The sequence below is a fragment of the Myiozetetes cayanensis genome, unplaced genomic scaffold (genome assembly GCF_022539395.1).
Source record: "Myiozetetes cayanensis isolate MyiCay16 unplaced genomic scaffold, myiCay2020 scf1, whole genome shotgun sequence".
In the NCBI taxonomy this organism is placed as follows: Eukaryota; Metazoa; Chordata; class Aves; order Passeriformes; family Tyrannidae; genus Myiozetetes; species Myiozetetes cayanensis.
In genome coordinates, this window is record NW_026086604.1 from 30,955,791 (window position 1) to 31,244,148 (window position 288,358).

General features: G+C 38.7%; 1 protein-coding gene across 2 annotated transcripts; it reads right to left on the minus strand.

Moving 5' to 3' along the window:
• Window positions 1-9,366: 9,366 nt before the first annotated feature.
• Window positions 9,367-205,691, minus strand: KCNB2 (potassium voltage-gated channel subfamily B member 2). Of its 2 annotated transcripts, none has more exons than XM_050317935.1 (3): window positions 205,359-205,691; window positions 187,757-188,441; window positions 9,367-18,977 (listed from the first exon to the last, which is right to left on the minus strand). In XM_050317935.1, the coding sequence occupies exons 2-3, from the start codon at window positions 188,333-188,335 to the stop codon at window positions 16,815-16,817; spliced, it is 2,742 nt and encodes a 913-aa protein (XP_050173892.1). In that variant the 5' UTR covers window positions 188,336-188,441; window positions 205,359-205,691; the 3' UTR covers window positions 9,367-16,814. The 2 variants fall into 2 exon arrangements, with proteins under 2 accessions (XP_050173892.1, XP_050173896.1); XM_050317939.1 differs by lacking the exon at window positions 205,359-205,691 and adding an exon at window positions 203,346-203,443.
• Window positions 205,692-288,358: the final 82,667 nt, after the last annotated feature.

Consider the following 288,358-nt stretch of genomic DNA (forward strand, 5'->3'; position numbering starts at 1 on the left):
TTTGGTCACTGTAAGACAGTTCACAGGAACTGATTATTTTTTCCTCCAACTTCATTTCTAGTGAAGAGAAGTGAACTGAGAGGTTCTGGGTTTTGCACCTTGGACATGGTATGTACACCTGGATGTACATACAGATAGGAACAAGATGCTAGAAAGCAATGCTGCAAAAAAGGAGCAGGGGATCCTGGTCGATGACAAGTTGAATATGAGTCAGCAGTGCCCTGGCAGCCAGGAGGGCCAGCCATGTCCTGGGGGGTATCAGGCAAACATTGCCAGCTGGTCGAGGGAGGGGATTGTCCCACTCTGCTCTGCACAGAGGTGGCCTCACCTCTAGTACTGTGTACAGTTTTGGGAACCATGGTATAAGAAAGAAATTAAACTATTAGAAAGTGACCAAAGGAGGGGTATGAAGATGGTGAAGGGCCTTGAGGGGAAGCCATAGGAGGAGCAGCTGAGGTCACTTGGTCTGTTCAGCCTGGAGAAGAGACTGAGGGGAGACCTCATCACAGTCTACAATTTCCTTGGGAGGTGAAATGGAGGGGGAGGCACTGATGCCTTCTTTGCTGTCCACTGACAGGACCTGGGGCAATGGTATGAAGTTGTGTTGAGGGAGGTTTAGGTTGGATATTAGAAAAAGGTTTTTCACCCAGAGGGTGATTGGGCACTGGAACAGGCTCCCCAGCGAAGTGGTCACAGCACCAAGAGAGAGTTCCAGAAGCGTTTGGACAACACTTTCAGGCACATGGTGTGATTTTTGGGGCTGCCCTGTGCAGAGCCAGGAGTTGGACTTTGATGATCATTGTGGGTCCCTTCCAACTCAGAATATTCTGTGAGAGGCCAGGACTAAGGTCAGCCTCTCAGCTGTGGCATGGGCTGGCACAGCAACCGTTCTGGTTTGTAACTCTGTTTGCCCTGTGGCCTCACAACTGTGGGGGGGTACCTACCTGCCCCATCCCCATCTCCCAGTGGCCCTTACCAGCAGCAGCTGGTGGAGGCATGGGCAGGATGGGACTCCACCGCTGCTTCACAACTGGAACAGGAATGTTGCAAAGAGGTAACCTTCAAGGTCCCTTCCAGCCCAAAGCATTCCATGGTATGTGTGGCCAGCTGTTTATAGATATTTATGTATAGATGTGATGTATATGTGTGCTCTGTGTGCATGTACCTACTGAGAATACAGATTTTTGCATGCTTATAAAGTGAGCATTAACTATTGACACTGCATAAATGCATTTTTTTTTACATTTTCTGGATTTTAGAAGGAAACAGATATGGGGAAAGGAAGGATATGAATATAGAACATGGGTAGCCTGAAGGTGACTTTTAATGGGCCTGACAGAATTCCCTGCTTAAATGAAGAGGTTCTTTAGTTATCATGACAGACTAGTTAAAGTTTATAGTCTGAAACAGTGTTAGATTAAGTAATTTTTAAAATATATCTTGGAAAATATGCAGAGATCCAGTGGCATTTCTACTTACCTCACTAATCACTGGTTTGTGAGTGATTAGGTACTGCAGATGTAATGTTTTGGAATACATTCTAGTACTCCAGGAGTTTCAGAGTCCTCTCAAAACATTATCCATTGTTTTGGTTTGTTTGTTTGTTTGTTTTGTGGGAGCTTTTTTGTTTTTGTTTTCTTTCCCCCACAAACAGTACAAATTGCAATGATTTCCTTGTTCTGAAGGCTTCCTTTTCTTTTACATCTCTGTGGGAATTGGTCTCCTACTATTTTCATCCTCCCTCAACTTGAATAAAAAATCCTATTAAAAAGTATCTATCAGAGAAGTTGGGAAGGTGGAAAAAAGAAGTCATGCACTGAAAACTTCAAGGTGCTTGATCTAGGTTTTTTTGCCATGTTAGTCCAGTTTAGCTCTTTAGCTGTCTTTTCTGCTTAAAAGGCATACTTTCAAAGCTGCTGAGCTTTGTCAGGTGTGTTGTATTACAGTCCTTTGTTGCATAATAAAGCTGCTTCTTTCCTCACAAACTGTAATTCCTCCTTTAAGGTGTTACAGCATAGTTTTTTGGTTTTGTTGGGTTTTTTTAAAGATCTTACTAGCAGTGCTGAGCCAGGAGACAAACTGAACCAGTAGACTTTAGAATGAGATATATTAACATTCTCACACCGTGAAACATACATCTAGTTATAATAGTGGTTATATAGTTTTACATGCAGTGACTTTGGAACAAAGGTGAAGGAGATTGTTTAATACTCTTGATACATGTTTAATCAGCTAAAATGCTCCTCTGCTATAATATACTTTATTAAATTAGTTCAATGGTAATTATTATGTGATATGGAATGATGGAAAAATCAAAGTACCAGAGCCTTGAAAGTTTTTTTAAAATAATATTACTGAAATTATTCATTATATATAGAAATACAGGACAGGCTAGACTTCTGGTAGAATACTGTTTAAAAGAACAGATCTTGGAAAATCAAATTACCGACAGTAATTTTCCCTTTGGTGAAGGGTTTTACTTCTGAACATGCCAAGATTAGGCAAGGATAATACCATGTAGACGTTTCACAGATTTATAGGTGTTGTTCCTGAGCTAATCATACAGAAGTAATTAGATGCAGTAAATTTCTGAGAGAAGAAAAATACAGTGGGTAAGGCTAGTATGAAATAATAAATAGTTATAGCTCTGCAACCAAGTTCTCTCTTTCCTTGATTGTCTGGGCATGTGTCTGCTCTGTTTCTGCTGTTGTTTTGACTTTGCAGACAAAAGTGGCAAGGCTGAACCAGTGACTTCCTTGTCACAGTCACAGGCCATGCTGGTGCTGGGGAATTCCCATGATGAGGTCTAAACCCAACACTTCTGTATGTCAACAGCCTGTTTGGGAGATCTGGAGGTTGCTGCCAAAGCACGTGACCCCTTTGTGGATGGATATTTTTGCTTCCAAGGGGACAGATTTCCTTATGGAACGCTGCTCAGTGGAAAAGGAAGAATTTTCTGATTAATTAACTACAGAAATTGAAAGAGAAAATGAGTGTAATTTTCCGGGACCTGCTCAGAAGCAGGGTATTATCCAACATATATGTACCCATTTTTCTTTTCTTAACTTAGATTACTTGATTAAGTATTAAAGATTTAGACTGCTTTCCTTTAAATAAATGCATTTTATAGAATAAAATGGAAGGGGAATTTAAAAATAAATGAAAGGCTAAATTTCTCCTGTTGAGCGTACTGTTAGCACTTGTAAGATATCTGGATGACTTCTGAAACTTAAACTATAGATCTCATTGTATGCTTTAAATACTAGACATTTTAATGGCTCATTAAGCTAATATATGTATGAAAGAATAAAAGCTGCATTATTCTCAGTTAATGTAATGCAGTTTTAGAGACAAATGTATTACAGTATTCAGTATAATGAACTCAGCAGGGCCTCCTCCCCTTTGCTGAGATTAATTCACACACAGAAAAGGAATTGATAGGTATTTTATTCTGTCCCAGCTGAAGAACTACATATGAGACTCTAGTTAAAGACAATGCAGCTGCTACATTATCACCAAACGTGTCCATTGGCACGTTCATATCACTGAATGTTAAACCAGTGTTTTGCCACAGTGCGTGAGACTCCCCTTAGCAAGAAGAATGGGGAGTTGGCATGCTGTGTAGCACTGACTTGTAGTCCATCTTACTACCAGAAGCACATACTTCTCACATTTTGACTTTACTACATGTCTCTTATTTTAACCAGGGACATGCTTTTATAGCCCTTATGCAAAATTCCTGGTGACGTTATATGCAATTCTACTTGGCTAAGAGCATAGAGCAGCTTGGGTTGGAAGGGACCTTAATGATCATGTAGTTCCAACTCTCCTGCCATTGGCAGCAACACCTTCAATTAGACCAGGTTGCTCAAAGCCCATCCACTATGGTCTTGAACACTTCCAGGGATGGGGCATCCAAAACTTCTCTGGGCAACCTGTGCCAGTGCCTCACCATACCATAAAGAATTCCTTCCTCATAGCTTATTTAAAACTACACTCCAGCTTAAGGCCATTGCCCCTTGTCTTATCACTACATGCTCTCTCCAGTTCTCTTGCAGGCCCCTTTAGGTATTTGAAGGCTACTATAAGGTGTCCTTAGAGCCTTCTCTTCTCCAGGCTGAACAACCCCAACTCTCTCAGGCTGTCTTCATAGGAGAGGTGCTGCAGGCTTTGATCAATCAAAGCATTTAAGTCAATTAAACAAATCCATAGTATTTACATGCCTTAATGAATTTAAATTATATTTACGGATTGCCTTTTATGTGAATGAAGATTACCTGATAAAGATATGCAGAAATTGTCCCTGAGTTACTGGCCAGGTACTGATATCTTTGGTATACGGAGTATGCCTGAGATTTGGCACCATTTTCTGTGGAATTATACCTGAGATACACAGTTCCATCTTAGGTAACTTTATCTCCACGAAATGGTCGTTAGAGACCTCTCAGAAACTTTGCTTGTTTAGAAGTAATAATTTATTTATGTGTTTGTTTAAGTTTGCCAGGCACTAGGAACTAACAGCTTTGCAACTGTTCCCAGTGTGAAAATAAGATCTTAAAAATATGATTGTCTGGCTCTGCTGGCTAGCTGCACACTGTATGTGTTTAGCAAACTGGAAGAAAAAGGATTGACTTGCAACAACTTTAAATACTGCGATGATGTTAAGAGAGACATACCTAATTATATATCTGTAGAAGTGTCAGAGGAGATGAGTTGTGGTGAATACTGTAAAATCTGAGATTCAGTTGAACGGGTCAGACTAAATCTGATGCTGTTACCAACCCAACTGTTTAAAAATGGGAGGTTGGTAGACTTCATTAGATTTCTAACACTGTTTTAAATAGCTCTTGTGACAGACAATACCTCTGAACACGTGCATAATAAGAAAGTAGTTTGCCTTGATAAGACATCACAATGAATGTCAAATTAATTTGCAGTATTAGTACACTCCTGAAATTACAGTTTTATTCATTCAGAGCCCTGGATATATTGCTGACAGTCCCTGTGTTTTAATTCTGCAGAAGTCATGACTAGAATTTGCAAGGAGAACAAAACTTGCTGATTATCCAAAAATCAATTTCATTGTTAGCTGCAGGGAAATACTGAAATGAAACTTTACTCACAGAAAGCAGAGGTAGTGGCATATTTATGCAGTGGTACCTGTTAAAATTTGTTTCTTCTTTATTAATTTTTGTGCCTGAGAATGAGGGCTCAGATATGAAAAACAGAAGCTACTCTTTTCTGTTATTATTTAACACTATGAAATTGATTTTCTTTCTGTATGTACTAAGATCTTTATTTATTTTGATTACTGGGAATCTTATTTTGTCCTCCCCAAGAAACATACTTGTGAAACTTGCTCCAAATTACAAACCAGGGTTTGCTTACATGCTCCTGATGAGCAGGGTGATCAGGCAAGCAAGAGTGGGTAATAATTAAAGCAGGAGTTGTATTGTTGCTGCTATAAGAAAATTGTTTTGGAGATGTAACTGTTTATACCAGAATGAAATTATTCAAGTCTAGATATCTTTTAATTTAGTGCCAAATATATAAGCCTCGTGGAAATCACAGTGAAGTGAGGGTGTTAACACTTCCATTTTTCTCTGTGCATGGAAAATGATGTCCTGGTAAATGACTTATTTTGGTTCAGCCGTGAATGAGAGCTGTGGGAACCGTGAGATCTTTCTACTGTGCCTTGGTGAACTGAGAAGTCTCTCTAGATTGTAGCTGTATCATCGCACATATTGCAAAGTATTGCAGAGTTTTGGGTTGCAGGCTTCGGTGCTAAGACAGTGCCAGATTCCATATGTGCTCTGTGTGTGTGTGGGTGTTCGTATGCATATGTATGAGGAGTCACTTGCTCAGGTGGTCAGCAGACTTGCCACTGGAAGATGAGTCACAGGTATAAGATGTTTCTCCCTGGTAAGGGACTGGAGAACTGAAAACTCAGTTCCTTTCCAAGTATGGTACAACTATGCTGGTTTCTTTATATATTTTAATGAAATCATTAAACCACAACTGGTAAGGAATTATAGTGGAAAAGGTGGTAAATATAGGTTGTTCCTTGAGTGGCTGAGCAAATGAATTCTACTTCTTTATGGACCTATGTTGTGTCATTGAATGCACTCGTGTTTAATAAGGTCAAAACATTTCCTGCTGTTGGGGGATTCACAATGGCTCTTTTAACTGTGGATTATGCAGAGTCTAATTGGAGTGAAATTCACTTTAAAATGTTTTCCATAATGAATGCACTAAATTGCAAAAATATCTTAAGAAGCTTTTTTAACTTCAAGATCATGGATATGCATAATGTACTGATACTTCACAGTTGACAGCTCATCTCTTGCCATCTAGTAGAACCAAACTGACCTGGGAAGAGATTTTGAAAAATGGAAAATTGCTATTTGAAAACTGCAACATAAGAGAGAAAATCATAAAAATAGATTTCTCCTGCAAAATACAATAATAGTTTCATTAGTAGTTTAATAACAGTGAATGATAAAATAACTCAACCTGAATGTTTTATAGTAGGAATACCTAAATGGTAATTTAGTAGAGATTAGCAATAAATTGTTCCTGTGCTGGTTTCCAGTGTGGGAAAGATGATAATCTATAGAGAACATGAGTATGAAGGGTGAGAAATAACAAAACAAATCATGCTTATTTATAATAACTTAAAAATGTATTCCTTCTGGTGCTGTATACTTTCTGCAAATAAAATGTACTTTATAGTTATAGTAGCTTGACATTATTAAATGCTTTTTAAGATACAATTTAATGCATTTGAAGGCACATTGGCGCTTAACAAATATTTTTGTCTCCCTGGTCTTGTGGCTGTGTTTTCATTAGAGAGGAAAATACACATCCAACATCCAACTTCGTCTTAGCTCACCTGTAGCTACTAGACTCAGATAAAATCCTCATTAAGCCAAAGTGTTTGTAGTTTTCAGCCAAGTTAGCCAACAGACCGGTAAACCCTTGAAGGAAGGTCAATAATCGAGATACTGATGTGTGCCCTATGGGTTTTCAGTGACAGTGTCTAAGTTTCCATTTTTTGTTCTAGTGCAGAACAAAAAATGTAAGTCAAAACTTTTGTGTTTCTTGCAAGATGCAGTTATGATTTTGATTAGTGTTTTCATTGTATACTGATGAAATGAAAATGACTTTACATGTTGCAGTTCTGGTATCATTTCAGTGTATGACTAAGGAGAAAATAGTGCTGAAATATTGAAAAGTGCCTGCTTACTTACATAATCTTCTTTGAGACATAAGAGTGGTCATGGGTTTCTGGAGACAAAAAATGGTCTAAACCAATTTTAGTCAACTTTTGATATAGCTTTTTTCTATACTCAATGAAACTTTGCATTCAGAGAGTCAGCAGAAACATGATTTAAGCCTATACTGTAAAATTAAGGTTTAACATTATATCCTATTTAGGTTTCGCGCTTGTAGCAAGCGTGGGTAGAGCCCTTTCAAATCTTCGTTCGCGAAGCCTAGCCATGATGATGATGATGATGATGATTTAGGTTATTTCCTTCCCTAATTTATATCTAGAAATGTTTGATTTTTTTTTTATCTGAATTGATTAGGGAAGAATACTTTTATGCTAACCTACTGCCATCTCAGTACTTTGTCAGTATGATCTCTATTGACCTGTTCTGTTCCTGTTCTGTTCTGTTCTATTCTTGATCTGCCAAGAATATTTCTTTCTTTAGGACCTAATCCCAACCACATATCACATTTGCAGGTTACCATAAAACAGTTTGCTTGCTTTCTAGCTGCACTTGTGTTCAGCCATAGGTCAGATTGAAACAATAAAATAGTGGAGATTTTCTGTATTTTATTTCCTTGCTAGCACTGAGTCAGTTCCTTTCTTAGGCCACTTAGGAGCTGGAATGAGATGGTGGGGTGCTACACATTTGTTTCAAACGTGCTCCCCAAGAAAGAAAAGAGGGAGAGGAGGAGATGGGAAAACACGAAGATAGCTAGAACAGAAAGATCTATGCTCAGGGCATGATTGGAGAGATTTTGAGCTTGGAGCTACAGTGGTGTATCTTGGTCCCTTGACTGACCAGACTCAGTGCTTTCTAGAAAATGCTCTCACTTTTTTTCTCCTATGTGACCTTTCTGGTTAGTCAAAATCTGGAGGATCAGGGGGCGTATATAAGGCCCAGGTTTGCTGCAGGATAGAACCACATGGCAGCTGGAATATAGATGCAGAAATGCAGTTTTGCAAGTACTTTTGGGTACCATCATCAGATATGTGGGCTGCAGGCTGCTTGGTTATAGAACAATATACAAACCCCCTAATACTTTCCTTAGAATGTAATTATTTGGATCAATGCCAAGAAGAATAGACAGGGAGAAGCAGTAGGAAGGATGTGGGCTTTGTTTTTAAGGAAAGAGGAGGTTGGGAATGTGTTTGAGGTAGAATAGGAAGATAGAACAAATTTAGATTTATGTTCAGTGCTGCACATTCATAGAGAGAACCCTTAGATTAAAAGCAGAAAGGGAAGAAGCTCTGCCATGCAGTGAATGGTGTATTAAGAGATGTACAGCACAGTGAGGTTGTGAAACTAAAGTGTGTCTCTGTGCTCTTGCATAAAAATTGTTATCAGCATGGTCACCAAAGGGATGAGTTTTGACTTCCATTTTTATTTCATTGTAATGCTCTTCAGATGTAGAAACTTAAAAAACAGCTTTCTAATTTGAAGCTGAGGGAATCATATTCCTTATTTTCTGAATGGTAGAGTTGCTCTGTTATAGGTGGATTTGATGCAAAACTTAGCCTGTAAAAAAAAAAAAAATCAGTTTTTTCCCTGACTCAAAGGAGTAAAATAACTGCCACTACAACTTAAATTTTCTCTTACAGTTTTTGGCCTATTTAAAAATCGGTCCACTTTAGGCAAGAAGGTGATGGGATCCAAGCTAGGTTGTTCCTTATTTGTTTACCCACTATGTCTGAATGTTAGGCTGAGGTACCTAGGTTTAACTGGCCAAAAAAGGACTACTAAATATTTTCTTGCTTCTGCTTTCCATCCTGCAGGTAATAATGTTTAGTCATCCTTGTAAAGCCGTTTGAGGTTTTGTATCTATGACAGTGCAAGTAATAATTAGCAGTAATTCTGAACAGAGAGGAAAAAAAGGCTTAGAAGCATTACATTTCTTTTTTTTTTTTTTTAAATGGAATCTGACTTTATTTGCATAGCCAAGTGATTTATTTCTGTACATACGGTCTGCCAGAGATCCTTTCATAATATTGTTAAATAATGAAATCTGAAGACACTATGGGTTATTGTTTTGGTATATATGCAATGTTCAATGTAAAGTGGTTTCATGACGAGAACTGAAATGAGACACAGATGATTCATTTACACATTTATTTACTATCCTGCTTGTTCTATCAGACTGAAATGGAGAACAATGCATTTATTTTACAGACATTTGACATAAATTAAACAGATATTTTGATGTTGAACAATTGTACAGACTACAACATGCATATTAATATGTAGATTGGTGCAGAAATATTTAGTTGATCAGCAAAATCTATTATGACAAAAATAATAATCACACTTCCTTTCTTATGAAGTTAAAATGCAGCTGATATGGAGACATTGATACGAATATCACTAAATGTGAGAAGTTATTAGTCTAGTGAAATCAAACGGTTAGTTGAAAAAATAAAGCTATTGCCAAAGTTTTATCTACAGAAATTAACTAAATCAAAATGTTTCTAACAAATACAATAATAATGAAAAAAGCATGTTTGATGCAATTACCATTGCAAAATGCCCTATTATTCCCCTGCCCCACCCCCAAATACAAACAACGCATGAAGCAAAAGCAGCATATTCTCCCACAAAATGTCTGGGGCATTTTGTAAAGGCAGATGAATGAGATTAGACAACACTTATCACATATGCTTTTATCTCCTAGTGACAGTACTTTTAAAGAAAGATATGTTATTAACATAGCAATTTATGATGAAATGTTGCTAAATCTGTAAAACTGAACAATAGTGAAGACACTACTATCGCCCCAAGAGAACTTGAAAAAATACTGTTGTGCTTTTTTTGTTTGCAGCATTCAGAGCATTCACAGAGGAATACAAAGTAAAGTCCATTAAACTCAATAAAACTAATAATAGTCATGCTACCGTATCTATGAAACTAACACAGTAATAACGTATAAACATGAATTAATCACATTTTTAGTTGATATTTACAGTGATCTTAAAGCAATAGGCTATGTATTCAATGTTCAGATTCTTTGTACACTAATCCCTCCATGTTTCATCTTATCAGCATGGCTCCTTTGACTTTTGAAAGAGTTATAAGGTAAAACTCTTCAGAACTCTGAAAATTTAGAGGTATAAAGCCAGAACTCTGCATCCTAGCAGAAGTACCCATGATTGTCCCCAAAAGTGTTTTTTGTTGTGTTGTTTTTTTTTTTTTTTTTCATTTTGTAGCATGTTAGAAACTGTTCCTTTTGCCTAATGCTATAATATATTGCTCCATCCTTCAGTTTTATACAGGCAGAATTCCCATTGGCATTCTGCTTAAGGACTTCAAGAACAGGCATAAGTGTTTTGTATTCTGAACCTCCGCTGAGAGATGCTATCTGAGCAAAACTTAGAGCAAAAATATCACTATAAAACTTATGTCCTTCACCTTGAAATCATTAAAAACGGTAAGATAAGGAATAGGCTTTTTGTTTCGTGCATTACCTTTTACAAGGTATGTCCTAGACATCAGAGCAACTCAGCACACAATCAAAACCCTACTAGTTCCTCAATTTAAATAAACTTCAACCGTGATCCAAATGGAAAGATATCTAGACATGGTAGATAGGCACAAAATACTCAAGCTGGGCTTCTGATCCTCCATCACTGCACGGCCATTTGCTTTTATTCATACCATATAAAGAAAGAATTACTGTTAAGTGAAATAGGGCTACTTGCAGTCAGTTTAATCATTCCACTGATTCTGGAGTAAGTCAGTCTAGTGCTGTCTGTACTGTCTTCATCAGATGTTACACCAGCTTTAGACTAAACTGACTGTAGAACTATGCAGTATGTAAGAGTCTGGTCCAAACTACAAACTGCAACTATCCAAAGTTATCAAGAACTTATTGTTTAAATGATTCCACCTGGGCTAAGCTGGGGAACACACTGGGGACAATTTCATCTTTGGCTATACATTGCTCTTTTTATGCAATACTACTGATGACAATGACAAAATCTGCTTGAGTAAGGGATTTAGCCAAGACTACATGGACTGGAGATAGTAACCATGGGTGAGACAGTCTATGTCTACATTAGCAAGTAGTACAATACAAGCAGATTTGTTGAGGATAACGGTTTGTGTTGACAATTTATACTACATGTATTGGGGTACAGTTTTGGTCTAGCTCTCATCTGGTGCCAGGGCCTGAATGCTTCATCCTGGTTGCAACACAGCAGGTGCCCTCATGGAAGAAGTTTCCTGTTTCAGCTTCATCTAAAAGTAATCCAGTTTACATGGTCTAGGATTGCTCTGTGATGTGAATCAAAGCACAAAAAGCAGGGATAGCTGAGAGATTCATGCCAGGAGAGCTCTCCTGATTTCCACTAAGATACCAGTGTAAATATAACCATAGAATTCCAGGTTTAGAAATGTATATTACCCCTGCTGATTTTGAATACGTATTTAAATACTTATTTGAGTTTAAAAATTACCCTAACGAAATAAATTACACAGACTGCTCTTAAATTCAGGTTTTATATTAATCACAGGACTACAGTCCATGTCTAAGGTAATGACAGGTCACCATTCTGTTTTGCTGATAGGTTTAATTAGAATAATCTTATCTTCTTTTGGATTAAATGTTAGCTAATACCATGTTCTTTAGCTACTTTTAAGTAAAAAGAGCGCTAATATTTGTCTGCTACTTCCTTGTTCCACAATGGCATTCATCTGGATCTGTGTTAGGTTTCATAAAAGATAATTAAATAGTAATCAATAACAATGTAGGACTATAAGGTACCACTGCTGTTTTGGAAGAAATCTCCATTGTCCTAACAGGTAATACTTCCTAAATATCATAGCACAACATTTTCAAAAAATATTTCTTAAAGCTGCCACAAAATAAATACAAAGACAAGTACATTACCTTGCCTGCAGATGTCCCCTGGTGTATGATCACTGAACAAAACATCACCATGATGCAAACAATTTTGTCTCTCATTTTTGCCTGCCAGTCACCTAACCTTTCTGTGCAAAGGAAACTGATAGAGGACCTGCTAAGGGTTTGGCTCCCAGAACACCTGATCTGTTTTAGAAAGCATTTCAGCTGGAGCTTAAACTGACTACAGCTAAGAAATAAAAACAGACTGGACGAGAGACAAATATTCACGCTGAGACCAATGGCTGTCTTAATAGCATTTTCCAGTCAGTTGCTTTCACAAAAGTTCTTCCAAGAACACTGAGACATCTTGCATGGAGCTTGGGGACACTGTGGCAGACACTGGAGGATTCAGAGCACTTTAAAACTAGAAAACGTGAAGCTGTGAGATGGTATGGCTGGAAAAATAACAAGAAGAAGGGACACTCAGCTCTTCTTCCTTGGTTCAAATGCAACAGAGTCCATCTTATTTGCACCAGACTACCAAAACACTTTCCTGACAAGACATACGTATCATCTTGTTGGGTGCACTGCCTTCTGACTGCTCCCAAGAAGAAGTGTTTGGATGGCAATGGGAAGAGATCCAAAGATCAACAAAGATAGCAACACATAGTATCTTCTTTTTCAGGAAAGTCTGAAAAATTATTACAGATCAGATATTCATGTGGCAGGTGAGTGGGTAATAGCATCACTGTAGTAGAGACCTGTCGTTCTAGTAAAAAAATTAAGATGGAGTTGGACTGGAATTCAATCTTTTGCTACTGACATTCTTCCTCATTGAGTGAATAAGGACTATTGTATATATGATTTATTATATCTCTTTTTTTACACAGTTTACTAAAACATGCCTTGTTTACTTACAGTTTTCTTCCCTTCTTCCTCCCTTTGCTGTGTTTGCATTTCTTGCTCAATCTGTGCTGGCTACTTTGGAAAAAAAAGGCATATTGCATTTTTTTGCTTTTAAAATATTTTTGCATGATCAAAATATTAAGATTTATTTTCTATCCAAGTGATTCAAAAGCTGTTTCATTGAAAAAGCCAGTCAGGCAAGCCCTGGATATTTTTACCAATCTGAATGTATTTGCAATAGGGCTTCAAAAAGACAAGTGGTTTTGTACTGGACTGTGGTTTAGAGATGAGGTTGAAGGAGTTAATTAAATAATTTGAAGGTAAACCTTGAAGGAAACAGCAGCTCAGTCAACACGTAGGGGAAGAGGTCTGCTTTTAAAAGAACTAGTTTTCCAAGGAATACAAATATGTTGCCAGGTGTTACCTGTTAGGAAATGACTCCAGAATCCAACTGTCAATTTGATTTATGAATGTTATAGGTAAAAATACAACTGTCTGTACAGACTTTGGGTTATGTAATAGTGTGCTAAACAGCTCTTCAAGTCAGTTGCTCTAGTATTAGATCAGATATCACCTCTCTAAAATGAATAATGTTTGAATTTTGAGACCAATTGTGAAGTGAGGACACAGTGCATTAGATTGCTGCATTAGCACAGATGCTCCTATCTTCTATACAATGTAGCATTAAAAGGCCTTTTGTGTTTTCATTTAAAAAAGTGTATTTCATATAAATTCTGTAGTGCAAAAACTTCCTACACCATGTTACATTCTTTACATAACATTGTATGCTTTCCCTGTAAACAGCTTTCCTGTAGGAACTTCCTTTGCAGTTTGTGCGACATATTATTGCCCCCATCCCACCCAGACTTTAATTAACGTGACTGTTAGTCAAAAACTGTTCTAATTACTCTGTGAACATCTTTTCAATATGTGCATTTGGTTTCATCATTGAAAAGGAATTAAAACTTTGATTCAGGATTCTGCAGTTCATAAAAAAATATAAAAAATAGATTAATTGCAAAGCTATCTCCCTGAACATTCTTCATTTTCCAGTGATACGAGGAGTCAGACCCCTTTCAGGTGCACAGGGGAGTCACTTCTTCCTAAGACTCCTTAAGCTGTTTTGAAATCGCACAGCTGGGATTGGAGACTGACTCCATAGCTCCAACACATTCTCCCCTTACTGTGGTGAATGGGTAATAAGTCTGAAATGGCTTCAAAGTTTTAGAAAACCAGAAAAATATACTTGTGTAATTTTACAGAATTTGCTGCATATCAATTCACGATGAAAGAAATGTTCCTGGATTGCACTTCTTAACACCTGCTGTACTGGATTGAAATCTAGATCCAGTCCTGCAACTGTTCAAGTAGATGTTTTAATTAGGAATTATGCATGAGCTAGGTATCCAGAAGTGGGATCCCGTATATGCAGTCAAGACTGGAAAAAACACGTCTAAACCTGTGCTTCTCAAAATAGTATTCAGCATAGTCAAAAGTATATAATGAAATTATACCAAAAGTACTTCTAAATCTCAATAATTTTGCTTCCAAGATTTTAAAAAAAGAAAATACATCATCTGTTTATAAAGTGAATTGCATTTCTTTTGCTTTCAAAATAAATGTGCTTCTATGAAAACATTTAAAATACAGTGGCCAATAAGGGCCTGGTCTTTCATCTGATTTATATAGTTAAAGCTCCTGTTGATTTCCATCAAGAGGGAGAGAGTCTTGCCATCCTCATTTATATTTCAGTCTCTTTTTCCACCAGACTCCCATTGTTTTGAGGGGAAATTCATCTGCACAAGGACTGAGGCCTTAATTTTACCACTTTTGAATTTGTAGTGACTTTAATAGGGCAGAATAAGCTTTGCATAAAGTTTAACTGAGAAGAGCTTAAGGAATCAAATCTGTTCCTGCAATATGATCCCTATGGCTGGACTCCTCCCTTTTCATCAAGTGGCACAGGTCTGAGGGGGCTTTTCCAAAGTGTAAGGGTCACCTGGGTGAAGAAGCACACAGACCTCAATCTGGTCAGAACACCATCATTGTCTTGAAAGAGAATTTTCTGTGGATCCAGGGCATGGAACCAGGTCCCATTTGGTCTTAATTTAGACTTCGATAGTTCACTAGGATGAAAAGGCAGATCGAACAGGCCCACGTGATTTCATAAAACTGCACATAGAAAATACAAACCAACACTTCAGGCATATAAAAATTGACTGGCATTTGGTTTCAGTCACCGAAATATCCAGGAACTGAAAAATAAATATAGAATAATGACTATAAAATATCAAGAACTAAATTTGGGGACAGTGAGACACAACATCATTGAAAAACGTTACACAGAATGCCATATAAATACACACAACTGAATGCAGCAACAAGTTGCAATGAACTGCAACTAAAGAAAAAAAATTATTTTGAGAATTAATGACCAGACACTATTTGAAAAAAACCCCATTATGTTCCCAGTTATTCAAATGACTGAAGAGATGCTTCAATATTATCTTTTTACAGACCTTAGAAAACTTATGGAAATATAGAAGACTTTTTTTTTTTTTTTTAACCAAATGATAGTGCTCTGCTCATTGTTAGGCCCAGTCACCAGGATCCTGATTTTGGGGCTCTTCAAACTTACCTCTTTTCCATGGGGTCTGTGGCATCAGCCCAGCCATTTCAAGCAAAGGGCAATGTTGCAAGAAAAAGGATTGCTCCTTTACATTAAATGCATTAGATGCCTGGTTGTTACTTATTTGACAGAAAATGATAGATGAGTAAAAATTAACCTAGATCCACTATGGTAAGTGGAAGCAAAAAGTGTTAATTCAAAGGAAAAAAAGGGAATGTGGAAAATATTTTTTAATACCCAATTATATTCCAAGAGATTGAAAACTTTTGTATGTATCTGTATAGCCATTTGGCACTATTTATTGCCACAGAAATAACTATGGTGTTTAAATTTTAAAATGGAACTTTTTCTTCAGTTATGAAATGTTGGCAGTTTTCTATAAAAATATCAAATGCTTCACGTTCTGGTCATTAAATCTTTGCTTTTCCTCACAGGATCATTAATTAAACTGACAAATGCAATAACAGAAGTTATTCAAATAAAAAAAACTATCATGATTTACAGCACAGAAAAACTAAAAACACTGTAGTCATTAATTAACAGATATACTCATGAGCTTTTTAACAGAAAGCAAGATATGTGAGATGCTTTAAGTAGAAGTTGCAATTTTGCAACATAAGTCTGTACAAAACCTCCAGGCAGCATGCTGTGAAGGAAGTACCTGTGTCCCAGGAAACGCTTTTTCCATAAATCCTTGTTAACCGTAGCTGTCCCCCCAACCCCCAACTATTTACAAATATATGCATTTTGCAAGCTCAAAGCACCTTGTTTCACATCTTTATGAATGCATGCATTGACATTTCATCCTTTCGTGTGCAAATTCTAAAATTCATGTAACCAAGAAAAAAAAAGTTAAAAGAGTTCAAAACCTGTCTACAATCATAAGTGAAAGGATCAAAAATGTCAGATGTAGCAGAACACTGGCTCCTAACAGAGCTCTCTTTATTTTATTCACTGTTCTTGAGTCATTTTTTCCCTGTTTTTTTTTTTCAGTTTGTTACAAAAAGCAGTCTTTTTTTTTTTTTAATTAAACAGTATTTAAACTAAACAACTCTTCATGCCATGCAAAAATAACATTTTATGCACTTTTGTTGAGGCTTTCCATGTTTTAGTTCATAGGCATTACTAACAGTGTTTTAAGAAAAGGTATTTTTATTGCTTCTGTAACTAGTCACATGCTAGTTTCGCGTGTGGGACAATAACCAGTTTCTCCTGGACTTGAATGAATTTCTGGGGCAAATAAATGGTTTTCCATTTTGTGACCTTCTTGGTTACTGTCTGGCTTTACCTCACCCACAGCATGGTAAATGTCTTGAGTACAGTTGTGGCTCATGCTTTTGGGTGAAGAGCTGACTTGTGGCTCCTCTGTTAAATTGTTGCCATCACTCCGTTTATCCCCACAGCAATTTGTCTTGATATCCTTTTGTTTTTCATGTTTCATACCACGTAACTCCATAAACTCTTCTTCTTCTGCAGTGTCTATTTCAGTGAAGCTCCTTCTCTCTTTTGAAGGGAAAGTGAAAATCTTATGCTTGGGAAAGAGAGGGGATGATCTTTTAACAGGTCCCTGACAAAGTGCAGGTGCGTCAGCACCAAGTACAGGCCGTTCACCTTGTGGGGAATTTTCTTCTAGAAGAATGGTGCTGATGTGCTGGGGGGTGGTCTGTGTGAAGTCTGCTCCTGCTGTCACTGGCAGTGGCCTTGCGGTGCTCGGTGGAGTTTGTGGAGCACCACCTCTATTGTCTTTAAAATTAACTTTAAGGGACCTAGATTTTAATGGGTTGCTACCTTTCAGGGAACTTTTGGGACTTTCCATGGAAGAGTCAAAATGCAAATGACCATGTAAAACAGTTTGGGACCCACTGCCATCACTGATAACAGCTCTGTTGATTGGATTATAGTCAAAGGTGATGTCGGTTGGAGAAAATCCTCTGTCTTTTGCAAATGGTATAAACTGAGAACTTCTTGCTCTTTGGTTTTCTTCCAGGTTAACAGCATCAGCTGGAAATCTCATTTGCAGGTGAGAGCCAGGAAACAGAGAGAGGGGAGACCTCTCTGTTTCTGTGAAGTCAGTTGCACAACTGGCAAAACTGTCGATACTGGATGTGCTTCTCATGTCCGTTACGATGTCCGTAGGTCCAGCTGGTAACGGATCTCTCTGACCTGAAACTTCTTCCATTTCTATTTCTTCTTCATACATGGGTGGCTTTGCTGACTGGTCTTGGTAACCAGCATTAAGATTAGGCTGAGACTGAGTTTTAGTAATTTCATTATACAGCATCTCCAGTTTTTGGGCACTGAGGTGCTGAGGGCTGGAGGATGCTGCAGCATTGTTTAATTGCTCGTGGGAGTCTTGTTGACTAACTTCTTGGTACTTGTTCTCATAAGACTTGTTTGAGCTTGTTTCAGACATTGTCCTTCTGGCCCATTTCCACCGGCTTGGGGATAGGTGGTTGTCATCAGATGTCTCCTTTGGATTGACTGCTTCTCCAAGCTTACCTGAATCTACTGCTACATCTATCATTTCCATACTGCGAGCAAAGGCATCTTTAAGATTCATGGAGACAATACTGCCATTTCTTTTAGCTCGCTCAAGTGCTTCTCTCCTCTTAATTGCCTTCTCCTGTCTTTTCTGCTCCTTATAAAACTCTGAGAAATTGTTCACAATAATTGGTATGGGCAGAGCTATGACCAGCACTCCAGCGATGCAGCAAAGTCCACCAACTATTTTACCTAATAAGGTCTTAGGATAAATGTCACCATATCCTACAGTAGTCATAGTGATTGTTGCCCACCAGAATGATGCAGGAATACTTGTAAATTTTGTAGCATCCTCATCCTTTTCAGCAAAGAATACAAGACTTGAAAATATCATTATTCCCATGGCTAAAAATAATATCAACAAGCCCAATTCATTGTAACTCCGCCTGAGTGTAAAACCTAAAGACTGAAGGCCTGTTGAATGTCTGGCAAGCTTAAGAATCCTTAGGATCCTCATAATACGAAATATCTGAACCACACGTCTGACGTTTTGGAACTGCAGGACACTTTTATTGGACTCCGTGAGGAAAATGGTGACATAGTATGGCAAGATAGCCAGTAAGTCAATGACATTTAATGGGCCTTTGAAGAACTTCCACTTATTTGGTGAGGACAGAAAACGCAAAAGGTACTCCATGGTAAACCAAGCGATACACACAGCTTCAACGTGTGCTAGCTGAGGGTTGTCATTTGGCTGCCCAAATTCATCTATTTCTTGCAGCTCTGGCAGTGTGTTAAGAGACAAAGCAATGGTGGACAGTACGATGAACAGAATGGATACAATGGCCAAAATCTGTAAAACAAAATAAACAATATTTTGGTTAGATTGATAGAAACGCACTTGTCAGGGCTTGTTTAAATCCTTTCAGATGTGCATGTGTCAAATAAACACAGAATGGTGGAAACCGCTTTGGCTGCTACATTTATTTTTTTTTTTTTTTATTGTTTTGAATTTTGCACAGAGAGAAAACATTGGAATCATCTTAAACATGGTCAAAACCTGATTGGCTTTACTGCCTGCAGTAAATCAATTCATTTCAGAAAACAAGCTGTGACTGGTCTTACCAATTTAGAATTACAGTAGGAGATGTTCTTTATTATTACAAGTTACCAAGTGAGTATATAGTTCCTGCTAATGTGCTGAACATTATTAATTTCCTGCATTAATTGTAATTACGTAAAACTTTACACAGTGCAGAGGTTGATTGAGAATGACTGTGTATAAGCTGTTAATTTAGTACTACATAGTGCACACTTTTCTAGACAAGCATAAATTTATGGACTCAAAGTCAAGAAGAATAAATGAGATCAGTGTTCAGGAGACTAGTCCTGTCTAATTGTCATGTCTTAAAAAATGTCAGACGCTACAAGAATTGAAGGCATTGGCCCTGAATTAGGTTGAGAGCAAGATGTTAAGATGAAAGTAATATGAAGGAGAACTTAGTTTCTCATCATTATTAAAATGTGTAAGTATGCAAATGCTTCCTAGAAATGAAGTTTTGATTTGTCTAAGGATATAGGTTTTCTGATATAGTTTGTTACTTATTTTCATAGAATCACAGAAACATTAAGGTCAGAAAGTATTGCCAAGATCATCAAGTCCAACCTTTGACCAAACACCACCACGCCAACTTAACCATAGAGCTAACTGCCATGCCAGTCATTTCTTGAACGCATCAAAGGACGGTGATTCCCTAGGCAGCCTGTTCCAATGCCTGACAATTTCTTCTTTCATTGAAGAAATTCTTCCCAAACCTCCCCTGGCACAGCTTGAGGCCATTTTCTCTTGTCCTGTCACTGGTTTGCCTGGGAAAAGAGGCCACCCTCCACCTTGCTGCAACCTCCTTTTAGGTAATTGTAGAGAGTGATGAGGTCTCCCCTGAGTCTCCTTTATTCCAGGTTGAACAACTCCAGCTCCCTCTGCCACTCCTCATAGAACTTGTGCTTCAGACCTTTATCAGTTCTGTTGCCCTTCTCTGGACATGCTCCAGCACCTCAACATCCTTCTTGTAGTGAGAAGCCCAGAATAGGACAAGGCACTTGAGATGTGGCCTCACCAGTGCTGAGTACAGGGGGACAATCACTGCCCTCATCCTTCTGGACACACTATTTCTGATCTAAGCCAGGATACCACTGGCCTTTTGACCACCTGGGCACACTGCTGGCTTGTGCTCAGCTGGCTGATGAGCAGCACTCCCACATTCTTTTCCACTTGGCCACTTTCCAGCCACTCTTCCTCAAGCCTGTAGCACTACATGGGATTCTGCCAAAGTGCAGGACCTGGCACTTGGCCTTGTTGAACCTCATACAGTTGGCTTCAACCCATCAATCCAGCCTGTCCAGATCCCTCTGCAGAGCCTTCCTACCCTTCGGCAGATCAACACTCCCATCCAACATAGTGTAGACTGAAAACTTACTCAGGGAGCACTCAATCCTACGCCCAGATCATTGATGAAGATATTAAACAGGACTGGCCCCAGTACTGAGCCTTGGGAAATCCCACTAGTGACTGGATACCAGCTGGATGTAGCATTGTTTACCACCACTCCCCAGTCCTGGATATCCAGCCAGTTCTTAACCCAACAAAGAGTACATCTGTCCAAGCCATGGGCTACCATCTTCTCCAAGAGAATGCTGTGCGAGACAGTATCGAAGGCTTTATTGAAGTCCAGCTAGTCAACATCCACAGCTTTTCCTTCATTCACTAGGTGGGTCACCTGGTCATAAAAGGAGATCAGGTTGGTCAAGCAGGACTTGCCTTCCCTAAACCTCTACTGTCTGGGCCTGATCCCCTGGTTATCCTGTATGTGCCGTGCGATCACACTCAAGATAATCTGTTCCATAACCTTCCTGGCACTGAGGTCAGGCTCACAGGCCTGTAGTTCCCTGGATCATCTTTCTGACCCTCTTTTAAATGGGTGTCACACTGGATAACCTCCAGCCATCTGTGACCTCTCCTGTTAACCAGGACTGATCATAAAAGCTGGAGAGTGGCTTGGCAGGTTCTTCTGACAGTTCTCTCAGTATCCTCAGGTGCATTCCATCCGACCCCATAGACCTGTGAGTGTCTTAGCAGGTCACTAACAGATTCGTACTGGATTGCAGAGGGTCTATTCTGCTCCCTGTCGCTGTCTACCAGCTCAGGGGGCCAGATGCCCTGAGGATAAATGGTCTTTCTATTGAAGACTGAGGCAAAGAAGGTATTAAGTACATCAACCTTTTCCTCATCCATGGGTGACAATGTTCCCTCCAGCATCCAATAAAGGACAGAGATTTTCCATATCCCTCTTTTTGTTGTTGATGTATTTATAAAAACACTTTTCATTATCTTTCACAGCAGTGGCCAGATTGAGTTCTAGCTGAGCCTTCTCCTTTCTAATTTTCTTTCTACATGGCCTAATGACATCCTTGTACTCTTTCTGACTTGCTTGCTTCTTTCTTCCAAAGGTGATATACTCTCTTTTTTTCCTGAACTCCTATGAAAGCTCCCTGTTCAGCCAGGGTGGTCTTCTTCCCTGTCAGCTTGTCTTTTGGTACATAGGAAGGGCTTGCTCCTATGCCTTTAAGATTTCCTTCTAAAAGTATGTCCAGCCTTCCTGGACCCTACTGTTATTAAGAATGTTTCTGAACTCTCTGAACCAGTGTTCTGAAGAGGCCAAATTCTGCCCTCTGGAAGTTCAAGGCAGAGGTTTTGTTGACCCCTTTCCTTACTTTAAAGCTCAGTTTAAGCTCGTTCATAAAAATATTTACTCTCATTTCTCAGAAATGGTACTGTTAAATCCACTTGGTGATATTCCAAGAACACACTAAGTCTGACAAAATTGCTGGAACACTCAAGAAGACTGAAATGCAGCTAAGCAGAACGCAAGTGTGAAGGGTGTATGCAGAGGTACTGGTCACAGTGGTGATAGTGGCTACAGAAATGGAAAGGCTGCCCTACTGTAGCTTTTAGAAAAATATCAGTAAACTTGTTTTATCTATGGGTTACTAAGGAAAATTCAGCTCTTTAAGCACAAACTGAAATTGGTCATGGTGTTTGGGTCTGTACTTGGCATCATCTTGTACATCACATATAGCCCGTTTAAAAAGCATCCTTAGGCTAATCTATCCTATTTAGGAGGGCTATACTTCCTTCTAAAATTTCTGCTACTCACACCAGCAAAAGAAGCCAATCTTAGTAAAGAATGAGGGCAATAACACTGCATACCTGGGCAGGGCTAATTACTGAAATTTGTGGTGTCCTGCAGCTATGACAGACAAAAGGAAACACTATAAAAGAGCAATAACTACCTTTCATACTGTGAAAGGTGCCTGTATCAGATTTCACTGGAATAAAACTACAAGCTTAAATAAGCTATACTAGCTTATCCACTTCACTGAAATCACTGTGAAATAGCTAATGCAGGCTTGAATTCTCTAAAATACTCAATAACATAATTATATTTTCAGAATTCAAAGTACAAATGAACAAGACAGAGGTCTGAATTGTTGAGCTTGCAGTTTCTGTCAAGCTGATGGAGCCTCATTGGGGCCAGCATCAGAATGTAAATAACAGCATTGGCAAAAGCTGTATAATACCAGGACCCAATTACTTGACATGCATTGTTCATTACAAAAAGAAAGCTGTAAGAATGTATCTGCCCAATTGTCATCAAACTGATTTTAATTAGGAAACACTGGCATTTCGGTCTGTCGTGAGGAATTTACTTTATGCCTAAATGTTCACCAGCATAAAAAACATTCTAGAAAAGAGGTGAGTCAGTGAATGTGACATCGCTAAAACTACATGCATTTTATAGATCTTGAACACAAAACTTTCCTGTTCAGAGTTGCCACCCAGGGTGTTTTATTGAAAACAACCATCTATCTGTTTGTTCCAGCCATTCATTCATATCCTCATAACACAAAAGCATGAAGTCTGCCAGCTACTTTAATTAAAAAAATAGCACTATATTTCAGTCTAGTAAGCCTGGAATTTTTAGTGTTTTATCCGTTTCATCTATAAGCATGAGTCTGTTCTTGGTGAAAAAAAATTACAGCAAAATAGAGTAGTTTGGGTTCTTCTAATGTAAGAATCTAAACCTTTTATTTGTCTGAGACACTGTTGTGTAATTAAAGTTATGCATCATTCCACATAGAATATGTTTTAATTATTGCAATTGATTAGATTTCACAACACATTAGGCATAAAAATGCCAAGGGAACACTAGGAAGAGCCAGAAAAACTATGAGGAAAAGAAGAAGAAAAAAAGGAACTCCCTATTCCGAGTCTACATAAAGAAGACTTTGCAGATAGTACTGTGTGGGTCAATTACCACAGAAGAGATGTATCTTACATTAACAGAAGCACAGAGTTTATAAGACAGACCTGTACAAATCTGCTAGGCTGGCTATGATGATATAGAAGAGTAAAACACCACTGCTGACTGAATCTTTCCCAGGAAAATTTCCTGTTTTCTAGGCATGCTTCTGGAACTGTATTCTGGACTGAAATAACTGGAAACTTTGCATCCTCCAGGTAATTAAACTATGATCACAGTTCTTGACATACTATTTTTAACCTGTATTTCAGAATATAAACAATACTCTGTTAAATGACAGATTTTGGCAGCTTATGTCATTTAGCCATGGTACTACAAAAGCACATAAAATTCCAGCTCTTAATAAACTTTAAAGATATTTCCTTATAAATAGCAAAATGTTTCTAAAAACATGGATTAAGCATTAAGATTTAAATTCCTTTCTTATGGGCTGGATATGAGGTATTTGAATCTGCTGATGATGCAATGAATAGTCAAATATTCCTTAAATTAATGACGCAGTCTTAACAGGGTCCTCCAGATGCTGTTTTTTCTGATTTCTAGGGGGCAAGGACTGGTATCAATCTCCCAAAAATGTAGTAGTTTCCCAGTATTAAACTGCCACTAAAAAGTGGCTTTTGTCCTGTGCACCCATCTCATTGCTCATTATTGCCAGCAGTATGAGGAATTCTGCATAAAATGGGCATACAATACAATGAGGCAGAAAATAAATGTGCAATGGAATAGCCTTCAAATTGCTCCTTGCTGTTCTGCAACAACTGCTATATATGAAATGATATGATATGTGAAAAGGCTTCTGACACAACTGATATGACAGTGTTATTGTTATATACAGCAGAGAAAGAGTATGTATTAGGTTCACATTGAAATATAGCTGCTCAGGGAAAGTTTAGTTGAGTCCTACCTAAGAGCCAGTACAGTAAAACTGATTAATATAGGTTTCAATCCAGAATCAGGTAAGACTGTATTAGGAATGGTGTTTCTTTAGTCTTTTTGTTCCAAGGTCAGATCTAGGGTAGGATCTAGACCATTTAAATAACAGACAGCAATACAGTCTCATTACTTTTCAAAGTTTTAGCCCCCATAGGCACTGAAATTCATCTGGCTGTTACAAATTCTCCTCTTTCTGCATTTAAATGTATGATATTGTCTTCAAATAAAGTTATCTGGCAGTATCTTTAGCTTTCCCTTTATAAAATCTCAGACAAAATTGTAATTGTTCAGCTTTTCAAAGATTTCTGGAGCGCTGTATCAGCTTTCTTGGGCACTTAGCTATACATTTTCAGAAGCATCTGCTCTTGGGAAAGAGTTGTCTTGATCTAGATTTGGGCAGATAGATAGCTGGAGCTGGTCTAGGTTCTTCAGATCAATCTGAGAGCTACCAAGTGCTGTAGCCTGAAGGCTGTGCTGTATCTTGCATGAAGGTGTCCTTAGCTTGTAGCACAGAGCTCCCAGCATCAGCCAGACAATCCACTGACTCACAGCCACACTGGCAAGAGCAGAAGGTCAGACCATGGAGGTTTTCATTTCTCCGAGGGAGTAAGCCCATGAAAGTGGAAGACATATTGGTAGGCTGGATGAGAAGTTCATAGAAATCCGTTTACATCAGCAGCATCCTTTCCTGTCAGGTGCCTTCAGATTGTGATACTGAGTTTGCAACTGAATGGAACAAAAAGTTTTGCTCAGTAGAAACTCTGTTTTGTAGGAAACATCTGCCTAAATTTGTGCGCGTTCTGTTCTTGACATCTGAGACTATTCAAATGAGATGCTCATTGGAGCAGCAAAGACAATGCTACAAATTGAGCTGCCTTCCAACTATAAGTATTAGCAAACAAGGAATTTCATGATTAGTCAGGACATCAGTCTGTAGATATTTAGGAGAAGAGGCCATTTTAATTTCCTTCAGTGATGCAAAGGAGAAGCACATATTTACATTTGTATAAACTGGATAAGTACAAAGATATTTTACCAGCTAATAATAGCACTTATCAGTACAGCACCATGGCTCTGCCTTCAGCAGCTGACACTGATGTTCCTTACTAGACATCTACAGAACAAGGTCATGACACAGCATCTCTGTGCCTTGTCTCTTCATGGTCTCCCATCATTCTGTCCCTGGGACTTCCCAATTACAAGCATTACCTCTTGCTTCTGACCCACAATTCTACAGAGCTTTGCAGAGAGGACTGTACCCAGCTCACACCTGCAATTCTGCACTCAAAACATCTGCTTATGTGTCAGAGATCACATCATGAACAGTCTGACAGACTTAGAAATCTTACTTTGAATCTAAGGTTTCAACAGACTACACTGGAAAAGTTCAATAAAAAGACATTTTGCTACTGATAACAGGGTATTGCCCTTGCTGGCTCATACTAATTTTTAACACAAGGTACTTGGCCAGGAGACATGAAAAAGAAGACAAATAGGGACAAACCCTACTTGGATTTGCTCCAAACTGGAACACAATGGAGTTATGGCAAGCCTTAAGTATGACAATTCTAGTAAACCTTAATAGTCCTGCTCCACCAAAATTTATCTAAGAATAGATGTATATGATTGCAAATGCTCCTTGTCTTAAGCCATGGAAAAGTTAATTTCCAGTTACTAAACTTAGACCTAGGTAACAATTTAAAATTATGCTGAAACTATTACTCAGAAATAAATAAGACATTAGTCTCCAGTTGAGTCAGATACTCTGACCTCTGCCTCTGCTTTGTCATTATTAGAGCTGAGTCAGCACTTGCAAGAGTGAAGACAGAATTTCATGACACAGTAAGAAAGAAGTTTATATCATTCTGTCACAAAGTCTCAAAACAGACATCCTTTGTAGTTATCTTACAGAGCCTGCAAGTACTCATTACAAGTGGAGAACTCTCACTGTCTGTGCACACCTGCCCTTTCAGAGTGCAACTTTCATCTCCTTATCTTTCTTGGAATAACCTCTGATTGCAGACTCCTGGCACAGGTCTAATAGCTCCACATACAGTAGAGTGTTTAATTTTTGAAAAATAAGAGAGGGGAAAACCAGAAAAACATAAATTTAGTTCATCTTACGGCTCTATCAGAGTTGCCCTTTCAGGAACATATCTGATAATGGCTCTGACAGAATGTCTAATCACTGAACCTCTCTGCTACTCTTGATTTCCTTCCTTGATGACGTTATTTAGAATTCTGACCTTTCATTTTCCATGTTTTCCTAGATCATTATTATTAATATCTTTAAGGACTCAATTTGAACATTCTTCACTGCTCTTTCAGGGGTATTCATTAAGCCTGACATTAACCTCCATATATGAAAGTTAAGCTCTTCGTGTTGTATTTATCTGGTGCCTAAGCAATACAGTCTTTTCTTTTTGTCTCTTTGCATTGCCATGATTGTCACTTTATAAGCTTAGTTTGGAAGCTCATTTAGGAGGTTTTTACTGAAGATTTCACGACTAGTTCCATATCATATCTCAAACACTCCTGTCATATCTTTAGATACGAGAATTGTCTACAAGTTCATCAGTAGATGAGCAGCCACTGCTCTGTCTTCAGTTCAGCTTGACAGACCATTTGCCTTGAATCTAGTGAATTCAAGTACTTCTAGATGTTTCTTTACAGCTCCATGAAGTTCAGTGGTGACTTTATCTAAGGAGTGGCATATGTCCAGGGATGTATTGTCCTAACAAGATCACCTGGACTGGGAGCCAACATGTGCAGTAAAGCTGTGGGCAGGTAATCAAAGGGGAAAAGCCTTTGTTTTTGTAATGTGGTGTCCTTCAGGTTTATGCTTGAGAGGCTCAAGGCAGGTGGTAGTTTGCTGCCTACCAATTGCAGTATGCATGAGAGACAAATGATGATAACATCAGCATGATCATAATGATGGTAATTCTAGTGGGAGGGGATTAAGAGGTAGTTAAAGTTGAGATTTTGCCACTAGGTCACTCAAACTTCTCCAAGCACAGATATATTCAAGCAAGTTATTTTAAAACAGGCTGTGGTAGGTTTACCCAACCTGAGAAACTGCTGCTGTCTTGGCACAACCTTCAATTCAGAAGTTCAGTCATAAAGCCTTTCTGTGTGGATGATATTCTCCCCATTTGAGAGCTATGCATGAACTTCATTTTCTTCACAAAGCCTTTCCGTATCTGTCCCTCTTCCACTTTGTGCTGACCTTCCCATTCCACAGACTAATATTTGCCTTAGAAGACCTAGAATCTCAGGAGGGATAGATCTGCCTAGGAAAGGATCCTTTATTCTTTGAGATCAGTGAGTATACGTCTTGTTTAAGTTAACAGTAATAAAATGCATCTCTCCTGAATTTGTTACAGGTAAATTACTGGCTTTGTATTTATGCTATTAGGATAACAGTAATGGAATACAATCCCTCCTGCATTCTGTGGCAGGCAAACTGCATTTACTTAATGACTTGATTATTGCTTTAGGGAAGGATGACCTTGGGGTTTGTACCACCTAGAATTTCAGCATAAGAATTTAATAAAATTTGGGTTTGAGAATTGGATTATGGCTGAATATGGAGGTGGTTTGGTATAAGGCAGTCCTCAGTAGGTGATACGGAAAATGAGAACTCTGGGAATCGCCTGAGTCTGTGAATCTGAACACAGGAACTATTAAAGTCTCTTAGAACACCAATGGCACATTAGCTACATAGTAGAAAACTAAGTACAACACTGCAAAAATTTGCAGGATGTATTTACTAAATATTGTGACCAAAAAGTGGTCTTTGGAGACCAGAGAAATTGCCCTACCAACAAGTAATAGGTAATGGACTGGAAGTGTGACTATTAGCTTGATTTTTAACATAGCCCTAAAGAAACCTGCTGTAATTATTTATGGGCAAAAGTTGAGGATAATACTGGGGGCATCTGTTAGATTGGTGAAGGGAGACCTTAAGTAGTCACAGATGAAGACAGTCTTCACAGTTTGGGAGGAGGCATAAGTATTCAATTCAGCATCAGTGGAGACAACCCTGAATACTGAATTAGTGCAAAGCTAATGGGCATTACTTTGTTTCTTTTTTAACACATTAAACCCCCTATCAAGTCAGCGATAATATTTTTCGTTGTTGTTGCTGAACAGCAAAAGGGTATCTCAGCTGGAGACATGAAATCAATTATTTCATGATAAATAGCAAACTGTCCCCTAGGACTTAATGTAGAAGAAATGGCTGATTCAGTGATGTAATGTAAGTGAATGTGAATTGCTTTATTTTTTTCACTAGGAATTGAATAAGCCCATGAATGTCTGCCATGTAATTGACAGAAGTGGAGCTAGTACCTGCTTGAAATTATAGTGTGACTAGTTTAATCAATTAAATATTTGAATGTATCTTACAGTGAAAATAAGAAGTATATCGAACTAGTGCTTTCTTTGCTCTATAACAATGGGATAGTTTTAAATCTCCCTTACAGAGAACACAAAAAATTAACTTCAAGAGTAATGTTAAAGGCTTCATTTATATACAGCTTATTGACAACCCAAAGATTATTTTAAAATGGAACAATTTGCCCATGTATGTAAGAAAGTCAGCTATATTTATCAAAATTTAATGTCTTTCATTAAGTTCTTGCTTGTCCTCATTCAGAAGTTTTCTAAACTTTTGGCACGTTTCTTACATTTAGGTTGTGTTTTGTACTAGCTATATAATTTTTGGGTAGTGAAAGCTGAGTATGAATGTACTAGAATCTTCAAAATTTACACTGAAGCCACGACAAGGAGCTTGCAGTTTCCTTTGCATAGCAGACCACACGCAAGATCTGTTCTGCGCTACTCGCACGCACGAAAACATTGGCTTCATTACAGGAATTCCGTTTTCAAAAACAAAACAAAACAAACAAAAAACCCCAAACAAAACAAACACAAACAAACAAACAAAAACCTCAAAACAACAACAACACAACCAAAAAAACCCACCCACGACAAAACAGCCCAGCCCCTAAGCCAAAGCGGGGAGGTCGTCCCCAGCAGGGAGCGGGACTGGGAGCGGGGCGATGGGACCCGGCGCGGCGGGAGCTGTCCCCCGGGGCGGTGCTGAACACGGGCCCAAAGCAGAGCGCTATTGACATTCACTGTAAACCCCTTTTATTCTGCCCCCTTAAATATATGAAAGTATGGAAAATACACAGTCTGTAAAGATAAATCTGGAAAAATAAAGGCAGCTCTGGCACAATATTCGTTTCTTAGGAAAAAAATACCACTGAAAGAGGTTGGAATCTCAGCAGAGGTGAGGTATTTCTTTTTACTGCTTGCCACTTAGTCATTGTAAACACCCAGCAAATCACGGTGGAGCTAAACAAGCAGGAGTAATGAAAAATCAAACCCCAGTTGTTTAGCTCTGAGGAGTTTTAGCACAGGCTGATGACTGGATATAATGGGGGAAATCAACACACCTGACATACAGAATTATTCTGATGCTACTAATTTTGATATTAAAATTCAACTTAGAAAGCTGGATGCAACTGATTTCAAAATGTAGAAACTGGCAATTAAATGTATTGGTTCTCACTGTTTGTATTTGCCATTTAGTTTTCATGGAATTTGCTTATTCCTGAGACCTCAGGTTCTTAACCAGGACTGTACACTTGAGTCTAATTTGCTGACAACTATATTAAATTTTTTTAAAAAACCTATTTTCATTCCATCATCTTTCTTTTACCATTCACTAAGACTCTTTTTTAGTCATATCATACATATAGTGAGTAATAATGGCCTCCCACCTGAAGACAATTGTTATCTATCAGAGATTTACTACTCAGGCTTATTTGAAACTAAGACAGGCACAAAATTCAGACATAATCTTTAGTCACATTTTTAAAATAATTTTTCTATCTTGGCTTAATTTCAATTTCTATATAAATTTCAGAGCTGCAGTACTATCTAAAACATCTACATCAATCTAAAGTTTTATATAAAGGTTATGCCAGTATTTCCCACTTGTAGAGTCAGAGAAATTGTTAAGAAAATGAGCCCAGCCTGTTGTTTCCTCTTTTGCAATACAGTAGGGTGTAGTTAAAGGTCTGTGTATCTTAACTGTCTTCTTTTTTTACTAAGCGTAAGCTGACTTTCCTTTCTTTCCCCCTTTTAACTCAAAGCTAATTTAGACCCACTGGAAGTACGTGTAACTTGATAGTTTTTTCTCATTACTACATAAACTTGCATTTATAACATTAAAAATATTAACTACAGCTCAAGAGAAATAGACAAAACTTTCATATCATCTCATGTATTTTAGGATGCTATAAAATTCTAGCAGATTTATTAAGTATACTCATTGCATGCTTCCAAGACTGTTTCCATGATAGAGAGAAAAAAATAAAAGATATTAAACTGAAGAAAATAGATAGAGCTGTTTATCAGGTTTGTTTTTTTTTTTTTTTTTTTTTCCTGGAGGTTATTATTCCTATCCCATTGGAAGAAATTGCCACCTATGCATCTTTCTTTCCCAAATTAAAGCAGTGTTTCTTCTGGAGGCTTTCAGTTCCTTGAACTAATGCAAATTTACTATAAATATATCTAAAATCGAACAGTGACTTAACTTTAGAGTCAAGTCTTGATATATATTTTTATTGTATGCTTATCTTGTTATAAATCATTAAAAAATTATAATCCTCATAGTTCATATATTATCTTTTCATTATGTTTTATGAGGACAATATTTAATATGCTTTCATGTATTTTGCAGTGTGCTTCGTTATTTTAACTACATAGCAATCCTACCAAAACTTACTGAGAGCCCATTAATGAAATAGTATGATGATCCCTTGATAATTCATTCATAATTTCCTTATGACAGAAGGAACTGAATTGTTCAATCTTCTACTCCTTTTTTAAAGTATTTTTTTCTATCCATGGTCCACTACATATTGCTCTTGACTAACTGTTAAATTTTAGAATCTGTTTTCTTAAATAAAACCCTAAAAGTTAAATATAATGATAGAGAAGGTTAATTCTAGGGGATAAAAGAAAATCTGCAGCAATTGAGTTCACCGTAACACAATCAATGAAGAAAGAAAACTGTTTTGGTTAGATGTAGATGTGTTATAAAAATTTACCACCAGTTTCAGCAGCATGAAGATGTGTTACGGAGAAGAAAAGCTGACAACTTGAGAAACCAGAGGAAGAGCAACTAAATAGCTAGTAAAACCAAAGCATTTTGTAAATGTAAAGTGAAAGGCAGCATTCACAGGCTATGTCTACACTGTAGACTGAGGTGGAGTGCAGCCCAATTTAGACTACTTTGAAATAAACCATCAAGGACAGCAAAACCAATGAAGTTGTTGCAGCATGGGAATTGTGAATCTTACATAAAATATTTAAGCAGCTTAAGTATGAACATCATCAGAAATCAGATGGAGAACTCAAACAAACAGTACTAAAGCAGAAAGCAGTCTGCATGGAATTCAACCTCTGATTTCCCCTACCATGATCCAAAAGCAGCTGGAAAACTGATTAAAGTAGTTGGGTGAGAGTTAGCCAAACAAAAATCATTTGAGTGATGGATCTTTTATAACATTTCTGCCTTAATTTTGTTTCTGTTACAAAGGACATTGTTCAGGAAGAACATTTTTTGACGCTGACAGCTAAAATGGCACTCATTGCATTAGAGAGCTTGGTGGGAAACAAAATACTTTAAGGAAGGTCCAAACTAGACACAGATTTGGAGAGCCTTTGGAGGTGCAATAAATATTCATCCTGCATTTTACTGGAGTGCTCCTATTTTGGATTTTTTTCTTTTTAACCCACGGGAACACACTGCTAGTAGAGCTACTATGGTAAGACTCACAAGATAGATCTAGGAACAAAGCTACACATTTCAAGTAGACATCTTTACCCTCCTCTTCAAGTTTGTCTTTCATGTGGTAAGAATGTTTTCTTCAGTGAATTTTAAAGCTGTGCTGCTAGGAGTTTTACCTCCTGCTGTGGCTACACAGCCAAAATTCGCAAAGCTAGGCATTAGACTGACAACAGTTCTTTGGCCAGGCTGGATCCTGAGTAACAGAGTCCAGACCCAGAATTCGTGTTAGCAAATTTTCCTTATGTTAGATGCCACTCCAGAATTACTTTTGAAACTTCATCTGTAGTACTCCAGTTTCAAGCCCTTATTAAGGTGTGATGTATGCTGTAACATATCCACAGAGTACCGATGCTCTTCAAACAAATACATAGATGTTCTCACATCATATTTAGGAAGGTCAAATTATAACTGAATAAAGATCTGGTGCACAAAATATATGTTATTAAAATACTATTAAAAGATACTGCTCATGCTGCTGTGAGTTCAGACTAACACAGTACTAGATGAGAAAATGCCTGTAAGTTAATATGAACCTTCCTGTTCAGGGCTGTAATTCAGACTCTGCTTTTAGCACAAATAACTGAGCAGGGTTTTCAAGGAATGTCTGTTTTATCATAAACTGTGAGTTGAACAGAAGAAGAGCTGAATATTCCCTGCCCTACAGAAAAGACTGGTTTTGTCTGATCACAAATAAACATCTATTAGTCTTCAAACACGGTCTGTCTGCATCACAGGGCCTGGTTTTGTTCTCAGGAAACCAAAGGGAAGTTTGTTGTTGCCTTTTCAGACTGCACAAGTGGAGTTTGTGGTAAGCTCTGTTGGGGAGCAAAGGAAGACAGTCTGACAAGCATTAGTCTAGAGATCCACAAAAGTTTTGACATTTTTCCTATTTTGTATTCTAACCAGCAGATGTCTCTGTTTTATCATGCAGTTGTTGGGAACGACACACTATTACTGTTGTCACAACACATATTTAGTAAAAAACCCATTTGTTTCCCATGAAATATGTGAATATAAAAATGCCAACTTAATGCTCTCAGCATAACCTGTTGATTTCTGACCAACCTAAGCCCCCAGAAGCTTTGGTGAGAGCACTGGCTGCTAAGCAATTTTGAAAATCATCTTTATGGACATGTCCCATAGGATTTTAAGAGGACAAAAGGGGAACTGATGAGGTTCTACGGACATTCATCTAGAAAATGTAATGCATTTAGTACAGCTTTCTTTATCCAATGGGAAGGGTCTCAGAAGCAGCTTATAGAACAGTACGTAGTATTCGATTTCTACATAATGCCTCAGGAAATTCCAAGTTGTGATAGATGAATTATCTTCTCTGCTTCATGAATGTCGAATGAAGTAATGTGTAAGACGATATTATCTCTGCATCTACAGGTATGAAGACTAGTAATGTGGATTATTTGAAACATTCATACCTAACTGAAAATATCAATGTGATGCAATTCTATTCAGACATCTGTATTTTCCTCTTCATTTCAGAAACATATAGGATATATAGTTATTCTAAAACCTTACAGAGAAGATCAGCAGTTTTAACACTATATTCAAATTCTGTTATTTTAAATATATATAAAATGAAGATATATAATTTCAGAACTTATACCTTCTTGAATTTTAATAATTGTCTAAGAAAGTGATAGCTTTCTATCAATTGTTTCCTGGCTTAATTCTTGTTGTTCTAAGGCAGTAATCCATATATTTAAAATCCTAGGACCTAGTTTTCTTGCTCTGTTTTCCTGAGTATCTTTATATTTGAGATCCTGGATTAGGTCATCTGAAAAATTGCTAGACTGGATTTACACTGAGCCCTGAGCTGCATCAGAACTTTTTGTCTGTGTGTTGCTCCATCCTGGTCAGATGCTCCCTTGATAGAAATCCCTATAGAAACTGTTAGGATTTGTGGTTGTGCCTCATATAAATTAAATTACATAAGCATATTATCTTAGAGAAGAAAAATGTTGCCTACTTTAGATGACAGTTGTTCCCACATGAACGAAAGGAGTATGTTGGGGCTTTTTTTTTCCCCATTGAGACCCACGTCAGTGTTGGAAACATAACTTCTCCAGATGGAGGGAGCATTCTGCCTCAAGGACAAATATGTGTTACAGACTTCCCCTGCACATTCCTACTTCCACATGCTGTGGCTGTTTCTCCTACTGTTATGCTCACCATAGGTGAGCTATTTTTTTGCCCACATGTAACTAACGAGAGGCATAGATGGTCAGTCTCTGAGTCGTCAGTCTTGTGTCACTGGTTCTGCCTCCTCAGAGGGTGGCCATTCCTGGGAGCCAAGCAGAACACTGCGTAGCAGAAACATCAGGCCTTACCCTGGAATGACTTATTATCAGACACAGCTTTTCCCCAAATGTATGAACAATGAGGAGCTGATTGCAGAAGGGGAGGTAAGCGTTGAGTAGTTGCAAAAGGACCAAACTGTCAGTCAAATCTTCCTGATTGTCAAACTGATGGCCAGGCCACAGAAACCCCAGAGGTTTCCATGACTGCAGCTATACAGCAGAGTTTCTACAGCTCAATCAGGCTTAAGACAAGAAATAAACCTGAAAATAAATTTGTCAGGTATGAATGCAGCTATCTGCAGCAAGGTTATGGACAATAAAATTCGTCTTCAAAGAACCCTTGAACATGGAACAAATACATTATACTCTGGCTATGCCCCAGGAAGTATCTTTCCTAGCTGACAATTTCATAATACATATATTTTTTCTTTTAACTTCTAGCATCTGGCAATTTACAACATAGACGTGGAGTGGAGGCTTCGGGGTATTTACAACTGCTTCTATCTATGTACTGATTACATACACTTCTACTTCTGAAAAGCCACAGAAAAAACCCCCACCATCATCAGAAAACCAAAAATTTGATTTAAGGGCAATGCGATTCTTTATTTTACAAGATATTTATTATAAGGGATAGCACTGCATGAGAAAGTAATGAAGAAAAAGATTTGTGTCATTATTCAGTCATAAGTGCTAATCAAAACAAAGTGAATAGCTTTGAAAAGTCTTTTGCTGTGGAATATTTATGACAAAACCATGTGGCTTGTAGTAGTTTACAGAGAATCATGGCAATACTGGAAGAGGACAGTAAAATTCAGGCACCAATCAGCTCCACCTGGAATAAACTGTAACCACCATGTATAAGGAATATATGTGATATTACTACATACTGTTATATATGGTTTCTCTTATATGTAAACATACAGCTATATTCTTTCAAAAGGATTATATATTATTCATCTTGTGGATTATAACTGCTTCTGCTTTATTCTGGGTCCCTTGTGCCCAATAATTTTTCTGCAAGCAGTCTAATGAGAAACACATTTTTATGGGAAAATACCTGTTTTACTATACCTAGAAGCTAACTGACAGTGATGTATTTCACTGCTATTAATAGAAACACAGCAATGGTACCATGGCTGAGGTTTGGTTTTTTTTTTTTTCCAAATGATTTATCTTAGTAGTCATGGAAGTGCATGCTCCTATAATTGTCCCATGCTCCTTTGAAGGCTAAGAATTGGGACAGGGGTGATTTGTTGCCTTCAGTGAATACGTTTGACATTATGACAGAAAAGCTAATGTTAGCCTGAAAGGAAATAAGTGGCAATACTGCTTTTGCAGTTGTGTAAGATGGAGAAACGCATGTGATGTGGAGATTAAGGAGTCAAAGCATAGGAGTATTTGAGATCCTTTGCAAAATTTGGGATCTTGACTCCTGAACTGAATTTTCAGCATCTAAGAAAACACTCCTCACCTTTGAGCTCCTGTTTATATTACAGAATCCATAATATCCTTTTGAAATATTTCCATTAAGACAGAAAATGAGAATCTAGTTTGACACGAGATTGGAATTATTTAGAAATATGGGACTATATTAACTCACAGTGACTGAGGGAAATATACCATCTTCCATCAGCCCTAACATCACCATTTGTGGATACATTTATCCTCTAACCTGCTTCATTTCCAAAACCTGGTTCACTTCCAGGTTCTTTCTGGAGGCATGTAATCACCTTTGTCTGAGATGAAATCAATATTCTTGATAATACACTGCAGAAGAGTAATATGGACAGAACACTGAAGTCTAAAAGCAGGAACAAGGATGTTTAGACCAGATTTGCTCATGATCTTCACCCCTGCACAGGTGCCCCTACTGACACTTCCAAAATGGGAGGGACTTTTGAGTGACCTGTCTACGTGCTCGGACTGAGCGAAAACAGACATTTTCATCCCTATAACTAACATGCTCTCAAATGTACATTTTGTAGCTACAATCTGACACCAAATCTGATTTGCAAGAGACAGTACTCATATAGCAACTGTGTGATGTTACTGTACATATTTAATGCATCAGTTGGGGGAAGCCTGCTATATGTAACTCAACAAGATAAACAGCAGTTTCTATGGATTTTTATCTGCAGGAGGCTTGTTTCAGAGCAGCATGATCTGGGTAAGAGATTCCCCTAAAGGCATGTGAAATCATAAAGGAGGAATACAGTATCCAAATCTCTCTCAGTGGAAATCAGACAGCCAAACAGTAAAATGGTGCCAGCAAAGAAAATGAGGAACAGATGTACTTTCATTGTCTGATCCTTCCACTTACAGTTAGTCTTTCAATATGATGAACACTGCTAACATCAAAACGTGCAAATAAAGTTGCATTGAAAGCGTTAAACATCAGCAATGTTAGTAGGGTCACTAGCTGCACACCAGATCTGGAAGCTGGGATGAAAGGGCTTATGTTTTTTATCTTTACATCAAAAGAAAACATGTTTTCTCTGAAATACCCTGTCAAAAAGAAAAAGCTGCAGTCCCCTTTCCATTGCAAAGCATTGTTCTTTTATTAAAATTCATTTGGTTTCTAACTTTGTAGATGAGAAGAAAAGTAGTATTTATTCTGGAGTGGCCAATTGCTTTTGAATTTGACAAATGACTTAAATTATTTGCTTATCAGATTTACTTTAGGAATGAATTGTATATTTTTTTCCAGAGCGTGTTACAATTCCTAAAGAGTTTCATCAATTTTCCATTAATGTGCAAGTCAGTCTAAGGAACATTTACTAAAGCAGATGCATCATACTAACCTCTTGGTACCAGAAGTTGGAATTAGCATATTAGCACCTAAGCAACCTTGGTCCATTGATAACAACGGATTAAACTCAGCATGCTCTGCCTGCTGTGAATGAATTCACTATACCTGGTCTAATGTATTTTCTGCAGTGCACAAATCCTTGTCCAGATCCACAGAACTCAGTTGGAATATCCTCACTAACTTCATGAGCAAAATGCCCATGTAAAGCAGGTGTCAGGGATTAAAATCCTACCTCAATTTGATGTATTTAAAAGCAGCTTAGAAGAGTGAGCCTTTGGCTGTTTCTTAAATGTTCTCTTTCTAGACTTGATACAGTAATCATTCAGTTTTTCAAAAAAATGTGATTGCTCTGAAGCATAGAAGTTAGAGGCAAATAAGACCTTTTAAGGCACAAGGAATAGTGGTCTAATAATACCAGATAAATTAATATGCCTTTTGCTGGCTGGCAATGCTGGAGTTGGTCAAATAGCTAAAATAAGAATATATTTGTGTTGCTGTAATATTACCAGCATAATATTTCTGATCAGTAATTTATACGTCAAGATATGCTTCAAAATCTGATCACCATAGTAATCCTTAAACTGAAATCTTAAAAAAACCCCAAGCTCAAATCTTTAAAAATCTACTTGGTAGAATTATGGTAGCAGCAGTAGAATTTCAAATTTAGTGACTGAATGATTTTTTTTTTCAGTGAGATATCTGGTTAAACATTTATCATTATTTGTTATTCAAATAGTATTCACATCACAGCAAAAGAAAAGAAGTATCAAATATAAAGGCACAGATACCTTATATAAAATGCCAACATTTTCTATTGTTTTTTAAGCTAGTCAGAAGTTTCCCTAGAATAAAGTTATGAATGGAAATTGTTGATCTGCAATAATTACTGCCTTAAGCTTTGCTGACCTTCGAGTTATCAAAACCTGCAGTTAAATCCTGAAATTGGAAGCCAGGTGGGCTTTCTAAATACAAGCTCTTTCATTTTCAAGAGATTCAAATGCAAAGGGCTCCTGGGGAAGTCTGTGGAATATCATGTCTATGGCCTCACTTTTCCTAGCTATAAATTTCCTATTGTGTAAAACTTCTACATAAAAACTACTGTATAGTAGCTGCCAACTTTACATTGGTCTTACGAGGATCAATTCATTATGTTTGGCATTTGATAAAATTTCAGAGATCAGTTCCCACTTAAATCACAGCATCTTGCTGGTTCTCTTTCTTACACCGGAATGAAAGGTGAGGTTATTGTTGTTCATGTACAGCTACACAGGCACTAGGGTTTGCTGGCCATAGCCTAAAGACCAGCACTGATATTCTTATTATTGGTTTTTAAATGGCTCTGGAAATAATCCCACACTAGACTAAATAGTCAGCATTAGCCACAAATGCGTTACCCCTCTGAAGTACCAGTTTGCATGACATGATTTTGTGGCATTGGATAGCTTGTTTTCTTTATAATTAATCATTTACCACTGTTTATATTGCATTTCTGGAAGACTGCAGTTCACTTTGAGGTGGGCTCCTTACAGACAATTGGCAGGCTCTTGACTGGATCTAGATTAAACTTGATACTGAATGAACACAATAAATAAAACGGAAAGATAATGGTAACACTATCTGTATTGGTCCAAGCTTAGTACCACACACTATTTATTTTATATGGTTTCTGTATGAGTGTCTTTAGGGGGAATGGGGACCTTTTTGAATTTGGGGCACTATGTAGCAGTAAGTACCCTTAACGTGGTTAAAAATACAATTTATTATTTTCAATGATCATTTAGTTATGCATACAATTTATATATGTAAGACTTTTTTTGCAACAATACAAAAGGCAAAAGGTGCCTTTAGATTAAAAAAAAATTGGGTTGTCACCTTAAGAAGAATTTCCATTTCCTCACAGTGAAATAAATACAGTCCTTAAAGATAAGGGCAAGGCTTGAAATGGGTAAACTGGTCTAAGAATGCAGAGCTCATACAGCTCAGTTGGATAGAGTGGCTTATACTAATTCTGTTCACTTTCTCCCATACCTAACAAATATCATATAGTATTTCCAACAAATCATTGGCTTTTCCTTTTCTTCCCTCCTGAAAGATACTTGTTTGCAGAAATTCTGCCAAAACCATGAATACATGAATAACTTACTTATTTTATACATCTTCCATGACAGAAAGAAATGGTAAGTATCCCATTTGAAGAAAAGTCTATTAAAAAATTGAAATGGGGGGAAAAAAAAAAAATCATCCTTTTCCTTTGCCCTCCAGTAGGCCTGCCAGGGTGGAAGACTGACATTATTAGTTATTCTCACTGGACTACCTTTTCATTACATTTTGTTAGTTCATTACAATTCCTGTTTACCAATTTATAAGCTTCCACTTCAGAAATTCATAATAAGACATAGCCTGTATGTGCATGTATCTGTGTGTGGTTATCTATCTTAACTACAGCATCTACAAAAGCACAAACCTTAATGACCTTAATGCAATCAGGAAAGGAACTTCTGAGTCCTTTCAATACAAATGCCCTATTAATGCCTTTTACAGCTGATCTTCAGAACGATGAATTGAAACATATGAGAACAGCTGATGTGCTGATAGACAATAGGTCAAATCTTTACAGGGTCCCATATGTTACTGCTGAAAGCTTAAGCAATTCCTTGCACGTGTGATTATTTATAGTGTTGAAGAATAAACCAAGAGTATTGGTATCTGATCCATATCTCTGATAGATAAACCAAACTAAATGCCAACTGAGTGAACAACAGATGCCCATGAAGCTCATCTGGTTGACAGATGTCACTTGAATAAAGTTTATTAAATATTAATGGCCACTTAAGCGGATTTTCTCTGCTAGTTTTTCTCTGGAGCAGCCACCAAATCCCAAATTATCTGGGCTGCATTACAGTCCATGAAATATGCCTATGCTGCTTCAAGGTCTAGGAAAGGTTGCACCTCAAGCCCTTTGAGCAAGAATTTTCATCTTTCTATACCTCCACAGGTGTGGAAGTTAGGTTTAATTATCCTACTTTAAAAATGCTTCTTGGATGCTAACATATGCTGCTTGGTTATGAATACAACAATCAAACAACAACACAATGCAACAATAAAACAACAATAAAAATAATATGTTTACTTTATGAATAGAAGTAAAATGCTTGGTCCAGAGGTTCTTAAACTGTATAAAACTTAACTGCCATGAAAGATGCATAAATAATGCCTAGGAAGACAACAGCTTCCTTCTGAGCAGAAATACAGTTGGGAACTGCTGCTGTTTGCTCCCTGCATTACCACAGAGATGGTACATGAAAAGAATAAACTTCTGGGGACTTCTGAAAGATGTTTTATTTTGCAACAGATAAAACTATGCAGTTCAGAACAATGGGCAGCATCTCTCCAGGACATGGGCAGGAGGATGTGAAGCATAGAAGTAGAAACTTTACATATAATGAGCCACTTCACGTAGCAGATTATGTGGTAGCCTCTCATAGCAGAGAAAAATAATTCCCCTAGAGTAAAATAATTGCCCCCAGTGTGAGCTTAATTTTAAAAGACATCTCCTTACAACTGTAAGGGACAATATTTTGCAGTGATAGGGAACATCTGAATAACAAGCAATAGACTGGAGTATTGGCTGTGACTACCTGCAATTACCATCCGAACATCTCTCTTACAAAGAAGTAATTCTAGATCTCCACAGCTGTTCCTGTATTCATGTCCTGTATAGATGAGGAGGACAAAGATATCTGCTCAGACTACTTACCTCTCACAGACTTTTAGATATTTTGTAATCTAAAATGTACAAAATGTACACCTAGAGCAGCAGAACATTGTCTCAAGATTAGAGACTCGGAAGAAAAGTCACCAAATATGAGATTTACTCTTACTCAAAACTGCCATTTACAAATCCCTGGATTTCATGAGAGCAGCAGATGCTGAACATTTATTTCTAACTCACTTGTGTTCCATGCAGTAGAATGAATTCTTTTTGCTCTCCTCATAAGTATCCTTCCCATACAATTCTAAAATTATTTCCAAAAGATAAAATTGCTTTGAAGTTGGGTATTTTCTCCATTTCATTTTGTATGGTTTTTGAAGTGACAAAGAAGTAAGCTTCTCTTCACTTACACTTCAAATGCAACACCTGTTAGCATTTATATATATTATACATATACACACACACGTGCACATATGCAAACATACATACATATATGTATATGTGTGTATGTATGTACATATACTTATATACAGAGAGAGATCCCTGTTAAATATCTACAAATCTGAAAGACAAAGGCTTAATTTAGGAGCATTCAGAGTTGTGGGCTACACTGCTGGCAAGGTGCTAAATTCAATTTACTAAGCCCTTTATGCAATGTTTTGTTACACAAAAAATTGCAGATGTGCCAAAAGTAACAAAGAGGATTGGCGCGGAAGATTTAATGAATTTATGCTGCTCTGAAAGCCCGAGTCAAACATCATATTCCTGGGGCTTAATTTGAATTGCTAGTGCTTTTTAAAGTAATTAAGAGCATACAGTTAGGAGACATTTGAACTGGGCTGGAAATAATCTGCAGAAAAATACAGTTTGCTGCATATCTTTTCTGCATTGTGTCACGTTGGGTTCCTTTCTTTTTTAGTGCATAGTGCTTTGTCCAAGACTTTAATTTTGATTATGTCAGTGTTCTCAGTTCCCATTGATTTGTGCAAGAATCCCACCAATAGAGAGTAGCACGAAAGACAGCTCAAAAATAACAATGAAAATTGTTATATACCATGGAAAAAACCCTGGGCTCTGAGGACTTCAGGTAGATACTTGTATGACAAATGCATACAGGGCAATTCTTTGCTAATTCTGTTTGATGAAATACCTGGAACACCCCACCCCAGGGTTCTTTTTTTTTTTTTTTTAATCAATTCACAGTATTTCCTGATTTGCTTCAGCAACCTGATCTCATTTCAACAAATCTCTTTGTGGGGAAGATGAAATGCAAAACATCTAAAACAGTCAGTTCAGCTCCAAATTCAGTTATACCGAAATGTTTTTAATGTAATATTGTACTGTGATTTATACCCATTTAGCAAGGCCAAGCATCAATAGAATCAAAAGAAAGAAGAAAAGAATAACATTTTTACTGGACCTTACACTGGATTTTCTCTTCAGGAAAAAAAAAAAACCAACAAAAAAAAGGATCTCTAGACTGACTTATATTAGAACAGTTAACCACATAATATTGATATGTCAAAATTAGGAGTATCTACAGAATCCTGAATGAATCCTGGAGGTACTTCACCAGTGTTTATTAGGTATTACAAATTCTGATCATTAGAACAGATGGGCAAGGCTTTACTGAGGAAAATTTTGAGAGAAAAGAAAATGAAATATTTACTCCATGCCTTTTCTCTGCTTTAATGATTAAAAAAAAAAAAAGTATTTTGTTTAGAAATCAAAATGTTTCAGATACCCACTACAAAGAGGGGAAAGCTTTTCTAAACAAATTTCAAACAGTACATTTCTGACTCACTCCACTGGAAACTATGAATTGAGCATTTTGTATCTGTACGAAACACTAGAATACTTCTGGGGGTACTGCATCACTATCACCTGCAGTCTGGGTCACCTGTTGGAATGGTCACATTCGACCTTCCCAATTTAACTGCCACAAGTGGGTGAATCTCAGCACAAATATTTAACAGATCCATCACAAGGTGACGTGTCCTAATGCACAGCAAATACCCATATCCTTTAAAACAAGGCTGACTCAGGATGTGCAGGAAATCACCTTCTGGGGCACTTGCACATCCTGAGGCACAAAAGGAAGAGTGCCTGTCTTCCCTCTACACTGAATTTAGTGGGATGCCGTTGCAGCAACACTTTTGAATGAGTTCATCAAAGTTAGGGGTGTGAAGTTTAGGTGGAACAAATATGAATTCTGATGTTCATGATATTTCCTGATGCTTCATAGAATCAGTAATTTGCATGTGATTCTATAAGGAAATTAATATTAAATAATATGCACAGCATATTAACCTTCTCTTATCCTGTATATAATATAATTAATTTAACACAATATAGATTAACATGTATGGATAATAGGAATGGGAAGAGTACAGTTCATTTCTTGCATTGCAAGGGAATTTCATATTATTCAGTGGGGTATCCTCAGACTGGATATGTGCAGTGGCTTCTATTATTACATACTTCCCAAAATGAATTTGAAAACTAAAGTCACCAACCTATGTCAGAATCATGATTTTAAAGAATCAGAGAATTACAAAGTTGGAAAGGACTTCTAGATATCATCTATTTTACATCACCTCCCCCCACACACACACATTCTCAAAGCAAGTCATAGTCAACTAGAGAAGGTTGATCAAGGCTGCATCCAGTCACGTTTTGATTATCTTCAAGGTTAGAGACTCCACAACCACTTCGGGCATCCTGTTCAGGAGTTTGACCACTCTCACAGTACATTTTTTTTCCTTAAATTTAAATGGAATATCCTGGGTTTTAGCCAGTGCTAATCGTCTTTTGTCCTGTCACTTGCCACCAGTGAGGAGTCTGGCTCTATCCTCTTTATCCACGCCCCCAAACAGGCATTTGTACACATTGGTAAGATTACCCCTGAACCTTCATTCTTCTAGGCTGGACAGCCCCAGCTTTCAGTCTCCTCTTGTTTTACAGATGCTTTAATTCCTCAGTCATCTTTGTGACCCTTTGAAAGGGCTCCAGTCTGTCTGTGTCTCTCTCTCACTGGGGAGTCCAGACCTCGATACGAGTCCAGGTGTGGCCTCTCCAGGGATGCAGAGCCCTGAGGCTCTCTCAATCTGCTGACAACACTCATCCTAATGCAGTCCAGATGCTGTTGGCCTTCTTTGCTGCAAAGGTACACTGCTGTCTCATGTTCAACTCGGTGTCCACCAGGACCCAAAGTTCCTTTTCCACAAAGCTGTTTCGAATGAGCTGACACCCAGCACATACTGGTGCCTGGGGTTGCTCCTTCCCACGTGCAGGTATTTGCATTTTTCTTTTGCTGAACTTCACGAGGTTTCTATTGGCTTATTTCTGCAGCCTGCCAAGGCCTCTTTGAATGGCAACACAACCCTCAGTATATAAAACAATTTGACATTTTATCATCCACAGCTGAAGTTGGGCTCCTTCCCATGATCCAGGCCATTAAGGGAGATGTCAAACAGTATTGCCCCCAGGACTGCCCCCTGGAGTACACCATTTGTGACTGGCCTCTAGCTGGACTTCCTGCTGCTTTTACAACCCTTTGAGCCTCTCAGTTCAGCCAGTTTTTAGTCCACTTCATTGCCCATTTACCTAACTTGTATTTTATCAGTTTGTCTGAGAGAATGCTATGACAGGGTCAAAAGCCTTATTAACATTCACTAATCTCCCCACATTCACCAAGAGAGTCATGTCGTTATGGAAAGATATCAAGTTAGTTAAGCATGATTTTCCCATTTGTAAATCCATGTGTCAGTCACCTTCATGTTCTTAATATAGTTGGAAACAGCTTCCAGGATGATTTGATGCATGACCTTCCCAGGGACTGAGGCGTGGCTGACCATTTTCTCCTTCTTCCCCTTCTTGAAGACATGAGTGACATTTGCTTTCTTCCAGTCCACATGAGCCTCTCCTGATCACCACTACTTTTCAAAGATAATTGAGAGTGGCTTTGTGGTGACATCACCTAGCCCCCTCAGCATTTGTGGGTTCACCCCATCAGATCCCATTGACCTGTGTATGCCCAGTTTGTTTAAGTGTTCCTTACTCTGATTCTCCTTCACCAAGGGTAAGCTCTTGCTCCAGAATTTCCCAGGCTTCTCACAGATCTTGTATTGCTGATGTTTGATCTTATCAGTAAAGACCCTCTGTGGTGGCTCAGGCTGCAGCTTCAGTGCTGCTAATGTGAATTGTATAATCTTTCACTAGTACTGATGGGTAGTGGATGGGTTAGTAATAATTTTCCTTAACATTTAAGCTCTAGGCTTTTAACAGTTGTTAGCCAGAAAAGCCTTGTTTTTCTCTACCAGAGGAGATTTGCATGTAGAACTTCAAAGCACTGTAGTGAAGACATGGGACTAGCCATCTCAGGATATACAGCAGCTTTGAAGGAATAGTTCTTCAGTAAACCTAATCACATTCTACCACATCTCCAATGCTATTAGTTCTGAACTATCTAGATTATGCCCAGCAACTTCTGTACAACAGTAACTCCTATTATTTTTCAGAATTCCCCCAATAAACAGATAAAAGGTGTAGAGTGGCTCATAAATAAATAAATAATGTAACTCATGGAAAGCAGTTACCATAATTTTTGGTTTTATTTTACTGCTGGAAAATTTCCACTCTAAAGACCAGTTTTATGTTCCATGTAGAAGAACATCTTGTTACCACAAAGTACTGAAAGTCACACATTCTGACTTGCTAGATATGGCAGAAATTGATTTTAGCCCAGAAAGTAAAAAGCCACAGCAAAATTATCATAATCATAAATTGCATCTGAAGACCACCATTTCTTTTTTTGTGTGTGTGTCAAGTGGTAATACAGATAATAAATTCAAACACACTTTGGAATGAAACAATTCAGCAGATGAGTAACTATTGAAAGGGTTTTCTGGAACTGAGAATGACCAGAATGAAAACAAGAATAAAACACAATTATAATAAAAAAGACTACTTAGGAAATATTTACTGTTTGAAATTTTCCAAGACTGTCTGGCAGTTTATTCCATGTTGTACTAGCCTGATTGCTAACAATTTTTCTTCTTTTTCTTACAGACACCTTTCTCTCATTGTTGCTACCTGACAACTGCAAAGAAAATATGTTCGGTAACAAATGCCTCTTTACCAGAAAATTTGTTTAGAACTCCCATTTGTTTAAAACTTTTCTAATTTTAAACAAGAGAACAAATACCTATCATAACAAAATAAACTTTTGCATTCTCATTTTTATATGTTTTACTGATATGGTGAAAATAAATCACTAAAAGTCAAACCTCAAAAAAATTAAGAGGCCACATCCAAAAGGATAGTTAAAAAGTCAACTGAATGCAGAATTTTCCAGTATGCAGGCCAGTGGAAGGGATCTGGGGGAACTGTGCTGACAATGCCTGCACAGTAGGGATCACTGAGTGGGCAGGCACAAATCACAGGAATTGGGTTCTAGACTTCTGCATAGTCACAGAAAGCTTTTCCCTTTCAGTCCTGCTGTCCAGCAATAGTGGTCAATGCCAGCAGATAACAACTACTAATGCGGCCTGGGATGAGAAGAGGGATTGACTGTGTTTGCTGAAGGGCAGGGACAAGTATGAGCCGGGAGCAGTTAAGGCTTAAAAGAGAAAAAAATAGGAAGGGATATGCTGGGGTAGAAAGATGGCATCTTTTAGAAAAATATGCTATTTTTCTATGACATAGAGACAGAAGATCTGTTCAGATGATTGGGGGTCTGGGTTTGAAACAGGGCTAAAAGCTACTTGCTTACCACTGTGTTCACTAAACAGCTCCTTTTAGCAACTTCTGGCTAGCAGAATATGTAACTGACATTTCTGAACTGTCACTGGTGCACTATGATATTTCCCCATAGCATATGGACTTAGAAATGCTCGCCCTTGCCATTGGCTGGAGCATGCGCTTCATTTTCTGAGCTTTTGAATATATTTACATCGTAGGACTGTCACTCTGCAGCACATACCTAAAGCCCCAAGGTCATTAATCATCTCATATGAAAGATATAAAGCTACTAGAATAGAACATTGTCACCAGACAAATTACAGTATATTTCTGACCTTGTGTCTTAAATATTTATCACGGCTGTAAGTAGATTTGCTGGGCTGCTGTTTTGGAGAATATGAAGAAAGCTGCAATGAAGGGAAGCTTGCCATTTGTTCTATGAATAAACAGGGCACTTTAAGATCCATCAATCCAGTGCCTTCCCAAAGCAACAAATTCATCTTCAAAGGAAAAAAAACCTTCCACCTTCAGTTGCAGATTTAATTTGTCATTACTGGGCATATATGTTTGGTTTGATGATTTAAAAGCAAATTCTTAGTGACAAAATTTGGCAAAAACATGAAAAAATTACCTTTAAAAAATACAATGCTGTGCTTCACTTTGAAATCTATGTCATTATGCTCACATCTATTTCCAGACTTTATTAGTGTGTGTGGTAGAGAAATTCCATCAAATCAATCAGAATCTTTGAAGACAGGTTTTTCATAGCTGCCATTCATCATGCCTGATTCTGACTCTGTTTCCAATAACAAAGAGAAAACACTCTTATCCTTCAGTGAAAACACCCTCACCCTTCTCTTTGTTGCTTCTTTCAAGAACAGGAGGTATCTCATTCTTTCATACCCTATCGTACATCTCAGATATGACATACACTACGTCATGAGACGATACACTGCAGTGGTCAGTCCCCATGGGAAGGGAGTGGTAAATTATCTAGACAGATAGCAGTTTGTTTGGTTTTTTGTGTTTGTTGGTTTGGTTTTTGTTTTTGGTTTTTTGTATGTTTTTGTTTGTTTGTTTAGGGGTTTGGTTGGTTGGTTGGTTGGTGGTTTTCCCCTCCTTTTCCTTTTTTTTTTTTTGCAAGGATTGTCTGTGAGAAAGCAGAGAAAAGGGCTGCATGAATCCTATGGGATTTAGTTTTCTCCGAGCTGAATGACAAACTTTTTAAATAATGAGAAAGCCTCCTCATAGGCTTGATAGCTGTTTGGATGGCTATTTGAAACATATAGGTAATATTTTCCACACGACATATGCTTAGATAATCTCTTTGTTAAGAAAGGAAGGCAAGGCAAGGTAAAAGGGAGAAAGTGATGTTGGGTAGCTGGTGAATGCAGTGCAATGGACAATGTGTGTGTGTGTGTGTGTGTGTGTGTGTGTGTGTGTGAGACTCGGTGGGACAACTGATGAGATCAGGAGCAAGAGCAGACCATAAACATTTGGGGTGGTTTTTTTTAGTCTTGTATGGTTACAAGCCAAAATGAGCAGTCCTGAATGGGAACTTATCCTCAGGCTTTTGCCTGGATGTTCTCACCTCTCTATGTGTAACTTCAGCACACATGCACAGATCACATTCCTACAACTACCTCTCCTGCCAGAAAACCAGTGCAGAGTGTCAGGTAGTGTTTAGTGCAACCCCATGGTACTGTAAAGGTCTGAAACTAAAACTTGACTGGCTACAAACATGATGACACAGAGAGAGAAACTGAAATGGCGTATTACTACTCACACCAAAGAGGCACTTCATTTGATTTACATGTGACAGATAGAAGTGGCTATTTTAATAGCCCATGCAAAGCAAATAGATCTCCCTATGTCACATAGTTTGCTATTCAACAGAACAAATAAATAATGTAATATTAACAGTCCTGCAATAGTGTCATTGAAAGGACAGACACACACAGTTGAAATAAAACACTCAGCTAAAATCAGACTTCATTTCCTCCAGGCTTGCACTAAGCACACCTTCATCAAGGAGTTAGCTGCCAAACTGATAACCTATGTTTTTCACTTCTTCCAGAATCAGAAGGATCATCCTCTATAATACAATGACTAATTCCTTCATATCTTTTTAGTATTCCTTTTGATGGTTCCCTCCAATGCTGAGAGGTATCCAAAAGCACATTAGCTGATGAATTTTTCTATGTGTTTGTGTAAAAAGCAGTCTGTAAGCTATATATTTCTGTGCACTGACACCACTGAAACTCTTGTCCTCTTGGACTCTGTTCTCCTATGCTTTATCATGGCTTCAGGGTGCTGCATCTCATTATAATTTTAGTCTCTTCAGATCAGCAGTTGACCTTTTCCTTTGTTAAGGAAAACTCCATGCATATTCCTGGAGCTAGACAAATAATAAATAAAATCACCTAGTCTATAGCTGATGCACAGCAGAAACTTTCCATGTTAAATTTTCTAAAATCATAATCTGTCCCTATGTTATTCATTGCTGTGAACAGCCAGTGATCAGGCCATAACCTGGATAAGTTTAGTGGAAGGATGTATTTTAAACACTTGAGAGTAAATACATAAATAACTTAATTTCCAGGTTTCTGTATCAGAAAAAAACAGTCTGTTCAGAAGTCTTGTTTTACCTCTCTATCTCTACCTCTGTTTTTTTAGGCTTTCAAACTTTTAAAATATCTATGATCTGTGTTTGTTTTAATGGGCTAGTATCTAAACTAATAATCTAATAAAGTCTAGAAATGGTTCTGTTCTAAAATACTGTTGAAGAAACATCAGACAGTTTGTCATCCTGTACCAGGAAAGAATGAGTAAGTGCTAAAAGTGGCTTCACATCCTTTCTATATATAGAAATCCTATTACAATTACCCTTAACTGTCCTTTGCCTTCCTGTAGTAGGTTCCTCTGTGTCCTCTGTACCTCCATAGGTAAATACAGTAAGATGGTAGGGTTTCTCTGTGTATATAAAAAGAAAAGGCAATCCTGATACACTTTTAGTATACAGTTAATTTCCAAGCAAATGTGTATTATCATCATCTTCATCATCATCTGTATGTGCAGTAATAGTTCTTTATGCTGTACCTATTCTTACATTTTGACAACTGAACTGTTGCTCAGAGTATTTTCCATTGACACATCTTGTGTTTGGAGTACAAAGTATTCAGAAAAGAGTAAGGCAGCATTAATACCTCCAGAAAGTGAATCTGTGCGGAATTCATAGCCTGCATAAGGAATGAAGGTGGATTTTAGTGAAGGAATGTTAGCACATGCCACAGATGGAAAATGGTTATAACAATTACCAGTGCATCTAATCACATTTTCAGCAGTTCTTTTTAAATGGCTTCTTTGTTGACAAAGTTTTTTTTTTCCCCTCACTGTAAGTGCAGAGCCTGTTCCTTTCCTTCTGAAGATTAATGGTCAGTTAACTGCTCATGGCTGAGCAAGGCTCATTAAAGCAATATACTCTAATCATCTACAACACTGCCAGTCTCTCCTTATTCTAAGCATATCATTTTGTGGAAACAGGATCAGGGATTAATTGAGTCAATTAGCAGCTAGATTTGCAGACAGTTTGGGAGACCTAAGATTTCCCACTTACTGCATTGATTTGTGTGCAAAATGGCATCTAATTTTCCACACTGGCAGGCATCCAGTCTGTTATTTTTCTATCCTAATGGCTAAGAACACGTCAGGTGATCTTTGCCAATAAACTGCATTTTTAAAATTTTCCTTCTGAATCCGGTCATTCTGTTTAGGCATTTGGGGGGAGGGGGTTGTTTAACACATTTTTCAAAAATCAAGCTATGTTGGTAAAATACATGCCCAGCCAAGCTTAAATCCAAGACAATAGCTGTAAATGAGCTACATTGGTTTTCCAACTGAAAATGGGCCAACTTTTGTGCTAACAGATAACCTGTAGATTTCTGGTGAATCATTGCTTTTCACAGAACAGGATTAACTAACATAACATTCCCATATATAAATATATATATATAGAGAGAGAGAGAGAGAGAAAGTTCAGGCTTGAAGAAGCTCTACTCTCTTTTCCCAGGTCTGGTCTTTGTTATTCTTTATCTCAAGGCAGAGCTCATGCAGTCAATGGACAGCTTTCGGTCACTGATCAGGAACTAGGAGTGTGTTTCAAGCATCCAGAGAAGCACTGCTACCTTCTTCCTGGGTGTGCTTAGAAGTATGTATGACCTATTTCATGAAGCTAAACACTGCTACTTTACAGGTGAAAACTATCGCAGAGAAAGTCCTTTCTATTTAATCTTTTGTCTTCTGTCCCAATAGTCCTGAAGTGCTTCCCAATCATTAGCAGTAAAAGAGCTCTTATGTCTTTACGAGATGCAGCAGAAATCAGCCACTTAATCTGTAGGCCTGCTTGTGAAAATAATTTATGGGGAGCTTAGACTTGTAAGAGTAAGGAGTTTTGTGGCTAGCTCTGCTGAGGAAGACCATCCCAGCCACACCATATTCTCCTCTTGCCCCAGCAGAAGATATAACTCACTGCAGACTCTTAGCATTTCTGTAAACTTCTTCAACCTAAAGTCTCAGAGAAAAATTGTTTTGGACACAACTTTTCCTGCAGGCAGCGGAATATTTTGAAGACCAGTTTTTGATGTTAATGAGCAAAGGAGTGGACATTTATGTGCTTCTATAAAGCACTGTCACACTACACCATCTATTTCTGCCTAAAATAGAGCCTAGTGAGATGGAAATGAAGGAAGGCGAACAAACTTCAGAATATGATTCAGATAGCATTTAAGTGATTGAGAAGTGGCTGACTGATTTGAATGGGCTTTCACAGGGATGAAGGAACCTCATCTACAGAACTGAAACACCTCCAAAGTCACAGAGCATGATCACCTGCTACATCTATTGATATTTATTTCTGTTATTTCCTTAAAGAAATAAAAGCTATGTAAGTCCTTAATCTCTTGCAATAGAATATCCTCTATATTGCTTTGATTATAATAGTAATGCTTCCTTGCCCTTCCTTCAATTACTCTTGCTTCAGCAAGGAATCAGATCCTCAGTGTCCAACATTTTCATCTAGAAGCTTTTTGCTGTTCACATGTATAAAATGAAATTGAGAGTTTTAATCTGGTTGTTTACTAAGGTTCCTTACCAGCCTTAATATCCACCTCCTCAGTTTTCCATCAGCAGGTACTACTATTCAGCAGAGTGGAGAACAGAGATAATTGCTTGAAAGACAAAAACCACAAGTAATGTAAGATTGCATGAGCCAGCTCATTAATGAGCTTCCTCTTCACTTTCAAAGTGCAATTCAAAGCTCTGGGACAGTTATGCACATAAGTTTTTGATTTCTGGGGATTATTTAGTGAAGGTGGTGAGAAATATGCTATTGTAGGAAAGCACAGCTTTCCTTTACTTAGCGGGTGCAACAGATTCTCGGCTACTTTGTGTAATCAGATTTGCTTCTTTAGCTAAATCACGGTATCCTGTTAGCTTTAAAAAAATACATGAAACCTTGTTTCTAACCTCAGCAGTTTTCTGCCGTTTCCTCAGCTGTTAACAACAGATTACATGTTTGCTATTTCCTTTCAAGCTTGGGATAGGAAAGCATCTTCTGTGCCAGTCTCTTTGAAAAGAAGTGTTTGCAACTGACTTTTTGTCTCCTCTTATCCTCCTGTCAGCAGCTGCTCTTTTGCTCCATGGCAAGCAGGTATTCTTCAAGATGAGAAAGCACTGTGAGAGAACCTCTAGAGAAATGGGAAACTTTCAGTGAGATGAACAAATCTGAGTCAGGTGTGGCAAAAGTTCTGGTGAAAGCTGTCCCCACAGTTGCCATAAGACAGATAGATGAGCAGCCACTTAGTAAAAAGATCATGATTAGCGCCTCTCTTTCTCAAAAGAGAATCTGCAATTGTATGAAGAAGGCATCTGAAGTCTTTACACTATACTGAAGAACAGAAAAAAGCACACCTTTACAAAATTATGTGTCTTATAACTGAAAGAAGATTCTTACCCTCTGTAACCTCCCATGTTTGTGTTACAATCTCCAGGACAATTTTTTTTTTTTTTTTTTTAAATTCAGTGAAGCTGATTACTTTACAGTAGATTAAGGGTTCTAGGGATCATGAATACTAAATTCTATTTTGTATAATACCAGAGTCACGACAGACATTCAATATTACAGGCAAAAAAGAGAAGATTCTCTAGGTAAAAGACCTCAGTGTATGAATAAAAGGTTCTAAACAAAGTCCAAATTCCCCTCTCAGTCTCTTTAAACTACTCACACCCTACAAAGTTGTAGCAAAGACCATAAGCTTCAGGTTTGTAGCTATCTCAGAAGTGTTATTTATTTCTAAACCAATCCTTGCTATTGTGCTTCACTGTAATGGAGTACCAATTCAGTAATACACTTGAGCACATCTGGTGTGAGAGAGGTGCATAAGCCTCTCTCAAATCAGAGGGATGTAAGGATTTTTCTGAAGCAAAATGAATTCAGGGGTTTTATTCAGCAGTACTGAATGAGAGTAGATATTAGTGGTGACTTAGAGCATATGGCCAAAGCCAATAAAACCTACTTGCACCTGGATTTAGGTACATATTAGTCACTGAAGTATCAATATTACTTAAAAAATACACTGCTTAAGGAAGTTCCTGGAGGTATCTAAACTCTTTCATTACTTTACCTTCCACTTCAAAGTCTCCCTGGAGACACTGTACATGAGCAGAATGATCCTGTGTGAACTGCTACACTAAACTGCCTCTGAAGAAACTAAGCAGACCAAAGCTTAAGACCAGCAAGACCAGGATGAGAGCGTCACAATGTGCCTTGCTGTCCTCTTTCTCCACCAGCTGTGACTGAGAGACTTATTGAAATTTTTCTTCTAGTAGAAACCAGGGCACAGGGAACCTCTGACACAGGGGAGGGAAGAACAAGGGCACCCTGGTCACATCCTGGTATGCAGTCAGGATGTAGCTGGGATTGCACACACAAACCTGAGGGCAGGAGAGATAGCTGAGTTGCAGTCTGAGGTCCAGACTGCCAGCCAGCTTCTCATTTTTCTAGCATCTATATACAAACCCTATAAAGCAGAAAATATGTGTCCTGTGTTGTGATCTCTCTGTTTAAAGGCCTCTTGTTTAGAATCTGATGAAATGGTTTGGTGTTGCTTATTACATCGCTGATTTTGTAAACCGAACCACCCTCTTAGCAACACAAGGAATTAAAAATTCAGCTCCACTTATTTGCCTATCTTAAAAAGTATGCTGCTAAACACACTGCAATGTAAATGAGAGACAAATTAGCATATCTGACCACAGACAGTCATTCTCCGAAGAGTGGTGTGTTTAGATACAAATGATTATTCAGTAATGAAATAGCAGCAGTAGTGATGAACCTGTTTCCTCAGTCCTAATTACAGAGGCTCCAGAAAGGTGTAAGCTGTGTTCCCCGAAAAGCTAATTATTCTACCAAGAGCACTTTCTGCATTACAAATAACTTAATCCCAACAGCAATAACAGAGCTGAAGTAAATGTGGTGATGCTTCTCCCATAGGAAAGGCATTTACTTCACAATTTTTAACCATTCAAATACTCACAAATCTCATTTTGCCCCCTTAAAAATTGATAAACAGACCAGATTTTGCAATGTTCTTGATTTCTCTCTATTTGGCTATTCAACACAAGGACCATTTTAATCCCTTTCATATTTTTCTGAAGATAAAATTTCTGATTTTCTATCAGAAAGTTCATTATTCGTTACCTTTAAAGCACCTTAATAAATGCTTTAATATCACTTATAAAAGGACTTTACAAAAAAAATTCCTAAAACTGCAGCAGGTACTGAACTGAAGAGTTCTTCATATAACCTTAATGTAGTAATAAAAATTAATAAAATAAAAGTTATCCCAACAACATGGCTATGTTACAGCCTATTGCCTAGAAATAAAGGAAATGCTTAGTGAAAGCTCAAAGACTCCCCAAAGTCAAATGGTACAAAGGCAAATTTGACACTTGTGTTCCACTGCACAAGACTCAGTGAAGTTTTAGGACTGCTGCTTTCCAAGCGCTGCTAAAGGCAGGATGCTGAAAAGGGGAGATGTGTCTGAGGTTATAGTGGAAGACACTTGACAAACCAAAATCTACAGAAACTTCAAACGGTTTTTTTTGCAACTTGCTTTGCTCTTGAATGCTAAAATAAGAGGCAATAAAACAGCTGTTCATGTTAGTTGTATATACTGTTAGTATCTGCATAATAGTTCATTGTATGAACCAATGCTGTAGGTGTTGGTCATCTTTCTGGTATGATTAATTATAGGGGGTAGAGACTGGACAAGATAGAGGTTTTGTCAAGTCTCTGAAGGGGGGAACTGATGCCTTAGAATTTTAAGGTTTTTAGCTTTTTGTAGATTTTTTTTTCTCCTGATTTTAGGCAACAATTTATAAAGATATCCTCCCTCTTTTAGCTCATCTGCTCTAGTCCAGGTACTCAAGTGACTGGACAAAAGGTCATTCATTATGTGAAGAGGCCGAGTACCCTTGTGGTGCACTCCGAGGCACTGCCCAGCAGCCTCTTCCACACAGGCAGATCAGCTGTATATAAACCATCACCACACAAAAGTCTTAGAAAAGATGTCTGCCAGCCTAATGACTGAAGTTAACAACTTCCACCGAGGGAAAGAGAAATGTTTTCTAGTGGTGGGAGCTCAGCATGAGAGATAAACCGTGCTCATCTCACAGAGTAGCTGCCACCAACCAAAGTCTCTTAGGTGTTATTCTGTTCCCTGTTGGCATAGCCTCTCTGTTTTTCAGCAAGCCACCCAAACTTGTTGTTTCCCACTCTGCAGAACACAAAAAGGTATTTTTTTATCTACATTGTAGAGATGCTGAAAGGACTAATTAATAAAACTGTTTACCAATCAAGTATTTTTAAGGTGAGGAGCACAAAGGGCCCTTATTCACCCTCTCAGGTGTACATGTTTTTAAGTTGCCTGATTTGTTTATATTAAAAATTATGCATCAAGACTATCTGAAAATATGCAAACTAGCTTGTCTGCAGCTTTTCTTCCTGGGTTACTTATTTTGTATCCTCTCTCCTCCTCACTTCTTCCTGAGACTAGCAGCAAAACCAGCCATCTAAAGTAACACTGTACTTCACTAGTTACCCACTAAGAAGTTGGCATAAAATATTTTAACTGGACAAGTTATAATATGATCAGGATGGTAACTGGATACAAACATTTAAGTTTCAACTGTCAGATTGAGGAAGAGGGCTTATATTCATTTCATGTGAAGTTTTTATAGTACCTAATTTTTGTACTCAGCATTTATAATGAGGATTGATAGAACTAATCCAAACTTTTCACATAAAATCAAACAACATGAAAGTGAGAGGATATATGATTTATAAATTATGAATAAGCTTAGGCTTTATGCCTAGGGTAACAAACACAAGAAATAACTTTGAACAAAATGGAACAAAGGACACGATGGAAAAAATAAGATAATAAAAATAGTTGGGAAAATAGTTTGGTGCCCCTTTGTTCCTCTAATGTATAGTCCTTATGGGGCTGTCTGGGATATGTGACATAACAAAAAGAAAAGAAACAGCAGGTTGTTGAGTGGTTACAGCCTTTTCATAACATTGGCATGCTGCCCTTGTTTTTTAGTATGGCAATTTAATCAACATAAAACTTGAACTGAGATGGATGAGACCGCCATTTAGTTACTGAAAAACAGTAAAAATAAAGAAAATCAGAACAACCTAACTGATTTGCAGTCCATTAGATGAAGACATATGTATGCCACTGACTATGTAATAGCTTTCTCAGAACTAATGAATACTCAAGATTCAGTCTGGTGGTGATGCAGGATATGTTAAGGAAAGAAAATACTAAATGCCATGTGGAAATCAAATATTTGAGCTGAAAGCAAAGGGAATTTTAAAAACAGTGAATATGTTAGTGGAATGGCAGATGCAGCCTGCTGTAAAAACAAACTTTGACTGGTTAGATTTAAGAGCGTATTTTTAAATCACTTTACTTAAAACAGTGAAAACCTGTGAGGAAAAACATGCCTTGATATAGTTCAGGCTTAATCCAACAAACTGTATAGTTAAATCAGTGCAACCTTTTGAGCAGATCTAAGTGCCTGGCCTATGATTAACAGGCCACCTTCAGCTTTCAAGCCTTCATTTCCCATAGGCCCTGACTGTGGAAATGTCTGATACTTCCTCAACAAAATTAGCACTGGTGGATGCCAGCTAAAGCAGGGAGCAGAGGCATGTTTTCCTCAGCATTACAGCCATTGCAAATGTGTCGAGTCTGGTTGCTGGGCTTTACATTGTTCCCTGTACAATGCAGAACCAAGTGAAGGTTACAGCCTTCATCTTCAATCTCCTCACCCAAATGAAGCACTCAGTCTACAGCAGTGTAGAACACAGTTGGCAACTCTTCTCAGGTGGAATGGAATAATATGGCTAAAGCTCATCTCTACAGAGAATAGGACTGGCTATCAGACATTTAAATACGAGCATCAGACACCTCCAACTTGAAATAGAAAGTACATTTCTTTTACATTGTCTTATATGGGTGCTAATGATATTGCTTAGTTAATATATATAAATTTTCAAACCCAAACACTCAAGTGCTCACATTTGTGTCTGGGGAAAGGGTAGGAGAATGAATGCTTCCTGTCAGGCATTAGATACAGCACTTAATGAAAGATAATATGGTATGTGTCCAGTTCTGGGCTCCTCAGTAAAAGAGAGACACAGAGCTCCAGTATCAGGTTCAGTGGAGGGCTACGAAGATGAATAAGGGCCTGGAGGACATCTCTTACAAGGAAAGGCTGTGGGAGCTGGGCCTGTTCAGCCTCAAGAAGAAATGAGTGAGAGGGGACCTTATTAATGCCTGCAAGTGTCTGAAGGGAGGGTGTCAAAGAGGATGGAGCCAGGCTGTTCTTGGTGGTGCCAAGCAATAAGACTAGTGGCAACAGGCAGAAACAGATGCACAGGAAGTTTCATCTGAATATGAGGAAGAACTTCTTTACTGTGTGAGTGACTGATCACTGGAAGATGTTGCCTAGAGAGGTTGTGGAGCCTCCTTCACTGGAGAAATTCAAGAACCATCTGGAAGCAATCCTGTGCAATGTGCCCTAGGATGACCCTGCTTGAGCAGGGAGGTTGGACCAGATGACCCACTTTGGTCCCTTCCAACCCTGTCTCTTCTGTGATTCTGTAACTGATTTCAATACAATGATAAAAACAGTCAGAAAACAGAGGTTAAGACCTAAAACTCTTGGAAAACAAGAACATGCAAAGTTGTTGGGATGGAGGAGGAGAAGGGCAGAGAGGGAAGAAAAAAGTGAAAGAAGGGATTGAGAAATGCATTTTTAAATATCTCCCTTGTATTTCTCTGATTTCTTGCTTTCTCCATTAACCTTTCTTTTAACTGACAGAAGAAGCATTTGACCTTGTACAGCATGGAATGGGAGGAATGAAGAGATGTGCCCTTGAACCATTCTCAACAGCAGAAATCACCTATGTCTGTCTTTTGTTTTTCAGTGTCAGTTACCAAGAAAAAGTAGGCAGTTTTTTGCCATCTCTGGTTAGGCTATTCTATTAAAAATGGCTTCCTTTAATAACACATAGCCCAGCTTCTAAAACAAAGGGCTGGATGGCTCTGAACAGCGAGCACTTCCATCGTAACCTTGAATTTGTTTTGTTACCAGGGCGAGGCAGATTGCTAGTCTAGCATTAAAGGCAAACACATTTTTTTTTTGACAAAAGAAGTCACCTCTTCTCCATGGTACTTAAAAGATCTGGCAATTAATGAGATAGCAACTATCCCTCCTCTGAGCTACTGCTAGATTTCCTCCCAAAATCCCAGCTTCTGTGTGGCCATCCAACAGCATGCCCAGGAGCTGGGAGCTGCTCTTCCATAGGACTGTGCTTTTAGCACGTGGCCACAACCTTGTGCTTTGGCCCTCTCTGTTATGAGGGCACATAAGGTGATCTTTGGCTTTACTAAGCACAGACTTAGAAACTGATTCTATTCGTACTGACAGAGAAATGACAGTGAATGCATGTAAGATTTATTGCAGATCATTAATTCACTTACAAATGACTGTGCAGAAAGGTACTCAACATTTTTTAGGACAAGACCAGTATCTCAATATTTGGGAAGATCTATGGCACTACACTGTCTGTCTGAAGACTGGACAGATGAAATCTAAAGTGATGAATATTTCCCAACAAGAATTAATCACCTTAGAGCAACAGTTACGGAAGAGTGAATGAGGCAAGAGAGAAAATTATGTTGAACAATGAAGCAACTTCTTTGGAGGAACCTGTGATTCTTCAGAGGTTAAATCAGTCAAATGACAGGGATCCTGTAAAATCTTTATTTCAAGTGCTTGCTTTCATCAAATTGTGATAAAAATCAGATAGGTGAAAGTTTACAGGATAGCTTTAGAGGAAGAAGGGCATCTCTTCTGTTTTTTAAATTCTCACATTTTAAATTCAACAGTACACAAGACAGAAAATAATTTTTTCTCCCAGACTTCAAGAAGCTTACATTATACTTGCAGGACGCACAAGATGAGTTTAGTTGCGGCCCACAGGACTGTGACATTCTGGCTAACTTCAACAAGTAAACTTTTCAGTCCAATGTTTTCCAAAGAGTAGCAGCAGAACTGAGGGGAGGCAAAAGCAATAGAAATACTTCAAAGCCATCACTTTTTAAGCATTAAGATGTTGGAAAAACATGGATAGCTGTTATGGAAGTAAAAGAACAAACTATGGGCTTGATAGAAAATAATTAATTCTGATGATAAAATCTCTTATATTGCCTCCCTTGTAGTTTTAGCAAGTACATGCTTTCCACTGTAGTAGCCTGTTCTTTGCTTTAATAAACTGTCAGCAAAACTAAGCTGCCAGTCAGTTTTCCTCACATAACTGAACTTATTTCAGAGTGGCATTCATCTGGGCACAGCTGCTCTTTGGCTTTTTTTCAGGGGACTGGTAGGGCCAATAAGCTGTGGGAACACCAGGGAGCAGCTGGAACCTTATTGCCCGGGCATGTTTCTTCACAGCACAGCCTGCTCTGAGGGCTGTGCTGGCTCCATTTCTGCTGGATCTTGGTTAGTCTCCTCAAGAAATCCCCCAAGCCTCTCTGCTAGCACCAGCTGCTGGGGAACCAAACATATTCAGGCAGTCTGTCCTATTACCAGAGGTTATGATTCATTTAAAAGCACAGAGGTGAAAGGCATTTAGTATTAGTGGTGATATGAATTCTTCTGGAGAGGAAAGACTAGGAGAGAGACATTTTTGCCTGATGATTTCCAGCTACAAAGAGTATTTCTTGATAAAAGTAAGTGATTCACCCTAAACATTTTTGTCACTTGTTATTTAAAAGGAATTATCATGGCTTGGCATTAGCTCTGAGGTATAATTCACAGCATTTAAAATAATAAATATGTAAGATCCTCTTGGTAAACAGATCCACAGAAAAGGCAGGCAGATGGAGATCTGCATGCTGTTTTGTTATATGTCCAGCATTACTTACATTTGGTAACTACTGAAACCCTTAAGCTTTAAATCTTCTCTTTCTCTTATAAAATACTGTGAGATTAGGAGGCCTGCACTAATCAAGTGCCAACAATATAAAAAGAAATAATATCCATTGTGGTGTGTCCAATGCAGGTCAAGTCAAAGATGAAGGAATTGCCCCAAATCCTCAAAGATAGACCTCAAGTATAATTTTTGTTGCTTAACAAGATTTTAAAAATACTAAGGTAAAGGTGTTTATCTGTACCTCAGTATATGCTGAGAATAATGCACTAGAATAATGCATATTATGGATAAAGAGAATAATGAATCAGTTAACAACAACAAAAAGACCCACCTAACTTCAACGTTTCAGAGTCTGGGATTCCCACTCAGATTATCTCTAATCCATTGTGGAAACAAATATATGTTTTCTTTTTTTTTTAAAGCTTCTTCATCTTACAGTTGGGGCAGACAGAGTGACCTGCGTGTAGATGCACAAAGAGGCAGACAATAGCAGATGAATCTCTGTTTTTAAAAGGTATTTATTACAACTGTAATTGCAAGTTGGAGACATAACTTGTTTACACATCTTTTTAAAAAGCACAAAACATTTATCTACACCCTTCTGTGCCTAAATATTTTCCCCAGATTTCTTATTTGCCAAGAAATACAGCAACAAGACTTGTGAAATATTAATTCAATTGCATGGGTTTTGTAACCATGCAACTGAAACCTTTTATTTCTGATATTTTCTAAGGAAACGCTTTAATTTGGTATTTAGAAGTTACAATTTTAAATAATAAAAAATATACAATGAGGGTACCCCTTTTTAAGCTGAACAAAACGCCTCTTTCATTCAGGATTACTTTTTTCACTTTAATAATTTCAAACATGAAATTGAAAAATCTACAGTTACTAAATAAAAAATTATGTATTCAAAGTGTCCCAGTAACTGTATTGATATTAACATTTCTAACTTGCTTGGCTTAGTGGAAAATCTATATTCTCTTCTAAGAGATAAAAGCAAGTATTGCTTAAAAAAGTGCTAATATTAGTTCATTAGAGTCCTGTGACTAAAGGCCTTAAGCTGAATATGCAGTACATTTTACCCTTAAAAAAGATTACCCCCATATTAATTGAATTTCCTAAACATCCTTTAAGGAACATCACTTCTATCATTATTATCTTACCTCTTTATCAAAGGCAAAGCCCATGAGTGTTTAAAATTAGGCCAATTTTGCTGCATTAAGAATAATGATCATCAGCTATACTAAGGATAAGACTATGCCACCTTATATTAGCTACTTGAGAAGGAAAAATAGAATTAACAAGGTTCCATCTTCTCTGAGAGTAATTATGCCAATATAATAACATTTGATTTAAAACTATCTTTTTTTTTTTTTTTTTTTAAACTTATGAGCCAGAGGCTGGATGGATGGCTGGAACTTGGAAGAACATTTTTAAGAGAGGTGTATATGCACTGAGGAGCCCCTGGTGGTCTAATGGAAAGGCGCCGCGCTGTCACCGCGGAGACCCGGGTTCGATTCCCGGTCAGGGCCACTCCCGGGTAGGTGGGGCTCGTTAGCCCTTAAAGGCAACCCACCTACGTCCTAAGGACCTCGCTGCCACCGTCCAAGCTCGCTTGGCCCCGGCAGATGAACCTTAGGATTAAAGGGTGGGCTCAGTTCCGCGCACACTGTGTCTCACCTAAAAAATCCAATGCGCAGGCTGGAAGGTGTAAAGACCTTCCCCGGATCTTCGCTCGCGAAGACTGGCCATTATATGCACTGAAAGGGATGCATTGAAGCCAATAGTTCTGTAACTGACTCAATTGTGAACGAAATTCAAGATAGTATACACACCTCTTGAATAGTAAACATGATCTGGAGTCTGTCTTGTACCAGGGCATAACATTCAGAATATTACAGAAGTGATCAAGGAGAAGAAGCACAGCACAGAATTGGTCACTGACTGAACTTTCATTTCAGTTTTGGTTAAAGCATGAGCACAATTAAGATGCAATTATCAGAACTAACAACTAGAAATGTATCCTGAGCCCCTCTCATCATTCTCCTGTCCTCCCTACAAATCAAAATGTTCTGGGACTGGAAGTCAGCTATATGCAAAAGTTGCAATGCAAGAACCGATTTTTTTTTACAAGAATGATTATCCAGAAATAACAGAGAAAACCTTCAAGTATCTCCATCCCCAGCATACTCCTGTCAGCAGAATGTCAGAGGGCTAATGAAACATGGTGGTCAATGAGTTTGTAAACCCTTTGTGGATGTTTTTATTATTTTACATTGAAACAAAATTCAATGGAAACTATAAAAGTCAAAAGTAATCTGAAAGGCTGACAGTTTGAAGGCCATGAAACCCGTTTATACCTATTCCTGATTCAGAAACACATCCATAAGACTGTCCTCACTGAAAGATAAGGATTAAGATGCAAGTATGTGGTGGAATAGTTACAGAAAGTTTCACAGAAAGGTCAGTTTTTGGATCTGTCAGTCCTGCAACTGTTGCTTTGAGCAGCAGGAATTATCAACCATCTCAAGATATTCAGTGTAAAGATGTAGTTTTTGATGCCAGTCAAACATATGCAAGTGTCAGCTTTCACTGGCTTTTAACCTTCACAACTGTAACAAACAGCTTGGAAATGTGACAGTCAGAGCACGTCTCAGTGACCTAAGCACAGGCATGTAGTGCCATTTTGGATGCCCTACAGGACCCTGACTACCCTCCAGCTACTGCTCTAGAAGGGCACAGGGTCTTCTGCTGCTGTAATGTCACATCTGCAAGACTCATGCAGATGCCCTGGATACCCTGCCTGGGCATCTCAAATTATACTGGATATCTATATTTAGGCAACTGAATGGAGTCTTCCATGTGAAAAGAATAGAAGCAAAAGGATCCAAAACTGATTTCTAAGATCCATAATTATTTTTAAATTGTTATAATTATGACAAGCTCACCAGTGATTTCAGAATCCTTCAGCTGGCAATACTGGAGTATGCAAAGAGTTTTTTCATGTCTGCAATTAATTAGGCACTGGAAGTATTCAGCAAAGTCTTCCCTCTGATGAGCACTTATAGAAAGGATAGCATTTTGGTGCAATTCTTTTACTAACAGGCTGCTTGGGAAACTGCAGTGTTTTGTGAAAATTTTGGACTGACTGCTTCAAAACCTTGACAATATGTTTAGTCTGCATAAATGAGGGAAAACATATTTTGTTTTGTTCAGCATGCTCTGAACTTTCACAGTTACATAATTATCTGCTCAGATGGTCCTACAGTCTTATTTTGACTGAAAGGGAAATTGGAAATGTTGATAAAATAAACCCAGGCTGGAAGCTTGGCAGCTTTGCCATTTGTCAGAGAGAAAAAGACCCAGGTTCCGGGCTTCCTTTAGCATGGGATATTTTTCACTGCAAACTATTCTCTGACATGGTGACAGTCAGCTGCTACAGGGACAAAAAACGGCTGGACTATGCTTTTCTGGTCTTCTCTTGAATAAAGATATTACGAAAGGGTTGAGTTGCATCCTGTGGGACATGCTGAGATGCTGGCACTTCACACCACCCAGAATCTGAATCAAAGTGCTTGATCTGATTTTGAAATGAAACACCCCATGGTTTTGTTTCAAAACTTTAAACTCTCATGAAGTCTCGTTTTTTCTTTCCAGTACCTTGTGTAAAACTAAGATGTCAATGATTTCCTTTGCAAAGCAAAAATTGGCAACACCAATCTTATGGGTTATTTAAGAGACAGGTATGATGAGTCAAAAGGGATAGGTATGATATGAGTAAAAACGGGACAGGTATGATTTGAGTCAAAACAAATTGATAAAAATAAAATTGAAGGTAAAACTTCAGAAGTTTTCTTGTAAAGTATTTTGACAAACCAAGCCCCTTCCCATAAAATGGATTTCAAACTTACCCTGTGGGACACTTCCTGCTGTGAATTTTCTGAAAGTTGTTGCCACTTATTAGTTCTGCAGAAGCCTACACATTAAGGTTTAGTTGTATATGAAACTAAAGCTTTTCCTCACCAGCTCTTTGCCTTCGTATCAGCCGAAAGAAACATGGTCTGAAAGTGTAATAGTCCTGCATCTGTAGTCATTTTATATGCTAGCAAAGAGTGAAATCTGCTTCTGAAGCTCCTGTTTTAAAAACATCTTACATCCTTTGTCCACAGGTTTGGTTGCCATCATGATGTTTATAGCAGCTGAGGCTTGCTTCATTGATTTTTTTATGTATGCATCAAATGTCATACTTTTCTGCTTACAATTTTATTGATGGCCTCTTGACAGACAATTTATTCACAGAAAAACATGAACTGTCTATTGCAGCAGCAACAGAGAGATGGGCTTTGGGCAGATCTAGAGGGGAACACAGAGACTGTGTTTTCTCTTGCCCACAACCAGTGGTGTGTCTGCTCAGTATTCAAAATACTGAGCAAAATAAAACTTGATACAGATTTCTTACGTTTTAGGATTGCTAAAGAAGTGCATTGCTTTTGGCTCCTCTCATTTTAAGTTTTACAGTAAAATTTCTCAGCTTACTTCAGATTCCTGGCAGTTTCATACTTTCTTCCTTATCAGAAAGGCTGATTAAAATTAATCCAGAGGAGGTCAGGAAATAAATTTGACTTTCTCAGAAAAAACCTTCAGTGTCCATGGTCTCAGAAGAACACAAAAACTTTGGTTAAAACTATGTAATGTTGCTGTATGAAGAAAATTAAAATTGAGGGGAATGGAGAAGAGTGGAGTTGGGGGTCGTCTGGATATGAATTCAACACAACTTTACAGAGGCTGGCAGCCAGCTGTACATATGGCCCATCTTTCAGTGCTTTTCTCTGGTGTATTCACTCTTCATCATTCTTAGATTAAGTTTAGGACAAGATTAGGTGTGTCCACCCTGCCTGTGATGGGTAGATCTACTGTATCTGCTTGTAGGAGACCATGCCCATCAGGACACAGCAAGACACAGATTGTGTCTTAGACTGCACAGACTACCCCACGGGACCAGTGGCCTTCCTCTCTTCTACAACCTTTCTCTGTAGACTTCTTGTATTTTATACACCTGCGCATTTAATATTAACTAAAAGCTTTACAGAATTCAAAGTTTGAACGTTTCCCAAGGCATAAATCTAGAACCATACCATGTCCTTTCTGATGATCAAAACCATTAACCTTGAAGACTAGAATGAAAGCACTTTTTTTCTCCTCTAAGAGGAGTTCTGTGCTGAAAGCACTGACAGCTTCATGCTGCTTAGGATGTCCATTGGTCTTCCTGTATCCCAGATAGAAAAGAGCAGTGGGGCTATACTTTCTTTCAGTTATCCAGTGCTAAAAGGATCTTAATTCTGGAGAACAGGGAAACCCCAGGAAATGTTTCTCTGTTCCAGTGCAGCCTGCAAACTGGTCTGAATGTCTTTTTTATGAGAGCTATTCTGCAGTTCCAGAGGTGGTGCTTCTGGATTAAAGATATTCTTTTTCTTACATGGTCCTGGATTTAAGGGATAAAGGCTTTAAATTTGCCATCCAGAAGTTTTTCTGTCAGTGGGATACAAACATCAGGGCTGTAGGAACACATCAGGATATACTTTCACAGGACAGTGCCCATTCCTCAGAGCAGGATAAAGTTAAAAACACAGTCTGTTTTCATACTGCATAAGGCTCATGATTAAACATGAATTTCTCATAGCTATTAGAGCCTGGGGCAGTCACCAAGTCTCAGCTGATAAATGCTGCTTAAATGAAAAGACATATTTTGTTATGCTTCTGGCACTTCAATAATGATGTGGACAAGTCTCTGGTAGGGTTACTGCCAGACCCTACAAACTTTCAAATGATTTTTTTTTTTTCAAATGGCAAGATAACAATAGGTCAAATAACTAATTTTGGGCCCAGAATCATATCCCAGAGGATAATACTTACTTCCTTATAACTCCTATATGACATTGGAAAATTTTCTGTTTGATTTTGAAAAACGTACCAGGAACACACAGAGCTGAAATAAGAAACAGATATATAATCCCTGATAAATGGCATGACTGATGAGATGTTTTGTTTTGTGATAACATGTCAGGGCCTCTGGCAGGACTGTCCTGCGGTGAGAGGTGCTTTGGGCATGTAGCAATACAATCACATCTGCTCCAAGACTCTGCAGTCAGAAAAGCACAAAGCAAAAAGCACTGTACAAGCCCTGTTCTATGTCCTGATGAGTTGGGCATTAGCAGTGCCTTAGGTAAGTGAGAGAGGGGAATAACTTATTTCACTGCTGTGGAGGCTCTATCATTATAATTATATTATGAATGCAATGTCACGACACAGGATGTTATGTAGGCAAGTTTGTTCATATATCCCATTGCTGGAGCTGGGAAAACTGTTCTTGATGAGTAAGTTAAATTCTTCAGCAGTTTTAACTTTTAGTATTAATCATAATGGTAATGACAATGAAGATCGTGCTAATAGCTGCATTCTATAATTTAAGGATCTAAATATAGCAATTTCCTGAGGCTCTGACAGCATGAGGTATTAGTCTTTCCTGACTGGTGTACTGAATGGGACTTTCTGCTGGGAGCAGTATGAATCATGGATTTAATATATGTAAATTCTTTCATGTAAAGTCTTTCCACGGTTTACAACCTGCCCGCTTAGACTCACAATCTATATTTGATATGGCTATGATAAGCAGTTTTGAAATATTTTTTTGTGTTGGCATACTGTAAGGAGAAAGGGTTGTTACAAGCTACAGCAGAAAGGCAGAAGTTATGAAATTAAGGAAATTGAAACAGAAGTGCAATCTTTACAGCTCTATTACTTTAATTTATGAATCATTAGCTTTCTAGTACAATAAGAAATAAACATAATTTAATAGGCAAAACATAACAAAAGGATCTCGAAACATGTTTACATGATTAAACAGCAGTTGATCAGCAGATTTCAAAATAAGGAATTGGTTTAAATTTTTTTTTTTTAAATTATTAAATGGATTGCTTCACTTATTATCTTACAATTTTTATTCCCCAGAAATTATGACTTACTTCCCAAAGAAGACATATTTAGAGAAGATATTCATGCTGTTTCTGCCATGATAAAAACTGGGAAAAACAAGATGCTCAAACTTCTGCCTTATGTAAAGGCTATTGCCTGGCCAAAAGAAAAAAAAAAAAAGAGCAAACTTCTATTTTGTGACCTCTATAAAGTGCTGTTCCCAAAGAAGTGACAGGAATGCATTTGCAGAACACACAGCATGTCTACAGAAAACAATAATCCCCTTTACTTCTTAATCTTAGTGAGAAAGTCTAGAGCTAAGAAGGAAGACCTAAATTTAACCAGACTCAAGAATTTAATCAATTTTGGGTGAGTTTAGCTCTCCTTCCATGTAATCTTGTGGCAGGGCGGTGAGACAGCAGTCTTATGAAAGGACATGAATTGTCCTACTGAAGTAATGAGTCAGTGACCACAACCTGACCTCAGATTGCTTCTACACAAGCAACATCCTCTCCTGGATGCAGATTTCAGTAACACAGAAATGAATCCAACGAATCGCACCTCCAACCTGCTGTTCACTATTCCTGACCAAGGGTAGCACAGGCCCTCTCACCCTGCAGTCTCAGGGAGGGACGGAGACAACACAGCTTAGAGGCTCCTCAGAGTTCCTCAGTGTGTGGTGAACACTGACCAGTTCAAGGGTCCAGCTAAAAGCGGGCGTGTGGCCTCTGTCTCCTTTCTTACACGCAGAAGACAATTTCTCCGTTCCAGTATAACCTTTCTCCTTAAGAATCTACCCATCTTAGTGGAGTATTTATGGTAGTAATAACAGCAGGCACTAGCAGCGTTGCCTGGACGCTCTCCAGATAATAAACACCATATGGGATTCCTGTTGGCACGCTTTCACTCCTTATCCAAGTGGAGTTTGCTCACAGTAGCCTAGAGAGAGCAAAGGCTTGACTCCCCAGCTATCAGCGTGAGTGCTAGAAGAGATGCCTGCAAAGCACAGACCTACAGCTTGGTGATCCAGTGGTATTTTGATACCCCCTTCACAAAGCATTAGGTCGTCGGATAGATGAGCACAGCAAGAGCAAATGTTATGCTGCTGAGCATATGGATAAAACCTAGAAAACAGTCCCTTAATTGCTGGGGAAGGATGGAAAATTAGTGCCAAGAATATGTTTATTACTCTCTGTGTATACGAGAGTGTATTCTGGTATTCTGGCTGCTCTCCAAGACTCCCAAGGTCTGTGAGTAATTATAATAGATATGTAAGTGCAATCCAAACTCCAGGTCCCATAAATTATCCTGTTGCATAGTTTGTTTAGCATTTTCATTGTGATTTTTATATATACTACATATAAAATTATAGAAAATATCCTATACCATCATTTTACCAGCAGAAAGATTGGGGGGGGGGGGGAATAAAAAAACCCCACGATCAGGAACAATTATTTTTGTTATAATTCCTTTCCCTGTATTTACCTACTGCCCTATTTAACCTTTTAACTATTAGCTTTCCTGGATAAGTCTTCTCAGATGTATCTGTTTCTTTAGGGTGATCAAAACCCAAATGTAGAGCTGGACTTACAAAAATTACCAAATCTGAAGAAATATGAACTACCTATAAACCTCATCTAGAACTGAGTTTTGAGTTATTAGACAAGTTACAGAAATTTCTATTTTTTCATCACCATAAGTAAATTACAAATTCCCCTTTCTTTTCAAAAAGTCTTGGTTTTTTGACAGAGAGAGAAAGTAGAAGTGGCATAAAAGCTGCAGAGTGGATAGCTGGTTAAAGTTTGGTGCTAATAACACCGAGGCCATGGGTTCAATTCCCTGTATTAGCCACTACTTAAGAGTTGGACTTGATGATCCTTGTGGGTCTCTTCCAACTCAAAATATTCTGTGAAAGTATTTTTCTTTCTCCTTCCCTACAAATTTCCCAGAAGTTACAGAGAATAGTTTATGTAGAACTACATTAGCATGCAAAACCTTATTTTATCACAATCATTACCCTCCCCATAAAATACAGTGCTCTGTATCCTTTTGAGTAATATTATGTGAACTTTGAAGGACATAATAGTGCTACATCAGTCATAACCTCAATTACAAATGTAGAAACTCAGTTTGGCTAAATTTTCTACTCTAATAACATAACCAGTGGCATTTTGCTCAAGCTCCACCAAGCATATGGGCCCTTCATGGTTCAAAAACAAACTGGTTTTTATCTTTTCTTTAGTCAGTCATAGGCTAAATGCTTGATAAACAGAATAGAAATCAGTCTCAGAAGTACTTCTGTGATAGGGCTTAACTGATAATAGCTCTGGAATTAAGTCAAGATCTAGTGAAGGTTCTATAAATGCAGTAGATTTCTAATTTCACATTAAAATCTGTCCATTCAGAGATGAGGGCTAGTACACCTTCTTAAACTGGGACATTTTGTCTGTAGGCAGAAAATGTGTGGGAAGCAGGTGCCTGAGAGAATATGTTCTGGACACATAAGGCAAGGTGGAGAAAGTAGGAGGTTTGTGACAATGACTACCTAATTCAGGAATGAAGTTCAAACTACAAACATTCAGCTTGAAGTCAGACTCCAACTACCGCTTTGTGAGTGGTTTGAGCTTTACCATATTCATTGCCTTGTTTTATGTGAATCCCTGTCAAAGTCTGAGCAGCTGTAGTGATCTAACATAACCAAAAGAACTTAATATTCCATTAAGAATAACCACTTCTGCACTTTGATCTAACAAGTCATTGAACATGCCATTCTTCACTTTTCTAATGCTGTTTTTCAGTTTTAATTTAATATGGTTACACTTTTAATGTAATTTACTTCCAATATTCTTAGCAGCAATAGCAGCAAAATGAGATATGGGAATGACGATACTAATGTGAATTTTGAATTGATAATAATGGAGTCCTGTTGTATCAGTCTATGCAACAGCAAGAGAACAGTAATTGATCCTTAATACAAAGTAGTTATGGATCTTGGCCATCTCCATTACATTATTTTGGGCAAATAGGTTGGTTTTACTTCTTCCACTGAAAAAAGCAAATAATGGTTCTCACGCTGCGTTTTCTTGTTGTAACTAATTTCTGATTATGTCTTTATACCACAGCCATCTGAACTGCTCTGTGATACCATCAGTCAATGCTTATAAGAAACAATAATCCATCCCCTCTATTTCAAGTCAAATAGATAATTAAAAATGGGCCTGATGGTCTGAGGCCCAGTAAAGCAAATGACAGGTAGTCTCCTTTAGTTTCTCTCATAAAACCTGTGACAGGACCAGAGACGTTCAGTCCATGATTACTACAAAAACTACATCTCCACAGAGTATACAACTGAAAATACAGCAAAACCTGTTATATCCCAGAGGCAGGGATTTGTTCTAGCGTTGGTCTCTGAAAACATTTTGTGGAAACAGCTTCAAAAGTCTTCTAAACCATGACGAGCAGTTTGGAGATCCATCCATATATTTCTTAATACTCGTGCTCAAAAAGCAGGTATTCTTCGTTTTCTAGAACTTACTAAAAGCAGGCACTTAGATACCAGTGCATCAGCCCGCTGTCCACAGAAATGAATGTGAATCCTCCTGAATGAGTTTTAGCTGAACAAACATGTCTCTGTAATGTTTGCAAAGACACCTAAATACCCACAGAGCCTCCAGCGCCCTCACTCCACCAAACAAGCTAACAAATCACTGCCCTGCAAAACAAAAGGCAAGCCTGGAAAAACGGGTTGAGATTGGGCAGAGTGGCAGTGTGCTGCATGAGTGCCCCAGCAATCTTGGCTGTTATAAGGGGGTTCAGGCTTTAATTACAAACTTAATATCTACTTCCTCCAAAGATCACTTCTAGCATCAGTAAATCCCTCAGAATTTTCTTTTAGGCAGAAAAAAATGTGTCAGACAATGTGTTTTGGAAGGAAGAAGCTCTGACTGCCGAGAAGACAAAATTCAGGAAGGAGTGGCACCTTCAGCTGTTAAGCCCAGTCAGTCTTCTGCCCAGTAAATGCTCTAGATTTGTGGCAAAAAAAAGGACACCAACACCCAGTTCCACGCCACTAAATCGTTTTTTCTCTAAGAGCAGTTTATTCTGAGGTACTAAAGGCATAAAATCACTAATGTATTACACAACAGAGCACTGGTGCTACTGTAGCTGTGACAATCTAAAGAAACACAGCACAGAGTTTGCAGTGAAGATGGTATCTTTTGCTAGATCAACCAACACTGTGAAATAAAGGACAAGGTATTGAAAAAAAGTGTTTATTTCTCATGACTTGATATAACCTTCCTTTCAGCTTCTAAGAACTGCTATAACTAAAAAATATTTGCCCAGGGATGACCACCATTTAACCACCATATTTAACTATCCTGTGGTCATACAATAGTTACTTCTACAGATCACTTAGTAATGCATCCTGTTGTAATAGCAATAATAAGAGCAATCATTTAATGAAACATTAAAAATCAAAGGGAGTGTTCACATTTATCCTGCTATTGCCAAGATTTGATCAAGTTTTCCACTGTTGTTCTTACTGGTTCCAAAGGTTTGCTCAATGTTTCATTATATTCTTATCTCAGACTGTGGTTCACAACTGAAGGATCATAAGGAAAATAAAAGAAGAAAGGAGGATAGATAATATTTTTTGAAACTGGGGTCAAATTATCCGTCTGGGTCAGTTGTTTCAATAAATGATGTCATGTAGATCTCACTTAGCAACATAATACTACTAGAAAATGTTGTTCCACAGAACACAAACCACTGTAAATTGTGTCGATAATGAGTTTTTAATTACTAAGTTTACTTGGTACACAGTCTCAGAAATGTTCCGGTAAATGTTGTTAACATCATGAAAAGTGCATGTTACGTACAGTACAATTTATCACTCTGTACTCACTCTCTGCACTTACAGGAACACCATTAGAGAAGAGATTTGAAGAGATACGAATCCTGTTATAGTGACCTCACATGAAAGAGAAGTTTTATATCAAAATCTGGGGAGAAGGAATATTTTGTTAACACTGTAAAGTGCTACAAAAGAGCCTAGAATTTCTTCAGTGTTTTGTCCTGTGTGTGAATCTAAAAGGTCACAATTTAATTCCAGGTTTAAACTGCAGTTGCAGCTATATAAAACCCAAAACGGTTCATTTTGCTTGACCTTCAATTTTCTATTATAGACCTAATTATGAAGATATAGTACATTTTTTTTTCAGAAGGAAAAAAGGACATATATACAGAAATATTCATTTGTTAATAAGAGAGAAACTTGGAGAATAAAAGTAAAATTTTGAGTCACCTCACTATGACAATAACTTTTAACTAGTTTGGTCAATTTTGCACACATTGTGACACCCTGGCTATGATGATACACTATCCATATCTGCTTCCTTTGGAAATCAGAAGCATTTATTGTGATTCCAAGGTGACTCATTACATCTTCCATGCTGAAAATTCTGTGTGCATCTTGAATACGTGGTGGTTTGTATAACTTGCATTACATGTTTCCAGAGAGTATTTGCTGATGAAGTGAATTGTAAAAATCTATCAATTTCAGCAATGGCAAGGTCAAAGTACTTAATATCCTTGTCTAATGTATAGTGACTTCATAACTGCATGCTGATAAATACAGCAGTATAAATTGAAATGATTTATTTAGACAGAACTAAACAATTTAGTTTTAATTTCTGATTCTTATTTATTGCATAAAGTTTAAAAAAATAATAAATTTCTTCTGAAATAGATTTTTTCAAAATTTTTCAAGGCTAATTTTTTTTTAATTTTCTTTAATACATATTTTTCAATTGAAAAATGTTCTGCCTCAATTTACTCAATTAACTCCAGTTAATATTTCAGTACCTAAGAATTGCATGGCAATTAGTACTCTTTTTCTATGGAAATTTTGCATGTCATGACTATTTACATTTCCTAATATATTGGAGAACAACAGAGAAAATACTTAACCCTAATTATATTTTCCCCAGTAAATTATCTGAAAGTTTACAAATGTCTTTGTCTGGGTTCATTATCACAACCCCTATCCTGTATTAAATGGTTAAAATACTTTCCAGTGTCCTGGCTTTCCTGATCTTGGCTTTCAGAAATTGCTGGTTTTCTGTTTTCACGTAGTCTTGTTATCTTGTGATCACAGGTTGCCTTTGCTGCAATTTTTCACCACTTCCATGCCAAGCATGTTTATCCTTGGACAATACTTCCCCACTGCTCAGTGCCACTTCTTTAGCAATTTGAAAATGCCTATGCAAGCACTAAAAAGAAATCCAAAGACTCTCAAATTATGAGAGGAAGCTTCTCAAGTAGCTTAAAATGAGAAGTAGGGTGTCCATGCTGGCTACATAGAAGAAACTGAGAATGAACTCTTCATTGATTGCTAATGCACTGATAAAATGTTTGCTAGCTGTGCTCTCACCTCCACACCAATCTCTTTGGCCACAGCTGATTGCTTACTCGTAAACCTTTTGATCCCAATTAGCCACCACAGTAATTATCAGCAGTCCTCATAACCCACACTTTGTAACTATACACTACAGCCATTTATGATGGATCTTGTGATGATGAGCAATACACACTCTGGTTTTACTCTACACTTGAAATGTTTCTTTTCAAATGCATACAATCTAAGCCACAAAAGCAATTTTCCACACAAAATGCCAGTATCACCTAACTTGGGCAGAAAGCCAGGGCTGCAGCAAGAATGTCTTCTATGTTCCTCTGGGTGACTTGGAAATCACCACATTTCTGTAATAAGCAAACTCAAATGTTCATCTATTTTACGCTGGATGCTGTGAAGTCCAATAGGTTGAGAAATTACAACATTGTATTGATTTTCTTCTCCTTTTAAAAGGCTTTACCAGGAGTATTAGTGTTATGTCATCTTTAAAGTAATAGCATACTAGTTCTTATAGCCTGTGTCTACCACCAACATAAAAAAATAAAGACCACAGAAAGAGCAAGTCTGTTTGTTTAGTACTTTGAAAGAAACTGTAGTCAGTATTTTGACTGAGCCTGTGAAGAATAACACAAATAAGATTATATAGAAAGAAAAGATCTCACTTGACAAGAAGGTGGTTTTGTAAAACAATACACAATAGGTCAAATCCAAAAAGGAAGTCAAGAATCGGCTGGGGTAAAAACTGAACAGCATTCATAAATGAGCTGATGCTTAAAAATGTTATTCATTATGCTCTATTTATCAGCTTGTAAAGGCTCCCATTTTAATTTATAATAACACTCCTGCTCAGTCATCACCCTTCTGACTTTTTTCATTAGATTAGAAAATTCAGTCTTGTACGCTCTGTTCTCCCACAGAGAAGCAGAAATGTATTTGCCTCCTCACCTTTTGACTACAATACACATTTTTGCCTGGATCCTCCTGACTTTCAGTAATGCAATAAAATGTACCGGACAATTCCCCAGCACCTCAAGGCTGTGCCCACAAACAATATACTGCATCTTTTCTTCATAACAGTAGAATATTGAAATCAATTGCAAAGATAAAAATGCTATCCAGTTTGATTTATCAAGTGGAATAAAGCCCTCTTGCTGAGAAAGCCATTTGAGTGTGGGTTAACTGTGACCTGTGCTCCTCCACAGTCCTTGGAACATCTGGCCATATGGGCTGTAAGCAGATTAATCCAGTGCTTTGCACTCTCCTCCTTTAAACAGCTTAAAGGTTGCTGTTTAAATAGCACGGCATGCAATTTTTTAAAAAAAGATCAGCAAATATCTAAAACAACTGGGATCAGATGAATAACCCCTCTCCACAGGAAATTTTCAGAGGACCTGAAGAAGTAAATAATTTGAATATTACTTGGTTTTGTTGCGGTCTTGTGGTTTAACTTGATATATCTAAATTTAATCTTTCCCAAAGTTGTCAAATCCTATCTAGCTTACATGATTGATCCAGACATACAACTTCCACTATTCCTGCTTCTGAGAATTGTAGTAGACAGTTTTAACGTCTGGGTAAGAGAGACCTGTAGTAACACCAGCTAGTCTGGATGAAGCCTTTATGCCTTGATGAAGCATCCCTCCCAGGGCGCTGGTAGCAACGGACTTGTAAATTCAGCTCTACAGCTGAAAGTACACCCAGGGAAAGTACACCCTGCCAGCACTGACCACCCAGCTGGGGCCTGTTAGTGCCCAGAGCTATGCAAGCATCTCTCTTGACATGTCCTCTGTGGCTGCAGCAGAGACTAGGCTCTGGCTACCTTCCTCATGCTTGCTGATGCTTTTGGCCTCAGGAGCAATTGCAACCAGACTGTACTGATGAACAGGGTCATGTGGAGGACACTGATGCAGAGGCTTTTTTACTAACTCCCCTCCCCCCCCCCCAAAAAAAAGCATAATAAATGCTGTGGATACTAAAGTAACTTGTGCTTTAATTAAATTTTCTTAAAATTTACTTTTTTTTTTTCTTTCTCCTCTTCCCCCCCTCCCCCGAAAATGACAAGCCCTCCGGAGGGGGAATTTTGATTGTTTTTGAAAACAGAAAAATACTTTTAGTTTATTCTAAAACCTAAGGTTTTACACAGAAATAATTATTTTAAAAACAAGTCAGGTTGAGGACAAGTTCCAAGAAATGTGAAGGCAATACCAGGCACCTTTTATCCCCATGCCTATTTCTAGGATTTTATTTGGCAGAAGCAGAAACTAAATCCACCAGCATCAAAACTTTGCACTTTTTTTTGCCATTGTACTTTCAGGCTTTGCAATACACCTGAACTCATATTTGTCTGTTGCTTTCCAAGTATTTAATCTCTCAGCTCTTGTACCCCACAGCTACTGCACTAGTGATTTAGCCTCTGACGACTATGCCATGTGTGTAGCATGTTATGCGTGTAGCGTGATGAATCCTGATCTGGATAGTTGTTTCTCTTATGTGAATTTGAAGAAGTTGGCTTCTTCACATGTGCTGGTGATCACTGCTGCTCTGCAGACAAGCTGAGGTCTTATTATCTCCATTTTGCATAGCTACTAATTTTAAAGTTGTCTGTCATGATTAGTTCTGGGACTAAATCCTGTCAATTATCAACCATGGTGAGTTCAAGGTTGTCTAAGTGTAAAGAGAGCAACTGAGGAAACCCTGACAATACTCTCTGAAACAGTATTAGAAAACAGTTTCTGAAGTTGGAAATCTTATTAACATGCAGAGCAGCACATTGCCTATTGGTCTGCATTCCTAGTTAATGGAGAAATTATTAGCAGACAGCACTAAGTTAAGAAAATGAATGATATTTTGATTTATTTATTGAACTGGCTCTATTAAAGAAGACTCCATCACTGAGCTGACAATCCCTGCCCTGCTCCTCATTCTGTTGTGCACCTTCTAGGAGGGTACCTGAATGAGAACTGAGTTCCAAAGTGTTCACTGGAAACAGATTGCAGGAGCATTACCACAGCTTTATTTCAAAAGCATTGTTTCAAGGCCTACATCTCACCACTTGCTTTAGTTGTTTGTTGTGTACACCAAAAGGACAGCCTGAAACAGGAAAGTCACAGCAATCCACAAACTTTCGGCATGATCCTGCCACTGACAATACTCCATCAGCTAGTTCAGGTCAGATGAGTGTGTGATGCTTGGTCCTTGTGTGTAACAGCAGAGTTTGTGAAACACTGAAGCAACAGCAGTTTTTTTTCCCAACAAAACACATGCTCCATTGATATATGCATTCTTTTTTTCCTTATAATTTGAATATGATTATTCCTAGAGCACGGTGGAATGTAATTTTCCAGTTCTCTAAAACCTTCTGATTTTACATTTTTCCTATTCCAGCTAAGTTGAAATCAAGACCTTGCAAGTGAAAGCCCAAATCTCAGGATATCATAAAAAGTTAGGATATTCCTCTGAACTGAAAGATACCCACATGAAATTCCTTTAGCTCTCAGTTTCTGCCAAAGATTTCTATTTTATCAGCTCAGTTGGGATTCCCGACTACTAGGATACAGACTTGGTATCCCTTGCTTTGCCCCAGTAAATACTCAATTATTTAAACATGGAATAGCTCCAACAGATGCTATTGCAAGAATCACACTCTATAACAGCACAGTCAAGGCATTCATCTGGGACACTGGAAACCAAGGGTCAAGTCCTTATTCCATAGAGTTTTAAAACCTTTATACAAAGATCTAAATTTATGCTAGACACACAACACACTGGGTCAGGGGAACACAAGTTCAAATGACTGTTCTGGGTTATATCCTGTTCTAGCACGGAATTAATTCCATCTCTGGTTATTGGGAAAATACTTTATCTGCTGAATTTTGGCAGAAATGAGAATGAGCTCCTCCATCTTGTACGATGGCACCCTGAAAAGCAATAGAGATTGTCCCAACTCAGTAATACAAAAGTCTAATTGACAGTGCTACAGACACTGATAAATATGTGGTATGAAATCCAGCTATTTTGTGGAAGTGCAGAAGTTTTATTGAAATGATAAGGTATTAAAGCAAAGTTCAGAGTTGTTGCTTATGGTTCACTTTCTCAGCAACTCAAAAAGAGTCTTTGTAGGACAGGCAACAGAGAAAGCTTCCCTGGAACTAGGTATTAAACCTAACATTCCTGTCAGGGAAGGGACTCCTTAAAGGATGTAACTCCAGCAAAGATCCATGCAGGTCAATGGAACTTTGTGGCTTCACACCTGTTAGAAACCCAGCACATAGTCCCTTGGCAATCAAATCCAACACCCTAGAAATTTAGCTATAGTCAGCCTGTGAAAGGCATTCGCCTTCAGCTCATGATGCAATTGCTACTATTTCCGAGGCTCCTCCTCACTGTGGGAGATTTTCATCATGTGGATGTTAGAGCTGCAGGTTACAGGTTTTGTATGGTTCTCAGGGTTGGGGGAGCAGTGGTAGCACTAGATGGGGCTGGCCCAGCATTCAGGAGCTGGAGACCATCAGCGTATCCACTACCCAGCTCGGTACAAGGGGCAGCACCCGCCTGGCCAGTCCTGAGCCCCTGAAATCTGCACAAGCTTAGGAAAGCAGAGGGATGAAAAGCACGGAATCATCCCATGAGAAAAGCACTGATTCACAGCAATTTGATGTGATTTCTTCTTTCTGAAACTCAGTGATTTTGTGGTATGAATAATTCTCTGACTACTCCTAAGAAAATGTCTTTGTTCAAACTGATATCCTACACTAATTTATATAAACACGGTAAATTACATATTTGCACTGTATATCAATTTTATGCCTGTGCCCACTGATTTTCTTCATAAAACAGAGAAATAAAACTTATCACAGTTTTCACATACATCACCAGCTGCCTGTCTGAGTTCTTAAAAGAGAACAAAAACAGTGTAGGTGACAGTCAAGACAGGCAAACCCAGACACTCCCAAATCCTATTTACCTTCCATCACTGCCTTTTCTTTTCTGATTCATCTATAATGAATATCCTTCTCTCTTCATTAGATCCAGTTACTGTTTCTTTGTCTACGGTAATATAATCCATGTGGTTTAAAAACACAGTTCATCTCCCTATCTCTATTTCTTTCCCCTTACCATTAGTATAATTGGGATGAAGCTTTGCCCACGAGACCTAGAGATAGAGTTCCCAGTAATAAGCTACTGGAAAAGGTTAAAAGTGAGAGACCTTTAAGGCAGAAAGAAACATACTGCAGCAGCTGTTCAAATGAAAACCCTGGGTTTTGTGAGGCTCTGAGCGCCTGCTGCTGCCACGTTACACATGAAGAACTAAATGTGATGCCCAAAGGCAGAGCATGTGCATTTGACAAGGTAGGATGCCTTCCCCCCACCTGAATGCTTTCAGGCAGAGCGGGAAGAGAGCCAGGTCCTGAAAGACACATTGCAGTAGCTTCTCAGCCACTGATGCTGCTCCCATCGGTCTTCAGGAGAGGACAACAGGACTCAGCAAGCTCCCTCAAGGATCTCAGAAATAGCACTGTAAAATATCCTGGTATCACAAGAAAGATGGGAAAAAATTTGTACAAGAGGCAAACTGTATGATTTCTGTACTCTTTAAAATAAATCTCTTATCCCGCATAGTGACGTATCTTTTCCGGGATTATTTTTGCAGCCACGGATTTCCCTTCCTTCTTCACTAAGTGAATATCCAAAGTAAGACTTTAGTCCTAAGACATATGGAAATCAAAAAAATCAAGATTCATATAAGCTGGTGTCCTCTGGTTGACCTGTCATGTGTGGAAAGCAACTTAATCCTCAGATTGAACTGCATCCAGTCTATAAAAACATGTGGACTGGGAGGAGCGGATTGGGAGGCAGAGATACAACAGGCAGTAGTTACTGTCACTGTTCAGCAGTGCCCTCAAAGAGCTAAAACCCCTCAAGTCTGGGGGATGCATCCCCCTCCACTGTCCAGTTTGGCCTGTAATGGAGAAAGCCTTGCAACAAAAAGCAACTCTGTGCTGTGAGATCAGTAGCTACCAAAGCTTATAGAACTGGTAAAGGGCAGCCTTGGAGTCTCATCTCTAATGCTGAGTGTTAGAGTTGGCAAAATAGCACTACAGCACATGTTCTGGTATTTGTTTCTGCCAGCTGCACTCCATTTTGTATTTCAGGGGGAGAAGATCAAGCTCCTGACTGGAGTTTTACTTCAGTTCCTTTGCCTTTCTACAACAGAATCCAATAAGAGTGGTGAGCATAATTTGAAAACTATTTAATAAGAATATATTACAGTAAATTAATGAAGTGATCTCTTCTCAGCATATTATTGCCTGCTATTTGTCAGCATTTTATAAAGCAATAGCTGCCCCTGTTCTGTTGCAATGTATGTGCCTGTATCCTATCCTGCTTATTACGAAGAGAGGGTTGACTCAATCTTTTTTGACCACTGACTCTGCCAGAATGCCAAAATGCTGCTGTGAGCACCAGAGGAACATGCCAGAGATTAGACAAAGAAATCCTTTGTAAAACGGCAGCACACAACTGCTCTGAATCCATCTTCAGCAGCACCAGGCAAGTCTGCCCTGTGAGCCAAGAGCACAGAGGAGGCCATCCTACAAGACCCATCCTACAAGAGCCTATGGTGCAACCAGGTCATTAATGAGGCCATGCTGCAATTAGCTTTCAGAAAAATACACTGGTGGATGAACCAGTAGCATACAAACACTAGGACCAGTCTTTTAAAAAAACCTCACTTGAACTCACCTGCAATTTTTGCCTCTTTATGTGTACAAAACTCTCAGAACCACTTTAAACTGTCATTCCTGGTCTCATAAGTAATAATGTCTTGCAAGACGGGCACAAGAAGGAAAAGAATGCTTCATTACAGAAAATCCTGCATAATACACTAGCTTTAGAATAGCTTGTAGGTAAGACATTATAATATAAGGCCAGTCTTCGCGAGCGAAGATCCGGGGAAGGTCTTTACACCTTCCAGCCTGCGCATTGGATTTTTTAGGTGAGACACAGTGTGCGCAGAACTGAGCCCACCCTTTAATCCTAAGGTTCATCTGCCGGGGCCAAGCGAGCTTGGACGGTGGCAGCGAGGTCCTTAGGACGTAGGTGGGTTGCCTTTAAGGGCTAACAAGCCCCACCTGCCCGGGAGTGGCCCTGACCGGGAATCGAACCCGGGTCTCCGCGGTGATAGCGCCGCGCCCTTACCACTAGACCACCAGGGGCTCCAGGAAAGACATTAATGCAGCTAAAAATGGCTGAATTTTATAAGCTCTAGTGTAAGATTTTTTCACACTTCATGGAAGCACGAGTACAATCCAGCACATTTGTTATTCATTACATGAATCGCCATAAAACTCCAGTCTTGTAAAATGTAATGTCAGGAAAAATCTGATTAAATTACGCTGTCCTCCCTCAGGGAAAACCTACTTCAATTAGAAGAAATTGTGTTAAAACCTGCATTTCCTGCTCCATTTCACCTTATTTATCATTTTGATAACTTTATGCTAGGCTAAAGAAATCCAAAAATCATTGAGTGCCAGATAAACACTAAAAAATATATGCATTTATTATACTCACCTATTTAGACAATGCTATTCAATTGTCTATTTTTGAAGCTTAAGCACTTTCTCTGGGCTTAATTTTGTCATTTTGACATTTTTAATAATCTGAATGTTTAACTAGGTCAGTCTGGCATAACTGGAGCTGCCTGTTTTAAGTTTGATCAAGAATAGCCCTTGAACTGCATAGTCAAGGCTATTTTGAAACTACATTTAAGTATTCTCAGGTATTAAGTGAGAAATTTGGGTTTTGATTAATAAAAAGTTTTGGTGACTCTTCACAATAATTGTATCAGTATTCATTTAACTTTGATTTAGGAAGACAGTTGTGAGTGATTAGATGATTACTGAGAATATATCTGAAGATTATCATCTATAATAGAAATCTTGTATTTTCCTGCCTTTGTTTTGAGTTTGTTGTACATTATGCAGCTGTAAATGCTAGTGATTATGTTCTTATTATTCAAGTGAATGTAGTTGCTACTCCGTCAATACACAACCAGCTTTAAAAACACAAGCTAAATTCATACCTTAGACCACTGACACATGGCAGAGGAGTTGAGAAATAAAGCATGATACTTGTCTCCTTAAAATATAGATGTTCACTGCATATTTTCTATTGCATATGCTAAACTGCAAGGGAATATATTACACCATATGAAGTGTGTGACATCTGCTATGGCTAACAGATATTAATGAGCTTGCATATCAGTTCTCCTTCGATTTATTGGGCTCATGGCAAAACTGTGACGGCTGATGCAGACAGTTTTCATTGACTACTTCATTTTCTACATGCTGGAGGCAGCTCAGGACAGATAAGGGAGCAGCTCAGGGAAAAACTGGTTGAGTTGTCTTCTGATAGGGTAGGAAACACCATACACAGTCAGTGTAGCCCTCTCACTCAGTCTGACCCTCCCAAAGACATGATCCCTTCTACTTTAAACTTTGTTCATGTTTTACTGGTGAAATTATTGGTTGCCTCCTAGACTGATAAATCAGCTGTAGAGAGGGACAAGGCCAAGCAATACTCCTGCCAATACAAGAAGACTTGTTTTGCAGCTTTAATGCTATCGAGATGTCAAGAGCATACACTTCTGGGCAGTGTTTTTTATTATTAGAATAATTTCTAGATTCAATGAGTTTTTGATAGATTGTGTACCTTTTCAAACAGCAGGGAGGGACCATCCAAAAAGAACATTTTTGTAACAGGCTGAGATGTTGATTCAGATAGTTTTCAACACGAAAACCCACAAAAAGAAAAACTACACATCCAATTTTTTCTTTCCGCTGATTGGTAAAAATAGGAATTCATTAGGAAAGCAAAAAAATCATATAATTCCTTGCTTCTGACTACTGAGAATTTAACTTTCATCCTGTACAGACAACATGGTGTTTAGCAGAATACGACAACGCAATGTGCAAAATATTAATCCTTGTACTTTACCTTAAATGTTGGTCAGTATGAGAGATTGTAGTAAGAACTTTGTTATTCTAGATGCTGAGTACTGGGAACAGAACTAACCTAAAGGTGTAAAAAAGGACAATTTTTGCAGAAAACACACCAAAATTCAGTGTCAAAATGAAGGTAACAGTCAAAATAAAACTTTTAGAAATAATAAACAAGGCGGAAATTAAAAAAAAAACAACAGTCAGGATTCCACAAATAGCAAGACCTTGATAGAGTAGGTTATTATAATATATGGGAAAAAAATCATAGATAATTGATTAGAAATAAAAAAGAGGAGTAGGAGAAATTTATGACTGGCATAGATCCCTTTCTACACAGACGGTGTATAATGCATAGATGGGAGTGTTTAACTAGTTTTTTTTCTGTTTTCACAAGAATGAAATTTCTAAGAGCATGATGAAGTACCTTCTAGCACTTTCAAAAAGGATATCAAGCAGCAAGTACAGGGGATAAATACTTTTCAGGCTGCAGCCCTCAAAAACTTGCATAGAAGATCCTATTTCTTCTGGAACTCAGTCAAGCTTTTGAACAGAAGCAAGCTCATCTGCCTTTGATCAGAACTTTTTATGCAGTTAGTACTTAGTGACCTAAGAGTTTGCTTAAAGTGCAGATTTATAGCTAGTCAATACCTCAACTCTGAATTAAGACAGTGTTCATATCTCATTAGCAAATAATTTGGCACGATGGGAGTACATCAAAAGGCTCGGTGCTGAGGTTCCTACATCTTTGTCAGATGTAGCTGAAGGAATTTACTTTGAAAGCAGTTTTCTGGTTCCTGAGACTGAAAGTCTCCACCTGCCACAGCTCAGTGTTGTTCATGGACAGTCATTGTTTTGGCCTCTCCTCTCAGAGCTGGCATGCATTCATAAGTACTTGGAGGGAATTTTCCCATTTATCTTCCTCCAAAAGAAACTTAAAATCCAAAATTGTGTTCCTAACTGAACCAGAATATACTAAACGCAGTTGATGCAAGGATTTGCTTCAATCCAGCCCAAATCCCACTACAACTGTAAGCATTCATCTAAAGTAACAGTTTCTTGCCTGTGCCACCATCCATGTCTCCTCTCCACTGATTCTACCTAAGCCCTCCCCTGTATTTGTGTGATTCATAGCACAACCAAAGTGTTACAGAAAAAAGAAGTCAAGTTGCACGACTTTATGTCTCCCATGAAGTTCTCCAGAGGATTGACTTGGGCAGTGTTAGTTCCCATTAGCACCCTGTTAGCTGGTAGGCTGAATCACCACTTGTGAAGGTACCATGTGGCATGTCTTCTGCCGCTGATCCACCTGAAGAGTAAAAGCTATGAATCATTTTGCAAGGCTACAGTACTATGGCCACTGCTGGAAAGCTTTACTGCCTGAAAAAAAGGTGTCAGGGTGTGAAAAAAGGAAAAGCAGTAACTTACACAACTTCTTCAGGCCTAAAATGGCATCTCATATTTAGGAGCTCTTGGCATCGAGTATCCTTAGTTACCCATGGAAACTAGGCCTGTGTGAGTCAAAACCACACAGCTGAACAAAAATAAACACAACTGAAAATCTTCATTTGAATTGATGTAGACAATAATCTTTCTGTGTGTTTTCTTTGGTAAATTGAGAAGAAGATTTGAGAATTGTAGTAATTTTGGGGTACTTACGATATGAGTAAGAAAAGTAAAGAAATTCTGGACTACTTTCATAACAAGAGTCAATTGCCTTTCAAAGAAAGATGCATCTATTCAAACCATGCACACTACCTACCATACTCTGGACCTCAAACTCTCCAACAACGAGCAGGTCACTACCCCAGCAGATGGGAGCCTCCTGTTCAAACCTTGTCTGACTGATTCAGCAAAGCAATTGGAATTTACATCTCTCTTCTCAAAGACAGGACCCTAGCCATGAGACTGTATGTGCACTATAGGCAATGAGGAGCCTCCCTTAATTTCTCTTCTCAAAGCTGCTTAATTTTGGCTAAATTACTGCAAATCAAGTTAAACTGATTGACAGTTACTACAGAGAGAGAGAATGATGTCAAGCCTGTATCTCATGTGCTAATAAGGAGGGTCCACTGCATTCCAGTTAAATCTAAAAAGTTTTAATTCATTTTCCTAACAGTTTTAAATAAAAATTATTAAGTAATGGGAAAGTAAGAATTTTTTTCCTAGAAAATGTTCATCCTTCCTTCCACATCTTCTGACTAATCCATAGAGAATATGGATGTCAACTTCTGCACTTGCATCTCCCCCTTCTGTGAAAAAGGTTATCAGACAGATACCTGCAAAATGGAAAATGTAAGTTACAAATTGAACATCTGTTAAGGTAAAGAAGACTAAGCCTCCTTAGGGAAAAACAACAGTTTTGGTTAAATTATTCTGAGCTGCAGAAATGGACTTTCAAGTGTCCTTTTATGTTACTCACATTCCATTTTCTACCTCGCCTTAAGTATATTTAATTACAATCCAGCACAGAGTATCTTTGAATTCTGGTTTGGAAGACGAACTTTCTAAACTCTGAAGTTTGTTTGCTGAGGAACAGATCTCAATTCCCCTTTACTTGAGGAGTACAGTATAAGGAACACTTCGCCAGTCTATGGGCGAAAAGCTCTTACAGAAAGAAATCTTTCACAGGTCTCTTGCTCAGCATGAAGGCAACTCTTTGGATCAGCAAAGACTTCTTTTGCATGTAACATTAATGGCTTGACTTGCTAGCAACTTCTATTTTAGAGGCTGCAAATCATGACATAGTTACTATTGGTAAGAAGTAAGTATTAGGTTATTTTTAGTCACTTCACCCTGTGTATACCATATGTAAAGAAAGCAACCTTAGGTACAACCTAGCCTACATATTTCACATTTAGTCCCATTTTTTTTTAATACAGGATGGTCTACCATATTTTTTCAGCTATATGAAATTTCATATTATGTCTTGCCAAGTTATTTTAAAGAGATTTATAAAGACAGCTCATAACGTCTTCAGAGGCTGAAAACCCGTTATATCTGTAGGAGGGATGGAAATTAATCTGAAAACCATTTTCTGGAAGGGGCTAATGGCTGAGAGCATGAGGAGAATCTGAGAACAATTTCAATGGTATTTACAAGAATGCATTTCTTCATTTAGCTCTTGGAAGAGGCTCTCACATGGATCAGATATGTCTTGGCAATTTGAGAGTAAAATACAATTTGAGTTTGAATCACTCTGAGTCAAGGCTTTTAGAATCTCACTAGTGCCCTGATAAGGAAAGTTTAATTTCAGTAACTGCAGACCTGATTCTCTACTTTATTTCTTAAATCACTATGTCACTGACTTGGTGACTACATTCCCAAAGTGATACAAAAACCAGTTCCTGAATACCAATACTAGGGCAGCTGTCACCAGGGTAGCAGGACACAGGTCAACTGGAGAAACAGTGTCCGGACTTTTGTCATGTCTACATACAGGAAAGGACAGAGACAAAAGCAGAAATGAAACCAGCACATCTTAGACACAGACTTTACTGTGTGATCCCTCTCTGTGGCCCAAGGCATTTCGCTCAGTGTCAGTTTGCTTAGTTTCCAAAGGCCGTTGAATTTTGCGGCTGAATAATCTATGCCATCAGGTCTGAAGAGTTCCTCACTGAACAGGCTGTACTAAGCAGTGACCCAAAACAACAACTAATGAACGTGGTAGGCACACCAGAAGTATTTAAATGCTGACAGAAATGAAAACCTTAGAAAAAATCCTGCTCACAAAGATGATATGTCTCTTTACAAATCGCATGATATTTAGTGGTACACCCACCACCCCTGTTTGAGACATTCTTTTGTGAAGCAGCTGCTTTAGGGTCAGAGAGAGGATGCTGTCCATAACCCACCACACATCACTTTCCAAGGAATCCATATGGAAGTTTTAATGTCTAAGCCCTGTTTCTGGTCAAATAAAACTTCTCTTGAGTTCTAATGCTCAAATCCTAAAGGAATGATACTGCTTCCTTTTCACAGCAGTTATGGGGAACTCTTCTCAGCACCACAGCCTGCTGATGTAAACTGATGATAGTACGAGTTTTCTACATAAACTCACAGTTGTATTTTGCATACATCCATGCAAAATCAAGCATCATAGCTTTTGCTCTTAGACTAGAAAAACATAAAATTTAATCTTGATTTAATGAAAGAGCATCTAATAAAGTATAGTTTCTATTCAGAGAGAACAGCATTTAAGTTACATTTCTTTTTGCTCTCATCAATGAGAAAGAAAAACAGCAAAGACTCCGTGAAAAGACATGATATGTTTTAATTCCATATAACAATCCTTATCAAACTGAAAATGATTTTGCACTAACCTTGAAAATGATAGCAGGCTACCTAAACCTCAGGCCCTTCAGGAAGAAATAACTATGCAGTGGAAAGGGCATAAAGGTAAAAATGTTATATTGGATAATACACTTACATAAGGGTAACACATTTAAAATTGTATTGTTTAAGATAAAGACAATATTTGTTTAAAAAATAAGAAAAAATACTTCTGAATGTTACTGTGCTATTATATAGATATTTGGGGAAGATTATAGAACTATTACTCCAAATCTCAGTCAAGCAGTGCTATTAAATACGTCATTACATGGAACACTGCAATTACACAGAACAGTGACTCCCACAAAACTCATTTTAGAGTGGTCAATTTTAGTAATTTATGCCTACCATCACCATAAGCAAATGAGATGAAGAACTCATTTTGTGAATGCTACTTGAAAGAAGATACAAGAGGATAGGAAGTAATTGCCTGGATCAATATTTTATTTATTTTTTCCCCATTTATAAAATGGGTCTGCTAATGCATCTGTAGAAATATAAAAATGGAATAACACAGTGCATTGACTACCCAAGGCTGGCAAATGCTATGTTATAAAAGAATTCTATAAAGGTCTAGGTATCTCCAAAAGGTTAACTCATAAAATATCAATAGAAAGTGCTAAGAATAAGTAGTGGATTTTCTGGGATTTCTAAAAACAATAAAAGTCCTGACTGCACACTAAAAATGCATTCTTCTTTGCAGTCCTGTACCTGGAGCTCTTGTCATACTCTGTATAGAATTGAATGGATTGTCCAAGCTCACCCACAGATCACACGTGGAAAAGGAAGGCCTTCAATGGGATTTGGAAAGGTCAACAGTTTAACTGGAATTTCAAAGTTTGCTGAAGTAGTGAGATGCAGGCAATTACATAAATAGTAAAGAATTAATGTGCAATTACTCAGATGGCTCATAGAATAAGGGAGGATAAAGCCAAGAAAATGATACTTGATAAGATTCCCAAATGAGTGTCAGTTTCCCTGGGACTGAAATCTTGCAAGGAGTAACGTAGACCATCATACTAATTTTGGACAATCTGACCAACACTGCAGAACTGGTTAGAGAGGAAGGAAACAATAATTTTTCATCTTTCAGGTAAAACTCCAGAGGGAATTTCATACATGGAATGCAGAAAAGCCCTTTTTGATTAATCCTACAGTACTTTTGAAAACCTCTTGCCATTATATGCCCAGCTTAGAGGCCTAGCTGAATCATTCACAAATGTACTTTTGAATATGTTGTTTAATGTGTTCTATGACATTTTCAGTAAAACCTACAATGAATACATTTTTCCATTTCTCAGATAATTATAAGTAATAAAAATATAATAGTAAGTAATTAGAAAAAAATGGGACTCACGACATGGGAACTAACAAAATTAAAAAACAGTCATGGGATTTTTTAGTGCCACAAAAACTATAATACAGCTTTCACTCTCCTTTCTGGACTCATAGGGAAAGGTTAATTAGGTGCAGGCGGAGAGAACATGGTATAGTGACTGAGCAGTATTGTCTGGGTGTAATTACTGCCAAGCTCCATTCAAGCTGCAATATAAGTATCCTAAAGCTTGAGAGGTGGAGAGATATCAGCATGACATGTGAGCAAGGAATATGAGGCAGGATAGGCAATATGAAATGTGGAAAGTAGGCACGCCTGCACACTCAGTCCTTGCTTCATTGAAAGTATTTCATGAATGTAAAGATATCAAGCAGTGAGAACTTAGGGAATACTAGAATTAGTGGTTTGTATTCAGCATTTGTCCTTATTTACTCTTTCCCCTCAAGGCATTAGAATAGTTTTTAAAGACTTGAACACATATGATTTTCTCCATATGCCTCCTATCTCACTGAGTTAATGCATTAAACAGCATTTGGTGTTATCTCCTTGCTCAACATATCATGTACACTTCTCACTAATATAATAACTCCTGAACTGTTCTGCTGTACGCACAGAACCATCAGGTGATTTTCAAATTTTATTTATATATTTTCTTGTTCTGTAAGGTGAGGGAATAGATATCAGCACCATTTTACACATACGATACTAAGTCAAATAGAGAGTAAAATTGAGACTGCCTACTAGTTTTAAACTCATTTTGAGGTGCCCCAGGACTGAATTTTCAGCACAGGTAACCTTTGTACATATATATAAATATATGCTATATTAATATTATATATTAACATTATAATATTATATTATAAAGTTAATATATTCTGAGAATAGTTCTCTTAACTTAAGCTGTGCCTGGCATTCCCCATACTTCTCCAAATTAGAACCATGCTGCTCTCAGGCAAGGCACAGATGATTTACAGAGAAACCTACAGTTAAAGGCTATGTCAAGGTTGTTTTGTGTGACTTGCTACCTGAAGTCCAGGGAGGAGCAAGAACTAAGGAAAGAATCTTATTTCCTCGACCAGAGTCAACTATATGAGTATCCTACCTCATTTAGCATTCCCCTGTCCCACACACTGCACATTTCAGCTTTCACAGGCACAGAAGCAGTAGTATACAAACAGCAGTCTTACTAATCATACTTAATTCTCCGTTTGCGTGAATGGTAACACAAACACTCCTTTATGACAGACTAAGAGATTCCCCTTCCAAAGATTGTGTGCATATCAGAAACTGTTTAACAAAAGCTAAAAAACTGGTTTTCATTAAAAATATAAAATGGAAATAATTTGAACAAAAACTTCTAAGTCTTGTAATAAATATAATTCATATAGGAACCGATTATATTACATAGTCCACAGTGCATGGAGGAGGGGAACAAAGTGGTTGTCATCTGCACTAAACAAAGATGTGTGGTTCATACCACTATTTTGACATGTATCTTTAGTTTCCAAGCATGATTTCCAATACCTGCAGAAGCAAGCCAGGTGGATTCACTATTTCAGAGCAACTGGACTACCATATTCACCCCAAAATTTATGATGTTGTGAAGTAGCTGAAGTTTACCATTCCCTTTTAGAAATTTCACTATTTAAGAAGCAAAATATTTATTCTATCTTTCTATTATAAACCCAGTAGAAGATTAAAGTTTTCTTTTTCTGTTTCAAATAACTTAGAGCAGTTGAAGTCTGCTGCCAGCCTGGTTCCCTGTGTCTCACAAAGCATTAATAGAACTATTTCCTAAGCCTCATATTTCTCTAGTTTTAACAGCTTAAAATCAAATTACAAGCTCAAGAATCATAGTCACAGCCTTGGTACTGCAGCCTAGCTCATTTTCTGCAATATCTGAAACACTATTTTTCCTAAATACAGTTGCAGCTTGTTAGACTTATCAGGTAAATGTGCTTATTTTATCCTATAAGATAAATATTTCTTGCAAAGTAAATCAATACCAAACCTTGTATAGTGAACAGCAAAGATACCAAAGCACTGCTCTTTTTCTGCTGCAGCTTTCACAGATAATGGACTGAGCTGGTGAGCATTGTTTTGTTCCTGTAAAGATCTGTGCATAAGGCACTGCAAATAGGCCTGATCAGACCAGGTGAGGTTTGTCAGAGGCATCTCTTGTTCCAGTTGACACTGTATTCTGGTGCTGACAGCTGAAGGCTAAAGTTCTGATTAATTTTTTTTCACTATAAACATTTTCTTTTTCCCTCGAAGGTACATTCAATCAAGAAAACAAATGGCCCTTGGCAGTACTGGTTATTCTAATGTGGTCACTAAATATTCAAGAAGGCTTTGACTTATAATTTGTCCCTGCATTTTCAGATCTGTCTGGACTGTGCTCAAGGAGTGAGCAAAAGCACACAGTTTCAGCAAGCCAGTAACTGACATATTTACAGCAATGGACAGTTCTGTTCTCTGATCTGTTTTTTGGTCTCTGCACAGGCAAACAAACAACTTAAGTAGGAGTTTTGCCTATGTAATGAATTTAGGAAGCCTTCCAAAACAGGAATAGGATGTGTGGATAGCATCAGTGCAATAAATAGCCAAGTTTTTCCCCTCCAATTATCTGCAGAGAAAGAACAGAGACAGGACTGAGCAACAGAATTTGGATCCAGATACAAGTTTCAAATCACCAGTAGAATGGAGATATTCTCATATAGTTTATTTCTGACCTCTGAACCCCCAAAACTAGGTACAGACACTACATATGGAGATTGAAAGAAAGCTACCACTATTTTCTCTGAGTCTTAGAAGCATTTTATAAACTATTTAATGTTAATTTTAAATATTCAAATCAGGACACATGAAGATAGAGCCTTGTTACGCAAATGCTAGATATGTATAGAATTTGTAAAGAAAAATTCCAGATGTGCAACTATACCTTTTCTGAGTTGCAATCATATTTTGTCAGTATTTACCATTTCCCAGATTACTGGATTTTTCTGGGGTTTTGTACTCTTTGTTTTGCCAGTGAAAAAATACTATGGAGTGAAACTTTTTATTAATCCTGAAAATGTGTTCTTGAAGAGAACAAATTAGGAAAAATGCTGCTTACTAGATGGACAATCAGAAGCAAAACAAATCGGACTTGAGGGAGAGTGCAGTACAGAACTGTAGTCTCCTTCATCCTAAGCAAGGATGACTAATTACAGGGTCTTGGGTAAAATCAGTACATTTTACTCTAGAACTCTTGCAACTTCAGCTTAATTTTCCATAAACTTTTCCATAAACTTTTATAGAAAGTACATGAAAGCCTATGTTCCATTTTCAGATGAAGTATGTTTCCTTCAGCTGGAAATGAATGGAACCTAGACTGGTGCTGTGGTGAGAAGATCTGAAAAGTCTGTATGTCATATTGATCTGTTGGATGTTTGGTTTTTATCTGGACACTGAAAAAAACAACAAAAAATACATTGCTATGCTGCCTTACTGAACAAGAATTAGGTCCAAATGAAGAAATTTTTAGTTTGTTTAATGCCACAGTATCCACAGTGGTGCCAGTGATCTGGTCAATGCTAACCTAGTCAAGCCAATGCTTTTGTGCTACTAAACAGTATTATGAGGAAGAAGTAAAGACCCTTCTTAGTGTAGGTACCTAATCCTGGACCCAAGTGAAGATGTCAGTGCAGTGCCACACAGAGAATCCCTCCAGACTGGATGGACACTCACTTGCACATACTCTTCAGTTAGTACTTTCCTGTCCAGGTGATAAACTTCATAAGTGTTCTACAGTGGGTGACAAGCCTGAGCACGCTGGCCCTTAACAGAGAGGAGGGATGCTTAAACAAGGATTTGATTGTTTGGAACCAAGCTTTTGGCCCAAACTGCATGACTCAGTCCACTTACATCATGAAATGCTCTATTCGACCAAAGAACACATTGTCTTACCCATAGAGCAGCTATCTGTTAAGTATACTATGAACCAATCAGTTGTTATTTGAAATAATGATGCTGTAAGTAGAGCAGACCTTGATTTTACACAGTCCTGAGTGACATCTGAAATCTCTCTGAGGTTAACACTCTAAACAAACAAATACCGATTTCAATGGAAATATGGAAATATAACCTTATATGAACTCTGTTTAACAGGCAGATTGGAATACTGGGGACCTGCACGCTTAGAGTTTATCTGCCAAAATACAGTGAGGAGTGTAGTAAATGCTATCAAGGAGTTTAGGAAGCAGGGATCCTTTATCTTTCCCACTTACATATTTTTAGGCTGGCCAGGCAAAGCACTAATATGCTGTCTAGACATTTATATAGAAGCTGATTTGGTTTGTAGGATAGTGAGCTATATAAATGACTAATTAACCCATATCTTACAACAGCCATCTTTGGCTGCCATTTTATTGAGATGAGCACATTAAGAGGCATAAACTTTGTATGTTAAAACCTGAAATGTCCCATGTAACTTAATTTTCGTAGATAAGAAATGCAAAACAATCTTTCCAGTGTACCATGATTTTCTTCAGGAAGTAAAATCCATTAGAAAAGAAAGCTTTCTAATGCAATGTCAGGGAGCACAGTCTCATATTCTGCATGTGGGACTGGGACGCACAAATTATTGTTCCGGTTGCTACAGGGCAGCTCTCTTTATCAGATCTACCCATGTTTTTATCAAGCAATGTGAGAGACACCTTAATCATGAAAGGCAGGATTCAACCTACCTAATGTCAGCTTTCTCAGGTTAGGGGGATGATACTACGTGATGATGCTTTCAGTCAGAGGAGGGGGCTCCTCTTTGAGATACCTGTTGTGGGACTGAGTCCATGACCCTTCAGAGCCTCACATCTCTTGCAGCTGATTATCTCAAGACCACAGACATTTGGCTTAGACCATGGCTTCAGCTTTCTGAAGTGGGGTGGGATGAATCCTGTATTTCTTTCTCAGAACACTAAGGGCAGAGGTGAACAAAGGTGTTTAAATTTGGATCTGGAGACTCCACTTTCCCCTAAACGATGGCTATATAATGCCTTTGTTTTTGTTGAATCTATTACACAGAGAGGATCTCACAAGTATTCAGAGTGGTACCAAGTGCAATCAGGACAAACAGAAGAAAATGTCCCTGTGAGATATAAACCAACCAATTGATATGACTGACTGATCCTGAAGGCAGCTGAAAACATTAGACACCAATACAACATTTGAGAGTTTGCTGCTCTAATGGCTGGCATGAGAACAATGCTATCAACCTGCAAACAACTGATTGTCCTTATTGTCAGCAGGAGGTATTCCAAACTGGATACTTCATGTTTAGCTGATGCTTTGCAACACAATTTTGAATACAAATAGATTGAAATAGTAATAATATGAAGGCCTTCAGATAGTTGCCTAGATCATGCTGGGTAACTCAGAGACAGAAGAGATGAGGCAGTGGTTGAGTGAGAACATGAAAATAGTTTAAACATTAGATATGGTTTTCAAAAGGGACTTGTTGAAACCACATTCATTGCGCTCTTGAAACCAAAAAGGTGGAAAGCTTCTGTACAAGGCAAAGATTCAGTAACACTCAGAGATGCTGTGATTAAGATGGAAACCGGTGCACGGTACATAATGTCACAATCATCAGCCTGAATTGTTAATGCCTCGTTAATACATATACTAAAACATGAGGTTATGTTCTGTAATACTGGTTAGGCCAAGTATACTGCAAAAAGGTTTTATTATTCCCCAACAGAAAGCTCTGTGTCTTAAAAGAAAAGTAAATGTGTGCATTTTACTAAAATATATTTGGGAGTAAACTGACCAGCTTCAGTAAAATTACAGAGATTGACTTCAATGTGACTCAAGGCATCTTCATAAAATGTTCTTTTCTTATATTTTCCATTTTCCCTTCTTGTAAATCAAGTTAATCCAAATATAAATAGTGTAAAATATAATGAATAAGTGCTGTTAGGTCATAAGTGGGTCAAAGAAGGATAAAGAATTAATCCAAGACCGAAGACCATTGTATTATAAATACAATTATAAATTGAGGAACTCTATAAATTGTAAATGAAATTTGGCAGGCTGAGGCTGGCATGATTAACATCCTTTTCTGGCCATCACAATCTAAATTCAGCTTGCTGCTACGCATGTCCACCTTTGTAAGAAACACTGCTGAAGTGAAAATATAGCATGCTATATGGAAATTGATTAATTGTCATCATCCACAAGAAACGCATTAAGTCATCCAATTTAATGAATTAGTCTGATTCAAATTCATTGATTTTCCTTATTTTTCTGGGCTAGATGGTAGTCTCACTTCATTTTAATATTCCAGAAAAGTACATCCGAATATCACCTCACTACAGAAAGATTTGTGTCAGCTAATATTCTACAGTTCCCAATAGCTGGGACACCTATCATTAATACATGGCATATAACTGCTCTGACACATACCAGTATCAGGGATTTGTAACATGACTCATCTACACAGGTTAGTTCTGAATACCTACTGATGAAATACAGTAAAATTAGAAAGTTGTTTAAACCTTGTTGGTTGTAGGAGTCCTTTTTTTTCCACACAGTGATCAGAGCCCAGTATTGGCTGCCTTGTTAAACATGACAGATCTTCTTATCAGTTTCTTGTTTGGACTTTCTTCCTGTTTAGATGTCCAGTCTGAGGACAGTAATAGCAAACACAGTGAAAGTACAATACTGCTGGAACGCTGTTTATAGGCTCTGCACAGGGTACAAGCCACAGCAAGGTATTCTAGTCTAAGCCAATTGCTGCAGATTGATCATAAGAAAGAACATAAAGGGAAAACTGGTAAAAGGCTAAAAATCCAATCTGATGCTCCAGCACGTGTCCAAATATCTATATTTTAATGACTTCAATTATGGAGGAAATAAGTGCATTAGAATTAATGCTACCCTGGCATAGCCTATTCCTCCTTGAAAAGGCATTCACTTGACTTTGAGGAGTCCCATATTTTTTTACAAGAGTAAATGTCCTGTGCTGTACCTCACATATCACCATAGTGGACAAGAACTTCTACATCCTGTAATAAGCAGCTGCTCTAAGTTTTGTGACAGACTTCACAAGAAAATTTCAGAAACTTATCTACTTTTCAACTTTCCTTTGTTGTGTAGCAGGCTCAACTGCAGTCACATTTAGGGCCTCATCCAGGGAAAGCTATTTCTTCTGCTTGATTTTAAACTCCGGATTTTAGAGGCTTAGACATCTATCCAAATGTATTAGTAATGAATGGTCACAATCAACCCTGAAAATTAAGCCCCAGATGAACGGACTTCAGCACACAAGTACCAGAACTTCATGTGACAGAAGGACTCCTTCAGAGCTAGGGCCTAAAGTTATTCCTCACCTGGGGCATTGCTGTCAGGCATCTCCACAATTACCATTCTTTTTTGCAGCTGAGATGATCCTGTCCATTTGGGAGGTCCTTCTAGCACGGAAAGAGAGTAGTCATGGATAAAGCACAGGGTGCCATTGTTTGTCCAGAAGGTGAAGACCTGGTGTTTTTGTGGAAGAATATTTCCAACAGGGGAGATACCCACTAGACTCTTTCCAAGAGACATTTATTAGCTTCTCAGTAAAGAACTATCAGGCACAACTTGGCTTTAAACTAGCTTTAGGTCTAATGCTTCCTTGGCTCCTTTTTAGCAACTGTGGGGGATGAGCAGGAACATTTTGGTTTACCTGCTCCAACGTGAGTGAGTAGCCAGCCCTATGTCTGTGAGACTGAGATTCCCCTGCCCAAGCTGTGAGAAGAAGGAACCAAGATTTTGTCAGCAACTTTATATGCTTCAGATTACTGGATTAGATACTCAGAAGGTAAGAAGTAACATTAACCAAGGTGATATATTTTGGTCAATGTACACCACTTTGTGATCCATTGTGTTTTGTAGTATTGAAATACCTGAAATACAAGGATTAAAGTATTTGTCATCTTGGTGTCTCGGCTCAATTAGCTGCACAGTCCTTGCAAAGTTATAGAGAAAATTCTGTTTTGATCATTAGGTGCTAGACATAAGAACAAGAGTCATTTCTGAAAGTGAAGATGAAAATATAAACTATACAAACAGCTCTGAGAATTTATATAGTGCCACAGAACATTTCTCCTGAATTCCTATTTAGGAATTAGGGTTTGCTATGGTGACTGAGCCCAGGTGCACTGGCTGATGTCCATTCAAGCAATTACATTCAGCTCAAATTCCTCTTTTCAGAGAAGCAATGTATTCTCTCTTCATTCTGACACACTGTTCAGTGGTGGTGCCTATTTTTCAAAGCTGCACCCAGCCTCAGAGACACCTGTACTTTACTGATAGCAGAAAAAATCCTTGTACCTATATATTCTCTTTCAGACTTTGCTCTGCTTCACAGAACAGACTTGCCATTCGTGTCTTGTGTTGAAGTGCTTACCCTCTTTTGCAAACAGCTTTGAGAGGCACAGAAGAGCAAGTGAGCCACATAGGTGATAGCTAGTCCTTCCAAACAGTAAATAATGAGAAAGCATAAGGGGAGAGAAAAAGAGCTCAAGGTCATAGCAGCCTGCTCCTGTGTCCAGAGACACTGCTACTGCTACAACATCCCTTTGTAAGCTTGCCTGGAATAGTAGAGCATAGTTCACATCTGTCCCAGCCATCAGTCAGTGAGATGTGCACAGAACACTAAAATACATCATTTTTCCCAAAGAAAAAAATTTTTCCTCAGTCCTTTTTCATGTCTAGTATCCCATCCTTATTTCTCAGCCAACCCCTGCATTAGGCAAACTATGTCACCAATAATGTGTGAGTACATGCAAGGACTGGATATGAGGAAAGTCAAAGGGAAAGACAAGAGTATGATACAAGTAGGACCTTGCCGTTCATCACTGTTTTGTTTTTCTTAGTCTTTCACTTTGATTTGTCATCCTTCTTTCCTTTTCCCTGCATCAGCTACAGCTTTCTGTCTCAGTGCTATAAATTCTTTCCTTGGTTTCATTACCAAGAGAGGTGTACTTCTAAATCCAATAAGTGTCTTAAGATGTTTAGCCACAGGTGTGGAAAAGGGCACTTTGTTTTGTCATGGAAGTACCAGAACTGTGCACTGGTGTCTAATGACATGCCCTTTAAAACAATGGGTGTGCCTCCATTCTCTTCTTTAAATCACTGTCTTCCACTTTTTAGTGTTTTCTTTATTTTTTCTTTTATCCTAATTAATGTCTGAACCTGGTTCAACATTCTTAAAGTGATATCAAGGTAGAGCCAATTTCTATTCTGGTACATGACTGGCTGCAAGCAAATCATGACATACCTTATTTTTACTTCATTAGTTTACTAGAAATGCCGCTATTACCCATGATACCATCATGGGGCAACAAAAGGTTTTTAGGAGAAAAACACACAGGAAGAGTTGTTCCTACACAAAAAAACCCAATAACAAATATCTTTATTTTATTGTCATTCAACATACAGGAGGGTAAAATAAACCCAATGGTGTATTTGCCAAATGAAAAGGAGAAACCATTTGCAAATGGTTAAAGGAGAAAAACTATTTCCAGACTTCTGACAAGATTTTACAATTAGCAAAGAAATGTGAAATTAAAGTAAATAAACCACAAAAATACACAATTTTGCTCTTTTACCATCATTGCTTATTCCTCCTAATAGTCCTGTTTACTCCTTTTCTGACTCTTTTGATCTGACTTGATGGAGTTGCCACCTCTTTCTCTGCCTTTCATTGTAGTCTCACAGTTGGCCAAAGAACAGAGGAACTGAACAAAGCTGTTGATATGTAAATAACAGCTTTGAAGACAGAAATACCAGATTGTTCCTAAAAAGAAAAATGCAATTGCTTTTTTCTTCACCAGATTAAAAAAAAAAGAATCCTGATGTATAATTCAAATGGTGCCTGAAATCAAAGATTCCATTATCTCTGAAGAATAATCATTTCAGTCAAACCAGGTATTTCCAGAAAGCTGAGGAAATTGTATTAAGAGTTCAAAATGTTACATTCTAAATGTTGTTAACAAAATTGCTTATTTCAACTCTATTTCAGTTTCCATGTATTTCATCACAAGTGCCTTTTGATAGGACATTTTAAGAGACGGGATGATTTTCTCCTACACAAAAACAACTGAAGGCCAGATTCCGATGCTGTGGCTCCTGCTAAGTGGTCTCTGAATCAGAAAGTCACAGGAAGAGATCTCTGGTCCCTGAACCTCTGTACAACCCCACTTCTCAATCAGGGCCACGTAGAGCTGGTTGCCCAGAACTGTGTCCCGACAGCTTTTGAAGATCTCCAAGGACAGAGACTCCACCACCTCCTCAGGCAAACTGTTCCAGTGCGCAGTCAGCCTGACAGTGAAAAAGCGTTTCCCTATGTTCAGAGGGAACCTCCTTTGTTTTAGTTGGTGCCCATCCATGGCTCCTGTGCTCCCAGAGAGAATCTCCCCTGATCACAGAATTTACAATAAACAAGCTCCAAGATTCCCTGAACTCAATAGCCAGTGATTTCAATATTTCTGGGCTTCTGTATAAACTGAAGGATTAAACTAGATCTGTTCTCCTGGAAGTACTATTCTAGTTTGCATTATTAAGTCCATGAAGTGAGTCCATGGAATGATTTACAGGGTTTTCACTATTCAGTGAGATACCCTAATACTTTAGTCTAAACATGCAGTTGGTGGTGTGCAGGTTATTTCCAGATTATGAGTTGTATGTGCATGAATATGATAGAATGAGCCTTAATAATTGAAAGGGGTTTGATGCAAAAGAGCCTCAGAAGGGGGTAACTGCTGGGGAGGCATTGCCCCAGAATACCTAAGAAAAGAATTACTGATTGTCCTTATGAATAAAAATTAACATGATTCAGAAATTATTTATTTGAACTACCCAAAATAAATATTTTTATGAATGTTTTTAAATGAATGTTTTTAAATCTTCATATCCAGTAGTGAATGAGTGGAAGTGAGCACATCTGTTACTGCAATCCTATCTGTTGTCTAAGAGTTATGTGAAGTGTCTTAATGCGTAAAAGTGTGTGTCAAAGACTCCTTCCCAGTAGTTAAATTTTTGCCTTTTGGAGAAAACCATGGGGCAACTCAGCAGAATCTCAGGTGAAGTTCAGGTAGTTCACAAATTATGTAGTGGCCTCTGCTAAACAGCCAGGTTTGCCTCTTCTCTTGACACTTTAACGTATCTTTGTTGTTGATTCTGTCCACATTCTGAAAACTGGTGAAGTGATGCTAACTTCTGCTTTCCAAAAGGTTACAGTTCTGCATGATGATAAATGATGGGTAAGCATTACCATTAATAAACAGTCAAGGTGCCTGATAGACAAAAGGTCAATGGAAGTAAACAGCTCATATTGCCTGATTAAGTTGGCATCAATTCAGAATTACTAGGGACATAAAATTACCTGCTCTTATCTGGCATGTAGACTGTTTAATTACATTTGTTTCAAAGATACTGATGTAGAAAAGACAAGTTCTACATTGCTTGAAGTCTGCTTTTTCTTGTTCTTAGTGACTATCAGGAATATGAGACTATAGCATTGTCATGGTAAGCAGCAATATAAGTTTGGGGTTTTTTCACGATGTTGTTTTTAATAGAAAAACAAGATATCTTCATAAGTCTTCAGTACAAGTAGATGAAGAAGACATAGAATCGGAAAGAAAAGGAGCATAGTTTTTCCCAAAAAGATGTGGTGAATTAGAAAGACTCATAAGCAAGAAACAGAAAGACTGAATGAGAGAGATTACAAGAAAGTGAACACAAATGGTAGAGCAGATGCACAGGGTAGTGTGAGAGTACCTGGCTGCCATGCCAGGTTGAGCCTGAGAAGTTAAGAAAGTAGAAGCTCATTTTTGCCCTTGGAGACACAGACATAGGAGCACAGGAACATCTGCAGTGTCAGAACAGAAGGAACCTACTGCAGGTAGGACCCATCTATGTTTGGTATCCAAGGTTCACTGTTCATCAGTGGGAAGAGGAGGAACAAGATGATTAGAGAAATAGAGCATCTCTACTATGAGGAAAGGCTGAGAGATTTGGGATTGTTGAGCCCAGAGAAGAGAAGACGTTGGTGTGACCTAATTGCTGCCTTCCAGTACCAGAAGAAAGCCTATAAGAAAGATGGAGAGAGACTTTTTACAAGGGCGAGTAGGGATAGGACAAGGTGGAATGGCTTTAAACTGAGAGTAGGCTTTAGATATTAGGAAGAAATTCTTTACTGTGAGAGTGGTGAGGTACTGGAACAGGTTGCCCAGAGAAGTTGTGGATGCCAAGGCTGTCAAGGCCAGGTTGGATGGAGCTTTGAGCAACCTCATCTAGTGGAAGGTATCCCTGCAGATGGCAGGGGGGTTGGAACTAGATGATTTTTAAAGTCCCTTCCAACCCTAACCATCCCGTGACTTCCAGAAGTCATCAAGGGTTTTTCCCTCTGGCATATCTAGCACTGGCATCCAAGACAGTTGTGCAGATGATTTGCATTTCATTGTGGACTTTCTTGGCCCTCTGTGTTCATCCCATGAAGCAGCTCAAAAGGACTATCCACTTCAATGCAGGGGACAAGCACAAGGTGGAAAATATCATATGCATAGTCTGCAAGAAACTGTTTGGACCAGAGCATTAGATTACACTTCTGTCTCAAGCTGCTGCAAAGCTACATGCTCAAGTGCCAGGCTGAATCATTCACCTGAAATGAATTCTCAATCTGAGGCAATTTACCAACTCCCTAGTGGGGTGTTGGGTTTTCTTATCTTGTCCTTGTGCTGTAAGAATGCCCTTGGCCACTGCCAAGCAGTTTAGAAAGGAGAAAAAGGAGAAAACCACTTCTTACAGTGTTCATTTGACTGAAACCAGAATAAACCCTATTCTTCTCACCTCACAACCTTCCCATTGTACCCAAATCCAGGATAACAATAAAGTGAATGAAGAGTCTATGCTCTTCAGGGTAGATCACTATGGGAAAACAAACAAACAAAAAAGGAGTGAGGTTGGGAAATTTCAACTTGCTCACTTTCTTCCAGCATGACTTAAAACCAGCCTGAGTCTCTGGACTCTAAACCCATCCACTCCCAGAAAAAAACCCTATATATTTAATGACATATACTAGCAATAATCCCTTTTACCTCTAAGTAGACTGGAAGAATAAAGTTTCTACCAATCTGCTGAGTGAACAGTCAGGCTGAAGCATCACACGTGCTCTCTGTATACTTCAAGGCAAACAGCTCACTTTTAATTAAAGAACAACTCGGGTAAATAACTTATGGAGTTAGATATTAGTAATAAGTCAGGTTGCCCCAGAAACTGCACAAAATAGTTGGTTAATTAAACAGAAACTATACAACCTTAGGCACAAAGTGTATTTTTGTCTGTTTGTGGATGCATAACACAAAAGAATCTCAGTTCTGATACGGCCTTCCATGCCACTGTGAGGTAACATTTACTAGTACTATGAATTAACATTTTGCATTTATTTATTTATTTATTTGGACTCACTTCAAAGCTTCCAATCTCTGTTATGGAAGCTGAGTGCTGGAATATCAACCAACAGGATGTTGTCATGCACAAAGTATATGGTCATTTGAATTGAAGGATCTCAAAATACTTAAAAGGTGTCCAATGGAAATCTTTATATGTTAAGTGCTTATCTGCAACAGTACATCTGTGAGATTTTTATCCTTGATTAAATGAATTTTTTAGTGCATCTATCATTGGTTAATTCAGAGAATAATGCGAGACATTCTAAACATTATACTTATGCCTTGAATTTAAATCTTTCACCAAGAAATTCTTAAAAGGACCAAAAATCTGTCTTCTTATTTATTTAATCTGATTCCTATAACAGAAAAAAAAAAGGGTGGAAGCCCACTAGTGCCACTAGTGCCATTTGAAGAGAGCCTTTTGTGAACCTTGCTATTAAAATAGCCATGATAGTAGGAAGCAACTATAACTTGGCTATGAATCACAGAGCTCTTCACAGGAAGACTCTTAGCAAAGACAAAGGCCCTGCTGTCCATTATAAACTCATCAACTGCCTTCAGATAAATGCAGCTTGTCCTTCAATGTTAAGCTACTTGTTGCAATCCACCAAGCAGTCTCCATTTTTCACCCTAATGAAAACACATTCTGGAACAGAGAAGCTGTCTAATTCATTACAGCAGAGACCAATTTTTTCAACCAACTGCTTTGTATTGAAAACTGTAAAAATCCTCAGTGCAAGCAGAAATAGATTTTTTTTCTTTCCAACCAAAATTAAACTTTTATTTGCAAATGGCATAACCTCCTTTTTCTTTAAAAACATAAATAATAATGGTGTTCCTTTTGTGTGTATTTAGCAGAAAGGTAAATCTCAAAGAGCTTTCCTCTAGATCATCTTTAAAAAGAGTCTCTGGGTTTTATGCATCTACAGAGGCTTTGAACAAGAGGAAGTAATTTATTATGCTACGTTTATCTTCCTCCTGGCTCCTTTCAGTTAATATTTGTCTAATATTTGTTAATTGCTACTAAAGATGCTGTATCAGGTAATGCATTTAATTTACCTCCTGAGCCTGGAACTGCAGGATAAAAAAATGTATCTATGTATATGACAGTGTAGAGTAGCAACAGTAGCTTTGGGCTACAGATGCTAAAAATAACTTGCTCTGTGCTGCAACTCAGGTATGAGAGTTAACCATTCATAAGAATTACAATTAAAAGCATCAGATAGAGTGGAAATACCCTCCTCCATCACTCTGGCAATTCCTTTTTGATAAGTCTGTGAAGTGCTGGAGTTTTTCTCTTGTTTTCCACGTTTGCTGTTTTATGAACGGCACGGTATTTCTTTTGTTTTCTTTGTTGGGAACCAGGTTTTTTTAGAGTTTAAAGAGAAGAGAGCATAATTTTAAGTCCAGGCAGACAGCAAGGAAGAAAATAAAGACAATTTTTCTAGGACGAACAATGTTAAGACTACTGGCATTTTTTTAATGACAATGAAAACAATAGTTTTAATAATAAATAAAATCCCTTTAGCATTAATAGGAAATGTGGCCTCCCACATACATTCAATTAGTGTATTTTCCTTTGCATAGTCTCTAGGGGCAAGGTTGACCTACTCTTACCAAGGCATACCTCCTTGACAAGTAGTCCCACTGAAGTTGAAGAGATTGATCATGTAAGGAATTTCTCATCACCTGGGCCCCAGAATAAATGCTGCACAGTGACAGTCAGAGGAAGAGTTGAAACCCTGCCTGGCGACCTGCTGGGAAACTGGCTGTTAGGAAACCAAATGAAGTCAGGGGCAGTGACTCGGATAACACCCTGGGATGGCCTGGGGATAGGGACAGGGGCTCTTTGCTTCAGCTTCCTTCTTTCTCAAAAAGCAATCCCAAAAGGCATGTGGTTGATGCACTTGGAGCAGCCACTGACTGCAGCAGCTTTGGCTACTGACTTTCCAAGGAGATGTCGACAGAGCCTGGTCCTTTTCCTGCACACTGAGCAGCACAGCCACCCATATGTGAGTGCAAGTTGCTCTGGTTACATCACTGGTAGCAGTATCCCAGGGAAGCTGCCAGCCAGGGACTGTGCTGGGGCTGGGGGACACTCAGACCCCATGTCCCCGACAGGAGCAGGCAGAGGAGCAGCTGTAGTGCCTGGCTGGCCACTTCCCCGCAGTCCATGCCACCGGCTGCTGGCCTGCACTGGAAGTAACCGGCTTAAATCAGCTCCAGCCGTGCATGAGTTATTGTCCCAGCACTCAGGCTCCTCTTTACCTGTTTTAGCTGTGCTTTGGCCTTTCCCTGCTACTCACGAAGGAGATCAAGCACCTGGATAGCCGTGGCAGCTGCTGTTCTATTGTTTCCTTCCTCAGGGTATTCACTCCATAAAGGGGAATGGTTCTTCTCTGCTCCATGTTCAGCAGCAACAGCACAGACAAAAGCTCAACTGTCCCATCAATACCTACCCATGATCTACATTGGGATTCAGAGTGGCAATAAAAAAGTATTTTTTTTTCTGTCTTCCAGCTGGAATAAACTGAACATCTTTTTTTCCCCTTTATTTTATTCTGCCGAAGTAAAACAAAACAACTTTCTTATCAAAATGTTTTTCCATCAGAACATTTCTTCAATCTGAAACAAAATGTTTTGTCCTGTGGCAGGCATACAATAAACAACAGGAAATGAAGGACTGGATACATCTCTACCACTGCTTCCTTCTTCCAGAATGGGCAGTGATAGGGACACTTCTGGGACCTGAACTCCAGGCTCCAGACCCAGCTCTGACTGCAGGGGTTCCAACCTGCACCATCTTGTAGTGGGCTAGTCACTGTGCCATTCCCTCACTCTTGACAGTGGATGTTTGAGTATTTGCAAAAATGTGTTTCAAATCTGCAAATATCAAGAAAACACATACTGGGATTTTTGTTTACTCTGATGGTTAAGGCATTCTACTGAGGCAAGAGAATTATAGTTTAAATCAATATAGGCAGCACTGAACACACCTCTCACATGTTTCGCTTGACAACATTAACCACTGGACACTGAAAAAGCAGAAGGGACAATACTGTCCCTCTGTCAAGATAAGACTCCTCCTCAACAGCCTAAACATGTTTGAAACTGAAAGTACTTGGCAACTTTGATCCAAGCCCATGTAGCTTTTGAGCTGTATAAAACCATGGTTTGGCAAATTTTCTATTTGTACTACTTGTAAATTTAAATCCTGTTTTGCTACACTGTTGTACAAGAACCATGATTTAAAAGGAGTCATTCAAAAAATAAGCAGCATATTTATTCATATTTTTGTGAAAACTGAATGCATTTTGCATGTGAAAGGTTTCCTGTGTTAAATTCAGTCTCACATACTGTTTTCCATACTAATCAGTACTCAGTATATTCAGCATATTCAGAATGATATATCCAGGATGATAGTGGCTTAGTACAACTACTAAATTATTCATGTGAAAACATATGCTGCACTAACACTGCCAAAGTGTTTATCAGGAATATGTCTGGGGGAGGGGTGGGGGGGAAAGAGAGAGAAGAATGGTCCACAAATTAAAAACAAGCAATCTTGTAACATTATCATTAATAATTGTTGCACAAGACATACTAGTATGCTAATGACAATTGCTGATTACACCAAAATAGGAGGTAATGTCCAATAGGTAAGAATTAAAATATCACATGGGAAAGAACTGAGTGTTGTTAAAAAAAAACAAAACCAACAATGATTGGACAAAAGAGAATATGGCAAAGCTGAAGATTATGTACACAGGTTGTCTATAGGGCAAAACAAAACAAGAGGCAGGTAGAAGAGCCTGTGATTTAAACAGACAAGAAACAGACAGTGACACTAGCAATAAAGTGATACATCCAAGCTTGCATCCTAAACCAGAGAAAGCACCAAAACCACAGACCCATGCAGCTAGGATCTCAACACAGTGCCTTTTCTGATGATCCCACTGCTGTTGCAGGACAGACTCTGTTGCAGATGGCATCATGCAGGCATAAGTTTCCTGCCCAGGAACAGTTCTTAAGCACATCTTACATTACAACTTCCAAAGGAAAACGCTGCCAGGGTCACCTGTTTTTCATAGCTATCATGTAGTCAGGGAAAATGGCTGAGAGTATTTTGTGTTATTTCTAAACTCTCCAATCATCTTTTACAAGAACTTTTAAGGTCAGCAGAGAGCACCACGTGCAGCAAACAGATTTAGTGGGCAGATTAGCTAAGTGACCTCGTAAAGGTAACAAAGCATGTTGCTTTTTCAATTAGCATCTTTTAAATCTCTGTTAACTAACACTGAAGTATTTGCTTTGACAAGAGAGTTTGCAGCAAGTGTTTCCATGGTAATTCCTGGCCTCTCAGCTGTGGGGACAATGCCAGCTAACTCCAGCAGATAGAAGGGGTTTAAGCTTACCTTCCCAGATAGCCTTCAGACTATTTTCTACACAGACTGCAGTACAGATGGGGTGAGGAAGAGGCTGCTCAGCACCCTCAGCAGGCTGCAAACCACAGGGTGCTCTGTGGTGCTAAGGCCAAAGGGTGCAAACGTTCCTTCCCAATGGTAAATCTACCCCCCAGACTGGATGCTGCTGAGATTAAAGACAGGAGGTGCAGGATGGTCTTTCTCCCTGATTTTCACAAACTTTGTCTGTAGCTGGAGCACAGCTCTCACTCAGTGCAGCAGCTGGCTGCCAGCTCCAGCTGTGGGCTTGCAGCCTGTTCTCTGCAGGCCTCCTGGGACCCAGAAAAACCTGTGCTCTTGGACGGCCTTCTGCTACAGACAGTAGGAAGATGTCAGGCCATGCGAGCAAAATCCTTTCTTCTAATCACTGACTGCTAGTTGCTCTTGCAACAGAAACTCTTGTCCACTTTTCTAACCAGCTGAACTGCATTTACCAGTTTTGTTCCTTCAAATACCTCTACGGTGAAGCTATATACAAATACCATCTGGTTTGTACAGCTGATAATATTTTATACACACTTTATACTGCAAATTGCATGCAGTCATGCTCTCACCTTTCCCAAGAAGGATTTACATTTTTTCAGAATTTCTTTTGAACTCAGGTCATTTTTTGCAATCACTAATTAGGACCTGTGATTTCTGCATTCTATTGTTTTTACATTCTTCTCAAGCTTATTTTGGCACTTGGTTATTGCAGAAGGAAGAGGAAAACTGTGGTTCCAGTAAGATTAGAGGCTTGTGAAGTTCCTTGTTTACTGTCTCACTGTGCACCCACCAACCTCTGCTCTAAAGCAAGGGGTCATCTTTGCTCTAAGTAGATCTTCTGGCAGAGTAGCTTGACTATAGGTAACAAATAGTACACGTAGCATTAGAAGATGCTATCCTATAATTCAGAAGAATTACAAATAATTTTCCAAATTACAAATTTGGGCCAAGTGTATCCCGGACTGCATAAAAAAAAAATGTGACCAGAAGGTCAAAGGAGGTTATTCTTCCCCTCTGCTTTGCTCTTGTGAGACCCCACTTGGAGTGCCGTGTACAGTTCTGGTGTCCCCAACATAAGAAGGACATGGAACTGCTGGAGCAAGCCCAGAGGAGGACCACAAAGCTGATAAGAGGACTGAAGCATCTCCCCTATGAAGACAGGCTGAGCAAGTTGGGGCTGTTTAGCCTGGAGAAGAGAAGGATGCATGGAGACCTCAGCAACATTCCAGTATCTGAAGGGGGCATACAGGGAAGCCTGAAAGGGACTCTTCATCAGGAACTGTAGTAACAGGACAAGGAGTAATGGGTATAAAATCAAAGAGGGGAAATATAGATTAGATATTAGAAACAAATTCTTTATTGTGAGGGTGGTGAGACACTGGAACAGGTTGCCCATGAAGGTTGTGGATGCCCCAACTCTGACAGTGTTGAAAGCCAGGCTAGATGGAGTTCTGGGTAACCTGGGTTAATGGGAAGTCTGTCTGCCCATGGCAGGGGGGTTGGGACTAGATGATCTTTAAGGTCCATTCCAACCCTTTAACATTCTATAATTCTACGATTCTATGAAACACATAAACAAAATGCCTATAAATATTATGCATGTAATAGTACCACAACAAATACTGCATCTATTTTGCAAAGCATTATATATGCTATATACAACATTATACATCAGTAAGACAGCTATATACATATATATATACATATAACCTCTCTATAAAAAGATTTCTATAGAAGAGGTTACAAGTGCAAAAATTCTTGTTTGCTTTAATAATGAAGAAAGCAGACATGCCCTTTAATAACATCTAAGATGCAGAGTGGTACAGGAATAAGGATCCTCCTTAATAAGTCTGTAAATGTTAATGATATAAATTGTCTCTGCTGCACCATTGAGTGGTTTTATAGCTGCATGTCATTGTGACATACAACACCTCCAAATTTCTATCAGCATATTTCACACCGAACTCACTTATATGTCCACTGGTTTCTGGTGTGTAGTACTTGCTCTCTCTTTTTTATTTCGTTATTTTGAACACAGTGAAAGAAACTCAGAACGAAAGGCCAGGGTCAAGTCATACAAATATTGAGTGTGCACTGCAGAGAGCATTTCTATTTTGCTGTCACAAGGCTGCTGCCAGTTAGCACAAAAGCACATTGAAGGATACTTGTAACACCTAGCCCAAACAGGCTTTACACACGTGATCTTACAGCTCTCACAGGCAGTTCTGTGTGATGGGATGTTTCCTTTTTGTGGGGTTACTCGCACCCTCCATCTTTGGGTGGCATACTGAGAAGTGCCACACAGTAGAGGAAGAGTCAGGAAATTCCACCAGATCCCCCAAAGCAAAATCAGTCCTGACATATTTACCAACCTGAGCAGAGACAGTGTGTCATCAACGAGGACGTGCTAACTGCTATGAGATTAATGAACCATCTCATGTGGCTACAACTGCAAAAGGAACAAGTAGTCCCCGCTTGGCTCCTCTGTCATTCCATAGGGATATCCAATGCTGGTCCCAGGGGCATATGCCACTCACTGTGCCAGTCCCTGGGAAAGGCACCTGGGGCCCTGGGACAACATTCAATGGAGTACTGACCTTGCAGGGGACCGCAGAGATGTTTAGGGCTCTCGGGAAAAGGTGATGCAGGGAAGGTCAAAACACTAATGAAATCAAATGGTGTGGTTTCCAAAATCTTACCTTTCTTTAAGATCCTTCATTCTGATCCCTATAATTCTACTGGGAGTAGATCAGCTGTGATTTAATTCTGACCTTCAGAGATACTCTTGAATAATGTATTTATCTGAGATATAATCAAATATGGCTGCCAACAGAACTTCCAGAACTCCCTGCTTCCCTAACAACTTTCTTTTGTTGCTGTTATTGTTGCTGTTGTTGTTTTGGTTTGGTTTTTTTTTTTGGGGGGGTTATTTTGGTTTGGTTTGTTTTCTTGTTTTGTTTCCATTCAGGTCATAAATAAACTATTTCTGTTCTTTTCTTGAAACAAAGCTATTTTTTCTGTTATTCTTCTCCAGACATGAGCTATCACTTACTAAATAAATATCGAGTCTTAAATTCTTACCTGAGACAAATCTCCTGTAGACTTCAGTATGAGATTTGTACAACTCCTATAGAATTTTTGATGTACTTGGAGAGTGAGTTTTATCTCTGTTTTTAGCCCTCCTATTTAACTACTTATATAAAACAAAAATAAAACTTCCATTGAATGTTTCAAACCTCACCATCATGCCATCATATCTAACTATAAAATAGAGATGAAGCAATAGGAGGAAATAAGAAATTAAGTCAACATGCACTTGAAGGATGAGTATACCTAGAGAAAGGAACATGAGGACAAGTAGCATCATTTTTCAGGAAGTTATGCACTAAGAAGAGTTATTACAGACAAAATGAGTTGTTTCTGAGTTTTTTATTCATAGTTGGAAAGAAACAAGAATATTTCTGATGTTGAGATGTACCATCATTTCCTACCAGGACTGTTTTTGCTAGTATGTTTTAAATACAAATAATTCTTGACTCCCATTTGAGAAATATTTTATTTTAGTTTTGCTTTGCTCTCCTTTGTGGTTCCAAGACAACAAAGAAATAGGTCAATGCATTTAGCTAACTTATCATGTATGATATTCTCCATCAAGAAAAGACAGACATCAGGAATAACCAAACCAAATTAATTAATCATTAGTCATTAATTAGTCATTAATCACATTCCTTTTAATCCTTTTATCTTGCCATTTATTTATTATCTTAGATTTTGCAGAATTTTACAACAGAAATATGTTTTTGCTTCTGCCTGTTAATTTCAGGTTGACAGATTCTCTGCAGTGACTATGTTGTGTTTAACAGCAGTTATGTTTAATTAGAACATTCTTGTCAGCTGGGGAAGACAGGATAGAAATTATTGGGTAAAATTTCCATATAATATCTCCCTGGTGGAGATAACTGCTAATAACAATGAGAACCTCAATTCCCTGCCCTAATCCCCTTTCTAGGGTTGTTTGCCACTAAGAAGAAACTTGAATGCCTGGGAAAACACCAGGAATGCATCAATCTGAGAACGTGCCAAAGGAAGCAGAGGATTAGGACTCTTTTCTGCCAGCTACTGAGGGCTGCTGATGTGACCAGCAGACTCTTGGGACGAGTGACTGTGCCATAATGTCATCAGGATGCAGAAAACAGTATTGTTGAATATGCTAAACCTGTGTGTTTTCGGGGTTACAAATCAAAATCTAGCCCATGACCCCTCTGCATTACATTCAATTGCCTTAACCTTTTGGTTGCTGCATTATATTGCATTCCAAAACTATATATTAACACTGGTTAAATTACTACTGGATCACATCTAGCACTGTATTGGAAAACCATTAAGCTTGTACTACTCACAGCCTTATGAAATTGAAATTGATTTAACATACATACACGTATAGTTGTGTGTATATACACAAGTTTATACAGAAAAGTGATCTCTAACCATCCTGTTTAAAGAGATAAAAAGGTATATGTGTGAGTGTGTGCATGCACTTGAACATATTTATGTGCTTGTATATAACACAGTATATAATGTGTTTACAAATACAAATGAAATACATAACTATTTCAAAAAGTCAGTAGTTGCACCAAATTTTGGGTTTCACTGGTGATTTGTTTTGTAACTGAGCAGTGAAGAATGGTCATAGCACTGATTGAAAAAAATCATATCTACTTTAAAGTTGTTTTAATTTGAGAAAGTATCAAACAGTGGTTTGGAGAGATGGGGCTAGTGAGGGGAGGATGAATATGAATAAAATGGCTAGAATACGAGTAACAAGGAAGACTGATTGGAGGATAATATGAACAGGAAAAAAACCCTCCCTTTCTCAGGAGATGTAGTATCTCTCTAGGGATCTGTGGCTCACTGAATCCATGGTACAGAGAGAGACAGATAACTCCCCGAAAATGGAGAGAAAAGACAGTATGATGAATAAGGCTTTGACCAAAAAAAAAAAAAACCAAAACAAAAACCCTATCCCCCAAAATATCATAATACTAAACAATTTCACGTGCCAGCATCATATGTGTCCTATTTGTCTTAGATTATTTGAGTTCTCATGAGGGATTTCATCCTTATATGTTTCTGTTCAGATTCCCTGAAAGTTCAGTCAATGTGTATTACTAGACAGAACTTGGTTTAGACTCAGACATAAACACCTTAAAACACTTCAAATAAGGGTGAAGAAAGCCCCTTACTTATGATGGAAGCAAAACCATTTAGTCGTGGACTACTTCTAATATCAGATAGCAAAAAATTTAATACACCAGCACAAGAGACTTTTTTTTCCCCCAAATCTGTAATTTCAGGGCTCTGTTTTGTCTTTGAACACAACACATGATTAATCTCAGTGTAGGATTTACAAAATCCGCTTTCAACCATAGGATATACTCAAAAAAGAGGAAGTAAGATGTGGCTTGTGCTAAACTTAGCAGCTTTGGCAATTAATCAACTTTAATTCATTGATTCAGTCAAGTTAAATATTGTTTGCTAGATAAGAATAGGAACTGGTCCTGCAATTCTGAATACTACTACGTATCCAGCTAAATGGGCTTTAGGATAAAGAAGCCAGTGTGATTTATTTGTAATCCCTTTAGTTGCTTTTTTATTTGTTCTTTCAGATTGCAAAGACTAAAGAATATGATACTTACCCAAACCCTTGGATTATTTCCATGCAGAAGATTTGACCTTAATGCTCTGTCTGCGTGTGTAATAAAATCAGATGGGTTCAAATGATCCTGGTACAGTGACGCATTCTTGATACTGTCTACTTATTTTAAGCATGCAATTCTGGCAACTTATGCCCACTCCTCCTCTGCTTGCACATGACGGGGCTCACGTTAACCTTTAAAAAGGGATGACATGATGGCAAGTCCTGGTTATCCTGGGAGCATGATCAGCAGGGGAATGAGTTTGCCAAGCTCCCTTTCGGTACTCTCAGGGTGTCCCAGCTACGCTTTTCTTTCAGCATCTGCCTCCAGATGTATTTCAATTAAAATTAAATGAGGAAGGAAACTTAGAATCCCACATATCATTCATCAAGGAAGAACCCAAATTTCAATATCCCATTGGGAACAGTTTCCTGCCCAATGCAATCCCCAAATGACCCTTTGTCTGCTCAGACCCCAACCCACTGGCCTCATCTTTCTCACACCATCATTATGACATTTAAGATCACTGAGCACTAAACTTCAGGAGGAGATTGCTGATGAGACCACACCAAGGAAATACACAGTCCCAATTGCTACAACTTTCCTCTCATCTATTTAGGGTGTATGTAAGAGATGAACTGAGTACCCAGGGCTTTAAAATTAATTCCATGCAGAATGGAGTATGAGCTTTTAAAGGAGGAGAGGGAACTGAAACAGGTTATTCCAACAGAGCTGAAAAAATACTATTTTATTCTGTATAACACTAAGGACAAGGATGTGAATGAAAATATTTTATGAATGTGTCTATGCATTGAGTGGGACACCTAATACAATATTTAACTTTAAAACCTAATTTTAACAGAAGTAAGCAAAGACCCTCAAGTCTGAAGCAATTTCAGTCTTAGGAAAGACAAGCATCCTCTCCCCATGCCTGCTGTAGTGTCATATACTGAAAAAGCTATTCTAAATTTTAGAGTACACTTCAGACTGTCTTTTAAACTATTTTGCAAAGCATTTCAGAATCATTGCTCATATTTCATTGAGAGTATGAAGGATCAGAAAATAAAATGGTTTGCTGGAAGTCACTTCAGGTGGGCAGTGGTCCAGATCTCATGCAAACTCTTTGTTGTGTCTCCCCTGCTTGTGACATTATGATAATACTGATTATTATTACCTCCTGCTGCATTCTGCTGTCCTATAACTTAATGTGCAAAGATATACTGAAAATCAAATGAAATGCTTAGGTTCACCTGGCCACAAGGCTGAGTATCATGTGCTTCTGCCTAAGAATGAAACGAATGTCTGCCTTGCAGTACACACAGATGGATCTAGTAGATTAACAGTTAGGCAAACTTCCTTCTGATTTCAAAACATTCAAAATAAGTCCTGATGCAAGAACTAGTCAATACCAGGTGCAAGATGAAGATGGTCAGCATGTTCTCAAACAATGGAATAAAAATATCTGGCAGGAAAATCAAAAATAATGGCTAAATTTGGGTCAGGTCTTCCAGTCTCAATGTGTCTGTGCAGTTCTGCCCTGATCTTTGCAGAAACATATGAGCCACAGGTCTTTTGTTCAAACTTGGATCCTCAATCCTTTTGTTTTCCCCTTCCTAATTACAAGAAGCTTTCCAGAGCAGTAATTACCTAGAACCAAGAAATATTGCATTTTGAACTCCACTGTTGAAAAATTCTAAGTCAACTCCTAATGTTTTTATTCTTATTCACTATATTCTACCGGGGCATGTGCATTTTTGAATTATGTAATTATACATACCAATCCTTCACATAGCACAGTTCTCTTCTTCCCACTTTTTGGGTTAACATCTACATATGCTATTAAAGTGTTAATAATTAGGGACCTGGATCCTAATTATTTATACTAAAACCATAAGGTTTCTTTTTAGATTTTATGCCAAACTCTTTCCAAGGTTATCTGATAAAAAGCTCCAGGCATCTTCCACATTAGTTCATTTCTCATGAAGCTTACTAGCAAATGCATTGTTTTAAACAATTCAGAAATTATCACTTCCTCTGTTGCAGGGCTTTGGTTGTTGCTTGTTTGCTTTTTTTTTTTTCCTTATGTTACCTCATTTTACTGGACAAGGACACAGGGATCAAAACTAGTCTCAGTAATTTTCCTCAGAAATTGTCTTGGTGTTTTCCAAAGGATTACAAGACAAATAAATGCAGCTCCCTTTCATACAAGTACATACCCTGAGGGATCACTGCCTTGCTCTCTTCTGACCAAGAGCAACACAGAATCACAAAATCACAGAATGCTTTGGGTTGGAAGTGACCCTGAAGATCATCTAGTTCCAAGTCCCCTGCCGTGGGCAGGGATACCTTCCACCAGACCAGATTGCTCAAAGCCCCATCCAACCCAGCCTTGAACCCTTCCAGGAATGGGGCATTCACAAGTTCTATGGGCCACCTGTTCCAGTGCCTCACTACTCTCACAGCAGAGAAACATATACTGATCTGTTTAATCACATGGAGATAGATTAGGATTTGGGCACAGTAGCGTGTTCAGGCACCTTTTGGGATAGATTTCTCAGCTGAAACTTTTCTAAAGCAAATTTTTGGGTCTGATGGAAGTACTGCTAAAATCAGGAAAAAGCTTCATTTTTCATTAAATTTGTATGAAAATATGTTACACGTTGTTGGAAGGTGATGGCCATGCCAGTGCCCTAACTGCCTTTTGTTGTACTGTGCAGGGTACCTGCAGGCTGAGCAACAAGAATCAGTGGGGATGCTGGTGGGACATACTGGCTATCAGAGCCCAACACCACCATCCTCACCTGCCCACTCTTCTCCCTCCCAGGGCTCGGTCCTGCATTGCTGCAGGGAGACCAGAGAGGAGCTTCCACTTCATAGAGCATTTAGTCCCCTCTGGGCAATGCTTGTGATATCCTGCTCTAAGAGTTGGTGTTTCACTACACAAATGTAAGCTAGATAACTGATTAAAATATTTGGGTTATATAATACAAAAAGTTACTAAATATTACCCAATGCCCAGGCCCAGAAAAAGGAGGCAGCTACTTCATAATAGAGCAGAGAAAACAGTTTGATATCTGAAGAGATCAGAGCCTCCTGTAAGAAAAAAATGTTTCCTGGATATCATGAAATATCTTACCAAAACAAATCAGAGCACTACTAAGAACTTTGGAAATCTACCCCAAAACATTGAATAACCAATGAGTTCATTTACTAAAACTTCAGATTGATGTAGCATTTAACATATGCAATCCATGAAAAGGACAGAGACCTATAAATTCTCTTTCACTCAAGGCAACCTTCATGGCCCATGGATACTGCCATCTGAGAAATGCAGTTATCTAATATATACTACTAATGTTACTAACAACATTCTTCTTCTAAATATTCAAAGAACCAAGGTCATACCAGATACTCCAATATGTTAGTATTCAAACATCCTAAATCACGCAAGTCTGTTCTATAAATTCTTTATCTTCTCAGGGTTGCATCAGAGAATAAAACGGTCTCACTGTATCTTGTGAAATCTTTTATAATTCAACAATAACCAGTCTTCTTAAAAATTCTCCTAAAAGATCTACATCAAATTCAAAAGGTGAAATTGTCCTAGAACAGAACTTCAGGCTATAAAAATAAATCTACAATATAATTATTTTGGGGAACAACTGGCAATTAGAAAATACTAAATTCAAGGACAGTCAGGCACTTTATGACTTTGCTAAAAGTCAAAGGTATGATTTACTTTTTCTGTTTGATTAGGTCATCAGATAAATAGCATAATTAGGAATAATAATGAAAATCGTGACGTTCAGTAGAGAACTTTCAGCCAACTTTCTCTCACAAAGAGGAAATGTATGTGCCTTTCAGCAACCCGTAAGATAAAATATGTTTCAGGTGCCACACGCTATCTTATCTCTTTGGATCCCATCATAGAATCTGTAATCTCTAAAAACATTTTTACACCAATTGCTTCTTTGCATCCCTCTTATTCACATTTTCTATTTGTAAATTTGCATTTTGGACACAATTTTTTTTGTCAGACATGACAGGGTCATAAAATCAATTACAGTGAGCTGTGCAAAATTAACAGATGAAATGGTGTGTTAGGTTTGTTTTCACCACCATGATCATTAAGTACAAGGCTGGCTCATTATGGGAAGACAATGTTTAATCATCCTCCAAATCCTGCAGATGGATTTACGCCTGTGCATATCTCCTTCTGTGATGCTCAGTAGCCAGGCACAGTCTGTTCCAACCGTCTGTAAACAGCACCCAGTTCATTAGGCTGCTCTGGCTTAGCAAAGCGTTTCAACGTGTGTGTGTCTTCTTAGTTTCAGAGAAGTTTAAGACCATGCTTAAAGTTAATAAACCTACACTAAGACCACATGGTAATAGAAATTGGCCATGAGTTGTGAGGGTTAATACCAAAACGCAGCAATCTGACAACTTCATCTTGATTAGCCAGTGCTGCTACTGCAAACGAAAGAGTGGGAATAACAAAAAAATGGAAAAATCCCCAGAGATCAAAAGGCAAGAACAAATGGTGAATAACCATTTTCTTTACAAGATTAGAAGACAGTCTAAGAAGAATTAAAAATATACATCAGCCTATGCTTACCATTTCCTTGTCACATTCCTGGCAACAACTTGAGGTTAAATTACGCTTAAGGGAATCTTATTTTAGTCTAATTTCTCAGCTTAATTATTTCCCTCCCTAAGGGATGGCACATGGGGGAGGCAATGCAGAGCTTTGAGGTTCTTTCCTTAAACGAGATAAATGCACAATGACACCCAGGATTTTGCCAGTGGAACTCTGTTTCAGCCTTGCCCTTCAGCTTGTTGGCTGAAGAAACTGTGAAAACCACCGCCTGGCTTCTCACAAAGAGAAGCCTAACTGATACTAAACCTAGCACTGAAGCTAGTTTTTTAAGTTTCTGCTTACAGGTAGCAGACTTTAACAGTGACTTTAGGGCAACATACAACATATATTTAGGACAAAAACGGTTGGCTAGTATAATTCTACTCTTGCTATTAGAGGTATAAAGAGCATGGGGTTAGTTTTCTTTATTTGACTAAATTATTTTTAAAAGACTTTTCTTTAAAGAATTTAGAAAGGGTATCAAGGTTAGGAAGTTTGTTCTCGCTCTACCATTGTGTGGTTGACGTTGATCAAATCTGTTGCGTGGCTATGAAGATGGACACAGCAGCTGCTTAATGTCATGGTAGAAAGAGGACATCTGGTATATGGATACCACTGCCTAGGAAGAAGTAACCAGAAAACACAGGCTGCCTTAGACAATAGAAAGCAAACCACAACAATGAGGCAAGAAACACAGGTTCAGTTCCAGTCCTCAATGGGCCCCTTCAGGACAGTGGGCTTCTCAAGTCAGGGAACTCAAGACAGTGGTCGTATGATGTTTGGTCCATGCATCAGTCAAGTGATCGCTCAAATGCTTTATAGTGGCACAGCTACTTACTGAAAGGCAATGCTTTCTTATGAAAACATTAAGATAGGCCACTCTGGACATTCAGAAAGATGATAAAAGATGAGGTAATAACTGCATGAGAACAGGAAAAAAATCAAATAGAGAAATACAGTGACTAAAGGTAGATGTCCTCCTTCCGAGAACTCAAATATACCCAATCCAGGATTCACTGTGAAGAACAATGACTCAGTTGAAATACTGCAAGGCCCTTTACTGGGTATGAACCAAGAAATGAAAACTGATCCATCTTTATACTCAGAAACAGAGGTTGTTTCTGAAACTGGGCTACAGCATTGTTGGAGCTCACTGGAAACCAGGAATATAGAACAAGTTGTCAAAGCTGTCACTGGTGGCATTAAACAAAACAAATATGGGCAGGTGTGGATAAATGATTAAAACTTTTTCCTAAATGAAAAATGTAAGCAACCCATTCAACAGAGTAGAGCAAATAAATGCTATACTACTATTTGTATCATCCAAGGATGGATATGGAACATCCAAAATGTAAACACTGAAATCCTATGCAAATGATGGTAAGATGATCCAGTTGACTCTGAAACTGGTACTGTTAACAAGACTTACTCTCTAACCTTGCATAAACGCAGTAACAGAGCTTTGGTGCAAAGCACCTTATTCCTTAAGTTAGTAGTATAAAGAAACCAGGTCATTAGTCTTCATTTTCTCAGACAATTTATAATATAACCTACCATATATTAAAAATGGAAATTTTAATCAGATTATTTTTTAACATTTTAACACAAAGTAACATGCTTTGGTGGCTTTTTCTACAAGGAAAAAATTAAAAGAAATTACTCAAATTTTCTCCAGTTGAACAATCTTCTAACATCTTTCTGTCTCATCTCTTTCCCTATATGCTTCAGAAAGGGACTTAGATACATTTAAATCAGGATATAAAACTTATCAAGGCCCACATCTCTGCTTATTCTGCATTTAAGAGACTTACAGATTCATATTCATGCTCTAAACACAAATCAGACAATACATAAATAATGATGCATTATTTTATTATTATTAAAAAATAACAGAAACAACAAGAAATATTGCCCGAGTCAGAACTCCACAGTTTGATTCCAAGACTGGAGTTTATTCTCTGATGGGAATAGAACCAGTAACGATGGGATGGTATGGGCCAGAATATGAGAGGTACCCATTCCATATTGATAAGCCCATTTTTTTCCCCAGGAGAGTGCTGCAGTACAAGAAGTGATTTTATGCAGGAAAGCCGTGGGCATATGTAAGTATACCTGTGCCAAAGGTTCATTCTTGTGGATATGCAGAAGAAGTATGACTGCAAGTTCACCATCTTCCACTTCATGTCCTTCACTTCCCAGGGAGAATATGGTCTTTTAAATAGATTTGCAAGCAGGGCTTTTTCATGCTGAGCACAAATTCACAATAATCAGAGACCAGTTAATAACGTAGGCATCTGAGAGAAAAGTCTTGTTATTCAGCTACAAATAAAAGTAGGGGATGGGTAACTTTTGTTTGTGAGTAAATAGTGAGAAAGATTACTGGCCACAGGCCAAATTAGTAGCTGGAGAGAGGATTAATGTGATGTTTTCCAGCAAGATGGTTTTTTTTCCCCAAAACTCTAGAAAAGCTACACTAAGAGTAACAATGATTTCTAACAATTTCTAACAATGCTAAGAGAAGGTTTCAGAGCCAAAAGTCCATTTCATCTGTTCTAGAGTGTGCTGAAGGAGCTCACGTTGCTTCCCGACAAAGCAATGTCTACTGTTTTGCACAACAAGCACCAGCTTATCATATAGGGACAATAACTGGAGTTATTTCTGAACAACCACCATATTTAATCATGGGATTTGGAGGCGTACCTAGTATTGTATCAAGGCAGGAGACCGCTGCCAGCTCTATGACTACTCCAGCTGGCAGCAACACTGCTCAGGGGTGGCAGAGGCAGAACTTGCTGTACTTCATGCACTGACATGCTGCAGGGTTTTACATGCAAACCCAAGTGTTAGGTGCTGCTAAGGACTTGGAGGGTGATAGTCAGAGGTCAGATGAAGCTGCACAAATGTGTGCCAAAGCCAGGTTATGTTTGAGGACATGGTTCAGCAACACTAGGTATGAAAACCAAATGAAGATCAGTCCTAAAATATTGAAAACTCACGCAGAATCTCTTAATCAGATGTTTCATAAGGTTAAATTTCAGGAAACTGTCAAGACTAAAAAGCAATTGCACAGCCTGATTGAAACAGAAATCAAGTGATCACTACTTCAGTGCTGTCTGATTTATACAAGCAAATGTCACATTCGAGTCTCGGAGGGGCTTACTTCACAGAGACAAACAACAGCTCTCTTCAGATGGCTTGTTCAATGCCTTCCTGAAGGAAATGGCAGGTCGAGTTTGAAACTGTTCTAAATATAACAATACAGAAAAAGGCAAAAAACTGAGGGGAGGAAGAACATTATGATGGTCTGCTTCCTATTACACTTCTTTTCCATTGCTGTTACCAGTGTTAAATCTCCGACAGCATCCAATGCTGCATCTCAGAAGAAACCCTCCTGCACTCGGTGGCTCTGGGACTGTCATGACAACCTGTCACCAAAATGGTGAGGCACTTCTGTAAGGAAAATCTGTAAGGCAAGGTTTCCTTTCAACCTGCCTTCATGGTTCAACCTTCCTACGCTGTTCTGTATTGCTGGGATCTGAATCCCTGCACTCACCCGATTTGAAACAGGCATTGATAATAATTTCTACCAAGGGTTCCAAACCCTTTCCTACCTATATTTAGCCTCTTCATTGTAATGTTTTGATAGACTATATGACCTTTAGGCAGCTAAAATAGTCATGATTCTTCCAACTTGGATGAATGACCCTTATTTACCCTGATGAGCAATGCAGCAGGGCAGCTTCCTCCGCGTACCTTTTTCTGCCTCATATGTGACTGATGCTGTCAGGCAGAGCAATGTTCCTCCTGTACTTCACGTAAAATTAAAGGGCTTTTACAGAGGATTTCAGCTAACCTCCCACACTAAGCTGAAAATTCTGAAATAAGCTCAACTTCTAAAAATCAAGAGGAATCCAGATAGGGAGTTCATTAAATAAGAACAGTCTGAATTTGAGATGGGTTGAGGTGGGCTTTTTTTTTTTTATTATGATAAACAATTTCTATTGCCTACTGTCACAATAACAGATTGGATTCTTCTGCAAGGAGTTAGATAACTAGATGCTTTAGAAGTCAACTGATTATTTGTGCATATTGCATTTCGCAATTCTTTATGTTTATGAGTTATTAGCCTGGTACTTAGAGAAATTTGTCATTCTCTTCTAGAAAAACAATAGATGCTACATGTAATATCACATTATGCTAACAATCCCAGACTAACTACTTTTCAAGAACAATTTTCTTCTCCAAAACATGAAATGAATTTTATAAATGTGGCCGTTTTCTCCCTAAAAGATCCCACTGAAAAAAAATACATTCTAAGTCTTCCAAAGCTTAACACCAGAATTATTCCACCAGAGCCCTGTAATGACTTAACAATATTTAATAATTTCCTGCTGCTTCTGCCTTGTCTGTAGCACAGTAAAACAAAAAAACTGCTTCCATTCAGGAAGTCTCTTTCATTTGTTTTGAAGCAAATGATTTAAAAATTAATAAAGACAGAGGATTAAAAGTGCAGGAAGAAGATAATCAGGAACAGATTTTTATCTTTTTATTTATAGGAGTGAGCCCACTGGCATTAAAGTAACTAATGCAGGCAGAGCAGATGTTAGAGCAGGTTCTGGACACCAGTGTTCATCCAGCAATCTCCATCTCCATTAGAGTTTCTTCAAATTTTGCCTTCCAACATACCTACGAGGTGATTTTGGCCTACTGAGGCTGAAAGTTGATAAATGAAAACAGGTACAGACATTAATTTGTCGCATTTGAAATGTTTATTTGCAATAAAGCTCCAACTACCAAAACTGCAGCTGATTCTGTGGATCTCTCTTTTTCCTTTTAAGCCCTAATATAGTCTAACATGGCTTCAAACTTTCCTGAAATCTCCATACCTGTCTGTGTGAATGACTTACTCTAGGACATTTGCCTCAGATGCTACCACTTCAGCTCTCATGACCTGGAGCTTGTGTTATGTCCAACAATGTCCAATCAAGTTGTCATTTGGTTGAAGTCAATACACTAATAAGGAGTCAGGAGATGGGAAGCAGGCCCTTTTAAATACAGAATATAGCTCAAGAACTGGCTTGCATCTAGTCTAACTCTTACTTCTTCCAAACTGATCTCTTCCATCCTAATATAAAGCCTTTCTGTTCAGAGCTCCCAGGGGTTTAGTTAAAGAATGAAAAGACCCTTCCAAAATCAGAAATTAAATTCTAAGTCCAACTGTCAAAGTCTTGACTGAACACCCCTCATACATAATATATACTTGTATACATATTTGGTACACTGTCTCCTTAGAGAAGCAGGAGATCATTTTGAGACTTCTTTTAAAAGAAGACTGCCAACACCTTTCCATGTTTACTGAAATGTTTGCAGGCTTTCCAGTGTGGGTGGCTGCTCAATTGTGCTAGCTAGCAAGTATTTTACAGAACTTGGCACCACTGCTACTAACATGCAGTGGTATGGAAGAAAACCCAGTTAAATGTAATTCAGAAGCACTGTAAATAATGTACCACGTTGTTTGTAAACAAACCTCAGCAGGTAGAAAGTTTGGGCTGGAGAAGTCATTCTGGGAAATTGGTCACCAGTGAGAAGACCTGGGGAGAAACAATGTGTGTTTCTGAAGGTTTCTTCTCTGTGAATGGGGCCTTTTTCAGCTTGCAACTTCTCTCCAGTTCACCAGAATGAAACGTTTTTCCTTCAGCTGTCATCTGTGCTCTCTTCACTTTCCTTAGCTGCTTTTATTCACTTTCCTCTAGTTCCAACCTTTTTGCCACCCTTTTCCCACGGCATGGCCACTTGGCCACCCTGCCACCATCTGCTCCCTCAGTGCTTTTACACTTGTTGTGACTCTTGTGAGACTCTGAGCTGGACTTCATCTCACTCAGTCTCTGCTGAAAGACAAGGGTTTGGCCTGACCTACTCATCCACACACACTCTGTAAGCAATGGGAAGACAGGCGTTCCCAGAGCATGGGAGAGCCCATCCTAAGAGAGACAGATCTATCCCAACTCTCTAATTAAACACAAATCCCATCTGCAGCCATAATGGTTCTACCACCTCCTAGCCCACTGATACAAATAAACCAAAACCAGCATTGAGGGATATTTCCCTGGGGCCACTCTATCTAGCCACTGATTTTCACAAACTTCCAGGGACTCATATTTCCTTGGCAAATTTGTTCAGAATTTCTTTGCAGTGAGAGTGAAGATAATGGGACTGATGGAGAAAAGAATGCAGAAAAGGCAAATAAGCAATGTGAATGCCTTTAGACAACCCAGATAGGAAGCATTTGGTTAAATTTTTCTAAGCTACTCCTTACTTAACTCTACATTCATTGATATTTCTTCATCCATACATATAAATCTATACTTTATATCTTCATCATCTCATATCTCAGCACTGCAAGTATTTCTTTGCCTTTTTGACCTCGCAAGTCTCTTCTTTTCTGGTAGACATCACAAGCTCTACTGCAAAGAAATGGTTTTCTTAACACTTCAAGTATGATTAATCTGCTCTTAACAGATATTCTCTCACTCCCCCTTCGTCAAAGAGGGAAACACGAAACATAATCTACTTGAAGTCTTCCCCATCTACTTCTAATCCTTTCACATATATGCTTCAAATTTTGATGCATGTAGAGCCAACGACACCTAACGCATTCAGTCTGCTTTCAAAGGGGCACCTTCATCCCACTTCTTTACATTTAATCTTCTAGTCCTTCCCATCACACTCAGTTCTGTGGAGGCTGAAATTTCCCACACCCTTAGCCAGTGGTCTTACTGCATCCAGTTTTGGGTGCCAGGAGGGAGCAATGCAAATGATCAGGTGTCTAGAAAAAATTACCTATGAGGAAATATGTATTAGCTGTTCCATCTGAGAGAAGGTGGAGGGAAAACAGGATGCAATTTAGGTCAGATTAGTGAAAAAGGACTGCTGCAAACAGCTATCTACATCTACTGCAGAAATGACAAGATGTAACACACTTAAATTTCAGCAAGGAACATGCAGGAAAATCGGAACAGATTGCCTGGGATGGCTGGGAAGATGCCATCATTGAAGGTGCCTAAGGAAAAATCAGAAGTTTGTCAGAAGCAAAGCAGGTGTATTTGATTCTGTGCCCAGAGGATTTGCTAAGCACTCACTTCATGTCAATTCTACTTTATTACTCCATGACTCAGAGATAAACATCTGTTGAGTGTCTTCACTGTGCTGTTTCAAATATCTCTATACACACCTCATTCATCATAATCCAGGAGAAAAAAGGACCAGTGCTTATCATAATTTGCGCTCTCTTCTTCTGCCTATTCAGTCATATTAACTCCTATCATTAGGATCACCTTTCTCTTATCAGCTCACTGACTGTACCAACCACATTAATAAACATTAAGTCCCCAGACCTGCACTGTACTATACAAATGGCATTCAAGAAAGATAGCCACGAGTGGGATGTTAGTTCACCTTGAAGCCAGACACATACTTTTCCCAAAGCAGGATAGATACTATGCGGAAGAAGTAAGTCAGTTCCAAACCACTCCATTCCAAACCACTCCCAAAATGCACTCAGAAGTGCTTGTTGTCCTGCAGGCAAGCCTGGCTTATGGCAGAAAGGGTGTTCTTTGTATTTTTCTTTTTCAGAGTCTGTTAACTTTTCATTAGAGAAAAGAAAATTTCATTATCTACCATGATGCCTAAGTTCAAATTTTGTTACTGGGCTATCTGTTCTATGAGACATTCAAGTGGAATTTGGTAAAAGTAATTACATTTTTTTCTCTATTTTTAGGATTTTTTTCTTTGAAAATGCAGTAGTAATAGCACTGCTGTAGCAGTGAAGGACTACTGTATCCTCAGGCATGTCCACTTTTTCCAACTACCGTCATCTGGTTCAATGCAAGACATTATGTCTCCCTAGAACTTCTGCCTGGTTTTAATTTTTTTTTTTATTGTTCAAGCAAATGACCAAAACACTGCACCAAAAATGGAGTTAAGAAGAAAAATGCTATAACTCCCTGAAAGCTTTTTACCACTCAGAAGGACACAGGGTTTTTTGAGACATCTTTCATATTGATATAGACAAAACAAACTGAGACACTCACAAGTAGTGATCTTATCTGACATTTCTTACAACACTAAAAGCACCAGAACTCCTACGCTGGGCTTTGGGAACAACTGAGGCTTTATTGCTTGGCAAAGCTCTGCTGAAGGCTGCCTGGTAAGATACAATAAACTAAATCAACCCTTGATTACCATGAATGTCAGAGGATGTCACACAACCTTTCGTGCTGCAGTGGAGTCCTGTAGACACCAATCTGTTCACTGGTAGTGGGGAGGTGGTCAGGAGTCTCAGGCACTGCTTTTCCCCAACAGAAGATCTCTAATCACAGCCCCAGTATGGGACTTATCCTGATCTTCCTCCTCATGGGACTCAGCCAAATCCATCACTTGTCTCATCTAATCTTTGCCTACTACCAATATCCAGCCTTCTGGTGTTACTAGTGTTTGCTCTATCCCATTCCTCTTTTTGTAATAATGAGATGATCTGGAAGAAGGTGGCTTGATCTGCCAATCAGCGATGCTTACTGTGATGAAATGGGGTTTATCTCCTCTCAATATTAGTCCATGTTATTGACCAGAGAGAGTTTTCCTTTTTTGTTGTCTTTTTTTTTTTCATGTCTGTCCCTCATCTCTGACACAGCACCTTGAATGAGTGAAAACTATAAATTGCTAAAGTGACATTTTTGTAGGGTAGATAAAATCATCACTTCAGAGTCACCTTTATGAAAACTAGAGAGACCAGGAAGAAAGTTGTTCTGGCACTAATGCACCTGATACATGAAACCTGGCTACACAAAACAAGGTTTGTACAGACACGGATAATGCCATCCTTAGTGGGCATTAGCAATGGAATACCTCCCATAATTCTTTGTTACGGTTTATGAACACATGCATATTTGTGCTTAAGTGAAGAAGTTTTGTCACTCATTTTGCTTCTTAAAAGCTTAAGTATGTCATTAATGTGGGCTATGTGGGCATTAAAAAAAGGGAAATGGGCACCTGAATGAAAGCTGCCAGAGAGTAATTTTGGTCCTGAGCCGCAGCATATCCAGGCAAAATCAGGCACCTACCTGGCCACATATGGGCACTGCTTCTTTGCCTGAGAACCCAGCTAGCCAGTGGAACCCAGCCAGGATTGGCTGCACAGCACCAGTCCACTCTGTGGGGCTTACTCTTCTCCACATGGACAGACCTGGACGAGTCAGTGTGGAAATGAGGACATGCTTGCAAAGCACCAACATCAGAAGACTGAGCTCCATGAAGTAGACTCTCATTTGCCTTATCTATTGACTACTTCACTAAAATGCTCAGTGTTCAGGTCTGAGACAGGGATACAAATTGGAAGATAATGTCTTTGAGCTTGCTGTGATTTTGCCCAGTGTAATAATAATGGATTTGGATTAATAAAGGAAATAAATGGATTGGATTAATGCTATCCATAGAAAAACTGTCAAAAGGTGATTCAGAGCAAATGTCAAGCAGGTAAAGATGAAAAAAACCAGAAATCTGAATAGGAATTAAAAGAGTGAAGGACACTGATAATGCTGCTTTGGATGCCTGACAGCCGGAAATGAAGAGCTGATAAGCAAATCAGAAGGTATGAGAAGAGCAGCTGCAATATTTGAAAAGCTTCATCATTTGAAATAGCCTAAAACAAAACCTCTGCATGAAGGGAAGGCTGAGGAAAATTATTGTTTATTTCTTGTCAGTTGATGAAAAATGTGAGAGACTGAGAGTTTTTATGTTTTCTATGTATTTTTTTTTACCAAACAAGTGTTTGTATAGTGATAGAATCTATTAAGTTCAACTGGAATTTGAATTTGAAAATTGTGGAATTTTCTACACTTTATTTCATACAGCTAATTCCAACAACAGCAGCATGAAATAAATAAAAAACAGACCACAATGTCATACCCAGAGAGCATACTATCATATACAAGTGTTAAGTGAGGTTTGCTGGAAATTTTGGACATATGGTCTGGTTTTCTCACAAAATTAGAGAAATTCAAATATATCCTTGTGTATACTAAACCCAGAAAGGACTGAATATGCTACGTGAATGAGATAAATTTAGTCTTCTTGACTAATCCCTACCTGAATTTTATTTAAAGCCTCCTCATTTTTTTTTACAATTGTTACATTGTTATGAGTCTAAAAAAATACTGCTATATTGCAGAATGGTTTATCTGTGAAAATTAGAGCTTTTTTTATGCTTGCCTTAGAAGCATTTCTTAAATTGGGATCAAACAGGTATTTCATTTCTTTCCACAGAATCATGGGACCCCTGAGGTTGACAGGGATCAACTTGTCCAACACCATCCTGATTCAACGCAGGGTCAACTAAAGAAAGTTTGACCATGTCCAGCTGGGGTCTGACTGTGTTCAGTATATAATATCTATTTCACTACTCTTCTTTTTAGCTTTCCTCACCTATTAGCCTCTAGCCTTCTGTCATCCCCCTGCACTTGGCACTGGTGAGGCTGCACCTCAAATCCTGTGTTCAGTTCTGGGCCCCTCACTACAAGAAGGACATTGAGGTACTGCAGTGTGTCCAGAGAAGGGCAACAGAGCTGGGGAGGGGTCTGGAGACCCAAGTCTTGCAAGGAGCAGCTGAGGGAGCTGGGGGTGTTGAGCCTGGAGAAAAGGAGATCTTATCCCTCTCTACAACTACCTGAAAGGAGGCTCAAGTGAGGTGGAGGTCACTCTCTTCTCCCAAGTAACAAGACCAAAAGAAATGGCCTCAAGCTGTGCCAGGAGAGGTTTAGATTGGATATTAGGAAAAATTTCTTCACTGAAAGGGCTGTCAAACATTGGAAAAGGCTTCCCAGGGAAGCGATTGAGTCACCATCCTTGGAAGTATTTAACAGACATGTAGATGTGGCAATTAGGGATATGATTTAGTGGTGGACTTGGCAGTGCTAGGATAACAATCGGATTCAATGATCTTGGAGGATCATTTCTATATAAAAGATTTCAAATTAACAATATAGTGAAAGAAAATTTCCCAGCACATCAATATAGCCAAGGGCCAAGTCAACATTTATTCACTTGGCTATGGAATGTCCAAAAACAGGCTCATTAAAAAAAAAAAAAAAAAAAAAAAAAAAAAGAAAAAGAAAGAAAGAAAGAAAGAAAAAGAAAAGAAAAGAAAAGAAAAGAAAAGAAAAGAAAAGAAAAGAAAAGAAAAGAAAAGAAAAGAAAAGGAATTGTATCCAGTCATTGCACTGACATGAAAACGTGTATTGATCTAACTAGAAGACCCCAGAAGTCCTCGTATATCTTTTGTTTCGATGCCATTTATTTGGGAACCAGACATCAGTGAATTAAAACAGGGTTTTGTAATTTGTTACACTGGTTTCCACCTCTGAATACGTATTTTCTGCACCCCTTTGTCATTCCAGTTCGATTAGAGAATAGATTCCAGTTAAATTAGAGAATAAATCTAACCACAACTATATGGCAAAACCCATTTCAAATTAAGGAAGGCATATAGTTTCCCCTGAAGGCCTTGACATAATTATTGTGGATTTCAATTACAAAACAATTCAGACAACTGGAGGGATCATTTTATAAGGGAAAATTTAAAATAGTGCACAGGGCCAGCTTGGACAAATACAGACTCAGTTATTTGTCTTTCAACCACTTTCACACAAGAAAAATATTTAATGAGTTTGCTCTCAGGATTAGGATGAAGATTGTGCTCATGAGCTTTCAGGTTTGGATCTCAAGATCTAATTCTGCAATGTTTTATACAACTATTCTCAAGACAATCAGTAAAAATACTTCCTGCTACATAAATCTTCAGAAATGTATTTCCTAGAGAAAAAAAATGGCAACAACAAACAAACACTGATGGCTTTGAGAATAACAGTGTGGAAGAGGATTTTTAAAAGCTCATGACAAAAGATTATGAATAATAATTGATGCACAGCATAACAAGCAAGTAAACATTTAAGTGGGGATGAAGATCCATTAAAGTGGGGGGAGCTTTTCAATGCTTTCCCTGACATGATTCTAAATTGTATGGCATTTCACTTGTACCAACAGTTGTTGAATTTTTGAATTTTCTTCTGTTCTTGGTGACTTCAGAATAAATGTAACAACCCACTGCTAACATAGTAAGTAATTCTGGAGTTTTTATGGCAGTGTAAGAATAAAAATGACAGTGTTTTTACAAATTGCATGAAGTTCAAATCAGCACAACTTCATGAAAATGAATGAGAATAATTAACAATTTATTTAAGTCTGTGCAATCTGAGATTTTAAAGTAAAGAACTGCTTAAAATGCGTATATTAAAAAAAAATAGCATCTACGTCATCTTATTGATGCTATATGAATATCTGAGTTCAGAGACTGAAATGCCAGAATCCTATCCTGGACAATCTCTTTGCAAAGAAAAAGCAAGTTTCAGGTAATAAGCTTCTCTTAATCTTCTAATAATGACAGTTTCATAATAAATGGTAACACTTTTGTCTAAACTGGAGAAACAGAAAGAACAAAAGCTAAATTCTATTCATGCCATGTCAATGTACGTGGCAGTTTTGAAGGCTACATAATGCCTTTCGTTTGACCTCCTGTTTTTGACTGCAGAAAATTAGAAGCACAATGAAGACAGAGTATACTGAATGAGCAAGCTAAACAAAAGGGTTCTGATGCACATACAGAAATAGCCTGTGCTTATGTAAATAGCACCTACATACATACATAAAGCTTTATTCAGGTTTCCCACACCAGTGCTGACTTCATTAACTCCTAAAAATAGCCTTGCAAAAGCTTTTTCCTTACAGGAATATAAACAATACTATGACTGTTCTATTACGGGCAGTGGTAGGCTGGTGTGCCTAAAAGGACTGATATGGCCTCTGAAATCCTCGACTCTAAAGAACCTAAAATCAATAATTAATTTATGAAATGGATATCTCAAGGAAAAGAAAAACTAATAAACAGTTATTTAACCCTTAGGGCACCAGAATTCTCCAAGCTGTCAATAAAATCAGTTATTTGGAAAATATATATTGACATCTATGCTACATGATTACTCTCCAAGGGGTTACCTTAAGTATTATTAAGCAAAAGTGAGAGCTTGAATGACTGCAGCATTAACAACCAGGTTCTCCTTGGCAGACAGGAAGCTTTATACTTCATTCCAAGATGACATCTGCCATTTATAATTGCTTAAAAAAGACAAAGAAACTCTACTACAGTGTTGTAAACTCAAGTGTTTTATCTTTTACCCTGATATCCTGCACTTTCAGCTTCAGAGCTATTTATTTTTAATATATACAGAAAGATCCAAGTCTAGAAATGACAAAGATAGACCTTGGCAAGGTGACAGTGACATTTGGTGCTTGCTCTTTTGCTACCATTTGCTACATTTTTAGGCACAAAAAACCTCTCAGGATGAAAACACTCAGTAGGAAAAATTATGTCTTCCAGACAACCAAATGTTATTCCAATGAGCACTGCCTCAGAATACTGGAAACATAACCATCATCTAACAAGCTCTGACAATGCATGCGATATTGTCTTGTTATACATTTGATGTCTGTTGATGAGAAATAACTCACAAAAAGAAATAATTTGGCCTCAAGCCATTCTAGCAAATTGTAAGAGAAATATACCTGGACCTCTCCATTAAAAATAAATCCTGTGTCTATGTGAAGTGGATGAAAAGGGAAACTCTCTTTTAATATGCCCTATGTATTTAAGTCCATGTCCATACCAGCTTTGGAGGCCTCTGCAGTACAAGTGTGAGCTCACACACAAATAGGAGAACCATCAGTTGCTTTCTTGCACACTCATATTGGCCATTAAGTACAAGCACAGTTAATGCCCTGTGCTTGTTGCCTTTGCATCCCCTCCCTGTTTGCAGTGTGTTGGTGCCTTGGGTGGAGAATGATCCAAAAGAATGGTTCCGACTTACTTCTTCACCATACACAGACCTTCCTCCAGCTGCCATATTGCCTAGACACAGCACATTGATCCCAAAGGATCACAGTGCAGCACTTATCCTGGTTCTCTGTAGGCTACAGAGATGATAAACTCATCTCTGATGAGTGCATGATAAAATCATGCTACTTGTCCTACAGAATGTTAGGAACAGACTAAAATAAGTAAGTATGATAGAAATCCATACATAATACATATTTCCAAGTAACTGTACTGAATAACTATTTGTTAAATTTGATGCTGGATTTCTGTGTAGTTGTTTGACTGAAGTTCCCTCCACATCTTTATCTGGTCTGTTGTGTGAGGTTTCTTTGCAATTAAAAAACCCTTCCATGGTTTGCCCAGGAGCTCAGTGTGACCACATGCCATGTGTTGATGTGGGAAGGTCTCCATCAGAAAACAAGTACAGCAGCCTGTTCGTGGCATGACGTCCTTAAGGAAAAACAGGCCTTGCCTGTTGAATTCTAAAACTTTGAGGAACTCTTATGGTCTTCACAACTATTTTGCTGTCTTCTTTGATTGGGGTTTTTCTGCTTCAAGGAAATTGGAAATACAATGAACAAGCTCGGCACTGACTGTCACTATGTGTTATTATGTACTTGCCTGTCTGAAATAGAAGGCCTGCAGCAAGGACTGGTGAGGTTAGATTAAGAGATTGTTGAGATTGCTCCCAGCAGAGGTTTAAGTCTGAGGCTGTGTCTGGCTGAGAGGTAAACGGTCCTCATCAAGCTGGCTGCAACTATTTTGTTTTTACTCAATTCAGTGGTTGCTTTTGAAAGAAAGTGTATTAGCTAACTTGCAAAAAGCAGTGGTAATTCTGCTTCCCATGACTGCAGTTTTGTTTTGAAATTACCATAAAAAGCAGGCCTGGATGGAGTTCTCCAGGATTTTTAATTTATTTATAAGATCTGAGACCTGCTGAACTTATCTGTAGCTTCCATACAGATGACAATTCTTTTCTATCCCTACTCACTTTCCTAACAGCACTGGATATATGAGTGTGAGGGGGAGATCTACAGTTGCTGGAAGCTTGTACACAGCCTGAATTCTCATAAAATAATAACAGCAAATGAAAAATGCAATAAAAGACATGACATGGCTTTTACTAGCTCAATCTAATTTATAACCCAAAATCTTCCTTTAATATAAAATGCCATCAGGTAAAGACATGGTTATAAAGCTAATAGCAAAAGCAATGAAAGGAAAAAGAATCCAGAGACATTGTCTAGGTCTTGCTACTCAGTTTACCCAAAGAACTATAGCACAGAATAAAATTAATATTTGCTTTATTTTTGCTCATGTCATTGAAAATTAAAGGAAGTTTTAAAAGATTTTTTTTGGCCTTTTTTTTTTGGTGGAAGTTCACAGTGGTGTTAGCAAGAGGAGGTTTTCAGGTTGGTATCAGTTCATATCCTACATAGCTGCCACAGCCACAGAAATTCAGTAGCCAGATCTTGAGAAGAATACAAGTGCCTTAAACAGGATGTAGAATATTTCAGTTCTCAAAATGCAAAATTTCAATGCAAAATTTTCCATTTCATAGGCTTTGTAAGTACCTACTTGCTAGATACCTTTCCTCCTTGCACATATCTGCAATTCCCTCTGTCTGAGCAGTGCCTGCAGCAGTGCAGATGCACAACGATGTACACAAGCAATACACACCACTATGCCTCAGCTCTCCTGAAGATAACACCCAGCACTGACAATGCTTTCTCATGAAATAAGTGCTCAGACCTGTGCCTCCCACCCACAGAGCTCTGGGACACCCATGCGCCTGTGGGATAGAGGTGCTGCCGAAGGGCTAACACAGATGTGGTGCCCTCTGCTCTTTCTGACTATTGCCTAGGCTGGACTAACACTTGAAGACTCATCTAACATTTGTCAACACAAAACAGACTATTATTTCTTTCCAAAGAGCATGCACAGATTCCCTCACCTTAGGGGAGAGGCTTGAACTCTAGCTCCTTCACAGACACGCAGCCCTGACACAGACACAAAAGCTTCAGAGAGGACCATGATTGATGCCAATGTCCAGGGTTTCCCACTGGTAAGCTCCAATTCCCTGTTCAAAACAGGGACCTTCTGGATTTCTTTTCCAGATGTCTCATTCTCTCCACCAAGTCCATGCGGACATCAGGGACAAAACTCTTTTGGTGCTCAGGATTTTTAGGATAAGACAAAGTTGTGTAGTCTGCCCAGTGGAGTAAGGTGGGTGCTCAGCCCCCTGAAAATGGACAGCCCCAGCATCTGCTACAGAGACAATTCCTTAGACGACTCAACAGGCTTCAGAGCTCACGGGTCATCAGAAGTTCTACAATTTTTCAGTGCCTCAGCTTCTCCTATGTGGAAAGACATCAGCTACATTTCTCTTCTCCTACTGGTTCTCTGCTTTACTTATTTTGTGCCATATCATGAGACTTTTATTCAGAAGAGTGAACTGTGGTACTTTACCACTAACTTTACAGAAACTACCTATCAAACTCCTCATCAACCTAAGACAGGGATACTTACAGTTTATTAGCTTTCTGAGGTGAGGGACAATTTATCTTTATGAGTTTCAACAGTATTTAACAAAATAAAGATCTGTTTTTCCTACGTTCATTTCCTGTGATCAAAACACTAACAAACTCCTCACAGGTTTTTACCCCAGGCATTCTTTTCCTGCCCAGTCTCTGCATGTGACCAGCCCTTGAATGTCACTTTCTATAGGGTAATTTTGACAATTTAGTATATCAGATTAGATTAAGAGGTCAGTTCTGTGGAGATGCAGATACCCAGTTAGACTGGAGGCACTCTAACGCAGACATTAAAAACTGGAGACAAAAGTATCCAGTCAAATTTATATGTCAGCAACATTTATGTATTCTGCCAAATCACTGTGCAGCTTTTATAGTCCTGCCAGAGCACCACACAGTTGCTGGTTTAGTACCACTGGCTTGTGCAGCTCAGAGCTATCTCCACTGACTTCAGCAGGCACAAAGGTGCTACGGACTGCAACATTAAGGAATCTTTACCTGTGGGTGATTAATGAGAACTGTTAGCACTGGATGCTAAATACCTCAAACTGCAATTCCCCTTCACATTCACAGCTTTAGCATTTCCTGGAAGTGAAATGTAAATTTTTGAGCACTTCCAAAAAGGAAGATACTTCCCCTTTCTTTCACTAAGTTGCTCCGAAACAGACATGTTCGCTATGTATTAAGTTATGATCCCCTCAATTGGAGGCTGAATAGGAATTAAACAGAAGCCCAGCACTAAGCTATTGCAGATGTGAACTCTAGGAAAATGGAAAGAAACATTTAGAAGCAGAGAGGAACGCCTTGACTCAGAGATAAATATCAGTCTATAATTTTTGCTTTGGATTTCAGAATGACCACTGTGAATCACAAGATCCTGCTCTCCAACTGCTTCTGTTAGTCTCATGTCATAAATATTCTAAGCTGATGGAAGCAGATGTTTATTTTCACACAGAGGTCACATACAGTTTCCCATATACTGCTTGTCTGCAGGCAAAATAATCTGATTTGTTATATAAGCAGAATTGCATTTTATTGCTTTATTTGCCTGTCACATAACTAGAGCTCAGGTATATAAAAAGTTGAAAGTTATCTATCCAAGAAATAGTTGGGAATAAGATGAGGCTACAAATATGACCCTGTGACATCAGTTAACCTTTTGGAAGCCTTCATGGACTGAGAAGGTAGCAATCAATTTCAGAAAACAGCATTACAAAGCAGGGTTGCAGAAAGATAAACAAGAGAAAACACTATATTTCAAAGTGATTGACATTCCTTTTTCTTTGTAAGTTAGCTGCCATAATCTCCAACAAAAAGTGCCTTGATTAATAAACATGAAGAATTGGATGGTATATGGAGTATATGTATAGGGAGGGGGTGGAGATGCAATTACCCATAACTACTCCAAGACCATACAGAGTGCAGAGCGTGGGCTATTTGGGCACTTTGCCATGATTCTGAGTTAGCACTAAAGTTTTGCTAGTAAACCATGACAACTACTGTTTTTATTAGGTTCACCAATAGAAATTTATCAACTTGTTACAAAGCATTAGGGTGCAGAGCACTTGAAAATCTGGGAGGCTGCTGCAGCCTGAGGGTGGAGTGAAACAGTGGGAACAAAGAATTGGTGCTACAGGGAGGAAGGCTGTAGCACTCTCAGAGGATTTTTAACACATTGGTCAAGTTGACTGTCAGTAACACTCATTTAGTACCGCTCCAAACTTGTGACATCTGCAGCTCCTACCCTGACAACACAGCATCAGCAGCACCTCCCTTCTCCTGGGATCATATACATGCCAGCAAAATTGAGTGGTCAAGCCAGCAGCTGGCCCAGGGGGACCAGGCTGGGGGCAAAGGGGTCTACACCCCTGCCAGGATGCCTGTCCATTGCACTGATTCTCCATGTCCAAAGGCACCAGAGTTGATGATGCTCCTCTAACTCATTTTCCACTGCATGATCCCATGAAACAGGGACGCTGGGAGACCCTGTCTTGTAAGCCAAGACACCTCCATCTCAGGTTCTCCCTGTCTGCTCTTCACCCAGTCCCCAAGGGGGAACTCGGGTTTATCCAGCCACACTGCTTGATAACTGAAAGCACTTACAAATTTTCCAGCCTGCCTGAATTAGGTAACCTGAACCATTTTACCTTTTGGACCTATGTGGGTTTTTTTGCTTTGTATGGAGACAGTCAGATTCTCAGAAGAAAAAGTATTGACAATAATTTGCAGCACGAAATATTTCTCACCCAACCATGCATGAATTAGAAACTACAGTAACCAGTCTCATATGAGATACTCAGTAAACTATATCATGATGGGAGTTTAATTAGGATAGGATTAATTAGGATCCAGTTGACTACCATACAAAGGAACAGACCCTTTTCAGTTGGCATGTGTTGATGAGGACGAAATTCACCAATTAAATGACTGTTCTAATTAGAAGCAGAAAATAGTTAGTCACTGCAAGCAAACTAACGACCAGGCAATGTGCCATTTTAAGGAAAAGTAACTAAAGATGACCTGGTGATTTTTGTAAGCAATACCGAATTCTCTCTGAGTTTCTGCAAAGCAGGAGACAATGGCTCACCTGGGACAAAATATGAAATATTGTTCCCACTCACACTTTTCCCAAACAACTGGTAATTCTTCCATAGTAGTAAAGTAAACCTAACCTTGCAACAGGGGATAGCTAAATACTCTCCAGCTCCATTTCTGGATGTGATAGTGCTTCCCAAGGGAGACAGATACTGTCAATCTGTACTTCTGCAATCGCCCAGACTGAGATGTGCCAGATGTAACATCTTGCTATCACAAAAGTGGAATCCCAGTGCACTCTTTTCCCACCTCTCCTGCTCCTAATTGCAAGTTTCTCCTGTTTCTCTTTACAAGGCCTGGTGCTCACCTGACCTCACTATAAGGTGGTTTCACTCATTATTTTTGGAAAAAACTAGAGGAACGAAGTAAAAGAAAATTAATAGTTTTTTTCCAGGCTGGGTACTTGAATCAGCTCTCTGTAAGGTCTGTTGAAAGCTATAACAGAAAAAGCAGGACTGTATGGCAGGGTTAGGAAGAGGAGGGGAAGAAGGTCAGAGAAATGGAATCACCCCTTTCAGCAGCAACCAGGCATAAGACCAGGTGCCATCAGACCTCTAGCTACACATACAGTGTCTCTTCAGCCAATAGTTCTGTTCCTGCAGCAGGACTGAAAACCTGCAGTAGTCACTGGCTTCAAGTATTTCCACTGACCAGAACTGCTAACTACCTTTAATTGCTGGCAGAAGTTCAAGTGTCAGCAATTCCAGAGCAGAGGACCAAGAACAGATATCTGAACCAGGCGCTGCACATGGCTCTGCTCCCCACTCCTGGTGGGGGATGAACCTCTGCTCATTCAGGCGGCTATGCACGTGTGTGACAAAAGAGGTTGGTGTTTTAGTTGGGGAAATACGCTGTATGTCGTGCATCCAAGCACGCGTGGCTCTAAGGCACACAGGCAAAGTCAGCTCTGGCATTCAGCACTCTCAGTACATCCACTTCTTATTTCATGACTTGCTTGAAATAAGCAATTCACAGCCAAGCTGTGCACACAGTGATAAAGCCTTGTAAAAATGGCTTGAAACACAGCACTCAGTGGCTTTATGGGGCCAACAAAGACACATGAGCCAAGTCCAGGGTTTATGCCACAGAAGTACTCAAAGCACAGAGTTTCAAAAGAGCTCGCAATGGAAGGAATAAGCTGTGTCATTTACCTGTCTGCAGGCAGTGAAGCAAATGTCATTGACTCCAGTTATGTCTAAGGATCCTTGCACTTTTTATCAGGATATCAGTTACATGCATCCATTTGTGTGCACCCACAGGCTTAGAGGTGTTCAGGATGGAGCGCTCCTAATCAGCTTCTTGCCAAATAAAATCAGCAATGAGATACCTGAGTGCACTGTATACGTATGCCTCTTTCAGCTGTTTCCTTAGATTGAAAAAGAATCCATTTTATCATCTCAAATTAGGAAAAGAACAGATACTCAACCTAGAAAGATAACTGCACTGCTTTTCGTTTCGGAGTTTATTTTGGAAGATCCAGTTAAGAAATTATTGCTTTGCTAAGTACCACAAACACTATTAAACATAAATACTCTAACAGAGACATTACACAACTTCCACTGACCAGAGTCCACTAAGAATGAGGAAATTAACCCCTATAACCAGTTACAACCAAGTAACAGTATTTAGATCATAATTAATTGGCTAAGGATATGGGTAAAATTTTAAAGTGTCATTAAGAACATGATTTCTATCCAGAAAGACAATTCCACTTGTTCAACTGGAAGCCAAATTTGAAATGAAGCAAACTACATGTATTTTAGGGAAAGATAATTCCAAGAACAACTTTCCATAACGATGACACAAAATAAGGGCTGCTACACAGGAAAGTTTCACCAGATCCAAGAACGCCTTCCATGTAACACTAAATAAGGTCAGCTGCATTCTGAAATTTAAGGTCCTTTTCTTCCAAGACAGACAAGTAAGTATTATAGCACACACTTCTCTTAATCAGGATGTGCATAATTAGAATAGCACCTTATTAGGATACATCCCAGAGAACCTTTTTAGCTTAATGATAGTGAATGGTAATGAACTGTTTAACTGGGATAGTATCAGCAAAAATTTCCCTTAATGGGATACATGTAGATTGTGTCAGGGGTTAAGTGGTGTTTAACTAAGTGTGAAATTTCAAGTCCATGCCCCTCAGTAAAGAAATTGTCAAATAATAATTAACAGAAGAAACCGAGATGAACTGTAATGAATAACATTTGAAACCTTATGTTTATACACATAATATACATTTATAGATATATAGACATATACATAGCACTACAGCACTATGTACACACAACAAAAAAATGTACTTCAGAAAAATAACTTCTTTTTTCCTTCCTGAACAGATTGCTATTTTTCAACTGTTTTCATTAATTGAAATAACTGATAGTTTTCTAAAATAACTTTAGCTGAGGCTAATCTGAAGCAGTTCATTTTTAGCTTTCCTACATATGACTGAATTTATCTGGACAAAGAAACCTCATGGTGAGTTGCTGGTCTTTGGCTGGATGGGCACAATACAGAACTGCATTTACAATGAGAAAAGCTGATGAATGAATTTCATTATCTGATGATGCTTTCCAATACTGGCTTAAGATTTAAAGTTCAGTGAATGCTAGTCAGTAAATCCATTAGCCAAGAAATCTCATTAAAAGAAATGAGCAAAGCTGCACTGGCAGGCAAGAGGCATTGTGTTTTACACCTCAGTGGCAGGCATTTTACAGAAAACTGTTTCTGATATTAACTCTGGGGTTGTTGCTACCTCATGACTGAGGTAATGGTTAGACTCTATACCAGGGAGAGAACGTCTTCCCCCCTTCCTCATCCCCTGCAGGCCGGCACATATAGGAGGAGGAACAATACATGCTTCCAGTCTCATCTCACCTGGGTGCAAGGTATCACTGCCTTCAGTGTAAAGCCAGTCCTGAGCAGGCCTCTAAACCAGGACAGCCACTGAAGGGGGAGCAAGTTGGAAACAAACTGTGACTCCTGCGTCTAGGTTAGTGCCTCATGAACAGGACTCACAGAGGAGCCATAACTGAGCTCTTCCTCCTAGCTAACATAATATTTATATGACTTGATATCTTTCAGACTTCTACGGCTGCTTCAAATCAGGACAGCTTAATGAGGGACAACAAACAGTTGATAGATGTCCTCATTAATGAAAATTTAGTATCCTATTTCTACTGCAATATGTCTTGCTTTGTTATTTTGGAAAAAGTTGGCATTTAAGATCGGATGCTGAGTTGAACACTCTAAAGTTTCACCATCAAACTGCAGAAATTAATATTACTGGGCTGTGTGAGGAATAGCTTACAAAGCATATGTTCAAATACTTCTCAGTTGAAATTAGCTGCTCAGCCCTATGACTGCTCCTACCCAAATTAGGAGTGCTTTCATGTCATACAATTAGTTGCATAGTATAATACAGAACCAATTTACACAAGTGAAAGCATATTTTGGAGAATAAATTGCACATTTGCAATTATTTCCTGTAATCCTGCGCAAGTGATAACCACCAGTGGCAGTCATGCTGGATGCATACAGTGGTGACGGCTGCATCTGGCTCAAAGTGGTTTCGGGGGAGACAGATAACAATGCAATAGCCAAGGGTTAATCTGAGCAGTGCACCCACCTAGCCACAGTGCTGGCCAATGTCTGGCTCAAGCCAAATTGGAAAGAAACTAACTTCTGTGATTGGTATGCAACTAGGACTGATTCAATCATCTTACTCCACAAACAGTGGCACAGTCCAGGGCCCATTGAGCTCTTCTGCCCACATGGCAGTGGGCTACATGCTGTGGTCTCTCCTTGAGTAGGGAAAGCTCTCAAGGTTACTTCTCAGGACGGACACAATCCTTGTAAGTGCCAGATACCTAAGTAAGTCAGTTGGCAATAAGGGTCAGTTGGCTGGAAGTTTGAAATCTTTGCTAAGTGACAGAAATGAATGATTGTGCGCATATCATCCTTTAGACATAAATCATTGACCAAGTGTGAGACTAAGTCGGGATCTAGCTGCACCTAAACTCCCCTCTGAGGGCAAATTTAGAGCTCAAGGGAGTCCTGTCTGAATCTTGTATCTCAGTGGGAGGGTTTCCCTTACAGTTTTGTCTGACCCCATCCTCTACGCAGTAAATAATCAAGTGTACCTTCCCATAAAATCTTATTAAACCACTGCCACATTTACTACCAAACTTTGTTAAATCATTGTTTATATCAAAAAACATATTGCTACTTCTCTCTTATGAGTGGAGTACATAATTTCATCCATGTTCAGGTTTTCATTAGTATAGCTGCACTGTTCAAGGACAAACACCTCAGAACATCATGGGGACTTGCAGCAGGGGCTAAGCTGTAGTCAGGCATCTGTCATTAGATATTGCTTCTCCTTCTGAATTTAATGACTGCACATATCTATACAAGATCAAGACTATTACCTTTTAAATTACCTTTTAAACAAACACCAACACAAATGTATGTAAACTGTTTTGCTATGTTTTGGTGTGATTTTTTTTTTTTTTAATTCCTTGGCCCTCCTTTGAGGAAGAAAGAGTTCTGGTAAAAAGTAAATAAAGAGATTGCTAATGCTACTGAAGAATACAAAAAGGGTTTGCCTTTTTTTTTTTTCCTTAGGGTTTTTCTGAATTAATCTTGAAAATTAGTTTTCTAGTATTTCTATGCCCTAGTTATCATCATTAGCACACTAAATTTCAATGTTATTTATTGATAGGAAATACAGGACATTTACTTGGTTGAGTCAAAAAAAGCAAAGTCTTTATTACAAAATTCATTTTCATGGATGAATTGGCAGGCTTATATCAATGCAAATAAAATGTTGGCTGTTCTGCATCATTCCTATTTTTTATACTTAAATGGATAAAAATAGGCAGATGAGGTAAAACTTTAATTCCAAATCTATCCGAGGCCAATTACTTTATGTGGACTTTCTCATTCTATCAAAATATAATCAAATTGCACACACTGATGATACATAAATTATAAAATATATCAAATTCTAGCAATAAATACTTGAATATATTTTGATAATGATATATCACCAATATTACACTGCTTCAAGATAATAAAAAAGCAATGCAATATTGCTGCTTTCATTCACTTGCTTGTTCTTTCTTTTTGTTCGGAAAGAAATGGTTTTCTTCATCCATTTCATTCTGGTTCAGAACTTCAGAAATTACACTTGATTTGCCTAATTGTCTCTTCAAACTGTACAGCAGCAAGAATTTTCTGATTACCAAGCAGAAAACCAAAAGACACAATGAAAAGGTCTATCTGTGGAACTATGCCTCATGCAGCAGGAGATCTGTATGTGGCCCATTCATCACTGGGCATTACTTGTCCCTCTGTGCCCTGGAACACAGTGGATTTAAGTCTGTGACAGCCCTAAATATGAATATATTGAGACCCGTCTCTGTGGTGGGCAGATGCAAAAGCTTAGACCAAAAGCTCTGGAGTCTCCAGCTCCGAGTGTGAGCTAGGATAGCAGACATTACAAAACTGGGAGCTCATCCAGGCATGAAAAGCATTTACTATGGAGAAATATATGAATTATGTAAGTGAAAAGTAATGTGGATAATAGAACAGTATCTGTGTACAACAAGTAATTTACTGCAAACAAACTTCTGAATCTGTTGTGAAACAAACTGTTCCTTCTCCTGTACTTACTGCGTTTTGTTGGTCTGACAGAGATAAGACCACTGCCAAATTTCTTGGAATTATTTTGCACAGCACATCTTCAAACGCATGTGGATACTTTCACACTATGGTGAAATGCTTTAGTCATATACATATGTCCACCAAACTAAGTAAAACGTCACACCAACAATCAGCTATGGCATGACTGTACACTGCCACATTGCTTTTCTAAGTGCAAAATTGCAGCAAACAGGCACATTTCATCTGATTTTTGACTGTATCTTATGAGAACAAGACTTCCTAAGCCTCTGGTAGGATAACTACAGTAGGTCACAATCAAACTATGGATAACCCTGTGGATTATTCAGACATACAATCTATTTTTCCATGATATTTCCTATTTTAATAAGCTTGTCTAATGAAGTAAACAAGACACATGTCTCTGCCTAGACATTTCTGAGAAATATCTTGAACAGTTTCTGGACAGTATGGGGAAAAAACCTGCAAAATCGCAAAGGAGACAAGAATGATGGAAAGGCATGCAAATCACAGCTGTGCAAACTCCAAAGCCTTGTAATCTACAAGGGTTCTCCTCCACACTGGTAATCTTTGTTATGTGTTGACTGAGTTGCTCAATCCTTGGATAAGACAGCCCTAAGACTGCGCCTGTGGAGGCAGGAGCTGCTGGGGCGGCAAGGAAGGGATTGGTTCAGCAGCCGACTTGTAAAGTCTGATTAAGTGATCTGCCGCTGGTGAGGTCCTTCAGTGACCCGCCGGCTATTTCTGTGTCTAAGTCATTTGTGAAACAGCCCCAGCATGTGATGCCCTTGCTGACGCATACACTCACCAACTGGGCAAGGTGGCCAGTGGCATTTATCTTACAGCTAGCTAGGAAAAAAGCCTACGCACACCTATTTCCTCTCATTTGCTTCTAATCCAAGGATTGAAAATGTCACGTTAGATTTGAACAGGAGCTTCATTCAAAAACAAAAAAAGCAAAACACCAGAAAAAAACCTCAACAACAACAACAAAAAAAACAGACAAAAAACCCCAGAAACAATTCCAACAAACAAACAAACAAACAAAGAAAATAACTAAAAAGAAGAAACCGCAACACGAAAGAGATTTCAAACTAGTTTTCAAATGCTTTGATTAATTTGAAATCCTTTCCTTCCCACAGCAATACCCTCAGCCCATTTAAGAGAATCAAACTATCTTCAAACATTACACTCCATCTCTGATTTTTTCACTGTTTTCTTGTGTACACGTAATGGAAGCAGACTGGCAAACCTACAGAATATCTAAGATGTCGGTACTTCCATGAGAAAGATGTTCTAGGAAGGAGAGGTAAAAAAATTCAGTTAATGACAGCTTCTATTGGTACTACAACAAAAATCTGTCCTTTCATTCTCTTGAACAATGTGATCTGCACTGCAGATGATTCAGTAGCTTGCACTACTTCATCTTCTCTTTGTGAAGTGTTTGCCTATTTTGGTATTGGACGTGGGGTTCTGTTAGACATGTTTAAACCAGGACCTACACATACAGAGTTAATTCTTTTCTAATGAAGATTCCACACTTGAAAGTACTGACAAATTTTTCCTTTGCAGAAAGTGTTGAGTGTTTTTAATTATGTAATGAGATTCATTAAAAAGAAAAAGTACTTCTTGTTTGTCTGAGTAACTTCACTAGCACCATCAGAAAACCCTCACAGCAAAGATGAGCAGGCTGATTTTCATTATTCACTGTGTTCTTGTGCCTGGTACCCATCTCTGTGCCCTACACAATCCAACAGTGCTTCTGCTTCCCCCTAGGTTGGGGGGCATCCTTATAGCAATGATGCTAGGAGTACATGTTGACCACACTGTGTTGATGTTATGAATAAGGATTTTTCAGTTCTGAGTGTTCTGATACGTATTGGCTACATCTATAAAACTCCTTCCAAGTAAGATCTTTTGCAAAGGTAATTATTATTCCTACAAATTTCTGCACTTCAGAATGGCAGACTGACATTAAAAACACAGCATTACCCACAATGTCACTCAAATATGAACAAGACAAATCCATGACACAATTAAATCAATTTTTCATAACACACCCTGAAGAACTAATTAAACACACAGATTCCTTTAACAATCACTTAATCCTAATTTTCTGCACACCAACAGAAAATGTATTCAAGACAGTGAATGGCTATTATGTCTTCTGGTATCTACCATAATGCCCACAATCATGCTCAGTTTTATTTTTAGGAAACTATTAATCCTATAGGTTCCTACACTAGTTTAGTATCAATTAACATCCACTTCATGCCAAGTACTTCTTCACTAATGAGGGAAAATCTGAGGGTAGATCACTCAGAAAGAACTCTCAAAAAATGAGCCTTTTAGATCCAGGTTGTAAAAGGCTAAAATTGCTATTTCTAGCAATCACCTATAAAAAAATATGATCACTTTCGTGTTCTTTCTCCTACCCAATGCCACAAGTTTGTATTCACCATCTGTACAAGAAAGTATCCATAACCTGTATTTTGGATCTAGTTTGCAGTGCGCTGGTTATGGATATTACCATACCAGAATACTTTGAACCTGTGAATAGTGGTACTGCCAAATCAGTCTATCTTATCTAGAAACAAACTGTATGTCTTGAGTTGGCCCATATTTTCCCTGCTAATGGGTTCCAGGTCTGTGAGTCCACAAACAGCTGAAGGAGCCAGAGCTGAGGAGAAATTATGTTAATCCATTTCACATAATATTAGCCCTCTGAAGAGCAATCACCTATTTGTCTAGGCTTCTCTCTAGTTAGTGATGATACTTCCAGAGAGCATTTCATCCCTATACAAGAAAAATCTACCCTTTACCTCTGTCTATGAGGCAACAAATTCTTTTACTTACTGCTTCCTACAGAAGGAGACAGATCCCAGAGCCTCAAGATTTCTGCTTTGTTGTGCCTTGGTTTTTTTGAAAAGAAAACAACTTCCACTCCCAGGCTCGTTAATAAGCACAAACAAGTCGGTATCAGTGTTCTGCATGACTGCAAAAAACCTTCTACAGGAAAATGGAATGAAAGCCCACCCTTCCCAGATTTTCAGTTTAACTATGCTAATGTAGAAAGAGCATTTGTAGCTTTTCCTGACAGAAGATCGCAAGTCAGTGGATGATCAACAAAACAGAAGGCTAACCCTGAGACAGTTTCAGAGACATCCTCTCAGCATTTCGTTCACCCTAATGGTGACAAGTACTTGAAAGTCCTTAAAAAATGTAATGGCAAAGGCAGTCTGGTTTGGCAGGGGTGCCAATTTTAGACCATCTTTCCCATCTTACACATGCACCTGAGGCTGAACGCTACAGCACACTCCTTTAAGGGACACAGGCTGTCAATTGGGATTATACTGGATTACATTGGTTGAAGCAAGCATTACCTGAGAAATGACTCCTTATGCTACTTAAGGTTAGATCAACTGATTGTACAGTAATAGAAGTAATTTTACAAGGAAAAAGAAGTCTTTATTTAGAGGATGAAGGTACTTTAAGAAAGATGCAGCATGCAACTATTTAGAGAAAGTCTTGTGGAGACTTTTTTAATTTGTCAAGTAGATTAATACAGGTAATGAATGGAGGGAGCATGGCAGATGCTATTTGAATTTTAGTGATGCGTTTTGGAGTCTCTCAAAACAAATCTTAATTTTCCTAATTAATACAAACTACCCTGGATATAAACATTATCAGGAGGATTGAAAACCGGCTGAAAACATAAACAAAAGGTGATGATGAATGACAATATATCAGTAGTGAGAATGTGTCTACTGAGGACCGCAGGAATCAGAGCAAGACATGGTTATTGCTAAGTACCTCCATTAGAGGGAGGAAATACTTATAGTAATGAAATTTGCACATAACGCAAAACAGAGATGAGTTGAGTATCCAAGTGTTGATAATAAAGTAGCACAAAGGGGTCTATAAAGATTAGGAACATGAACAGACTGATTGTGAATTATGATTCACTCTGTGAAAATGCAGGAGCGGGAACTCACTTTAAAGCCTGTCTACATGTGAAAAGCTGCCCATGCAGTTGTACAGAACAACTATATTGGTACAAATACCAGCATATGCCCCTTGTGCAGCCATTCCAGTCTGGGATAAAAATGATTCCTTTACTCTCAGCTCAAGTCACTTTTATTCCAGAAAATCTGTTCCCAAGGGAAGTTGTGCTGAAGTAGCTGGACTCAGCTATGCCATGCACTGGGCCGAGTGAGTATGGGGTTACACAGCAGCTCTGCCACCAGTAGGATGCTGCAGTCCCCCATGAACCCCTGCAGAGTGGGCTCTGGTGGGCTCTGCATTCTCCTTAGCTAACACTGGCAGGACTTCTTTCTTTAGAAAGTCCCTAAGTCCCAACAGGAGAGAAAGTCAGGAAGGCAGCAATGCCAAGGGGCCTGCAGATGCTGTAAGCAGTAGGTCAGACATGATTTTACAATGCAAAACTGCAGCAAATCTGAGTATAAGGGTGCAGAGGATTCACAGTAGGGAAAGGGAGGTGGCCTGGTGCTCCTTGTGGTGTTCCTTTTACATAACTATCTACCATGGCTGTCCCAGCAAGGCAGCACTGAGCTTTGCTCACTGTCAGAAATACTCAGTGCAATGGAGGGACATTTGAAGAGAAGCAGTGGAAAGCGCTGACTCACAAGGAAAGACCAGGGGAGTTAAACATGTAGCTGGCTAAAAGCAGGCTGAGTGGGGAACTCTGTAGTACTTTATAAATATATGACTCTGGAGATGAATTTTCTCAGAGTGACACTGGAAATCATAGCATGCAGCTAAGAAAGGAAATTTAGAGTAGGAGCCAGATAAAACTTCCTGACAAGCAACAACATTAGCTTTGGCAAACCCAAAGGGAAGAGGAAGAGACGAAAACTCAGTTAATATGTGGGAGATCGTGTAATCTGATTTTCCAGGCTTGAAGGGAAAGTGAATTCACAGCAGGAACCACACTGAGTAGACAGCAGAAATGCTAATATTTGATTTGGACCCTGAAGAGGTCAGTGCTACAGTGCTAGTCTTTAGTCTCAGGGGGCTGTGCAGACACTGAGAGTTTGAGAAGTCCCTTCCCCAGAAGGGTCATACTGTACCTGGTCCTCTCCTGCAGCACAGGGAGCCCAGAAGACAGTCCTGCAGCCAAGCATCACGCAGAGGAGTTTCATTCCCTTTGCCTTGCACTACTTAATGTTGAATTCCTAGCATGGAGGCAGTTCTGTGATGCTCAAATAAATTGAAAGGGATCCAAAATTTAGACACTTGCTATTATTCCTTAACTGAAAAGCCCAGCTGACCCTTGAGACAGTGTTATCACTGTCAGGAGATAAACCAGGAGCATAAAATCCTTCTGCCACTCCTTGCCCTTAACATGGGGCAGACACACAAAGCAGGGGGGTAGCCCTCTTCTATGGCAGATGCAAAACTAGGGGATTACACCTACCTGGGTGATAAAGTGGCACTTTGCTCAATTTGTCTAGCTAATATTCCACACTGCAGCATGGAAACTGTTCTCAAAATAGGTTTCTAATTTCTGTACAGATTAAATGCAACCAAGCTACTTTACTTGCTAATAATTTATCTAATACCTCTTAGCTGTGCAGTCACATTCACCACAATGAGTTGGACAAGGAGATATCAGGTGTCCTGTGGAAATTCAAAGAATTACTAATAAAGGAGCAGCCTGCTTGGATTAGACATACATTAGTACTGCTCTTCCAGGCTGGTCCCTCTAAATCCTTATTCTCTTACTGTCACAGCTCCACCCTGCCCTGCCTGTCAGCATCCATCTCATGCTTGCTAAATTCCTGTGACACATCATATCTTAGCTGAGCCCACTTGAGAAAAAGGGCCAAAATATGTTGTGAAGAATCAGGGTTCGTGTCAGTGTGATGGAATCAAAATCTAGTCCAGCCTTTTCAAGGAATTAGCTGAAGTTTTACTTAAAGCTGAGCAACAGGGATGACCAGGAAAATTTCCAGCAGAAAAAAACCCAGAGAAATAAAGTTTTGTGTGACACATTCAATAGATCCATGATCTCGTATGACTGAAGTCCTTACTCTCTGGGCAGCAGTGAACCCTTTAGGATCACAGATCAGAACAGTGTATGCTTTGAAATTCTCCCAGGATTGTCTTACAGGGATTTCCACAAGGAAGAACAAATTTGCCTTTAAGTTTAAAACCTGCAAAACAGAAAAAACCTATTTACTAGTTTTTAGCATTAGGTATATCTGTATAAATGAGAAGTTGAATTTTTTTACTTCAGAACCATTACTGTGAACTTACACAACTGCAACTAGACTCAGAAAAAAAGTTGCAAATAACTCAGGAAATTAAAGGCATATGAGAAAAGTCTTGGTGTTATTTTGTATATCAGAAAATAAGGAGCATCCCCAGAGGGAAGTAGATATCTCAGTATCTCAAGTATGTACTTCATGTCCCTGCCATTGAGAAATATAAACTAGCAAAGAAAACCCAAGGAGTCAGATACTTCTGGTTTGCTCTGCAAAACGAATGCATCCAAAGTGCTGAAAGGAGTTTGAGAGACCACTAAAACACCTGACTGAGCCTTTCCTGCACCAGCTTCTGCTGGTGGAGAATCTTCACAGCTGGCACAGGGGAGGGAAACATGTAGAACTAAAAGCCCCAAATCATCTTCTGCAACTCATTAAATGGAAGTGACAATTGGTAAGGAATACAGACTTTTTTCATTTGTTCCTGTTAAAAACATGAATACTGTTACTTAATTGTCCTCTGAATCCTCCTTGCTTCCCTACTTCATCTATGATGGAAATGTTCTGATTAGTCAGTGTGTTACTTTCTGCAAGAAATGACTGACATTAATTGGTTTAGTGTGAAAGAAGTAGCTAGAGGTGCTTCTAAGTCCCCTTCTCTTGTAGGGCAAGGTAGATGTAGGTAGAGAGGAGATGTGAGGTATGCAGACTGTGAGAACTCCATATGGCTCATAATTATCTATCACTTATAAACAGCTGCCCATACTGTCTCTTAATTCTATTTTAGTCTGGTTTATCTTATTTATTGTGGCACTCTTGGTTATTCTTGGTACTTCAGAAAAAGATCAAAGACATTCTATTGGAAAGCATTCTTTTTTGTTTATTAGGAAACAGTGATTATTTCAAGTAAAGACGGTGCAATCAAGTGATTTAAAGAAAAGTGAGTATTGCTGCCCAAAGCCTGACTACAGTAATGCCCAAAAGATATGATGGTCTGGTGATAAATATTGTTTGCTGTAAGCCTGTCTGTTTGGGGAATAATAAAATAAACATTAGAGGGTCAGACATGTGGCTGGTAGCTAGCACATGCTACAAACAGATGCTTGCTAGTAAAGACTGGTAGTTCATTCATTTTGAATTAAACTGTAAATCAAGGAACTATGGAAGTGTGGGAGGAGTGGATTAAAAATTTAACAAAAAAAGCTTTTGGTTTCTTAATTCCATGATCTGTCACATCTCTCCATCTGTGCAAAATGAGTGGGTGTTGTAGAAAAAAACCTGAAAGGGTGGGATCTTAAAATGGTTTACACTGAGGTTCCTGCACAGTGTGGCTGACTTCTACGCTTCCCAAATAGCACTATTTCAGAACACCTCTGCTCTTCTGCAGAATCAAGCCAGACATATTTATCACTAATTACAAAAAAAGCAATTTAAATAGCTGGACTGAAAATGGAAATAAAGGCCTTATCATGCTTGAAAAATGCCATTTACTTTAAAGTGAGGTCTTCTACTTGATCAGGACTAGTTTAAGGAATGACAGAAAACAACACCTGATATATTCTGCCAGCTTTCATTCCAGAGGGTCTTAGGCAAAACAAAATCTACCCTTTGAGAACCAACAAGAAAGAGAGATTACATGACACATGTCTGAAAGAAAAATGACAAATGATTCCAAGGTTTCATTTTTAATTTTACTCCATGAGTGGAACTTGCTATTCCTAAGCTTTAGGTATCAATTCCTACACATTTCAAAAAGTGATGAAGGGAGGCTGGTCCTGAGAAGTGTGCAAATGAAGTATGAAATATGGTGCCCGGAACCTGACAAAATTAACCAAGAAGTCAATATACTTAACACTGAAAGGAACAGTTTTAAGTGCAAACACCTGAAATAATATTACAAAATTCACATACCGCCCTATGTTTCTGGATCTGTTACGTATTTTAAACTGTCTGCATACTCAAGCATGGAGACTCTCATCAGAAGATGTGAAGTAGTTCATCCCAAACTATAGTGCTAGTCTCTGTGCAGGGAAAGACCACAGGAAAACTCTTAGCTTTGACCACAGCATGTTTTGATGCAAAGCGACTGGCAACAACGCTGCTGGCTAGAGCAACAAAAGTAGCACCAGCAGATTTTGGACCACAACAGGTTCCCCATATGCAGCTCTACTTCTGTCATGAATGATCATCTCCACATCCTGAACAGCAGCCCATCTGGACGAAAAAACAGGGGAGTAAAAATCATTGGGTTATTGCAACAGTACAGAGCCAAACCAAACTGGCACATAAATTCTCCCTCCTACACAGGATCAAAGTAGGGAAGATTGGTTGAAGTGTCTTCTCTTGCTTCAGAGCACACGTATCCCCCTTTTAATGAAGAAAGGTTTTATTAATCATGATCTCCCACTATCTCCTAGGTCAGATAATTCAAAGTTCCCATCTGGCTGGTTGTTTGGGAAGTTTCATTACAGGCCTTTCATATTTCTGGTGTCACATTATCTCTGGAGGAGTTTCTTACACTCTTGGCAGCCACTCCAGCTTGTCACTGACTGTAAAACTACTCACAACATCAAGGAGGGAGAAAAACAAAATAAAAACCCACTCAGCAAAAGTGAATGATGATAACTGGAAGAAGCCTACACTGAAAACAAGAAAAGAAAGAGTCACTTGAGATGTGGGCTGTGTGTGGGAGACTCCTCCCTGGGGGCTAAGTGTCTGGCTGGAGGGTGGGGAACTGCAAGAAGATATGCACAAGATAAATACAGGAATAATCAAATAAGAGCAGTCTTCCATCAAAAGGGAAAACCAACTATAAATACAGATGATAATTCACTTCTCTCTCCCTCTTCTCCACCCTAAATGTTGAAAATTCTATCTTAACCCCACAGATACATTTGCCTTTCCTGTGAGCTAGATCCGAAGCCTCCTGAAGCCAGTGATTTCAAAGGGTTTTACTGGTCTCAGTGGGGTCTTGGATCTAATGGCTCTGTTTTGAGGGAAAATCATTTCCAAGCTCATGAGCTATCAGAAAAGAACAGGGAAAGAAGCCAAAGAGCCCACTATCCTCTTTCCTCCTGGTATCTGACAGAGGGAGCAAATACATCAGTTGCCTTCAGCCCTGACTGTATAAACCAAGACCTCTGAAGATCCCTGAAGATATCTGGAAATAACAGAATGGCTGAGGTGGGAAGGAAACTCTGGAGATGACCTGGTCCAATTCACCTGTTCAAGAAGGGCTGTCTAGAACCTGTTGTCCGGGACCATGGATTTTGAGTATCTCCAAGGATGGAGACTCCACAACCTCCCTAGGCAAACTGTTCCAGTGTTCAGTCACCCTCACAGTGAAACAGTGTTTCCTGTTTCAGTGTGTGCTCATTGCCTCTGGTTCTGGAACTGTGCACAAAATGGGCAAAATCCATTCAAGAACCTGGATGAAACTCGAGTACTGAGATCTGAGCACTGCCATGCTTGTTTCTAATCTGGTTAATTTAAAGATAGTCTGGGTTTGCATTTAACCCATTTTATTCCTACACAAATCTAAGGTCCATAAGGCAATCTACAGTTTTTTTGCTTTCCTTAAGTAGTAAATCAGATTAAAAATATACTTTTCTGGTCATTGCAGTACTGCAGATAAGTTACCTTTCAGTTGCAGATGTGTTGCAATCAGACAGGCACAGACAAAAAGTATGATATAATAACATATACTATGAGAAGACTCCTAATATGTTCATGCTGCATATCTCTGAGGTAGTGGCTCTATCAACTACTTTTTGACCGTAAATACCTTTAAAAGAGGAATGTTTGCATTTATACTTAATTCATGAATTTGTTTTCCATTATGTTAGCAGTTTCAGGCTTGCTGTATCTTGTATCCAAAATATTCTTAATAAGATCAGGCAGAAAATAGTTACATTTTAATTAAGAGATATTCCAGTAAACTGGAGATTATTATTGATAAAAAAACAGGGAAGGAAGAGTAGGTTACTGCTATTTAATTTAACTGCACTAATCAGGGTTTTTTTCCTGTGGCTTTTCTACAAACAATTTATTGTGTATGAGTACTTTTTTGTCACGCAAATCATTCTGACCTAATATTATACAAATTTATTCTTGAAAGACTTCAAGTGCCTTTCAGAACAATAATAAGCTTTAAGTGGTTTATATCTGAAATGGTTTTTCCAAGCTTGGAAATCACTGAAAGAAGAAACAATGCTCAGAGAAAGTTCATTTCAACAAGGTCACAATCTGAACAAGTCTAACTCTCATCACTTTCTGTCACTATGGCAGTGTTAAGGATTCCTATCTATCTTCCCAGGCCCTGTGAAACTGCCTTATCACAGGGATGCCAGGTAAAACAGCCTTGATGTAAATGCAAATCTCTTTCTCCATGTTTGTAAATTCCTAGTAAGATTCATTTAGTGAAATGGAAAGAAGAAAATGGATATCCCGGTGTGGTGCTTCTGAATGATTCTCTTCCAAAGAAGAAAATGAGTGTAAAATTGATAGTAGCACATGTCAGGCCTGAATGACAGGAGGAGGGAAACACTTTTCAAAAAAGTCAGTACTCAGAATGCCCAGGACCCCTATGGCCCCAAAGTTCTAAGAGAGAGTAACTTTCCAGTCCAGAGGAGTTCTCAGCTCAGAAGGAGCAAGAGCAGGAAGACTTGCCTTTCTCCAAGAACCAAGTTTCTCAAGAGTGTGTCAGTCTTGTGCACTGCGAAACATGAGCGACCATGCTGCCACTGGAACCTGAGCTGGAAGGTTTACAATAAGCAAAAGAGCTAAGGACATTCAGGCTAATGTGTATTGTGATCACACTAACATGGGAAACAAGAAGGTAAGCAATTATCTCAGCCCACCAAAGGTAGCTTAAATCTGGAGACAGGGAAATGTGAGGTTAACACTGGAAAGAAAACCAAGTTCCCAACGCTCCCAAACTTCTAAAAGGACCAACCAGAGAAGAATGACTCAAAGAAATCAGGTGGATCTTAAATCACATTTGTTTCAGTTCTTCCTGTGTACACTTGCAATTATTCCCACATGAGCCTGAAGTGATGTCCCTCAGGTCCTGTCTGGGAAACTGTACAGAGCTCCACCTCTCCTCACCAAAGAGTTTCCCTTTGCTGAGGGTTACTCAGCAGGAGCCTGGAACCCACTGGGGTAAGAATTCTCCAGACATTAATAGTTGTAATTCCACACTCAAGCAAGCCTAAATCAGTAGGAAAGGAAACCTATCTTAAGGAGCAGGCAAGCCCCACTCAGAATACAGGATGCAAGACAAATACACATCTGGTATCATCAGTATCATATTTTCCTGCCCATATCTCGGTTTAGAATGAACATTTTTTTTTCCAGTCATTTAAGTCGACTTGCAAATCAACCTTAAACCCATTCAGGAAATGTAAAATGGGTTTAAAAGAAGACAGTGACATGGTTTAAAGAAAATGGATTAGCCTCCTCACTTCTGTGAGGAGTATGAGGAGCATGGGCCATGCATGTAAGTTTCTTCCTACAAACATGACAGCTAGAAAATCACTTAAAAATTACAGCAGAGGTTCTAACCATCACTTGTTTCTGAGCTTCTCATATTGAATATCATAAGGTTTGCAAACAACAGTGGAGACATGGGAACACCAGGAGGGGGTGGAACTAGATGATTTTTAAGGTCCCTTCCAAGCCAAAACATGATTCTATGAAATACTAGCTGAGAGCATGTGCAGGATTAAAAGCTAAACTGTAAGAAACTTAAATGTTATGTTATGTAATAGATACAATTTCATACACAGTAACAATATCTGAATTATACATCTCACTGGTCATTCGCATTTGTAGCAATTATGCCTACAGCATAATCATAGTAACTAGCCCTACTACTGTCTCCTATTTAGCTGAAAATAGGAGACAAACAGGCCTACAGCTTTGGTTTTTGAACTATTTACATGGAAATCAGAACCTAATTTACCCATCTATTATAACTTCAGTCCAGGGAAAATGTCTTTCTTTTATAGCATCTGAGACTACTGCTTACACTAAGACAAAGCAAATTGACTCACTTGAAATATTTTTGCCATCATGATGTAATGCGAGAAAAACCTCAAAAGTTTTTAGAAAAAAAAAGTAGTTCTTTATGTGTCCTTGGAAAACTGCCATTCATGTATATTTGGGGAAATACAGCAGTCACCAGGAATAGAGCTTTACTGCAGATTCAGTCATATTATTTCATGGTGATTAGAGACAATAAAATATGATGTCAACATTGATTCAAATTCCACCAGAGTCAATGGAAACATTGTTTTAGGGCCTGAGGAAACTTTGGGTCAGATTTTGCGGCATGCTTGCACAATTTCTCAACGTGAAAGTCTTAGTGAGAGATGAGAATAGTGCTCAGCAATACAACCCTCTGCTTTAGCATTGCAGTAAGCTCAGTGTGGGGCTATGGGGATGCACAGTAGCAGTCCTATTTCCCTTGTGTTCAGAAACTCATAGTACTGGAGATGCCTGGAAAGAATCCACTGATCTGTCCAATGTCAGGTATACTGCACTGCCTGAAGGTATTAGGTGCTTTACACAACATGGTTGGTCCGTATGTGCCACATGCAGGGCTAACTGAAAGTAGGAACTCACATCTCACCTCTCATATGGTGCCAGCACATCCCACAACCCCTTCTACAGGGCTGAGCTTACATTCAAAGAGAAGATTCTCAAACAAATCTGGTATCAAATGCAGTTTCAAGCCAATGCCAACGTGCATACGCTGCCTTGCTGGGCAAGCTTGCAGCAAGTAGACTTCCTTCATCTTTAGGAAAAGATAGAATCCTGCCTTTTAAAAAGAAGAGTGTGAGATGTGTTAATGGAAAGGATACTATTTATCTTTTTTTTTTTACTTTACACAGTTCTGTACTACTTATTTTTTTCTTTTTTTCCCCAACAACTCTCATCTCCTGGGTCCATAGTAAGAGTTTATTTTAAAAAAATAATTTAAAAGGTCATACATATTGAGTTATCTTTCCAGTTAAAAATACAGAACAGCTGAACTTGACATTAAAGGGTCATCCAAAATCAGCCACTGATTTTTAGATAGCTGGTGGGAGTTCTGCACTCAGCAACGGCAGTGAGACCACAGAAACATAAACATAATACTGAAAGGATTTTGTTATTTTCCCTAGACTACTAAGCAGCTTTGGAGACTGATGTTACTTTTTTTAAAACTGGAGGAAGCAGGTTAATCTATTTTTTATATTTTCTTAATCTTCTGGCATATTATCCTATTTTCAAACTTTTTGACAGTTTTTGCAGAATTTTGTGGCTCTTCAATAATTTTTATTTTTTACAGAATTTACAGAATTCCTTATTTCCACTGAATTTGACTGATGTATTTAAAAGATGAATGATTGCTTTTAATATATTTCTACTGAAAAACTGTTAAAAACTATTAAAAACAACATCTGAAAGAGTTCTGGCATTTTGTATTTCCACTTTTTTCCTTTCAAATGTTTTGGCCAGTTTTGATGATACTATAGCACTTAAGTCCCTATAAAGTTTCATTAATGAATTAATGGCTACCTGTAAAGAATTCTGGTGAATACAAATATTTGTAATATAGAAAATATGTCAACTACTTTCTTTCCCCTATGCTATTTCTCCTCTAGTACTTAAATCTTTGGGTCCTTTGAAACTCTCCTGTTGCATATGTTGCATATATCTCTTGCAGTAGGTAGGAGACTGTCCAAAAATATAACTCTGCCCTTGCTCAAATATCTGGTGAGGTGACATCAGAAAACACTGCATTTCATGAAATATTTTTCATGGAGACTGAGCCAGATGCACATTTTCCAGCTCTATCTCTACAGGCTCGGAGGAGAGAGAGTTTTAATCTTTTTAATACCAAGGCTTTGAAGAGATGCTTAGAGATGGCTGGAGGAAGGTCAAAATGTTCAGCATCCATGAGCTGCCAAGCACACTGTGGTTGTGAGGTGATCCCCACACAGGTCCCTTGGGCCATGAAGTGGAAAAACCCCCATTTCTGCAGTGGCCCAGCTCCTGACCTGACGATGGAGCTGCCGGCCCTTTGGACCTTGCTGCTCTCACCTCCCCATGTGGAGCTGCAGGTGTGGAAAGAACGTCCTTCACTCCTCAGATCTAGGCTGGCTGGAATCAGTCCCTTCAAGACTTGCCTTCTCCCCAGCTGGTTAAAATATTGGCTAGGGGTAGCTTGCTTATTTTGCAATTCTAATTGCTTCCACACCTGCCTTAAAATACATCTAAATTAAGCTTAAATAAATCCAATGTCTTAACGTCCATGATATCATGAACCTTGAATAATAACAAAATGAATAGCTGCTTGTTGCAATTCAAACTTTTATTAAAAAAAAAATTCTCAACAATGCTCTAGTACAGTTCGGGTTTTTTACAGTGCCTGTTTTAACTCTGCTTTTAAATGGTTCTCCTGAATCTGCTAGTTTTACAGTTATCTTAAAGGGGTCATATATACTTTGAGCAGAAGTTGGGAAATGAATTATAAGTACATGTATATATTTGGTTTGATTAGACTTAAAAAATACACTTGGGTTGTTGACATTTTATAAATGTATATTGGATTATTTTTTTCCTAATAGAAAATATCCTTCCACGTTGGATTGCAGTCATCTGTGGCATATGAAAAGAAAATGAGCACATTTGCAAGGCAGGTTGGAAAGTGGCTAAGGGATACAGAGAAGACTTGACAGAGCTTTAGTTTAGCAAGAGAATTGAGTTGATAGTTACTGAAGAGATCTTTCAGTTACGACTAGAGAAGTATGTGGCACTTAGAAATGCTGTAAATCGCAAATTTTTTATGGGCATTATGCAATTACTGTCCTAAAACATATCTTTCATTTTTACTGCATTATTTACTAGGCTGGTTGTAAACTCTGAAATCTCTTTCTGTGGGGATTATATTTAAAACTTGAAAACTTAATTTTGCTGTAACATCACAGTTTGCTAGTGCTTTACCTCCGTCTAGGAAGCCTCTGAAGTCCATGTGTGTGAGACACTGAAATGGTTTATGGCTTAAGCATTGTTACAATCGCTGAAGGACTTTTTTCCACTGTAGCAAACTGTGCAAAGAAGCGACTGCTCACCAAAGCCTGCCCCTCCCCAAAAATGCCTACTGATTTGGACTGTGATAGGAACTTGAGGTAAGATGAAGGTGGCATTATTGTCCAGTTATCCCAGGAGAAGAATGTATCCACAAGTGTGAAAGACTGGAATGCTAAGGGCTCAGACAATCAAGTTGCAAGCTGACAATGTGCAAAGTAACCACCCAGGTGCTGAGGGCATGAACACCTGATACCTCAGACTACAAGCTGGGTAAGATAAGGAAACAGGTAAATCCTGCAAGGGAGGGCAGTGTTTCTTTGCCCTTACACAAACGACTCAGCTGTGATAACTCCCCTCTGGGGGAGTACGGGCACAATTCACACATAGCCTGAAGACACTCCTCTCTGCTGAGGGTCATATTGGACACTGTAGGCAAATAAAATGCCTTAGAAGGTGTCAAAGACTAATGAAATGTCCCATGATCCAGTATTACATCATTCACTATAAAACTTCCCACTCCAGGTAGTACCAGGACGTTCCCACCTAGCCTAAGCCTAATAAAAGACAGCATGGACTTCATTCAACACAAGGTTTTCCCTCACCACCCTGGGCTCCCCTTGACAGATCCAGACTACAACCATCACTTCAAAAGGACTGGGACTCTCATCACTGAGAAGACCCACATTCCCCAGGAAACTGGGGAAGTGCTGGTAAGTTTAAGGGCTCCCTGGGCAAAGTGTTTGCCAAAGTGTCAGTTTTTTGGGCATCCTAGGCAGGACACATCCCTTTTTTTCCCCTAAAATAAATGCTCCAGGTTTGCTACGTCAATTCCAAAGCAGAAATAATGAGTATTTCTATCTGCATGCGTGTTGGATATGTTGTCTCCTCAATAAAGACAAAAATGTATTTCTAGATTAAATATTTATACATTCTAAATTTATAAATATTTAAAAAATATAATATGAGGATTTATATATTAAATACATATGTCTATATACAGGCATTCCTAGGGATGTACATTCTTTTCATACTGCTTCCCTGACAAGAGAAAATGTATTAAATATTTTGTCAGGATTTTTCTAATCTCCAATAAAATTATGCATACCTGACAGGCTGTGTCTCTCACTGTATTACAACGTTTGAAGGCTCTGCAGTGCTTTAGTCATCACACAAATACGCGGATTGTGAGCTTGGACAAGCACTGGCAACCCGCAAGCAGTGATGTTATTTTCCCCTTATTTTGACTAAGATTTCTCCTCAGCAAGTTGAGGGTTTTTTTATCCCCAAAGCTTCTAATGTATGATATTTTCAAGTCTCATTACTTCAAATTGTGACCTGTTATATCAAGAATTTATGTAAATTTACACATGAAGCAGACAGTAATACATCTGCTTAAGAGCAGGAACCTATCACTGTTTCTTCAAAGCCTAAAAGTAACTTAAACTTCTTCCTGAAAATGTGAACATAGGTCACAGCTCAAAGGCTGTCAGGCACAGAGCATGTTTTTACATATTTTTTATTATTCTATGAGACAAAGTATTTTGAAACAGGGCAAAAGGGCTGGGTTCTTGAAAGCCTATCGTCTTGTTGCTACATTTTTGCAAAGCAAGGCTCTTCTCTGGGCTTGTTTTTTGGGACTCGAGCATTCACAGCTGCTGGGTGGGCTGTTACTAGTTGGTAGAGTGGTATCAGCTGGATCTGTTCACTCTCCATTACCACCAGTGGGATTTAAAACATCTCACTCTGAAAAGGATGACAGATTTCAAAGAGAATAAACTTTTACTCAGTGAGAGAAGGGATAGAGAGGAAGTGGGGAAATCCCGCGTCTGGAGGATGTGTGTGCCTGCTACTCCTTCCGAGGGAAGCCACAGTCAACAGAAACGCTTTTAGGCTGTCAAAGCGGAGTGTCTAATGTGTTGTGTCACAACTAGGCTGGCGTTGTCATTACTCTTTTATGTGTGGCATCTCCCTCCTGCCCACGCACTGGCGTTGGCTTGTTTGGGTGTGCTGCAGCATCCCATTGTTCACAGGGGACTGACAGGCACCCCAGCTCAGGGCAGGGATGGGCAGTGGTGATGCTGAACCCACTACACAGGGCACAGCCTCTGCCTGGGGGAGGCAGGAATGAGACACCATGCCGTGACCGTCCATTGTATGCTCCTCAACTGCAGCAGTCTGCTTGTAAAGACAAACCTGAGCCAGGTTTGGAAAAACTGAAACAGCTCAGCAAACCTATGTCTGTGAGAGACTGGGGCTTTGCACTCAGCAACTAAATAGCACATACCAATGAATGAGGGCAGCTGCATTTAAAAATGGGCTTAGGATGGTATTTGAATCTCTAATTTACCTTAAAAAAGTCTGGTATTTGTATCTAATAATAATAATCTAATACTGTGCATTTATAAAGTCTTTTTCTGACTCTTTCTGACTCTGAAAGCTCTTTCTGAAGACAGTTAAACATAATGAGAAATGCACAGAACTACCTTGCTAGGTGCCAAATTGATCACAGAATCATAGAATGGTTTAGGTTGGAAGGGACCTTAAAGACCTCTAATTACAACCCCACTGCTGTGGGCAGTGACACCTTCCATAAACCAACCTGGCCTTGAACACAGCTGGGGGAGTTTCAACTTTGATGTCACTTAGATATTTATTTAGTTCCTTCAAACCCACATAATGTTAAAGAGTCAACACACTGCAAGGACCAGAACCACACACAGATCTTACACAGGTCCTTGTGAAGAGGTGCTGCAGGCTTTCTCGCAGTGCTGCTGCTCCCACCATTTAAATGCACATCCAGCACCATCTCCAGCACACACTCTTTCTAAGCAAGTATTTCTCAAACTCCTGCTGGAGGTTTGATCTAAAGTGCTGTGAACTGACTAAAAATGTCATGTAGTTGTTTTAAAATTGCATGATGCTGCCAGAGGAATGGCTGCATGATGAGACAGCAACTTCCTTCATGCAAAAGTAAAAATGATCAAGAATTACTTATGTGGAGTACGAGGTACTCAGAAAAATTTGTGCAATTGCCTCCTGCAGATAATGATAGCCAGCAAGGTCAGGCTGTTCATGTACTTTCATGATGGGGGCAGATCACATAGGGATCCTTCTGAGGACTCCCGTCACCCCCAGTCAACCCAATCTTTCCTCTAAACCAGGGGAAAGTCTAGAAATCAGAAGACTGGATAATCTCAGACTGTATTTACTGATCTGATAGAGACACTGTAGAAACAGGAGGCAAATAAATTAGACAGAGATGGGGTACAAGGTATAAATGACAAGTTATGTAAAGAATAAATTCAGCATAGAGTTGTGAGTCAAAACCAGAAGGGTATGGAAACTCCTAGAGAAAGACAAGAGAGGAAGACTTGCAGTGCTGGGGGAAAGATGGGAAACTGGGCTGGTGGAGGACAATACAATCTGAAGAAAAGAAAAAATGAAGCATCAGGAGATAGGATAAAAAGGGAAAAAAAAAAGAAGAAAAAATAGGGAAAACTGTACTGACAAATCCCTTCGACTCAGAGTATGCCTCTGTGACTCCTCAGTGAATGCAACTGCTTTCTCAGTGCATGCTAGACTTAATTTGCTATGAATGATAGATTTCAGAAGAACTTTAGAATTTGAGATGTACTGTGAAATGTTCCCTGCTCAGACACTCCTGTAGAGTGGGGAAATGACAGGAAATCATTTTGAAAAACAGCGAGTGTTATTTTGAGGGAGACATAATGGCTTGTTTGGTTTGACATTGGAAACAGATATAACTTCGACAAAAGCATTTAAATGCTAATCTGTCATTTACAGCGGGTAAACAAAAACTAACGTGCATAAAATCTGTGGTGCTTGTGAAAGAGTGCTCTAGAAGCCTGAAATACTGCTTAATTCAGAGAAGATGAGTATCTCTGCAGGCAGAATTTATTACCAAAATATATGAATGTTGAGAGTAAAATTTAGGTATTCAAGCCTCTGTTTCCTGGTGGTGGATTTGGATCGTACAGTTTGGGTCATAGAAGGGAGCGATTTTTTATTTGCAGCATATTTCTCAGAGATGGAAATATGCAGGCAAATATTTTCCTGAAGCGGTTAACAGCTGTGCAGTCCAATCAAGATGTACTCTGTGAGAGCAAATTCGATAGGTAACAGAGATCCTACATTCATCACACTTTTCTGCCTTTGGTATATCCTCATTGCCCTCAAAGCGATGGTAACTCTGAACAAGAGCCAAGGAAGTAAAAGGTGGCTCTGGATGAGTTTGGAAGAAATATGTTTCCTTGAACAGAGGCCAGCCTGTTTCCTAAGACACTGCCCTGAGCAACTGAGAAAAACTTGGGGAACATTTCTAAAATCACAGTAAGTGTCACCAGCCTCCACAGTGTGGTACACCACCATAGGTCACCAGGAATGATGTTACTGTCAAATGGCTCACCCCACTGCAGTGATGGAAAGAAAGGGTAGGTTTTTTCCTACTCTGGGATAGGCATTCTTAGGTCAGCAACTCTAGTGCCAGCTTCCAGCCATACCACAGAGCAGTAGGTCTAGATCCTCACACACCATTTTTGTAAGCAAAAGGAATGAACATGAATTTTGTGTCAGCAACACAGGCTTTGTCTCTGTTGCAAGGAGGCCTCTATGAATTTTTAGTTTCATTAAACCTTGTAAAAAAAAAAGAAGAAAACAGAGAGGTGAGAGTAATTCATTGCAATGTTTCAAAAGACACCTTCAAGTCCTTACTCAGAGAAGATTTCCACAAACTCCTCTCAGGGCTGTCATGCTGTATGGATACACAGGCAAAGAGGGGAAACCCTCAGACTGTGTTGTGCATAAATGGAGCTTGAGAAGGAAATCTGAAATTTAATATTCGTCTAGTCGTTTAAAATTTACTTTAAAACTCTATTAGTCTTGCTGCCCTTCTTGTCTCCTGCCTATAAAGTTCCTTAATAATTCTGTTCTGCCCAAGTTTGTGATTAGCTTCACTGTACCTATGTTTGCTTCTTTTTTATATACTTTTCTTTCTATTATGCCTGCTTCTATATGGAATTCTTCAATACACACATAGACAGATTATGCAAAAAGTGCCCACATGAACGAAATGTGCTCATATACAACTAATCTCAAGCAAGAAGGTAAAATGACAGGAGCAGAGAAACCTCAGTCACCTGTTCCTCCTCCTTGCAACATTGGTGTGTGATTTACCTGCTTATTATCTACTCACGTGGCTTTTGTCACGCAAGTCTCTGAGCTCCTGATAGCTGCTGAGTAACTTGTACAGAAACCATGCTTTCATAGAAACAGAAAAACATTTCAATTTCCAGTCAATGACTGGCTGCCAAAAAAGAAAATTAAAACCCCTTGCAGTTAATAGGACACTCTGTAATGATGTGTTTGGATCTGACTTTGACATGGTCAGACAATTTGTGGCAGAACTCGTTTTAGTCCTGGGACTTTACTTCTTAACTTTCCTGTGTTTTTCCCTATGCACACTCTTCTTCAATACAGGAAAAAGCTATGTGTCCTCTTTGCATTGAAGAATCGCGTTTTCCTGTGATCTTAACATGTCTTGTCTTATAAATATACAATGCATATCCCTGAAGTATAAATGTGAAACTTCTGTTGAGCTAGCAGCTTTCCCAAGACCCTCAAATGGACTGTCATTTGCTCTATGCAGTACTTAAGTGCTGGTTTATGAGATGTCACCTCCTGAACATCACTTGTCCAGTACTTGCTGTTTGTTCTGTGACTGAAAAAAGGGAAGAAGTGAAGACTATGCCTTTCCTACACAGAGCCTGTGCCAAAATCCACATGAAATACATTTGCCTAGAAATCTTAGATCATGGTTTACAAGTTCAGAAACAAATCATCCCCCACTTATTCTGAGACACTTATCCACAGGAGAAAACAGAAACATCTGAAAATAATCACCAAAATTTGTGGGTTTTTGTGATATTCTATTTGTGCTTATGTTACTTATTTGAAACACCAACTGGACAGAAATCTGAAGAAACTTTCTTTTCCAAGAAAATTTCCAACTCATTTTCAAGTACAGAGTTTAAAGGTATTCTAGAACTATCTTAAAACTATTCTGTAGGATAAAGAAGTCAACACAATATTCAGTACTCCAGTTTGGTCGTTTAAGAAATTACTATACTTCTTCAAAATGTTCAGTTATGCTTGAGTGACATTGCTCTTTCAACCGACAAACATAATCTCATAGTGTGTCTAAGCCTCTCCACATAGATTTTACAAGCTTTACTCCGTTGTCAATATCCTGCCTTGGGTTTCATGACCTGGGTTCAATGAATACTTCAGGACATCCAGCACATGGCATCAGACATCTTGATGACACCAAACCTTGCACACTGCTGTTTAATGACCTCTTGTATTATTTTTGTCTGTTGACTTTCTAAACCCATCAAAGCAGATTACAGCCACTTACAGTGTTCATGTCTTCTGAGTCCTCTGCTCAGCTTAATACAGCAAGGAAATCACCTTATCTTTCAGATATTCACTGTACCCCAAAATCTCTCTAAAATACATCATAATCCTTCAGTTGGACTAAGAAAGAATCCCTTTTAAAGATAATTACGCAATCTGTTTTAAACATCCTTTTCATTCTGATTGACATAAAAGACCAGCTTTTACTTCTTTCTTATTCTGTTCTGTGAGCAGTTCACTAATTTCAGTGGTGTAAGATATGAATGCAGACAGCAGGCTATCACTTTTAATTATACAGTTCTAGTAAAATTACTCCAAAATGATACAACCTAAAAATGTAAAGAAACTGAACCCTGGCACCACAAGTTATACATATGTCTTAGGCATAATTCTTGATAGTTTTCCATACTTATACCTGGGATTAAATTTTCTGCGATGAATACAAATGTGTTTGCCTTGCTTTAGACAGCCACTTGTTTTTCAGTTGGAGAGACGATTACAGCAGGATTTGCAGAGATCTGTTGGTGCATTCCCATTCTTTGTCGTTGCCCATTCTCAGGTGAAGAAAAATTACAGGAATAAATATATGCGTCACAATGGTAGCAAAGTCAATGCTCTACCATTGCCAAGTATTATTTCACAGTATGTGATTGGGATTGATTGGGACAGGGAGAAAATACAAGAAATAATTTTTTCAGCCCTTTTGTCTAGATATATCTTTGCTCTATATGCATAATCTGTAACCACCATTCATACTTGTGAAAAAAAAAACCCTGAAGCTAAAGAGAATGAAAACTTCTTTATGTAGCAGTTGATGTTCTGCTTTAGGAAAGAGGTTACTGTGAGCAGTATATTTAGTTGTTTTCTCCTCAAAGAAACATGACATGCTGCATTTATGCAGGAAAATTTACTGCTACCTGATTAAAATTAGATAGTCCACACTTATGCCTTGAGTTTATGTCATTATCCCGGGAACGGTGTGGGAGTTTAAATCTATAATCTCTGCATACACGGCGAAAGGCTGAGGACTACTATGAATAAACGCAACAGCCTCAGAAATTCAGGTCATAGCATTTGACTCATTTTTTTAAATGAACTTACTTAAAGGTGCTGGAAAGCAAAAGTGGAGGGGAGAGGAAGGACAAGTAACTGAGCATACCATATGGGTGCTTAATGTATCTGGCAGCCTGCTGTTTAACCACTCTGGTGTCTTGTAATAGTATTAGCTGACACAGACGTGTGACTGTGCTTATCAGACGTCACTGATGGGCTACAAACACGCCGTGGTGGTAAGCCCCGGCACTCCAGTTTGCAGTGCATGCTGCAGCTCCGAGTGAGTGCTGCTTAGGCTCCTGCTAGTCATACTTTCAGATGGCCAGCTACTTAACAGATAACAAAACACTGCCAGGTGTAACTGCTCTTGATAGATTTTTTGATTTTCCTGAACTTCTGCTGGCAACTTTTGCTTCACTGTGTTGACAGTTTTTTTAAAAGCAAGCTCAGAGCCCAGGGCCTTTGCAGTCTACCACTGGCAAAGTGTATGGGGTGAGGGGAGGCAGCAGCAGCTCCCAGTGACACCAGTTCTCAGTATATTAGTTGAAGGGATTTGTCAGGCAATGACAATTTTCAGTTCTAGCCCTTAGACCTGTCTTTCTATAGCAGCTTCCCATACTATACCATATTCCATACTATCTCTGCTTCTCTATAATAGGCTGTAAATTCAGAGAGGCAGGAAGTAAATGCCTAATCCAAAACCAGTTATTTTGCTTGGATCCTACCTCACTGCTCTCAGCTGTACTGTATCTTTCCAGAACTCGGCACTTACAGTAAACTCATGTTATAAAAACCAGTGCAAAGCAATATTAAATTCTAATGCAATATACTGCCTTTTCTTTCAGATGTCTATTTCCCATCAACTTGAAAAATTAAAGCACTTTCTTGCTCACCTGACATGTCTGTCTATCTGTAAACCTCATATCCTATGTTTCAGACCTATCATAAGCACGCTGGTTTGGACTGTGACACAAATCCATGATGATGAAGGTATCCATTAAACAGCCTTAAGAGTAACTCATGAAAACTACTTGCTCGTTTCATTTCCTCAAACATCTGTGCTAAATTCTTTAGAAGTATTTAAAGGATGTAAGAAAGTTTTCACAAATTCCTGAGAGGCTGGATCACATCCTACAAAAGGAACAGCAACTATTATCCCACAGAGTATATAAACAGAAACCATTCATCTAGAAGCCAGAATACAGCAAGACTCCATTATGAGGCCAATTTTGGATTAGCAAAACCTAATTTCTCCTAATTCTATATAATTTTTCTATTATCTTTCAGTCAATAAAAGCCAGAGTAGACCAGATACAATGGTTATTCTTTTTTCCCCATTAAACTATTAACTAACTAGGCAAGACAACAGTTGTGCATCATTTCTGTACACATCTAAATGTGTGTTCATGTCTGTGCTCATGACAATGGCTTTTCAGTAAAATTAACAAGGCAAGCCCTGCAGAACTAATTAGTTTTTCTTACACAAAACCTTGACAAGATATTTGCATTTCCTCCCATTTAACAGTTTGTACTTGAATTGGCTCCATTTCTGTTCAAGTTAAGATCTAGCTTAACTGTTTTTAGCCACAATAGGAATGTTAGTCCTCAACTAAGAGTGTATCTCTGATTCAGCGACTCAATGCCTTGCACACATCTTTTACTGTGCATGGTCACAACAATGTACTTGAGTTCAACAGCCAGTCCTGATCTAGTCAGAACCACCACAAACCAGACAACTTGCAAAATGTAGTCAATTGTAGGTTTTGTCCAGAATTAGAAAAAGATACAATTCCTGGGATTATTCTGCTGTCAAACCACTTGCCATTCTTTCCTTCTGCCAGATATTCTTTGATATCTGACCACCATTCTGCTGTTTCCCTTAGCACAGATTTTTGGTTTTTTTCTCAGGTTAGATGTCAACAAGAGAAGTAGAGTAAGGTTGGAGTGAAACCTTTTCTTTCATGTGCCTTATACTGCCAGTTCAATATACAACAAGTGTTAGATCCTGAGACTGAACTATCTCATGGCTAATAAAATAAAGTTATAGCAACATGATTCACTTGAGAAAAATATGGAACACTGTCTGCCCCTATGTTGCTCAAAAGAAACAGCAATAGAAAAGTTTGTGCAGACTAGCAAATTATTCTCACAGCAAAGGACATATTTAGAGACTCTGAATTAAAAATGAGCACATATGCTTTTATTCCTGGAAGCATGACATCCACAGTACTGGCAGTTTGGGACCCAGTGCAACAGATTCTTAAGCAGTTTCCACCCTTCTGGAGTACCAGATTAATTCTCCACAGATGAATATGATGTAAATATGAAACACTTGGCTACAGCTCAAAGCACTCAAAAGTGATTTGCTGACTATCCCACCAGCATTTCAGCAGGGTTTGAGCTACCTTTTTATTCCTGTCAGCAAACTCTCAGATGGCCAATGCCAGAAACTTCCCAACAATGCAGCAAACCATTAGTGAGCTACTCAGAGAAAACAAAACTGACCCCAAAAAATCAAATTAATTGCAGATTCTGTGTCACTGAATCAGTCAAACACTTCAGGGGATGAAGGACCTGGCTGTACTCTCAGTATTTAAAGTACAGCATCATCTGGGACAAGGAGCTTTGAGAACAGCCATGATCAGCAACAACATCATGTATGTGTGCTGCTTGTGTGGTGCATGTGCAATGTAACTTTTGAGTAGTAACTGAGGAGAAAGTACTATTTCCATTGCCAACACATGCTTTGATTTATAAAAATAGCCTACTACCGACTTCTGGGTAGGGCAGGTTCATTTCCTAAGTTAACTATACAAAATAAAGCTTGAATATTACACTCCTGATACAAATAAAGCACTGCAAGAATGACCAGGCTATAAGGTCACTAGTCTTAACAGAGACCATTCATATATATATGTAAATGCATTTCAGCATTTTTCCCTTAAGCATGACATTGGCACAATGTCTTTGACTCTCTTCTAATTTTCTGCATGGTGTGGTGAAAACAGTTTCTAAGAAGTGGCATATTGTGTGTATGCCACTACATTTTTTGCTTCAGTGGTACAATGCTGCAGGTCTTGGGAAGGACTTTTGTGTCCCTAGCTGCAAACTTTTTCTTCAGGACAGTTTAAAATTAAAAAAACCCACATGGCATAAATATTTCCTTTGCTGCCTTCTGATACCTGGCTAAGTTCCTTTGGAACACAATTTGTTTGCTAATGGGCACTTAAGTAAGACATTGTAGCATATTAGATGATAGATATCTACTCAGAAAAATTGAACACCCATTTCTTTCAGCACAAACTGAAGATGCTGTTTGCAAAGAACCCTCAAAGCTTTGTGCCTGGATGTGGCTATGCAGACAGCTGACCTTGGTGCCTCACAGAATGAGAAAATTGAGACTTACTCAAACTAATACAGTAAATTTGGAGCAGGAGCACAAAATCTGTTTTGTCTTCCCTTCCTCATCCCTCTGGTGAAATCAGACATGCTGCTTTTAAGCTTTTGAGAATTGTATTTGGTGATGCTGCACTGGAAGATGACTTTTCCCATGTCATGCAGGTGTTCTGCCCAAGGTCCATACTGCTGAACAAAGGTGCTTACCTGAGTCCTGAACTCCTCCTACAGTCAGTGGAGAGGGACGTTACCTAAGGCTGCATTCAATCCCACTGAGCCTGTTTGTCCTGGCTATGGGATGGAGCTGGAGACAATCAGACTACTGACTGAGGCACCTTGGTTTGGGTGCTGGAGGCTAAAGGGATGAATCTTTAGCTCTCTTGCAACAGGACTGGGTCTGGAGAGCCAGTTCAGCTCAAAGTACCAGGACTCGACTGACATGAAGAAGGACTGGATTCAATCTTAGCCTGCTGCAGATTTTGTATTTAGCAATGTTACAGAGTAATCCAGCTATACCAACTTTACTAAAATGCATGGAATGTCTCAAAATTAGTACCTAAATCATTCAGACACCCAAGTAAACTTCAAGGAATGTGAAACAGTTCAGAGTTAGTTTAGATGGTTCATGTATTCCTCTTCCATTCTTTACACTTTTTTACAAGTGAAAAAAAAAAAACCAAAACCTGGAAAAAACACTCCTTCTACATAATTCTATTTCAGCAGTAACTGAAAAAGCTGGAGTAACAGTTTAGCTACCAAGCACTTATGGAAAAAATACTACAAAGTGGGACATCTTGGGATTTATACCAGAAACATATCTGAAGCAATTGCTTATGTTTTTTTTCCTCCTATCCATAAGATAAGCACTGGAAACTGTTGACAAGGATTTTATCTGAATATATACATATTCATACATAAACCAAACTTATAGATAAATATATGTGTATGTACAGAAAGACAGAACTCATGGTTTGAAAGCTAGACTCGATGGGAAAACAGGGCTTATGTCAGGGCAGGACTGTGGCTTGTCTCCTGGGCTGGGGCTCTGGGGGCCACCAGTGAGGAGCAGATCAGGGTGTTGGTCATGTCACCCACACAACAACACTGCTGCAGAACTGAGACCATGTTACTACTCTTGTGCCTTCTACAGCTCTTTTGTCTCCGGAAATTATATGGAAGATCTCGTTTAGGGTTTTTTTGGCTTTATACAATGTCTCTAAGCATGTAAGATTGCAAAATACTGGGTAAACGAGATTACTCCCTATCACATGAACTGCTGACACTTGAAATGTTCTTTTGATTCCCCTTTTATTTGCACAAGTTGTTAGACTAAAGAGCCAGACACAGTATCATTTTCCCTCACGCAGATCACTTTGTTTCCTATTGTTAGACAAACCAAACCACCACACATTTTGTCAAGTGACATTTCTTAAATGCCATAAGATACAGGAAAAAACATTTCTTTATTTTTTTAGATTAATACCTTGATTTTTATTTCATTGCACTAAAATACTACAGTCTGCTGGGTAATAAATATTCCCTTAGTAACCCTTCTAAAAACCATTACACAGGGACTAAATTTTTCTCCAAAGACATTTGATTATAAAGAACAAACAACTAAGATTATTTTTCTTTAGCAAATTTCCCAATCATATACTTACTACCTTTGCTTCACTAGTTCAGTATATAATTTCACTATATGTATTCACTAGTTCAGTACATAATGAAGTCCTCTAACAATTGCCATTTTTCAGTATCTCTAGACTTCTGTAACAGAATTTTTATGAAATCAGTGTCAAGAAAGAACAGTTGAAACACAAGACTTCAGCTACAAAAACTTAAGCTCCCCTTACAGTATTTCGAGTGTTGCTATACTGCTACTGAAAGGATTTATTGTATTCTAAATCCAGTACAAAAAAATACAAATTTTATTGATGAAATTGTTTTGAAAAATGCGAGGTGTACCTCCTGGTAGAGGGAGTGAGGGGGGAAGTTACTGGACTGTTATATTTTCACCAGTCTTCAACTTGTTCTTCATGGTTGCCAACTTGTACTCATCTGTCTGAGAAACTGCAGGGATTGGAAGCAAAGGGGTAATGGCCTGCCAAATGAATCTTGGTGTTCAGCTAACCCCTCATGAAATCAGTATCTGTAGGGCAGAATGAGCACTGCTGCACAGAGTAACAAGGCAGGCTTCCACATCAGCCTTGTCTGAAAGTAGACCTGACATTAAGACACACCCTAACATGCGCCTGCTCAATATTTGCTTTCCACATGGACTATGATTAATGAAGGCTGATTTCTTTGCTATTTATCAGTGATTCACACTAGCACTCAGAAGAAAAAACATTTTCCTTTATTTCTCAAGGCAAATATTTTATGACCTTGAGAAAGTCTAGTAGCTAAATGCTTTAAAGCCACAAAACAACACCCCCAAAAAACCCACCACACAAAACAACAAAAAAACAAAGCCCTGAAAACACAACAGACTCAAAAGACCAAAACCTGGCTTTACTGAAGAAAAACAGTGTTATCTTGTGTGGACACAACAGTGCAGGAGAGACGCTAACCAGCTGTACAGGAGCAGCACAGTTTCATCTTCTGCACTGATGGACATGGGTCCCAGCTGTGCTTTGTCACTGGCCTCATAACAAGGGGAGCTGCTGTGATGTGCAGAGGGAGGGAGGGACGGATGTTGCATTTTTCTTGACATTTCCCTTGGGTGTCTTTTTATAACTACATTTCCACTAATCAATTTCACCTCAGAGCTGGGCAGGGCAACTGCTTCCCCTTCAGGCTGCAGAGAGCTAAGAAGCCCCTACAGTCACACCTTGTTTGATCAACTGTTTGGGCATGATCAGCACAAGGACGCACAGACTGACTAAACAAAGCAAGCAAACACAAAACTCAGCTCAGGGGCCATTTGACCTTCAAATATCCAAAATGCATGCAGCAGTGCCCTCTCACTCAGAAAACTCCCAGCACACTCCAGTGGTGGGGATGTGAAAAAGGACTGCAAGCTTTCCCATAACATAGGTGAAAATGCCCTTGCCACGGCACAGCAACGGCTCACCCAGCTCTTTATCACACATCTGAAAGTACCCAGTGACAGGGAAAGAGTACAAAAGGGAAGATCTCAGGTGGTGATTTTCCTCAGTATGTCCCAGCCACAGCAATCCATGGCTGAGTACTTCCAGAGCTGAAGGCTAAACCCACCTCATTGCCTATAGCATAATTTGAGGGATCTTTCCTTATCCTTATGTTTTCTGTTTCCCTTGTATGGACATAAGTTCCACTTTCTGAAGGCTTATTTATTTTCAATAAAACTCTTTGATTAGCTGTGTTACTATGCCAGTCTGTAGGATTTTTTTAACATTTTAACTGATATTTTTAACAAGTGCTAATAGAGCCACACCAGTTTTGTTTTTAAGGGGTTTTTTTCCTCTTACCATATCTGCTCCTTTAAAGTTTATTCCAGCAAATTTCCTCAGCTTTTTGGAATCTTTTACTTTGACATTAAGTATTTCTATAGTGCGTCCTTTTTAATTTTTATTTTTAAATGATAACAAATGTCAAAAATATTCTCATTTTTAATAGCTTTTCTATGGTTATATATTTGAAATATATATTCATAAAGTCTAAACATCTGCTCTTTATATCACACCTTATTATCACGTGTTTTTTGCCTTTGCAATCTCTTTGGTTTCCTTCAGCTTTTCACAATCCCAGTCCAAACCCAGATGGAGCAGTGGATAGAAGAGATGTAGGTTTTCAATCTTTCTGTTTAGATTGGGGATCGTGAGTTCCTCCTGATGGTGTGAGCTCTTCACTCCTAATGTATAGTAATTTTATGCCAGTGGGGAACTTACTCTGCCATTCATACAGACTTTGTAGTTTTATATTACAGGTTGATGGGATTTCTTCCATTAGTGCTCTGAAACACTTACTTGGCTAATATCCTCAAATAGGATATTAGGCATTTCACTCCATTTACCTTATTTTTTTAGAGCTACATGAATTACATAGCACCTTAAAATATATTGATCTGTCTGTTTTTATATATCTGGCTTAATTAGGACTTTGTTAGGACTGTGTTTTAAACAATCTTTGTCCTATTTTTAATTAAGAATGTATTTTTTTAACTTTCTCTCGAGCAGATATCACCTGGATTTTGCATCCTTCACATGACATATTTTCCCTACTTTCTGTTTGAAAACAATTTCTGTAATGTCTTCAGTTCACTTGTTTGTGATACAGAGAAATAACTAAATGCAATACTAGGTGAAGACTTCATTAAATCTTACCTCTTGCTCCAATTGGTTTTCATAATGCCCACTTTGGACATTTTCTGAGCCATACAGGAGTGAGAAATTGGAACAAGGTAAAGAGAAAATGAAGAAAAGATAACTCAATTCACAGAAGATTTATACATATGGTCTAAGAAAATGTCAGGTGCTGTGGAACCTCCAAGCAGCCCAGCTGACGTGCTCTAATGGCACTGACTATTGTAACCACGGCCCTGCTCAGTGCCATTTGCCACACTCAGATGTCCTTCCCTCCCACCCACCACCTGCTCCCCCTACAAGGTGTTTGAGATTGGTGGGGTGTACACAGAGATTCTCTACTGGTTGGTGCAGCTCTATTGTAATGAAGAAAGATTGTGACTACGAGTCACAGTGGATAAGGAAACAAATGTCTCCTTCCAGATTGCAGTTGCAGGACAGGTCTGACAAATTCTTTACTTTCAAATTGCTGTCCTAATACACAATAGCCTCAGCCCTTCTCTTGTCCACCTGCAGTGACCTTTGTTTCTTTTCCTTTATAACATGTTATACCAAAAGTCTGGAAGACAGAGATACATCTGATATGACAGAACTTCATGCTGAAATCCAAGTATCACTGACCGTGCTGGTCCCTCCCCAACACTGAGCCTGCTGATCCCAACAGCAACACTGAGGCTGTCAGGATGGCCCTGCATCCAAGTTACTAAACCTGGCGTCTTACCGAGGGGAGTTAATACGAGCGCAGCAACAAAGGGTGATGCAACAGTTTAGCTTCCAGTCTTGGCAGAGCATCTGGAATTAAATTTTGTAATTTTTTGCCCTGCAACCCATTTCAGAATCTGGAGGGAGCTGACTGCACCGATTTTAAACTTAGCTTGTCTGAAGAGTAGGCAGGTTGCAGCACCTCAGAGGAGATGCTTCACGATCTCACATCAAACAAAAGGAATTTTCAAGCCAAAACACCAGGATGGAATTAAGAATCTATGATTATGGATAAATATCTACAGCAAAATCTGGACACATTTGAAGAATTTCTTACTCTTTCATCTCTGCTCTTAGCATTTATTTTGGGGTTTTTTTCCACCCATAAAGTGTTTTTTATTGATTTAAATTAAATATTAATTCACTTTTCAAGATACACTGTAGAAATCTGATCAAAGGCAAATTGTTACTATAATAAGTAGTCGCTAAATTCCATAAGGATAGTGTAATCTATAAATTTTCTTTTAAACAATAACACTGAACTAAACATGTCAAAAGACTCTGGGGCCAACTGACGTGCATCATTACACAGATACACACAATATATTGGCTAAAATAGCTTATTTCCCATTAAAAGGAATAGAAATAAGACATCTGAGTCCCTAAGGCTTGTAATCTTGTAAATATCTGCCAGTATTATTAAATGAGAACATTATTTAATTAGTAATGGTACAGGGGAATAAACTCTACCTGCTTTGTCTAAAATATGTAAGACCAAATTTCCACAGATAAAAAAAGATGATCCAGATGCAGGGGAGCTGTGTAGGACATGAAAGATTTGGATTCAGCTTCCCGCTTTGTCACAGACTTTCTGTGTGATCTTAAAGTAGGTACGGTGTACCTCAGGTCCACATTTGTACAATAGGGCTTCTCTGCTCTGTTAAATGACTGCAAATCTCATATCACTCAATATTACACAGAACTCAGTACTAAAACAATGACATTAGAGACAGATGGGAACATACATCTACTGCCTGCATTTAATTTGTAAGCAAGGCTCATTAACTCTACTCCCCAAATACAACAAAATTCTCATGCTTTCTTTAATAGACAAGTTTCCACCCCAGAGGTAAGCTTGTGGCACTAAATCTTTAGTAGGAGTGATTTACACAACAAAAAAGCTGAGAATATAATATATTCTCAAGCACAGTGTAAACCCCTCTGCTGTGTATACCTCGTTTTCAGGCTGGTGTGGTGACGTGCTTGTGTGACTTAGCACAGCTGCAAAGCACCTCACTTTGCACAGTAACTTCTATATGCACATGCCTAACACATACACATGAGCTGTCAGTAAACATGAGGGAACAGCTGTCTCCAGCTTAGTTTAAAATTCTGACCTACACAGTTGGAGAAAACACTGCTTTGCTTTCACAGAAGGAATAATCTCACTCACAAGTAGGTTAGTCATCAGATCTCCTCTCTCAGGAGATGAGAAGTAAAACCCTGCTGTCACTAGGCTGAAGTTCCCTGCTATGAATGGGAAACTGGAGAACCTTTGTATGAAATCACACAGTCACCACCTTTGACCAAAAGGTCTCACAATAGAAAAAAAAGTTATATGAGATATCAAGCTAAGGATTTTTATGAAGAATTGTGTAATAATGCCATGGCTTTTAGGAACCAAAACCCTAACATGCACTAGAATCTCAACATATTGAGATATTTGGTGCCCATATTTCTCTTATTACCTACCTTGTCACTGGTCTTCTTTTCTAATGATCTAGCCTTAGCAAAATTATCTGGTGATTTGGACTGCCTATTCCTTTTTTTTTTTTTTCTTTGCATCCTTACCATATGAAATAATGCCAGTTCAACATCTGAAATATTAGGTTACTTATACAGGATGCAATTTAGTTCTCTAAATCACATATGTTATTCCAACAAACGTGCATCTTGCTGCTGATGCAGGTTTCCTGCCTTTGACACATGACAAGCCAGCCAGAGCTCTGACACCTCACTGTGTCCCCAAGACAGGCTGCCCAGCTGCCCCTGAAGCAAGCCCTTGTGCAGAGCCCAGTGCTGTTCTGCAACAAGGCCTCATGCAGCACTGGCTGCTGTGCAGAGGCTGAGCTCTCATCATCACCAAGCCTGGTGTCTTTGAGGGTTTCCTAACCTTTGAGGGTTAAAGGACACTATTGCACAGAAGAAACACTGACACATCTGTGTCACAATCGCAGACACAATCTGTGACTACAGATTTTGTGGGGAAGAAAAGACGGCTTTTGCTGTTCAGACACAACTTGGATCTGTATTTTATATCTTCATTTTGATCTGTTATCTCACTCCCATTTTTTCAGAGTGCTGTAAATCTCCTTTAACAACTGTGTTTCAAAATAGCACTCTTAAGCCCATGATATCTACCTTATCTGTGACAACTCACTGAACAAAGAATGCCAAAGTATTTGACATCATTGAATAAATTTATCAGGGTTTTCCATCCACTGAGAAAACCATCTTCTTTGTTCTTACATGCTAAATCAATATTACAGCAATGCACACCACAGACAATATTTGGTTGCCCTTCAGCTATAAACATGCAAATCCAGGAGACTTAGGTGAACATCTCACTGGAGGGGAGATTTCACTCTAGAGAAGTTTTAAAACAATAGTTATGGTAATATTAAAAAAATAAGCATTTTAGCGAAAATGTATAAATTTTATGAGATTCCTCTGTTGAGACCTAAAGAAAACAGAAAGATTTGCTTGACTTCCAATTGACTGCTTCATGCATGTATAATAGGGAGAAGAAAACTGTGATTGTAGAGGTATGGGAAAGGAAAAGGGGAAATCCATTTTAAAACATCCGTTGTTCTTGTAAGTTTTACTCATGTACCTCTATGCAGGGGCAATGCCATTTCTGTGCCCAGAGGTGCTATTTGCCTATGGTACAGCACTGAAGAACTGTCTATTATCACCCATTTGGAACGAGGAACCATTACCATGGGTGCTCCTGCAGCAAACTGATCTGCCACAGGGATCTACAATTAGCACATGCCTTTGAAGCATTGTTCCTCCCGACAGGACCACTGGAGTTCAGCCTAGTTCCCGAGGGATAACACTCCTTTCCACACACTAGAATATGAGGAAACGTTCAGAGCTTTTGAAGGTTTTCCTCCCATCTTCCTTTTTAAAGAGAGAGGGGGCAAAGTTATCAAAGAGATTTGCAATTGTGCTTCCTTTTCGCAGTGACTGACACAGACTCTCCATCAGTTTTTGCATGCTGGCTTTCAGCTTGACTTCACAAGCAGAAGACATCTGTGCCTGCACCGTGCCCTTTGCAGCTGCACTGTGCCTTTCCAATAAAGCCCTGGGGGAGGACACTTCCATGAAAGATTGGCAGCAGTAAAACCCTGCCAGAAACTGTGCTCTATTAACCCCTTCTCTGTCACACACAGCCTCCTTCTCGGGTACATGGGCTTTAGGTAAGGGTTAGGGTTTGGTTTTCAATCAAATTACAGAGGAAACAGATGAAGTCACATTAATGTGAATACATTATTGCTGAGATACTTCAGACATGTTATCAGAGATTCAGTGCAATAAGGGATATTTCTAAGATTAGGTTTTTCCTTTCAATTTGATACAGGCTTAAACGAAAAAATTTATTTTCAAATAACAACAGAAATCAGTCTGAGTGGGGACACCTGTGAGTCAGACACACCAGCTCTCATCCTCAAAGCATCTCATCATCATCAAAGGAAATTAATTTGCTTTCGGAAAAGAGAAGTATTTCAGAAGAGCTTATTCTTCATACAGACATTACTGACATCAGTGACACAGTATTTTAATAAAACTTGTCTCACTATTCCATGTTAACAAGTACTAAGAATGCTTCCTAAAGAGCACATCAAGCCCTCATCTATTCTCTCTATAATACACTCATCAAGCAGATTATTTTTCAGTCCAAGATCTCATCTCCATCAGCTACTCTAATTAAAAGACTCTTTCTTCAACATACTTATTTCATCCAAAACTACACATACAAGTATGTAACAAACTGCATTGATTCTTCCTGAATTCAACAGACTGAAGAAGCTACTATTACTGGCGTAGCTACAGCATTTTGAGTAAATGTTTCATACGTCATTTAGAATTAAATCCATGCATACCAACCTCACCATTAGGCAGCATAATCTAAAATTCAGACTACAGTAAATTAGTAACAGGTTCACTGAAGCATATATAAGAATTGGCCTGAGGGTCAAATGTTGGTTAGCAAAAGTATTCATAAAACACAATATTTACCATAAGAAACTAAATGCAACTAGAAGTTAAGAAACTGCATGGATCTGTATGTTTGTGATATTAGACTGAATTCTCCCATTTAAAAATAGCAAAATAGAACTGTAACAAATGTGCATGATTTGATCATCGGAGCAGACTTCAGGCTGGTCGGTGTTTACTACGGTTATCTCTTTCTTTCTTTTCCTCTCTTTCTTTGCCATTTTTTTCTTTTCAGAATTTCACATTTATTTCTGTGGGTAAGACTGTTCAGTTCATTTTTTATGGTGCACCCAACCTCATCTTATGAAAACACAGTCATGAGGAGAGGCAGGAAATGCAGTGCATAAGGCTAAAATAGCACCAGGACACAAATCCACTACCAGTGCTGGTGGAGTGAAAATATTCCTGGTGAAAATATTTGATTTTTGAGTGCTCACTAGGATGTCCTAATATGCAGATAAGGGGACAGGGGAACTTCTTCAACCAATAACTGCATCTAATCCATCACTAAATCACTATGCCTATTAGCTGACTCATGAAGAGGAAGGGCAAGCATTTACACCACTCTCTCTTCATTTTCCTAACAGGTCACTCTAGTGGCATTATAAATCAACTTGCAAAGTTTTTTTCCCCTTTTTTTACCATTTTGAAAAACTCACTTTTAAGTCAAGTTAAAAGACATTTTAAAGACACAGAGAAACTCTATTATTTACCATTCAATCCAGAGGCTTTAGCTTGTATACCTTCTAAAATAACTGGTCAACTCTGTAAACCATTCGTTCCAATAACATTTATTGATTTTTGGCAGAATAAACAGTAGAAGTGTAGGGAATTCTTATTCTATTTCTTGTAAAAAATAACTGCGAATTTTCTCAGATTATAATATCTTCTGTAATGAACTTTATCATGAAACCACGCCCTTCTTCTGTCTTCAAGCTTTCATGTTTCCTTTACTAAAGTAACAGAACACAAATATAGATTTCTAATCCTCTATGGAGAAGCACTGTCTTTCTTCCCAACATAAAAGTTGCTCATCAAAGTGATTCGCAGGACCTTCAATCTCATGGAACCTGGACACGGAACCAGGTGTCTCACAGACCTGGCGCCACTGTCCTGACCTCTGCTAAACACCCTCAAACACAGCAAATGACACTTCACGCACCTGCAGTTAGGTAAAAGACTGTAAAATGACATAGAAAATCTTGAATCATAAGGAAAAATAAAAAAGCTGACCATATGCAGGTCATGGGCCAAAGGAAAGGCATGAGAAGCCACCTGTGCTCAGCATGAAGAGTTATTAAGTGTTCTGCCATGACACAGGGCAAAACAGCAGAAGCATTTCAAAATGACTCCAGGCTTTCGGTCCTCATTTTGAATTCATGAGGCTTGGCCTGCCCATTCCCAGAGCTTTAAGTGGGTTTCAAGCCACCTGAGTCAGAGATGCAGAAGTGGCTAGTTATAATTCCTGCCACAGAATTACAAGTGCTCGCCGTTCCTGAAGTTAATTTATGTATCGCCAGCAAAGAGACTAAACTGTACCATGCTGGCCTGAAGGGCTGCTAAGTACCGAACAGACTTGTGATCAGATACCTCCCAGACTTACAGCCTCAGCTCTAAATTATTTCTAAGTCATCTGTCCGTCCTGTTCAATTCTAAAAAAAGGCTGTATGGTTCAGTGAAACAGGACTGGCCTCATACCTACGTACTCTTTTCCTATTAGATGTTTTGCCTTCTGTGCTAAATGCTAGTAGCGATGGCCTAAAGTGCTTTGAAGTCAATGTCAGTGTTATGACCGAATTCAGGGCCACTTGCCAAATTTTTCTGTGCTATTATCTCACAAAATATATTTGCATGCATACATACATAGACCACAGACCAAGATACTTTTGGAACAGTTTTTTAAAACGGCATTTAACTCCACAAAGGAAGTTATATCAAAATTTTTAAAAGAAAATTTATGAAAGTACAAGGGCTTTGTGAAAATAATAGAAGTGGAAATGAGTTCCAATTCTTCTCAGAACAAGCCTGTAACACAGATGATGTCTTGCACTCTGCAAAAGAACTACCTTACATAATTTATTTTAGCAATATTCACTGTTCTTCAGAAAAACCCTCCCCAAAGCCGAACAGACTGGTAGATGCTTCAGTAAAACAGAATGGTCAGTTCACCCAAGGATCCTTCAGTGAGTAATCCAAAAAGAGGCTACAGTGCTCAGGAAAGAAAGAGTGACAATAAGAGTTTGTAAACAAAGCCTGACGCAATTTCTGTCTGCCAGAGAAATCCAACTTAGTGGAAAATGGGACCATCTCAGGAGTTCACCAAAAATACACCATGTGGAATCACGGCAAGCTGGACTGTCCCAAAGAATGCCACCAGCAACCCCTTCCAATGGGGCATTCTGCAAGTGGCCAGTGACTGAAACTGTCACTGCAACCTGGCTATCCTTGGGATAGCTCTGGCCTGTGCCATACCTGAGCTATTTAGAGCAATGTCTAACCCTTGCGGTTGCTTCAGGAGGAACCCAATGAATGATGAGTGAAGACACTGAACTCTGGGTAACAAATGTACCCCAATGTTTTGCAGTGAAGCCCTTTGCTGCCTTGGAAAGTAAGGATCTCCCTTTAAGAGCTGTTTTGTGAAGAACTTTGCTCTTTTTGGACTTTTAATTGCCTTACCTTTTAGAGGTTAGAACAGAAAAGCTTGTATAATCCTAGAAGCTTTTTTATTAGTTCAGTGAAGCGATAGTTTTTAAGAAGGAGCTTATGGGAACACACCACCACTTCCCACAAGCAGTAGGCATAAAAATGTTCTCAGTGAGGAATGAACCTGAGCTTCAGAGGTCAGACAAGACTCAACCAAATTCAGGAGTTCACCTTGCCATTCAGAAAAAAATTTCCTCAGACTTCAGGTCTGCATCCTGTGTTCTGGCTCCTGTTTTTCTCTGCATTTTAAAAGAAACCCTTTATGAATATTTATAACAAGTGGTTACAAGATGACTTGAAAATTCAGCAAATATGATTCAAGCAGTTTGTAGGCACTTAAACAGTGAGAGAAAACCACTGTTCTGATTGCTTTAACCATCTCACACATCTTCTCATTGTGCAATATTGTAAGTTTAAAAAAAATGGGAAATGCTCAGCTGTCAATATTATATATACTTACACATAGTATATGCATAAGATAAGCTCCAACAAACCCAAACAGTTATTTTGGAAATAAAGGCTAGTTTGTTAATACGTAGACTTAATGGTTACAATGCCAAAGTAAGCATGATTTTCAAAGGCAACTTGACTCTTTCCATTGCTGTTGAGAACACTAGAAGACCTGTCTCGGGTATAGTATGTGGAATTCAGGTATTCACTCACCCATTATGCCATAAATTCATGTGGAAAGGATACTGTACACTTATGAAATTAATTCAAATGCAGGAGTGTTTTCTGGGTCTCAACAAGTGCAAATCAAATACATTTACTTTTCCCACCTGAAATCCTGGCCGTACTGCACACCTCTCCAAAGAGAGAGTGACCAAGGCATGCAAAGAGTAGACCATGGGGGCTTCATACAGAAACTCTACTGGGATACTTTTTTGATCTCAAAGTCACTTTGAAACAGCTGTGCAAGTGTCACATGCTTGTTTCCAATATTCCCTCAAAGGACCTAGGATTCAGTGCTACGCGTCAAATATTCAAATATCTTCATCAAATAGAAAACTCATGAGTCAGCCATATGTCAAGATAAATACCGTTCTCTGAAATAAATAACATGCAAAAATCAGAGAACCCAAACAAAGGCCAGTTTGCAGGTGATCATACAGATTGTTTTGCTCTCAGCTTTACAAAAGCAACACGGAGCCTGTTCATCCAGACAAAATGTGCAGCCCTTTGTTTCCCACAGATTTGGTCTGGATAATGTTTCATCATTTAATTTATTAGTGTATCTCCCTGACATTTGATTGCTTCCAAATATCTTAGAAGACAATGCACTGGCAGCTGCTTATAAAAACACGGAACGGAAATGCAACATTTTTAGGACATATGATCTGTCTCTGGGTGAAAGGAAAGGCACAACAGCCTGGTCTGTCCACTCAGGCATTACACAGCTCAAGTGACATGTCACAGCTGAAAATTCAGCTTGCGAAATGCCTCTGATGTTATGGAGGGCCATGCTGTAATGCCCAAAACATCACCATCCCAACTAGAAATACTGCAAGTGCATATTTTAGAAGGTATATGCAATTGATGCTGGTCTACCCTCGATTCATGGTTAACAGTTATAAGAAAAAGGATATGAGCAGTGGCAAAAAAAGCAGTCATTGTACAGTTAAATTGCTCTCCTAAATTACGGACACATAAATTACAGGGTAAATCAGAATACTGCTTTCTATCCCTTCTGGCAAAGCACAGCTGTCCTCATGAAGATTGTACCTGCTGGTAATTCATTGTAATATCATATCTTCCAAATCCTAGTAGGTTGTGCAGGAGCTACTGTGTGATTCTATGAATGGTGTCACAAGTGCAGGCACACACTACTTGTTACTTTAAAACTTTGTTTTGCAAAACATTACCAATTAGATCGTATTACCAAATACAGAAAATGGAATTCCCCCGATTTTTAAAACAATTATTCCTGGGTTTTTCCCCTCCTTTAACAAGACTCATCATCAATCCCCTTTTATTTTCCTTAATGTGTCCATAAAACCAGAGTCAATGAAGCCCCTTATCAAAATCTAGAAGGGAAGGTTCCCTTCCCTCTGTTCATACAGTGAACAGGGATATTCCCTGGTGCCAGTGCTTGAAGTCAGCGATGGACTGTCTGAATATGAGTTATGAATATGAAGCATCTTTGCCCCTGGCACTGCTTCCAAAATTTCAGCATCTGTTTCACTGAGAATTAAGTGTCAATAATAAACAGGTCAGTTGAAAGGACATTTTAATCATTTTATTCCAATAGTAGGTTTCAGTAAGTTCTTTTAATAAGTCTGAAGCAAGACCTTTCAGCACACCACCACCAAGATCTCAAGGCTAGAGGGAACCCATATGTAACTAAGGTATTAAACACCTCTGGAGCAAGATAGATCAGATGGTATCCCTATTCCCATGATACTTTAAGCTGACCAAAAATGCTGAATCATGAGTTACATGATACTCCATCTAAGAAGTATAAAGAAGGTAAATAATCTTTTAATGACCAGCTCAGCACTGAGCATACAGAAGTTCTTAAAACAAAATCAATTAACTACTGCCAGTCTTCTTTGTTCCTTGATATAATATCTATTGAAAAAACAATATATTCACTTATCTTTCAAGACATTAAAACACTTGAGTTATTAAATATGAATGACTGGGATCAAATATAATCTTCTTGTCTTACAGTCACATTGACTGACTTTATCATTTGGCACAAGCAATAACTTCACCTTAAAAGCAAAGAGTGATAATAAGCGTCCTCACCAAAAACACTGGTGAGATGAAGGTACATATTTATCACCAGTGACCATTCTCTGTGCTTTACCATAACTTAGTTTCAGGAGATACATTTCTATAAAGTATTGGGAGTGACATTGCAAACCATAACACTCCTGGTAGTAAATTCAGATAAAGGTTTGTGGCAGAATTCTCCTAAAAAAATAAATTGAAGCCAGAGGTCAAACAGAAGTCAACCAACACATCAGCTAGAAAACATCACTTATCTTCAATGAATGTTATCATGCCCATTGGTGTATTATATACAATACAAAAACTTGTGCAACTCAAACAAATACAAAAGCCATTCCTCACAATTTAGAAAAGAGAAAGTCTTAACTCTGTAATCTTCATCCTTGGTCTAAGTTAGATGGGACACAACATAGAATATAAGCTTTTGTAGGGAGAAATATTGACAAAATCAGGATGACACAGAATGTCTAACAGAACCTAAACTGAGAAGAGGGCATAAGCAAGAAAAGTATTTTATTCATATAACATAAAGCACGAAAACACAAAAAAAGTATTTTTTTCACTTGAACACTTTAGTATCTTGGTGCAAACATCTAGCTGTTGACACTTTGCTTATGTGTGATAGCTGTTCTTCACAAGATATGAACCAGCCAAAAGTTTTCCTAAAGTCTTGAGTATATGTGATGTTACCTTCAACACAAAAAGAACCAGTAGCATACCATTCATTAGGGTTCTCCCCCGAATGAACACTGTGTGACAATCTAGGAGATCATTTATGAGGACTGGCAAAAGAATACTGAAATGTCCTATATCATACTCTGTTATGAAGTCATGCATGACTTACCCCAAGACCCCTCTTAAGCTGCTCTGTAAAGAGTATGTATGGGCATCAGTGTGAATTATACATAAGACAGACTCATGCAAAATAAGAATCAGGCCTTTAACATAAAATAGGTGTGCCCTCTCTTGGCAAGTCATTGGGGCAAGCCTACCCATAATGCACTTGCAGCTAAATAAATATCAGCAGCCTGAATCTCCTCTTCCATGCATCTTCTCCACTCCCCCAAAGGAATTTTTTCTCATAAGGGATTAGTTACTGAATACTGCACACAAACTCCTCGCAATTTCCAGTCAGGCTTGGGATAATTATACCTTCTATAATCCAGAATCCACTACTTAGCTGATAAATTAGTGTGCTTTTTACAAAGGAGGAATACTCATGTTACAGTTTGTAATAAACCAGAAAACTAACCCCAAGAAAAAAGAAATTAACAAAAGGAAGTAAGGACAAATCAGCAATGCAGTGACATAAACAGAATTAAGAGAGAACACTTTCAACCAAATCAGGTTTCATATAACTTTAAAAAAAGAAAACCCTATGCTACTAGTAATTTTTGAAATTATTGACAGGTTGGTCAAAGCTGCTGCTGCACTATGGAGGTTGTTTTAGGTCCAGCAATGTCAAACAGAAGACCAAAATATAAAAATAATTTCTTTTTTTCTTTTTTCTTTTTTTTTTTTAATAGAGTTTTTACAAACTGCTGTTTACACAGTAAGTATAAATAAATGCCTGGTCTAAAAACTCAGATGTTCCTCTGGGCCAAAAAATGCCAGACTCATGCAAAACCCTCTGGTTTGGGGAACAGACCTTGGGATTCTCTGGGATGTAGTATACGCAAAATTCTCGTTCTTTCTAAATCCCAGCACTCCTTCTTATTTCATAGCACTGTATATTCTGAAGTGGCTGGACTTCTGGACATTTTTATCTTAATCCTACTTAAAAAGCTTATGAATGAGAACATCAGAAAATGGAGGTGAATCCTGTATTCCTCAGCTAAAACACCTACCGAATCCACAGAGAGCTTTGCTGGGTGGAGGACTAAGCAAGAACTGATGTGCTTCTAATATGATAATTAGTGACTGAGGTAAGGTGCATGTCTGCATTTACTAAAATTAAGAAAAACTCACATAGGAAAGTGTGCCCATATTGTGTAACAGTACTTGACCTATAATATTCCATTTTTACCAGATAACCATAGTTTTTGTTTCTTGCCACACATCCTTCTTGCTTTGTCCCATTAACTGTTACAAGTCCTGTAAAACATTTGCTGCTCATTCACTGTCACCTTGTTCTGTTCCACCTTGCTGTAAGAGCAGTCAATGGCAAACCTTTGCTGACCTCGAAAGGCGCAGGATTTGTCCTGAGATGCCTAATCCAAAGCGGGACTCCCTCTTAATTCAGTAAGCTTTGGATCAGACCTAGAAGGGATCTTAGCAGAGTCAAGAAGTGGCAAGACACAGTCACATATCAAAACCACATCCGAGTGTTTATCTCACATTCCTAATCTTTGATGTGAAAGGGATTAAAAAGCAAGCTGTTCCTGTCAATTGCTTGGATACTACACAGGCTCTGAATGACTGAACAGACATAGAAGGATAGCTATGCACATTGATATGGTTTCATTTTTTTCTACAGAAGTTTGAAATGGAGCTAGTATTGGAATTTGAGTATTTGAATATTTCCTCGCATGGTTCCAAACTTCCCACTGTCAAAATGCCACCATCCTTTCCGCTCCTACAGAGGAAAGAAGATGGTTGTGCCTCTTATTTCAGGACTAACTTGCAACTTATTTGACTGAACAAAAGATGAGAAATCTGAAAGTGATGTTATGCAAACACTCCAAATACAACCTTGCCACAAAAACTAACACAGTCCGTGATGGCTCCAGACTGTTTCAAAGTACATCCAACTGATTTAAGCATATTTTGGTTTATGTTACCAAAGTTTGAATGTATTGTGATGGGGGTTTTTCTCCTCTATGTCATTCAGACAAGTTTCTACAGCTGTCTGAGATGCCATAGGTGTATCTGACTATAATTTTGGCTCATATGCATATTTACAGACTGAAGGTCACTAGAAAGAGAAACTGAGTGCAAATATTATGGTGACTTCTAGCTACCAGAACCACAGAAAAACCACATTAAATGGCATTAACTTAGGCAGAAGACAATAGAAATAACAAAAACCATTACAACATATATACGAGTGCAATGTGAAACTCCCTGTAGGAAGAAAGGATAGATCTATAACATTCAATCAAACTAGGAGATGAGGGAAAAGGGAAATAAAATGGTAAAAAATAATTATTTAGGCATCCTGGGAAATTAAAGAAAGGGCCATTTTCATCTGCAAAACCTGAGAAGAAATCTGGTCAGAATGCCCAAAGGGGAGTTTTCTTAAAAGGTCAAAGTTGGCCTAACTCCTTTTAAGGAAATTCATGATGGGGCACTGTTAAGTCATAAGAGTTTGGTCAAAAGCAAGCACTCAAGTTTAACTATCCTATATTTCTGACTTTAACCATCATATATTTCATGCAAAAGAATGAAAGCTAGTCACAGGCAAAGAACTGAAAAATCAGTATATTTGGTTTTTTTATTCATCTGGTTCATTTTACTGTGTTGACTCCTACCTAGAATTAAGAAAACACTAACTAAGCATATGTCTTAAGCCCTAGAGGCAACTGCCTTCATATATATATATATATGTAAAAATATATATATATTCATATATATATATATGAAAATATTTCACAAACAAATGTGCCTGCCGGGTGTCACAGAGGCAGCGTCCATGACCAGGCGATCTCCCAGGTCACACGCAGAATATTTCAGCTGCATGGCTCAGAAAGGAGATCCTCCCGCCCGCATCCAGGAGGACAGGTCTGTTACAGAACACATTGGTGATGTTTCAAGCTAAGCAGGACTGCAAAGCTGGTCCCTGAGTCCTGCAGGCAGTGCAGCAGCTGTGTCACAGAAGTGCTGGGGAGGCTGATGGATGTTAGCTTGTACCAGGGGATCACAGTGTGTAACACGGCTTCCCTGAACCCTTTCTGGCACAACTTATGCCCATCTGCTTCCCCTCTGCTCCTTCCCCGGGAGAGGAACATATGGCCCAGAACATGTATCTCGGAAGCAGAAAATATATTCATGTAGTTTTCTAAAATATTCTGAATACTTTCATTTTTCTTCTATAAGCTTTTATTCATTACGAATCCTATTATGGCAAAATAAATATTTTCTTTTTTTACAAAACTAAGTCCTTGCTTAAACTGTTAGGTAGTCCACAATGAAAAATTAAAATTAAAAAAATTGTGTATTGTGCTTCGATAGTAAGAAGTTGCTATTGCAAGAAAAATCTTTGCCAAAATTCTGCTTTTTGTCCATTGCACCATCATATTTTAATACTTACCTTAGTCCAAGAGCATTGCAACCAAAAACAAATCAGCAAATTCAGAAGAAAATAAAACCACAGTTAAGCTTACCATGAACATCTAAACATCAAACATTTTCGTTTTGAGTCATTCAAACCGGGGACAAGCTTCCACAATTTACCTCAATTAATTAGTGCCTCACATCACAAATAGAACAATTAAGTTCCTCAAAATGCAAGAAAATCTTCCTTTTAAATAGCAGTACCGACACCTGTGTGTGCAGTCCCACTTTCACAACACAGCTTAACTTTTCCACTGTATCAGCGAGACTTTAGCCAGCTTGCCTGTTTGAAGGCAGCAGTACTAGGACTCGGCTTCATTTGAATGTGTTCTCACTTCTGTCTGAATACATACAAATTTCACACATATATTTGTGTGTGTATAAGTGTGTGTATATATGTATAGAGGATATACTTGTTTATATACATGCACAGCATACAAATATATACAGGCATACATATAAATACATATATATGTGTGTATATATGCGCTTTAATATTTTTATACAGAACACACTAATTCTTGATTGCAAAAATGCAGCATAAGAGAAAACGTACTGCAATCCTTGCCCGGTGTAAAACCTTGCCAGAGCAGCTGTTGACGCTTTGATAATCTGCCCGGCACAACTTACGAAACACTGACACCACACCTATGCAGAGCCTGCAACAGGACAAGCAAACTGAAACTTATTATTTCTCATAACCAAATGTTTTTCTAACAAACAAGTAAACAGTGGTCTCTCTGGCTGTATTTTCATTTAATATGAAGTCATTAAGAATCACACAGATGCTTCTGATACCATTACAGCAAAAGCACAATACAGTAGTTGTCTAAAAACAACTGAACTCAGCAGGGTTTCTTCTGCTGATTTCAGTGGGTTTTAGGACAGATCTGCGTGCATTCACTTCATGATATGTATATTTTTAGATTCTTCTTTTCTCTGAATATTTTAGTGAAAGCTGTCAATTCCTCAAAGTCAGATGCACCGGTCACGAAACTATTTTCTACTGTCTTTGTGTTAAGCCTACTGTTCATCCTACCTTTGCTGCCACAGATGAGTTGGGTTTCTCCAGCAAGTCCCAAAGCTTCTTCCTTTTCTCTGGGCAGCAGGTATTATCAAACTCTTCCCCTTCTCTCTCTCGCATTGTCTCTGCCTCTCTCCTCAGTTCCTCATTCATCTGCTCTTTCTTTTGATGGTATCTTGCCTGGCAGCAAGATTCTAAATATATCTCATCAATCCCCCAGTAATCAAGTTCCTGACCAAAAGAAAGAGCACACATTTCTTCCATCATATGTAGTTTCCCTGTCCTGTAGAAATTCAAAATGGAAGTGAAAGCTCCTGGGTGTCGATCAAAAAAATATTCGTTTTCATTTAGATTATAGTCATCACATACTTCTAGCAGAGATTCATGGGTATTGCAGTCTCTGAGCTTTCCTAATCGTGTCCTTGGAAGTCTGTCCAAAGTCCTCCACAGCACTTCATGGTTGAGCCCACCAACATTTATTTTAACTCTCCGTGAGCAGGCTTTGCTCCTAATGATCTCCACTGGTTCTGGAGGGAGAGAAAGCGTAGACCTTGAAGACTTTTTGGTGATCCCTGGTGGAGCCTTCTCAGCCATTCCGAGAAAGATGAGGTTGTAACACGAGAGTCCTTGGTAGAACGAGCTTGGACACTACAAATATTTGGGCAGAGTCCTCTTCAGACAGACAGCTCCATTCCTGAAGCTAAAAAGACAAAAAATTAGAATATTGCTATGCACAATATATCCCCTAATATCTCTATCTCTCTTTGCACACTTTCATATGCAGATGAAAATTTAATGATAGCAATTTGCTCTGTCTATAATGATACTCTTTTGTGGTAATATACAGAAACACTGGTACAACTGGAACAGCTAAGAGCACTATGTTTAACCAAAGGAAAAACTCACTTGTATTTCTGCATTTGTGAGAACCAACTCTGACAATTTGTATAAAGGACTTGAGGGTTTGGTTTTTTGGTTTGGTTTGGTTTGTTTGTTTGTTTTTTAAATCAGTTTGTGATGCAACTATGTTAGCTTAATCTGATTCCTTGCCAGTTAACGTATGAGTATGCAAATGAAACAATTTTATTTTTTCATTTTCTTAATTTTTTTTTCAATTTTCAATTTTATTTCTTTCAAAATTTATTGAAAAATTCAAATTTGGGAGATACCAAAACTGAATAAAGCAGTTGTAGCACACCAAAATCGCCAAAGTAAACTGCTTCCCTCCCTCTCCCAACTCAAATCTTGATTTGCTGTATTACTTCATGGGTAAACGTTACTCACCAAACTATTAAATTGTCATCCTGACAAATCAAATTTTCTAGCACCAGACAATGATTATTTCTTTACAAATAGGGCAGAGGAATCCCAACTCTTCTGTGTCCAACTGACCCAGTGATATATGTTATATAGTCAAGGGCTGTGCATACTGCTCTCTGGACACCCTCCCTAAGGCTCTTCTCTGCCCTTTTCACCTGTTAAATTGCTGCAGACAAGACTGCATGACAGCAATCAGCAACATCATTTTTATTAATCCACAAGTGCATCCTCACTCTCTGTGCCCAGTGCTGCAGTGAACTCTGAAGTGCAGCTGTTTGTCTCTAAATTTGGAGTATCAGTATCAAACAGGAAGGAAACCCACCCACCAGCTCTACTGTGGTCAACTGTCAGACCCAGTGTTTAAATAATAACCTAGCAATGGTATCATGGCCCACAGGGAGAATAGTAAGGATGCTTAGACAAGCTCCTGTTCCAAACTTGGAAAATCCTCCTTAGTTATTTCCCAGAGTGGACATCTCCTCCTCCTGTTCTCTGCAAATCAACAATTCAACAATTTGGGGGATTTTGTTTGTTCGTTTTCTTTGTTTCGTTTGAAATGAAATGAAATACGTCCAGTTTTAAAAAAGCATTTAATGCATACGAGAATTTGATCCTCTTTGCAGAGTAAGCATGAAGATTGTGATGGGAAGGATTGTTATCTAGAAATACACCAGAGTAAACACCTGTGAGGGAGAAGAACTATTTGTACTAAAGGACCGTGATGGCACAAGAATAAATGGCTACAAGTTCACCAAGAAATAAGGTAGAAATTTGGAAGAGAATTAGAAGGTCACAAAGACCAGGATCATCATCAAAGCAGTGAGGATGTACAATAATCCTTTACTACAAGCATCAGGAAAAACAAAGAATTATTTCAGTGTGTCATCAGACTTGCTTATGACAGTATTGACTAAGTTGCTGGCATAAAATTAAAATTGCTAAACCTCATTTTACCTAAACTTTAAAAGTTCCTCCACCAACAGATAAATTAACAGTAAGATTCAGCCACATACAATACAGGTATTAACAGACTACCATGTCCAAAAACATCAGGAAAGAGTAAAATTACTCATCAGAGTAATATTTAAATTTACAGATTTTCTTTTTTTTTTTTTGATAAGTGCATAAGCCAAATTATGGCAACAGCCCAGAGCACTGCCATTTTAGTTAGCAATTTCACTGTCAAGCTGAACCTACTTCAAAACCACAAGGGCGAAAATTTTCTGTCTCTTCCCATCCTGCATCCAGCACCACACTGTGAAGATCCCTCCTCATCTCCCAGTGCAACCCAAAGCACTTCTGTGCCTAACTACATAGGGGTTTAAACCTTCAGCATTTACATTCATTCACAAAAAATATAATCTGATACTTCCTCTTGTAAAGATAAATGTCCTACCAAAATCAAAGCCCTGGCATCAGTAAGTTTACACATCATATGTACCTTTCTGTTGTGTTTGTTTTGTGTTTTGCTTTTTAACTCTTGACCCTAGGCCGATTTTTCCCTGTGGTTTTACCCTCTTCCTCATTGCCTTATATGAAGGGGATGATGATGAGACTTCAGAGGAGGAGGGGACTCAAGTCTTCCCAAGATTTCCTCACTTAAGCATCTCTTAGTGGTCTGTGATGCATTTATCAGTCTTCTGACAAACAGACAGCCACACAAAGAGTAAGTATTTTTGAGAGGATAATTCTCTACAGAGGAAATATTTGCAAACTTTATTCTTTGAAAAAACTCCTTTTAGACTTTATTGTACAATGATGTTTCTCCTTTAAAGGTTGTCTTACATAAGAAAACACAAAAAATTAAGAAATTCATAGAGAGGTTCTGTCATTATCCATGAAATCAGTCAAGTCTTCAGGCAATTTCTAGAGAACTTCGCTAATTTATTCATTATTGTATCTCCGGGAATTATTCTTTCTTTTTTTTTTTTTTTAATAAAAATGTGTACCCTAATATTAGCAGTATTGAGTAAAAAACAGCAGAAATGAAACAGCTGATCTTAGGTTAACCATATCCTCATTTGTTTTTCTGATTGCAGAAACTAAAGATGCACGAGACTATGCACTGTTTTAGCTTGTGCAGTGTAGTTACCACCCATACTTGCTCAACAATGCAAAAATTATAGTGTCATGAAGACTGGTGCAAAGCTGATAAAACATTTTCTGGTTTGTCAGTATAATTATTGGTTGCAGCTTCCTACTTGAGGAAATGTGGGTTTTCTAAAAAGCTTCAAAAACCCAGTGGCCACACTAAAGTCAGCAGTGAAACACTGTTTAGTGTTGAGAAGGTGTTATGTACGTATGTATGTATGTACCAAGGGATGAACCAGAATTCACAACATGTAGCACTCTGAAAAGATAAAAAATAAAAAACATTTTCCCAAATGAAGAATCTTGAATCATAGGGGTGATTTTTGCCTTTTTTACAGAGCTCTGTCATAGAAATATATACAAGAAGCAGAGTATATAATCTTAAAAGAAATAAGTTCTTTTAAGCTTCCTAAGTGCTTTCTTCCCACCTTCATTTGTTCTTCACACTTTCTTTTGTTCTCTGATAATTTTTTAAAATTTCTTCCTGCACAGCTTTTCTGCAAACATGGTCTACAAAGTCTGTATTTAACTGTGCCTTTAATAAAAACATAGAATCTCCTGAGTTGAAAGGGACCCAAAGAGACCATCGAAGTCCAGCTCCTGGTCCTGCACAGGACAGCCTCAAGAATCACACCATGAGCCTGAGAGCGTTGTCCAAATGCTTCTTGAACTCTGTCAGGCTTGGTGCTGTGACCACTTCCCTGGGGAGCCTGTTCCAGAGCCCAACCACCCTCTGGGTGAAAAACCTTTCTTTTACTAATATCAAACTTAAATCTCCCCTGACACAACTTCAGGTCATTCCTTCAGGTCCTGTCCCTGGTCACCACAGAGAGGAGACCACTGCCTTCTCCTCTGCTTCCCCTCACGAGGAAACTGTAGATTGCAACGAGCCCTCCCATCAATCTCCTCCAGACTGAACAGACCCACAAGTGACCTCAGCTGCTCCTCATACAGCTTCCCCTCTGGACCACTCACTATCTTTGGTGAAGGCCTTCTTTGGACACTTTCTAATAGCTTTACATCCTTCTTATATTGTGGCACCCAAAACTGCACACAATATTCAAGGCTGAGACCACACCAGTGCAGAGCAGAGCAGGACAATCCCCTCCCTCGACTGGCTGGTGATGCTTTGCCTGATGCCCCCCAGGACATGGCTGGCCCTCCTGGCTGCCAGAGCACTGTTGACTCATATTCGATTTGCCCTCGACCAGGATCCCCAGGTCTCCTTCCACAGCACTGCTTACCAGCATCTCATTCCCTAGTCTGTATATACATCCAGGGTTGCCCCATCCCACATGGAAAATCTGGCACTTGACCTTGTTAAACTTCATATGGTGGGTGATTGCCCATCTCTCTAATTTGTCAAGGTCTCCCTGCAGGGCCTTCCGTCTTCGAGGGCGTCAAAAGACTCTCCCAATTTTGTATCATCTGCAAACTTGCTTAGTATCCCTTCAAGTCCTGCGTCCCAGTAGTTTATTAATATGTTTAAGAGAACTGAGCCAAAGACAGAGCCCTGCAGAGCCCCACTAGTGACCAGTCTCCAGCCTGATGTTACCCCAGTCACTATAACTCTTTGCACCCAACCCATGCGCTAGTTGCTCAGCCATCTCATGAGACATTTATCCCGCTGTGTGCTGGACATTTTATCCAGAAGGATACTGTGAGAGACAGTATCAAAAGATTTACTGAAATCCAAAAAGTTTACCTCAACAGGCTTCCCTTGATCAACTAGGTGGGTCACCTTGTCACAAAAGGAAATTATGTTGAAGCACTCTAACTACATAACATTTTTAATTTTTAAAATCCAAATTAGAAATTTAATACAAAATCACCGGTTCTTTCATTATTGCAAAATTATACAAGTGAGGTTACCTTTATAATTCATTAAATTACCTTTCTAGATTTTAGTTACTGTAACTAACTCAGACCACTACTACTTTTTTTCCTGAGAAGGCTTCAAATATTTTTCAGCTTAGTTTATTGCCTTAGCCTTTTGGCTGTATGCAACTCCACCATGCACCTTGTCCACCATGGGCTAGTGAGAAATGTAACCACCCCTTGGCAGGCAGGCAATGCCAGCCTGCTGCTCACCAGCACTCTTAGCAATTGGTAGAAAAAGACTCAAGTTCTACCCCCTTATATATAAGAGCAACTCCAGATAAACCCCATATTTTTTCGTGCAATAATAAAACTACTTTGTAGCAAAAATACGTGTAATACTGCATAAACCTCTTCAAATCAAAGACAATCCTTTGTGTTAAAGTGAAAACTTCAAAGGCTACTACTCAAAAAGCTAGGGAAAGCCAGAAGGAAAGTTAAGTGCCTTCCCCTGCACCACAGGCATACAGCTTTTAATGGTGTGATTCCCCTTCTGCTTTACGTGAATGGGTAATTATTTACCATTTCTTTTCATCTTTCTCATTCAGTACTTGGCCTCTGATGTTATTCAGCATTTCCTGCTGCAAGGCCTACATTACACACAAAGTGCTGAATTTCCCTCAGGGAGCTCTCACTGTCCTACCCAAGTGATTCCGAGGGTATCCAATTTTCCCCTTCAGGAGGAGGCCATCACTACCATTGCCTTATACCAGAGAAATGAAGGTCACAGATGCCCGAAGTATCCAACAATTTTGGCTGCTCAAATTGAGATAGCTGCTTTTTACAGGGTCCTTAGCATTTTCAGCACATTTGATGGGCATGCCTACGTGAGCAGATTAAACCCTCAGGCTGAGGAACCCAGTTGTCTGTGCTGTCACGTTGCCCGAGCATCGCCTGCCACGGCACAGTCAGGACGCTCCCAAATCATTTGCAGGGATGGCTGGAGAGTCAGCACGCTTCAAGGTCTGCTCCTAATAAGTTGTTCGCTCGCAGCCATCTGCTTTGGAGTATAGGTGAGTGTAACTGCACACAGAGGGGTCATTGTGCCAGCTGGTCCAGCAGCGTCAGCCCCTTGCAGGGATCCATGTGCAAGACCCCTCTTCCAAAAGGATTCACATCCAAGGTACTTCTGCATGCCTTAGTCATAAACATCTCTCCCAGTCTTTGCCATACAAATATTGCCAAAGAAAATTAGATAAGCTACACTAAATAAGCATGCTTCAGTGATGGAGCACATCCTGCATTTAAGCAGTGAGGAAAAAGTATGTGGTAAGAAAAGGCTGTATCATAAGACCTCCAGGAAAAGGGAACAATTTTGCTTTCTTCTGACTTTTAAAAGACAAATTTCTACCATTTGTCAGAAGACGTCTTTTTGTCAAAACTTGTCAAGCTGTTTGAAAAAGAAAAATTATGAATTAATTTCCTTGCTTTGAAAACAAATGGAAGTTTTCACAATTTGGTCGAAGTGCTTCAATGTTTCTAAACAAAATCTGGTTTTAAATGTACTCATATTTAATTACGTTTTTAAGAAGTTAAGAAAGCTCTGGATCAAAGTGAGACATTTTGAAATTATTAAACAAATTATTTGGGTAATCCCATTCAATGTATTTTTTTTTCAGGTCTGGAGAATCTAAGATCAGTGTGTTGGCTTTTCTTCATATGCAAAAATTCTTACTAAAATCAAGAAAAATGTGGGGAGACTGTTGTTGCATTTACTAGTTTGGCTATTAAAATTGACTTATCAGATCTTCAGCTTATATATAATGCAGATATGTAACACTTTCTGGAAAAACTAGCTTTAGGTTTTGTAAGTGTCATTTCAGGGAAAGTTCAGAGCGGACATTAGGCAAAGGTTCTTCACTGAGAGCGTGGCTGGTCACTGAAACAGGCTCCCCAGGGAAGTGGTCACAGCACCAAGACTGTCAGAGTTCAAGAAGCATCAGGTCAATGCTTTTAGTGATACAGTTTAGGTTTCAGTTTTAGGTAGTCCTGTGAGGAGCAGGGAGTTGAACTCCAAGATCCTTATGTGTGCTTTTCAACTGGAGAACTGGAGGTACTCTAGGATTCTAAAAAGACTTACAAAGTCTGTGCTCACCTCAGGGTCTGACTCCTAAAGCCTACAACCTGGGATCCAGCAAGTTAGCCAAGAAAAGACAGAACAAGTTAGTTGTGACAAACTAATACATTTCTACCTAGCAAACGCATTTTTAAAGCTTCACATGCCAGTTTATTTGGTTGTATGATTCTCCTTTATTTCAGCTTCTGCTTTGCTGTAATATCTGGGGAATGAAATGCTGGAAAGCAGTGCCATGGAAAGGGAGCTGGGGGTCCTGGTTGAGGGCAAGTCGAATATGAGTCAGCAGTGCCCTGGCAGCCAGGAGGGCCAACAGTGTCCAGGGGGCATCAGGCAAAGCATCACCAGCCGGTCGAGGGAGGGGATTGTCCCACTCTGCTCTGCACTGGTGTGGCCTCAGCTTGAATATTGTGTGCAGTTTTGGGCGCTGCAATATAAGAAAGATATTAAGCTGCTAGAGAGTGTCCAAAGGAAGGCAACAAAGATGCTGAAGAACTTTAAGGGGAAGCTGTATGAGGAGCAGCTGAGGTCACTTGGTCTTTTCAGCCTGGAGGAGACTGAGGGGAGACCTCATTGCAGTCTACAGCTTCCTTGTGAGCGGAAGAGGAGGGGCAGGCACTGATCTCTTCTCTGTGGTGACCAGTGACAGGACCTGAGGGAATGGCCTAAAGTTGTGTCAGGGGAGGTTTAGGGTGGATATTAGAAAAAAGTTCTTCACCCAGAGGGTGGCTGGGCACTGAACAGGCTCCCCAGGGAAGTGGTCACATCACCAAGCCCACTGGAGTTCAAGAAGCATTTGGATGATACACTCAGGCACATGGTGTGACTCTTGGGGATGGTCCTGTGCAGAGCTAAGAGTTGGACTTAATGGCCCTTGTGAGTCCCTTCCAACTCAGCATATTCTGTGATTCTGTTATGCCTGCTGCCACATCTCACTATCTGTTCTTTGTTTCAAAATATTTGTTTCTTAATGGTGTGCTGTAGGATATTTATTACTAGAATTTTCCCTTCATTTCAGTTTTTTTAAAAATGGCTGAGGTGATAGCTAAAACTCTGCATAAAAGCATCTCACTCAAATGAGTTGTTCTTTATTTCCATTTCCCACCTTTACAGAAGTCACATCTCATAGAGTTAAGGATTGGCAAGCTGAGGGCAGGAAGTGTCAGGAAACACGTTAAAGTATTAGTGAGCTTCGTGTGTATGTCTCAGTTTCATATCCATATGCAGGAACAAATGCATGCATGCACAGGAGAGAATTAGATGAGCTTTGATTGTCTGAGCTACTGGTGACAGCACTTGGGCTCAAGTCCTCAGTCTTCAGTGGGTGAAACCACCTGAAGCTACAAGGTCTGAAGGGGCAAAGATGAAGCCTCCGCCTGTCAATCCTGTGACAGAGCTTCCCTGCGAGCAATGGTTGGTTCTTGCCAGACTAAAACCATGCTCAGAGCCATTATTGGAGAGCTGAGTCCTTACATGACCTATGACCAAGTCACACCTGAGCCTTGAGAGTTCTGCTTACAGCTATGGATGGATCAGTCTATGGAAACTGCTTTGAGAGTAAATCCTGAAAAACCTGCTCTTGGGCCTATGGGTAACTGGTCTAAAACAATTATTTCCATTTCGTAATAGACCTCATAGATTATTTATTTCTGGTATGTGAAAATTTAAATGTTTGCTGCACAAAGTCTCAGATATTGCAGGAAACACTCGAAAAAGATGGGGTCTGTTACAGACGAACTTTTCAGATTGACTAAATCAGTCTGTCTGCTAACTCCCTGTTCTCACCATCTTGAGCACAGAAGTGTCTTTTAGATGGATGAGCTGAACTTCACCAAGGAGCAGCAGACTCTGAGACTTTATATATTCCCTAAGAGCCTTGGATAAGAAAATCCAGACAGAAATAGTTAAGGTGACAGAAGACAGAAAAAGAGGGAGAGTATAACTGATAAAATGTTTGTAAAATCTTGCAGTCACACAAGCTTGGCAGTTTCAGCTTATCTGAGTTTTCTAACTACCCCAATAGCACTTATAATCACCTGCTTAAGCTCCTACACAAGGTAAAGCTGTGTGGGTGAGCCCTAGACACACTACAGGTGACGCAGACTGCTTCACACTAAAAAGCTGAATGCTCTTGAGAACAGTCAGGGTAATTTTACCTCAACACTCACACGGAATTTGAGACTCAAGTGGCCTTTTGAAGTAGGACCTTGTCACGAGTCTGGAGCTGAGCAGTGGGTTTGAAGCACCCCTTCAGCCTTCACTGAGGTCTCAAGAGAGCAATGAATATGGCTCTGCAGCCCAACCCAGTGCTGAATCAAGATCCCCACCAGCCTTTATTCCAGATCACCTCTGCGTCTCTGTCTTTCCTTACTAGCCCTGATCTGTTGTTGGTGCTTGTGACAACCATGGCTATATGATCCTTACAAACAATCTTGATGCATTCCTGCTCAGCTTACAAAAACAGTTGCATTTACATTGCAGGTTGAAACATCTCTTGTTGAGGATGCAATGGCTGGTCGTATCTGCACTTTACTATTTATGTTTACAATTGGTTGCTAAGAGCTGCCTTACTGCTTTTGCCAAAGATACTGTCTTTCACTACTTATTTAGCCTTCCCTGGAAATTTTAGAGGAGATGAGCTGTCACAGAGAAGTACAAGGCCGAATGGCAGATCATTTTCTTTAGTTTTAAACAACCAGATATTACAGAAATGTGATTATGTAAGGTCCTCATTTCAAGTCTAAATCAGACTATATATTTGTATCCCAGCTAGCACTGTGGATCCACAGGCTTGGTTAGTACTTCCATACAATTCTTTGAGAGTGTACAGATGTTACATATTCAGGATACATTAATAATAGTAAACATATTAATATTAATAAATTAGAGTTTTGAATTGCGATTTATTTATCCACTACTCGATTTTTTCTTCTAATAGTATTGCATGGCATTAAGATGATGGAAAAGACTGTCAACACATCATTTGTTCTTTGAGGAAGCACTACATAACTAGTTGTCCTAAAACAATTAGTTTAGTAGTATTCTAAATATGTCATCTCTAACCCTTCAATTTTCCACTGCTTCTTAGCAATAGCAGTGCTGCCAAGTAGCTGAAAGCACTGAAGAAATCACAGATGTTTTTTTGTTCTCCTGAAGGAAAGCTTTCACAGTGTAGTACTGGATGATGATTCTAGGTATACAGGCAGGCAAATATTACACAACATGTATTATCTCATATACACAGAAAATGATGTCTGAAGCAATGAGACACATCTGACAAGAGAGTCAGATTTTATCTCTCTTTGAATGAAACTGTACCCAAAACTCTGAATGTTGCACTTTGTCCAGAATCCTGGTATAATGTTTGAGTTTTCTAATAAAGCAAAAACATGCAATGCCACCATCCTAAATCTACACTTAAGGAAAGCATACTTGTATTCTTAAGGGATGTATTTGTAAAAGAAAACACTTGTGTTCAATTACTCTTGTGTGAAAAATTTAATTTTGAACCATTTCTGACTAGAGTCTTCCCTGATTCAATCAAGATAAATGGTAAATCCTAGACCTACCTGGACAACAGAAGAAGAGACATGGTCAAAGATTAAAGTTTGAGAGTGGCATATTTACTTAAGAGACATTTGTCTCAACCCATCAGGAGCCCAGCTCACTTTCCTACTGCTGGTGCTTCACAGAAGCCCTGAAGCTGGAATGAAGGAATGAATCAAGGTCTTGATTTTTGGGTGACTCAGTTTTGACAAGTGCCTTTGTACATAGCTGGAAATGTCCCTGAGGTCATAGCATTAGTAAGTCTTTACAAAAAGCCTTTATCATTAAAAATTAAGACAAATTTCAGTCTATTCTTGATTCTGAAGAATCCATCCCTTCAACATTTTGACGTCTTCAATTACTGCTTTGGAAAAGCAACCCAAACTACTACTAGAAATTGTCATGTAGGGTCTTGTACAACCCAACATGTTACGTGGCCCATCTGAGAGAAGCAGTCATCCAGAAGACAGAAAACTTTGTTTCCCAAACTTATCTTAAGTGTTTTTATTCCACATACTATGTAAAGATACAGTTGGTCTGGGGATCAGTAAGGGAAGGTTGTTCTCGGGAACTTCAGTTTAACACTGTAGAGAAGAAGCAGCTCTACTGACTTTTAGTCCTACCTGATACCAGGAGTATTGATATTTTTGACCCTCAAATTGACCTGACTATAGAAGAAAGGGAGGACTCACTATCATGCACAGCCCTGTGCTACTGTTATTATAATTCTTACATCAAGACAGGCTAAAAGGAACACTTTTATAAAACTGCCACTATAAATTAATTTATTTAGCTCTATCAAGCCAAAATGTCTTTTTAAAAGCCACAGCATCCTCTTAAAAATGTGCTTCATCAGAGCCATTAGTTCAGGGTTTCTAATATTAAACACTCGAGACCCAAGTTCAAAGAAGGGTGTAGGAACCTCTAAGGCAGGATCAACAAAATACTTTACAGTCAGGAAGAAGATGCTCTCAACTCCTATCCAGGCCCAATGTATAAGCAGGATCAAAAGGGATACAACCTACTCACATGATATTCTCTTGTATCTCCTCTTACAAGAGGTATGTAAAACACAGTCCTTCAAAAGAACTGAAGTAGATCCACTCTTTTCAAAATACACCTTTAGGTGGTGGACTTGGTTCCACTTTGATGTAATTGGCTGGTCATTAAACATTCACCCAGGGACCACATTCATCCCTGGTGATTCATACTTGTGGTTTCTACCTTCCAGGCCACTGTACTACTGCTACCAGTAATCCCCAGGATGGCTGCAGGGATGGAGACTACCCCCGTTCCTACTGAGCAAGAAGGAGGGAGCCGGCACTTGAAAGGCAACAGACATGATGAATGAGTCTGTAACTGAGGGGTGCGACCAGTCCTTTGGCTGGGGGGAATCTTGGATTATAAAAATGAAGTATTTGTTTGCATCATGGTAATCTATGAAAGGCCTAAAAGTTTGATTTTTCTTATTGAGTACCGTAATCACAAGGTTACTGAGGAAAAGCCAGACAATGTGGTTTCTACCCAGGTGATCTACAGACACACTGAAGCAGCCAAACATTTTCATCCCTTCTTTAGTTCAGTGGTAGCAGAAGATACCCAGCATTGCTACTGCTACTTTACTGACATGCCTAAATAGGGACTAAAGTGACTAATCAGTAGCCAGGCTAGCCCTGAGTATAAATTCAAGCACAAGGCTTACCCAGTTAAGAGGTTTGCTTTATGTCAGCAATAATGAGAATGAAGAAAGCATGAGATGCAAATATTCTAGAAGGCAAGACCTTCTAGGTGGCACTCCTGTCAAGGTAAATCGACACTGTGTGCTATTAATCTCAACAACCACTGTCACTCACAGCTTTGTGATTTCATGGATAATTAGGCCAATTCACTGTTTTGAGTCTCCTTAAATACATTAGTGGGATTCTTCTAGCTGCTGCAGCTTGCCAGCTCTTTCTGCTCAAACCGTTTCAGTTCTCTCTGGTGTATGTAAATTTACACTGAACATATAGTCATAAATTATAGCAGGATTGTTCAGGCATCTGAGAATACATCCAGCTAAGATGAGGTCAACAACCTTGCAGGTAAACCAAACCCTCACACTTTAAGAGGGCAAATGACACAACTGAAAACTCTGTAGAAAGCAGCACTATGGCTTCATTGTTGTATTTGATGGTAATTTTTATCTCTATATATTGAAAATACAACTAATTTTCTAAAAGTTAACCATTAAGAAGGTACTGTGAAATAAATATTATGAAATGCCTCGAGATATCTTATTAAAGCCCTGAGGCAAATTTATTCTGTATTTGGATTGTACTGCCATAACTGATTTCTATTTCTTAACTTGTTAGGCAATCAGAGGGAGAAGCTCATCTCCAGTGTCATCAAAGAAGATTACGTTTGAGAGCTTTGTTCAGTTAATTATCAGCACAGCTTTGCATTCATTTCCTCGTAACATAAAGGGCTGATGTTTATTTCCTAACAAGCTAATACCTGACTGTGATGGTAGCACGAAGAACACCCTTCAATAGCAAGTATGATTTCCCAGGGAGAAGCACTGACAAACCTAGAGCTTCTGCCTCATGTGCCAGTGCTGTGGTAAGAGAGCTATTCAGCCCCTCTGCCTTGGCCCAGACTGTAAATGCCCTTGCACAATTTTACAATGTACCACAGTTGCCCTGTCACGGTACTATGAGAGGTAAACTGGTCGATTGCCATTGTTCCTTGTGAAGACTACAACTGCTGCTTATCGCAGCCTACTCCTAAATGCTCAGAGCTGCATTACGCCAGTATGACATATATTATTTATTAGCTAATACACTGTTGTTCTGAGTCTCTTGCTGGTGCCAGCCGTGATGCTACTGACTACTCTTTATAGTTATCCATAGGAGGATTAGGACACATAGAAGCCAGACACCTAAGTCACAGTGCTCTACCATTACGGCTAAATATAGATTTCCTGCATTAGAAACAAACAAATTAAAAACTCCACTAATTTTAGTGGCCTAAGACTTTTTCATAGCTGTTTCCATATTGTTCATGGGATCACAATAATCCAAGAAGTACATTCAAAATAATATTCTTTATTTGCTGATTATTCAGTTATTATCATCATACTTTCATGCTGGTGAACAAGAAGTAGTCTAAAAAAATTCATCCTCAGTTTGCTGCAGGCCCTGGAACACAGCAATGTATGGCACAGTAAACAAGTGAAATTTCGGGAGTACGCCAATGTGCGACTTGCACTGAAATTTCTGCATGTGCTGTAACAAGCACTGGGAAGGACAAAAAGCAGAGTAGCCTTTGCAGTCCTTCTATCTTTTATGAAGAATACAGGTGGTTTTAAGATTAATAGATTTTAAATATCTTGGCTGATGCATATTATGTCTAAGGCTTTTACAGTATTTAGTGGTCTGGGAAGTTATACTGGGACTAACTTTGTACCAATAGCTAACCAAGATAAGAAAATTCCAAGTTCTGGTCAATAAAAAAATTGAGTTGTTAAGCTTTGCTGTTCAGTTTTTATATCTAGTCATACATATGCATTTTACTTAAGACTGAATTTGAGCATGCTGAGCTATGTATCTATTATAGCATGCAATACGATCCCTCTAATTGCATAATACTGAAGAAAAAATTCAAAATAATGAAATTCTTTCCATATCCTTTCCATATAGCCAGAGAATTATAGATAAACAAACATAGGAAGCTATGGAATTGCACAAAAAAATCTACATTTACAATAGGATAAAATCTAATATATAATGTCCAAGGCAATTTATTTTCACAGCATCCCATAGAACACTGTTGCACATCTTGAAAGATCTCCACAATTAGAAATTGGAAAGTTTATTTTGGTTTCAAGTTAATATTCTTGTTACCAACTAGACACTCATTTCTACCTTCTAAATGTGAGTTAAGAGAACATGTCCCAAAGATTTAAAAGATATAAAATCAAAGAAATCAAATACCCAGTGCCACAACCTCAGAAATAACGACAATAAAAAGGTGCCAGCTACTGATGGGAAATCAAAAGTATTTTTCTTAGGGTGCTCATATCCCGATGAGAGTAGAAACAGCCCAACTCAACGAAGTAAACAACAGCCTGTTTTTTATCATGCATCCATGTTTATAATATTCAGACACCTATTTAGGTAAAAGAACCTTATTCCTAAAAATGAAAAAAAATTCCTATAAAAATACAAGAGAAAAACGGAAAGTTGCCTCCTTTCAGAGGCAATTGTTACTTAACTTCATCAGCTGTGAGCACTGGTGGGTCAGAAAGCATTATGCAATAACATGACGAGTTAATAGAAGTGACTACTGAAAACATTAAAAAACTCATTTTTCAAATGCATGTATGTCTACTCTGATGAAGCTGAAGTGGCTTGCAACTTTAAGTGCTTCCCTTTCTGGCTCCCAGCTCAGCTTGTCGGGAGCAGCAGGTCTGTACTCTGGTAGAGCAGACACCTTCAGAGGGGTCTGCAGTGGAATTCCCACTGCACTACGTACTCCCAGTCACTGCCCCCTTCATCAGGTATCTCAGCTCATGTTCCTCTAAGCCACGCAGAATTGCGAACACAGACCCTCCCCAACATGCTGTTTATATGAGAATAACAGACAGAGTAAAATATTGACTGAAATGTCCTCCAGCAGGTAGCTTTAAATACAATAGCACAATGGAAAATATTTTACCTGCGCATGTAGTTACATGAAGCTCATGGAAGCCACGCAAGATCAAGATTTTCTTTTAAAAGTGACAGCGGCAAGCTTTTTTGGCAAAATCCCAAATGTTGGCAAGAAAGCTATTGCAAATCTCGACCCCTCGCCTTGCTTTGAATGGTAAGCCAGAATTTGCCAATTAACTTTCACTTAGAAAAAAAAAAAAAGGCTGAGCATGAATAAATATGTCATCATTACTGCAATGGGACATTTCAAAATGCTGAAGCGAATGGAAAAGCTCAGATGCTGCTCCAAACAGCACTATTCCCTCATCTTGAGCTGAAGATGTTTTACTGTCTGCATATATCTGAATGAGGCCAACCTGCTGAGCCCCAGTGACAGCGTCCAGCTGAGAAAGAAGGAGGCAAAAGCAATTCAAATGCTTTGGTGAGAGCTGCCTGCAGAAGCATAATTTGAAAACAGAAAAAAATTGTAACAAGCCAACTGCAAGTTCCATTAAGGCTGAGTGAAGAGACAGTTTATCAGATGTCGTTTGAATGGAGAGACAAAAGTGTTAAGAACCAGAAACAAACTTTTTTGTTTGTACTGCACCTCATCTCTCTGGGAAATACTTCCAGAGCTTTGCTAGCACATCTCCGTGATCGGAGAGCAAACAAATCTCACAAGGGGCATGTACTCACTGCCCCTGCTCCCCTGACAGTTTCTACTAAAACTCTCTGGGAGGACGATTGTGCCCTAGGCTTGTTAGGATGTTTAGTTTCACAGACTTTGCCCAGACTCTAAGGCTTGGTGCTATCTCTGCATTAACTTGGACAGACTTGCCAGTTGAGCAGACTTGAAGTCTAAGCGTCTTTAAAGCAAAACATCACCAGACAGGCTTTTCTCCCTCTCAAGCCTGCCCAGTCTCACTGCTATTCTTCCTCTCCTAAACCAATCCTGGCAGCTTCTCAGAGCTACAGGATGGGGTCACTGAAATCCTTTCCTTAGGTGTCCTTTTGATAGCAAGGTCTTGATGACTCTGTATTTGCCAAGGAATGCTGTCTCCACCTGATGCTATGGACGCTTCCCTTTTTACACAAACATTGACAAAGTGACAATTTTGGCAGTGATGCTAGAGACAGTCTTATCTGCAATGAATTCAAATATCCAAGAAACTGCAAATATACTTCCTATTTGTATCTTAATCATTATGTAACTTGAATTGAATTAAGTCCAAACCCTACTATAAATATGGACAGTACATACATAGGGTATAAACAAAGGTCTAGCTTCCCCCAGGCAGTGAAATTCTGATAGAAGAAACACACTGAACGGTTTGTAGAAAGCACGCAGCCAGTGAACATGCCTGTTCATAAACACATTTAGGTTTCTAAATCCAGGGGACTATCAGCATGCTACATACCTACAGAAAGCCTATATGACTATTTTTTAGATTACCACAACGCTACACGTATTTTCCTTGATAGAGGGGATTTTTCAGTCCCTGGGTAGATGGGGTAATTCCAACGACAGCTACCGAGAACGCTGAGGTTTTGTATCATCAGGTTTCCACAAGCGCTATTAGAGCGTCGGAAACAAATGATGAGCCTTTCTCTGTAGAGCTCACCCACGGAAGGAGGTAGAATACTACGAAATGTCATTCCCCCCACTCCCTTTAGCAGCTCTGATGGAACAAAAATACAAGCCACGGTTTCCAAAGCGCTCCAGCGTGAGGGGTTGCATTCTCCTCCCTCAGACCGATCCAGGCAGCCGGGGAGGACACCCCGTGTCCGTCCCGCCCCGCCGAGCATTCCCCCTCCCCAGGGGCGCTCCCCGCCGCGCCCGGGGCACCCCCGGGCTCCCCACGGGAGAGCGGCGCTCCCGTCCGGCCCGGGCGCCTCGCAGCCCACCGGCGGCCAGCCGGCAGTTCTCGCCTCCCTCCACAGTCCCATCAGCGCGGGAGGCGTGGATGACTCGGGCTCTAAAATAAATACAAATAAAACCAAAAGGCAGCCCTCGGCGGAGGAGGGATGCCCTCCCGCTTACCTTGCTCGGCGGGCGCCCGGGGCGCCGCCGGGGGCTGCAGGAGGGATTCCCCGGCGCTGGCAGGGGCTGCTCAGGCTTCCCCGGGCACTGCGTGGCCGCCAAAGCCACGGAGAGAGATTTGTTTTGGTCGCCTCTTCCCGGGGAGGGCTTTCCTCTACATTCCCAGCTCCACATCACCGCCCCCCCCGGCACGGAGAGGACTGGGGGTGGGAGAAGCACGGCGAAGGCATCTATCTTCCCTCCTACCCGCCGAGATGAAAAGCCGGCGGAGCAGCCGCGCGGCGAGCGGGCCGGGGCGGGCGGAGGGGCTGACCGAGGAGGGGATAAGAGCCGAGCCCGCGCTGCCCTCGCCCCGCGGTAATCCCCGGCTGCATGCGAGCCGCCGGCTGCCGGCGCGGCCGCCCGTGTCTGCGGCTGTGCGGGCGGCGGCGGCGGCGGCGGGCGGCGGGGCGGGGGCACGGCCGCTCCCGGCCGGGAGCGGCCGTGCCCCCGCCCGGCCGCCCGCCCCGCGCCCGCCTGTCCTGGCGGAGGGTGCGCTCACACACGCACAAAACACACAGCGCACACACACTGACGGCCCACCCTAGGCAGGGGATTCCCCCGTCAGACAAGGGTGCAGTCGCGTTAACGTTCCTGTGTGTGTGTGTGGGGGGGGATGCGCACACACTCAAGACCTCCCCGCACACCTCCCCTCCCTCCCAGATGGGAAGTGTGCATGCACGAACACACACGCACACACACTTCCATATACTGTCCTCTGCCACACGCATAACGCGCACCGCATCTTCTGCTGGTCCGTGGTACACCTGCGGGACCCCTCCCTTCTTTTCCTGTCCCCAGAGCGGGAAGGGCACAGGTACACAGCGCAGGACACAGCACTGTCCCCGCAGGACACAGTCTGCCGACCTGGCAGCCCCGGCCCAGCCCCACAGTTGGCATGCGGAGGGCCTGCCGAGGGCCACAGCAGAAGTGCAGTGCCTGGGGAGTCAGTCGTCCACCTGGGGTGTGGACTCATGCACTTTTGTCATCAAGTCTTGACAGAGTATCAGGCTGTGATCAAGACTTAGCTACTTCTGCTGCCTCCCATAGGGTTTAATAGTTCTTCTTTATTGCTTTTTAATGGGAAGTCTGTGATCATTCCTGACAATGGGAGGAAGTCTCTCTCCGTCATTCAGTGATGCCCCTCTATATATTAGGTATCAAGTTAGAAAGCTATTCTCCTTTTCAAGCTCTCCTTTGTTTCTTGGTTTTCATAGTAGTTCCTCTGCAGCTTTGCCTTCTGAACTGTGTTGCTCAAGCTTCATTTTATCCTATGGCTCTGAGATTCTGCCTTCAGTGTTGCACATTTCACAGCTGGGATGAAGGTTTTCAAAAAAATGTTTGTTTGGGGGTTTTGTTTGTTTGTTTGTTTTGTGGGGGTTTTGTTTGGTTTTTGTTTTTTGTTTTTTTAATGCAAAGACCTCCTAATTCTTTTGAAAGCCACCCAAGAAAGAGATTGGGCAGTATTTGCCACCATGGTTTCAATTACAACCCATTAAAAATTAGCTTAAACTTCGAATGCTTGTTTATTGTGTCAAATTTCACCCATTTTATGTACTTCCTTGCCCATTGGCTTGGGAACATAGAGATGTATGAGTTCAACCATCTTCTCTTGGCCTACCTTCAGAAGTTTTCTGAATGGCTACCACAGTAGTGGAAGTCCTAAGCAGTGCTGAATTCAAGGTTAGTTTTCCATGGAAAGCTCCAGCAAAATGCTCTTTGCCTGAAATCTGGGCGTCTGTGGCATAGACATCCATGCTTATGCTACTCAGCTTAGCCTACCCTTATGGTCAATCAGGGAAATTCTCTTCTGTATCTTATATGTGATAAAAGAAGCTCCATAGCAACCCATTCCTCTCCTCAGCTACTCCCCAACTGAAATGTAGGCATCTATGTATTTTATACATTCCACCCCTCGTGTGTACATGTGTCTACGTGCCTCATCCCTGGTTTTTGAATGCACTGATCAGTTGAAGCTGAATGTGAGAGGTAGGCAAAACTCTCAAAGACAATTAAATTCTAACAAGTTTAAGAAAAAGAAGGTAGTTGGGTGAAGGGGCTTGCTGCATATCCCCTTGTGCCCAGAGCATGGCAAGGGTGGCACTAGGAGTTTATATGTTGTGACATACTTCAAAATTTCCATGTATATGTCACACCAGTGAGAAAAGTTCAACTGCAGCTTGTGTCTTCTTAACCACTGCAGCCATTGAAGCCCATAAGACTGTAGGAAATTGGAGTTTATTCCTTCATATTCTCATTAAATAGTACGGTCTGAGGAGCTGCAGTTTTCCTCTTCTGCTTTTCATCATACAGTGAGTGGTTTTGAAGCAGACCATGTTTTCTTGAGATTTTAATATTTGATTTTTCAGGATTTTTGATAAAGGGAAACCATCTCATCTCCCTCTCATATACACACAGCCAGACACTAATGGGACTTGCTTATTGGGAAAACTGACAGAAAGAGCAGTCGATAGGTGGGTTCCCACAGCTTTTCAGCTACACTGATGTGCATGCTGTGTAAACACTGCTCTAGCATAAGCAATTGTTCTGCTTTCAAAAAGGAGAATTATTCTGGAATAAAAAAATCTTCACTGTGCTAGTAAATCCACAGTAAAAGTAACTTTATTCTGGGAAATTGTTTTTGCACATAGAGATACATGATGATAACTAGATAAGTGTTTATATCACTAGATCTATGTTACTCAATATTCCTTCATAAACAAATACTAACTGGTTTTGGTTTGCTCCTTTTCTAGGCATGGGGCTTTTGTATTCATGAACATCCATCTTGTGCTCTTACACCAGCATTTTAGAAATCGGAGGGAAGCCTTCGTGGTTTCTATATTTACCAGAAATAAAATGTAAAATGTATGGCTATGCTGATGACCAGTGTCTTGCAGACTGTGTGGGAAAGATTTCCTTCAGAGGAGTTTTGTTTCAGCTGATCAGATAAGGGGAAGAAAGAAACAGCTTGAATGAAAGAGAAATCTCTTTCCTACCCAGCTTTCTGCTGCAGGATTTTTCTCCCTCATTACAGTGATGTTCTTCAGAGCACCTTTCATCCATCAAGACCATCCTCATGAACATGCTGGACCTCTTCCCTCTCACTTAAAGCCTGATTTGCATAGACGAGCTCATTAGGTCTCTGTGAAGCAGTGCTTCCCAAATGCCTCCCTGGAGTGAGAGAAGGTGGGTAGAGGAATGCATGGATGGAAGAAAATGGCAAACTGTTGGAAAGGTATAGTTAAATCTTGATATGAGCAGGAGGATCATTCAAAATCACAGTGTAACTGTTGTCAAAAATAATTGTCTTCTCCATTGCTGGACCATTTTTACCACATCAGTGAACTCATGTGACCCACACATTTGCTTCCTTTTGAAGAAAGAAAAGTGGGTTTGTGTTTCACAGGTCCTGAAGGCACTAGCAGGGCTGCTGGCCCTACCCAACCTCCCCTGGAGACTCCCATAACCCCTGCTTATGGCCCAGGAGTCCATTTCAGCTCAACCCAGGGCTTTCAGTCCCTGCCCCAGCAACACTAGAGACATTCTCCTGTGGAGAAGGGAATGATTCTCTTACAGACTGGTTTAATGGCTATTCATCACTTTACAATAAGCACCAGAAACAGGAGGACTGCTGTAATCAGCATCAAAGTTGTCCTGTCTAAATAAATAGTTGATCATTTTCCTGAGTGTAATCATCTTAGTTATAACATCAGACAGTTTTGAAATGTATCCTAATTTCCAAGCGATGAGTCTAACAAAGCACAAAGAGAAGAAGGTTCAGTTCTAGGAGAAGAGTGAACCCCATCCCAGCGCCCTTTCTATCACCCAAGACCTGCAGATAAAACCAAGTCAAACAAATGCAGCTTCTTGGGCAAGTCTAATATTCTCTTAAAATAAATCACATTGGAAATAGCATCTGGCAATAGCATAGCCCATCACAATTTCAGACCAAGTCTGGTCTGGATTAAGAACTTCCTGAATATTGGAACAGCTTTCCGTGCTTCCTAATGAGTGGTTTGGGGTTTGTTTTGCTTTTTCCCCTCCTTCTATTTTTCAGGTTTGGATTTCCTTGTATCGTATTTCTACAACTCAGAATAATGTGTTTTCTATTCTTGTTGCCACAGATCAGGTTCCAACACACTTTTCCCACATCTTGGGTTCTAGAGGGGCTCCTGGAAGTGTTGTAACAGGATGCAGTGGGACAGCAATCTCACTAATGTTTAAAGGCTATCTTGTGGACACATCTAGGGATCATACGCTGCTGCATGCAGGGACAAAAGTGACAGCTTTTCCATCTCTAGTGCATTAAGTGGAAACTTATAGAGCTGGGTATCACAAAACCAGCGATAGAGCTGAGCAAGAGCATAGACCGGAAGGACAGATCATGGGCAGTATGCCATTGTCAAGTTAGCCACAACTTGGATGGGTTTTGAGGGCTGGTTTTTGTCTGTTTATAAAAGTTGTTTCATTGTTCCTTTCTTCTCTGGGTGGAAATTCATTATTTTTTTTATTCTGGACTAACCTGCACAAGAAAATAGTAATTGGCATCAGGGTTAAAATCAGTTGTAGACATGACATAACACAGGCAGAAATCAAACTTGAAGTAAACAAAGGCATATCATTATGATCACAGTTGAATTGTTAGAGTTACAGTTAGAGTTATACAAACTGACTTATTTCAGATTTGGACATCTTCTCATATGCAGAAGTCAAATAGATCAGATTGGGTGGGGTTTTATGTCAAGCAAATAGAATGCCTGCTGAGTGGGTCCTCCTGGAGCTTCAGCCAGCAACATTTGGATAAAGAGCTCTCCTTTGTGCAACATAAGATAGTGATGATTTCCACAAACTCAAAAGTCTTTTTTTAACCTTCTGGAGTAGTTTATTCTAGCTTGCATTTTGATTTTTTAAATAAAATAATATTTTGTAATGTAATCTTCATATTTTTTTTTTTTTTTAGCATGAGCTGAATGCTAATTCTCTCTGACAATTAAAATATTATCTAGTATTATTCACAGAATCTGTGAATAATATCTTTAAACTGAGATCCCTTATTTTGGCCCTATGCCTGATCACAACCTGAGAAATGATTAAGCTTTGCTCACGGGTCTCAGGGATGATGTACCCCAAGTTTAAACTTGCTCTACTATCACTTTCTAGAGGCTGCAGTGGCATGGTCCAAGTTTTTGACAATTGAGCAGTCTATACAACCCAATCCTGTCACTCCAAAGACCTGGTATTTCCTGATTATATTATATAGGCAGAGCTGGGGGGTGCTTGTAGCCAAAGGTATACTTAGCAGGGTGTTTGTCTAGATGATCCCATATTGCCTTCTAACTTTGAACTCTGAAAGCTCTGCAGTGAAACAATGTGTTTCCCTAAATACCATCTCTGAGGAGATGGCTTTCATGTCTTCCACATCTGCTGCCTCTTCCATAGTCCCTCGCTGCTGCAATGCACAGCTTCTTTCCCATCCCTGTGGAGATGGAGCCGCGCAAGTGGGACTCTCCATTCCCAGGAGAGCTGTTATGGAAAATATCCTTTTCAAGCTCCTTTGAAGAGCTGCAGTACCTGCCTGGAGTTTATGTAGCAGGCATCAATTTGTCTGCCTTTCCTCAGTCTGGTGAAATGGGAGTCAGAATTTTCAGGCTTTTTGTTTCAGATTGTTTCTACTCTATGTCAAAAATGATTTAATGATGAATTAATTAGAAGTAGTCTGTCACAATAGTTTAGGCATAAGCAGAAGGCATTGTCTTCACAGGTCAAAGCTGAAGGAAAACAGCAAGGGATGTTCAGCAGATGCTCAGAATTGCCAGCTAAATAACTCTCTTTATTAGTAAGGGAGAATGCAACATCTAGGAGCAGAGGATTTTGCAGTGGGAAGATGCCCATTGCAGAGAAAGGAGGATCAGCTTGTGATAAGTTGTGAAAGGTATGAAGCTTCTAGTTATAAGGGCAATCTCTCGCTCCTCCCTTGCAGCTGGGTAGAAAAGGACAGAGGCTCTGAGCAGAGACGGCAAGACATATGGGAGGAGAGCTTCTTCCATATCTTGCACCTAACAGGCTCTTGCAGGAGCTACAGGGAGATTAATTTTCCTGAAACATAGCTTGGGGCTCTCCCTGAGCAGGGCAGTTCTGCAGGTACTGGGCACTGAGCTGTGCTCAGGCAGCCTAGTGCTGCTCTGACATTGGGATGGGAACTGGGGAATAAGGTTCCCGGAGATTAGACTGAAGCTGTTGTCAACACATCTGATAAACTTGAGCTGCTGCAGTTAAATGTGATAAACTACATGTGGATAATTTGTTTAAAACTTACTGTATTCACACAAGTGTTAGGCCTTGGAGCTCTCATTCACATCATTATTTTTCATTTTCAACTTTTCCCCAAAGGATTAAATCTCAGGACTGGAATGCAGAAAACCTGCAGACATTTCCTCTTTTAATGAAATATCTTGATGTCACAGGCAGACCCTGACCAAATAATGAGCCTGAGTTTCTCCAGCTGTGAATAACACTTTGTATATAACTATATTCTGCTTCTGGCTTAGAGCACAAAACAACCAGCAAACTAAAAAACTCCACAAATTACTTTCAGCTATTTTTCAGGCATTAGGGAGACGTGGGCTTTTTTTATTTTGTTTTGATTTTGGTTTTTTCTTATGGGATTGTAGATGAATCTGATAGAGTAATAAATTAACTTAATTGCTTTTTTCTTAGCATTCACCCTCAAGAGTTCCCTACAGTCTTTTCATCCTTTGTAATGTCTGGAAGAGAGTACTGCTGTGATGTGTAAATGGAGCACTGAGCCCAAGTGGAACCTCCTTGAAGACAAACAATAATGAAGTTGTTGCCAGGTAATGGTTTCAATTTGTAAACTCCTTTTGGGGAAGAACCATATTTTTTTAAAAGCCATGTGAAAAGCAGAGTTTTCTGCTCATGAGAACTCTTGATTTTTCCAACTAGAGTGGCAGCAGCTCAGCTAACAAAATACAGCTTCCTGGACCAGCTGCAGATTAATTCAGTGGTGGAGAATGAACCCTGCCTGGGGCACACTTTCACAGTGAGCCCATATACGTTTTTTCAGGCTTCAAACCCAAGGTGTATGAGCTTGAAAATTTGCAGAGTGAGTGCTCTCGCTGGCTTCCACCTCACTGCTGCAAAACTGGAGGAAAACCCTGTATACGTGGATGATTCCCAGGTTTCCAGCGATCCTGCCTCAGAGAAATCTGAACGTAAACCAGTATATGGGGGCCAACAGTAGTAGCATGAGGGACTCCAGAGAGGTATGAAGCAGATTGCTTGTGGCATGGCAAACCAGGCTTCTGAGCAGGTTTGATATCTTTGATGAAGTGTCCTTGAAGAACAATAAGGTTCCTGGTTCCAAGGCAGCCTACCTGTGAGTTGGTTTGAAGCTCAGCTCTGGGATGATAGAAGTTCACGGAACCAAAGTAAATTTAAACAAACACCTTGATACTAACACACTGGCTTTGCTGGAACATTTCAAGCACCTCTATGTTCCTAACTAGCTTCAGAAATAACAACCAGTAAGAGACCAACTTTTTGAAATAATTTCCCAAGTAATGCATAGCTTCTTATTATACAGGTATGTGCTGCTGCTCTGCTTTGGATTCTGTATACCTTAAGATGCTGTCTTTGGGGGTATTTGATTAATATCATGTGGTGTTATTTAACTCTAGGAAATCTAATTTTTTTTAAAATTACATGTCAAGTCCTCAGGTTTCCCCTAAATATATCAAATCTCAATTGGCAGGTTACATGCCATAATCTCTTCTGAAATAGACATTTTTTCTGAAATTAGGCAGGTTTTATACCTACTGTAACTGTTTCTTAATCTCCTTTACCATAGCATAAATAGAATGACATTATGTTTAAGAAACCCACCTTGGATGTGTCAATTTACATATTCATATTTTCCTACCTTGGCTAGAACACACTTCTCATTATTTCCTTTAAAAAAATAATTAAAAAAAAATCCCACAAACCCAACAAAACAAGAAGCAATAACAAAAAACCCCTTTTATTCTTATTTTGCTTATTATGTCCTTTGCAAGCCAGTGGAAGGATGCAAAAAGTACTGCATAGATACAACAGTGAAACACAATGTTTTGAGGAATGTGAATTAACATGATGATTCAAATGTAGAAGCTGATTAGGACTGGAAGCAGACTCATGAAACTTCATAGTCTTACTGTAGGTTAAACAAGTTGTTTTTGAAGTGGCTCTTGTTTTATGTTTTAGTGACCTTTATCTCTAACTACATTCAATTGTACTTGAAATTTATTCACATAAGCTCTGTTGTTTCACACTCCCGAAATACTCCTTATCTTGCACCAGTACACTTAGTATCCTCCATCAATTGTGTCCCATTCCCTAGCTGCTAATGATACATGCTGTGGGTGATTCTGAACTCTATGCACTGAAAGGTCAGTGTTTCCACTAAATTAAGCAAAAAACCAGAAAAGGTGTATTGCAGCCTCAGCAGAGAGACTAATGTGTGTTCCCTTCCTCCCCTGTCACTATTTTTCATGAAGGTTGATAAGATGTTTTGAAATGGCCTAATGGATTTAGAAGTGATGGGAAAGAGATTGTGGAGAGAAAATGGACCTGAAATACAAAAGCAAAGATTTTTCCCCAGGAAGCAAGGCTGAGCTGTCATATGCTGAGCTTAGCTGGCAGAAGTGTTCAACAGACCCTCTTTCTCAGTGTATCTGAATATTTGGTTGTATCACTGCAGTGACTTTGAAGCCGGTGAGAAATCCCACAAAATCTGATTTGAAAAATATTACATTCATTTTGCATGGTAGGAGATGACTGTTGAAGGTGAAAGTAGCAGGAGAATTACTCCAAAACTATACTAGTGTCTTATGTACAGACTTGTGTGATTATTATTACTTTGCTTATTGATTGAATTTACTTGCAAATGTAGACAAATATCCCAGTTTATTAATGGTTTGCCTGGTGCAGAGCTCTTACTTTAAATGTTCATTATTCATGTTTGTTATTTGCATAGAGTTCTGGGATCATGGCAATGCATTTTGGGTCTCATAATTTCACTCCCTCATGAGGTGATTCTCAAACCTGCCACAGACTCAGGATGGTAACATGATCCCTACACCTTAACACCCTGCTTTCTGACACTTTTCTGTCTGTCACTTTGATGTTCTGCTGTTGCTCATTCAATAGACTACTCTTCTATCTGTTCTTATTACCCTGGCTTGCCATCCTTCAATTTTCCACCATTGTCCATCAAAATCTCACCTTCATATTGAAGTGTGATGTCAAGGAACTGCTTTAATTCATGGACAACACATGAATATCTGCATGTTTATGGCCTTTTTCATATATTTTGGCAAATTAATGTCTTCTTCCAGTATAACATCAATGTAAAAATAGGTGCTGTATCTGCAAATACAGTAGTCTGCAGTGCCATATTTTTGACCCTTCGACAACGTCACAGTACTTAGAGGTCACATGTGCTGGTAGAAATGCACAGTGCATACTGCATGTAGCTATGAAGCAGCAACCCTCTTGCCTATTAGTTCAGTCCTACACGATAGAAAAGTTAAAAACCTGTGTGTCCATTTGCAGCAGCAGGAGACCACAGCTGTGGAGAGGGAGACCTGACAAATCTCTGATAGATTTGTCCACCCAGAGAATGTGATGTGGAGGGACAGAAGCAAGCCATGGAGAGGATATAGTTCTTTTTCTCTGCTTTCTCATCATCTTTCTTTCCTGCCTGTTTCAGCAAATAGTCTCTTTTATTCTTAAAGACAGACATTAACATCAGTTGTGTTACATGAAGCATGGCTAATCTATTAGAACAAACTCTTGGACTTGAATCTTTAAGTTTTGTGGGCAAATATGAGAGTCTTATAATAAATGGGTGTTTTTATGTGATGAATGCCTGTGACCCTCCAAGCAAGAAACCATTAGGTCATGAGCTTGTGCAATTAAGTTGGGGTGCTCAGAGTGAGCTTCCAGTGTAAATTCTCAAAGGGACATTTCTACCTCTAAAAGAACCACTTACTTACAGAATTAGATCACTATACCAAGAAATTCTGCCATCATTTAAGACATAACCATCCATTCTGTAAAGTGAAAATTAAGTGAATATTTTTGTCAATTCTGAGGTCAGAAAGTACTTTCATGTCTTTCTTCTCCTACATGAGATTGACTTTCTATGAAACAATGAATAAGCTCAAGCAACTGAGAAGCAGAGCAATAAGATCTGGTTCAAATTCTGTAGACCAGAGGTAATTTTAAATTCCACACTAGTTGAAAATGGGTGGATTAGAAAAGTAAAAATCTGCAATACTGGACTTCTGGTTGGATGCCTCAATAAGTACACAGTCTTTTTCTCCTCCTGTTGTTCCTGTGACTAGGAACAATATTTGAACTGCTTTGTAAGAGAATGCTTCCTAGAAAATACTTTATCTCTGATAGTTATTACTAGTGAAAATGTCTAATGGTTTTCACAATTTGAATATTTTAAGCAGGTTCGCTCTGAGAAATGTAGATCTGCATTATTCTCTTTAGCTCCTTTTAGCAGAATTATCCTTTAGTGAGTGAACCAACCCTAAGGCAGAAGCTGGTTCCAATTTTATAAGAAAATTTTGTGGTTTTCACCAGGTAATGGAAAAAAATATCTGTAACTACGGAAAAAGCTGTGGTGGGACCTGTTAGGCACTGGAGAATTCACTCTAGAGAAACCCTTATAAATATCAAAGTTCCAGAAAAGACTTGTCATGAACATTAAAATTTATGTTCAGTACTAACACTCAGACACAACTCTTTAGGAAATTTGACTTCACTGGTTCTGTTGTTCAAAAAATTGCTGTTTGCTATGTTATCTCTAAGTAAAAAATGTGCTGAATGCCATTCATGATTTTCTCTCTAGTTCAAAGCAGAAATGCCTCCAGTTGTCTCTAGCAGAGCAGTTATGTATCCAATTTGCCTGGTGTGCCAGAAGTTTCACACAGAGAACTACAAGACATCTGGGACTTGGATGTCGGAAGGGCAGTGTCCAGGATGAGGAAACCTTCACATCCCTCACGGCACTTGCATTCACCTGAGATGGGGCTCCGCTGGTTTACTTTCTCTTACTGCATAGATCATCCCATTTCCAGTAGGAATATACCTGTACTGTGCAGTGAAAGCTCTGGGATCACTGTAGTCACAGTAGTCACAGTGCTGAGCTGCATTAGCACAGCTGGACACTTTCAGTACAGGGCCTGACACTGGTATTTTATATACTATACAGCTATAATGTATAATATGGTTCCATACTATTTCAGGATAAGTATGAGGCTCAAAGGCAAAATCTTACCAAATCATAGTTTAAGTGATGGTATTTAAATTGATTTTCAGTGAACAAGAATGTCCTTGGCATAATATGCTGCTGCTTATGCACCAAGGCTACTGTCACGCTGTAACTGAGGTTGCCACAGGTACTAGTTAGACTGGAGCTATCAAACCATTTATCACACCATGACTGAACTCCTAATAAAAAAGATCGTTGCCTGCTTTTCTTTTAACAAAAGTTTTGCAAATTAAATCTTTTAAATGTGATGAAAGCATGTCATTTTCCTGAATGGTTTCTTGGCTAAACTGATATGTTTCTAGAAAGAAAGATGCCTTTAAGTGAAAACTACATGGGCAGGTCAAAACATATAAATGGGAAAAAAATGAACAACTTAATTAAATGTACTTGAAGTTCATCATCATGATTAATGGTTCTCTAAGCTTCTGAGAGTACTCGAGTAACCATGTATTAAATTGACAGGATTTTTTCAATATGCTATATTGGCAGGTGTTCATTAGAAGTATCTAATTATTAAGGGTGTATTTTCTCAAGTTCTTTAAAGATTTATGGTTGAATGTATACACCTCTTTTCCTAGAGAAAAAAACCTCATTATACTGCAGTAGTAAATATTGTTTTAGTGGGCTTAATTTTTTAGACTTCTTGAGTTGGCCTAGACTCATTACTGGACTTTAACCTCCAGGAAAGGGTTATGCTTTTCTATAACGAGATAAGAAATTCTACACAAACTGCAGATTACAGATTGCAGATTGCTACTAGATTACACACATTGTGACTCTTTTGATCTTTCTTATTACGTTATCAGGCTAATTAACTTTACCAGTACATTAGTTTGACATGGCATTAAATCAGTGCAAAAATTTGTTAGGTGGGGCCTGAGCCGTTGACTGTGCTCCATCTGAGTTGTATCATGCTGTGCTACCAGCTGTGGGCAGCTTTCAGGGAGGGAAGGCTGTCGTGCTGGCTCTTAGGGCACTGTGACATGCATTAGACACACCAAGGCAGGACAGAGAGCACGTGTGTAGCATGATGAGTCACAGCTGTCTGGAAGCTTTCGATGAGCCACATAAATGCACGTACACCTTAGCAACTCTAACAGTAGAATCTGGAAGCATGGAGGTTTCGGCTGCTAAAATTCATGCTGGAAGGTTAATACAGGGCTTTACTAGTGTCATGCAGTGCACTCCTTGGGCATAACTGGGAAATGAGCTCAATATGTTTAGCTGGGCATCTATGCACACAAACATTGAGCTTTTGTGAATAGCAGAATAGAAGAAAGTGCCCACTTAAAGATCTATTTTCTGGAAATTTTTTATGATTTAGGAAGAAGTTGAGATATATTAATACGAATTTATGATGTGTAATATGGTTTACAATACATGAAATATTTGCATATCAGAGGATATGAATCAGACCTTTGATTTTTCTAAGCATTTAGTGAATGTCCTCTAAATCTGTCATAGATAAAATTCCTTTTGAGTTCAGGAAAGAGATACCTTAGCACCACTTCGGACTTCTGGACTGCTTTCAAGACCTGCATCTTCGTTCCTCCTATAACACTCATTTAGCTGAAAAATGGATGGACAGTATAGGAAGAAAAGGCTCAGTTACAGACAGTTTAATTTGCTGAATGAATCTTTCTGGTCTGAAAGCAGTATAATTTGATAGATTCCACTATCAATACTGTGCCCTTACACGTGCGATCTACTTGCAAACGTAGGTGCATTCTGTGAAATGGCAGGTACTGATAAAGATGTCAACTTCATTAGTCAAACAATTTGAGAGTTCAAGGTTGGTAATAAATCATTTCCACCATCATTCTTCATATCTACTTGAAGTTTGTCAAAAAAAAAAAAAAAAAAAGAGGTCACAAAACTAATCGTCCAAGCAGCACCAAAATTCCATTTCTTCCCCCTTATTCATAGTAAGAAACATCATCTCATCCCACTCACATATATAAACAGGAGTTGGGCATTCATGTATTGATGAGGAGCCTCTTGATTTTTTTTTTTTTTTTTTTTGGCTTAATTTGGCATGGGAGAATGTATTGCTGCTTTACCTAAGGCAGAACCTGTTGCTTATGCGCTCTTCTCGGTGTTGTTCTTGCTACACTGGTCCCTTGTCTTAATGCCTTGGCCATTGTTGCAGTCCTAAAGCTTAGACTTAGCTGTATGGTGTTAACCATTTTATTGCAGTTTCATGGGAAGAGTTATACACATTTTCTCTCTCTATCATTTTAAAGTCCTGAAATTAGGCTGCAGGCAGTCAGCTGAATTTACAGAGGTTGATGTGGTGTACATATATGCTCATGGCTTATTTTATTCTAAATCTGGGAGAAGTGCCTTTTGGGTTCACTTTATAGCACTCACAATTCTGTCTCAATCTAAGGCATAATGAGATCAAAATGCAAATATGCTTATTGTGTTACTCTCATCACATCATGAATTGGTTGGAATTACTGATGCATGCCTCCAAATCAGGTTCTGTGGATCAGAAAACCCAATAAAAACAAAAAAACAAATTTCAAAATCAAACAAACAAAAAAAGAAAAACCAAAACACACCAGCACCAAAAAAAAACCCAACATGGAGGGAGGCTACAAAAAAGAGATATGGACATTTCTCCTTTTTCCTTTAAAAATAAGAAAATGAACTTCAAATGTGTTATAAGTCATATGTTTTCCTAGTTGCAGTGAATATTTGCTCCTTTCCATAGGAAAGGGGTGATCCCCAGGGAAGCTATGTTTTCAGATTGTAAGAGATTATTGGACTGTTATCCCTGGAATAAAATTCAATACTTCAAGTGAATGACTTGTTATTTAGTGAAACATGGCACAACATCGATTGAAGCTACCCATTAAGTCAAGACATCAAATATACCCTTGTGACACTGCACTAGGAATCACTGTTGAAATTGCAAAACTTGCTGGTAGTAGCAACTGAGCTCAAGACAAACATTGTCCTTAACTTATGCCATAGTGACATTAATGGTTCATGATATCATGCAGTGATCAAAGCCTTCTGGGAAGACATAGACGCAAAGGGACAATTTTCTTGGTGATCCATATCCACTTCTTTTATTGGAGAAAGTACACCAGATTTGAAATTGAGCAGATGCTTACTTTAAAATATCCAGAGAAATTCTGATCTTTAGGCTTTAGTATTTCATTTTCAAACTTTGCAGAAACCTAACCACTGATGTCTCTAAACATAACAGCCATCAGAGTATTTTGTGAGTTACATATTATATCAGGAAAAGCAAATAAATGCATTATTATTCAGTGCCTCTCACACTTCAAGAGTTTTTCCGAACCTGTTTGTATACAAATGCATTCATAAATTCAGCCTGTGATCACAGCCTTCATCTTGAAAGCCTTATTTAAATACTCCTTTACATGAAGTTTCTTCTTGTAGTAAATATTTTTCACTAGATCAATAAGAAGCCAAATATCCAGGGTCCAATTCCCTTCATGTGGATGCCACCAAAGTGCCAGCTGCCCTGTTGTGTCCCATGGGGTATTTATCAGATGGCTGATGGACTGTACTACCACCACATTTTCTCCCACATAGCTCTTGTCAAGAAAAGTCAGATTTAAATTCAGATTGGGATTTGAGGACTTTGCATGGACACCTTGCCTTTCTCCCCATCTGACCATCACTATCCATCTACTGGCTGTGCTTATGTCTTGGGAGTGTTTTGGCAAGCTGGCAACCCACAACAGATATACCATCTATAACATCCCTCTGTTAATGTTCTCACAATCTTCTAAACCAGCCAGAGGGGATTTCTCCCCACCCCAGGTTTTACATCTGGAACAAATGTAATTTTGCCATGACTCCTGTGGTAATCACATTGGTCATTCTTTTATTTAACGTGTTCCTAATACATAGTTCTGTTTGAAAGCAGAGGTTGTAGAATTGCCACATGGTAATATCAAATTCAATCAAAATGCTTTTTATATGTCTGGTTTCGTTAGTCGGGTGTGCAAATTAGATACACTTAACATACCTTTTTATAACTTTTAATTCTTTTCATAAATAAATACAGTTTTGATGCTTTACTTGTAGCTTTCAGAAGCAATTTACTTCCCTCAGGGAAGAATACTACCATTAAATACAACTCTACCTCTTCAAAGAATTTCTAACCCTTTGGGGAAAAACATGTTACAAACTAAAGGAAGTAATGTCTTCTTTGTACAGGAAAGACACTCTATTACCTCCTTAGAGTTACTGAATTAAGAGTTGCTCTAAGTAGGAACTTTTTTTTACCTGCAAATGTTTCATGAAGAGTTCAAATGTTCTATTAATTGAAATATGTGATAGACAAAATCAGGCTTAAATTACTGGGAGAATTAACCTACACACAGGATTTCATTGTTTATATGTATCTAAAACTCTTTAGAAAATGGAACTGTCCCTTCACAGAAGTGCCCAGCACTGACCTTGTCTGTTGATATCATAAGTAGTTCTTTGACAAAACCTTTAATTTCTAGGAATATTCTATATCCTTGGCAGTGGTTAAGTAATGTAATATTTTTGTTTTCAGTGCTGTCACTCTTTATCACTATCTCATTTGAATAGCCTCACTAAGAATAAATACTATAATACATAATACAATAAATGCTATTTATTATCATCATTTGAAAAGCAGTTTGCTAAGGATGATCTTAGAGGTCTTCAAAATACTTGATTTCCTCTTGCAAGCTAGAAATGCAAATATTTGCACAGCAATATTTGTCTGGATACAAATAGTGTTTCCTAACTTCTGTCTTTAATACGTCATCTCTGGTGCTTGGTAATAGTGAAGTACAAGTGCCATGGGAGATACTGTAATCTAAACGAACCAATAACAAGACCAATCTGTAGGGAAGCAGCACAGTAATTAAGACCCAGTGAATCCTGATGTTTCCTTGAGCGGCTGGAATAACCACTCTGTTTTCCCCATGCAGCTGAAGAGACACCATCAATGAAACCACAGGATGGAAAAGTCATTACACTACCCATTCAGAATCGTTCCTCAGGACTGGATCCTGCACGTTACTTACAAGCCATGGAAGGGCAATCCCAGCTTTGGAGGAATTTGTCTTGAGATGTATATCTGTCTGCATTATAACTATTTTCTTCAGTGCCTCCCCATTTCCTCTCCATGTCCACACACATTGTGGTCAGCAACAAATAGCTCCATCCTATTGTTACTCAAGCAGGCCATGAGTTTAAAGAATAATTTATTTACACCTGCTTCTTCTTTTCATGATTGTCACTTCCACAAATACTTTTCTTATTTTAATACACACAAGCTTTAAGGTACTGAAGCATTTTGAAGACACGTTCAGGGGCCAAATATGAAAATGAACTATACACCCATGTAGTTTTGTCACCACCAGATATCATGGCAGTAGGAAAACATCATCAGCCACTCATTGCAGTTCATATGTTTCTGGGCTATATCTAGTTTGTGGTGAAGTCATTGCAAGTATATCTATTAACACTGAGTGAGTAAACTAACACTCCAAAGATCATCTGGGAGATGCAAATACTACTTTTGGAAAGGAAAAACTTATATATTAGTTACATTAAATGCCTCCAAATGGCACTAGAAGAAGAAATTACAGAAATGTTAGTGATTAACGTATCTGGAAGATGGCTGATTCTTTATGATATACAATAAAAGACAAAAAAAAATTAAAAGAGAATGAGAACTAAAATATTTGAATAGCAAACTGAAGATATAAACTACAACACATATGTAAGATCCAGAAGTGTTTTATGAAGCATTATGCTTCTGAGTGTGCTTTATTTAATACCAGATCTCAAAACTTTAAGCTAAACCACTAGGTGTTTTAGGAGGTATGATTCTGCCTTGACTGGTAATTCACATGAAAGTATTAATTCCCAATCACTTTATTACTGAACATTCTTTAGCAACATCCTTTGGCATTACCAGGAATCAGCTCATCTGTGGCCCTTCTAAAGCTCAGCCAAAAACCCCATTTGTTATTTTCTCCCTTCAGACTCAGTAAGACTTTTGTACCAAACATTACATATACATTAGAAGGGATGGTAAATTTTCTGTGTGATAGCCTTAAAGAACCTATGAACCAGGATCAGATTTTTTTTTTTCCAAAGTCTTTGTATGCAGATACAAAGTGCCTAATTTTGGAAATGTTGCCACAAAGCCATATGGAATTTTTGGTTCAAATATGCTATTCATACCTATACTTTCAGTCTTAGGAAAAAGTCTGTCTAGATGGACTCTACTTCCAATAAAATGTCTCCAACCTCCCACCTTGATTAATCATTCAAGTGATTGAAGTTTCACAGTGCATCGTGGGACCTGGGCTGCTCCACTTTCCAACACAGCAGGCATTTGAGATCTCATAAGTATGTTTTTTCATTACTTCTTTTATTTTCTAGTTTTGTCTAAAGGTCACAATTTTCCACACAAAAATGTGAAAGGTGATGTTCAGAGAAAAAGATTTTCCCCAAAATTGTGGATGAAAAGTTGACTTTGGCATTGACATCATCATGGATCACATTTTGGTAGAGAACTTGATGCTTGCTACTTAATCTGTGGGAAGTGATTAAAATTTTTCTTAACACATATAACACACCTGTAAAATACACGAAATGCATTCCAATAACCTCAAGTTTTTACTTGCCTTGAATTTGACCCATTATTCTTTTCAAGTGAAGAGGAGAATAATACCTTATGTTGTCATATGGCCCTATATCAAACTGTTTCTAGCTATCAACACCAAAATCAGTTGCATCCACAGGGATTTGACCCTGTGCTTAATAAACAGTAATATCTTTGTCAACAAATGGATTTTATACTGCTGATATCCTGACAAGTCACTAGAATGAATCTGAAGATTCCCCAGCCATAACACAATCCTATTTTAATCTTGGTTATTTTTAAAAACTCAGTTTAAAAAACACGACAAGCATAGATGCTTAATGCAAATGCCTAGCAATACGTGTTACCTGGTAACCAAATGGATGGTATGTTGGAGAGGGAAGTGGCAACAGCAAGTGAACATATGCCAGATCAGCTCCTAGCAGATATAGAGATGGTCACCATGGATTTTGCCACATCGAAAGAAAAAAATCATCATGACCTAATATAAATTCATGGAAGAAGAAAATGGGATTTTCCTTTTACACACTGCTACGAAGGTATAGGTCATTCATAGTCTGTGGTATCAGACACTGCTGCAAGTGTCACTTTTGTCTATGAGGGAGAAAATTTCCCCAAAATAGGCAAGAAAATGTACCACATTTGTCCAAAGAAACAAGTTTCGAAAAGTGAACTGGAGCATCACAGGAGAATTTGGTTGCAATCTAAGTTTGCTGAGTGACTGGCAACACTCCTGCTTCATTGGCCAAAACAGAGGACTGTTTCTTGGAGAGATCCAAATTTATTTTGTTTCAGCGAGTTCAAAGATTTGTTTCTTTGTTTTGGCCTTTCCTTAAAAATTCATCGTGCTGGAAATTCATCATCTTAAAAACACAAAGCATTTCTTTTGGTTGGGAGAAGCAATCTGAAAGCTCTGCCACAGAGGGATTCACCAGAGGTCACATTCTAAAGCTTCAGTAAAAGCTTGAGGTATGATTGTAGTATACAAATAGATTCATTTCTGTGAAAATAGGAAAACCAAACAATTTTTCTAAAGAAAACTTCTTCTTTAACATTTTTTAAAAGTATTGTCAAAGTAGCCTAGAAATTAAGCAGAAACCAAAATGATGCAGATAGCAACTAAAACATTGGAGCATCATAACATTATTTCTATTTAAGGAGGCATCGGTATATGTTTTTTATTTCCTAGTGATATACAGGACAACCACAGTTTATGCTGCCTTTGAAGTGTTTGGGTTTGCAAAGCAACTTTAAAATAGCTTCCAAAAATGGCTGTTTTTCTGGAGCTATTCTTGGCTGATGCCTTATGTTGCATCACTTTAGACTAATGCTGGGAGTAGAAGTGTCAAAGGCCTAGGTGAAGGAAAAAACAAGTGCCAGACAGTCTGCCATACCTTTACAGAAGTGTCACGCAGTTCTGGGCTCATACAGTTCATTTTTTAAGCCTACACTGAATGGCATAGTCTGCACTTTCATAGCAGCTGCAGAATCCAGTCCATCCCCTGTTCTCTGTTAGATTTCAAATTATCTTTGTTACTGGGGAATGTGCTGCAAATAGCCAGCTTAGCAATGTTCTGATTTCATCTATGAAACTTCAGAATTCAGAAAAAAAGAATGAAATCCAGCTGTTAGCAGAGAAGGCACAAAATCAGATTGCTAGCACAATTAGTGGTAATTAGAAAAAGGCCAAAACCTGGAATAAAAACCAGTGCCCATTCCCCAAGGAAATGTGTCTTCACAATGGATGCTTTCTGCTTCTCTCATAAGACCATGGGAGCACAGTTTGTGCTTGTTCAAACCACATTTGGAGCAGTTTACTTCATTAAGATGCATATCTATCTGTTCTTCAGCTACTTTCCAGATTTTTCAGTCTGTCCCATTTATTAAATATATCCCAAATAACTAATCAAAAAGCTTTTAAGAATGTTTACATGCAAAAATAAGGAATAAATTATTAAGCATCTGAAATCTAATCATACACAAATTTCTGGAAAGTGCTTAGCTACGTGCTCACATCCTTCCTCAAGAACACAGTAGGCATTCACCAAAGAGGCCCAGGGCTCATGCCATCTGGCCCTGCTGTACTAATGGAACTACAGCCTCAGCCTGGGAATGGGTTTCATACTGTTAAACTGAATTTCCAGATAGACTGTGTAGAGAGGCTGCAAGGCTGCAACTTGCAAGAAAAAATTCCCCCAACCACTTCTGGGATGTTGCTGTCCCTCCATGCCTCCCTTCCAGCCTTCCCACATTCTAGGGGCACTTCTGTCCAGGCTGCCCCATCACTGGTGTTCAAGGGTCCTCTCTTGAACATGTGCATTACTGGTGCCAACACTAGATTTTCTTGTATGACCTAAGTATCAACTAAATGCCTTTCTAGATACTGGTTTGATAATACCTAAGCACTTGAAATCAAGTCTGTGTCTATGTCAAGCCCTTTCCTGTGTGAAATATTCTCTGCTTTTTGGATTCAGGAGGGAGGTCCAAATCACGGACCTGCGAAAAGATGGAGTCTGCTGTTGGAAAAGCAATATAGAAGAGAATATAGATAGAATAGACTATAGAATAGAAATATAGAAACAAACAGAACAAAAAAATAGGTGTTACTTTTCAACAAATATTTGGAAGATCAGCACCAGGTTTTTGTACTATATATGTCTGACTAACACTGTGATGAACTAATATTAATACTGTCCTACAAATGCTTGCAATAATAAGTGAAGAATATTTGCAAAACCCTTTTTGTCTGGAATCTGCAGGCAGAGATCTCAACCTGGTAACTGTACAGGGAAGATTTATGTGCATGCAGCACAGCAGTTTCAAAACATGTTCCTGATGTTATTTCAGGAAACTGTTACAGCTCCACCATGGTTTATTAATTCCCGCTATAGATTGACTCTGATTTTAGCACAGGGGGTTGTTTTTGTCATTGCATGTTAAATAAGTGGTATTGCTTAATATTTTTACTAATGAGGATACCAGACACGGAACTTCCCCTGGAGCCTTTGGCGATAGGGATTTGTTTCTAGCAATGTGTCACCCCCGCTTCAGTTCTCAGTTACATCGATGGCATTACTCAAGCGACAAAAATAGCAAGATTATTGCTCATGTATGTATGCATTGGAGTTATTTGCATGAGATTGACAGGGAATGCCTGCCTGTCCTTACAAACAAGCCAAAAAAGGAAAATGCCGTATGATGTTGCAAAATGGCACGTGAGTTACCTCACTTTCTCATCTCAGTCTGTCTCTCACTACAACTCATGTTATGGACACAGCAAATACTCTAAAGCTTGAAATGGATCTGCCACTTACAGCCAGAGGACTCTTTTAAGCTTGCTAATCCATTGGAAAAATAGCTCATTTCTTTGACCAGTGGACACTGTTAATTGAAAACAGTATCAATACTGAAATTTGATAAATGAAAGCAGAGATACATATACAGAAATGTACATATCCATATATATGTCAGTTTAAATGTTTAATGTTTATATATACATAAACATACATGTACATATATATATGGTGAATGTGTATGTATCTTATGTGTATACATATACCTAGATGAAGAAACAAAAAGGTATTCTTATAGAATAATGTGACTAGGAAGAAAAATCACTTTTCTGCAATATTTTCAACCAAGAATTGTGGAGTTGCCAGTAGGACAGTTAAAATGACTGTACGGAATTAAAATAATTTACTTAATTTTAATGATTTAAAGTGAATGAAAGAAAAGGAGTAAAAAAAAGCAGCAGAAATCAACACATAGATTTTTAAACAACTACCAGTTAAGTAAAGCTGGGCTTGCCATTATTTTACATATGTACTGCCTTCTGGAAGGCTGACTATCTTCTGTGAGAAGTTCGTCAGACACAATTTTTAATGTCTAACTATAAAGGGAAAGAATCTAACAAATTTCAAGCATTAGAGGAGTTGGGTGCATGCTTACATGCACGTGTATGTGTGTGTATGCATATGCTTACACATGACGATGAAATGCAGGAGTCAAAGAATCTGAGTGATCTGGACGAAAGAAAGAGCTACTTGTCTAATTTTTGCTTAATGGCAGGTCATTATTATCAAAATTTACTGATAGTTTTTCAAGGCAGAAACTAAAGGAGTTGGTTCATTACAAACTGCAGTGAGAGCTGAAGGCTGGTCACTATCTGTGAGCTGAATTTTGGCTGAGGTCATGAGAAACCCTAGTAGTGAGCATTAGTGAGAGCCTTGCTGGATGTTTATGGCATCAATCTCGCAGCAGTTGAGGAGAAGGCAGAAGGTGGTAGCAGGAGAATTATTTTCCAACTTCTCAGGCAGTTCACTTCTTAACAGCCCTCTGATTCTTTTCATTTCATCAGTGATGTCAGTGTGCAGTAGAAAAAAGTCGTGAACATCTGACTGCCCATAAAAGCCCTCTCATGTGTCTTTCTGTTGCCTTGTGGACAAATGAGACATACAGAAGAAATAATTACCCTGGGTCAGTTCTTCTGTCTCTCACTAATGACAGTTTCTAGAAGGCCATTAAAAGCACTGAAAACTAAATGTAAGGTTTTCTTTGGGTTATTTCTGTAATTGTAACTTCTCAGGCAAGGAAATTTTAAAGGCTTGACATCTTAGATGTGAGGCAAGAGCATGTGAACACACACAATCATTTATGGAAATCTGATGGTGGAGTATTTCCTTTCATGCCCTCTGGCACAGGAGACTTGGGCCCATACGTCAGTTTATTTTATCGTTTCTGCAGCCCACACTCCTAAATAACAACTGAAGCAGTACTGAAGGCAAAGACTTGGCAAACTTGAAAAATGTAGGCAGCAAGAATAGCCGGTTATAAAAGCAAACATTAAGAAAAATAAAGGGGTTTAGATGCGTAAACCCCTCAGGTGGTATAGCTCAGTTGTAACAGTATTTATTAACTGATCTGATAGATTCTCTTAGAATAAATTCTGACTGTGGCATGCCCACGAGCAGATTACAGCATCCTCCACTGCCTATCCCTCGCTCCTAATGATGTATTTACTGTTTTTAATGGATTGGATATGGAGATGATTTCAAGTGTAGATTTCCATGGGAGAAGAGAGTAACACATAATATCAAAACAATTGAGATATAAACACAAAAAATTGGTAGTGGTAAGCAAAGGCACAGACCACTACATGTATTTTTCCAAAATAAATCTAAATTTCTCTTCATTTACTTTGGTAAGTTAGCCAGAAATGTTTTGGTAATGTGATAGGACATGAGATGTAGATGTAGAACAGATCAATGGTACCAGGACTGTGTTACTCTCCCTCTAACACTGACCAGGATAACTGACTCCAAATGACTGTAGAATAGCATACTGATAGTATGAGCATTTTGCTGGTCTGTTGTTAGCAGTGTGGAGTTTTGATCCTTCAGCTGATACCACCTAAAGCAATTATGTCCATTTTTATCCATCTGCATATCTAATTCTGCTGTTTATGACTCATTTTCAGTTGGTGACAATATGCCCCTTTGATGTCCAAGCCTGAGTCTTTAGGTTAACCTGACCTGTTACAGAAACTTGGAACTTCACAGGCTGGGACAGGGGAGCACAGCTTTACATGTTGATAAACCATGGCATATTCTTATCCTCTTAAAATCCATTTACTTTCTATTTGCTTGGTTGTCTGCACTGGTGTATATTCTTGTGTAAGGGTCATGACTGATTAGCATCTAATTAGGAGAAGAATATTTTAGCAATGTGGTTTTTTTCTAAGGACAAAGGACTCATCTAAAGTCTTTCTAAAGGACTTTAACATACATTGTTTGAGAGTTGTTCCTGACTGTGGGTTAACCATCTTTCTGGCTCAAATGTATTTGTATCCCCAGACTCTCACATTTTGAAACACTGATCAGAGGAAACTATGAGAGAGTTAATTATGTCCTGTCTGTTATTCATGACATTAAACCCTTCCGCTCGACACTATGATTTTCAGATTAGATCCAACATCATGCCTACTGTGGCAATTACCATTAATTTTTACTGCTGGAATGGGAGAGATTAAACTTTACATTATCAAAAATCATCATATAGTTAGGTATATAACGGTGAAGGTTTAAAGTAACACATGCATCTTACTAATTTGATGTTGAGGAGCTTTTAAAATTATTCAATTTTAAACAATTCCATGTTTCTTTTTTCCTAACTGAACTGATAGATCAATGCTAATACTATCCCTCAAATTTAATGAAGCTTTATGTCTAGCATTTATGAAGCAGCACTGTCATATATTCAATGTTATTTCAGTATGGATATCTGATTTCATAATGAACAAGTCAGTTTATTGCCATGTGATGTGACAAAAATAATTTTCAGCAAATACTGTTCCTAAAATAATAATTCCTTGTTTTTCTTTCATCCTTGGATAAATAATGCTGGAAATTTTAGAAATATTATAAGATGTCTCATAGCAGAAATTCTACCAGAAGTTTAATTTCTGATAATTATTTTATTTTTATGAAAATTTCATGTGTTTTTCTGAGTTCAATTAAATCTGTACAAACATAAAGAAGAAAAGATTTTCTTTTCAATTTGAATACAACTTGATCATGTATGTATAAACATATGAATTATGCAGAACTGTTGAAACCAGGTTAAACTCAAAAGCCACATAGTTGACTCATCAGTTCTGGCAACAGCCTTGTTATTGTTAGTGTCGCTTTTGTATTTTGCAAAGCAATTCAAAGACTATTGTCCTAGGATAGGCAGTGTGGAAAAATATGCATTGGAAGTTACATATCATCAGAACCCCGAATAAATCCTACAAGAGCAGTTGCCTTATGTTCAAATTCAATACTATAAACTTCAATGCTCTATGATCAACTTCAGATATGATAAATACTATAAAATTAGTGATATAAAATGATAGGAGCAATCTCTCAACCACTTACTGAGGAATCATTTTGCTTCAGCAGCTCTGAAAATTTAGAACTAGGCACTTGAACCTAAGCCTATTCTGGTTTTGCTTCAAAGCTGCTTTTTGGGCTGGGTTAGTATTCATTATGGGCTGTGAAATTAGACCAGAATTTCCCCTACAGTAAAATCAAAACATTGTTTTGAAACATTTGTTTTTCACTATTCAAAAACCAAAGCCTGCAAATAGGACACAACTGGTGAGCAGCACCAGTTCAGCGCTCAGGACAGCGGCTGGGGTTCCAGAGCTCCTGTGCATGTCCGTGATCCTTGGTGCAGCCAGGAGGCAGGTGGGATCTCCAGGCAGTGGGAAGGAGGTCTTGTGCCACTGGATGGTTTAATGGCTCAAAGCTGCACCAAGGGAGCTTCAGACCGGACATTAGGGAGTATTTCTCTACCAACAGGGCGGTCAAACACTGGAACAGGCCTTTCTAGAGAGGTGGTTGATGCCTCAGGCCTGTCAGTGTTCAAGAGGCATTTGGACAATACCCTTGATAACAGGTCAGACCTAAACTAGTCAGGCAGTTGGACAAGATGATCGTTGTTAAGTCCTTTCCAACAGAAATATTCTATTCCATTCCATTCTATTCACTTTAGGGAATGCTGATATTCAGATACATTTCATTGCTATTGGTTTAACGGGTAAGAAAGACATGGGTAAGGATCAAAATATGTGGGTAAGAATCCAAACTAGCCAGTTCACAGAGGTTTGGGATTTGGTTTTGATGGGTATTCCATAACCACCTTGTAGTTTTAGCCTGCTTGAGCAGATTCCACTTGATTCTACCTGATCAGACTCCAGACAAACTACAGAAAAATGAATATTTAGAAACTCAGCATCAGTGTCAGATACTGAGATTCTAGTTCTCTAGAGTGGGATCCAGCTTCACTGAAATTCATGAGAACAGGATTTAAACCAGGCTGTGATCCATACAGCTGCTGTCTTGGGTTACCTTTCAACTTGTAGAAAATAAACTAGCCTCTTTTAACATCCAGAAACAGTCTATTTTGCATGAATATCTATTTTAAGTGTGATATTAGGAAGGCAAGTCTAGAGAACATTAAACAAAACCAGACCTTTACACATGCCATAAAGGAAAATGGGAACTGTCTCCTAAGGCTTCAACAAAGTATTAAATGTGACATATGAAAAAAATCTACAGTAAAATGAAATTGTGCAGTGGACTGCATTATTAATACTGAAATTAAATGTGAACAAATAAGGCAAGTAACTTAATGAATACCTAATCCATTTAAAAAGGTCATCTTAATAGTTCAGAACAGCTCTATGGGATAATTTGGAAAGGAGAAAATATTGTATTTTCAAGTTGTATTGTAATAAAAACATATTTACAGCTACATAATTGATAACTTTATGTGAAAGTATAGTGCTGGAATGCAAGCTAGAGTGTTACACAGGTTTGAACTCTCTAAAACTGTAGACTCAAGCACTAACAAAGTAAACACAGACTTTTTGTCTTCCCAGGTTTGATCAGTTAAATTCCACGCATGCAGATGAGACTTCAGAGGTTTCACATCTGGAATTCTCAACATGATTTTGGTGCTCCCCAGTCCCTGTCTGCACTATTTTGCTGTTTGATTTTTCCTATTGCTTTTTCAGTAAGAAAAATAACTTTATATGCACAATTAAGACCACCCTTATAAAGTACTGAAACTGAAATTTTCTGCTTTGTGTTTAACACGTAAGGCAGAGCTGAGCATATTTCTGTGGTTCAGCACGTGGCATACTATCAAATCTTTCTGAATAAACCTATGTCCATGTATGCAAGTGCTTGTAACTTAATATTATAACAATAACTTTTCTAAATGGTCACATAGTTGTTTTATTGGTCTAAGTTGAAGGATGGAGTGTGTGCTTGTTTCAGCTGGGGTAGAGGCTGGGGTTAAACCACAACAGAGTGGAAGAGTTGGTCAGGAAATAACATTTCAGCAGTTTTTTGGAAGGTGTGAAAATCATCTAGAATTCAGACTAATTGGCATGTCTCCAGTTACAGAATACCACTGAAATGAAAACATTCTTGACACACTGTGTTACATCTTTATAAAGATTATTCATTCACAGCTTTACTCTCTGTTTCCATTTTGCTCCCATGTTTGGGTCAAAGGACCTTACAAAGCAATTGCTGATTCTGTTCCGTTCTGCAAAGGAAAATCGATTCTTACTGCATGATTTTGAGGACATGAAACAGTATGCTTTATCTACACAGGAGTTCACTCACCTTACCAAACTAAACCATGGCTTCTAGTGGCAAGTGCACCATGGACCACAGTGGGCAGTGCCCTATTTGGCATCTGGAACTCCCAGTCAGGGTCTGCAGTGGCCACACTGAGCAGCTCTGAGGTGCACACACGGGGAAACTTCTCAAACGTATATCCTCCAGTTGTATGGGCTTACTGCTCAGACAAACAATATGTGAGAGCTACCATTTTTGGTATGATGGCAATTTTGCCATATGATGGCAATAAGTCTGCACCAGCAGGAAAATATAACTGAGCTGCATTTGGAGGTTATGCCTTGAGGAGGAGTTGTGGCTTTCTTTGGCTTTGATGTGGCCTCGATCACGTGCTTAAACAAACCGATGTCTCTACATTAGCTAAAAACTCATGTTTAATTTCTTATAGAAAATATTCTTCCCCATGTTCAAGGATGCCCACCGGCTACCCTTCAAACTAGGGTTACCATGGAGAATTTACAAATATTGTAGTCTCTTTTTCTTTTGCCTGTTGTCTCCCTAGTTATGCCATGATCGGTACAATCTCTTGTTCATTGCTGTCCTGACATAAACTCTGTATACAGTTCAGTTGTCAGAGGTCCAAAGATCCTACTGCTCTGCAAAAACAACATTCCTGATTATTTTATTGATACTTCTGCCAACTTTGGTCCCAGAGCACTACATAACTGAGTCCAATTCAGTCTGAATTGGAGAAGTTCACACCAGTTTCCACATGGAACTGAAGTCAGGACATGACCTGGTATAAATTGTTATGTAGATCTAAAAAGACTCCTTATAGATCTTTTTCATGGAACCTCAAGTTTTTGAACATGCAGATATTCTCCCATAATTGATCTCAACTGCATGCACAATAATAAATTGTAATGCTACATTGTAAAAATCCTTAAAACACACCAGATGGTTATAAATCAGAAAGGCTGGTGTTGACTGCTGGCATTGAGAGTGAATATTTGACTTTAGGACAAGACTTTAACCTTTTAAATCCGGGTATTAAATAGGAGTAAACTCACCCAGACCACTGGGATTTTGGTAGATTCAGAAACTCATTACTCTCTACAAAGTATGTTTCAGATTTTGGCAAGAAAATATTATAGAGCTGTAATGTATTATATTATTTTAATGATATCTTGAACATGTTCAGGTTCTTGAATACCTAAAATAGTTGATGAAGATGAATGAGCTGATTAAACAAAGGGAAGCTTAATATAGTTCTGTGGTGAACATCACCAGAAATGGAAGAGGAAATGCAAAAAAGTTCATGACATTTTAATTGAATGTTAGAAAAATATACTTTTATTAAAAGGTCATTGTGCCTCAACATGCTAATGTTCTTTGTAATTTGTTATAGTTTTTGAATAGTTCTCTAACAAAGGGATGTTATTGCAAAATACTGTAAGAAAAGATGCATATTTTACTAATTTTTTGTGGTCCCCACTGAAGACTACTCATCATTCTAGACAAATGAGAGGGAAAGAAATAGGCTGCAGAAAACTGCAAGCTATAGAACAGGATTTTCTATATTTTTAAGTCCCAAAGACGCTGTCCTGTATTCTGGGCATGTTAAAGAAAACAGTGGACTATCACTGGGCATCTATTTTCAGGGATTTTAGGTTACAGATTAATTCTTCATTCCAGATGGATTGACAGAACTATTTGAAGAGATAATACTCTTAAAAACTAAATGTAAAATAAACCCCAACAAAACAAGACAAAAGGTTCTCTTCTGAGATGCTGTCGCAGAGACTGCAGCTGATTTTAAATTTCTGAATAAGGCCAGGAAGAAATAAAAACCAAAGCAGATAATGGAGCCTGGGATGACATGTTGGGACAGGAGACGGAGACTTTAGATCTGATGGAGAAGGAGGAGGAAGAGCTGCAGGGACAGAACAACTGGTTATGGCAAAGACATCTGGCAGTCCCAGGAGGAGGGGCTACTGTCCTTGACTTATAAGGAGCTTCTTGAGGTTTTGTTGATTGTGGAATGAAAGCAGAGGTGTAGGAGAGAACTCTGGTCTGCAGCAGTGAGCAGCATAGTCAATAACCCCTAAGATACAACTTTCCTTAGTTGCTATATTTTCCCTTAACTGCTATATTTTCCCTTGCTTTATATGCTCTTAATTGCTGGTGTGAAGAGAGCAATGCTCTGCATATTATGCATCTCATCTGTGTAATTGACATGATAACCTCATCAGGGATAAAAACAGCAGGAAAAGTAGGAAGTTTTACCAAATTACACTTTTTGATACTTAAAAACCTTTAGTTACCACGACCATATCCAAAGTCTCTTTGTTTGGGATCAAAACCCTACCATCTGATACGAAGCTATTTGAATAGATGACCTCTGTTTTCCACTGAAATAATGAGTGAAAATGAAACCAAGAAGCTAACAAATTATGATCAAAATGTCATCTCTGAAACAAAATGTTTTCTTATGATGTTTTCCTTCTTCTATTGATTCAAGTCTGTTTTTCTGAGTTTTCAAAGATCTTCCCAACAGGAATTCCACCTTGCTAAACTGAAAATCCTTCTCTATGTTTTGGAAAGTGTGGTTCCACTAAACATTTCAGATTTTCCAATTTTTTATTGAGACTTGAACATTTTGCTATTACGGTAATTTGTTGTGATAATGTTGCCGTGTCATAACAAGTGTAATTAAAAATCCTATATCCGCTAGAGAGGCTCACTCTGACTTTCTTTTACACCTCTAATAAATTCTTGGGTTGGGTTTTTGTTTGTTTATTTGTTTTTTGTTTGTTTGTTTGTTTGGGTTTGGGGGTTTTTTGGGGGGTTGTTTGTTTGTTTTTGTGGGTTTTTGTTGGTTTGGTTTGGTTTGATTTGGTTTGGTTTGCTTTGGTTTTATTGACTAGGATCTTTTAAATTTTCCATGATGTAAACCAGAACAGAATTTGACCTAATCAATTATATTTATTCCTACTATAATTCCTCTTAGTTTAGTGGCTTAGCTTAAGGATGAATTTTTCCTTAAATATAATAATATTTGCTTTTTATGTAGAGCTGAATTTTGAAAAGGTATTCCAGATAACAGCATTTCTTTTCATTACAGTAGACATTAGATGAGAATTTCCTGACCACACCAGAAATAACAACAATTTTGCTTGTTCTTGCTTCAGTGCATTTCAACTTTAAAACAGCTTTACTGTTCTCAGAAGGCTTTTTGTAATCTGATTTACAGTGATTCCAGGCGCTTGGCTGCAAGCAAAAGGGGGAGAGAGAAAGGAAGCAGTCTAAAGGGCAAAATCCACTTGAATTCAGGTCTTTTTATAAACAGAAACACCATAATATTATGCCCTCATTGGCAGTTGTCTCCATGCTGAAATGACATTATGACCAGTTACAAGGTCTGAAATGAATTATAAAACATTCAAAGGAAATTAGCTTTTACCGGTCCATTCAACTAGATCAATTACTACAGCATTTTATTTCTGTGGGGTGATCTATACAGTAGCTTGTTTGTGTAGAAACAGAGTGTTAATGACATTACCTATCATTTTTAACAAGGATGTGCCGAGATAAACTCTGCTGTATGTTACAAAATGAATAGGGAATACTAATAAAACACACTTGCTTGACATTCTTCACTTTTAGTGGGCTGTGCAAAGAAAAAATTCCGAAGAAGGGAAATACCAATTATACTATTTAAAGAAAAGGCAGTAGCTGCAACAATGCGTATTTTTAAGGTGTGACATTGTTAACACCCATTGGATCCTTAAAACACACCCCATAATCTATGTTGTTATCCAGGCAACAATTCAAAAGCCCAGGAAAACACTTAAAAATACAGAAATATAAAAGCCTTCAGAAGCTTCCTATGTAGCTGTCACAAAACCTCTAGAGCAACCTTCCAAAACCCAGCTAGAAAATATCAGAGTATTCTTTTCTTAGAAAAAAAATGATAGTGTATACAGTACAGATTTTCTAAGATGAGAATATAATTAGTACATTCATAAATGTATGCACTGATGATTTTGCTATTATTGCTACAATTAATATTCTGTTTTTAACCATTTCCAAACTGCAGGTAGAGCAGGGAAAATTTTCAAAGCAGCTTTTTACTTGCAAGAACACACTGTCTTGCTATTATCTGGTTTTCCCTCCTGAAAAGGGCAGACAGCAGTAAAAGGCAAAAAGGTAAAATGTCCACAGCTCAGAGTGATATTTTCAAATGCTGTGGGGGTGTGTGTGGCTAGTATCTTTTTTTTTTGTCTTGCCCTCTTTCTTTTTAGCAAAGACACAAAGACAATTGAAAGCACCTGAACACAGAACTTCTCCTAATAACATCAAGCAGATTTAATGTGGAGGACTCAGATGTGAGTCCAGATGGGGACTGGACACTGCCTTAGCAGGACTGAAAATAAAAAGGAAATGCAGTTAGATGTGGAAACAAACATTTGCACCTTCTCCTTTTTTTTTTTTTCACCTGAGATTTGTAAAGTATGAACAGCTATAAGCTTGTTCTAGGTATAGCCCATCACAAGGGAATTAGTAAGGGAAAAAAATACTCAAAATACTAAATATTTTTCTAGGTCATGAGGTCCAGCAGCCCTTTGGACTAAATCCCTGGGCTAAAGTGGGTGCCTGGAGAAAACAGGACAGTGTATGTTTCTCCCACTACTTTCATGGATTTCAGTTCTCAGAAGCAGAAATCTTTAGACTTCTAATAGGAAGATGTGGGTTTTGCATATTCAGAGCCCTCAGTGGAATCCTCTACTGAGAAGTTGCCTATAGACCTGCATAAATTTTAAACACTTTTGTTTTCCAGAAACAAGGAGATCCACAGCTTATCTGCATTCCCTTGAATCAAGGACAGTCTCTCTGTTCATTAGGGACCTGCCGCCTTCTAGCACCACTTGAGGTCCACTTTCTCTTGTGCTGGAGCAGACAGCCAAGAATGGATTCCTTGTTTCTTCCCTAACATTTTACAGACCTCCGTTATATTTGCCTTCTCTAGACTGAAGAGGCTTAGTTTATTTAGTGCAAAATGTACTGTACCTGTGACCATTCTTTCTAATTTTATCTGAAGTCTGATGTTACTCTTATACCTTCCTGAAGATGGGAGAACCAACTGTAAAGGCCAAAGAAAAAACTTTCTTCATGCCATAACCTTCCTGTGCACCAGACCTCATTGATACACAACATGACATTGTAGAAAGCTTAGACTGGACTCCCACCAGTGCAACCCTTTCCTCCGTCCTGTCCAACTTTTGTGAGTAGCCATCACAAAAAAAGTCAGGTATAACATATCCCATCTGTTTAATCTGAAAGCAGCAAACACATGTTTTACTATGATCAGGTCGTCATCCCGAGGAAAAAAACCTTACAAATACAAGATAAAGAAATTAATATTTGTAAAGTGATATGCAGTTGAACAGAATGAATGTAAAGAATCTTACATGGCATCGGAACCAGGTGATAGTGTTTCTTCTCCATTTTGCACAGGTTAAAATGCCTGTAGATGAGGGAAGTTGAAAAGAACGTGTCTGGAATTTCAGAAGAGGAATTATAGGCCACGAGTTTTGGTTTGGGCCCATTTCTAGCAAGGTTGCTTTAGCTCTTAGAATAATTTTTCTGCAGTTTTTTTTTTTTTTCCAGAGATTTCTCTTCAGACTTTGTGAAAGAAATTAAAAAGTGCTGTATGGAAGAAAAAAAGGTAGAAAAAAGTAGTGACAAGGATGACAGAGAAGACTATAAAAACTTTCTCCCAGTGGCATATCTTATATATTCTTGTGATTGTGATGCTCTAAATGTAGGAGTTGTTTGAATTTTCCAGTGATAAAAGTGACTAAGCATGCACTGCATTGAAGATCCTTAGATTCAAAACCAGTGGAGTATGTTCTAAGTTCATTCTAAAGAAAACAGCCAGAGAAATGCAGACAGCTGCCTTACTGACTGCCTCACATATCAAATATATTGGCTTTGAAAAGAGTGAAACCTATCACATTAACGGACAAGTTACTGAATAGGTTTGTGCTGTATGAAAGTCACTAACAGACCACTTTCACAGCCATTCCAGCATTTAATGTAATTTATGGGAACTTCAACTGATAAAATAAATTTCAGCTGGCTGACATTTATGGAAAATAATATACTTTCAGTATTTTATATCAATAGAAAGGAGCTAGAATTGCATTAAATACTCCAGACGAAGTAAGTATAGCTAGGAAGGTGTTGGGCTGCTTTCCCTGTCTTAAAGATTCACAACCTGAAATGGATGCTCTTTTCAAGAACACAGTTCTGGAAGAAGCAGCACATTTTCTCTATGCTAAGACTTGAAATTTCTCTGTTTTCTCTTACAATCCAAACATAATCCAAACATAGGGGTTTTTTCCCCACTTCATGCCCAACACATTAAACATTTTTCTTCTTTACAGGATATGGCATAATTTTCTGGTTGCAGCATAACATACTCCCTGATAGTTAGGCTGCAAATCACACATTCAGAAAAGAAACACATCAACCCTTAGGGGTGAATTAATGCTTCTGGTGCTAGGTTCTCAAAGTGCAGTCAGTATAAGATCCCTAAACAAGTCTCGACAGGTCCCAGATTTTTATCTATAATTCCTTACAGATGAATAGCCTAATTCTAAGACTGATAGCAATCTAAAGAAGAGATGTTTCACTTGTATGTTCAACATTAGTTGTCCTGCTGGAAGATTATGGGGATAAAATGGACATCTGCTATAGGGTTGAAGAAATCTTGAATTTATTTCTAAATTAAAGTGGAAAGACAATTTTCAATGCTGATGCCTACAGAGGCTGCATGGTTTCCTCCCTTTCCTACTTCTACCTCCCTCAAGTTCTTTCTGGTCACTTTTTCCTGTAAGCCCCTATGCCCTCTCTTCACCTCTACCTGTATGTAAGAAATAATTGATAAAAAATGGTAAGAAAATTAAAGAACTGTCTGGCTGAAACAGAAGCTAAACGGGAATGTCATGAGTAGGTTTAGGTTAAACAGTTACTGTAGTGAGGCAGGGAAAGCTACAGCCATGACAGCTCAAAGCTAAGAAGAAGGGAGCCTTTTGAAAGTAATCAATAACTATGAAGCGAGGAGCTGAAGAACTCATGGACAGAGAGAAGTATGAGGGTACTTGTTATTAGGAGCTGTAGCTATAGGTGTGCTGGAGACAGTGACCATCCATCAACAACTTGCTAATAGGATACAGAAATAAGATTTTTTTGATGAGCAACTTGCTCCAGACAAAAGGCACTTTGGATTTCTCATTACAAAAAGTGACTTATATGATAGTAGAAATAATTTACACATGGTCAGAAAGTATCGAAGAATTAGCACTTTACATTTCACTATCGAAAAACCAGACTAGAATCTCTGGTAGGAGACACATCTGAGGCACTGCCAGTACCTGATCTGAGAATGGGGTATGTCCCTGAGGATCCTTTCTAAATTGGTTTAATATAAACCCTCCAAGTGTTAGGTAGTAAACATTTGCCTCAGATGGATATCTCTTCAGGGCAGTAAAGAGTTCAGTTGAAACTGCCAAATACACCAAAACACATTTATTATCCTGTAATGAATGGTATGTGTGAAGTGAATCAGGTGAGAAGAAAAGAATTACACAGCAAAATAGGCACTTATTGTACTATGAGCAGCTGTATAGTTATGCAACTTATATAAATTACAGTGTACTGGATTTCAGACAAGGGCAGTAGATTTACCCAGCACAAGACTGATGAATTCAGAAGGAAATGAGAAATATTACTGCAGTGCTAAAAAGCACTGCAATCCAACCTGTACAGACATTCCCTTTGCACAGAGTTGATTGTGTTACTAGTTTAGTCAGGGAATTTCAAAGTAGTAAGCCTGCTGTCACACTGCCACTGAAAGCACCTCCCTTTGACAATACAAACCTTAACAACTACTGTGGCTTTACTTAACAAAACCCCTTTTTCTGTGGGTTTTTTCTTCCTGCTGAGTTCTGGTTGCACAGCTCTGATTTGATTGTATTACAGCATCTGCTTTCATACCTGTTTTAATAGCTCATGGAAGGAAAAGCACTAATATTACACAAATGGAAGCTGCAGGTAGAATTCTTTCATTGCTAGTTTTTAATTGGTTTGTGTTTGGCTGGAACAGATATAATAAACACCTTAGAAGAAGGAATGGGCTGCATAGAACTTTCTTGTTTAATTCACAAGGCTTCATTTGGAGTTAGAGGAAACCAGAGAAAGGGCTCTGGTCAATCCTTTTTTCTTCCTTTTTTTAATATATATTAAAAATGAAGGTACTAAGTTTCACAGCCTGAAGAATTCAATAACTTAAATAAGATCAACAAAGATCTAAGACAATTGTGAAAACTGCCCAAAACCTAAAGAAATTGCAAGAAAGCAATAGAGAAATACTGTGTCTCATTATGTTTCTCTTTTTTAATAAACCGTTCAGAGCTATGACAATCTAACAAAATGGAGTATATTAAGGAAAGGATTAGTAGAATCAAACCCACTGTTGGGTTTGCATGTTCCCACCCTACTTGTGCATGTTGCTTTATAGGTGATCATAGGTAGCATCAATGTTCACAGATGGAAGACACAGGTACTTGTTTTTACAGAAGGCCTGTGTGCAAACTGGAATTTTTCAGATTTTCTTTGAATTGGACATCTTTCTGAGATGTCTGAGCTCTATACAAGGCTTGGGTGCCGAAAGGGAAATTATTTAGATATCAGTAGTCTCCTCCAACAGGGAAGCAGCTCAGTATGTCTGTGTTACATGGTCAGTAAGCCAGGAACAGGAGACAAACATTTCTCTGAATCCTGAAGGCAGCTCTCTCATTTATCTGAGCTTAGGAAGCACCTAGTCAGAGACATAGCTGCACACAAAGGCAAAAGGTGATTGCAGTTTTTGATACATTCGGAAGCGACAGAAGGTTGCAGGACCTGTCAACCTTCTTTGGTGAGCCAGCAAACACTGTGGTGCTCGACAGCACTGTTTGCTGCTGAAGGCTGAGAGTTAATCCCAAGGTGCACAGATCCTGCCCGGCTCAGCTCTTGAGTGGCATATTTTGCGATGCCAGTGGGCACTCAGTGCCGGTCTGCACAAGGAAATGCTCTGTACCTTGCCACATCTTCTCCCAGAGAGCAAGTCATCAAGTCTTACGTAAATAACATATTTGGAGATTGCTTTTATTGAAGGAGCCTGTTTTGATCAAACTGATTTTTTGTTTCAGATAAATATCGTACTTTGTGGTATTAATTTACGAAGGGATTAAAATTTTTCTTGAAACTTTTAGTCTTCATACTTCATGTTCTTCAAAAGTTACCTTACAGAAATATTTTGGTACTCTGTTATAAATGACCTAACCTGCTTTTTCTCAGTCACTTTAATGAAGCTTAATGAGAATTTCTCTTTACCTGTACATGTCCACAGAAAGCTGTCTATCCAGATATATTATGCAACTTATTTTGGCATGCAGAATTTAGGTGGAAAGAAGGAGGTTCTTGCCTTTTTATCAGCTCTCCTAAATCACAAAACCACTATTAAACTGTAAAAGGTTAATGAAGTCCAGACTTGTCTGTCAGATTCCAAAGTGGGAAAAATGTCAATTGCTGTTACTTAAAAATGTCATTAGCACATTTGTTTAATTATGTATGAGGGACATGGTTATCACAGACTATCCTGGCTGCTATAATGTGAACAAAGGAAAATTTTTAGAAGCAAGGCTGGAAGTCCCTGACTAACCCCCCTAACCTCTCTTGCTGCCCCACCTCTGTCTGCACACACACATATATGATCTTTACTTGTGAGTCTGAGTTAGAAATATAAAAATGACAAAATGTGGGGGGAAAGGATTGTCAATGGAAGAAGTAGAGGAATGAACTGAAGAGTGCTCTGATGAGAAAAAGGGAAAGAAACCCAAGGGGGATCTATTCTTGAGAGAAAAGGTGAGGAGTGGAGATTGGTTATTCTCTTCTTTACCTTCTGAACTTCATCTGCATAAAACTGGGACCCTGGCCCTGAGTGTGATGTGTAACTTTCTGACTTCCTTGAGGGCTACCTGGACCAGCTCCTGACATTGCCAGATTGCCTAATGCTCTGGAGGGACACAAGTGAACCACACAAATATGGTTGGTTGGTCATTTATGAAAAATGTCAGATATGTTTGGAAAAGGGCTATTCAAAGCTTGCAGCTTGAAATGGCAGTTCCTCACAATTTTGAATCTTCCCTCAGAACAGAATGTAGGAACTAAGGAGAAGAATACCTACCTTCTTGATCCAGCTCATGTTCTTTCAGATTTATCCACCTCAATACACATGGGTGGTCAGTCCTGTTTCCATGCGAGGCTGCTCATTGTGCACAGCAGCATTAGGCTTGCAGCTAGTGATCAGCTGAGGCTTGAATGCCTCAACAGTGTTCTGCTGAGGCTTGAATGCCTTACATTTGCCCAAAGCAGGAGGGCTACGTTTCTGACTGACATGACATTTTGCCAGCAGACAGCTTTGGTTTTAAAAGTTTAATTTCCTTACCTTAGGAAAACTAATGGCTTCAGATAACAAAACAAGACCACAGAAAAGGATGTTACCCTTGCTTCGGAAAGAAATCTACTTATTCAACATTTCCAGGCTTCAGAATGTTCCAATGCTTTTTAAAGATAATCCTTTGCTATTTTTCAGCTTCTCACTACTGTGCTGTTCTCATGCTGTACCAAGAGGAATCATAGACTATCCTGAGTTGAAATGGACCCATAATGATCATCAAAGTTCAACTTCTGGCCCTGTACAGGACAGCCCCAAGAGTCACACCATGCGACTGAGAGCATTGTCTAAATACTTCTTGAAGGGCTTCAGCACGCGTAATGGTTTCTTAGCAGGCAGCCATTGGAAACAGCAAATGCCACCCTTCCTGCTCTTTTCCTTAGCTTTTATATATGAGCTGATGTCATATTGTACGGAATATCCCTTTGGCTAGTTTGGGTCAGCTGGCCTACTTGTGTCTCCTCCCAGAAGGAACGTTACAGTGCTGATGCTGTGCTCAGAAGTAGCCAAAACACCAGTGTGTTATCAACACCATTCTAACTACCAATGCAAAGCACAGCACTGTGAGAGCAGCTATGGTGGAAACGACCTCCATCTCAGCCAGACCCAATACAAGACTTTAAACTGTATCTAAGTTAAAATGTAAGGAGCTGCCTGTAGAAGTCTTTCTTGAAATGCCAGATCCAAATCCAGACTCTGACTTCTGTCCTAGCTCCAGATGATGTTTCCCAGTATAAACTCTGAAAACTCTGTTTTCAGTTGCTTTTACTTTTATCAGACTTGAAAGGTGCACAATGAATGCAGCTGAAAACCTTGCCCAGACGCTACTCAATAGTGTGACAGTGATGGCAGGATTTTTTGGGTTGTGACATCAAGTGTAGAGTCACTACTGCTTAGTGCTGTAGCTGCTGTCAGCTCTGTGAGTCACTGTGATGCTGCAGTTCGTACAGGGGAGCTCCCTCACTGCAGCCCACTTTTTCTCCTATAGTTTACACACATTCCAAATGTATTTTCTGGAACTGGCAACAGATGCAGACCTGCTGCAAGGATAGCCAATCTGTAGCTCTTGTGTTCACAGCTTGGAAACATTTCCCGTGCAGCTCTGGTGCTGCAGCTGTGCTGCTCGGCTGGGCTTGTGCAAAGAGCCTTGCCTGGGGAGCACAGCACACCAGCCTGGCTGCAGGGGGGATGCAATCCCTCATCACCATCTCTCACCCGGGCATCCTCTGCCTCTGGTGTAGCTCCAGTCCAGATGTAGCCCACATTAGGGTGCCATATGCCCTGTAGGGTTAGGAAAGTTGGCTGCAGCTATGGGGTAGGGGGAGTAATGTACCCACAGAATTAAAATTTTCGTTTTAAGAAACAAAAAGATGAGAAATATAATCTTTTGCTTAAGATTTTCACTTTTACTAGAATTAGTTCAAGCCTTTTTTTACAGACTAAATACTGAAATAGTTCAAAAGGTAGTCTTCTTATGGAACAGGAGAGGATTTTCTTCCAAAGTTTATTTCCTTTTACCCCATTGAAGAGTGGTCACAGAAATCTAGTTTTTCTCTTTCTAATCTCTCTGTTGAGAAAGCCTGGGTGACATTAGGGCCAGGTTATTCTTCAGTGACAGCTGGCTTGCAGGATCACCATGTTATAGTACCTAGCCCATTCTGTGTTAGTGACTGGAAACTCTGGAGAAGGTAATTGGAGTTGGCCATCGGAACCTTTTCATTGTCACTGCAGAGAGCCATTACATCTTTGCAATTGAATACACTTGTCTCATCTCACTGGGTATGCTATGAAAATACATATGGGCCTGGGTATTTTTTCTATCCAAAGGACTGACTTTTCCCCTCTTTGTTTATGTTTTTCTAAAGAGAAATTTTACAGTATATGATACAGCAGTGTAGTGCAGCATCATATTGTTTTAATGACCTCTGATTCCCAGTTGTTCCCTCTCAGCATCTCTTTACCTTTTAATGGTAAAAAATAAACTCATGCAAAATTAGTATTTTGTCCTCTGAAGCAAATTTAATGGTGTGTCTATAAGTGGATTTTGTCCTCAAGCAGAATGTTGTAATCCTTGAGGACTTGATTTCCGTGACTTTAATAAATCTTTGTTAAAATGGTTCTGCAGTCTGAAAGATCAATACAGGGAACAGATAAATGTCTTAGGCAAAGGGGGGAAAGAATACCAGTTGCTCGAATACCAGATTTCAGCAAAAAGAATGTGGGTAATAAGCACCAGATCCTCATTGCTCCCTCAGTAATACAGCATTATGTACTGCTCAATAGCAAATGTCTCAGACTTGCACAACAAACAGCATATACTTTGATGTGGTGATATATAAAATGAATTCTATGCCATTAGCTAAAACACTGGTTCAGGGTTTTAGTGTTTTAAGGTTTTATTTCTTGTCTTCTCTCGAAAAGTTCAATTGTTAATGGGTTTGCACTTTGAGGAGACAAATTACAACTTGCGTTATTCTCATAATTCTGTTTGTTCTCACTACTTGTATTTTCTGAGAAATCTACATCGCACACTAATGACAGCAGTTCCTTTTCGATAAGAAACAGTCCTTTTGAGAATTCACAGTCAAAGCATACAAAGAAGCAGCATGTTGAGAGTTTCCTTTCCATCTTCAGTTACTATATTTGTCTTCTCAAGCCCTTTGCATATCAACAAAGTAGAAGTAAAAAATTATAGAAATAGGTCTTTCACTTTATCAACTCAACCGGTGTATGATAACATGCATAGGTTGAGTGTGAGTCCTTTTCTTTCAGTGCTACTGTTTGAGGAAGAAAATGTTCCTGCTTTGGGTAATAACTATTTTGAGCCCTGGCACAGAACTCAGATTCTTAAGAGATCATTTATATTACAAAGGCTCACTCTGTACTTCCTCAGTGCTTAGAGGCACATTTCAGCTTGCAACCCAAAATCTTTTTATGGTTTTTGAAACAAATTAGGGGTTTTACTTAAGCTTTTTAAAAAGAAAAAAAAAAAAAGAAAAAAAAAGAAAGCAGAGTTAATATGCCAGTCTGTCTAAAACAGAGAGAAAGTTTTTCCATCTTTCTCTGTTTTTCAAACTGTTCTCTGAAATATATTTGACCCTCACACAGTGTCTCTGTAAAAGGGATCATATTTCTTAAAGCCGAATGGGAAAGTGATGCATAACATCCCATTCAAGATGACAACTGGGTTGATGGTCTAGCTAACTACATATCTATTTCGAAATGTACTAAATTTAAATGGACATAATCACAGTATTTAGTACATATGTGATGTTGCATGATGGCTAGACAGATTAAATGCATTCTTGCCATAGAAGAGTCTAATGCATGAGGCAGTATTTATTCATGCAGTTTAGACCACCTCATTCAGCCGAGATGTTCGGTTTGTTTGTAGGCCAGGGACTGTTCTCAATGAGTCCAATGAAAAATTCACTTGAAAAAAAAGGTGCAACACAGTAAATGCCTCATTATATTATGAAAGGGCTTCTTGTTCTAATGTTTGGAAGCAGAATTTTTATCTTCAGTATTAATTTAGTAATTTTTCAGGTATTCTATTTGACCTTTCATAGAAGATGTTGTATTGCTCTGCTTGAGCTGATATGTTATCAAGGTGGAAAATCATTTGTCCTTCTTGAATAACCAAAGGAAAGAATGAACCTCCTACAGATAAAAATAGTTCAATGGGACAAAAATAGGAGGAAGAGGATCAGTTTGGAAGTATTTTAAGACATCCCTTTTTTCCATTATTAGCCTTTGATTCCTATTATTTTAATTGACTTAAATAATTGATGTGCATCCAGGTTGATGTTTTGATTCATGTTTTTAAACTTTTGTCTTCATGCTCTTAAGTGCTTTCAGTTTTTGAAAAAGGCACTTAACTCTGCTAGTGAGTACACTGTTCCCAAATAACTGTGTGAGATATGTTTGCCATGGGAAACTGCCCCTCACTGAGCAGCAAGTCCTGCTGCTCTGCAAGATGTGACTGCAGATGCAAGAAGGGCAAAGCAAAAACAGAACAAAAAAAGGAGAATGAACCATCCAACAGCTATTACATGTTACCCTGGGGAAAGGTGCTTAGGGAGGAAGCTGAGATGCTACAGGAGCCCTTTCAGGAGAAACAAATCAATGGGAGTGATGGATAACTTGTCTCCAACCTATATTTAGGGAAAGAGAAAGTGTACAGATGAACTTGGTAAAAAAAGTTTTCGATCAAATTTAGCCGTTCTAATTAAGCTGAGTAATCCCTTCACAGGTTTGATTTTGCCCCCTGAAATGCTGTTTAATAGTTCCTTACTCCTCCAATGAGGTTCAGCATGACTGGATCCCTGCATGAACCTGGATAGCCCAAGGAAGTGAAATTTCATATATAATTTTGTATTTGTGCATGGAAATAATTGGAATCCTTTTACCAACCAGGAGACAGCTAGCAGTAGAAATATCTGGATGTTATGGAGCAAATTTAAAATAAAAAATAGCTTTTCTCTTTTTGTATTGACATACACCTGAGGCCATTTCTCAGGAGTATTTTAAATAATACAAAACCTCAGTATTCTTCCGGGAAAGTCTTTCCTACTGTTTTAATTTTCTACATCTATTGTCTGAGTAGCTTCTACCCACTGTTCTCATGCATCTAAAGTACTCTATGTGTGCAAGCTGGGTAGCTGCTGGGGTAAACCAGCACATGAGACACATCTGCAGATCCCATTAGAAAAGGTTCTGTACTTTCAGCCTAAATGGGCTTAAAGGGGTGTGAGTTATGTTTCTAATTTTATTAGTTTATTGACATCAACTTGGGAACTGTCTGTCAGGCCATACTGCCTGAAAGACAACAGAGTCTTTGTGCTGATCTAAGAACATGTGCAAAGAGTCTGCCCAAAGAGATGGAAAATTGAAACACTGTGAGGTAAAAAAAAAATTACTGCTGGTATGCACAAGGCATTGTAAAACCTGTGCCTTGGAAATTTCTTACTGATTCAAAGTCATGGCAGGAAGAAAGTGACAGTAGTTGCTCAGGCTGTAATGCTGAACTGTCACACATTGGTCCAGAGGAAAAATTCGTCTGTTTCCATCTTGGGCATCCTTGTGAGAGTCTCTCCCACACACACAGTCCTTGCTTGCAACTAAATACCATGCTGCCACTCACTCACTTTCCCATGGTGGGGTGGGGGAGAGAATCATAGAATCATAAACTGTTAAGGGGTTGGAAGCACCTTAAAGATCCTCTGGTCCCAAACCCTCTGCCATGGGCAGGGATATCTTGCTCAAAGCCTTATCCAACCTTTGAGCACTGTCAGGGCTGGGGCATCCACAACTTCCCTGGACAACCTATTCCAGTGTCTCACCACTCTCACAGTAAAAATTTTTTTGTAATATCTAACGTGATTTGAAGGGTAAAAGTGGGAAAACTCATGGGCTGGTGGAGAGACAGTATACTAATTGAAATGAAGTAAATAATAGTAATGAAGTGAAAATAATAGCAATAATAAATATAATGACAAGGAGGAAGAGAGAAAGAGAGGAATAAAACACAAGAAAGACAAGAAATGTACAATACAATTGCTTCACCACCTGCTGAGTGATATCCAGCCAGTTCCCAAGCAGCAATCTGTGGCTTCCAGCCAACTGCCCCAGTTTATACACTGAGCATGATCCTGGCTGTACTCCCTCCCAGCTTCTTATGTACCTGCTCGCTGTCAGAGCACGGGAACCTGAAAAGTCCTTGACTACTCAGCAACAACGAAAACATCAGTGCGTTATCAACATTATTCTCACATTAAACCAAACCACATCACTATACAAGCTACTAAGAAGAAAATTAACTCTACCCCAGCCAAAATCAGGACAGTGGGAAAGACAAGGGGAGACATCTTTGTGTGCGAGATGGATGAAGCTGTAAATGTGTAGCTGCTGAGCTATTTGAACATCATTTGCAGTTACTTAAAGTGGGGGAAGTTTGGAAAGAAAACTCTTCATACAATTAATATTTAGAAGGCTTTTCTTTTTTATATTGCTTCGCTCATTGTCTCACTCATTGCTTGGGTGCTCTAGAGTTCTGCTTATGCTACATTTCATGGACAAAATGTATTCTGAGGGGTTTTTCCCTTCTGAATACAGTAATTATTGTGTGAAATAAACTGAATTAAAGAGTCCAATTTTTGTAAGGATTCTGATATATGAGGGTTTTGCCTTCCAGTGCTAATTTAGAGGTAGCTTGAATTGCTTTTGTCTCAGTTTTGCATCATTTTATGAAATTAATTAAATTTAAAAGGTTACCTGGATCCCAAGGTTGTAAACTAGCATTTCAGATGTGCAAATTCTAAAAATATTTTAGAAATGTTTTTGATGGTTTGGTTTTGGGGTTTTTTTTTGGGTTTTTTTGTTGGTTGGTTGCTTGCACACTTGTCTTTTTTTTCAGCACAGATGTAGTGCAACTGCATGCTTTGCAAATATCTCTATGTCTCTATGGTATTTGGAAAGGTATCTAAACATTGACCAGTGCAAATCCATTTTTTAAGATTACAGAGCATAGGGTGCTGTTTAGCTCACAGTATACGGCTATTAAATGTGGAAACTTATTTCTAAGTGAAAAGGAAAAGACTACAGGGAAAAAATAGTTTGCTATAGCAGGTGTGCTCCAGAACCAGTTACTGGAAAATATCTGGATCTCATTTGAGTGTTGATATCAAGCCAAGATGAGTATGTGGGACCATGAACTAAGCCAGTGTGACACTTCACACTGTTTCTCAAGTCTGAAAGACAGACCAGTGCTTACCTACCTTTCTTATCTCCCAGCATTGTCCACTTTGTTGTGCTGTTCAGATGGTCCATCTCTGATTCCAGCTCATGCATGGGTAACAGGGAAAATGTAACTGTGCATCAGGTGAACACAAACTCTTCTGTGTCCCCCACAAAAATAAAATATTGCATCTCCCATCTCAAGCTAGATATGTCCTTGAAACCTCAAGGTCAGTGGCAATTGCTTTTTGCTTCATGCAGGATCAGTGGAGAGGAACAATCACTGCAGGAGGTCACGCTGGTCTTCACGTCTGAATGCCCTGCAGAAATACTTATCTCTCTCCCTCCAGGCTCTCCATTGCCAGTAATTTAGGTACTCCTTTCAAGAGATGTTGCTTCAAGCATTTGGAGGTTGACCTGATTACAGAACCTGAGGCATTGTTGTGAGTGGGAATACCAGTAAAATTTTTCTGAAATATTCAGTATATTTTCAAATGGATGAAGCCTGATGTTGATTTCTAAATGGTAGGAAAAGATTCAAATGACTACCCCTGTGTTTCCAACAAGGTGCTGTTCTCTTCCCTTAAAAAATTCTTTCACGTTGTTCTGTTTCTGAATTCATTGGAAATGACCATTTGAGGTAGAACAAAGAGAAAAATGAGGTGCTAACTCTAATAAATTTAAATGCTATATACCTGCTTCCCTCAGTGATCCAATTATAGCTGCATGAGAATACACAGGACACACCGGTTTCTTTGTACATCACTTTTATATTACAGTATGTTACCTAATGTGATAGATCATTTGAATAAATGGGATTTTGTCTAAAGACCTGCTCTTGAATGATTAAGAGGAAGGTATTAATGGTTTCTTTGGCACACTGCACTGCTTGCTGTGTGCTTCTCACGGTGCATGAGCTAGGGGGTTGCTGAATCTGGTAAACTGACAGAAGGGAAGGTGCCACAGCTCCAAGCAACCAGTCAGAGAGCTGGGCACATGTTCCCAGACTGCACAGAGAGTACAGAGAGCACATGTACACATCACATGTACACATATTTACATGGACAGCCACAGAGAGAATGCAGACAGAACTATTTCTGTGTTCTCAACATGAGGCTCTATGTACCTAAGATGGGCAGCAGGACAGCACGTGAAGGGGCTGAGGAAAGTGTCAATGATCTCAGTGTGAGTTGTGATGGGTCTTCAAGTCTGATGGCAATACCCTATGTTGCCATCCATGTTCTTTAAATAATCAACTGCTGGCCTCCTTTCAGCTCCCATTCATTCAGTCACCGTTCTGGCAAGAATTTCAATATATGATGAGTTGCATACACCACATTATGCAGAACTGATAAATTAATGAAAAAAAATTACTTGGGAGACTGTTCACTGAACAAGAGTCTGATTAGTCTGTACCTGCCCACTTATTATTCATTGCTTATATATGCTCCGACAACTGAAAATGTGGTGCACATAAATATTTTAGGAAAACAAATTTCAGGCTTTTACTCATGACTACTAACATCAAGGAATTATTCTGTCATTCATCTTTTGTTGAAGTAGAACTAAGTTGTCTTTTTAACAACAGGTTTCTGTAACAATGTGTACTGCTGCAGGTGCCGAAGCTCTGCCCATATCAGAAACTTTATCTTTTCTTTCAATTCTGGTGCATCAGATCCACCCAGAAAACGGAAGCTGCTTTCCAGCATTGCCAGATGAAATACTTGCAGTCATACCTCTAGTGATAAGGCAACATCAAGTGACTTTTTAAGTGATTAACAACACAACAGAAGTGCTTTGATTAAGTCCAGCTTTGATTAAGCCCTTGAATAGTCACTATGATCAATTTATGAATAATCCAGGGATCAAAGAGAGCCATGAATATGATCGGTCTAACACTTCCAAGTAACAAATACATCAGTATAAAGCAGGATCAGGAACAATTTGTGAACAGAGGAGTATTAAATCTGTCAGTTAACTGGTCATAGTGCGTAACATGACCAGTTCTGATAGTAGAGAAGAGACAGCACTTTCAAAATTGAAAAATCCTCCTCTTTTAATGCAGGATCCAAGAGAAATAGGAGAGAATTACATTAAAAAGCATAGTTGAAACAATCCCATGAAGAATATATCATTACTGCTGCAAAACTGGCAGCCTATAGGAATTGCTGAGCCGAAGTCAGACAGATATAGTTGCAGGGCAGAGCTGCTAGGGAAGTCTTCCTGAGCAGATCCATTGTGGTTGGGGGAGCACAGTGTGAGGCTTTTGGAGCTTCTCTTGTGTTCTCCTGGGCTTCATTCATTCACTCATCAGCGTGCTCTTTCTTCCCTATGCTCTTCTTCCAGTCTTAGCTGGATTTCAGGAGTAATGACTGGTAATGAAACTAATAAATTAAGGGCTGAATTTCTTTCTACAAACACCCCAGACATTCCCATTGCCATGCGACAGTACAGGACACAGAGTATAGAAAATAATGGACAGAGCAGTGTGCGTTGGACAGAGGCAGCAGTGAAGAATTTCAGACTTCTGAGTTGATTTTCAAATGGGTCAGTGCGTCTGGACTATCCACAACTTTGTCAAAACTTTGTTTGTTTTTTTTTTTTAAAACCCAAACACATTCCCACTCTAACAGGAGACATACAGCCTACTCAAGAATGAAAATGAAAGTGCAACACCAGCAACAATCAACAGATTTCCCCTAAGAAATAGCAAAAATCCCATCTCAAATCAACTCCAAAGTAAGTTTTACCCCAGAAAGGGAGGAGAGTCAGAAGGCCATTAGGACATAGTTTCTGGCATATGCAAGCATGCAAATAACAGCTCATGAGGTCTGAAATTGCCAGCAGGTATCTCTGAATGATATCAGACACGATTGAATGCATAATACTTCCGGATGAAAGCTTATAAGTACAGAAGAAATATGTTCCGAGATAGATCCCTGGCAGGACTTTGAAATTACTTACCACTGGAAACGTTGTAAGTATTTAGTTACTGAAACAAAAGCCTCTGCTCAGATGTCTAAAATGCTTTTGGGAAGTGCAACCATATGAGGTTAGGAAGTAAAAGTAAATCACTGGTCAGCAGATATAAACAGATCACTCTGGACCATGCCAGAGGAGTTTTATTGCTCTATTGCAAAGCTGGGATGAACTCTTGTTTTTATTGTAGCTTTCGTCTTTTCAAGCTCTCGGTTCAAAGTTTTCAATCATAGTTTTGTCAGAGACAAAAAGACTTCTGGAAAAAAAAAAAGGCATAGTTCCTGCTTCCAGATATTGTGAAAATCAGTTTCTGGTTTATTTCTGCAGCACTTTTTTTTGAGTCTCTGAACAGTTAGTTAATCACCCATTCCAACTATGGCTAATCGTACCCTGACAAAGTTCTTGATTGAAGGGGAGCATAAATAGCTCCTTAGCCTCCTGTTTGTTCTCAGAGATGTACCCAACCTGCTTTTTACTCAGCTCTTTACAGATTTCCACCGACATCTTTTGGCTACAATTGTACCTTTTTCCCAATTAAAACTGGTCCTTTTTGGGCCAGGTGTTTACAAACATTCTCATTTTGCTTACTGGCAGTTCTTTCTGCTTCATGAAAATGTGTGAGACTGCTAAGCATGAAGTGCTGCTGAATTTTTGCTACTTTTTAGCCATCCTTAGTAAAAGTAGAATGCAGGAGTTAGTAGAATTGATATATTATTTCCTTCAAGCCTTAAAAAAAAAAAAAAAGTTAGGATTGCTCTGATTCATGGGTATGTTGAAAACAATGAGGAGTGTGTGATGGTGTAGTTAAGAGCCTGCATATAGTTCTTAATGTGACATTCCAGCCCCTACAGGGTGAGGGACCAGCAGGGGAACAGTACAGTGTGGGGAGCTCTGCTCCTTCTGCAGGAAAAGCTCCTAGAAGGAGGTCCGAGCATATGAACAAAATGAGAAGCAATTGCTCAAAAATTTCCCCAGAGTACACCAACAATACCACCAATATTGTGGTGGTTTTGCAGCTCCTCCCTTCTCCTCTTGTTCACATTGTCAGGGTAGCTGCAGTCCCACCTGCCAAACCTGTCCTGCACAAGAGAGGAAATCAATGATACTGGGACATGGTGCAGCCAGGATTAAACTGCCTCTTTGCTTTACATTAGTAAAAGCATCGTAGCTTTTACTCACATCATTCAAAACCTGAGAGTAGTTACAACCTGCTCTTTTAGTCAGAAAACTAGAAGGATAAAGTGAACAGAAAGCAGCTCCCAGGGCTCAGTAGCTGGTGCCTGACTTTCTTTCCAGATACAGGAAGAAACAGATACGACTGGGTTTGATATATTGGGACCTCAAAAGTCCCTCAAAAATAAAGAACTTGTTCTGTATGTGAGATTTCATTCACCCTCTTTTGTTTACTCTGGGACCTTCTGTGCCACTGAACTTCAAAACTGTGCCTTCTTCCTCCCTTCCTAATCCTCCTCCTGCCTCCTCCCCCACCCCCTGCATAAACACCAAGAGGACCCTGAGGAACATGGGAACACAGCTATTTTTGTGTTCATAAAGACGTAGGTAAGGCAGAATTTAAACATGCTGACATATGCACATCACAACAACTGCTTTCTCTGCATGATCCCAACACCTCTAATAGCAATTTCTGACCTTCAAAGGTTTACGCACTTTTATCAGATTAAGAATGGCCCTCACCCAGTGAAGAATTTACACTAGGAAAGGTTTATTGGAGTACAGACGTGCTTTCTGTGAGTTTGATGTATGTTATGTTGTGGTGTCAGGCCAGCTCTAACCAGTTATCCATGTTTATTATTATCTGACTGTAACCTTCTCTCTCTGTTTGAAGACAGAAAATAAGCTGATATGACAAAACATTAAAAACATACCTTAAAATTAAATGCAGTTATAGTATCTTTTAACAGGACTCACAATGCCTTTCAAGAGCTATGAACAGGATGCCCTGTAACCCATTTCAGACTCTGTGCCAGTTGTTCTTGCAGCTCTTTGGTGACACTGTACCACCCACAACTTCCAAACTGAAAGGTTATTTCTGCAGTTGCCAATTCATAGCAAACAATAAACTTCAATCCACCGCTTCAGAGCACAGCTCAAGTGGGTCTTGATCCACTAGCAAGACCTTCTTCCTTTTTGGAATTTGCAGCAAATTTCACTAGATTTTTACCTCTTCACTTCTGCTTATAAATAAGATGATAATCTGACTGCAGAGGGATTTCGACATACGCTGATCAAACCTCACTTTGTCTCTCTGCCTTTGTTTTGCAACACTTTGGTTACTGTAATGAACCAACTAAATTGTGAAACCGGGAGTGAGGGTTGTGCAGAATAGGACAGAGACCCAGAAACTTTGGCCTAGCAGTGTGCACAGCAACAAACCCTATTACCGAATATAAATGAGTGTCATGAGAGTAAACTACATTATCTTTTTGCTGAGATCTTTTTTTGAGATATTTCCTTAGTGATTCTATTTTACCTAGACTCTGAGGATGCTGATGTCTGAAACTAGATAAATATCCTATCCAACTCATTTTTCTTTCTAATTAATCTGTATAAACAAGCTGGAGCCAAAGCAGTGTGTGCAATCCTGCCACACTGGTATTACCATCTACTAGCATCCACTATTTTACAGCTGTGTGAGAAGAGTTAGATGAATTTCTGAAAGAGGGAAATTGGAAATTAGGGGTTTAAAATTTTAATTAACCCAGTTTGGATATAGAGCCAGGCTGCAGAAAGAGCAAAACACATTCTTATTTCTGCAACAACAACGAAACAAAACAAAACAAATTTGAGGGACAGGTAGGGCATTACATTTGGAAAGAAAATGGAAACTATTGATCCTCTAATAATATTTTTGCCTTAGGAATGTTTTGAGCATAGAGTGCAATTACATAGCTAGTATTTCATCTCAGTACCATTTTCTTCACTAATATGAATGTATCTAAATGAAATGAAAGAACAACAGTAACAAATACAAGATTTGTTCATGACGTTTGAGTGCTATATTTACTGCAGACACAGCAACTCTGAGAAAGTCAAACCATGACTTAGTTGGTGGCATCTTAGATGAAAGATAGTAACAGCCAAAATAAAGACATCCAAACCCCACTGTGCACTGCATACCCGTAGCAGCATGACTGCTATGTTATATACCTGGAATGTTCTGTCTGCTTTGCTGAAATGGGCTGAAGTTCCTTGCTGATGTGGATGCTAGCAATATGAAAAACCTTTCATTTATTTATTTATTTATTTCATGATAAAATATAAAACAAAATATGTGAGCTGGTTTTGCAAATTAAAAAAAAAATCCACCATGAGAAAATAATAATTGTTTAACACATTACTTGAAAGATGGAAACATTTGTAAAATGCAGTCTGTTCTATTGGTCAAAGAGGTTTGAAAATAGGCACAGTTAGAATTATATCAGCAAAAAGGAAAGGGGTGGCAGACTCAAATGTATCTAAACTGGCCTAATATATTTAACGGAAATGTGATTATGTCTTTATTAACTTACACTTTATCCTTATTTATCTCTTCATATGAGCTAATCATGACGCTCAGCATTTTCAGTGTGCTGAGCCTCACATCATCCAACAATACACCTTGTGTTAGAAAAGTAGCATCAGAAAAATAGCATTGCCTTTATGTGGGACAATCCTCCAGGCTCAAACACATGGTGAACTTAGTTTGGTTTACAGACCTATCACGTGTCAGTGCCAGTAGCTGACTACGTCTAAGCTCTTAACTTCCAGCAAACTCAGGGTATGATGTACAGGCTTAAACCTTGCTGTGAGGAAGAGAATTTATGAAATTACTGTTGCATCTTGGAACTTGGATGTTGGACATGTAGAAGTGGCAGAGTCATAGAGGTGAAATAGAAAGAAAGTTCTTTATAAGTTAGATGAGGAAGGTTAATAGGGTTTCAGTCCCTTCTGTCTTGATTATTTCTACTTTCAGCTGAGGAGGGGCAATCAGTAATTTGTTATGGTAAACATACTCTATTCTCTTTTATTTGATTCCTTATACTGCCCTCATCAGTACTATGAGCAGCAAAAGCGCATCATCTGGTATAGGCACTGGTGATCACATGCAGTTCCGCTTTTCTTAGCTGGTCCCTAAGGAAGAACTTTTTGCTGTATTGTATTTTACTCCATAGCACTTTTCCTTCAAGTATGCATTTATCTAAGTCCATGGACTGGAGCCTTTACAAATGCTCATGTCCCTCTTAGGTAGCTTGGTGCATTCCAAAATCATAGGATAAATATCAACTATGAAAGTGCTGTCACTCAAAAAGTTAGCACATTTGATATGAACCGATGTCTACCAGACAGGCAGGTACTAACAGCTGCCACTCTCTAAAGGATGGCAGAATGAATAACAAGGAGCTGAACTGGCCCTTGCATAGGGTTTTGAATTGACTGATTTACACCAGTTGCCTGCAGGAGCATCAGAGACAACCCAGGAGTTACACAAATGTTAGCACTACAGCTCTGCTGCCGTCTGATCCTAAGAGGTTACTATTTTTTTGAAAGTGGTGAATGACATCCTCAGTGGTTCAATTACTGAAATGAAACAGATTATCTTTGTCTCACATACATTTGCAAGAAAAGTTTGTGGTTTCCTAGTCTCGTATTTACAGTACTTTGCTAGATAATTTCTAATTCAGTGCCTATAATTTGCAGTTATCTCATTACATCAGCAATAATCATTGTCAAATCTCTATTATTTTTAGCCTGTTTTGACTGGTGATGATTGAATCAGTTGCTATTAGATTAGTTAATGAAACACTAAAACTAATGTATGTAATAATAAGTTATCTAAAGAGGCTTTCATATGAATTTAAAAGTCATAAAGAGGCTCTGGCTTCAGGGTTGACTTACATGACAGGGAGAAAGAGCTGCAAAAGGAAAGCAGCTACAGTAAGGAAGGTCAGTGGGGTTGGTAAAAGGCAGTGAAACTAAGTTTCAGAGTAAATCATTCAGGCTGTGAAATAACCAGTACACACTGGGACAGAAACCATGGTCTCCCTTTGCCAAAGCGTATATAAAGGCACTATCTAGTTTTCAGCCCAAGGACAAGTTTAAACTGATACCAGCTGCAGAGGCGGAGGTGAGGGGCTGTGAAAAGACTTCCTGCCTATATTCAGAGGGGATGCCTGCAGGCTGTCATAGTCCTTCATATAACATAGGGCAGCTGTAATATTTAAGTGGTGACTGTACAGATGAAGACACTGTAGGCTGCACAGCACCTATACCTTCAGGACCTCCTCAGACTTTTAATGTGCACCAAAAACCATATGGTCAACTGAGCCAGTGTTCCACTCCAGTGAGATTTCCAGAGTATTAATGTTAGGATGTTCTTGAGTCTTTTTATATCAAAGGCATAATTTATTTAAAAAAAAAAAAAAATAGGGCGGATTAAAAAATTGAATAAAAACTACCATCCTGTTTCTAAAGACATCAGAAATGTGGTGAGCACTGCTGTGCTATGGAGAAAGGGTGTACAAGTATGCTTGCAATAGCAGAAGATGTAGCTACCAGGGGTTGTTGAGTATATGAAGCCTGCAGCCCAGCAGAGAAACAGAACTGCAGTTTAAAAGGATAAATAGTTCTTGTGAAAAAAACCCCATATTTCAAATTGAGCAAGCCACCTATCATCCTCTTGAGTCTTATTATTTTTAGCTAACCTTGGTTGTCATTAGTTCCATAATAAATTCATCTATAAACATTGCTAAATCTGCATTTGATATGGATTGTGTCTATATAAGGCTCAAGTAGAGATATACTTTCCCCCCTCATGATGGATGTGTACTTCATCAATTCAGAGATTGCTCTAATGTCTTTTGGGTATAGATTTGAAATGGGAGAGAAGTGGAAGGTGATTGTGGTTTTTTTCAAGGAATATGGCACCTTTCTATTTGTTTTCTCATGCACAGAGGGGTAATAAATTAGATAAATAGACTCTCTCATTTGTATTTTTCTCTCCATTTTTCTGGGTTAAGTGCTGCTATCAGACCCTCATGCCACAGTCCCTTCCCCTGACAGTCCCAACTAATCCAGGAAACTGTAGCTGGGTTCATACCCAGACTACCATGTGCAGAGCAGACTAAAGCTGGGTGTGTTAATCTGTGATTCTCCTTGCAGTGCTCTGTCAGCTACCAAACAGTTCCTCCTCCTATTGTGGCTGCCGTGTTGTGCACGTGTCCTCCAGCTGTTGTGGCTGGAAAACAAACTGAGTTTCTAACACATTTCTCCCATTTGTATAGAAAGCTGACCTCTTGTGAGGTGTTCCATTTTACATCTCTGCAGGAGGAGGCTTTGAAGTAGCGTTTTTGATACTTATTCTTTTTTATCCTTCTTTGTTTCTGAGTTGAAATAGTAATCAAAGAAATATAATAACATCAATAAAAGACAAAGACAAAGCCTGTCATTGAGGCTTTTAAAGTACTTACATGTTAGTTTAAATGTTTGAACTTGTTTGAACAGGTAGACCTTGATATACATAAACCAGAAACTTGTTCAGTATCTGAATTGCTTTGTTGCCATCAAGTGGTTTAATGAGGCATTTCACTGCATCATTTTTGAAAAACCAGAAGAATTTAAATTGTACTGTAAACCAAAATTAAGAAAGGTTAGTTTAAAATGCAAGCAAAACTTGTGTGGCAGTTTTTCTTTGGAATGATATTTAGCAATTTTGATGAAAGTGAACATCTTGCACTCCAGCCATAGTGACTATAAATAACTGCTATTGTAAGATAAAATGCCATTTATTTATTCTAGCTTTCACTTTCTAGGCCAAGCACGAGACTTGGGGGTGTTGATTGACAAGAAGCTCAAAATGAGCAGGCAATGTGCATTTGCAGCCCAGAAAGCCAACCATGCCCTGGGCTGCACCAAAAGTACTGTGACTAGCAGGTCCAGCGATGTAACTCTCCACCTCTACTCCTCTCTCACGAGGCCCAACCTGGAGTACTGTGCCCAACTCTCAGGACCCCAACATAAGAAGGTTGTGGACCTACTGGAGCGAGTCCAGAGGAGGCCCACCAAGAGGATCAGAGGACTGGAGCACCTCTCCTGTGAAGACAGGCTGAGAGACTTGGGGCTGTTCAGACTGGAGAAGAGAAGGCTGGGGGGAGACCTTCTAACAACCTTCCAGTACCTGAAGAGGCCTATAAGAAAGAGGGAGAGGGACTTTTTATGATGGCATGTAGTGACAGGACAAAAGGTAATAGTTTTAAACTGAACAAGAATAGTTTTTTATTAGATATGAGAAGAAATACTTCACAATCAGGATTGTGAAGCACTGATAAAGGCTGCGCAGAGAAGTTGAGGATGACCCATTCCTGGAAGTGCTCAAGCTAAGCTGGATAGGGCTTTTAGTAAGTTGGTCTAGTGGAAGGTGTCCCTGCCTATGGCAGGGGGGATTGCAACTAGATGATCTTTGAGGTTCCATTCTATGTTTCTGTGATCTTTGCAGGTGAATATTATAGATAAATGTTATTCAGCGCTACAACTAAGTGAATGAATTATCACAATATCTTGTTCAGCATCTGAATTCTATTAAGTCAATACTGATGCTGTTTATGTTTTTGAAGAGTTTCTGGGGGTTTTTTTCTGCAGGTATTTTTTCTTGAGATTAATCTTACCCTTATTTCCAATCTCCTGTCACTCTCATTATCTTGACAAGAAATGTTTCTTAAAGCACCATAACATCAGCTTTTGTTTGTATTGCCTTACATAATTATAAGAACAGAAGAACTTCAGTCACTATAGAGATGGTAAGATTCATATTCTCAGACTGTAAAAGCCCTTTCGAAAAGCAAAGAAAGGCCTTTCTACTTGTCAATCTTGTTGATTGTTTTCCAGCTCACCAGTGAAATTTCTGGCAGAGTATATTAATACCATTCAGTGGTAAGACAGGTCTTCCATTACTTCCACATTTCCCCCCAATACAGTACAATGACAACTGATGGAATTTTGTTACAGATGCAATTCAGAGCAGTCAAACTTACAAGAGATGAGACTCAGAGGAAAAAATAAAGTTCTTAGTATAATCCAGCTTTAGACTTTATGTAAGCACCAGACAGACTCAACTTAAAATGTCATACTTTTATGTAGTCTGAAAAAGGACAATGTAAAGAAAACCAAAGGAAAATTATGTACCTCTGATTCTAATGAAGTTAATTTCTAGTGATACAAGCATGACTTTAAAAGGCATTGGTTGAAGGCTGTTAATTAATTCATACAGTAATATTTTATTTCGCACATCCATTTTTGTGTTCATAAATTGAGCACTAATAGATTCATGTGCAAAAAAAAATAGATCCTTAGGAAATTAACTGCATTGATTTGCAGAGTTCTCGAAAATAGTTATTTGTGAGTATTTGGTATATGATGTGTATTGTCTGATTTGAAGAAGAAAGGAGTGTTTGTAATTGTAGTTTCTGATATCTGTCAGATTGACTAAGATTCTTGGAAACAGGTTTCCAACCTGTGGAAGCCAATTTACAAGGCCTAATGACTTCCAAAGAACAGGCAGTAATAATTGACTAAAATGTCTTTTGTGGATTTTTTCGGTCTTTTTGGTTTTTTTCCCTACAGGCAGCTCCCAAAATCATCCTGCTCTGTTTGCTGGCAAATGAAATTAGGTGTTCCAGATGGAGGTGTAGCTCATTTAATTTTGTATCTAAGCAAATTTTAGCAAAAACTATTTTGTTTTTGTAAACTCAGGTTCACTCTGCTGTTAGCACAAGAATTACCTCAAGCAGTCCTGGTTGGATTAGCTGGACTCTGTATAAGTCACTCTGCATTGTCATGTCTTGAGACCATACGAATATTGCCTTCCAAGCATGGACTCAAGAAAAAAACCCAAGATACAAGAGAATACTCTTCATACTGTTCCAGAAGAGCACATTGTTTCCTCAGCAGTACATCTGGTGAATTAAATACTGGAAGAGTGAGGTGCATGCTTAAAATCCTGAAGCTAAATAGGCAAATATGTTTCAGGACTCAGGTTTTTACGGAAGTTTTATTCCTAAGAGTAAGGCACATATGTACCTGTAACACCTGAACAATTATGCCCCAATGATCACCACCCTCTCAGCCCAGCTGTTCAGACAGTTTTCAATCCACCTGTCTGCTTATCCAGCCCATACATCAACATCTTCTCTATGTTGATCTTATGGGATCTTATGGGTGACAGTGTCAAAGGTCTTCCTGAAGTTTAGGGAGACAGAATCCACTGTTGTCTCCTCATTTACCAGGCCAGTGATTTCATTGGAGTTTTTAAGATTGCTGAAACATGACTTCTTGTTTTCATCAAAGATGAAAAACTTACCTTGAAACCAACTATATCACTGGAGACTTGCTCATGTGAGTCTGTTATGTAGTATTTCCCAGGTATTAAAATAGTAAATAGACAAAAAATGTATTACACAGACAGAGGGTAATTTTTCACTGTCCAAGGGAGATCATAGTCATTTATACTAAGAAAAAAAAATCCTACATCTCTCATGACAGTAATGACTCTAGAACATGGAGCCCAACGGAGAACTGAGCCTATAGCCTAATGTTACAATCACCATGTCATAATTTGGCACGAATTCTCCTGACAGCGAGCCTGTTGCAGAGTTCTGGGTGTTTCCATGTGTACAGCAAAAAAAAAAAAAAGAGAAAAACCCCCTACCTGAAATATAAAGCATGACTGAGAATGCCAGTTAAAGAACTACTGCAAGGAAAAGCGATGCCATTAAAAATCCACAATTTATACTGAATCATCCAGAAGAATTCTGCAAGATGAATTCAAGCTTACATTATTACCAAATGTAGTAACGATTGGGTCATCACTGAAGTTCTGAGGCTGGTAAAACTCTATGTGAAAGGCAAGGGACACTCTTCTAACTGAGTTCTTAAAATGGGCAGTTTATTTTAATCTATTTTTTAATTCGAGAATGTATTTCTTTGGATTTAAGACCTAATATGTAGGGAAAAGTGAAAATTTGCAATGAATGATCCCCATCAGGAAAACAAATGTCTTTTTTTTTTGAAGGGGGGTGGGGAGGGGGAAGACAGGTTTTAGTATTGCAAATATTCTTTCAGACAGATGCAGGGTTTCTTGAGAGATAATCTGATGATCCCTGCTCTGTCTTTCCTCCTTTAAATGCAGCTCAGATGATGAGTCAGCTCTTCCACAGTCTCTATTACCATCTGTTTTGATTTAGAAATTAGTTTAAATTACAGATATGATTTTGCTCCATTCTTCCTTTTTCCTGCTGTTTTTAAAGTAATGAATTTCTAGGAGGAAAGGAAGAAAGAAAGAACACCATCTGATTAGCAAATATCAGTGAAAGATGTAATCATGACTACTGCCAGAACAACTTAATTCATCTTCCTCAGTTTCCTCAGTTGGCCTTAGAGGAGTACCTGGCTACTTTTGATTTCATAGAGTTATTGTTGGGGTTGTTTTGTCAGCTCAGCTAGTCAATTGTATAATAAATGAGAGATTATTAAACGAATTTCTAGAAAGTCAGACAGTCAGACAAGCCGTCTAACTGACAGGCATTTGAGCCAGTATATCCTTGTAGCTGAAGAATGTATATTTATCCTTAAAGTAAAAAAAGTTTTCTCCCAGTACCTAACAAAAGCAGCACAATGAGTTTCAAGACAAGGGCTAGCTGTCACTACACTGCTGACTGTGGACAACCTACCACCAGAGGAACTCCACAAGGTCTCATGTCCATGTTTCAGGCACAATGTCTCTGAAATCAGCACTTGGCAGTTGCACATCAGTGGCATGAAGTGTTTGTGTTGAGCACACCTGCATGAAGCAGCAGCAGACAGCATACAAGTCGTCTATGCTGTCACTGCTGCTTGTCCTGTGAAGCTGTTTCAGTCATTGGGCTCCACCTTTTTCCCTCTGCACCGTGCACCGGGAAATAGTATAAAACTAAGTCATATGTTTGTGCTTGCAATCGCAGACTTTTTATTATATATTTTATAAAATCTATATAGTATTTTATCAAATATTATGTCTTTGATAAAATCTATGAACTTCCCAATTGATTTTAAAACTTGAAAGACCCCTACATGTTCTCCTGTTTCCATTCACAATCACTTTTTTGCTGATGATTTCAATTCTAGTTATTTATAATAAGCACATCTGTTTTGTTGAATACTTGAAAACTGGCAAATCTCACAAGTTTCTATTCTTCTGGACAAGTACATATAGCCACAATGATGTTTTTAAGATTTGAAATAACTTAGAACTATAAATTCGGGAACAAGAAAAGAAAATGATGTTGCAACACTAATTTTCATGTCCATAGATCTTTTAAGAGTACTGTAAACTTGTTTGTAGTAATCTTTATTTTGGAAGTAGATGAAAGAAAAAACCCAACAGTATTAACTAAAGATCACCCGGGAGATAAAGAACATGTCTACAATGCATAAATGAAAAAAATATTGACTGATAGTTAACAAATTCTTACATATATCACATAATTACTTATGGATGATAAACTGTTCTAAGCATTTTTTTGGCAGCAGATGAAAAAGAAGCCTGTTGTTCATTCTGGCACAGAAGCCTAACATTACTCAGCAACATAGTTATGAGCATTGTAAGTACGGCATATGGAAAAACCGACAAATGGCTCTTTGGATGCATAACTGATTAAAATCCCATGTACTTATTTTGTAAGGTCAGCTGTAAGCACTCATTAAACGTTGAGTCTTTGTTGTATATCTCAGCTGCTTAGCCCTTGCTTCTTTTCTTGGAGTATCTCCTCTTATTCTCCTGAGCAAGAACCTTTAAAAGAGCCCTCTGATTATTTCCTGGTAGAGACATGCAGATCTCCAAATTGTTATGCCCTTCTGGCTCCCCTTTACCTGCCTGGATGGCAATGGTCCTGTCTAGAACATGAAATGGAGTGAATTATCAAGTGAATCACAGTCATGGCAGTAAAGGCCATTTACATCTCTGTCTGCGTATAGTATATGCGTCTTCAAGCATCATTTTAAAATAGACTGTGCTAGAGATGGTTGTGAATGTAGAAAGGTTATCTGAACATTGGAGGTTTTTTATTTGGAAAATGGAAAGAAGTTCCACCTAAACATGAAGTTCTTCTTTGCTGTGAGGGTGACTGCACACTGGAACAGAATGCCTGGAGAAGTGGATTCTCCCTCACTGGAGATAACAGGAGTGTCTGGACATAATCCTGTGGCATGTGCTCTGTGGTAAAGAAAGTTACCTGCTTGAGCAGGGAGGTTGGACCAGATGACCCACTGTGGTCCCTTCCAACCTTTCTGTGATTCTTCCCGATTCTGTGATTCTGTGAAGTGGGTGGTGGAGAAGAACACAATTTCTTACTTTTCTTTTTTGATATCTACCCCTTTAAGGGAAAAATTGCAGTTGATTTTGGCAGGGCTGGGATTTTTACATCTTCCAGACAACCAGAAACCCCGATCCAGCACAGCCACCAGCAGCCTCAGAGCTCCCTGTGCACTCCCTTGTGGTTGCCACCACCACCAACTCTGCCAGCCCCATTGCCCATCCATGACAGTCCAACAGCCTCATCCAGCCCCATTCTCCGTCATGGGCTTTCTGCTGCCAATTGGGCTTTTCCCAAACCCATGCCTTATAAAAGAAGCAAGGGAGAAGAGAAGAAGTCAGGCTGCACTGAAAAGTACCTTTTGTCATGACACGGCTGGGATTCCTCCTAAGGTGCCTGGGCTGTGACCAACTCTGTCATTAATTGGTAACATATCATTGCTAAAGTGACAAATTTGCTATTAATATAATGTCCTCAACTGAAAATTAGTTTCATTTTGGTCATTAATCTCTAACTGGAGTGGGTTTATGGATGAACAAAGTGATATTTATTTTTGATTCAGAGTCTGTGTTAAAAGAAAACAAGCTCAAATTCTCTGAAGGGAAGAGATGTGTTTAGGGCATCTGTAAAGGCATCCCAAAGTGCAGGAGAGTTCCTGTCCCATCTTTTCCACACTGCTGGCTGCCAGAGAGCTTCATCTCCACCCCACTAAAAAGAAGGCACCAGCACTTATTATGGAAGAGTACAAGATGCAGTTATATCACAATAATGAGAGATGAACAGCAACGAACAGCAGGATACATTTTTCATGACATCTTTTTACTCTTTAAAAAAAAACCTCAACTAAAAATAGCAGGAAGTTAGTTTAAGGTAGGTTTTTGTTTAAGACAAGTAAATAACAGTGTCTCAATTTAAATAGGATTAGCTGTAATGTTCATTATAATTAAATGTTGATTTAAAGTGCTTGCAATCCATTGTTTTTATTTGTGGAGGTTTAAATGTGAGTATAAAGTTTGCATCCAGGATCTATGGATAATGATTAGATAAAGAACCGTCTATGAAAATTGTAATCTAGTCTTTGAATTAACTTTAAACCTTTTGTCATGGTACCAGAAAGAAAAAGCAAGTTTAGCTCTGATATAACTGGGTGGTAGGAAATGGCCTGCTATGCAGGAGTGACTTTATGAACCTAATAAATATAATAGAGACGTGAGTGATCAGTAGCAGGTGGATGGGAAAAGTGACTTGAGCTGCTCTAGCCTGTAGAAGAGCCATAGCTTGGGCATAGAGATAGGGGAAATGTGGTGCCTTTGTTTATTAGTCAAATATTCTGCCTCTGGCATTGGTGAATACTACGTGTTTCAGGGAAAGGAAATTTGTAATAGGGGATTGCTATGCTGCAAATAAATGCTGGAGCAAGTTGCCATCATGCAATAGTAAAACTGTATGGTGCAAGTATACATATTCATCTCGTGCTGTGGATTATTATTCTCTTATTTCAACTAACATGTATAAATTAGTAATAGAGTAGCATGACTGGAGACAGTAATTACCATATACAGCTGTATTTAGTTTTGAACTTTATTCAAAGGGCCTGTTGCCTGACACACACCCAGGTGTTCCCAGCCCATGTAAAGGACACTGGTCTCAAAAAGACAAATGTTACTAGTGCTGTAACAGCAGCCGAAGAGGCAACACTTTTTGCAGCTCCATTAACTGAATTTGTACTGATACCAAGTGAGCAGGTAGCCTGGCTACTAATGAGGTTTCAGTCTTTCATCTTCTACTTTCCCTTCTCTTCCTTAATACCTGCAAAATTTGTGAAAGGAAATGTGCATCAATTTCTGTTCTCGACATGTGGTTAACAGTGGTTAACCAACTTTCTGGTGAGCTCCTTCAGCACCTAGCAGAGGGACAGGTTTGATAAGGAGTGGAGGACAAAGGAGCCACTGCCCATCCTTACCCAGAAATGAGCACAGAGTTCAAGGCTCACTGTGCTTTCTAACCAGGACATCGATCTGGAGATGATGGTGAGAGCAAGCTGGGTCCCTGTCCATCCTCTGAGAGCTGTTCAACCTCCTAAAGTGGCTGATAAACCAAAGGTTGGTAAACAAAAAGGTCGATGGGACCTGCCCTCACCTTCTTCTCTGCAGCTGAGTGGGCTCTGTCTGAGCTCACAGGGAGATGTAGTGGGGGAGTGCCTGCTTCCAGAGCTCACCTGGACATGGATGTCAGCCCAGCCCGAGCTTCTTAATCATGAGAGCACATGTCAGAGGTGGTGGGAGGGGGCTACCCACCACAGGGGCTGGGTGACCTGGGGGCTGCAGGTGATGGCCAGGCTGGCAGAGCTCAAGAGGGTGGCAGCGCATGTGGGGCAAGAGGAAAGGTATATGAGCGCTCTCCTTAAATGCAGATGCTGAGAAAGGTGGAACCAGTAGAGGCTCTTTGTCCCCATGGCTGATCTGCAGTCCTGTGTACCAGAGCTGACCTTAGGCACAGGCAACCAAATCTCTCAGCAGAATAAAGAGGCTATTTCAGATACATCAGTGTCTTGGGTGCTGCAGGGCGGGACATCCTGATGCCTCAGACATCCTTTTTCCCTCTGCGCTTGCTGAGCTCTCGAGGGGCAGGATGATGACTGAGGACAGTCCTCTGTCACCTTTCCTGCTCAGGCACATTTGTGCACAGCCAGGCATTATTTGTTCTGAAATATTTGTTTTGCAAAGTGACACTAGTAAGGTGACACTGGCTGAAAGACAACTGCAGTAATAATTTCAGAATTACTCTGGGAATAGTACTAAGATCTTAAGTAAAGCTCTTTTTGTTAAGTAAAGAAGTACAAGGAAAGTAATGGATAATATAAGAATAATTGAAGATTAGAGAAAAAGAAAGACAAAGCCCTTGAGCTCTGACCACGATTTTTTTTTTTCAAGAATATTCTCCTACTGTGTAACTAAATTGTGAAAACACTGCCATCGTCTGGATGATTAAAAATATCACCCTGATTTTCTTGCTGCTGTTCGGAAAAAAGAAAAATTGAGAAAGTAATAGAGCAAGCTTCTGCATAGATAAGAATCACAACAAATGACAGCAATGAATTAACAACTAGTTTCAGAGATGGAAGACTGTGGCTGTACCTGTGATAGTCGATGTATGTAATGATACCAGCCTTATAGACCCATTCATGTAGCTGTGTGTTGAGGACGGAGGGGGGACAGGTAACCTTCAAGAAGCATAAAGTGCTTGTATGTCCTAAAAGCTCTTACAGATCTTTCCTAATTTCAGGAGAACTTCAAAAGTGCATGAAGCTTTATAGTTTTCTTCTGAAAGTAAACTTTCTTTGGAGTTTTTTTTTTTCAAATTTGGAATCTGATTTTTAGGTGACATTTCCTCCACACTCCTTTTTCCCCTTTATTTCTTAGTTCCAGTGATAGCCAAATTTATAGGTGTATACACATTTAAAAAATATTAAAATTTAATATTCTCACAGACTCAAATCTCATACCAACTTTGAGGTATGAGTTGTAAAAACTAGGTTTTCAAATATTTTTAGGTGTTGTACTTATTACTTCTGTATTCAGTAAAAGGCAGTGCTTTACTTCCATTGTAAAATATGAATGATCCTTTCATACATGTCCTTGTGCAAGTTTGTTAAAGGAATTGAACCTTTGTTGACTTTTTAAATTAAAAAGGGTATAAATGACTTGAAAAAGGGAAACCTACTTTCTTTTTTTTGTCCATTAGACAAAAGCACAACGTTCCCACATTAAAAAATAAACAGTCTTATTAGTTTCTTAACATTTGAAGTCAATCCAAATGGAACACTTAAAAGATAGATAAAACCAGAAAACTCCATATTTTATATTCATTCTTACTAATCTAGAAAATACATTGCTCTCTAAAGAGGGCTGTGAAAATGTCTTGGAAATACTAAACAGACAAACTGTGTAGTTTCAGAAGAAACCCTTCCACAAAGGGACTTGATTACCACAGCATCATGGGATTGTCAGCAAGCTTCAAAATACCAGCTTTATATAGCCTTTTTGAAACCTGGAGTTGTTTACTGAATTTCATTTGTTTTATCTGTACTTGAGTATATGGTATATTTCCTAAACACAGGCTACCATATATATATATATATATATGAATTATAGGAATAGAGAAGAGAGAGAGCAACTTAAATCTGAAATGTCCGTGGCTCCTGCAGGATGAAACCTGTGAAAGTGATTACAATCATTGATCCTCCTGTGTAGACCCCACCATTTGCTATTGCACCCCTTTTCAAGAGGAATTTCCTTACCAATCTAAATAAGTTAAGAGGTCTGAATACCTAATCTTTCTGCATATGTAAAACCATTAGGAAATAATGAGTAACTGAAAGGTAGTACATGCAAATCAATATATTTTTATAGAAGGTGATTAGTACAATAGAAAATTGCTCAATGGATGTAGTGAGCACAACATTTCATTTAGGGGAGGACAGAGATGGTACAGATAATGTCTATATAAACTTGTGTGATCCCAGATAAGAGAACCACTATAAACTATATGAATTTTCTTGTCCCAGAGCCAGTTGATCAAACACCACCAAAACTGGCAAAGCTCAGAAAGCAAATATAGGGAACTGCACTTCATTGTGTCCAGAGATGTAATATCGACAAAACGCCAGAAATAGAAGTAGAGGATTAACTTTGGAAGTTTAGAATTTTAGAAAGTTTGGAAGCTTGAATTTTAGAAATCAGTATGCAAAGCATAAGCTTGGCTTTGGAAAAAGATGTTAACTTGCTACTGTATTTCTCAAGGACAACGTTATGCCAAGTCAAGTGAAATACTCTGCTAGGGATATGAAAAAATGTCATCCTGGGCTGTGACATAGCAGCTGTGCATGTGGGAGTAGCTGTGACGTGACATGGGAGCAATGAGGTCAGGGGCTGGTGGTGGTTTGGAAAAGAACAAACATCCCTTTCTGTTCAAAAATGTAAGCAAAGATTTTGTGGTCATATATCTGCGGAGGTTTGCCTTTTCTTGCAATAAATTTATTTTGGTAATAAATATTTTCATTTTGAATGATAAATTGTTGTTCTGTGTTAAGAACCAACTTTGTCATTGTTTGTGGGACTTCAAGGATCTTCCCTGAGTCTATCTTTTTTCCTGACTGGCAACTGCTGTCTGTGAATTTCAAACACCCCAAAGCAGGATAAAAATGAGAGAGGCAGGCCAGTCCTGGTGAGCTGGTTCTGGCTAGGGTAGAGTTTATATTTGCTACAGTAGCTGGTATAGGGCTATGCTTTGGATTTCTGCTTAGAACACTGTTGGTAATTCAGGAATGTTTTAGTTACTGCTGAGCAGGGCTCACACAGTCAAGGCCATTTCTGCTTCTTACCCCACCCCACCAGTGACCAGGCTGGGGGTGCACAAGGAGTTGGGAGGAGTGGGACAGCTGACCCCAACTGACAAAAGGGATATTCCATACTGCATCAAGCTCAACATATAAAAGTGGGGGAAAAAAAGTAAGGGAGGATGTTTGGAGTGTTTGCATTTGTCTTCCCAAGTCACCATTTTGCTCAATGAAGCCCTGCTTTCCTGCAGACGCTGAACACCTGCCTGCCTACGGAAAGCGGCGAATGAATTCCTTGTTTTGCTTTGCATGAATGTGCAGCTTTTGCTTTCCCTATTGAACTGTCTTCATCTCAATCCACCAGTTTTCTCATTTTTACTCTTCTGATTCTCTCCCCCATCCTGCTGTGGGAGAGTGAGTGAGCAGCTGTGTGGGGTTTAGTTGCTGGCAGGGGTTAAACCATGACACCTGCCTCTTCTGCCAGGCATTCTGACAGGACTGGCTGCCTTCACCAGAAAAAGAAGAGAAGCTGCACATTCATAAGGGTTGAGGAATACCCAGAGTGCTTCCAATACTCACTGAATGAGTAGAAAGGATACTGCTGTCCCATCCATGCAGTGAACACAGGGAACAAAGTATTTCTGTATCATCAGAGTAAAAAAAATAGCCTTCAGGAAAGTGAATTGCATGAATCTTTTATATAAAAGTACAGGTTGCATCAGTGTGCTGATACAAGACAGCATTATCCCTAGCAGTTTGAGATGTCCATCATTTCAATTACTATTATTATTTTAGAATGAAAATATTTTAGTTATCTAAATATTCATCCAAAACTTTTTATCATACAAATCTGACATATTATTTTCAAGAATGCAAAGTAATCAATATACTTACATAATCTATATAAGATTAGAAATAAATTAGATTTACCAAATACCAATCTCTACAGGTTTAATTACTTTCAAGACTCCTTTTGTTTAAAGCAGTTTAAAGCATTAACTTCTAAATCAATTTTAGCCTGTTGGGAGGGATTGAGAGAGTGAGATTTAGACATGCTATGTGGGACAAGCAAGAGAAAGACAAAACCATACAGGGCCATGAAATACAGTCTTTTTTCTTCGGGAATATTTTAAGTAAACTAAGGAGAAGGGTTGTACAGTCCATTTAGCTTCACAGAAAGTTTAATTATTAAGTTTAATTTAATTAAGTCCACTAAAATGTGCATTCACTGTATTCAAATGAATTTTGCCTATTAATTTTCAGGGCTCAGTGCACTGGAACTGGTCCATACCTCTGCACTGAAGGCACACTTTAATTAAGTAAAAATATGCATTTAGCTTAATTCTTCATAATGCCTGCAAAAGTGGGTTGAGACAGGCAGGACAGTGTTTAGGAAGGCTGTCAGAGATGGGTTGCTTTTGCTGCTCCTTCTTGGAGTAGCATAAATCACAGGTGATTACTAATGAATTGGAGCCTAAGTGAGAATGTTCCTTCCTCACAGATGTTTTAAGCATCCCTGCTCTTTTCCCATCTCCCTTTAGCATTCCTTCTTTTGCAGACTCAAGTAATCCTATTATGAGCTCCTTTCTAGCATCAGTACTCTGAAGCATTTTATCCCAGGTCTTCGGCAGAACTCACACTTCCTAAAGACTATTTTAAAACTTACTGTAATAGCAATGAAACATCACCCAGGATGATTTTATTTGTGTCTGTGGAACAGAAATTTTGCAATTTACTTCTGAATGCACAATATTTCAACAAATCCAAAGGTGATGTTTTGTGAGTGTTTTCCCTATGATCAGAGTTTAATCGCTGGAACTGCCAGTTGCTCAAAATTGTTGGTCACAGTTTACATGAAATATCCTCTTTCAATAAGCAGTGCATAATCAAGAACTGATCCTACCTCTCCCTTTAAACAAAACCACTATAACTTTAATTTGGGGCACACAGGCTTTACTAAAAAGCCAGAACTAGTTAAATGTTAGGAAAGTTGTATCATGCTGCTTGGCAGTTTGAATAAATCGCTGCAGATGTGATCATTCTTGTAGTCGTTTATGTTATATTATTTATTCCCCTCCAACCCTACTTAACTATTAAAAAAAAGAAGAAAATATTGCAAACAGTATATTCCTACAGCAATGTACTTGTACCTCTCTTCTCCTTAGTAGTAAGTAGCCCTCTCTGACTTGAATAAGTATAGTGAGAGTTACTTTTCCTTTGATCAAAGCATAGTTTTGTATCATCTTGTTTGGTATCAGGCTCTTCCTGCCCTCCATCCAATCTGAAATCTCCTACAGAGGAGTTCAGCTAATCCTAGTGAGTGGGAAAGAAGGATGGATGCAGTCAGCAGTGCCAACAGGGAGTGAGGGATGGGAGCCAAGAAGGCTGGAGGGACACTGTGGGAAGGACACTGTGCCACACAGGGGTGACTGGATGTTGGATGCTTTTAGCTCCAGTCCCAGGAATATCTTGTGACTGAAAGGGGAAAACGGAACTGTGATTAGTAGAGATAGAAAATGCTGACATTTTCTGCAGAAAGGAATTATTTTCAAACATTACTTTACTTTTTTTTTTTTTTTTTTAAATAAAACCAAGTTTAGAGGACCCAACTCCTGGATTTTAAGGGTCCTCATCAGCTCAGGGTACCAAGGGCATCACACAGAGTGCAGAGACATGAGGCAGCTTGTGGGGTAAAATCGCACAGGCCAGCTCTGGAGTTCCCACCACCACCAACATTTTTATGGCAAGGGTCCCCACAGGCAGCAGTTAAGCAGCTTCCATGAAAGCTTTTACAAACCAGCACATTTTCTTGAAATGCTTCCCTGTCAATGAACTGATGTTTTTTCCTGACAAATCTTTTTTTCACTGCAATTTTTTTTGCTAATTTTATTTTCAAATGGACCATATTTGATCCCAACATATAGCCCACAGTAGATCTGTGGGGTTTAGATGTTAAGCTTCTTAACTATCACATCATGGGTAAATGAATGAGATATAGGGAAACTAAAGCTTTCTATCCCTTATGCAAATCTTCTCTTATATGTTTAGAAAAATCCCCATTTTTCTCTTCAAGGTGCCTTGTACATTCATTTTCCTAATTTAAAAAACTAATCAAAGTTAATACTTTTCTTTGATTATTGTCCTGTAAGTTTATCAAAATCTCTTTGCTGTTTTGCTTTCTTACCACTCATGTTTGGCATAATAGAGAAGAAAAGCAGAATAACAGGAAAAAGTCCATCAAGCAACCAAAGACATTCAATATTTCTGCATAGTGGTTTCTTTCTTTGGCAAATGTGTCACATTTCTTAGCGTAGTAATACTATCGAGATGCGAATGAGCATGATATGAATATGAACATGGTATAGGGACATGTCATCTATACCCAAACTATACATAATTTGTAGATTTTATCTGTATAATAGCTTTAATAATCAGTAAAAATTGTTAAATAATATTGGAAATTTATGCCATATTTATTTTTACAGCTCTTTGAATTTTTTAAACAACAATGATGTAAACTCTACTTTGAAGTACTCGTTCTGCCAAAAGGAATTTCATCCAAGTCCAGGTTAGATCAACAGTGAATATAAGTCACACTTTCCTGAATATTTGCTAGAAATATGTGAAATGAACTGCTGGTAGTTTCCTTTTTCTGCTGGACAGATGTGTTTACAAACTACTAGGAAAAGGAATTTAGTTGGCACCAAATTTAACACGAAAGTGAATACAAACAAAATATGCCAATGCATGTGGATATGTCTTAGAGCACTTGGAAGGCACTACAGGAATGAATGGAGAAAGCTGCATCTCTGAGTTTCCTTAGCTTTTGAGTGAATATCAAAGTCGGCTCTGAATTATTTGTGAGTTTACTTTCTATGTATATTTTCCATTAATATTTTAAAGAGGTATCAAGTTACTATCTAAACATTGCGTGCAGACTGATCCAAAGAGATATACAAAAACAGGATTTGAATAATTTGTTAATTACTCTAAGGGTTTTATTAACAGCTTACATTTTTTCCTCATTCTGAATGATGGAGTTATATTAGAATAAGTAAAAAATAGTTGAGAAAGAAGAAAACCATAAGCACATATAAAAATTCTTTCAAAACACTGAATGAGATGGAGCTAGGTGAAGGATGTAATGCAAAAGACAGAAAAAATATGACATTGGTGCATAGCTCATGCTCCAGACTAAGTATACTGGCAGAATATTTAAAGTTACAAAGCTAGTATGGATGAAAGAATCATTAGTCAGATACTTTGCTCAGCATGCCCCATACTAACACCGCTGTATAACACCCTGAGAACTGAGAGGAAACCAACCACATAAAAATCCCAATATAGTAAAAGACAACATCTCTCCAGACTTCTGTATTAGAACCAGGTCTTTTTATGTCACATCTTCTTCATTATAATGACAGTTGCCATAAAACACTATTCAGTAATGAACTGAAATGGAAAATTAAATACAGGATATCCCTATCATATCTTTCCATATTAAAGAAACTTTTAAAGTCATAAACAGATAGTATCTGACAGATACTGTCATCTTTCACTGAGGCCAAATAGAACATAAATTAATTATATTTATGATGCTGAAAATCAGTCCTTGGCATTAGTTGTGGAATTAGTATGTTTTGCCACTGAGCAACGTAAAGATTATACTTACTAAGTTTCTAATTTTTCTGTTCGGTATGCAAAAGTTCAGACACTATTTCATATACAGTGGAGGAAAAAAAGCATATTCAACTCCTAACTGTCCCTTAAAATCATAGTTTTTTGCCATAAGGATGTTGCTATTGCTTGTGGTAAGTATTATTTTTCTAAGTGGTCAATAATGTTCTTTCATTTTGTTGAGTAGCAGGCTAGACATTTCAATATATTTTGTTTTAAAACATTTTTAAATTGAAGTAAAGTTCTGTAGTACAGCAAGTATTGTGCTTTATAAGGCAATAAAAGCTTTCAGAAAGACATTTTAAACTTGTACACTAAAAACAACTAATCCCTAATCCAGTATCACCTTAGAGAACTGAGGTTTTATGTAATATGGGTGACAGTTTCAGCCATAATTGGAAACGTCTTCCTGAGTTTCCTGGCAATTGTAAACTACTTCAGGAAATGATTCATTTTTGAGTGGGTGAAGAAAATGTTTAGAAATAAGCATTCTGCAGAACTCACAAATTATTTTCTGTTGGCAAAAGAGAAGATCTTCAATGAACCACAGGGTTTAGGCACCCTATGTGCAGGAGAAAGAGCCTCAAAATGCCTGTCTCAGGTAGATGCTTGGCAGGACTTCTGCACATACACATACTCATGCCCTGGGATCCTCAGCCTTGTCTCTAATACAGTCTTTCTCAGAAGATTCTGTTTAATCCTCTGTTAGCCTGTTTGCTATGGCTGACCAAGTCCAGGAGGTAAGCTTGGGCTATTATCAATGTTTTCTGCCTTGGGTTCTTCACAAATTGTTGCTGTCACATCCCATTTCATTTGAAGCAGTATCTCTGTAGCTTGTACTATGTGTATTATACTACACCCTGATTAGTTGCTTTATTATTAGTCTCACCCATGAAGAAAGTGAGAAGCTTGTATTTAGTTCTTTCTTGGTGCAGGAGACATCCAAAGCCATATTTCACATTTAATGAGTGTGTCAACCTGCTAAACAAGGGGGCAGTTTAGGACTCTTTGTTGAAGCACTTCGAGAGGAAAAATAGTTCCAAACTTGCACTTCACTGCCTGTGCAGTTAATATGGAAATGGCATTTGCTTTGCTGGAATGCATACATAGGTTTGCAAAAAGAATGTTCAAAGGGTAAGCTTATGGATGTGAAAACGCGGAAGGAGATTTATCAACTAAACAGACAGCTGGATTAAAGGGTGGCATCTTTTCCTTCCTCTAATAATGTAAGCTCTGCCTCATTTCCATTCAAACATGTATGAAGCAGTAGATCAGTCTCCTGCAAATGGGCTATGTCAAAACAACATATAGTAAAAGAAGCACAGGAACATTTAATGCCTTTCCTATTCCACCATAACCCATTAGTGCATCACACCTGGCACTAATGTAAATATTATAGTCTCATTGTATTTAAACAGACATTTTAAAGTATAAATATGAGAAGAGAGAAAAAATGTGAACAGATGTGTAGAAGAGTGACATTTTTCTCATTTAGAGGTTGACTTAAAAAAACAGGTGTTTTCTCTTGTTTGGTTTTTTTTTTTTAAGATATGTTTAAAAAACCCAAAGAAATTAGGTTGGTAAAAGAATAGTTTGGTTGTCTGGGCACTGTACTGAAATCTAATACTGCAGTAAAACACGTTTTTTCCTTCTGTGACCTTATGCAAGTTGCTTGACCTCTCTGCCCAGTCTAACAGGCAACCTGTTAAGCCTGCAGGAAGAATAACAGTTCCCTACTTCAGTATGACATTTGAAAGACTCAGTGCTTGTAGACTTCTTTGAATTCAAGCATGGATACAACTCCCCATGAGGGGCAGAAGATAGAAGCCTTCCACTGCTGTAATATCTGGTGTGAGCCTGTGTCCTGCTCCCACTCATGCCTAGTCTCTTTGGTTAGGAAAGGAGACTGATGCATTCAGGGACTTCAGAAAAATTTATCCAGTTATAAGCATATAAAAAGATTGTTTCTTTCCAATTTCAAATGGAGAGGAAAAAAGTAATAACTTTTGTGAACAGGTAATGCGACTCCAAATTTAATTTTACAATAGAAAGCTTTTTTTTTTTTAATTTTGACCTCTACATTTGTTATTTTATTTTAAATAACAAGAAATTCAAAAAGCTTTTATTTATAATCAAAGAATCTGGGAATTTTTTTGAAGATCAAAATGGGATATTTTCCATCTTGAAGTGGGAAATGTTCTCCACACTTGGATTGATTATTTCCTAGATTTCACCACTGACATGACAGAGATTGAAGGAACTGAAGAATCTAAGGTGTGTTTTACTGCTGAATGAAAACCACAGGACTAAAGTGTTCTCCCTTATCCTTGCTGCTTTTGGGTTTCCTGATGCCAATTTTGTCTGTGAGTACCGACATGAATTCTTATGATCATAGAACAAGCAGTTGTGAGACTGAGGCTTATCTTTGGAGGGCAGTTGTTAGAAAACCAGTGACTGTAAGTCATCTGCAGGCTGCTCAAGCGCCTGTAACTACATCTCCCACAGTGGAGATGAAGGTCAGGGTGTGATGGTTTAGAGCTCCTCATTCCTATGGAATTCACAACTGGTTGGTTTATCTGCATGATACAGCTTTTGTGCTACTAATAGCATTGCAGAGATAGCAAAATAGAAAAAAACGCTCTGGCCTGTGTTAGACACTGTGGAATGTATCAAAGACAGAACACTTATCTGTTAGCTGGGTACATCACACCCTGGCAAGGGATGGCATGTCTGCATCACCAGAGGTTTGGGCCAAAAGGAAGCATTCATGCAGAATCGTAACTAGACCAGCCATCCAGGAAATTCTAAAATCACTGGAAAAGAACCTGTACCAGTGGCAAACTATTTTGTTTTCTCAACATTATGAATGTACTTATATATTGTTAGTGCCATGTATTTAGTACTTACATATTGTTAGCCTAATACATATTTTACATTAATTTTAATTGCTCTTTTTACCTCAGTTCTGCAAAATGCCTCATTTTGCATTTAGTTTTGCACTTTGTTTAACTTGAGACATAATGTTGAACACCAAAGCAGTTCTGAATAATTTTGTTACTTTTTGCTTTGTACTAGAAAGTCAAATTGAGGGGGGAAAAAACCAAAATACTTTTTCAGAACATATAAAGAAAAAAAGCAGCCCCTACATGATATTTCTCATATGACCTCACGAGAAATGCATGTAAGGATTTCCAGCCCAAATCATAAGAGACCAGACAGTTTTGTGCTGTTGGGTAAAAGGACAATTAGTCTCTAAGGGGAGCTTCAAGACCTTTCATAGTCTCTAAAACCATTTTCAGTTGCATTAATAATCAATTGTTCATGACCATACCTAAACATGCCAGCAACCTGCACAGATACTTGTTCATCCTAGTTGCAAATCATGTGCAGTAATTTTCCATCCAAATTTTGCATGAACTCAATCTCAGTAATCACAGAATCGTGGGATGGGTAAAGTTAGAAGAGACCACAGTGGGTCACCTGATCCAACCTCCTTGCTCAAGCAGGGTCATCCCAGAGCACATTGCACAGGATCACGGTCCAGACGGTTCTTGAATATCTCCAGTGATAGTCCCAGGAAAAGACATTTCGTTCTAAATCACAGAACATGCACAAAAGATGACAAGACATTTTGTCCTAGGTTGTATTCGAATTTTCAATAAAACAAGATTTAATGGCCAGAACTACTTTCGAGTTACTGCAGAAAGTATAATTAATGTTACATTTGCCCACATCAATACCTCAGAATCAACATTTAAATTACCAAAATTACTTAGACTACCTAATGGGAAAAAACATTATAACATAAAACTAAGTTCTAGACTATTTTGAAATGCAAAAGAAAAAAACCTGGAAGAAAAGGCAATAAGAATGTGTTTTGAATATACTAATGTTGAATCTTCAAATGTTTTTTCCCAAACAATACAGACAAATTATTAAAAAAGTTAATAGCTAAGGTTCTGTGGTTTATTCTTTATTGTGTTGACTGAATAATGTATGAGACAAAGACCTAACTCTACCAAATATTAGAAACCTAACGCCACTCCTAACTCCAGTGACCTCACTCTGAAGCCAGTGTGATGTTAAGTACAAAGTGCCTTCATGGATTTCATCTTCAAACTTTATGCCATTTCTGAGTCATGAGCTGAATTTGTCAAGGGATGCAAAGAGTAATAAAGGTTCTACAGGTACATTGACCTGAACATTAAAGAAAATAAAAAAGATGGAAATGTAACAACCAACCTGGAGAAGGTTGAGAAACTAAAAATTTTTTGCTTCAGTTTTCAATGGCATTATGACAATACCACAGACAAGCACTCTGATCCTATTTCAGCCAATCTATGGCTGCTTGCATGATGTGAGCATCTCCCTATCATATTTATATTACATCTTTCATTTGCATGACTAGGTAGTTCTGATCCCCACTCTCATGAGCAGAATGGCCTAAATAGAGAGTTGGCATCATTCTATTCTTATGCAAATAAGCACGTGTGATGTTTTTTGGACCACAAACTCAGTTAGACCAGGCCTTTTTACCCTTTTTACTGGGCATAGTGCACTACCTGCAGTGGCAGGAACAAGCACCTGCAGTGATGGCAGCACCCACTGTTCTGGGCTCTATGATGTACTATGTGTCGTTTTCAACTGGCTGGAGTGTTGATAATTCTACACAGGTCTATTATTTGTATTACATTATCTGACAACAGTATATCCAAGGCTACAACATGCAGAGATTATCGTTGTGTGCTAAAGTTAGGAGGTGGGAATATACAGCAGCTAAACAAGTCTCTTCAGGGATGCCATGTATTTTAATAGGTCCTTACAAGTTTCTCATGGAGGCAGTGGTAGTTACCTCCCAAGCTAGGATGGCACAGTTAAAAGAGCGGGGAATGAAAGAAGCATTTGCAAAATCTTCTGAAACCAGTTATTTTTGATAAAATTAGCTCTCCATCTATTTGACAGACTTTTGTACCTGAGGGAGACAATGCTCCTGATTGTAAGAGCTACTAACCAAAATTGTCATTCACTAGGAGTCACAACATAGCCATTGAAGAAGTATGCAGGAAGATCAGTAGGCTGGGTACATCAATCAGACCTGAGAGATGTTTATAACTCCCCCAGGGTTAAGGATTTCAGGTCCAGGTGTCTTGGGGATCCTGTCATACACCAGTATCTTACTATAGGATTAACCAGAGGAAACACTGGCAGTCTTAAAAGCATTTGTAGCTTGGAGGCACTGATTAATTTGTGTTCATCACCCTAAGAAGTCACTGGAAGAGCAGATGACTGAACTCAGATCCTGTCAGTGACAGGCAGGTGTCCAAACCCACAGATTAGTTTGGGATCTTACCACTGCCATTTAAAGTTCTGATGTTTAGAAGAGTTCAGGTTTTAATGTGCTGTCCAGGACATAGTGATATTGTGAATCCATGGAAAAGCTGTAAACCTGCACAGGACCATCAGTTTCATAAATCTAATCCAGACATGGGTATGTAATGGACTGTGCAAAAATGTATTAAGGAAACAAAAATAAAAGAGTTTTAGATAGAAAAAAAAATTTACATAGAAGAAATAGTTTTACATAGATTAAGCTAGTAAAACCTTGCCTATATTCCACTGCTATACTACACACACTGAATGAACTGGGTAAAGTGCTGCATGTTACTGCTGAGATCTGTAATTAGTCACTTAAAAAAATTTTATTAGAAAGCCATTATATTTTTTAAAATATATTTCTAAACTATAGTCTGAAAATACTGCTATGGCAAAGGACAGTAAAATTCAGTAACCTTAAAATGGATTTGGCCCTACACACAAAGACTAAGATTAGCTATATTCTCCCTTTATTCCTACCACCTATTATATCCTACTCTGACCTGGATTGCAAGGCAGGTGAAGTGAGATCTGTAGGTCTGTACTGTGCATAGGGCCAGGAAGGGGAATGATTGTAAAATTTGGATGCTACCTCTGAACAAAGAACTGTTGCTTATGGAATCTGATTACACGAGAACTGAACATTGCCCACAACGAATCCCGTATTGTACTTGCATTGTCTGGTCTCAGGTCCCCCTGTGCTCAAGCATTTCCTCTTCAGCCAACCCAACTGATTCACAACTCAGCACAGAATTACCACATTTTAGATTGATTTTTTTTTCTAACATGGTGTGCTGCCATCTTCCCTAACATGCAGCAACACAACTGATGGTGAAATTTCTGAATGCAACCCTCTTTGTATCCACAGACCTTGGGCAGGTGCTGGGCTATTGGGTCAGCAGTGTTTGAGCTACACTTTTCTACTGGTTCTGTATATTTCTGGATCATATACTTCCCTTGTCTTATTGAGATTTTCTTCTTCTGCCTTTCTGAAGGACTCTAAGAATAGTCTTTTTTATTTTAATGGAAAATTTTATCATGAGGTTTGGAGCTGAGTACTATCAGATACATAAAGCTGCATAACATTCTATACATCTTGGTCCCATTTTTTAAAGCAAAAATACGTAGCTAAATATAAACTTGTGAATACATATGTATAAATATTTTGGGTTTGGTGCTAAATTTTGAGACATTTTAATCTCTGGTTAATGCATACGTAAATACATTTTTTGTTAGCCAACAAAACTATAATGAATACTTAACTACAGTGTATATATATGTTCTATTATCTGGTGAGAATTTCAGCCAGCAATTGTGACAGATCCAGCTTTCTTCTCTTCTGAACAAGTACCAGCCACAGAATTCATGTACTGACTTCATATTGGACAAAATCAAGATGTTTAAAATGGATTAAAAAAGGAAACACTGAGCCTATTTGCTAGGGCAAATAGTACTGAGAGAATACTACTGAGAGAATTTATTAGATTTACTTGGTAGTGGGTCTATTTTTAAGAAATTCTATGAGGAGACTGTAATGGTATATTGTTCTTTCTAAGTGGTTATTCCACAACAACCAAGGTTTTACTCTTGAAAACTGGACTGCATAACTGAGGTTATTTTTTTCTATTACTACTATTACTTTCTGACTAACTTGCTCTATTTCCCCTTTTCCCTTCAGTTTGTTGAATCCTTAACCATAATCTACAATGATTATGCTGCTTTCACTAACTAATAAAACATTCCACTGAACTGAGGTTCGTCATCTTTATTGCCCCAAAGTTGATAATTGTTTTAGAACAGTTTGGTGTGAGTGGCATAAGCAGACTGATTGATAGCTTTGTGCAGTTGCATGTCAGGTTTTCTTTTCTGTTATTAAAGAAGTGAAGAAAGAAACTGTGTGTATATACAGAACACTTTATCAGCTGTGATCTGCTTCTTGCTGTATTGTTTCCAACAATATATTTTTTAATTTAGTCTGAATAGGGAAGTAAACAAAGTCACAGTTTACTGTGTTTGTAAGAACACTATTAATATCCAAGCCAATATTTACAGTCCTGACACAATACACGTAATAAAGTTTCTACTAACATTATAAACACTAAAAAGGGATGCAGTGTAAATATTTAAACCACAGAGATCCTCATCCAGTCTTGGCTAGGGTATATGGAGGTGGCAGATGCAGACAGTATTTTAAGTCTGTTAGCCAGGTTCTGACAGAGGCAAGGCAGGACCTAGATCAGATGGACAAATCATGCAGCCTGTTTTTCCAGCATTTTTGCATCATCTGATGTCTCAGTTACCATGAGCCAGTTGAAAGGTATGCAGCATCTTCAGACCTTTTGCTTGTATTTCAGAAACTCTTTTAGACACAGACTTCTGACAGATCTTTCTAGTACATTCTTATTTTTCAGCAGCTCTCACTTGTATTTTCATTTTTCATGGCAAAATATTTTTGGATGGAGTGACTGGTTATCTTGGTGTAGTTAACAATACTGTTGAGGAAACAATTATTTTTCAAATGGCTTATGACCCTCAATAAACAGAATGAGTCACACTAACAGATGTGGGATTGCCTGTTACCAGATGTAAGCATACTCGTGTCTTGTGACTTCCTGTGCTACCTAACTGATGGGCATATGGCTGTCGTCCTATTTGTTGCTCTGTTTAAGTAATACAATCAAGCTCAAAAATTTTGCAAAACGGTAAATAATTTGAGAGAGTCTAAGACAATTATGAACCATATTTTAATGGAGTACTTCTGAGGCTTTGAGCAACGTGGTCTAATGGAAGGTGCCCCTGCCCATGGCAGGGGTCTTGGAACTAGGTGATCCTCAAGGTCCTTGCCAACCCAAGCCATTCTATCGTTTACTGATTTGGGAATCTTTGAAAAGTACTAATAGGAAATAAAGTAAATTGTCTCTTGTCACGAATGACAAAATAGCATAAAATTTCTGGATTGTTAGACTATTTATAAAAAATAGTACATACAAACCAATTGATTTATTGCCAAAGAGGAAGAGACAGTGTAGAAGCACTAATAAACATTCTCCTTTCCTTCCCTGTGACCTACCTCCCTCTCCTTCCTGCCTTCTACCTGTTTCCTTATCCCTTGGCCTCCCACCCCTTCTCCCCTCTCCTTCTTCCCTGATACAAGATTTGGGTTATTTTTTCTTCCCACTGTAGAAATAAATGGAATTATACATGTACCCTCAGGTTCTCTATGTATTTGTGAGACACAGAAACTTAACACCTTACTAATTTTGTGTAATTCACATCTCATTCCATGGAGTTTCTGATAAAATGAAAAAGACCATTCAGTTATTTCAGTAAATTATTTTATCTAAAAATCCAGTGTCATTTCAGTGACAATGACTACTAGGATATACTTTAATAGGACCTACTAGTTTCCAGTGACTAACAGTGACTGTTGGCAAAATCTGTAGGTTTTTAATAACCATTTATTAAATAATTATGTAATGTTAATACATGCTTTTCTCCATTATAACCATTCCCATAAAAACTACAGGGTTTTATAACAGCAAATATAATGGCTAAGAACCATTATGGCACCTCTTTTTTGGTCTTTAGACAAGGTATAAGTGAAGCTTTTCTGAAGTTCTGTTTGCACAACACATTTCATACAGATTAATGCAAACATATATTTTGACATATAAATATCTTACATGAAATTGAGCAAATTTGGAAAGAAGATAGTTAAAGTATGTTTACTACTATAAATTCCTTACTAAAAATACAGAATCTGTCTCAGGGTCAATATGATATACTCAGGGAAATCATACAGGCTGGTTAGGCTTAAGAGGAAAAGAAATTCATAATAGTTAATACTTTTTTAGCACTGAATATAGGCTATTAGATAAAAACAACTATTTGTCCAGTACTAAGATATCTAAAGAATTGAGGAATGAGTCCTTGTTGCTTTCATCTCTTTAGTTTTGAAAACAAAAGATAGAATTTCCATTTCCATTGAAGGCATCCCATTATGTCTTTCTGGGTTGGTGAAACTGCAAAAATACAGCGGACATAGCATTTATGTACCCAGTATTTGAGAATCCTGTGCTAGGAAAGGAGTGGCTCGATGCCATCCCTCTTTCCCAGGGCAGTTGCAAAGCATGCTAATGTTCTTGGTGCTGAATCAGTTATTCAAAGACTGGTATGGCCAGTGTATTACTGGAACAATTTTGTTTCCAGAAATCACACTCAAGAAGAAATTCAGGATTTCAAATTTTTTTGAAAGATATCTTCTTGTTTGGAAATAATAGATGAGGTGATTCACAATGATTTGTATACAAGAATCAAGGGTGTAATGCACTGTTTGAGATGTGACATTAACTATTGTATTTTAATTAAATGAAGTGATAATGAAATTATATATTTAGAAAATCTGTCTTTGCATGAAACCCACAGATGCACTGAGAAGATTGCACAGTGCAAACACTAAGCTTGAACTTAAGGCTGGTTTTATCTTTATATACATTCTACATCATTTTAGCAACAATTATCTTGCTTCTTGCCTTCAAATCTAGTACAGTATATCTGTTCCAGAGATCAGAAATAGAGTCATTAGGTAGGGAAAAGTTGAAGAAAAATTAACAAGTTATCCAGGATATATTAAACTGGATGTATTTAGACAATATTTCTGATTAAAAACTTTTAATTGTGAACTTTTCAAATGGTTTCATCTTTGACAGTACTGAGCACCTGGTGTGTTTTGACATTAAGCATGAACTATGTATATATTTTCTCATCTTCAGTTTATAATGAATCTCCTCCTACCTCCCAGTTTATCCCTTTTGTTACCTTTTTTTTGTTTGCTTGGTTTTTGGTGTTTGGGTATTTGTTTGTTTGGTTGTTTGGTTTTGTGGTTGGGTTTGTGTTTGTTTTTTTTAATTTATAATAATACGTGATTCTCAGGGCTAGAGTCACTAGATTTCATATCTAAAATCTTTGTTTTGACTTTACCACTGCTAATCTTTCACACTTTCTCCACTCTTTGGAAGATATTTTCACTAAATATTGTAATTGTATTTATATCGTTTTGTTTGTTTGTTTTGTTTTGTTTTGTGTATTCTCTTTGTTGTCTTTGCTGCTTTTGATTCTGTCATACTAGCTCATAGTAGTATTGCCTGACATGGTGTAATTTGCTGTGCTTTTCTATTTTTCTCAGTATATATTATCACTAGGCGGCACATGACTTATGGAGCACTGCTGGTTCCACCCCAGCATCTCTCTTAACTTTCATCACTTCTGCGACAAAAAAAACCCCTAAACTTTTCACAGGTAGTCTACCTAATCCTGTAGTGTCAGTTTTAAAAACTGACACTTATTCTTAAATATCTTATTAATATCTTAATATCTTAAATATCTTAATATCTTAATTCTTAATATCTTAATTCTTAATATCTTAAATATCTTATTCTTAAAAATGGATAAACAATAGTTAAGCACCTAATACTCATTCATTTTGGCATGACCTGTTTTTTGTGTAGCACTTAACAACTTTTAAATTTGAAAGAATGCTTTCAATATTTATGTAACGTAATATATAAAAGATGCTGAATGTTTGTTTCCCCACTGTATGCAGCCTAGGTACTCCTTTGGCTGACACAGTTGCATCCTGGAAGGCTACAATAAGTACATTAGTTCCATTAAAGGTTCTGAAATTAGGTCCTAAAGTACATCTGGAATTCTTGAATGTGCTGTTGCTTGCATAGCTGCCTGTTTTAATACTTACAGAAGGTAAACCCTACAAAATACCTATTTGGAAACAGTAAGAACAAACAGGAACAGTTCTAAAGAGACTGCTAGGATTCTTGAAAAGAAGACAAAACAATAGTTTGGTTTGCTAAGTCTGACAAAATCAAGGCTACAAAGGGCTACTATTGTCCTCTTCAAAGTATATCAGAAGAACAGACACCATGGTGAGGAAATAATAGCTTAAATGACAATATTGACCAAGAGGAAATGGTCATCTCTAGATCATGAATAAATTAGTTTGGAAGTTACAGAAACATTCCTAACTATGAAAGTAGTAAGCTATTGGAGAATCCTTTTAGCAGGAACAATAGGGGCAATAAACTTAACAGGTTTTAAGGTAGAAGTTGTTCACCTGATGAATTATATGGTGTGACCACTTGGGCTATCAAATGACTGAATTTAGTGAAAATCTCTTTTAAACAATCGTTTATTTTGAAGTTTCTTCATAGAAAATGTCACAGTCATTTGAAGTTTTGATTTTGAGAAAATTGGGTTTTCTAGCTGAGAACCATTATCCAATATCCACAAAATTCCAACCACATCCACATTAAAAAAGAGCACACGAGTTACCTGCTGCAACAACAGTCTGTGAACACGACATATTTCGTGCTACAAGTACTGTACAGCAGAACTGGAAAACAACTCAAACTGCACTGCTAAGTCCACAAAGTCTATCAAGAACAGTCTTTCTCAGGTTCCATGTTTTTAAAGCTAAGCACGTGGTGCTGTAAAGCTACAACTAGCACTTAGACTATTTTTGTGTACATACCTACCTTCTGCTACTGAGATAGAGATTCCATCTCCAAAGTGACAGATAAATAGAATTATGTGGTGATGTTAGACAACATTTGTAGGGAGAAATGTCCAAATTGCTTGATTGTTGAGAGGTTAGAAAACTATTCTCTGTCTGTCTCAAGTCATTAAGCAGTCTGGTCACAAATAGTGACTGAGTTACAGTGCTTGGTGGGTTTAAGCAAGCTGGGCAAAGGTGACCTGTGGAATCAAAAGGTCCAACCATCCCTGTTAAATGTCAGTTTAGGAGACTTTATATAAAGACAAAATGAGATAAAAAATTATTTAAATTTAGAATAAGTTATGTTTTCTAAATATTTTTTTGTTCTCCAGCTTCTGTATGATCAAAATGATAGGAAAGCTTGAAAATGTAACTCTGAACCACAACTCTAAAGCCTTGTTTGAAAATCAGTAAGGCTCATGGATTCTGAAGACAGATGAAATCACACAGAACTTAAATTTGTGATACTACTTGAATTATATGAGTTGCTTTTCCCAGACTGACAATTATTTATTCTAGGATATGTGGTAAGACAGTATAATTGATAGATGCTAGCACAAGGAAACATTGTTCTCTATCAAAATGCTGACCACAGTAACTATTCCAGCTTCAGAGAACTCTGTAGTCCGACTTTCAGTCTGATGCAGATGGGGCCAAGGAGTCATTTGAGAATTAGTTCAAATGAACTGAGCAATTTTGTGGCACTTTGAAAATAAAGTGCAGAAGACAAAGTAAGATTTATATTTCAAAAAGAAAGCATATGCAATTCTTACTCTGCCCCATATTGCATTAGGTATCGATCACAGTCCGCTACTTTTAATATGGTAATTCTAATTTTTGAAACATTTATTAGTAAAGTGAATTTCATAAGCAGGCAATTTTCCTCTTCAGTGATGTTTAGATTTTCCATTAAAAGCAATTAGTTCACTTCAAATAGGTAAACAAGTACCCTCCAGTGACTACCTGACAAACTGAAATTACTCTAAGATGTTGCATTAGAGAAAAACTTCTTGTACGGAAGGTGCATTTGCAGCCAGAATTGAAAATGGATGGGGTTGGATTAGATGTATTAAAAAAAAGAAAGCTTCAAGGATCCCTTGATGAGCATTGATGCTCCTCCCACCATGAGCAATGCATACCCACCTCTTTTAAATAAGCATCTGCCTACACAAAGTAAGCCACCAGATGACACAGGTGGTGGCTTCCCATGTCACAAGAACTTACTGATATAAGAATCAGATAAGGATTCAAACCGTCATATCTTTGTGTTCTTT

Excerpts from the sequence above, each read along its gene's own strand:
- KCNB2 (XM_050317935.1), bottom strand. The coding sequence starts at position 188,335 with ATGGCTGAGAAGGCTCCACCAGGGATCACCAAAAAGTCTTCAAGGTCT. Across the intron at positions 18,978-187,756 it reads ACTCATCTGTGGCAGCAAAG|ATTTTGGCCATTGTATCCAT; the intron begins GTAGGATGAACA and ends TTTGTTTTACAG.